General features: G+C 39.9%; 1 protein-coding gene and 1 pseudogene across 1 annotated transcript; one reads left to right on the top strand and one right to left on the bottom strand.

Annotated features, from left to right (window-relative positions):
- Positions 1–32,062: 32,062 nt before the first annotated feature.
- Ank2 (ankyrin 2) lies at positions 32,063–250,761 on the top strand. Its single transcript, XM_059266206.1, has 47 exons — positions 32,063–32,422; positions 60,150–60,251; positions 86,929–87,027; positions 89,192–89,290; positions 116,774–116,872; positions 120,412–120,597; positions 124,657–124,755; positions 126,202–126,300; positions 132,898–132,996; positions 137,348–137,545; positions 140,035–140,133; positions 140,291–140,389; positions 146,034–146,132; positions 152,848–153,045; positions 157,381–157,479; positions 157,946–158,044; positions 159,468–159,665; positions 164,552–164,650; positions 165,762–165,860; positions 169,737–169,835; positions 170,744–170,842; positions 180,166–180,238; positions 188,129–188,273; positions 194,467–194,569; positions 195,280–195,383; positions 205,840–206,064; positions 208,574–208,728; positions 209,819–210,030; positions 210,568–210,772; positions 212,399–212,495; positions 213,670–213,898; positions 214,638–214,763; positions 216,668–216,790; positions 218,619–218,651; positions 220,453–220,474; positions 223,440–229,655; positions 231,142–231,216; positions 233,331–233,462; positions 234,352–234,495; positions 236,223–236,481; positions 237,819–238,110; positions 241,271–241,363; positions 241,839–241,922; positions 242,034–242,198; positions 243,073–243,255; positions 244,400–244,491; positions 248,489–250,761. The coding sequence occupies exons 1-47, from the start codon at positions 32,288–32,290 to the stop codon at positions 248,670–248,672; spliced, it is 12,273 nt and encodes a 4,090-aa protein (XP_059122189.1). The 5' UTR covers positions 32,063–32,287; the 3' UTR covers positions 248,673–250,761.
- Positions 250,762–265,565: 14,804 nt separating this feature from the next.
- LOC131912695 (large ribosomal subunit protein uL22-like) lies at positions 265,566–266,112 on the bottom strand (annotated as a pseudogene).
- Positions 266,113–270,926: the final 4,814 nt, after the last annotated feature.

Here is a 270,926-nt window from a genome sequence, read left to right as displayed (position 1 = left end):
TCTACGCCAGTATGTAAAAGACTTCCCAGGGAAGGGTTAGGAAGGCTGAAGGCATGATGAAGTGAGTAAGGTTTTCTGTGTTTTGCAGAGCTGTGGGTGCAAAAGGGATGATGCCCCTCTTACGTAAGAGAACTGACCCCCCCCCCCTCACACACACACCTTAATGACTTAATCTGTTGTAAGCTGGCTGACCCTGGGACTGCCGCACCACTAATACCACGTGGCCTCATGCAAGTGTGATTATTCTCTGTGTCGAGCTAAAATTTGAATCAGATGAAGAATTAAAGTTTCTGTACTACCGCGGAATGCATTTATCAACCACTACCTTCAACTGAGTTTAAAACAAAAATTGCCAATTATATAAGCTAAAACATGTAAGACCAAAGTACAAAAAACTAGCACTTTTTTGTTAAAAAAAAACAAAAAAACAAAAAACTTCACTATTATACTCTCTTCATATAGTGGAGAAAATGAGGCTTTTATAGTCTTCATTTAGCAATATAAACACATTAATTTTTAAAAATTTAAGGTAGCACAGTGGTGAGTTTCATTATAAACATTTTTAAAGAGCACCCAATATTTTTCTCTACTTATAGGATACACGTACGATCAGATTATACGGTTTTACTCTCACTTGCTATAGTAGCCATGATTGTTCCTCTAAAATATAAAAGTTGTAGAGGAAAGGCCTTCACAATCCACTTGGATTGGCGGTGTTGAGACTCTGCCCAGCTAAAACTGAGAACTGGGAAGTGAGCGCTCTTCTTAGTACTCAGTCAGCCCTTGATAAAATTTTAGCAAACTTCTGAAAATTGGACGGTATCTGTGATTGGAGAATTCCATCTTGAGTTTACAGGTGATGTCCTCAGTCTTCTTCCTCTCTCCCTATTGGGAGTAACAGGAACATCTACATCTTATACATTGTCTTCTTCCACTGTATTTCCTACTGAGTATGGAAGAGAACATCCGGAAAGTCTAATTTTACATATTTTGTTCCATTGCCTTTCATACTAACGTGTAGGTTAAAACACCTTTGCAAATTCCAAAGTCGCCTAATAGGGTGCATGCATGCCTCTCAGAGTGATGGAGGATGGTTTTCGGGGTACTTGTTTTCCTCTTTACCTTCCTCTACCCCTGCCCCCCCCCCCCCCCCCCCAGGATAACCTCGCCAAACCCGGATCATAGGGTGCTCACTGACGTACAGCTGGGTTTGATTCCTTGCCTAAGCAAGCTGCTAAGGCGGGCAGCCTCACGTGGGACTGTAAACCGCACCGGGAAGCCCGGGCTACTCCCAGCCCTTTCCAGACCGGCTCTGCCCTCATTGCCTTTCAAGTGGAGAGTCACTTCTAGCTCTGCTCCTGTCCACTCGGCCCCGCAGCGTTGGTTCTTTTCTTGAAATGTACCTTGGAGAAGGGAAGGGCTGAGAGATTTAAGACGCAGGGATCCATGTCACGTGCTGCCCGTAGCAACCGCGGCGGCGGCGGCGGCGGCGGCGAGTCCTTAGCGAGACTGCACCATTTTCTCTCGCCCTGCATAGAGGTGTGGTTGCAAGCGGCAGCGAACTCCCCACCCCCTAGGACTTTCACCGAGGTGGCCTCTTCCTGGCTCCGGTCTGAAGACAGACTGTCTGGAGGAGTCCCCCAAGACCGTTCCAACTGGTGATGAGAGCCTAAGGAAGGCTTTTGCAACTATTAGGATGCTGGTCTGCGCTCGGGGCCACCCAACTGCTGAGGAGCTCCGGGTCCAGAGCTCCGCCCTCCCCTGGGACCATTGCTGAGCGTGGGCGCTCACCTGTGCATGCCTGTGTGCAGGTGTGTGCTACTGAGGGGTTCGGCTGGCAACCTGGGGGACACTCGAGTGAATTATGGGTGCTGCAGAGGCTGGAGCAAGATTATGACCTAGCTCGGGGGCGGAGTGGATTATTTTGTGAGTGTTCTGGCTGCCAGCCATTGCTCTGCTGGGGAAAATCACATCTCCACATAGCAGTAAAATCACCTGTATTGCTGGGGAGTGGAAAGTGATCCTCTGCTGATTTCGTCTGCAAAAATGGCTCACGCTGCTGCTTCTATCAAAAAAGTTCGAGAGGCTGATCTGGATGAAAAGGAAAAAAATCTGGAGAGAGAGAGAAAAAAACAACGGAAAATCCCCAGGGAGCGAATGGAGCGGAAAAGAAAGGTATGAAAAGCCTCGTGTCCCCCCCCCCCCCCCCCACTTCGTAGCGCGGTGTGGAATCATCAGCCTTTAGAACTGGCAACTTCGTCCTCCCTTTTTCCATCACTCCCTTGCACCATTTCCAAGCTCAGTTTGCAGCTTGGAGCTCTCGCCTGAATTTGCTGCATTGGGAGGAGATGCCTGAGCAGGATGGATTTCCTTTGCTTTGATCAAGCAAAGCAAAATCCGTCTTCACTTCATTCTCTCTCTCTCTCTCTCTCTCTCTCTCTCTCTCTCTCACCTCAGATTATTCCATCTCAAAGCCGGGTTCTCTAGCCTTCCAGTTTACTCTGAACACTTGACACAGAAGGAAGGGTTGTTGTATGGCGGGAGGGTTGTCTTCTAATTCTGTCCACCATTGGACCGCTGACACTTCCTCACTTACTGTAGATTCGATAAAGATCTCTGATTGGGAGTAAGCCACAGGATCTGTATACCTCTTGAGGGCTGATATTATTCTACATGAGAATAGACTAAAAACATTGGTGCAGTGAGCTCTATTCCTGCATTTTTAGATTCTGTTTTAGTTTCTGTCATTAATCTGTAATTTACTTTTTGAATATGGTAATTAAATGGGAATATCTAGCTAACCAAGGCAATGAATCATCAGTTCTCCTCCTAACACTACACTATAGAATGGCTGTCTTTCCCTTAAACGTTTTTTAAATTAAATTTCCCCAAAGTATACGTCTTACAAGCTGACAGTAATGAAATACTCCTTCAGCCAGTGGCCTGGACCTGTAAAGGAAGTTGTTGTATGTAAACACTTCAATTAACGAAGTAGGACACTGAATAATTTCAGATGATAAATGGTATTTTCACATTAGCAGAATGTAAGAATAGTGCTTTGTACACAAACTGTTTTTAAGCAGCCCTGGCATTAGAGATGCTCGGGGACCCACATACTTACTAATGCATGTGTTCCATGGACCTTTTCCTTTTTCTCCCATAACAGCCACAGTCACCCTTGCATTTGAAAGGCATTGTCTTTTTTTTTTTTTTTTTTTTTGAGAGACACTTAAGGAGCCACACTGAGTTGAGATCTCACTGCACAGAGGTTCATCCTGTTTCTGTTTTACTTCTCCACTAGTTCGATGAACTGATTGGTATCTGGAAACAAATAAAATTAGTGTATTGAAGGGTTTCCCTTCTGGGGAAAATTTAATGCTGTTTATCTGACCTTTAAAATGTCTTGGTTCAAGGGTGTTTTGATTCTTTTACAGTAGCCAAGTCTTACTGGCCATTTTTGTTGAGGTTGGCTTCCTCCTCTACAGCCCTTGTGCTTTTGTTTTTAATCCTCTAAATAGAATATCACTGTCTAAAGCATTTTCTTGTATTTATATCCTTTTAAATAATTTCTTCCCTCAATTACAGTGTGGTATTTCTTGGCCAGGACTGCTTGAATAACATCCAGCTGAGGCCCAGTAACACTGCTTAGCCCAAGCGCCATGCATTACATTTACTGGGAACCTTTGCTACGTTTCCCTATGGAGTCCATGCTATTTTTTTCCTAAATCATACTATGCCTGAAAAGTTACATTGTTAAAATGGCAAGTGCCAGTAGTTGTCCAGAATCTCAGTTGCTTGGATGCTGTCTTGCTTCAGCTCGAATCCAGCACTGTCAGCAAGATCGCTGGTAGTAATGTCATAGGACAAATTCATCTGGGCACATTTAGGTATCATTACCCTAGAGCCAGAGTAGTTGATAGTGTTTGTCCCAGTTCTTCTGTTTTCATATACACTTACTTCTATGACAAATGTGTGTGTAGGATTACACAGCACAATAAAGGTTTACCAAATGATGGAGTGCACTTTTGAGCTGTATCGTATTTCTTTCCTAGATAGATAAGTTCCCCTCCCCCACGTACTCATTCTGACCCAACCTGGTTTTCAAATACGATTGGAAAGAAGACAGCCCTAGTTCTTTATTACTTCTTCAGATGTAGAAAAGGACAGCTCATGGAGGAAAGAAAATGCCTACCTGGATTCTAGGACACCATCCTCAGAAAATCATTTCACAATGATCATGTTTTTGCATGCAAGTTGATGCAATTTCATAATTGTAAGGGAATATATCAGTTGTAGGTCTAAGAGTATATGGAGTATCATTTTCATGTCTATGGAAGGCTTCTTGCCTATAAGCCTCTTTACGCAGACAATGCAGAGAAGACTCATTCCCAGTGCAGATAAAACTACAGAACTTGGGGGGAAAATACACTGATTTTGAAAAGGAAATTTTAATAAGGTACAGTTATTGATTATTAAAGTAATTCAATTAGATGGCCTTGTATTTGGGCTTCATTTTAATATGCCTTTGTAAACTTGCTCTTAATTAAAAGAATACATACTTTGTATTATATAAAACTTTAAAAATAAATTTTAACTTTTTGTAAACTTCAGTTGTACTATGTTCTTGACTATAACACTTACTATAACCATCTTACTATTTGTGTGTTTTTAAAAAGGCAACTGTTTGCATATTAAGGAATTTCATTTCAACCTCATAATAAGCAAAATGTTCAGCCTTCTTTGGCTATAGTCTGAGTAACTAATACTTAAATATAGCATTTAATATTATTTATTTAAATATATATAATATTGAGTATCATACTATATAGTATATATAGTATATATAATATTTAAATGTAGTGTCCTTTGTGTTTGTGAATAGTAAGTAGAGTTACAATGAATCTGAGCTTTAAGCAAACTAACCGAGTTCAAGAGTAGTTGAAACAAAGTACTTTAACTCGTTTGCTCAAAAAGATACACTGATCTGCGATTCACAGGGTAAGAGACTATTCTGTTCTAATTACCACCTTAGTATTAACTACGTACAAAGTCTAGTTCCTGTACTAGAAATCTAGAATTTGAGACCTGAGCTGCCAGATGAAACTAAGTGAAAGATCAGAATTCTCATGCTGGCAAGACAGCCCTAGCCCTAGAAAGGAATTCCAAGTGTAAGATTTTTTTTTTTCTACAGCTGCATAATATTTCCCATCTGCACTTTTTAAATTTTGAAAATAAATAATTTATAAGGAATGAGTAGAAGTAACAACATGGTTACATTTCTAAAAGCAAAGTATATATACTTAAGTACTCTTTTTCATTAAATCTTAAGTTCATTGTGAATTTTCACAGAAGCTTTTGTATTTCCTGTTTCTCAGCATGGACAAATGGTTCTCAAATCCATCATGTCTGCCCTGCTCCCTGGCATAATGTATGACATTTCATACATGCTTAGCATGTACTTTGATCACAGTCATTCCTCCCCATACCTCTTTTGTTCCTGCTCCACCTGGTCCCTTCCCCTTGCCTCATAGTTCACCCTCTACTGTCATAACTTTATTTTTCAAGCTTTCACATAAAGAAAAGTATTTGTATTTTCTAGTCTAGTTTATTTTTGTTAAGTGATGATCTCTATTCTATCCCTTTTCCTGGCCCAACTTATTAGTTATGGCTGAATAAAATTCCATTGCAGGGGCTAGAGAGATGGCTCAGAGGGTAAGAGCATCTTTCTGTCCACGCATGAGGACCTGGGTTCTGATCTCATTATCCAGGCTTGGCCATGTGTGCACCTGTAAACCCAGCACTGTTGCAGGCAGAGATATGAGGATCCCCGATCCCTGAGGGCTGCTGATCAGCCTAGCTCTAGGTTTAGTGAGAGAGTCTTGTCTTAGGGAAATAAGGTAGAGAGTGATAGGGAAGGATACTTACTGTCCTCCTCTGGCCTCTGCTTGCATAATGACACCCTCCCTGAGATGTACATATGCCAACATTCTCTCTCTGTGTGTCTCTCTGTCTCTCTCTCTGTCTCTCTCTCTGTCTCTCTCTCTCTGTCTCTCTCTGTCTCTCTCTGTCTCTCTCTCTCTCTCTCTCACACACACACACACACACACACACACACACACACACACACACACTAAAAACTCAATTGTGTACATATGCAGCATTCTCTTTATCAAATTCTCTTCCTCTTCCTCCTCTTCCTCCTCCTCTTCCTCCTCCTCCTCCTCCTCCTCCTCCTCCTCCTCCTCCTCCTCCTCTTTTCTTCTTCTTGTCTTACCATGCAGCTCTGACCAGTCTGGGACACACTATGGAGACAAGGCTCACCAAGAATTTACAAAAATCCACCTGTCTCTGCCTTCTGAGTGCTAATATATATATATTATATATATATACATATATATTATATATATATACACAGTTTCTCTGTGTAGCTTTGAAGTCTGTCCTGGAACTCACTGTGTAGACCAGCCTGGCCTCCAACTCACAGAGACCTGCCTGGCTCTGCCTCCTGAGTGCTGGGATTAAAGACATGCACTACCTTGCCTGGCCTGAGTATTAGTATCAAAGGCGTGCACCACCATGCCCAGATATCTATTTATTTTTGATGAGCAGCTTATTAATTTATATTGTTAAAACTGCTAGACCTTGTAGAACTTTTAAAACATAATTTATTGTCAATGGACCTTATATTAGACACGTACTTATTAGGCCATTTAACCCCAATAGAAGTTGTATACATTAGTCATCCTCTTGATTTCACAGACAAGGAAGGTGAGACTCAGAAGCAGACTTTCTTTAGTCATATACAGCTATTAGGTGACTGAGTTGGGATTTGAACTCAGATCTGTCTGGGTCCAAATTTCACTGGGGAAAGAGATAGTATGATTATACCAACAATGAAGATTGTAAGTAAACCGTTTGATCTACTGATGTATTTTTTTATCTCCAAAATGACATTCTACAATTGAAAGAAATTTAAGCACTTAAAGGATATACTAAACAATGCATTTGAGGGAAATGATGTAGATTTAAGGTTGTGTTTTTTACTATAATTCTATCCTAACATTTCATAAATTTCTTGGGGAATAGATTTTCAAAGTCAGGATTTTTACCTTAAATTGTGGCCAGCTGCAGTCCATGGCAAACCTCTGCCATCATTTTGTGTTACTTTGTCAGGATTTCTAAAATGCATTTGCATATTTATATGTATTAAACTCCAAGGTGATATTATACAGGTCACAAGAGAATTGAAAATGGTGTCCTTTTCAAAGAATTCTTCATAAAAAGGAGGGGTTCTGGTCAATTCTTAGTTTTATTTGAGTATACCTAGTTCTTGTCTTGGAGGAACAAGACCTGCTGTTTGCAGCCTTACCTTAGGGGAACACCCCTGCCAATGAATGTCTTTATTCCCCCATATTCTCCAGTTGGCGATACACTTGATGACAATGAGGATACTTAATAGGTGTAGGCAATGGATCACTCATCAGGGTGTGTAGTGATATGGAGAGAGGAAGACTTCTGAAAGGAGTGCTGGGATGTTTTTAAATGGAAATGTGGTTTGTTTATTTGTGAGTCGAGAGGACTATTTTCTAGAACTCTGAAGTGTGTTACATGAATGTATTGGAACTCAGTAGTCCCCGGTTATCCATTTTGGCTTGCCATGGTCTCAGTTACAAGAGGTCAAATAAGACTTGAAAATATTCCAGAAGCAGACAGCTCAGAAATTGTCAATTGTGTGCTTATTCTGATCAATGTGGTGAAATCCTCCACAACTCTGCCTTGTCCTGCCTGGGATGAAAATGCTTTCATCTACCATGTTCACCTATTATCCGCTTCTTGCCTGTGAACCATGTGATAGTCCTCTTGGCTGTTAGATGACTGCCAGTGTATTAAACATCTGGGTTTAGTAGTCAATTTCTTACTTAATAATGACCCCAAAGGGCAATAGTAGTGATGCTGACAGTTCAGATATGCTGTAGTTCTTTTAAGAAAATGGTGAAGGTATATACCTTCATTGAAACATTGTCACAACTCTTCCATTTTATCTTTCATTGTTCTTAGTCTCTTAGTGATCCTCCTTCATAAGTGAACCTTTGCTCCAGGTCTACACGTACAGGACATTTTCAGTGTGCATAGTGTTTAATGCTCTCCCCATTTCAGGTCTCCACTGGAATGTATCCTCCATAGATCATGGGAGACTGTAAGCATAAACTGTAGTGACAAGCATTGTTGCCTTTTCCTTGCTGTCTGTGGGCGAGAGCTGCTGCGTAGGACCAGAGTGGGGAAGCTCGTCATCACTCCTGTCCTTGAGCCTTCTGCTTGTGCGCTAGGCAGCCAGATTCCAAAGGGCAGCTGCATTCTGGAAGCAGCAACACTTAGTCCAGAACTGGAAATGCACAGAGATTTCTGGACACCAAACTAAACATGGGTTTAAAGATTTGAATCACAACAGAATAACATGACCCTGTATGGTACATTACATTCTAGACTCTCCACACATGGAAATTTCAATCAACATTTTTAAAGAGCTATATCCAGTCATCTTTCTGTAACTTTCTACAACTCCCTTCAATATGTGGGTGCTTCTGGAAACTAATGCAAGATGGATTGGAGATAGCCTTGAACTCTGCCTGATCAGATGCCATTCTCATGTCTAGTGTCCGCTTGTAAATGAATATTGGAAAGTCTTGCTTCATTTACTTTCCCATTGGAGTCTAACTAAAAATGTTCAGAGATAGCTATTTAAATGTGGAAGCTTCCGTAGATCCATGCTTTTAAAACACCTTTTCTTCTGTGACATTCATCCTATACCTTTCTCTTTGCCTATTCATAAACCCGTTCTTGGCTTTACAAATGAGTGGCACCCTCATCAACACTGTGAATCTTGAGTCTTTATTAGTTTTAATTATGAGGAACCTCCTTCCGTCACTGAGTGGGTGACCAGCCTAGGGTTACAGCTGTCAAATTCATGTGGTTGTAAATAGTCACAGTTTTATGGCCTGAGATAAAAAATTCAAGAATTGAAAAAAGAGAGAATCAGTTCTTGGGAAAGCAGAACTTATAAGTTAGTATTTTTGTTTTATAGATCTCTTAAGCACGATGGTTTAAACTTAAAACATAATGTTAACCATCACATTCCCCCTTTGAGTTGTATCCTGAGTCAAATCATTGACTCTGAGGTGGGTACCTATTTATACTGGGATGTAGACCATCAGCCCATTGGCACACAGACAGGAATTTTTGTGTCTAGTTCAAGTATTAATGATGCAAGGACAACAGTAAATAGCATCAGAGTTACTATCCAGGAAGAGGCCAAAAATAAAATTGGGAACCAGTCATTTATTTCATCTCAGACTCCCCCCCCCCTTTTGTTTTTAGTATGGCCAAATTATCTCTAATGGTTACTGAGTGGTTTGCAGAATGCTGGGGGCTGTTGTTCATGTAGGATAACAAGCCATGTGTTTTTGCTTCTGTAAACAAGCTTGGTTGCCCCAATGTCACAGCATGTGTGCTTGATCACACCTAAGCAGGAGGTATGTAGGCAGGAAGTACATCAGGATGTATGCTTGCCTCTGATTGGACACTGGTGGGAAGTGTGTAGCCTTATGGGTTTCGTCTTTAGAAGCCTTTGACTAACGTAATTTTGGGCTGTCTTCTGAGCATGGGTCTTGGATATGGACTTGGCCAGTATCCATGGTCATGACCAGTATTTAATAAAGCTTGCTTCAAATTTAGCTCAAAAAAAAAAGAAAAAACTATTTTGTCATCAAACAGGACATGAAACATATTCTGTACAGGTATTGAGTTGTGGAAACACCAGGAAGTTAAGACTTCTGTTCACATCATCTCTCAAGATTGTTATTTTTTTCTCTTTCATTTAGGCTTCTCAAAATAAATTCCCTGCAAAGAACACTTGGCTTTATTCTCAGTGAGAGATATTATATATTAAAATAAAGAATAGCTAAGAAAGCACTTCCCACGTTCTAGAGACTTGTGTAAGTTGCTAGCTAGTTGAATGTGGCTTTTTTGCTTTAGAGATGAATATGATTTAAAATGTTTATTGTGAGTATCTACTCACATTCCTCTGGTTTTATCTCATAAATAAATAACTCAGAATCCTGGGGGTTGGGTGTAAGGGAAGACAGAACATAACCTCCATTTAAAATATTGCTGGGCAGTGGTGGCACATGCTTTTAATCCCAGCACTCAGGAGGCAGAATCAGGCGGTTCTCTGTAAGTTCAACTCCAGCCTGATCTACAGAGCTAGTTCTAAGACGAGCCACAACTACCAAAGAAACCCCGTCTTGAAAAACCAACAACAGCAGAAATATTTATCTTTATTTTATGTGTGTGAGTGTTTTGTTAGCATGTAAGTTTGTGCACCCTGTGTGTGTATGGCACCCACAGATGCCAGATGAGGACATTAGATCCCCTGGAAGTAGAGTTTTTGATGGTTGTGAGCCACCATGTAGATGCTGAGCACCAAACCTGGATCCTCTGGAAGAATAGCAAGAATTCTTAATATGGAGCCATCTTTCCAGCCTTATAACTGATATATTTTTGAAGCTCCTCGGTGGTAGCAAACCAAGGCTAAAACAACTAGAATCAACATTTCCATTTCTCCACCAACCTTTGTTCTTCATCTTAAAATCTAGATCAGCAACCATTTGCTTCTAATAATTACTGTGGCTCTAAATTGCCATTGAGAAAATTTTTCCATGTGTAATAGGAGACCTTCTAAAAGCTTAATAAGACTAATTAGTGTATAGAGCAACCAATTTATTCTCAGCACAGAGAGAAAGAAACAAGTTTTTAAGAGGTAAGTCAGAAGGCTTCAGGGTCCACAGTTTACCCATTTTTGCTACAATTGGATGGTCTTCAGGACCAAACTGTGTATGTGTGTCTGAGAGTTGTATGATTCAATATCTCTCTATTGAGAGAGATTTGAAGGAATGCTCTGAAAGGTGATTTAAATGTTCTGTGTGCAGCAGTTGGTGCTGTGTTGAAGGAACTCAGCGGAATGTCCTAGGGATTTCATCATTAACTTAGCAGCCTGGGAGACCTCAAATATTTAGAGGCACTGATGCTCCTCCAGCTCCTACCACAAGTCACTAACTGCCCTTTGTTTCCTGTGCTGGGCTTTGGCTGATCCTGAAATCATAGGAAATGGGAGAAATGGGTGTCTTGGGGGAGGGCCTCCTCCAGCTTCAGCCCCATCCCTCACTAGCTTCTCATAATGCTGGGGTCTCTGGTTGGTTGTTGGTTTAGTGTTTTTCAGGAATATTTTTCTCAGCTGCTCTCTCATTCTCTTACTGGCTATGACAGCTTCCAGGGCAGCCAGAAAGGAATTCTGTACTTGGTTGTACAGGCTTCTGGAATGTACCTTTTGGGCATGTTCACTTGGAATCATACCTCCTATTTTCTGTCATTAGCATTTCTGCCAGAGGAAAACAATCTCCTACCTCACCCACTGTGGTCCCTTCGTTGTTTGCTACTGCTGTGCTGTTTCTGTCATGGGGAACATTTCAACAGAAGCAGCAGTAAGGAAAACAATCGTCAGGGAACAATTATTATAAGCACTCCAAATCTAATCAATTTATTTGGTTAGGAATATGGTGTTGCTCATAGTTTTATACATTACTTGGCTATATGTATGTATATGTATGTCTTGCAAACACACTTGTTCATTACGAATTTATCTCACTTATCTTTCATATCTGTTAGAAAAGCTGAAAGTAAAAGCAACATTTTTTTTGTATATATAATAATTTATCTTTTTCTTTCCTGTATTGGTAATTGAACCTGGGGTCTTATGCTTTCTGAACAAGGACTTCTATCACTGAGATATCTCCAGCTTTCTTTTTACTTTTCATTTTGAGAAAGGGTCTTATCAAATTGCCCAGGCTGGTTTTGAACTTCCTCTGTAGCTCAAAATGGCCTTGATCCTATAGTCTTTCTTTCCTAGTCTCCCCAGCAAGCCGGCTTACAGCACTGCGCCTTAAGGCCTGACTCCTTTCTTAATTTCCATTGATCAATGAGGTTGTTTTCCAGAATTTCTGTTTTTCAGGGGCACTTTAAATGTGTATAAACATCTCAAAATTGATGACTAAGAATCTGCTTTTATTAGTAAAGATCAAATACTAAGGGCTTTTGGAATAGAGTTTAGTTGCTGCCCCTTCTGAAACAGCTCAAAATAAGAGATGGGTGTGGTCTTTAAGATTATAAAGACTAGGCAATGGGGGCTTGTGAAATGAAATGGCTCAGTGGTAAAGTACTTGTTCAAAGCGTGAAGAACTGAGTTTGAATTTCCCAGAGCCTGTGCATGCCTATAAGCCCAGCACTGGAGAGGCAGAGACAAGAGCATCCTTGGAGCATGCTGTCCAACTGGTGTAATCAATCTTGTGACCTCCAGGTTCAATGAGTGACTCTGTCCCCAAAACTAAGGTGGAGAGCCACTGAGGAAGACACATTGACCTTTGACCTTCGACTTCACATGCACACATGTGCACACCCATCCACACATATACACACAAAACACAAGTCAAGAACAGAACAGACATTGTGCCAGTTGACTGTTTACTAATTTTATGACTGATCTGCAAACAAAGCTTCCAAAAAGCTCCAGAAAAGCAAAACCTGTGCTCAGTTCTATTTACCAGTGGTGACCTTGGTTCATGTTGACCTGATTGCAGTTTAAAGAGTGGCATGCTGGGGACCTGAGACCCCTGTTCAGATCACTTTTGGGTTTTGGTGGTTCTGTGCCATATTTGATGATGTCTTTGTCCCCTTTTATTGTTGTAAGTGAGATCGTTTGGTGGCATTTCAAAGCTTTTCTTCATTTAATATGACTTTTTATTTTTTGAGCAAATTCTCTATCCCAGACACAACTACTGTCCTTGGAAGATCCCACAGACCACCTTGGTGACGGGACCTTCTACAAACACAGGAAGGAGAACGTCATTTGGGCCATTAAGTTGGGTTTGTGATTGTCTATTTTTGTATATATGATGCAAATTCTCTTTAAAAGGTATTACCTGGCAGTTGATGTCGTGGGAAGAAGTGGTTCCTGCCATGGTGTTTGGCATTTTCTGCAAGTTATTAAGGCCTCATTTAGAAAATGAGGTCATCCCGTGAAGTGTGCGGTTCTTGTTTTGTGTCTTCTGTGTTGATCGGAGTCATTTGGAGGAAGTGGATTGTGGTTCTTTTATTTTCTATTAGAGGCTCTGTGAGCCGACAATGCTAAACACCCACAGAGAAACATCACTGGAGTGGTGTCAATCATTTCACAAAGATCTACATCAGGAAGGGCGGCTGCCTTCAGACTTTCACGACACCAAGCTGACCAGCATCTATAGTAAGCTCTTGAAGAGAAATTCAGGCATGCACGAACCATTCAACTGTACACGTGGTGAGCATAACGACCCTCTAGTTCTTCTAGGGTGGTGACACCAACCCCCTCCTTACTTGTGGCCTCCAGCTCATACTGGGCCAGAATCCTTAATTAAACCATGCCAATGATTGCAGTCTGTGAAGTGCAAGTGGACCAGGCAGCCTGGAAGCTGCAACTCCTCTGTGATAAAAGTCACTTGGGATAGAAGCGAGGAGCGTTTTTTTGAGGAGGTCACCTACTAATCACAGGGCTTTTGTGTGGGCTCAGAGGAGCCGTCATCAAGGTCCAGATGTGGGTGAGAGAGGAAAAAAGTACACATTACTGTGAGTGGGAAGAAGGCGGATGACAAAGGACCAAAGAGAAGATACCAAAGCCACACTGTAGCACTGTACTGAAGTATTCAGGGGCTTTGGACATGAAATAGAGCATGCATAGTCATTCCACACAAGAGGTAGCATTTCACACCTGTGAGGCCTCATACCAGAAAGCAGCCTGGACAGGTAGGAGAATCTGTAGTAAGTTAATTTCAAAGCTGTTCTTATAGTGAAAGGAAGAAAATCTCTAAGATGTGTGCATGCTTAACCTCCAAAATTATGTTGTGTGCCTCATAGTCAGTTGTGAAAGAGATTATGGAACGTTTTGGTCACTAGAGCTCTTCAATATTCCATAAAATTCTGTTTTTTAATTTTAATCATGTTTCACTTGAAGGTGACCAGAAATTCTTTGAACTTGTACTTGTTTTATTTCTCTTCCTTCTTATCTTAGATAAAAATATTCCTTGCATCCCTGTCCAGCAAGTCTCCTTTCTATTTCCAAGGTGGATTTCAATGTATATAATATGTATAGCTCAGGATGTGGCCATCCCTTGAATCAGAAAATATTAATGAATAACCATTGTGCACTAAATATTACACTGAAGATGACTGAGAGAAAAAAAAATGTCCTCTCAAGTACCTATTTAGGGTTACTATTAGTTAGGTCTAATAATTTGTTGTTATTATTATTATTACAGTCCTGAGGATTGAGCCTAGTACCTTGCACATGCTAGGCAAACATTCCACCATTAGGCTATATCCCCAGCAAATAGTTGATAATTTTTGCAAAGAAGCTGGACTTGAAAGATGGCTCAGGCTTGTTAAGGTGAAGGGTTTCTTCACTCTGAGCCTTAAAGGCAGTTAAACTCATTGGAGTAGAAAGGAGATGCAGCTACAGGACACAATTACAGGGAGAAGCGAGGCTGGTAAGGCCAGCCAGGAAAGTCTTGGACTCATCTAAGAGATGGACATAGCTGGGGTTCAATGGCTACACAGAAAGATCAGCAAGGAGGGAAACAAGATGGCTGCAAATGCAACCTGGAAAGAGGAAAAATAAGCAGATGAGTAAAAATGATGGTGAGATAGCTAGACAGAGAGTGAGAGACTTGGGAGCATGCAGCCCTGCTTGGGATCTCTCTATTGCACCTCTCCCCTCAAGGCTCAGGGGTCTATGCAGAAAAGGACGCAGAAGATGATAAGGACCAGAATCGATGGATGACTCCTGGAAACAGTGTCTTCCAGGCACAACATGACTATGCATATATGAATTCACAGAGACTGGCTGCATGCCCAAGACCCGCACAGGTTCAAGCCTGTTGTGGGATGGTCTCTGTGTTAAATGTGTTGTTCTGATTGGTTAATAAATAAAACACTGATTGGCCAGTAGCCAGGCAGAAAGTATAGGCGGGACAAGGAGAGAAGAGAATTCTGGGAAGTGAAAGGCTGAGGCAGAGAGATGCTACCAGCCGCTGCCAAGTAAGTCACAAGCCACGTGGCAACTTATAGACTAATAGATATGGATTAATTTAAGATATAAGAACTAGATAACAAGAAACCTGCCACAGCCTGTGTGTTTACTCGGTTGGGTCTAAGCAGCTGTGGGACTGGCAGGTGAGAGAGATTTGTCCTGACTGTGGGCCAGGCAGGACCGGGAAAACTCTAACTACACAAGCCAGACAAAGTCCCAGCACTGAGAAGGGGGGGTAGACACAAAGTCTCATGCCTAACCAATAAGACATTTTCAACTTGTGGCTGCTAGGAGAGGGAAAATCAGTGTTCTCCAGTAGATATATCCACCACATTCCAGATCAGCCCCATGTCCAGGCATAACTGATGAATACAAAACAGGCTCTTGTTTTTGTTTTGGTGTGTGTGTGTGTGTGTGTGTGTGTGTGTGTGTGTGTGTGTGTGTAGGGTTTTTTTGTCTTATTGTTTTTTTTTTTTATTTTAGTTTTTTGTTTTTATTTCTGTTTTTTGAGAGAGAGAAGGAACACGCGAGTTGGATGGGTGGGGAGGTAGTGAAAGCCTGGGGGAGGTGAAAGAATACGATCAAAACATACTTTATGAAAAAATTTTAAATAAAAAATGTGATGGCGAAGCTCTACATTTCAGTGATGTTAGAAGTGGTAATCATCTGCCCAAACAAACCTCAGAAAGATGGCAGGGGAAAAATAAAGAACACGTTGTCTCATGTAGTGAGAGAGTGAGCAGGTGGCTGGGACAGTGCTTAAAGGGCAGAGACTTTGCGTATAAATGACTAACAGTTAAAAATGTTTCGTGTTTCTGCTTGGCATAGTAGAAATAGTATAGAGTTGGAAGTCCTTAACTCAGGTCTCAGCTACACCACATTCTGGATGTGTGATTGTTGGTCACAACTTTCTTATTAATTAACATGTGAATGAATGATAATGATATTTTATACATATGAATGAAATATATATGAAAAAGTGTTGTGGGAATTCGCTCCGTTCAGTCAATGGCTTCGAGTTAACAAGCTCTATGATGTGGTCTTGTCTGCATACATGACTGCTTAAGAGCTCAGGGAGAGAGAGGGGTTCTGGCTCTCTTGGGTGGTCAGAGCCGAATCAAGTGGCGGGAGCGAGCGGCTTGCAGTCGGTTCCCATCGTCCTTGGGTAGAATGGCACCAATCAGCAGTGACATCTACTTTGCTCTGTAGTAGTGAGTCTGTATTTCCATGGCACCTCTTAATAAATTACTAAATAGACTTACTGGGTTCACACTTCAAAAAAGAACAATTGTAGAGACTGAAATGAAAGTGTTGTTGAAAGTACTATGCACCGTAATTATATATTATTTATTATGTCAACAGATTCTTCCCCCTTTTATGTGAGAGAAAAGGAAATGTCTTTCAAAAGATTAAAAATGTCCATAGAAGAATCAGTATGAGCTTCCTGTTTAAAACTCTACCCAGATAAATATAAAGGAAACATGTAGATTGTGTGTGTACATTGTTTTTCTAACTGTGCACACCCAGAGACTTAGAAGTATTGATATGACGGCAATAGTGAGCCCACTTCGTCCTAGCTTTGGTTCCTAAATGCCTGATTCAAGTAAGAAAGTCCAGAGAAAATGATGGGACACATCAACTTGACGATGTGATGCTAGATAAATCTGAGCAAATTCACAAATAGACAATTATGAGTCATATTTTTAAAAAGACTCTTTCCTAATATAAGTAAACTAATAAATGAATAAAAATAAATTAATGGGAAGGAAAATAGTAGAATATCAATAGTCAAACCTTTAAAAATATATAAATTATAACTAATAAAGTATTAAGTACTAAAATATCAATTAATACTTGCCCATTTCAATTTTTCTTGTAAGATATTTAGATATGCTGTGTTCATTCATGTTGGAGCCTAATTTCTGTTATAACTAAATGTATTATGACATTAGAAGCTGGGCATATGCTGTACATCACTCTAACATCCGTTGAACCTATGTTAAGATTCCATCTGTGTTCCTTACCTAAATGACTGATGGTACTGTGACAGCTAAATGTGTCTACCTGAGGGCCTCTAGGTATTCCCACTGAGCCTGTGTCCTTGGAAGGTTAAATGTACCAGGGGAAAGCTGCTTGTCCAGAGCACCATGTGCATCCTTGCTGTGCTGAGATCTGACCATTCAGTGACCACCAATTTCCCCCATATCATGTCAACATTGCCTAAGATGTGCCAGATGCCTTGCTGATCCTAAACGTTTAGTTTACCTGTTCTGCTCCAACTTGTCATGGGCTAATTTCTGAATCAAACCTAGAAAAAGAAGTATTCCAGTATTCCTAGGCAACCTATAGATAATAAGCATAGATAATTATTCATAAGCAACATTGATCAGGGCTTAAAAGTTGTTTCTATAAAGCTGTTCTTGATATTATAAATCAGCAAAGAAATTGAAGATGTTTTGAAGGCTGGGACAAAACTTTCCTAGAGATCTATTTTGTGTTCGTTTGGCTTAAATGTAGTGTATTCTGTTTGCATTTAGTCACACTAATGTGTACAAATACTAACTTTTTGCTCATTTTATAAATTTTAAATAAGAATCCCCATTCTGTAGGACATGAAACTCTCTTCTGGGATGCATGAAACCCACCACCACAGGTTGACCATTCTCTCTCCTCACACCCTCTTGCCTCGCTCTCCTTTCTCATTAATCCTGATTATTTGCCACACTGCTAATTCATGTTTAAATGCCCTAAAGCTTTGCTAAGAAGATCTGTAACTTCTTTTTTCCCTCTGCTCTAATTTGATGAATGTTACTTAACCTTCTGTCATGAAATAGCAGCGCATGCTTGACCCAGGCATGCAGATAATCTGAGGGTAGGCTGTGATACTCAAAGTTCATTCCTTGTGGAACATATCCGTGTTCCAAATTCTGAAACTTTCAAGTCCCTGATGGCTGCAAGTGTCTCTCATTTGAAAGTTTCTAAAGAGCATGCACGTCACTGGAATGTGACAGAGAATTAAGGAATTGGAGTGCAGAGCTTAGGGGGTTTTTGTGGCTGTGGTGTGTTGGTGTTTTATAGACTTTTAAGTGAAGATAGACCTGTAAGTGAGAGCACTCAAGGAACACTTGTATCGCAACAAACAGTGTATTGTGACTGAATTTTCAACGCCTTGGCCCTGGAATTCCTCACAGTGGATTTCAATGGGATCATTGTGATTCCATGCATCCTGAAGGAGCAGTTTCTCTCTGTGTGAAACTATATGCATTTTCATAGAAGATGAAGAGATACAAACATCTGGCAAGATATTAAAGTGACATATGTAGACAAAGGCTTAAGAAGGGTTCAAAGGCTTTTTCTTTCATTTTTGTACCCCTTCCTCTTTGAGCTCAGTTACCATTTAATATCGTGGGTCCCAAGAATTTGACTAAGCAAAATAATAAAGTTGACTGGGAAAAGATCTTCAGCATGTAAAAGAGAAAACAGAAAACTATTCCTAGCTGTCTCAACTATCCTCTGTTAATGCTTTGTGCAACTTGATTACATGTTTTCTTTTCTTTTTTAAATTAGTTCACATCAGAGCAGATTCTTGAAAAGAAATCTTTGTAGTTCTGTTCATACGGTGTAATGGATATATGCATGTATGTGTTCATATGGATTGTAGTCTGTATTTTTCAAATGCATTTTATTTTAAGGTTTATTTTTATTTTCTGTGCATGAGTGTTTTGCTTGCATTTGTGTGTGTGCACCACAAGTGTGTGGTACCCCAGGGGACCAGAAGAAGGTATCAGAATCCTCTGGAACTGAACTTAGAATAAGGTTGTAAGCTGCCTTGTGGGTCCTGAGACCTGAACCCAGGTCCTCTGCAAGAGCAGCTATTGCTATTAACTGCAGTGCCATCTCTCCAGCCCTATATTTTATTTTTAATATGTGTTTTAATTATATTTCTCCTTTTAGTTCTTTCCCTAAGTTTTCAACATATTCAAGTTGCAATATTGCAGTTTTATTATAGTTTGTATTTCAAATGTAACTTTCAGTATGATCATTTTAATAAGATTTATAAATGAGAATGATTCTTTTGATAAATACGTGCAATTGAAGGAAAATTTTTATTATTATTATTATTTTGGTTATTTGAGACAGAGTTTCTCTGTATAGTTCTTGCTGTCCTGGAACTCACTCTGTAAACCAGACTGGCCTTGAACTCAGAGATGCTCCTGCCTCTGCCTCCTGAGAGCTCAGATTAAAGGCATGTGCCACCACCACTACCTGGAAAACTTTTTTTCAGTTAAAAAGTATCACAGTTTAAAGTGTGGAAGCAGAACTATTATTTGTGTCATGAATAGGGACATCAAGGACCTGGCATTAGCTCTGTGGACAGGGCGAAGAAACGGACCCAGAGGATATTCACCATTGTGTTTGCCTTCTCCTTGTTAGAAGTAATTGACACTGGGGATTCATTCAGGCGGGGGGGGGGGGGGGGAACTACAGCATCAGGAATTTCAGCAACATTTGGATATCAACAAGGAGGGGCTTCATACTTGTTCTTGGCCAATCACGCCTAACTTATATTTATTATGGGACAAGGTTCAGTACTGGGAAAGAAAACACACTGCTGAATTACTTTAAGGGTCATACTCCCCTCAGCCCTCACGATGGCAGCTCTCCAGCAGGGTAGGGTCGAATTTAGAAACGAGTTAATCCTCCTTAGCACCAAGGAAAGAGAAGTAGCAACTTAATTATTGGTTGTCCCTAGATAGAGGCGAAGGTACAATGACTTGTTTCTAAATGGTTGAGAGCGGAATAGAAAAGCAGGGGGCCCTGAATCCGGAGATGAATCCCCTGTGAGTCACTACCAGCCGGAAGCCTGAAGAGCTTTGACCCATTTATTCTGAAATCAGGGGTGATGGGATTGGTGAGTGGGATGCATCAGGAGAACCGGACAGAAGATCTGGGTGCAGATGTTGGCGCTGTGCATTTGAGTGTATCATGAAGTTCTCACCACGAGGCAGATATTTTTAACTTCCTTTTTTTTTTTTTTTTTTTTTTTTTTTTTTGCGGGGAGGGGGGGAAGGAGGAAAATGAGCCTGAAAATGATTAATTTCCCCCAAATCTCAAATAAGTGTCTTAAAGGACAGACCATAGGTTTGGGATTGAAAGTCTGTGCCTTTTCTCCAGACTATGCCAGTACATGAAGACAGAATGTGTTGTTTGAATCTAGATGGTCTTTTACTAAAAAACCCAGAGCCAGATATCAGGGTGAAAGCTGAAAGATCAGAGAAGCAGAACAGCCAGCCACTAGTTCTTATCTCTACAAAATCTAAAGAGAGTGAGTTCCTGTTTCCTCGTGCCTTATATACCTTTTTCTGCCCAGACATCCTGGGATTAAAGGCATGTGTGCTTGCCAGTACTGGGATTAAAGGTGTGTGCCACCACTGCCTGGCTCTGTTTCCAATGTGGCCTTGAACTCACAGAGATCCAGACAGATCTCTGCCTCCCAAGTAATAGGATTAAGGGTGTGTGCTACTACTGCCTGATCTCTGCTGGCTCTGTCCTCTGATTCTCAGGCAAGTTTATTAGGCTGCACAATATATCACCACAAGAATGTAGGACGTTTTTTATTTTAAAAATATTACTTGCAGAAAAGATAACAAAATGTTGGAGTCACCTGATTCCAAAAGAGAATGAAGGGTAAAGCAGAGGGGCAGTGATCCGAGTTAACTTTTGGGAAGTACTATGGATCAGGCCCAGTTCCAAGAAGGGCTCATGGTAGTTATTTGCACTCCTCAGTGACTCCAATGTAGCAACTCTTCTGTCAAAAGCAGAAAGTGAGATTTCATGATGAAGAACATAATGAGACTCAGGACAGCTTGCCTCTGTACTTCTCCAGTTGACCTTACACTGCTCAAGGAAAGAAGATAAAACAGAGAAGGTGTATCAGTAAACACCAAAGTATTGTCACTATTTCAAGGAACAGAGCAAGCAGAATATAGGACAGTCTCATGATTTGTCATGTATGTTTATACTACAGCAAGGTCTCCAATAATAAGGTCATAGGAGGGAGTATAGGACACTCAGAATTATCAGCTCTGGAGCCAGCATTACCAGCACCTCCAGTGACCTAAACAGCTTCCATGCAGGCGTGTAAGCTCTAGAAATCTTCAACAGGAATCTTAGAGGAGCTGGAGAGAGGTGAAGCAGTCCTCCAGCCACCAAGAGGAAAGTGGTTAGTCTGTAGACACTTCACCACACTACAGATAGACACAGCTCTAAACGTTCCTGTAAGCGGTTTGACCATCAGTGTTGTTTATTTGTTGTTGAAACTAGAGAGAACCACAGACAAGTAAACAGAAAAGGGAAGGCCGCTGGGTATAAATATAAAATGCTGGGCCATTTGTAAGGATCTGAACGGCACTTCAGCTTTGCTCGACAGGGATCTGTCTTTACCTTGCCACCACGGAAAGATAATCTTCCTGCATCATAAAGTGAGATAATAATAGACCATGCCCTATCAGGTTCCAGAACAAGCAGAAGGAAGCACCTGATCAGAAATGGGTTGTAACATTTGATACCCCAACCAGCTACAACTCAATGTTATTAGAATAGAACATTTTGGTGAAATTGGTATTTTAAAATGTCAGTGGTTAATGGAAGCTACATTCACTCGTATTGATGATTCCTTTTAGGGAAAATTAAATAGCCATGATATTCTTGGTCAACCAGATCAAGCTTAAGCTATGTGTTTAGTAAAACTGGACAAAATCTGATTAGAACAACTGAGTTATCAAATGTGAATCCAGAAAGCCAGTTGGGGTGCTGCATGCCTGTAATCCCAGCCTCTCTAAGAGGTTGAAGGGAGGGGGGTGTGAAGCCAAGGCCAGCCTAGGCTACAGATCCCTCTTCCCCCAAATACTATATATTTAAAAAGTAAAATTTATAAACATAGGTATTTTGAAATTGAAAACTTTTATTTCAAACTATATATCATCATAAAAAGGAAGTAAGACTGATTTTTTCTGGTGTTCACTGTTTCAGAGGGACAGTCACTTCAGGTAGACATCTAAATGACATCCAATAGTAGAATGAAGAAAAGACTTTTAGTGAATACTTTCTTGGTCCATGAGAAAATGAGAAAGGTACTTATTTTCTATAGGCGCTTCCAGCAATTGCATGAGTATGATGTATTTGTGCATTCCTTACGTAATTGATGGTGGCTGTGGGTAAGCCCTTAACATTTGTATGGAAGGTGAAACGTTGAAAGTAAAGAAAGATGTGAAACAAAGAAAAACGGTGGAGAGAAGACAAGGGTCAGGAATTGGAGGCTGTCTCAGAGAAGTGACGGTCATATAGAGATGGTGGCTGGGATGAGGGCTGGGTGTAAAGAGTAAGGAAGGACCTGTTGATCTAATGGAGTGTGATGGGTGGTGGGAGCCAGCAGTAAAAGAGCACAGAACAGCTCTACAAAGAAAAGAATGGAGTGAAAATGAGTTTTTACTGTACACAATGTCTTTATAGATGGCCAATCCTCAGAAAAGTATGTGCGTGTGTGAGTATACATATATATATGCCCATATGTGCCCTTATGTAGGAGTACTCCATAAACCTTTCCAGAGTAAACCCTGTATTTCCAGGGTTAGCAACAGTGACTGCATTTTCCCCCAGGGCATATTGAGGCTACCCTGCTAGCCACCGTGTACTCAGCAACCCCATCCTTATCTAATGAATCACCTTCATCATGGCTAGTATGGCTCTCGTGGTCATTTACATGTTTGATCTTTTCATTATTCCTCATATTCAGATGATGACTAATAGATTCAGTGCCTGGACCATTTCATAACAAAATAAAGCATCTGAAAACATAGCCATACAAGAACTGACAGGATGGTAATGAGAACAGAACGAAGGGACATTTACTGGTAATTGGATAAATTACTGCAGATTGCTATTCTCAGAGACCCATTGAAGTGTTTCTGTGTGCACATCATTAATATCACACATTGCATCTTTTTATTGATGATGGGTTTGGACCTAGCATGCAGTGCTGAATAAATATTTATGCGATAAATGAAGTAAATATTTGTAGAAATCAATCATTTTTAAACACGCTAAGAAATATTTTTTACCGTTCATTGTTACCATAATTGTGCATACGTGCTATGTAGAGGCATTGTCACAAGCAGACATAATAAAATATGACGTCTGTACATCATGAGTTCGTATTCTAGTGAAGCAGCCAAGCACATCAAGAAACAGTTGCCTGTGGGTTAATAATCACCATGTTGTCCCTATGTCTATAGCTGACCCCTAATCTTGTTGGCCCGACAGGACTTCAAAGTAAAGTCCCTATTGACAGAAGGAGGAAGGAGTCCAGATGGAGGACTATTAATAAAAGTCCCAAAAGCAAATTGCATGGAAGAAAAGACACAGGGGTTCTGGACCAGTGTGATAACTGGGGACCAGTTTTTTTTTTTTACCATAAAGATTTTAGGGGTGTCCTGCACACTGCTGAATCTTAGAAAGATCAATCTGGCTACAGTGGGATTGGGGGGATGGATTGAAATACAGCAAGGCTACAACAGGAAACTGTCTAGGTGGTGGTTCCAGTAATTCTGTCAGGAAGATTACTGACCTAAAATAGTAGCAGTGGGCTAGGAAAGCTTATACTCTGCAGGACCAGATATGTGGGGAAGACTCACCATCCGAGGCAGCGAGACATGGACATGTATGGAGTACTCCTACATAAGGGCACATATGGGCATATATATATGTATACTCACACACGCCTCTGCAGCTGGAGAAGGCTGTGCCAGGAACGGGTGAGTCCAGTTTAAGGGAGAGGCTCTCAACTGACCCATGAAAGCACAAAGCATGTTTAGATACTCCTCTAAAAGCCTAGCAGAAAGGAAAAACATTTTGTTTAAAATATTCTTTAATACCCTTAAAACACAAGCACCCTGATTTTTAGTGCTAGTTCTCCGTTTTCTTATATTTTGCTTACTCCCTCTGTCTCTCCTCCTCTTCCCCCTCTCCTTCCTTCCTCTTCCTATAGAGAAAATATAAGCTGACCTAATAGCATGATTTATAAATGTGTGACTCTAAAGATTAAACACAAACATTAGCATGAGTCATTTTTATTATGGCTCATTATTATACAGATGGGAACACTAAAATGCAAAATGGATCCCCTTACAGCATATACCCAGCAATATCTTATCTCAGAGACCAGAAGACCTCACTAGCAACAGTTTTAGAGGAGTAATTTGACAGTATTGATTTTATAATATTTTATATCTTGTGCTTATATTCCCAGAGTTTTGGATTGCTTGTAAAGTGACTCCATTGCTGAAGAAAAGTAGAGTATAATTGAAAACTTAAAATAATTCTGCCATTCTCCAGGGAGAACAAACAATATGTAATCATGATAGTTATACTACAATGAATAATATATAAGGAATAGAAATAATTCTTTATACTTTAAGAGTCACAACATGTATTTGTTTTAAAGAGACCTTGAACCAGGGGCTAAATGAATTACCAGTTGGATCATGAGATTCAGGTTCTTTTTGACACCTTGTGTTCTCAGGTTTGGAATAAATTGAATTTAGTCCCTCAGTCCATTGCCTCAGCACTACTGCTTTTTATCAAGTTCAGGCTCCACACACAATTTAAAATAAAGGACACCATATTTACAGGGCTGTATATTTCAATTGTCTGTATCATCTGTTTGATTTCAAATGTGGGTTTGTGTGTATTTTGCTGGGAAATTATTATCTTAATATACTTCAAAATCAAGGCCGAGGTGACCCCTTCAGTGGGTATAGTGCCTATTGTACAAGCCTGAGGACCCACGCTTGGATTCCCAATGCTCATCGAAGACTTGGGGAAAGGGGTGCAGACTGGTAGATTCCTGAGAGTTGACTGGCCAGCCAGTCTAGCTAATCAGTGAGGTCTGGGTTCAGTGAGTAACAGTGTTTCAACAAGCAAAATCAAAACTCCAAACACAAAACAAAACCCTCCAATTAGCTCTACTGAGCTAATTGGTTGTTTTAGTTCTAACTCTGTTACGGACTTTTTTGGTTCCAGTGGTAGATAGGTGCATAAAGTATGTTCAATACTGAAAGTGTAATGTTCAGTGTGAAGCTGCACAGCTTCTGAATTGTTATTCAAATTATAGAAGCCCATTGAGATGTACAGATTTTAGATGTGCTTAATTTCAAGTTAGTTTATCTGTGACTTTCTTCTTTTTTTAATTATATTTGTCTCATTAAAAACAATTTATGTTTAAATATATTTTGATCATATTCTTCCCTTCCCCCAAGTCCTTCCAGATTCTCTCCTCCCTACCCACCCAGCCTGAAGTTCTTTCTCAATAAACAAAAACTCAGTACAACAAGAACCCCCCAAACCAATAAAATAACACCTAAAAAGAAAACAAACAAAAACCAAGCACCAAACTATAACCAAATAATAGTGTATGTGTGCGTGTGCGCGCGCATGCGCGCGCACACGCACACACACACACACACACACACACATGCGCGTGCGCGCACACATGCACATGCACACATACATCAAAATAAAATAAAACAAAAAAACTCGTGGAGTCCATTATATGTTGATCAACTACTCCTGAACATGAGGCCTACTCTGGAATGCTGCATTTCTTTTTTATAATAAAGTTTATTTTTAAGAAGGTGGAGGAAAGGCGCAAAGCTACACAGAGAAACCCTGTCTCTAAAAAACCAAAAAAAAAAGAAGGTGGAGGGAAGTAGAGGAAGACACCTAATACTGACCTCTCACTTCCTCATGCACATGAACACACATATACATACACAAATATACACGCATACTCTCACACACACAAACACACACACATACACATACACAAAATAAAAAAAAATACTTTGAAACCATTGGATTAAAATACTTGGATGTATAATTTCATGGAATTTACACTTAAAAGAAATTTTTATTAATACCAAATGGATACCAGAAATGACCTCTCTTGACTGTTTGGGTGCATATGGCTCAATGCCTGGGAACCTTTGAAAGAAAGCAAATACTAAGTGAAGTGAGAATGGATAGCGTAGAACTAAAGTGGATTTTCATTTGTTGGTCTCAATGATGGGTCATTTGGTTGAGTTGAGGGTAAGGCAGACGAGGCTGCATGCATAACAATAAGAGATTATTTCCAGGATTCTGTATAGACCCTCACTAGTGCAGAACTGTTACCTATTCTGTCTAGATGAAACACTGAGTTTAACTACTGCTGTGTGTGTGTTTTTCTAGTTTCCTCTTTGATGGGAAAGACTAGACAACTGTGACATGCAGGTACAGAGCACAACTGGGCAGCTTTCTCGCCAGACTCCAGTAGCGGTCGGTCACCTTGTCTAAGAATGACGGTCCTTTGGGTGTCAGGCATTCTCCATGAACTGACCACGAGCCATGCCATCTACTATTCATTTTAAATTTACTTTAATTTAATAGAGTTCTGATGACTCTCAGCTGTTTTACTTAGTTCAAAATGGTTAGTAAAGTGAAAAGAAAAACTGGATTGATTTTCAAAAATAACTTTTAAGACTCTACTGTGGCAGACACTTGTGGGGCTCTTCACAGGACACTGGCATGTCAGGCTATTTTCTAAGTCTTGTCCGTACATATCTTCCCTTCAGATCAAGTAGGAGTGCACAATGGTTACTTTGTTATTCATGTTGCACTTCAGAATCCCCTTCACAGAACCAAATTACTCAAACAGCTTTCTCTGGACACCCTACCTTTCTTGCCTCACAGACTCTTTAATGTCCGTAAGTGACATTTATTTTGTACTGGGCACAGAGTGGAGTGGCCTTTGGAAACCTTCCTGAGTTGTTAGCCTCTCTTTTAAGGAATGTTGTCCTTGATATGCCACAAGTCCGGAGGCAGCAGTCTGGAATGAAATCATAGCTGGAAGGATTGTAAAAGTAAATTGGCAAATTGATGTTTGTAGGCCCGGGAATAGCTTGGTGATACTCATTCTGGTTAATGTGTGTTAAGCGCAAACAGAAGTCATTTGTACTGACCTCAATGAGAAAATGGAGCTGCCCACTGCTACAGAGAATCCAATGGAAATCCAAACATTATGCTCTTTTCCGTATCGATCAATTTACATAACAGATGCGGCTGACAAAAATCATTATGTTTCATTTTTAGCCAAATAAATTATATCAAATGAGCTGAAACGTAGAAGAAAACAGCATACTAACTGGGCTCCTGCACAGAATGTACCAGCTTATTTCCATAGTTCAGTGATTCAGAAAGTTGGATTAACTTGTCCTTGGTTTCATGTGATAGTGTTTGGGAGAATTTGCATGCAGTGAAATAACAAAATATTAGTTTAATCAGATGGATACATTTGAGGAAAACAGCTTCAAAGTATAACCAAAAATGATAAGGGGAAGATTGTAATCTAAGCAGATTTTTAAAAAGGTTTATATTTTAAAGAAAGATTTACATACTTCATGTGTATGAGTGCTTTGCAATCATGTGTGTCCATGTGTGTGTACTATGGTCATATCTTCTGAAAGAGCAGGATTTGGTTTTAACTGCTGAGCTATCTCTCCAGCAGCAAGAAAGAAAAAAATAACTTCCATAATTCTGAGAGACACTTTCTTTCTACTTTGCTCCTAAACAGACGTGTGGTAATTAAAAAAGAAATATTTTTAATGTGATAGTACTCCCACTTTATGAACAAGTCAATCAAAACATTTGAGGGACACCAAAGCCCCTCTTAGCCTAACCAGGTTTTGGAGACCTGGATTACCGGGTCCTGTAATGTCTTGTGGTCAATCTGGAAGAGGAAGTCTACCTCCAGGCCAGTATAACCATTTATTTTACAGCGGTGGACTCTGAGAGCTATAGCCAAATTATCAGTCTGGCTAATGTTCAAGTAAGGCAGGAAGAGAGGGTACTCTCTTTGAGAGGAGCCTCCTGGGTCCCCGGAAAGATTCCTTCCTCTTCCACCATGGTCCTGTTCTACTCTTCAGTTCTCCAGGGAAAGCAGAGTGACTAAAGGGAGCTCATAGAAATGGCACCTGATGTCCCCACCCATGAAATAGTCTAAATAGAAGATGGTCAGCTTCAGCTCCCACTGCGTGTTAAACAGTGGTTCAGGGTTACAGGTTTTGTGCCCTAGAAGACAAAAACCTCAGGAGCTTAGAGGGAGCTAGCATCTAGTTGGAGCCATGTGCTTCCCAAAGCAGAAAATTGAAGCGCAGATTTGATAATGGTTTACAAATTCACACAGGTCAGCTAGTGGTCGAACCAAGACTTCAATGAGTAATGCCTGCCAAGAGTTTTTCAAAACTCCCCTGCAGAAGTCTTTAAGTCAAGTGATACAACCGAGGCAATGATTTTTTCTCCAACGCGTGACTTTCCTGATGATTTTTGTAACTGTGACCCCCTTACTGAAAAGGTAAAATTGAAAACAGCAGTGGCTGTTTTTCAGATTTGCTGTTTTAGGGACTTGAGCAAAGACTTTTTCAGCGAAGAAGCCAGCCTTTGTTCTCAGCCTGTAGTTGTTTTCTTCTTGTAATGGATCAAAAGACCAATACAGTTGAAATAATAACTGTAAAGTGCCCGAAAACTCGAGAAGAGACTGCAGATGTCATGTCATGAAGGATTTGAATTTCACCTTCAAAACCATGTATCAAGCTCATGTATCCTTCTCCAAGCGTGGTCAAACATGCAAATGTTTGCTTTCTGAGTAATTTGCCCTAATGACTTTGAAGCATTTTTAAGGAACAGTGGTGGCATTGTTCGGCCCCGGCAGTAAGCACATCCTTTGTCAGATGTCCTGAGAGATGGAAACAGTCTAACAGTTTAAGACATGGTGCTGCATTGGTTAACCTTGTCTTCAACTTGACAAAATGTTGCCTCTGTAGATTATTATATCCCTGACACTTTGGAGACACACTCTCCTGGCTCTTAGCCATTAGCTACCAAACCATAGAATGAGAGCTCTTTTAATTTCTTAAAAGTTTTAACTTTCCTGCAGACCCTTCACACTTTCATTGTCATTTAGAAAGTACTGGAGGCATTGAGAACCTCTCGGTTGATCATTTAAACCTGGTCAGTAGAACCGGGGAATTTCAGCCATGACAAGAACATCAGGGTTTCTATTGACCTCTCCTCTGCCCATTCTTTTTTTTTTTTTTTTTTTTTTTTTTGGTTTTTCGAGACAGGGTTTCTCTGTGTAGCTTTGCGCCTTTCCTGGGACTCACTTGGTAGTCCAGGCTGACCTCGAACTCACAGAGATCCGCCTGACTCTGCCTCCCGAGTGCTGGGATTAAAGGCGTGCGTCACCACCGCCCAGCTCTCTGCCCGTTCTTATTCATCAGTGGGATTTGGGGACTAGCATATGTTGTCTTTGGGGGTGACCCTACTGATAGGACTGTAGATACTCAATGAGCAGAAAGTTTCTCTGTTGAAGGAAAAAAAAAAAGGTTTCTGTGGGAAAGTATCTTCTGAGAGTTGGCAACATGCTACTTTAAAATTCCTTTACTATGTGTCCGCCTGCCTTTTGAAAACTCAACAATGTACAACATTTTCTTTTCTAGTAAAATTTACCCCATACAGTGTTAATAGTTTTTCAAATACTAAAAGGGGTGTTTATTGTTAAGTCAGGAAATGAACTGAAAATTTTGTCAAGCTTAAAATTATTCAGTCTGTTACTGTTGATACACGGAAAAGAGAAATTGAGGCCAGTATAGCTTAGTTAAATATAGATATGATGAGGCTGTGCTGTTTTCTTTGCTTCACACTTAGCATTCATGTGTTTCGTTAGGTCGGAAGAGGTCAGTGAGAGAGAACAGGCCTATAGGAAAAGGAGTCAAAGCTGATAGCGGTTCCAGCCATATTCAAGAAGATGTTAGAGCAAATGGTAAGCAAACAGGTGCAGAGGTGTACCATGGAAGTTCAGGCAAATGGGAACTGTAAGCTGAGGAGGAAGGAAGGCGTAGTGAACATGGGTTGGTGGAGGAGAGGGCATGCTGCTTGGAGGTGGATTGGGCAGCATCGATGAGACAGAGAAATACCAGGGAATAACTCATGCTGGCAAAGCACAGCACAACCGTTCACGCAGAAACTCAGAACGATGCCCTTCTCTGGAGTGGCTGAATGTCCCATTTATTTATAGAAGTACACTTCCAGATCTCAGCTTCAGAACATCATAGGGAACCTAGAGATGGTTTGTAGAATTTCCTTCCAGCCCTGTAAGTTGCATAATTCTGTGTTAAACATTAGGTCAAATGTTGAATTTTTATATTTCAAAAATGTTAAATTAATTATAAAGTGTGGGGGAGTACATCTCTTTTAGCAGCCAGAAAAATCTTGGCGTGTATTTGGAATTGCTCATACATATTTAAGAAGTAGCCCTTGTAAGCCTTTGTGGGCTGACTGTGGATCTTCCCCAGGCTCTGAGAACCTTAGAGAAAAAGAAAAATTGAAGATACATCTTTGGAGAAGAGAATTGAAACACATAATTAAACATCATAGCTTGCATGATTCCTGTAGCCCGTGCCTCAAGTATGTGGAACATTTGGTGAGAAATCAGTGTTGTAATGAGTCAGCCATTTTAACTGTATAAAATTATCCAACCAACGCGAAAGCCTTTGTCTGCCACAGCTCAGCCCTCAGTCTAACCTTGTTACTGAAACCAAGGTATTGTCTTCAGGTATCCGTTCTCATAATGCTCTAGCATTGATAGTGTTTAGAGTCTGCTCCCCTTTAATGTAGTGGAGCATGCGACCCACAGATTGTTATAGTATTTTTGCATCAGTCAACAGTTAAAAACAATCTGGTTTTAAAAGATACCTTCTCTTATAGTTGAAAAGTAAGGAAATTTCATTGAATAGTAATGCCTCCAAGTAACTGGAGTATAGCGGTTAGATCTTTATAATACGTAATATACTTTAGCACCATGGTCTCTGGAATAAGGTGGCTTAAGGTCCTATACAAAACAATAATCCTCAGTTGCCATAGCTTACAACTACTTGAAGAAGATGATTTTTACGCACACATATGCACAGACTTACCAGATAACAAACAAGAAAGGGGAGGCCTCATTCAGATCATTACTTACGGGAATCCTAATGGAGTCAGTGGTATTCATTCCATGGTAATCAATAACAAGCCCTCATATTCTATCATAGTTGGCCTCCTAAATCCTCCTAAATATTTACAGTATTTATCTTAGTGAGAAACAAAATAAATATTTCAAAAACCTACAATGTGATTTCTAAGATTGTACCATGGTGAAAGCCATGTTGAACATTTTCTTATGCAGTTTGTGAACATATTTTCAAATATTAAAGATTAACGAGAATTACAAATGAATCAAAGTGTTTGCTCTTATGCAGACACTATTGGGTAATAACAAGTTGTGCATAATTTATAAAAATTAAAACTTCCACACGACGTTCAAATGAACCATTTTGGCTGATATGTTTCTGATGAATATTTTAAAGGGCTAGCTAATACTTTCCTGTGATTGGCATTGAAAGGGAGGGGACCTCAGCCACTTTGGATGCTGCTTGGCTCAAGCAATCGCAAAATAATAGTTGTCTGTTATGTCAACGGAGCAAAGTTATTAAGAGAGTTTGTATTTTCTGTGAGTCTGAGACTGCAGAGGGAAAAAAAAAATCAAAGGATTACCAGGAATTTATTAAGGAATGCAAAACTTCTCATATGGAGAGACATTTCACACAGCAGGACCTTCAGCCCATGTGTGAGGCAGGCTGCTTGCATGGTGAAAAACAAAACAGCACCGCCCCCTCCCCTCCTCCCTGTCGGCTTCACCCCCCTCACTCCATTGACATGCATAGCTGGCCTGGTAGGTGTAAAAATAGACTGGCAGTCCCTGAACTGGACATGGTCACTGAATGCAGGCTACAGTTGCTGGGGTTTTGAGTTCTCTCCGACACCAGCAAACCGGGCAGCAGGTGGGGAGACCTGGTGAGGGCTATGTCGGAGAACTGAGCAGAGGAGTTCAGGGTAATGGATTGTCCCTGCTAGTGGGTACCTGGGAGCCCAGGCCAGCGTGCACCAGGCCAGGGCAGGCCCACTGATCACAGCTGTAGAGCTGAGATGGGGAATGCCGCTCTCTGCCAGTCTTGCCATGCGAACAAGAGCGTCAGAGCACAGGGGAACATGCTGGAACTGGATACGACTCCAGACTACTATGGCTGTAACAGTGACCATGTCAAAGAACCTGTCTTCCGGGTAAGTGTTAGGCCGTAGATGGGGAAGATGGGAGGATATGGGTCTAAGAATCAACAGTGGTGCTCGTTGGTCAAATCTCTCCACTTCCTGGAAGGAAGCTGACATGAAATCAATGGGATTTCACCACGTGACTGTCTGGGATTCAGTGGCCTGCTGCTGTGTGGTCTGAACGCTATTGAATGCAGTGTGTTTATCTCTTCTTGCTTCTCTATAGTTACAAACTGACTCGTGAGCAGGAGCATTGCACTGTCTTTTTAGCTTGGAGTTTTGGCAAGGCTGAACATGCGTGCATGCGTGTGTGCGCGTGTGCTTGCACACATACACCATTATAGAGTGAGTTTCAGTAGTATTGTAGAGACTCATGTTCAGGCTGCCAAATTCTTTTCCCTATTTATATATTGTACATTTCATTCTTTCATCAGGCCAGAGGGCATTTTGTAAGCCTCTGCTAACTCAGAATCCCAGCTCTAGCAATAAAGGCATTGTTCATGTCATTAGTGAGTAATTTCAGTGAGGCCTTTAGATATAGGTCCAGTTATGATCATACTACTTAGTGAAAAGGCTTAAATGCTGAGAAGACAGATATTTTAAGTTGGCCTGTAGATTTTAATGGTTCTTTAACATATGCAAAGATTTAATGTGACTTAAAGGTAAGTGTTGACCCAGGTTTTCATATGTATGGGAAGAGTCAGAAGTTGACCAGAATTTCATAGTGAACTGGCACAAGGAGTATTTGTAAGGGACAGACATCGAGGGCTTTGCCTTCCTGGGCTTGCTCTTGTTTCCAGGAGTGACCACAGGTTGTGAGGTGTGCCTGTTCTCTTTGGCTGTTCCTCTCACCTGGACCTTTGGAACTGTCTGATTGTAGTGACATTGGAGCCGGACTTAGAGCCTGTCAATGAAAACAATCTGCAGAGCAATGCTGTATCTGGCAGAGGAGAGCAGAAAGCCCTGGAGTGAGAGGAGGCAGTCCTTCCAAGCCCGGAGTTACCCAGGCTGCAGGAAGTGAAACGTTTGGGAAGCAAACCACTTCTCCAAGGAGAAGAGTGGCCTGAGGTTTGCTCAGTGAGGTGGAGCCAGGAGCAGGGCGTTGCTCTTTTGGGGTCAGAGTTTAAATTAGCCACATCCACACAGAGATCCTCGAGGATCTCACAGTGATCTCTTCTAATGAATCAGAGGTAGGGGGCAAAACATGGTGGGCAAGAAGCAGCCACATGCCTGCCCATTGCAGGCTAACAAATAGATTGTGTGAGAATTAATTACCTTATTTAAAAACTGTTTGTATGTTCATGAGGTTTTAAAAAATTGTCCGGAATTTAGGACATTCAAAAATATTAGTTAATAATTATATTGATGGCTTTAAGTTATACATGTATAAGCCATTTATTTATCCATAAGGGCTGGAGATGTAATTCAGTGATAGGGCACTTACCTAGCACATGTTAGGCTCTGGGTTCCATAACAGCCCTGGGAAAAATGTCTCAGGTAAAATAATGCACAGAAGGAAGTGGGATGCACCTTAAGAATTAAGTGCAAGAGTGAAACCAAGGTAACCTTTTAAATGTGGAGGACACAGAAGGGATGACTTCCTGAGTTTCTATGGAGCTGATATATTCTTTGAGGTAAAGAGGAAGTGACAAGGTGACCTTGAAGCCCCAGGGCTAGAATGAGAAATTCATTCAGAGCTTCGGAGTCCAAAAAGTCATCAAAAATGGTATTCCAGAGTGTTGTGTTTTTTCCTGAGTGTGTTAGTACATAGCTGTGATCCCCAAACTCAGGAAACTGAGGCAGGCTGACCTCACCCTCCCTCCAATATTGGAGATAGTGAAAAGCAAGACATTCTTCTTCAATACTATTATTATCCATTTGCATGTAAGATTTCATAGATAGGCTTTAAGGAAGAAGAAGTGAGTCAGAGCAGAATAATTTCCAGATGCCTGTGTAATTAAACATGAACATATATAAAATAATTGTAAATTACTGTATTTGGGAAGCAGTATATTTTTGTTAGAAGGTCTTCATACATTGAAGCTTAAGTCTGTGGTACAGTTGATCAGACTCTCTCTGGAACAGTCCAGTGAGTAAATTCTCTAGTCCTACGGCACAGGGTCTTCATTGTAGCTATTCCTCTCTGCATTGGTAGCCATAGTGACAGATACACAAATGAACTTAGCTATATTCACATAGTTACAAAGTCTTTCTATTATGAAAGTTTTAGTTGCTAAATGATTTAATCACTAATTAATGATTTCAGTTACTATTAGTTTATAAAGGAAAATGAAAAGTTATTATATATCTATTATTTTAACAAAGATGTATAACCTAATGGTCTTCAATTTTGGAAAATTGTGCTGACTCATCAGCATTCTGGGTACAAAAATGGTAGCAGTTATTTTAAAAGCTACTTGGGAAAATGTACCAAAATTTGTTTGCAATGCCTTTTTTCACTTTGCCAACACCATTTAGGACTCTATTACAGGGAGGTGTTTGCAGTGAGAAAGGAGGCAGGCTGACCCGTTATTCAGATGCACCACATTTGAATAACTCCACATGACAGGGTGCAGAGCCACACAGCTGCTCATCCTGCAAAGGCCCAAGGGAATGTCCACCTGTGAAAGTGTCACTCCAGATCTCCTGAGAACATGGCTGCCTTCCTAATGACAGTGTCCCCACCTTCCTTAGATTGTGTCAGGGGTTTCTTCAGCTATGTGGTGCTGCTTACATTAGTCCACAAAGAGCTCAAAGATCTGCTATTTTCGTCATTGTCTTGTTAGCTCCTAAAAGAAAACATTCATGGCAGGAGAGAGTGGAGAAAAAAAAAACCAAAAAAACAAAAAAACAACTGCTTATAGATTTTATACAGAGGAGGTCCTGTAGGAATTTTTAATTCTTCATATCATTTTTGTGTCATGTTAATTTCATGTTTATTACAGAAAGGGAAAGTGCATCACTTCTCAGATACATCTCTAGTTCCACTTTTTAGATGGCCTTTGCATCTTTTAATCTCAATTGTGAGAGATGTAGCAAGTCCCCTACCCAGGATGTTTCTGTCTGAGGCATCACTTGAAGGCCTTGCAGCATCCATGTGGGCTTCATGGGATTTGACATGATCTGCTAAGGGCCCATCTAGAACACCTTCAGAGAACACTGTCTTTGCTTTGGCTTATATTCTCATTGTTACCATTTATAAATTTGCATATTGGTCTACATGTACTCTATTTTTTCACATTATTATCACTTTTTGATTATACCTTATTATATCAAATTGATTTTTAAATCCATCCTAAGAACAAACCATTAATGTGGCACTTCAGCACAAATGTTGCTTAGATTATCCAACCTGGTTGAGTTTGGAATCATCATCTTCACTTTTTGTGAGTTCCCTTTCAGAGATTTTCATTTTCTTGCTTCATTTATTTTCATACTTTGCCCCAATTATAGTAGAAACATTTCAGCTTTTTATTTTACTCTTTTCATTATTCTGTACGTCTGCTTCTTGCCTTGGACTGTGAGCAGTGAGCCCTGTGATATTACAAAAACAAGTCAACATTCTTTTATTAGGCTGATGCAAAAGCTAAGTCAACAGTGACTCTTTCCTGCAGGAGATAGAGTTCTAGGGCAGGCCAAGAAACTACAAAACGGAATCCTGCAGTATGGGGAGCAAATTCTAACCAAGCAGGAAGACACAAGCACACTGCCTCACTGAGAGTGAATGAGCCATTATGGTCAGGCAAGAGAGAGAGAGAGTGAAAGACAGACAGAGAGAGAGAGAGAGAGAGAGAGAGAGAGAGAGAGAGAGAGAGAGAGAGAGAGAGAGAGAGAGAGAGAATAGCTGGTGTCACTGAAGCACAGTGAACTCAGGGGGATAAAGATGAATTACGAGAGGGAATCAGTGACCAGCTTTGGCAGAAGTTTATTGTATTCTTTTAAACATAGAGGCTACCTTGATAATGGGATTTATTCAAAGTATACTGGGATGTCTTGAACAAATGGTAGGAGTTTACTTAGATTGAAAGGATCTTTCCCTCTCTCTCCCTCCCTTCTTCCTCTTCCCATCATACACCCCCCAGCAAGAGAGGAAGCAGTGAGAAATTTAATAATGGAGGGCTGGGTTAGTGTATAAGCTGGGGAAGTGAGAAGTGATCAGACTCAAAATGTATTTTGTTTCTATTGAAACTTTGTGTTAGTTTATGTAGGCTTTTTGTTGGCTTAAGCAACTAGACACAAGATAAGTAGTATTTACCAAAGTGAGGGGGGGTCTTTGTGTGTGTTTATATATATGTTTGTGTATATGTGTGAGAGGGGGAAGGAAGAAGGGAGAAAGGGAAAGAGAGAGAGAGAGAGAGAGAGAGAGAGAGAGAGAGAGAGAGAGAGAGAGAGAGGGAGAGAGAGAATATTGTGAATCCTATCAGTATGTCAAGAGAGTTAAACTTTTCAGGTTTTTTTTATACTAAAGGAATAAAACAGCCAACTTAAAATTATTTAAACGATAAGAAAAGTTATTTATGTAGTTAGATAGTAACTCTAATAAGAACTAAGGATATAGTGAAAACCATTACATTAAAGCATTTCAAAGAATAATAAATGATACAGAGCATGGTCATGTACCTTTGGGATACTTTATTTAATGATAGAGATCAGACATTGTCTAGTTTTAGAAGTAGGACTTGGACACCAAAAATCAGAGTATAAGACAAAATTAAGTGGTATCAGGAGGGATGAAATAGGTCCTCATTGGATGTTGATAAAGAGAAGGACCACTGTGGGCCTGGTGTCCTAGATGACTCATGGACAGGGACATTCAGCAGAAATTTGTGTAACAGAAGAGCTTCCATGCAAATGAGCTAACTAGATAGCTGCTGCTAGAGTCTGTCAACCTAGACCTTCAGCTGATGCCAACCAGACTCTTGTCCCCAGGATCCAATCCCAGCCTCCCCAGCCTTCCTACATCCTTCAAATAAGCATGCAGGAGGACACCTGGATTTCAAGGGCCATCAGCCCCAGCCCTGCAGTCAGCATCCACTGTGATTGGCAGGTGCCTAGATGGAGTTACCTTTTAATAATCAGAATGTCACGTCTGCTAATGGAGAAGGTGGAACTTGAAGTAGGTAGGTCTTGGAAGCTGCTGGAAAGTAGGATTTGGATTGCTATGTGGAAGAAATTACAGTAAGCATGAATGAGCCAGGGACTGGTCTGAAGGAATGTCCTAAGATGGATGAAGTAGAAGTTTCATTGGTATATTTCAGGGTGTCATGGAGCATCTGAGATTGGTAACTCAGTTTCCATAAGAGCTGCAAAAAATATCAAGTTTACTTAACTCTTGTGAAGATTATTCAGTTAATCTTGGAGTCAGTGGTGTGACATTAGAGTGATCTAGAAATACTCTGTACCCTCTCTCCAGCTATAACATCTGCTGGTCAGGCACAGAAAAAAATGAAATTTGGATAAAAAGCATAGGATTGGATTATTAAGAGATATATAAGTCAAGATTTAAAATATAGACTGTGTACTAGATGGAGACCACAGACCAAAGGCGTTTTTGGAGATTTGGTTAGGTTGTGTTCATATCATGAACTGTTTTCTCTTTGACATGCCCAACAAAGTGCCTACCACCTACCTAATATGTGCTTAGTGAACTTTTGTGGAAAAGATAAGTGGATTAACTAGGAAGTCACCCAAAGAAGCAAATATCATTGTGAACATTTTCTGGATGCAGGTAGCATGTCCTCAAATCTAGCATAGGTGGTAAAATGGTATTTAAAAAAATATTTAAAGGACTAAGAAGTTCCTGTCATCAACTTCTGTTCAAAAGGTGAATGAACTTTTCTGTAATTTACATATTATTTTGTAAAAGAATAGATCTTTTCCTGAGCAGTTATTCATCCATGCGACAAACTATATACAAAGATCAATAGTTGCATTTTCCAGACATGTGTTAAATGATTGTATTATTATAAGAGGAATGATTTAATATAAACAGTGATATCTAACTCAGTATCTGGCACATTCCTCTATATCTTTCATACAGTGAATACATCCAAACCAAACATCTGTGTTTATTTGAACTGTGTGTTGGTTTTAAAGCACCGTTTCTTCTGCTGTATTTCATAAGATGAACTCAACTATACACATAATACACATAGTGTCTTTTCAAGGTCGCACGTCTGGGATAGAGCTGAGAATTCACGGAGAGAAAGCTCTCTTATTTTTTGAGCGTTTGCTTCCTTCCCAGGCAGACATCTGCTGTGATTCTTACTCATTTCCAGTTCCTGACTTAATGCCTTCGTTAAATTTATTATGCCACAGGAAACTTACACCTGTTTTGTAATTCCTTTATTTTCACTTAAGAGTGCCTTTGAAATTTATGCCATTTTATATCACATTTGATTATAAAAATCTTAGGGGTTTGACTTTTCAATGCTTATATTCACATTGTGTTTGTGTGGGCTTATGTAAGAAAAGGAAAGCCTTTTTTGTACCTTTCTGTATTATTTTCTTATGAGCTCAAACGTCACCATGACTACCTGACATGAAATATTGGCAGTGGTATTCCCAAATAAGTCAATTATATATCGAAGCTGAGTGAAAGTGGAGTAGTTAGTAATAGACATTATTCATCAAAACTGGTTTTTGAGGAATTATGAATGTTGCTGATATATTTTCTTTCTTCTCCTACTCTACCTACCTGACAATAACGAGTTACAAAAGGGGCATTTGAAATAAAGTTAGATTTTTTTTTTGGCCCACATTCTAACAGTTGCCTTTATTAAATAAACACACAGGGCACTAGACTTAAATGTTAAGATTGGAAATCTCACTTTATCATGGACAAATACAAGAAATTAGAATTCCACCATGGTGAAAATAATGTATTATTGTTTCTTTTAATCTGCTGTTTCAGTAGCTTACCTTGCTAGATAGTTGGCCTCCTAAGAGAAAGAAAGATGCATCCAGTGAGACACCTGGCGAGGCAGTGATGTCTGAGAGAATTTGTGAAACATTTTTGAAACCCCTGGTTGTTAGGTATGGCCCCTTTATACACAGCCCCTGAGTTATAAAGGAAAAGGTGTGTGTACTCATTACTTTTTTACGGCTGTGTAGTGGGTAGTTATTCCAGCTTTAACCTGGAAGTTCCAACCCCCATTGAGGCTTCGGTAACTGTAATGCCTACAAGGTGGGGCTAAGAGAGGGCCCTGAAGACCCGAGATCCAGATGCGCCGCCTCTCTTAGTTCCTGGACCCTGGACCCTGGAGGTAGACTGAGCAGAGTTCTCCAGAGAACACTGCCGGACTGCGCCACGTCTTTCCCAGACTCTGTAAACTATCCATTCACTTGTAAGTTACCCCACAAAATAAACCTCCCTTTTAACTATGTGGAGTGGCCTTAAAAATTTCACCAATATCTGGCACCCAACGTGGGGCACAAACCCACGACCCTGAGATTAAGAGTCTCATGCTCTACCGGCCGCTCACATGGGGCAAATTCCAAAGGCCTGGGTGGCTCCCACCCTCAGCTTCCTCCCCGGCTGGCGGGTACCTGAAGCTGCAGGGTACCACAGCTTCTTAAAACCAGGAAAAACCTACATGGTTCCATTCCTGAAAAGGAGCTAATCCGGTCTCAGTTTCACAGCAAGTTTAGCCCCAAGACCAGTGAAACCCCAGAGTGAGGCGTTCCCCCTCCTCCCTGAGTGCCAATTCCCACCAAGCCCCACCAGTCCCAGAGCCCACATATAAAATAAACACACTGACTATTATATTATTTAAACTGCTCAGTCATTAGCTCAGGCCTACCATTGTCTAGCTCTTACTGTTATACTAAGCCCATTTTTGTTAATCTATATGTTGCCACGTGTTCTGTGGCTTTACCTGTTGTCTCTGCATGATGCTCCCTGGATGGCAGCTCGTGTCTCTCCTCCCTGCCATCCTGTCCTTTTCTTTCTCCTCTCTGTTAGTCCCGCCTATACTTCCTGGCTGGCTACTAGCCAATCAGTGTTTTATTTATCAAACAATCATCCACAGCACTGCTGAGATAAAATACTGTGACCAAGGCAAACTTATAGGAGGAAGGGTTTGTTTAGCTTTACAGTTCCAAAGGGATAAGGGTCCATCATGGCGGTAAGTGGCAGGCATTCAATGTTGAGAGCTCATATCTTGAACTGCAAGTATGAAGCAGAAGGCATGAAGTAAGAGTGGCTCAAATTCTTCAGACTCTCAAAGCCCACACGTGAATGCTTCCTCCAGCAAGGCCACACCTCTTAAACGTTCCCAACAGTACCACCACCTGCGACCAAGCGTTCAATCCTCCACAGCTTGGTTAGGAATAAAAGGGGATCGACAATTTTCTGTTAGTAATGTGGATATTTTACATATTTGTCCAGACAACTATTTTGTGTGATTGTTTCTTTTCAAAAGTGGCTTATGGGGGTTAAGTGTAGTAGTGAGTGCATGCCTTTAATCCTCAGCACTTGTGAGACTGAGGGCAGCATGGTCTATAGAATGGGTTCCAGGACAGCTAGGGTTACATGGTGAGACCCTGTTTCAATCAAAGAAAACAAAACAGAACAAAACAAAATGACACATATAGTATTCAACTAATTCTGCTTTGTTACATGATAATTTTTGGTGGTTGATGATGGTTTAGTTGATAAAGCATATTTGGCATGGTGTGATAAATACATAGCATGAAAGGTCTAGTTAGTCTTTTAAAGATAGCTCTTCTCAAAGTGTATTCTATGAATAACATATCTGAAAGATCACCTGGGGTGTTTGAGAACAGCAGAATCTTTTGAGACCTCCTGGACGTGAATTTCAGGTGGTATCCAGGAATATATGTTTAACAAGATTAAACACAATCTCTAACTAGCTCATAAATGAAATCCAGTAGGATAACTACTACTTTGTGTTGAGAGTGGGGTGGGTTGATTTTCCTGAAGAGACAGGCTGGGTGTGTACTGTCAGCACACAAGGACACAAGAATGTTAATAGGCCTTTCCTGTCCAACTTGTTGGCAACACTGTATCGGTAATTAAAGAAGCCAAGACCACACGGGGCATATGGGAACAGAGGATGTTCTGCCAGCAAGCTGGACCCCTGTGGGTTTGTGCATCACCTCAACAGTCAGAAAGGCTCTGTTCTGTGTTGCTGTGGAGTTGGAAGCCACAGCGTTTAGAAGATGTTTAAGTCCCACTCTCAAAAGCAAGTCATTTCTGCGTACCTACCGAGTGTCCTTTTATTTATTGTTTGACCTTGTCAGCTCTCACCAGGAGTCCAGGCACAGGAGCACTGAAGAGGTTATGAAAATGTGTTCCCAAGCTTTAAAAATCAGAATTTGACTCTGCTGTTGAGCACTTTGAATAACAAGATTGTTCAGAATGGTCTGTTATTCTCTCATAGTTGAAGTCCAGTCCATTATCCTGGCTGCATTCTAAACTTCTGCCTAAAGCAGCACATGAGAGATGATTAACAACTATCTCTGGCCTCATTAAAAGTTCTTAGCACATCAACTGCTAAAAGCAAAACCATGGACAAATTAGAGTTAGCAGTTTGTTCCTGCAAAAGACAGCTGATGAATCAACCCTGAGCCAGGACTGGGCTCAGCAGTGGGCAGGAAGGAAGTATGGATAGAAAAAGGAGGTCCTTTCATGAAACAGCTACAAGTCTGTATTAGCCTTACTTGAGTCTGGTGTGAGGAGCCTTTTGCTTCATCTGGCTGTGGTCTGATTAGGTAGTGGCCCGAGACTGGGTAAAGCTCAACTGCTCTTTGGCCTGGGCTCGGCAATTGTGCTAAGAATATACTTGTTAGCTGCAGTTTTATCTGTGTGTTACCTTAGGTCCCAGTTTGCTACAGAGGGACTCATGGTACAGAGTCAGACATCTTCTGGGTGAATTGTACTTGATTTGCTATAAATAATATGAAATAGAAAATACCCAGTAGTCCATATATATATACATACATACATATTTGGAAGTAGATAATTTTAAACTTTACTCTGAATAGGGTTTCTGTAGCATGAATCTTAGAGAGTCTTATTAATAAAATCAAACCCGAAGCCAGTTATTAAGGTGAACACTGGATGATCAGAGAGACAGAACAAGCCACAGCTATCTCACCTTGCCAATTCCTCAGCTGGTCCCGTTTCCTCAGACTGGAAGCTTTTGTGTCCTCATCCCAATGGCTCTCAGCTGAACTGCTGCTAGAAGCCTGAATGCTTAACCAGCCAAACGCTTAACCAGGCAAATGCTTCTAGTTTCTGGTCCTCACGCCTCATATATCTTTCTGCTTTCTACCACCACTCCCTGGGATTAAAGGCTGGCTTTCTGGGATTAAAGGCGTGTGTCACCATGCTTGGCTGTTTCCAATGTGGCCTTGAACTCACAGAGATCCAGAGGGATTTCTATCTCTGGAATGCTAGGATTAAAGGTGTGAGTGCCACCATTTTCTAGCCTCTGTATCTAGTGGCTGTCTGTTCTCTGACTCCAGATAAATTTATTAGGATACACAATATTTTGGGGAACACAATACCACCACAGGTTTCCCTTTTCCCAATTCCTCCCAGACCCCCACTCTACCTTCCTACCCATCCAAATCCATACTCTTTCTTCCTCTGTATCATTAGAAAACAAATGGAAACCTAAAAAATAATAAAAACATCAACAGACCTGTATGTGACCAAACAAACAATAAGGGGAGAAAAAGAACCAAACAAAAAGCACAGGAAACACATACAGACACAGAGACACACAGAAATTCCATAAAAAGATAAAATCGGAAACCATAATGTATAAACAAATGACCTATAGGGTTAAAAAAAAAAAAGCCCAGACAAAGTATTATGAGACCAAAACCCCCTAAAACTGCCATTTAGTTTGCTTCGTGTTGGCTATCTACTGCTGGAGGTAGGGCCTGCCCTTAAGAGCGACTGTCTACCCAATAAAACTCCACTGGAGAACATTCATTTTCCCTTTGGGGGTTGTTACCAGTTGGGGAGAACTCTGGGTTAGGGATGAGGACAGGTGTCCACTTCCCCTCTCCGTGCTGGGACCCCATCTGGGTTGAACCTGTCCAAGATCTGTGCATGCTGCCATCATCTCTGTGAGTTCATACTGTGTACCAGTCCTGTTGCATCGAGAAGGCCTTGTTGCCTTCGTGTCCTCTATCCCCACTGACTCTTACAGTCTTTCTGCCTCCTTTTCTGCAGAGTTCCCTAAGCCTTGGGGAGAGGGATTTGATGGAGATATCCTATTTATGACTGAGTATTCAGAGATCTCTCACTCTGCACATTGTTCAGCTGTGGGTCTCTGTATTTGTTCACATCTATTGCAAGAGGAAGCTTCTCTGATGGCTGAGTTAGATATACTCATCTATGAGTATAGCAGAACATCATTAGGAGTCATTTTATTGCTATGTTCCTATTAGCAGAGCAGTAGTATTTGGTTTTCTCCTAGGTCTCTGACCTATCTCATCTCAGGTTTTTGGCTCACCCTAGTACTGTTAGGCATGGGTTCCATCTCATGGAGTGGGCCTTAAATCCAATCAGATAGTGGTTAGTTACTTCCACAACTTTTGTGTCACTATTACATGAATGTATCTTGCATACACATCACCATTGTAGATAGGATTTGTAGCTGGGTTGGTGTTTCTCTTTCTCTTCTGGTAGTGTACAGAATACCTTCCAGTAATATGAACACTAGTCAGTATGGGTAAAGGTTCTATACAGGCGTCAGCTCCACTTCTCTGTGTTTAGTGAGTTATGTAGGTGTTATCTTCAGCAATAGAGTTTCACCATCAGTTTGTAGAGAGCAATAGTCTAGGTTGTTTGGGAGTTTCCAGGCTCCTTTGGCCAATAACTTAATTAGGTGTAAATCATTCCTGGCACTCAAGGTTTTGTTTGGTGGCAAGAGATGTTCAGTTAGGGCACCATCTCTTCTATTATTTGGCAATTCTATTTAGATCACCTTCATAATGTTTATATTTTAAGATGCTTCTACTTTAGTATGTTTCCATATGACCCTCAAATGGCCCTTCGTGTTAGCTGTCTTTTTTCATATTCTCTCCCCTACCTCACTCTTCCCTTCTCCTCTTTATTTGATTCTCCATTCTATATATTTTTAAATTGTCCGTATAATTTAATATTTTATTTATTTGTAAAATTAAATATTGAATCAGTGCATTACAAAATAATAAGTATTGAATTCTGTTAAGTCTAAGTATCCTTTCTCTCCTTCCCTCCCTCCCTTTCTCCTTTCTTCCTCCCTCCCTCCCTCCCCTCCCTCCCTCCCTCCCTCCCTCCCTCCCTGCCTCCCTTTCTCCCACCATCCCTCCCTCCCTCCCTCCCTTTCTCCCACCATCCCTTCCTCCCTCCCTTCCTCCCTCCCTTTCTCCCACCATCCCTCCCTCCCTCCCTTTCTCCCCAGCATCCCTCCCTCCCTCCTTCCCTCCCTCCCTCCCTCCCTCCCTCCCTCCCTCCCTTTCTCCCACCATCCCTCCCTCCCTCCCTTTCTCCCACCATCCCTTCCTCCCTCCCTCCCTTTCTCCCACCATCCCTCCCTCCCTCCCTTTCTCCCAGCATTCCTCCCTCCCTCCCTCCCTCCCTCCCTCCCTCCCTCCCTCCCTCCCTTCTTTCCTTTCTCCCCTTTGTTATCTAGCATACAGACATACATTAAAGAACTAATCTTGGCTTTGGTGATGATTAAGGAATTACACGGTAATCCAGATGTACGTGCCAATTGCCATTCTTATTTTTGCAGATTAGTCATTCAATTACAAGTATGTGCCAGAACCCAGCCATGAGCATGGTCAGTCAAGTCGTTAGTGTGCTCATCTGTTTTGTGTCTAACAACTTGATATGTCATTGAGACTTTATCTATTCTACACAGAATCACAAGGTGACCTAGAGGTAGAAATAGTAAAAGAATAATAAAAAGAAAAGAATTATAAAAACATGAGATGTGGGAATGTGTGTGGGACACCATATGAATTACCTATTATTGATTCTTTGTTATCCCTGGTTTCTGTTCTGGTATACTGTATACTGTACATTAAACAAGTCTACATTTTCAGAACTCCTCACAAAAGCTTTTTAAGTCATGTTCTAAACCATATTTTCATTGGTTCTCTACTATACCCGAACAACATTCTCAAGGATTTACATATATAAGCTAGGTTAATTCTCACAGTCCATCTGTTTTATACACAAACCAAATGAGGATAATGGGAACTTGGTGACTTGCTTAAGGTCACACAGTTCGTGGAAGGCAACAGAACCAGGATTAGGAATATACTTCTCAGCATGTCCTGCTGCTGTGCTGGCCCTCTAAGCAAAGAACAGTGCAAGAAGGGAGACATGAGAGAAAGTAGACAGCACATTGTAAGCTTGTGGGCACTGGAAAATTCTACCCACTGGAAAAATTGCATCTATGTTAGTCATACTCCCCCAACACACACACACACACAACCAAGAGTTAAAGAAACAAAAACGAGGAAAAATTAATCTAGAAGAAAACAGAGAAGTATTTTACTGATTTCAGGTCTGTAAAATATAAAAATAATAAACTCCCATAGAAGTAGAAGTTTACATTTTGTAATTTATATATATATTAAAAAAACTAGGTATATCTGATGAAAAAAAAGGACAGAATTTTTACCATGTCTGTGTAAATACGTTCAAAACAAAAGACATTTTAAATTCTTTAAGAAAACACAAAGTCAAAGAACAAAGATGCAGTTGACAATAACGACAACGTGACTAAGGTTTCAATAATAAGAGGGCTGTGTCAGCATCCCAAGACTGTGATGTCAGCAGGACAAGGCAGACATGAGTTTGTGCTTGGACTGAAGTTGCCTTTCCTATGACCAGCTCAAGGCAGGTCAGAGATGTGCACATCCCTAGTCCCTCGATATCATTATTGCATCTTTAGGAATTTAAGGATGCTGACAGCCAATCAGGGACAGAAATTTATGAATAGTTTTTAATCACAAAATTGTTTAAAATAATATAAGTCAAAGAGACCAGTTAGTTATAAATGTTTGCAGAAAGCTAAACATAATCTGAAAAAAATTTATCTGTGAGATTTAGAATATGTTCCAAACCTTTTACATAGGAGATATAATACTTATTTGGTAAAGTTATTTTTTGAAGTAAAAGACAGAATATTATCACCCCAAATTTTTGAAAACATCTCTACATACATATAGAATACATATATAGAAAATTCTCAAAAAAAAAAAAAAACACATGAATTTTAGAATGTTGAATTTAGCCGGGCGGTGGTGGCGCACGCCTTTAATCCCAGCACTCGGGAGGCAGAGCCAGGCGGATCTCTGTAAGTTCGTGGCCAGCCTGGGCTACCAAGTGAGTTCCAGGAAAGGCGCAAAGCTGCACGGAGAAACCCTGTCTCGAAAAACCAAAAAAAAAAAAAAAAAAAAAAAAAAAAGAATGTTGAATTTAGGTAATGGACTATTATGACTTCAGCCATTTTTTTAAATTCAGTTTTTAAATATTCTACTATGAGCCGTGTGTGTGTGTGTGTGTGTGTGTGTGTGTGTGTGTGTGTGTGTGTGTGTGTTTATAATTATTTGTCATTTCTGAGATATGGGATACTATTAAAAGCAACAACAAGTGAAAGAACATAGAAACAAAGTATTTCACACATATTCTCTTAGAATATACCTTTAAATATTTCTTTATGTTTGTAACAAGCCATTTCATTTAATGTCACCTTTGTTTAGACTTTCAGTCGGTTTGGAGGAAAGACTTCAAGAAAAGGAAATTTACTACTATCATTTCTTGAAAGTGACCAACCTTTAAGCAGCAGGTGGAGTGGTTAATTAAGAACAGCTGAGAGAGGTTCTGGAAGATTCTGGAAGCAGTCCCACTCAGGGAAACACTCCTGTGTGTGCACACACTGGAAATTATCCTGCTGCCTCAGAAGCAGGCTTGGAAGGCCTTTTTCTTTTCATGTTAGTAATGACAATTGTGATGGTAACATAGTCTAGTTTTATGTGTGGAGCGTAATGTGCAGTAGCATTTTGAAATAATGCAGTTTGGGTCCTTAGGATTTACAACTCTTGTGCTAGCCTCATCCCCAAAGAGAAATCTTCTTTTCATTCTGGATGCAGTTCAAACTGCTGGCTCTGCCCCAAGACAAGAAAGGGAATTGGGCACCAGAGGATCAGAATGAATGCTGGGCCAGGAATGTGGCAGTAGTAGCCACCTGTCCCCCAGTCAACAGAGGACTACTATTCGGTACTTCTGAAGGGATCTGGGCAGGTGATGATGAATGGGGGCCCCTCCAGCAAGACTGGGTTCACTCAGTTCTACCACTTTTCTACCCCCAAATGCACAGGCAAGTGACACAATCCCACTGAAGCCAGGCTTCCTCATTTGAGAAGCTTATGGGGATTAAATAAGATTGTGAATGTATTTGACATATAGTGAGGCTAGCTGCTCATGTTGTCATGCAAGGTACAAGAGATAGCATAAGTGCACATTGCTTATTCCCCGAGGCTCTGAGAATCTAGTGGGACAGCCTAAGCATGTACGAAAAACAGGTTGCATCTTTAATCTTATGAATAGATAGTGGACTAGAGGGAAGACAGGCTCCTATCAGAATGTGATATTTGCTGAAAAAATACTTAACATGAACCAATCACTAAAGCTGCATTGATATCTATATTTCTATATCTGCACACACACACACACACACACACACACACTGCACACTGCACACATACGAGTCTTGTAAAACTATTAAACATGATTGCTCAATGTGCTATTTGGCAAGTGTTACCTTAACACAAGTGCAGCACATAAAACACATTGTAATTAATTCTCTTGCTTAAAATCGTAACCACAAGAAGAAGGCACCAGTCAGGATAAATCTTACTAATGCTGGCGTCTACTTGACACAGTCAGTGGTAACTTCATGGCCGTGTTGGTGAGGAAACAGTTACCAGCACAGTGCACACCACTGGTGAGGGAACGTAGAAAATGAAAGTGGCTCATGCCTCGGTCCACAGGCTTTCAGTATGGCCCCATGTGCTTCCCACAGGGTTTTCCCATTTTACACAATGCCAGCCAGAAATGGGAGGATGGCAGCCTTTTCTTCGTGAACTTCTCAGTATCTTTTACCTTTACAAATGTAATTACTGGGGCAAAGGGGAGCTGCTATCTTGTTCTTCATCAATGATCAATAATGATAATGGGATATTTCAACTAGGTCAAATTTGGCTACAAGTATAATGTGTTGCTTGTTACTAGTTGTAAACAAGTACCCCCTCCCCCAACCTTCTTATGAAATGCAACAGTAACTTTGGGGATTTTTACTGAGTTCCAACAGAATTAACTTTGTAGTGTAAGCCAGACGTTAAAAGGTAAAGCTGAATGCTTTGTGAGTTTAGAATACTTGATTTTCTAAGCTTTTCACCAACTGCTATGTGTTACATCTTGTCCTTTAAAACACATTCTTTTCTAAACCAATTTCCTATTTTATCCTTTACACTTTGAGTGTAAGATTACATACCCCGTCCTTCCAGGAACGGCATAGAGTTAAATTTAAATTGTGGAATTGAAATTTACAGCACAAGGGTTAAGTTTGGAAAGTCAGCAGGCTCCACCCTGTGAGGCAGAAGTGGCCTCTCAGTTGTGTCTTGGCCTCATGGGGAAAGGACAGCTGTGGCATCTCAGTGTGTTCTACTTGTGGTAAACATCCCGCACAGAAGCCGTTTTCAGTTTCACTGGTACACATGCACACAGACACGTGGAGAATTTCTATTCTGTCAATCAGAGCTTTCCGCATCTCTTAATAGGTATGGGCAGGTCATCTGTGGTCTCTTCTGGAGGCAGCACGGTGAGCCCTTCCTGTGACTCTGCACCTGCTGGTTCTGTGCCAGCCATGATTTCACCCAACATCCTCAGAACCTTCAATCAAATATGCTGCTGATGTCCATATTCTGTCCCTATTGTTATGTATGTGAAAATATGATCATTGCAGGGATGGATCCTTTTGGTTTTTCATTTAGCCTCTAACATGTAACTGGCACAGAGTAGGTGCTTCAAAAATAATCATCTATCAACAAAATAACTTTTTGTTAGTAACTGGTTATTTTTAAACATTTGCTCTGGAAATACTTAACTAACTTAATTCCTCTATTTCTAAATGGAAAACTTCCATTTTCCAATGTGCGTACGTTTAGATTGGTACAACTATGGATCCTGTCAGGAATTTCACACACATTAACTTAGTCACACTAGGGAGTAATTCCCTTTCCATATGATACACATGTATATGTGATTTTCTTTTTTGTTTTAAACTTAACATTAGATTTCTTGATACTGCAGTGATGTGGTTAAGGTAAAGAAACAAATGGAAAGGTGTTTTTTTTTATGTTTAATTTACTATAGTTCTGGCGCACTGGAATTCTGCTTTTATCTTCTAAGTTTCATTGTTTGTATTAAGCATCCATGTAGCCAGTAATATGCAAATATGTAAAGGCACCTGAGAGCCGTTCATTCCCCTGTAAAACCCACATACTTCAGAAAATGGGATAAATGAATATGTTTCCAACAATTAAAGGAACATTAGAAAGATGGGCTCTTGACATTTTATGGGAGTAATGAACTTAATAACAGTTCCACGAATGGGATTAGAGACAAATAAATGATTTCTAATAAACAACGTAATTATCATACTGAAATTTCAGACACCTAATAATTAGAAAGACTTAAAAAAAAAAACAGGAACTCCAAGAATTGCATAAACAATTTGTGGGCCCATTATTCCCAGAAAATAAAATATTGTTATGGAACAAGAAATGATATTATAAACATAATGGATTTGAGTTTTTATGTTAGTCCAGTGTAGATATTAATGTTGTCAAAAATTAAAATTTGAGTTCAGGATTTTTTTTTTTGAGTCCTGATATCATGATATGTGCTTGTTCGGCTGTAATTAAGTGATACCCTCAAGAAAAGGCAATCTCACTGGTAATTACAGGCAGATTCCCAAGTGTTATAAACAAAGACCTCAGACTGTGTATATTTCCATGTCCGTCTCATTGGGGCCACACAAAATCATCAGTCTAAGGAAATGCATTACAATGGAAAAACCTGTGCAGTTTCTTTGAAAATAGTGGTTATAATGTCAGGGAAATTACTGGAAAGACTTTCCTTCAAGACTTGATGCTTGGTTCAACCTTGAATAATTCAATGTGAAAAAAGCAATCTAGGTTAGACTGAGCTATGTGTGGGGCACGGTCAGCACCACCAAGCTGCTTCTGACTGATGGATGTCTGCTTTCAAGCAGATGGTCTCTGAAGCTGGAGAGTAATCAGACCAATGGGGATAAAAATCGCATTGCCTGTCTCAAGGGGACAGTAGTGAATTAACACTGCAGGACGTCTAGCATGATAAAACATCAATGAAGGATATTTCACTTGATTGGGTCTGTTTTTTCATATCATGAGAGTTGTAAAAAACATAAAGTGAGATAAAACTTAATTAAGGTCCATTTAGCCTCATCTTTAAGTATTACATTGGGGTAAACTTTAAGGTCTTTCTTGGAAAATATGCTGCAATATCTTAACACACTGATTAGTCAGGGAATGAAAAGCATTTCATTCCAACATATTTTAAATTGTCAAGCAAACTGTTGTAGCATAACTCTCTTTCTTTATCCCTGACCAGAAGTTGTTAGAATTGATTATTATTCATTTCCAAAACCTACTATTTATGGTTAGTAAAGATCCAAAAGGGAATTCCTTTGAATTTGTGTACATTTTGTGAAAGTTTGGTGAACACTTTTGTTCATCCATCCCATGCGTGTTGAGATGATGCAAATAGAACATTCTAAGCAGAGGTACCTGGCTAGTTAGAAATTAGGAACATGATTAAGTATAGGATTTGTGCTGAAATAATTTCGAGGGCTGGTGATATAGCTCAGTTGATAGACTGCCTAATGTGCATGGAGTAATGGGATTATTCTCAGAACCACATAAACTTGAGTGAGGTGGCCCATACCTATGATTCCAGCCCTGCTGGGATGGAGGCCAAAATCTTTGTTTTTTGACTGCATAAATAAGTTTAAGGCCAAGCTAAAATACATAAGATCCTAAAACAAAACAAAAAGACACATTTCCTTATTATCCAAAGAATATCAGTTGAAGATTCTCAGTTGATGTCTGAGCGCTGTTTCGACTTCAATAGAATGTAGACAGACCTGTTAATTAACTTTCAGTGTAGGGGCAGGAGAGATGGCTTAGTGGTGAAGACTAACCCTCTCTTCCTACAACGGGGTTTCACTAGGTAGCCATGGCCGGCCTGGAATTTGCTATGTAAACCAGGCTAGCATCGAACTCACAGAAGTGTACCTGCCTCTGCCTCCTGAGTGCTGGGATTAAAGACGAGTGAATGTCACCACCTCTGACTATTTGCTGCTCTTGCATGGAACCTGTGTTCAGTTTCCAGCAACCACATGGCAACTCACAATTGTTGGAAAATCCAGTTCCAGGGGCTCTAATGCTCCTCTCTGCCCTCTGGGCACCAGGCACACATGTGCTACAAAAACATACGTATAGGCAAACACTTACATTTGAAGTAAAAAGAAATCTTACAAAAAAAATCCTTCCATCTGGGTATGGTAACACATGCTTTTAATATTGGGCCCAGTCTTGTCTAGATAGTTCCAGGACAGCCAACCAAGGCTAACTACACAAGGAGACACTGTCTAAAGAAGAGAGAGAGAGAGAGAGAGAGAGAGAGAGAGAGAGAGAGAGAGAGAGAGAGAGAGAGAAGAAAAAGAAAAGAAAGAAAAAAGAAAGGAAGGAAGGAAGGAAGGAAGAAAGAAAAAGGAGAGAAGAAAAAAATCATTCCAATGTGAGGTTTATATTTTTTTTATAGTGTTCATATATGAAGTACATATTTCCATGTTATTTTAACTATTGAAACTATTAGAGAGTATTATAGGAAAACCATGATAATAATTTTAGGACTTGTATAATATTTCACTTATCTCTATACATCATTTTGAGTTCAGTCAAACTTTTTTTAAGTGTTGCATAAGGAGTTAAACGTGCATGGTACTTATCTTGATTGCTCGCAATTTTTAAAAATACAAAATAGCAGCTTGATATAGTGATAGTCCTTGTGTAAATGCATGACTACTTAAATCAAATCATGCTGGTATTAAGAAGAGAGTGTGTGGAATCCTCACTACTGGAGACATACTCTGAGGTCTGGGTCCCCTTTTGTCCCTTTGTACCCCTTACACCTCATAGTATCTTCAAGTGCCCTGTTTGGGTTATGGCAACAACCTTCTGAGTTGTGTATACATGTGTGCACACCTATGATTTGATTCCTTATTGTTCTACATTCATCCCTTTCAAGAAAAGCCACAGATTGCGAACTTAGCAGGTATCCTCCATGCCGGTAACCAGAATATGTGCTCTTACATCCTTCCAGCAATTCTAGGAAGTGTTTTTTGATCAGAACTTGAGACATATAAAGAACCAACATGGAGCTAGAGAGAGAATTCGGTAGTTAAGAATACTTACTGCTCTTTCAGAGTACCCAGGTTAGGTTCCCAGCACCCACATGGCAGCTCACAACTCTCTGTAACTCCAGTTCCAGGGAATCTGATGCCTCTTCTGACCTCACCTCTGAAGACTCCTACATGTATATGGTACACTCACATACATCCAGGCACATATACATATACACATAAAATAAATATATTAAAAAACGAAGACCATACAATTCATCATTTATTAAATGTGGGTTTTAGCTTACCCTGTTTCTAAGCAGAGCTCCAAGAACCTACAATTAAAAGTCCTATGCTGGGCAGCAGTGGCGCACGCCTTTTATCTCAGCACTCAGGAGGCAGAGCTAGGCAGATCTCTGTGAGTTCGAGGCCAGCCTGGTCTACAGAGCGAGATCCAGGACAGGCACCAAAGCTACACAGAGAAACCTTGTCTCGAAAAACAAAACCAAACAAAACCAAACAAAACAAAACAACAAAAAAAGAAAGTTAAAAAATGTGAAAAGTCCTAATCATACAGTTCATTTCCCCAGTATTCACATTGTTATCCCTCACCTTCCAGTATATTTAACCAAGTTTTCTTGACTTGGTATTGCCATCAACCGCAGGTCAGTTTGCCACATTGACTGGTAAATGACTGTGTTTCTGCTAAGCAGTAATGGCTTCCCAAATCAGTAAGTGAAATTCCACAGGGAACAGCATGATTCCCTTCAGTCAGCACAGACTTATGGGGGGGATGTGTACCTAAAAGAGATGGGAGGAGGATGTTCTTTGTCCTTCTGTTAAGGCTCAAGACTGCCAGCTGAGTCACACTTTTATCCCAGTGTCTTTCAGTCTTTAAAATGAATAAATCCACTATTTAAGTATAAGGGACCATTTATGACCCCCAGTGTTATTTCAGTGTTGATTGAATATTAAAACCACAAAACTCCTTAAACTCTATGGTAACTTGAATTTAGGGCAAAAGCCTGAGCTCCTGCATTTCTAGGCCTAGGTACCCACCCTTATATGCTAACTAAACAAATAAGAGTGAAAGCAGAGAGAGAGAGGTATTTCAATACTTCAGGAATAAGAAAAAATTAAGTGATCTCAAGTTCATCTTCAAGGTATTAACATGAGTTTTATGTTTAAATAGGGGTCATATTGGGGCAAGAGGTTTGCATAATCAAGCAGTGTTGGTCAAGGCATGGTCTCATGGATCATTTTCTTGGTTCTAGTTTTGTAAGATGGTTCGAAAACTGTCATTGCTGTTGCTTGAGGAGATCCATTCTAACTCTGTTCTGGACGCTTTCTTGTCATATCAGATCACTGCCCTCTTCTGGAGGTTCCATCCAGGGAGGCTTGGCTGTTCTAGAACCCAAGTGCCTACTTATAGCTGTGTGCAGAGACTGGTTGAGCAGAGAATGGGTATCACACCTTTCAAGCAGGAGTTTCACCCCAAGCATCTTCTAAGTGCCCATTGTATTATACTGCTGCTAAAAAGGAAGTCTTACACTCACAACTGAGTGTTCCTAATAGCATTCAAATAAATTACACTAGTTTAGTAGAATGGATAAAAATGTCTAAAGCTAAGCACAAATATTCAGATTAGTAGTGATAAGGTATGGCCTGAAAATCCCACATTTAGCTTACTATATTTCTGAAATCAACTTCAATGAAAACAGTATATAGAATACCTTTTAAAATATATTTATTTATTTTACATCCCATCCGGACTGTAGGTTCTCCTCCCTCCTCTCTTCTCCTCCAGTCCCTCCCTCCATCCTCCTGCCCCCCCCCCATCCACTCTTCCTCCATTTCTATTCTAAAAAGGGCAGGCCTCCCCTGAGTACCAACAAAACATGGCACATCAGGTTGCAGTAGGAATAAGCACTTCCCCATGTATTAAGGCTGGGCAAGGTGACCAGTATGAGGAAGAGGGCCCCAAAAGTCAGTAGTAAAAGAGTCAGAGACATCACCTGCTACCACTGTTAGGAGTCCCACAAGAAGATGGTGTACCTTTTTAATCAACCTTGACACAATATTATTAATATGTTTACGTTTTTTTCTCTTATTTCAGGGTAATGAAACTTAAAGCAATTAAAGAAATTTGATGGCACACCACTCGGCAATCTTTTCAAACTCTCCTTATTGACTTGACATGAAATTAGTGTTTGATGGATAGGAATACTCAGCCCACGTAAAGCTAGAGTTGAATCCAAGTACAAGGTCAAACTGAGAACTGTTTCTCAGAGGGTTGCCTCTGCACTTGCTGCTAACAGTTCCTGCAAGTTGACCCTGCGGAGATGACATCAGCATCGGGTGTTGGTGCACACTTACTGTTGTCTTTTAGGCTCTTTCATATATGTATTTATTTTTTTGGTCAGGTTCATAACTATCCTGCCACGTCTCATGACCAGACCATCAGAGCATTCTTTTCTCTATGTACTATAGCAAAACTTTTACATAGAATGCACCCCCACAAACACAGACACATATAATAAACAAACAAACAACAAACAAATAAACAAAAAACATCCACACAAACATCCACACACATCCTAGACCTCACTTGTTAGACACTGATTTAGGAGCACAAAATACCAAGTAATTTGGTTGTGCTCTATCATAGGCTAGCCAGCTACATGACCTGGAGCTTGCTTTATTTTCCTTGTTAGATTAGTATTGAAATAATCTAATAATAAGTATAATTATTTTTAAATCTGAGTAGTCATGGGCTCCAAGCCTTTGGTGAAGCATTCCTTTAGGCTATAGTGGGCCTTGGGAACACACATTCTTCTTCATGTTCATGCTGGGTGCGAGAAAAATCCTATTTTGCTGATGTTCAGATACAAAACTGGAACTGTGTCAAGACAAATTGAAGAGGAAGCTTTCGTTTTTGGCTGCAGATGTCACATGAGGGTTATAAAGCGGGTGCACTTAATGAGAACCATATGTTGCATATTAAAATCTTCAGGCGGAGCTGAGCATTCAAATTCCTTCCCAAGAACGAAGCTTTACAGGCTGAAGCACAGTTGGTTGTAGGATTTGAGGGTCCTAGGGACCGACACAAAGTAGCAAAGCAGAGAGAGGGGTTAGTCCTCGGTTTGTCTAGACCTTCTCCCCAAGGAGTTACCATTGCTTCTTTTTTTTTCTTTATTGAGCTTTGATGTGAGAACATTCCTGGCTGAATAAAGAAAATGGTTTTGAAGGCGTGCCTTCCTCCTGCTCATCCTTGACTTAAAAGCTCTACTTTTATGTTTTCATAATTGGAGGGAAAGATAGATTGACAAAAATCTCCCTCTCCTCCCATTCCCTCTCATCCCCTCCTCTCCCCTTCTGTCTTCTCCTTTCCTTTCTCTCTGTCTGTCTGTCTATCTCTCTGTCTCTGTCTCTGTCTGTCTCTGTCTCTCTGTCTCTGTCTCTGTCTCTCTCTCTCTTTCTCTCTCTCTCTGTGTCTGTCTTTCTGTCTCTCTCTCTCTTTCTCTCTCTCTCTGTGTGTGAATCCTCTTTTATCTTCTTATTGATTAAAGGTAACCAGGCTCCTGTTGTCTAAAGCTGTTTTGTCAAGAGCTGTAATCACAGATTGACCTCATTGTAGGACAGTGTCTTGACATGTGTATTTGTCAATGTCTGTGCGTAAAAGAGATATATATTTCTAAGTAAGAATATGTATTTGAACCTCAGAATAGTTCATTTTTTTTCTATATACACATTTTGGGAGTTTAATTCTGTCCTGGAAATTCATGTTCTTGAACCATATGATAATAACTGTTTCGTTTATTGCATTTCCTCACTTGGGGAAAACTAAGTTCTTTCGTAGGGTTGAAGAAGAATCTCACATATATTAAACTGCCTACGAGGTTCCTGGCAGGATGGCACAAATGTTACATTTACTATAACACTAGGAATATTATTTGCTAGAATTCCAGGGTTTTGCTCTAAGTCTTGAACTTGGATCCATTTTTTAAAAATGTAACTCAGAAAACTTGATACTCTGTGAGAACAAAAGCACCTGCCACCTGCCAATTCTTTAGAGAAGTTTGGCAGAGATCCTTGTGGACTTTCTGGCGCTGCCGTAGTGTTCTGTCTATCTGGGCTGTCTTGATGTCTTAGGCCTCCTTTGGGGATGGTCTCTCCCTTTACCCCTGCTTGTTTATTGTGTTTGTTGTTGGCTCCTCTAAGAACAGAAAGCAGCTTGATCTGTGGCTGTGTTGGAGCCCTGGAGGCATGGAGAGACATGTAGTAGACTGTCTCCTAAAAGTAAAAGATTAATTTGCATTTATGTATATGTGTGTATTGTGTGAGTGTATGCCATGTGTGTGGGTGCACACAAAGGCCAAAATAGGGTATGCGGTGCCCTGGAACTGGGGGTCCAGTTGGTTGCATGCTGCCCTGTGGGGGTGCTGAGAACCAGACAGAGGTCTTCTGGAAGAGCAGTGAGTGTTTTTTAACCAGGGAGCCATCTCTCCAGCCCCCTTGACTGGCTTTTTAATGTTGTGAACACTTTGCCACTTTCCTCTTCATTCCCAAATGAAAAAAGTTTCTGGGTTCTTTTCACTCAGATCTTAAGGTTTTGCTAGTTGAAAACAGCAGCAGGTGAAAGCCAGTAAGAATGCCATTTTTATCATAAATGGCATGGTTTGCAGAACTTGTAGACCAAGGGCACATGTGTGGTCATGCCAAAGGAAATGAACCCACTTTATCAGTGGGAAATCTGTAGTGTTTTCTACTTTGGAAATTTGCATCATTTGAGAGTTGAATAGCAGAGAAAGTTCCTGACTGACTCTGATAAACGTGAAATAGATCTTGAATCTTCCCTCATCCCTCAGTAATCATATGACCTAAGAAACTTTCTAGGCACCTTCCTTCATAATGACACACCATTCCTTATAGTCTTACTATGAATATTGATTATCTGATGCTCATGGCTCTCTTAGCTCTTTTCTTGGCTCATAGTAAACACTCAGTAAATATTACCTACAATTATTTGCCTCATGCACAAATTGTAAGCATTTCCTTGGCTCACTTTTTAGTACAATTTATAATGAATCTATTTTGGAAAAATTGTGCTTACATAATAATACTTTTATAGTTTATACATGGGACTTCATATTATCTTATTTTCATTGATTTAGAGTAAAAAATAAGATCTATTGTGTGCTCTTCATAGTGCCATGTGGAACATCAAGTTTTACTTAAGTGTTGTAGCAAGAAACCCAGCAGGGAAAACCCCACTGGAGTTTAACATTAGCTAAAAATAGAAAAATAATTTCATAGAAGAAGCATTTTGAAGTGAGTCATAATTCAGTTCCTGCAGCATTGCAGATGGAATCAGGGCACTCTGCCATGGGCATGGCTTTCAGGAAGGATGTAGAATGGGGCATCCTGGGAAGCAGAATCAAGGCATCCTGGGAAGGAGAACCGAGGCATCCTGGGAAGGAGAACATTCCCACACTAGTCACACCATGAGGCTTCTTCAAAGAAACAGAACATGGATTCTGGATGTCTAGATTTCAGCCACGCCTTTTACCTCTTAAGCATCTGTCTGGCTTGGAAGCCTGTAACCCATGTAGTACTCAGACTGATGTGAGATCATTCAGTTCTCAGGTTTTCAGGGTTCCTGAGTGTAAATCACTTAACGATGTGCAAGCAATCATTTATTTGAAACTCCCTGAGAAAATATTCCCATTTCTATTACCTGCCCATCATCACAAATTTAAAGAACACCTTTGACAGTTTTGCCAAGAGTCCCTGCCAAGTGTAGTCTTCTTCGAGGGAAGGAGGCTCTGCAATCTACTGAGGGGAATGTTGTCGAACCTGAAAGAAAACAGAAGTTATCAAACTCAGCTCTCATATCCAGATATGGGAATGACATCCCCCTCTTCAGACCCCTTTTTTCCTTGGTCAGATATTATACTACAAGAAAATTTATAATAGTTATATAAGTGTCTTTAACCCTAACAAAAGTTTATTGTCATTATTATGTTAAGGTTTAAAAGTCAGAATACTTATTCAAGCCTGGGGCGATGGTGGTAACTCTGCCTTTGGAACAGTCCTCTAGACTTTTCACGAGGCAAATACAGCTGATTTTTTCCAGGACCAGATTTGTGGAAACTGTGGGAAGATGGAAAACTTAAAACAAAGTCTCCATCCAGAGAGACTTTACCAAGATATTTCAGTCTAGTATTATGTCAGCTGGTTTACATTTAATAATGTTTTCCCCAAATCACTAGGAGTACAAAATTTGCATCAGTGCAGTCCACACCTGCCAACTAACGCTCTCCCTTTCTTCAAAGCTTCTTATTCTCTCCCCATGAGGCTGGATGACTGTAGTGACCCTGACTCGGTGTCCTTCAGCTGAGTCATCTGAAAACTGGCAGTAAAGAAAGAGAAGGAGGAACTCAAGCAGCTTTAGTTTCATCTAGTTTTCAAATTCTTTTTTTTCTTTCTTTTTTGGACTTGCTGTTAGGCTTGGTATCAGTTCTCTAAAAACCCAATTGAAAACAAATGGATAGGGGCTCTGGAGATGGCCCAGTGCATGAAGCACTTGCTGCACAAGCTGAGGACCAGAAGTAGGATCCCCAGAACTCACAGAAAAATCTTAGCAGGAATGAGGGTCCCTGTAAGCCCAGGACTGGGGAGGCAGAGGCAGAGGAGCCCAGAGGCAAGCAGGCTTGCATGGTAAACCCATGGGTGAGCTCTCAGTTCAATGGACAGACTCTACCTCCATAAATAACATAGGAAGTAAAGTGGTGATGGAGCAAGACACCTCACACCAACCTCAGACCTCCGTGATCACACTTTTTCATGCATACCTGTTCACGTGTCCACCCATACACACGTGAACACCATTGCACACAATGCTTGAGCATGGGAAAAAAATCTAAAATGAGTAACAGTAGAATTTTACGTAGTGTAAATCATCCTTAAATTGGCTGAAGATTTGGAATAAAGTAATAACGGCCATTTTTATTTTAATGGTTCCTTTGTATTCTTGTATGGACAGAGTGTCTTTCCCATGAACGTCAACATCCATAAACCACTGTATGGTTGGTTACTGCCTTGTGCTGTGGAGGATAGCTGGGTGTTTTAAAGCCTGTACTGAAACATTTTTCAGCCAAAGTGTGTCTGATGTGTTAACACTCTTGTCTTCCTGTATCTGGTGCGTTTGGTGTTCTGCAGGATTCACCAAAGGCCTTTTCTTTCTCTTACAGTCCGACAGCAATGCCAGCTTCCTCCGCGCTGCCAGAGCAGGCAACCTGGACAAAGTTGTGGAATATCTGAAGGGGGGCATCGACATCAACACCTGCAATCAGGTAAGAGTTGGGGGGCTTTAGCTCCTGAATCGAGAAGCACCTCATATCCAGGCAGAGTCTCAGAGCCCAGCACTATTTTTTGTTAATATTGATCTACTGAGGTATTAGAAAGTTGATCTTGCCGTGGTGGTGCATGCCTTTAATCCCAGCACTCGGGAGGCAGAGGCAGGCGGATCTCTGTGAGTTCGAGGCCAAGCCTGGTCTACAAAGCGAGTTCCAGGAAAGGAGCAAAGCTACACAGAGAAACCCTGTCTCGGGGGTGGGGGTGGGGTGGGGGAGGGAGAAAGAAAGTTGATCTTGATACAACCCAATTTTTACCACTTTACCAACCTTTGAAGTGTTAGTGTTGGCTTTTAAAATTGCTATTGCTGGTGAAGTACAGAAAAAAATAAAATAAATTGAATGTCACTATCTTCCACTGAAATGATGTGAACCACCTGATCTGGTATATTGATTAGTTAAGAATGATGTATTATGACTTAATTCAAGGTCATCCTCAGCTACATAAGATAAGATAGTGTCTCAAATAAACAAAATCACACAACAACAAAAAAACTTGAAGCAACACTTTCTTCACACTGGTTTAGAAATATGGTTAATTCTGAGAATATGAAAAATTCCTATATTAGTTTAAATGAAGTGTTTGGCCTATTCTTTAGAGAGAAAATTATTTATTTTTGATATTATTTGCCCTCAAGAGTATTGATATTTTCTTGACATTTTGATGAAGATTTTTGTACCATAAATTAAAGTGTCTAGAAGACCCCAGTAATCACTATAGTTTGTAAATGTTGTTGTTGTTTTCATGTGTGTGTGACGGATCCTATGATGAAAAACAAAGCATTAGTATCATGTTTATGTGAGGTAATTTTCGTCATTTGATTTCAGTTGACCTAGGAGTGCTTGGATGCTGTTTCTGCATCCTCTGATACATTCAGTCCACCTTTCTGTAATCTCTAGAGCCAACCCGGGTTGTAGAACTGAATGTGGGTGTCACAAAAAAATAGTAACAAGAAAAGGTTTTGGAATATGCAACAACCGACACTGATTTGAAGTCAAATGAGAATGAATCTAAGGTCTTTCTCTCAGTGCTTTCTATTACCCTGCACAGCTTCACTTCAGCCGTCATCCTAGACACACAACATGAGCGCTTTGGCCTGTGGGACTGTCACAACATGCAGCATCTCTGAACATATGCAAAGCTTTCTTCTCACAAAGAAATACAATAGTTTAATTACAAAAAGGAAGACTTTAAATATTTTCCTACCATCATCCCTCAGTATGCCAGTGTCAAATTAGTATGTCTTTGGATTATGTTGTATTAGAATGCTTGATTTTAAAAGTTGCTATGTGAATTCCTGACCTGTTTCATTAAGAAAAAACATGAAGTGAATTTTTGGCTTGTGATTAGGGACAGAATTTTCAATGATTTCAGAAATGATACCAAATGTACTTCTTCTATTTTCTAATATGTACTCGTGTGAAATGGCATTGTCAGAAATGTTGATTATAAAATCAAAGTACCTGCCAGGTAGTAGTGGCACACACCTTCAATCCCAGAACTCAGGAAGAGGGGCAGGTGGATCTCTTTAAGTTTGAGGCCACCCTGGTCTACAAAGCAAGTTCCAGAATAGCCATTGCCAAACAGAGAAACCTTGTCTCAAAAAAATCCCAATAAATAAATAAATAAATAAATAAATAAATAAATAAATAAATAAATAAAATCAGAGTATCTACCAACTCTAAATATCTCTGTGTCATCAAGTAGACAGTCAAGACTTAATGTTCATGTAAAAATAGACAAACATATCCGTCTCAGTAGTACACATGTTTACTTTCATCTTTAGTAAATGATAAAAATACAAAACTGCTTTAAAATCAATTCTTCTTATGTTTCATTATTAGGAAGTACTTGATTTATGTACCTATTTTATATTTCTCTATATGCCCAGAGTTCCATGAAAATTACTTGAGTGGAAAGGGGTCAAAAGTGCAAGAAGCTTAAGAAATCTTCCTCTAGACTACTGAAATCAGTAAATCTCTTGAATACTTTACAAAATGCAGCCTGGTTGTTTATTGCCCCTGAGTTGTTATTGTCCTAAATTCATATCTATTCATTTCTTACCCACTTGTGTTACTAAATACTTTGCACGTGTTACCAGGGAATCCAAGTGTCCTCCAGTGGGTCTTTGTCCTGTTAGCAAAAGAACTTGAGAACAGACTCAAACAACAGCTCCAGGACAATTTTATTACATTTTAAAAGCAAAGCTCAGGGGGGCAAGCTGTAAATCCCGACAGCTGCCAGGAGGAAGGGGTTCAGAGAAAGAGAAAAGGCCATGCTGAGTTAAGCTGGCATGGAGGTCAGCCACATGGTGGGCAGGCAGGGGACACTGGCAAGGAGGAGACATTGAAAAGAGGGAAGATTTGGAGAAAGAGAGAAGCCCAAAGCGTTTGGGGAAAGCATCCTTAGGAAAGAGCCAAAAAGAAAAAAAGGGAAAATAATTCAGAAAAATGGACAGACTTACAAGGTTGTCTGGGTGGGGATTCTGGGAAGGAATAGCACATTATTTTGTTTATTAACCCTCCTGTCTGTGTAGCCTAGCTCAAGGAGGTTTTGCCCCCCTGAGGGTTGGCCCCTTGGATGGGAGATTGGTCAACTCTTAAGGAGGAAGACCATTCCATATCTCCACATAGAGGTAGATTCTTTTCTGTACTATACCACTATGTCAGTCCTAAGTCAGTTTTTCACGTAATCAGTGATGGCCCATTTCCAGGATGCATCTCCAGAGTGTACCACTGTGGATCTTCCCCGTTCAGACTCACATTCTGTGTCTTCATGGCCACTCAGCAAAGTGACCACAAAAACCTCATGCATTCAGCTAGGTCACTTTATGTTATTTTATGTTGCCATTCTAAAATAAAAACATATTCATGGTGCTTCTTCTATTTATAAATTTCCAGTGGCTGGAAACACCTGTAAGAGTAGGGCCATCATGTTACAGTCACCCAGAGGTGACTTCTCTTTTTCCTTTGAGACTCACTGGTGGGAGAAACATTGTCACCAATGGCAGGATTTCTCATCCTTTAGGGGGATATGTCTCTTATCACACGGAAGTACGAGACTTATTTGCTTTTGCAGATACTGTGAGGGATAATAAGAATATAAAGCAGTTGGATTTTATGATCCTGGGCCATCTCCTGGGGTAGTGTTTGCAGTGAGCAGTCCTGAAGACTAGGACTCAGTAACACCAACCCTGAGACCACACGCTGGCTAATGTGAATTCTGCAGGTCTGCATTCTCGAACCTAGCCTACACAAAAAGGACTTCATCATTACCTTCTACGTCCACTACGATGCATTTGGTGAGAGGATCTGGCACCAGCAGCGTGTGACACTCAGCCGCTGTCTTTGCTGTGGATTACAAAGTTCTTTGTTCGAATCCGGTAGACTTGGATCTTCTGCCAACATCATGATATAGTAACAGATGGAATGAGACCAAATAACTTCCTCTCCATGTATAGGTGGAATAAGACCACTGCAGATGTATCTACCCTCTATTGTATTTTCCATTAATTTTATCTGATATGCTTCTATTATTCTTTTGAACAAGTAATTTGAATTTAAAGTACATTAATTATATCAAGAAAGGAAATCCAAGCTTCCAATGTATATATGTACACATACGCATATTTACTCAATAAAATGCCCAAGAGTTTGAATTTGAAATGTTCTCTAATTTTGACATTACCTTAGGTTCATTAAGTAAATTAAATACACTTCCCAATTTCAATACCAATTAATTCATCTTCTAAGTTGGCAGTGTATTAATAAATAGAAAATGTGATTATTAGTTCATTTAGGTAGAATTAAATAAACATTTCTTAATGTTAAAAGAACATTAAATAAAATGAAGCTAAATAAAAAGAAGCTCAGGTCATCTTAAAGTAATTAATTATGTATAAGTTAAAGGATTTTATTTTTTTTAGGTACCATTTTAGGAGAGAGTTTTCTCTCAATAGTAAATACTCTATCCATGAGTGATTAATAATAAGCCTGTCTTCTTGAGCTAGTTTGAAAAATTTTAACCAGGCTAGCTTGTTCCTTCTAGTAGCTGCCTATTCTTGAATGTTTCACCTTAAAAGAATATTTATTTCTCTGAGACTTGATGTCATAAGCCATAGGCCCAAAGTCAAGTCCTGTAACTTTTGGCAAGTTACTTCAGTTCAGAAAGTGGCATTTCTCTAATCTCTAATCAGAGTGATAACAACATATTCAATACTTCTCTCTCAGGGATGCAGTAAAAGTTAAACTATGAAATATAAAACTTGAAACATGATTTTCTAAGGTTCCTACAGTCTAATTACAACTACTGTACATAATCAATGAAGAATCAAAAAATTTTAATTGACTTCTATAAAACTATGAGATTGATTCTCTTGAATCACTCAGATTTAACAGTTATAAAGCAACTGTTGATGCCTGCTGTTTATTCCTTAATATCATTATTATTAAGAAATGTACATTAATTAGAAGTTGTAGAGTTAAAGTGAGTAATATCGATTAAGCCATTATTGTATCAAAGTTTGTGCCCTGAGTTTTATATATGATGTTTTATCGGTCAGCTGAGACAAAACCTTATGAGATGTGGGTAAGCCTGTGTTTACTAATGCAGAAAATGAATTCATGGTTAAGTGATATTTGTTGGGTGACACATATCTGTGTGTCATGTCTTGGTTTTATCTACTGCAGGACATCTTGAATAGATATTTGCGCTTCTTTTCACAATATACAGTGATAATGTCGCTTATCCTGAAGCTTGGACCATACTAATAACTCATACCATTGCTCCTAGAAAAGAGTATTTATTCATTCCATGTTAATATAACAGATAAAGGAACTCCTAAATCAGAGAAAATCATCACCAGAAATTCTACCACAGTTACTAAGAATTAAACTAAAATTCAAATAAAATGTAGAACTGAAAATAATTTCCAAATATGTATGAGGATAGAAGAGGCAGCTATTGAAGCCAAGGTATTCATATTTCTAATCATGTGGCATTCAAATACTGTGGTGTAGGAACAAGGGGAAGAAAGCATATTCTGTGTTTCTCTTCTAAGCCAGGGTTCCCAGGGAGCATTGCGACACACAATATAAAAACCAGGACTCTTTGTACCCTGTTGTATTTCTCAATGAAAGACAATTTGGGCTGTACCAGCTTTCCAAAAATATCACATGTGTTGGTGTGCTGAGAGTCCTTAAGCTGAAATTAGGATCAGATTTAAAAAAAATAGAATTAGTTTTATAACTATCATATGCACTTTGAAATTTAGTTAAAATATAGCATAGTTTGTAATAATTTGAAGGAATTGGAGGGCTGGGAGCTGAGCTTTGTGATACGTATGCACTTAAAGGACATGGAGGAAATGAATAAATTTGGCACAAGAAAATGTCCTAAAACGTCAAGTTTTCCTTTTTCTTTTCCTAGTGATGTAATTATGATCATTAACTTGTTTTCTTTAAAAGTTAGACCAGAATTTATTACCCTTGTTAGTTTTTCTCTGTTAAGAAAACAATTAACCTTAACATTCACTCCATTATTAAAACTCATATAAATGTTTCCTTTAAAAATGTATTTAGTAATTGTGTCTGAACTGATTTTATACTGTTGCAAACAAAGCTAACACCCAGATAGTAAAAAATAAACTCTGTAATATTTTCATCAACATTTATAGCCAGTTTAAATGTCAACAAAAGTCCCAGAAGGTTTAGATACTTTTTTTTTTTTTTTTACCACATATCAAATTTATTTATTTCACTACAGTGACTTCAAAATAAAGGACTATTGTTTGGCACCCCTTGAATGTAATCTTACACTAAAGATCAACAGTTCTTAAAATGACTTCATTTGGTGTTTTGAATCTCTGCCACCAAATTTTAACAGTAGAGATACAAACGTATAAGTTTAACCCCATGTTTCCTTTTCCCAAAGTAGAGGGCCATCTTAAAACAGCTTTTTTAAGGCAACATTAATGTTTCTAGAAGGACAAGCCTTCAGCAACAAGATGATACAATAACTCAACAATAACTTTAGCAAATGTTCTCTTCATGTGACTCTGACCATTTTTGGAGGTCAAATTAAAAATGTGGGTGCCAGAATCCATTTTCTTATTTTTTTTTTCAGGCTAAGGGGTCCTGGGCAAGCTACCCCCTCATGTCTGAATTTACTCAGCCTCAGTGATCATAACCACCTGAAGTCAGGGTTGTATATGACTGGAGGGAATGCTTGGAAAATTCCTAGTAGATCAACACTCCATAGTTATTACTGAACATGACAATCTACATTAAGCTAACACAGTCTTCTCATATTGATTCTTAACTTACCCGCTGGCAGAAGCAGTACTATTTTCATAGGTAGGACAAACTCTTAAGTGGCATGTTCGTGGCCTGTGTCATCAGAGAGGAAAGATTATACTTAATTGTAATTTGGTAACAGTTACTACTTATCTGGATTGTGTTAAACTAAAATGTTTTTCTGCAACTAAAATCTTTCTCACAAATACCATTTGGATCCATCTACACCAGTATATCTGTCTTTAAAAATGCCAAGAACAGTAATACTAGTCTGGGACATAATAAGGGCAATAAATATGAATTAAAAATAATTGAATTCATGGAATCATTGAACAATGGAGTAAACTACAGTTTTATAACTAGTTAAATTAGTCATAAACATATTTGTAAAATACAGCCAGCTATCAATATGATTGTCATAATTTGCTTTTTGTTGCTATGATAAAAACACCATGACCAAAAACAACTTTGGGAGAAAAGGGTTTATTTGGCTTACACATCTGGATCATAGTACATCATGAAGGGAAGTCAGGGCAGGAACTCAAGGCAGGAATAACCTGGACATAGGAAGTAAAGCAGAGGCCGTGAAGAAAGACTGTTAATTGGCATGTTCCACATGGCTCGCTCAGTTTGCCTTCTACTAAAACCCAGGCCCTTCTGCCCAGAGATGGGACTGCTCACAGTGGGCTGGGCCCTCACACATCAATCAAGGAAGTGCCCTGTGGGCTTGGTACAGCTCAATCTGATGGGGGCATTTTCTCAATTGAGAGTCTCTCTTCCTGGATGAGACCAGCTGTGTCAAGCTGACAAAAACTAACCAGGACTGTTTCTTGCTGATGCCTCATTTAATAGAAGCAAAGGTTCCCTGCCTTATATTAGATGATTTTAATTCAAGTTCAAACTAAATATGGCCTGTCTAATCTTTTGAATTTCAGTATTGATATTTATTCCATGGTAAGCAATTCTAGCAGACACCCATTAAGTGCTCATCCACAGTACTAAAAAGTTTTGACTGTATTTGTACCTACTGGAATTGAGACAGAGGTTTGAAATGTGATGACTCTTCCATTTTGGAAATGCAGGGGTGACCTTATTCAAATTATTTCTGTGGCTGTGCTCTTAAGTACTGTCTGCATGGTTTAGATTGGAGCAGAGCACTTTATATTCTGGGAATTCTCTTGAGTCCTCTCTTCCTGTGACCAAGGAAACAGATTGTAATGCTTGATTTCCCAGCAGCTACCCATCTCCCTAACATGCTTCAGCTATCAAAACAACAGCATTCTTGTTTTCCAGTCTGATGTTAGGCACAGCACTTGTTCATCTGTTTGCTCAAACAGACTTTTGGTGCTGAGGATGCAGTAAGTAAGCAGAGGGAAGCAGGGCCTCTGCTCTCTTGTAGTTTACAATCTGAACCCTCAAATGAGAGAGATAAGAGCAAGGAAGTTACTACGATATATAGTGCTGTAGTTTGAATGAGAATGGCTTCCAGGGGCTTCAAATATTTGACTGTTCAGTCCCCAGTTGGTAGAACTGTTTGGGAAAGATCAGGAGGTGTGGCCTTATTGGAGGAGGTATGCCAATGAGGGCAGGCTTTAAGTTATCAAAAGACTTGCACCTTTCCCAGTGTGCCCTCTCTCTGCTTCCTCTTTATGGATGGTGAAGTGTGCTCTTAGCTGTTTCTGGCCACATGCCTTTACTCTATCATCAGTGAAACCTGCTGAAACCATAAGCCCAATTAAATGCTTTCTTTTACAAGTTGCCTTGGTCATGGTGTTTTTCACAGCAATAGAAAGGTAACTAATACATCGGGAAAGAGGAAAAGCAGTCAATCACTGGGTGTGCTAGGGTATACCTTTAATCTTAGCACTCAGGAAACAGAGGCAAGTTGATAGCTCTGAATTCAGAGCCAACTAGAAATAAATAATAAGACCCATAGTGGGAAAAAAAAAGAAAGAAAGAAAGGAAAAACAAAAGCAGTAAAAGACATGGACAAGAAACATGCAGTAGGAGAGGAGAGAATGGAAGGAGAGCAGTGTGTCATGGTTGACAAGATGGCCAATGAATACCCAACAGAGCTGAGTGTGAAGCCATGCAACATTCCCAAGAAATATATTTTACAACTCTTGATGAGAGAGCCCACAGAACATGGTGATGTGTTCAATGATCAGCAGGGAGGTCAGCCTGTCTGAAATAAAATGAGGGAGGAGAACAGGAAGAGGTTGGAGGAGAGCAGAATGCTACAGCATCAAATGTTTGTAGGTTAATTTAAGAAATAATCTTTGGCTTTGATTCTAAATAAGAAAAGTGATTAGAGTTTTTAAGAAAGAAGTGATAGAAACTGGCTTACCTAAGGTCCAGTACTAGCACCCAGACAGAAGGAAGCAAGGACAGTCTAGGGAAATTGCTTTAGGTGAGAAATGAGTTGTTTTACACTAGGACAACAGGTAGAAGTGATGGGCCCTGTTTGGCTTCCAGGTAGAATTTAAAGATAGAGCTGTTTGTTGATGGATGTGGGAGTCTCCGCAAACATCATTGCCAACAGAGTGTTGACCCACGTGAGGAAAGATTGAAGTCTGGTTCAACACAACTCAGTAGCCAGTGTTGGTTCAAACTTCAAGAGTCTGACACAAGGGCAGTTTATTTGAGGCATTTTAAGCACAGCACAGTTTTGGAAAAATGTTTCCTGGTGATAATTAACTCAATTCTGTGAGTACAGCAAAGCTTAAGACATCATTGCATTGAAATTCCTTTCAAAGTACATGTGGCCTTTTCTGTAAAGATGGGTTCTATTAGCTGAGAAACAATGTTCAATAGGAAGGTATAGGGAGGAAGACTGAGATAAACATAAGAGTATGAGGGAGCCTGGTGTGTCTTGGCAATAGAGATAGCACAGAGGTCATTAAGCTGCTAACCACATCTGTTCCCAACGTTCTGGGCAGATAAAAAGGTTAAACATCTCTTCTTTTGAAGAGACAACATCCCCATGTTTAACATTCCTGGTTTCCTTAGTGCTTATCTGTAAGCACGAGGGCTTTGTGTCTCCGGATGGATTTGATACAGGATGGGGGCAGAAGAGGGGGTGAAGAATGAAGTTTGGGGTTGCCATGGGAAAAGAGAGGGTTGGTTTTTCATGAGCTGTGTTAGAGAGGTCTGTGAGATGAGCAGGCTTGAAGGAATGGCCAATTTTGCACATTTTAAGTTTGTCTATGTGGTATCTAAAATGGGGCAGTTAAACATGTTCAGTCTGAAGTTTCTAAAAGAAGCTTTGAGCAAAGATATAAACTTCAGTTTAGTGTATAGACAATATTAAACTATCAAACTGGATGGGATTACCAAAAAAAAGTATTTATGAGTATCTATGAATAATAAGGGTGTTTGACAGCTGAACCTCAGGGAACTCAGGGGGATGAGAATGGGCAAGCGTGCTCAAAGATGTAGGAGGGAAACATGGAGAGATTTATGTCTTGAATGCCAAATAAAAAAGCTATTTTGAGGTCTATGAAATGATCAACTTTGTAACATGTTGTTGACAAAACAAGCAGAGGAACTGATTAATATGTGAAGCATTGTGGTAGTAAGAGATGATCTCAGTGTAATTTCAGTGGAGGGTGGAGTGAGTCAGATGGAGTTCATCCACTGGACAATGGTCAGACCAAATATACTCTGTCCTTTCTATAAAGCGTAGAAGAGACAAGGGAGTAACTGGAAGAGGAAACGGGATCATGAGACACATTCCTGTTTATGTAAAAGAAGCGATGGTATTTTTGTTTTATTGATGGAAAAGATCATCAAGGAAAGAAAAGAAACCAATGATTTAAGGAAGAGATGAGTGGGAACTAAAGAGAGATGGGAGAATGGCCAAGGACTCCTTGATTAACTGATAACGTGATCAGGCCTGGTACACAAAGGAAAGTTGTCCTTTCCTAGGGCTGTAGCTAGTTGAGGAGGGAAAGGGCATATGGGTGAAGTTGGAAGTAGAATAGGGATGGGGCTAGAAAGGTGGGTGTAGGGTGGGAGCTTTTAACTGCCTTCTTTCTTTGTTTTTCAGTGAAATGAGTCAAAGTTATTAGCTGAGTTATAGGAGAGAGGTGATGGAGGTTACGGAGAAAGGTGTGAAATGATTAATTCAGGAAAGTAGGAGAAAATGCACAAGGGTCACTGTGATGATTGTGATTGCCAAGCAATGTTAAGGACCTGCCTGAGGCTCATGAGCATGCATTTTTAGTGAGTCTAGGTAACGTGTATGTGAGTTCTTCTGAAGTCAGGTTCAGGCAGAAGATGGTGTTGCATGTGATTGGGAATGTGGTTTTAATAAGCATTTATGGGAAAGGTACAGAAACACAAGTGAACTTAGGATACATGGAAGGAAATGCATGACATCATTACAAAGAGCTTTCACAGAATGTGTCCTGAGTAGAGACAGGAGAACACTGAGATAAACAAATGGACGGATTCTAGATATCAGAGGTGGGAGAATTGCTGGCGTCGGGTGAGTGGTGATCAAAGGATTGGATGGTAAAACAGATCTTGAAGGAAAGGCCTCATCTTCTGAAATGGCAGGAACTAGAGTGTGACCTTGGAGAGAGTACACAAGGTAAAGAAAAACACTTATCAGCAGAAAAGAATTCTGGAATCTTAAAGCATTTTGATACGTTTACCTATGAGTAAGTGGGAAAGCATGGAGGTGAAGTGAAGTTAAACTCTTCCAACAATGGGGAATGAGAGCTAGGGACACAGGCTGCACATAGTAGAAGGCTTGTGAACAAGGAGGAAGAGTTTGAAGATAGGATAGAATAAGGAGCAAGGATAGTAAGTAGGAATGTGGGCAAATAAGCATTCCTAGCTCCAGCAGCATCAGGAATGCTGTGTCTTCAGGCTTCAGCTAGAACAAGGTTTAGAGGACTGTTTGGGGAAGACATTTAGCATAGAGAGATGCTACTGGTCAGGGCACTTGTGTGTGAAAGGGCTTGGGATAAAGCTTCAGGAGTGGGACATGGTAAGAGAGAGAATCAGAAAAAGATTGCACAGAGGCAGACAGGAACTGTTTGGAGAGATGAAGTTTAGCCTAGTGACTGGCTTCAGTAGAGGGAAATGGAGTGACAGTTTTACTCCAGGTAGGTTCTGAGCAAACAGTGGAAGAGAGGATGGAGGAGGAGTTGGGGAGTCTAACCAGGACTTGCTTGTGGATCTCTATAGAGTTCCATCTTGATCTCTGCTATTGGATGTTAGTACATGGATCAAAACATGTACGAACCATGATTCTTGTGGAGCTACAACCAGATGCAGGAGGGGCATGAGGAGAGGTAAAGTTGTCATTCCTGTCCATCATCATCTCTCCTTGGTTATTTCCTTTGTGCCCTTAGCAGCCATCTGGCCTTTTAGCAGCTGAGATTTTGCCCACTCAGATTCTACTTTCTTGTTCTTTTTATGACCACTTTAAAGAATATTTCCTCCCTTCTGAAGAAGTTTTCTCTCTCCCTCCTCTCTCTACTTCTTTCCTCTCCAAAGGTGGAATGGAGTACCCCAATTCTAGCTATTTTTGTCTCCCGGTATAAGAAACAAAAAAGAAAAAGAAAATCTTGTTTTTAATGCTAACTACTTCAAGATGTGGTGAGCCAGTTCCTAGAAATTAAAGAAATGTATATATTAAAGATAATTTGGCAGTTCCATATTAAGGAATAGCCATCACACTGATAATGAGCATGATCCAGAACCATGTATCTGTCAATGTGTGTGTGTGTGTGTGTGTGTGTGTGTGTGTGTGTGTGTGTGTGTGTGAAATTCTATTTAATCTCAAAAATCAAGGTCATAATTTGGTTTCCTAGATGACAATGTATGTAACATGATTGCTTGTTGTAGGTCATGTGTGTTATGTGTGGGATAGTGAAAAGCATGGCAAAGACAATCATCTTTTGTCCCATACTCTGTTCCCTTTCAGTTTCCTTCATCAGAAATGGAAGATCTTCAAGGATAGAATGAGAGCCCAAAGCTCAGAGAAGCAAGAGGTCCTAAGGGAACACCTTGAATAATAAGGGTGTGCACATGCCTGTGTGTGTGCACACACACCCTAAGGAAGTTCTTTGTACAGGGGTGCTAGGTGGTGCCTGGTTTGAAACAAATCTTTGAACCTTAGTGGATGTGCAGAGTCATTGGTGGGCTGAATGAAGGGTGTCTCTACCCTGGGGGAAAAGGCTTGTTAGATAATTTATGGCATAATATTTCCTTTAAGAAATAAGGGGAAGTGTATAATTGTGCCCATGGATGCAGAGGAGGAAAGTAAGAAGAAAAAGAAGCATATTATCAGGGAGCTGGGAATGAAGTTGCTCATCCAATACAGCAAGGAGTTTCTCAAATTATGTGTTATTCAAGTTCCTTAGAACTAGTCATTCAGATACTAAGCACACATCTCTTTCCTTTTTTCTTCCTTCCTTCCTTCCTTCCTTCCTTCCTTCCTTCCTTCCTTCCTTCCTTCCTCCCTCCCTCCCTCCCTCCCTCCCTCCCTCCCTCCCTCTCTCTCTCTCTCTCTCTCTCTCTCTCTTTCTTTCTTTTTTTCAAGACAGGGTTTCTCTGTGTAGTTTTGGTGCCTGTCCTGGATCTCCCTCTGTAGACCAGGCTGGCCTTGAACTCAGAGAGCCTCCTGAGTGCTGGGATTAAAAGTATCTGCCACCACCACCTGGCTCTTTTGCTTTTTCAAACAGTTGTACTTTTAGTGAGACTTTCATGTTTATACAAAAGGCGTTAGAATCTTATTAACAAATTTCACCACTGCTAAAATTTTATATTTCATTTTTATTGTTATTATTTTTTATCTTATGTGTCTGAGTGTTTGCCTGCATATATTTGTGTACCATGTACATGGCTGGTGCCTGTAAGGGCAGAAGAAGGTATTGGATCCCATGGAACAGGAGCTACAAATGGTTGTGAGCCACCATGTAGATTTTAAGAATCAAACTGGGATCCTCTGGGAGAGCAGTGTTCTTAATCACTGAGCCATCTCTTCAGCCCCCACTATTAAAATTTTGGAAATATGCAGAAAAGAATATAAGTGCCTCACAATGGGAACAGGAAGCCTTAGCAATACAGGAAGATCAAGAAATTGATGAAGATAAGTTCTGGAATATACCAATACAAATATGGGTAAAGTGAAACTTGTGGGGAGAGGCTAGCACTGACTTACATGAATCAGGTCACAATGACTAATAAACTAAAGAAGTTACTGTTAGTATGCAATATACTGCTAAATGACCTAGGAATTTATGCATGATATGTGTCCAATTAATATTCAGTAAATACATGATTGAGTGAACATTGGATATTGGACCAATTGCTTAACTCATTCTGAGTAGTAAATTAGATAGCTATGGAGTGGGAATCAATAATACCTTTTGATATCAAATGCTATTGACTTATTACATGCCAACTATATACTCATTACTGTACTATACACAGTACAAATTGTTCACAACATACTGCTCTACTTTAAAGGAAGGATGGTCAGGCCTCTAATGCATGACATATAACCCCTAGTGTTATACTCACTTTCACTTGGGAGAACAAATCCCGGCTGTGGTGGTTGAGAACAGATACTGCACTCATTCTAGAATTACTGATGTACAGATTCCGGACAAATGCTAATACACTTGCCTCTAAATTTTGCTAAAAATATTTTTAATAAATATACTCATTTCCAGACATCTTGTCATTCTGCTGTATGTGGTAAAACTTCCTACCAATAGGAAGGGTCTAGGCAGATACACGGTCTGTTATTTTCAACTGTGAAAAATTCTCTTACAGAGAGAAAATTCAGGTTTTTAACTCCCTCCTTTTAAATACTTCGCTCGATATATTAAAAGTTAATGACACAAATATGAGAGGTTGTTTAATGGATTATGTCTATAAAAAGGTGCAATGGAACATGTAGACAAAAGACCAAGAAAGGCTAAATGTTAGGGAATGAGGAAGGATCAAATGCTGGTCATGGACATGAGTTGTGAAGGAAGATAAATAGCTAATTGTTTTCTAGTATCAATTCTGTCATGGCTTTTTCATTTTTGGTGTAGAACAAGTGAATACAATATATTCAACAGTGAATGCATAAAATTTAAGTGAAGCTCTACAGCTTCCATTCTGAATGCTTGCTCTGCTTGTATGATCCTTGAGTTGTATAGACTTTGGGACTGGTTAGATTTGGTGTGTGGTGTCTTTATTTGCAAGTTTTTCAAATAACGTAGTTTATAAAATTTAAAAAAAAGTGGAGAAGCATGTTGTCATTGATTACCATCTGACCTTTGAACCATAGTACTTTATTACTGTAAGAAACCTAAGCGATCAGCCACTATAACACCATCCTTTCATTTTTACTTTTAAATGAAAACCAGCTAAGTTTAGTATTCATTTGATACCACAGAATTCTGTAATCCACTTTAATATTCTTTTTTATCACACTGACACATTTGAGCCATGTAATTCTAAAAGCTTAGGAAATAATTTTCAGAGTCTGAGCTATTTCTTACTAATTAGAATTTCAAATAGGAATGAGGGAAAGCGGAGTTCTATGGAGTAGAATAGGATTACACCAGGGAGGGGCAGGCTGAGTGTACTTTCTCACCACCAGTCACCAGTTAGTTCATATCTTATGGGTTTAATTTCAAGATTAGATGAATTAACAGAATTGTATGCTTAATTATAGGAAAAAGCTAGAGTAAGCTTTGGCTATTATTTAAATACTGAGTCCACTTTAAGTCAAATAGTTAAACCTCTTTAAAATATGGCAATTATAAGTAGATAAAGTAGTTTTCCTTTGAGATTTATGTGAATATCTTACTTTAACACTTACTAAGTTATTCACTAAAGAATCTATCGATAATTAATTTCTCATAAAATTAATTTAACCACAGGAGTAAGACTATGTGAAAATATCAAAGAAATGAAGTGAGTTCAAATTTTCAGAGTCAAGCATCAGAACTCTGAATTATTGAGTAGGTGACTACTGATGGAACCAGGCTTCTCTCATACACTAACTTCCAGAATTCCAGACTTCCAGAGTTGGAATTCAAATAGTTTAAAAAAATAAATCTTTATATAAAGAAATACTTTTATTAGTAAACATAATTGGGAATAGGAAATGCCCAACTCAACTCATCATAATGGAAACTAGCATTGCAGCTCTGAGAGAGCTTGTTTATCACAGATAAGGTACCATTCCCATACTTGGGGAGCATGGGAGCCAAGTTTCTCTATTATTGTCCTGCAGGCAGATCTCTCAGTTTGAGGCCATCCTTGTTTACAGAGTGAGTTCCAGGACAGTCAGGGCTACACAGAAAAACCCTGCCTCAAAAAACAAAAAAGGAAAAGAAGTGACCATTTCTTCTGAACTTTCCCTTGAACTCATATATTTTAATCGCTTCCCACCAAAATTTATATTTACTATAGTTAAAGAAATTATATAAATTAGTTGAGCTTTTCTGATATGTAAAAGTCAGAGTAGTGGGCCTGTAGGATTAGCAAAGTAGATTATCCAGAGATATGGAAATGAAATTATTGATGTCTATGTAGTGGTTAGTTGATTTTTATTACTTAAGCACCACATTTATAGGCTACCAGGGGATAGAAGCTATGCTATATTGTCTTCTTGTTTAGAACTCCCATCAAACTTCTATTAAAAAGTAGGCAGCAGTTTGCTTGATATTGGGTTTTCATTGTGCCCCATTCACTGCTTTTCTTCCTGACTTCATGAGCTTTTTCTCTATGGACTGCTTTTATATGCTTATATGAAATGGTGGATGAAACCTCAAGAAGAATAGATGGTAATAATTTTTTTACAGAGCCATTGAGTGCTAGTTACATTTCTGACACACACAGAAAAGCAATAGACTAGTTCATTTTGAAACAATCAACAGCTCCATGAAGATAGAATATAGATAAAATTTACACTGTAATGTTATTGCTTATTAGAGAAATAGAGACACCTTAAAGGAATCGGGTGCACATGGCTTTTTCAGAGAAGCAGAATGTTCTCATCATTTAACTACTTGGTATAGGTATATTTAGGCATTTTAAATGATATATAGAAATAGCATTATTCCAAAACTGTAGTATCAAAACTGACAGCTCTCTTGGTGATCAAAGGGCTGCAGAACCCAATGACTTAAAATAAGACCTTGGTGAATATTCATTGATGGTTTCAAAAACTCAGTTCATTTTACTTTATCAACATTGACATACATGAAACCATTATCAAAGATTTATCTTGAGAACACTGCTTCATTGTGCCTGTTCAATATGATTGACAGATGCTCGAACTGTTGCTAGAAATAAATCTATACTTGACGCAGTAAAACTGACAGGTGAATAAGTAACTGCTGAAGTGCATCTACACCTTGATGTGGTGTGTTCAAGTCATGTTACAATCTTATAAGTGTATGTTCAACAGGAATCTCGTCCATATCACCACTAGGTTCACGCACACTGATCAGTCACCATGCTAGTGTCTGCTTGTTTTTATTTTTTACATTTAAACTTGTAGTTCTCCTCACAAATATTAAGACTATCCTGTTTCCCTGACTCCAGCATCCTAACACTTATTCTCTCGCTTGGTGGACCGGGCCATTGGAATTGAGAATGGACTATTATTGCCCTTGTTAGGATTTAATGCTACAGTATCTCTTAATGCCTTTGTGTTTAGAACATTTTTTCTTTGTACATTTAGAATATCACTTAACCATTCATATGAGTATTCTTGTATAATAAATTATATAGCAGCAGAAGAGATGGCTCAGTGGTTAAGAACACTTGCAGCTCTTTTAGAGGACAAATGCTCAGTTCCCAGTGTCCATGTCAGGTAGCGCTCAACTGCCTGTAACTCCAGTTCCAGGGAACCTGATGCTCTCTTCCAGCCTCTGGGGCCACCCACACATGTGGTGCACATATAGTCAGACACACAAACATACACATAACATTAAAAAAAATCTTTAAGATAAAGTATGTAAAATAAGTACGTCTTGAACATGTGTTGATATGTCATTTTTACATTCCATTATCAAAATTAATTATTCTCAGCCTCAGATTATTTTTGAAATATTATTTTGTAGCCTGCTTGGTTTGCATGATTTATATAAAAACAATGTTTTGGTTTATGTGTGGAAAACTTATTTGTTGTCATTTGCCTCAGTTACTCATTGAAGGTAACCTTGGAGGGCACCAGAGTGTGTTGATGTTACATAAAGAGTGAAAATAAAGCAACTTCTCCTTGGACTTACTTTAAACAAGAGCAAGCCCGGGTTCGAGTTCTCTCCTCTCTCCCTTCCCTTCTGTCTGTAGTTGTGGTTGCTGGCATATCTGCCGTCTATCTGCTTTGCTTGTCTGATCTCTCTGTCCCTGTTGCCTGATTTATACGTCTGGAATCTGCCATGCCCCTCCCTAACCGAAGGCTTTCTTCTGTGTTTGTTGAACACCACAGAAAACGTGCTGTGAGAAAGGGAAAAGGGACTCTTTATAGAAGTCTTTAACAGAGCTTTACAAGGCAAGTAGTTATTTTACTGACTCCAGCTGACCCTGGATAGCACTCACCACTGAGAACAGAAGTCACTAAGCTACAGTCACACGTTGTATGCAACATTTACGGTAGATATTTGTTTTGAGATGGCTTTCGTCATGTTGGCTGCCTTCAGCAAATGATTACCACAACATGCATACATACATTATAATGGATCAGAGGCATGGAAGAGTACATAATCTAAATTTTTAAAGCTCTACTGGGGTTATAAAAGCTGTTTGCATAGGAAATCCAAGGCATAATAACATTGATTACATTGTTTTCTTAAAGGCAGGTTAAACTTAAATAGGATGACTACAGCAGTTGAAGTACATAGTCATAACTGATCTCAAAACTTGTCATTAATTTGACTACAAAGTCCAGCAAAAGTTTAGTCTTTTGGCGGTCAAGAAATATTTTCATAAAAGTGTATCACTGAAGTAAATATTATGATATTATTATCCTTAGGCAAGTGGGAAATGGACACTGAAATGTGACCTCACATGCCATCTGCCCAGCTGTTACTTTCCTTTTGATTTTCTGGCTAAGCGGCACTACAGTGTCCAGTGAAGACTGGTCCAGCTTTGAGGATGAAGGAACTAGCGTTTGTCCAGCAATGTGTGGATCAACAGGCCCCTCAAGGGACCCTAACCCCTGCATCTTTCCCTTACCAAAACAACGGATATGAAGCCTGTAACTGGTGGCCTTACACTTTTATATTTATCATCCTGTTGTTCAGAAGAGCGTCTCTTATGTCAGACGCTTCCATTGTCATTGTTTCAGATGTGACAAGAGACTTTGCAGTCAGAGGGTGGAGAGGCCAGTGAGCTGCCCAAAGCCACAGTGCTGGTGTGCAGGAGCGTCCTGACAGACGACAACCTTGCTTTAACCCCAGCAACATCTTAATACTTTTGAAATTAACCATAATCTAAAAAAAAAAAGGAAATAAAAGTAAGGAAATAGAGAAAAGCTTCATAGTTGCACACAAATGAAAAACTCTGTCCTTTCAAACACACAGACAGAAAGACTTCCAGCCCTTTCCTATGATCTCAGTAACAGCTGGTGCTTTCAATCATTATTTGGAAATTCCTTTTATTGTGTATTCATCTATTTTCTTTCAGATTTGCTGCAGTACAGTATCTCTTCCCCCCTACACACACACACTGGTGTACTCATGGCATCAACTCATTGTTTAGCCCACTATTTTCAAGTTTAAGTGGTATTAGATTTATGTCTTAAATATTTGTTTTTAATTCTTTATATTAAAAATTTAAGGATTTTTTTAAAGCTAGAGTTTGTTAGCATCTTGAGTCATTAGTATCTGTTTAAAAGGAACCATCATATTGATAAAGTATAATTACTTTCTACTCATCAACTCTAGGGAGCAGGGCTCATAACAAAATCAGTGTGAAAGCACTTAGCACAGTGCTGTGCTGAGATGAAAAAGGAACACAAAATGTCCTCAATAAATTATTGGCATGCTTACAGTATGTATATATGCATGCTCACAGGTATTGTGATTATGGTGTCATTAAAAATGAAACTCACAAAACAAAGGAAGAAGTAGGAAGAGTTGGAAATTTGGTTCCTTAATTCAGACAGAGGTTGAATCTATTCCATTTCCTGGTAACTAGCATAAAAGACAAACACTCAATTATGCTTCTCTTTCACAATTAAAGGACAGTAAGAAGAAGCAGGGAGCCTTCTGTTCTCATTTCAGAGCAGAGCAATAGTTAACTGAGAGCATGGGCTGTGCACACAAAGCCATGAATGTTGCTCAGATGGATGTCCATATCCACCTTATGTAAAAACCAAATGTGAAGTGAGTGTTATCCCATAATGCAGTGAAGCCCTTTCTGCAGGGAATAGAGATAACATGTTCCAGACGCAAAGCATTTTAATGACCTCACTATGTGTCTATACTGATATCTGGGGAATGAATCTTGAATGTTTCAAATAAATTGTCCCAGAAAATTCTTTGTTTCAGCCAAACTCAATAAGCATGTGTTAAGCGTTCTAATAAACACAGAAACTGATATTTTATGTTTTGATGTGGAAAGAACAATTAGTCCTCAAACATGTGAATGAACCCCTGTTGGGAAAGTTCTAGGGCTTGTCTTTTGTTTCCACCCAAACATGAAGGCTGTCCAGTCTGGGCCTCTCTCCTTCCTGGTCCTTGAGCAATGTGAAACATATTTATCAAAAGTGAAAAATCCTGTGAAATGTGGCCAGTGTTACCAGGTGTCAATGATGCACTACAGTGTCATTAAGGTGCCTGTGGGAAGTTTGATCTTCAGGACAATGATCCACAGGACCTACCAGCAAAATAACAGTGGTGAATGTATTCTCAATAAATTAACTGATTTGTATGATTAAGTGGAATTTATCACTGTGCACTCTGATAACCTTGATGCTACTTCATCTTCACAAGATAAAACAGTTAAATCAATTAATATTAAGTAGCCATTTCTTATATTATTTATGTGTGTGTGTGTGTGCGCGTGCGCGCGTGTGCACAGGCACACAAGCACAAGTGTGCCACAGCAGACCTGAGGAGGTCAGAAGACAGTTCTCAGGCGTCTCTTCTTCTAGCACATAGAACCCAGTGATTAAATTCAGGTTGTCAAGTTTGGTGGCAGGCACTTTAACTTACCAAGTCATGGTCATGTGCTAAGTCACTGTTTATGACAACATGTATTGAACAAATGCTGTTTCTGACTAATTCTATTTTTAGTTAAAGTTACAATGCTAAGAGATCAGTGTAAGGGCTTTTTAGCATGTATTTGCTATAGTTTAAAAATTTAAGAACTTGTGGTGAGAAATCCTCCCCCATTTGATCTCAGCTGGTAATGCCATTTTAAAAAGGGTAGAGGGAGGGGAAGCTGCAGTTGGGATGTTTTGCATGACAGAAGAATAAATAAAAATTTCAAAAGAAAAAAAGTTTAAATTTGTTTTAACCTGTAATAAAGATAGGCATCAAGTTTTTCTTTAAAGAAAACATTAAAGTTAAAGTTATCAAAAGGAAAATTCTAGTGCAGTACAAGTGATTACCAAAAAGATCTTGTGTGTGTGTATGTGTGTGTGTGTGTGTGTGCGCACACACTTGTGTTGTATATGTACATATGTGTGGAGGCCACAGTTCTACATCAGTTGTCTTCCTTTGTTGATGTCCCCCTTACTTTTTGAGACTGGGTCTATCATAGAACCTCCTTGATTTCACTAGGCTAACTAGCCTATGAACTCCGGGGAGCCTCCTTTGTCCACCATGTCTCCCCAGCAGTGGATTACAGGTACACTCAGCTTTTTACATGGATGCTGAGGCTGTGAATGAAGGATCTCATACTTGCATGGCCATCTCTCTAGTCTGAAGATCCTATTTTTAAACCAAAAGAGACAGAATTTCAGGAGAGCAAGCAAAGTGAAGTGATACCTCATTTCTCTGGTCTTCAACAGAAGTTCACAGAGTGGAGCATCACAGAAAGTCGCACAGAGAGATTTGTGAGTTAATACACCAATCATTGGCCTCGAGTAAGAGGCTTACTGAATTATGTGACCTCATGCTTTAGAGAAGAGATGTCTTTAGCAGAGCAAGTCTTTGTTTCATTAGTAGACCTAAAACATCGGGAAAAAATATCTTCAAACCCCAAAGCTCTAATCCTATTTAGACAAAACCCTGGCATACAAAATCTTATCACTATAATGTCTATTATCTTTTTACTTCAAATACATCAGTTTTCAATATTTACAAAAAATAATCCTTACCAAAACAATCTCTTTATGCTGTCTTTCATTCATTCATCCATCAGTATTTATCAGAGTGACTGTGTCTCAGGCCTGGGGTTACATTGGTGGCACCTTACAGTGCTTATAAAGTCAAAGGTCCTTCCAAGCTCTCAGGTTCTGTATGTAGCCTTGGGTGGAGTGAGAGGTCAGAATTAAGCAAAAGGATAGAAGGGACAATTTCCAAATAAAGATGTACTCAAATGTGATCCCACCCCCAGCTATGTATCCAATTGTGTCACATTCGCTGAGCAAGTTCTTTCCCACTTATCGACTCCTTGAGCCTTCTCTTTTAAACAGAGCATATTGATAATCATCTCAATGTATTATGTTTGAAAAATATGTTGCTAGGGCATCTAGACATCTCCTGATTATTGGGAAACTAGATGTTTAATTTTTAAACACTCATTTAAATATGACTTATTTATTAAATGCAAAGGTATGCATGTGGAGCCCAGGTGAAGCCAAAGCTCATTGGTGAGTAAGCCTAGCTGAGTCGATAGAGCTTCAGGTTGCGTGAGAAACCCTGTCTCAAAAAACTCCAGTTAGGACTACTAGCAATAGTGGAGAGGGTGCCTGAACTGGCTTTCCTCTGTAATCAGATCAGTGAGTACCCTAACTGTCATCATAGAGCCTTCATCCAGTAACTGATGGAAGCAGATGCAGAGATCCACAAACAAGCACCAGGCTGAGCTCTGAAAGTCTAGCTGAAGAGAGTGAGGAGGGATTTATATGAGCAAGATGGGATGGGGGGTCAAGATAATAATGGAGAAATCCACAGAGACAACTGAACCAAGCTCCTGGGAACTCATGAACTCTACACTGACAGCTGTGGAGGCTGCATGGTACCGAACTAGGTCCTCTGCATGTGGGAGACAGTTGTATAGCTTGGTTTGTTTGAGGAGCCCCTGGCAGTGGGATCAGGATCTATCCCTGGTGCATGAGCTGGCTTTTTGGAGCCCATTACCTATGGTGGGATGCCTTGCTCAGCCTTGATGCAGCAGGGAGTAGTCTGGTCCTGCCTCAAATGAATGTACCAGACTTTGCTGACTTCCTGTGGGAGGCCTTACCCTTTTGGAGGAATGGATAGGGGGAGAAGTAAGGGAGAGGAGCAGAGGAGCAGGAGGAGGAATGAGAGGGGGAACTGTGATAGATATGTAAAATGAATAAAGAATTTAAAAAAAACCCACAAAGATGGAGAGCATCTTAGGAAATATACCAGATTTCGATCTCTGGCCTCAATGCACATACATACATTTGAACCTGCACAAGCAAATGAACACCTACACTTTTACAACAAATACAACACTGCACAATTAAAAATAACACTGGCCCAGTTTTCAAAATAGTTACATTATGTAAATGATCATGGGTTGTTATTATTCCTGATAAAATTCTTTATTAAATTATTTGAGAAAAACAATGAAATGCTATGCAAAATATTCAGAAAATGACACTAGAGAAATGAAAAGCTCTTACATATCATTGTATTTAATTGCATTTTAATGCTAGCCCCGCCTATGGGAACATTGCTTTCTCTCCATTGTCCTCAGAATAGGAGCACTATTTATGAAGTAGATTGTACTTATTTACATCTCTTATTCTAGAGTGTGGACACTGAATAAAAAGAGCAAAACAAATTTAAAATGCAGCACTTTCCTTAATGTGGTCCTAAGAGTGAAAAAATCCCCAATTTGTTGAGTAACTAATGAACAATTAATATGAATGACATCTTTGGTATACTGGGTGAACTCAGTGGGTCAGAAAACCCCATCTATTTCGGATATTTAGTATGTCGTCAGCTCCTTTGTTACATTTTATAAAAATCTGGTCACAGGTTCCAAAATCCCCTTACCTCTTTAGATGTCAGTGAGTACACCAGAGCCATGAAAGCCATGTGGTCCTAATCTCACCAGCTACTCAAAGTTAAACTAAGGGAGATACCTGGAGTCTGTTTGAAAGGACAAACAAAACAGATGTTATTTTATTTTTAGTGAAGCACAAAGCCTAATTAACCCATTAGGATAATTTTATTTATTTATTCATCTCTCATATTTTATATCTCGACCACAGATTCTTGTGTAGTGACCACACATCTTTACCTTAAAGCATGTTGTGTTTGTTTATATTTGGTTATATTTGTATGTTTGATAAGGCTTACTTCCAAACTTTGTCAGTTTAATACACAAATATATTTAGTGATATTTTAAATGACTCTTCTTCTTTTTAGGTAATTTATTTTATCTTTAATTGACACACAATAATTGTACGTATTTATGGGGTGCAGGAAGTAGTTTCAACATGTGTATAGTTGTGTAATGATGGATAGCAGTAATTACCTTATCTATTACCCCAACAATGACTGTTTATTCTGTTGAGAATGCTTACAATTCTTTCTTTTGGCTATTTTGAAATTATTTCTTCTCTCTAACTCCACATTGTACCCACTGGCCAGTGTGTCTCCATCCTACCCTCTTCTCCACCCTCCCCAACCCCTGGTAACCAGCATTCTATTCAACTTCTATGAAGTCAATCTTCAGATTCTACAGGAGACTGACATGGCATTTATATTTCTGTGCCTAGCTTATTTCCATTAACACAATTCTTTGCGGTTTTGCTCATGTCACAAATGATCATTATACTTTTATGGGTGAATAATGTTTTATTGTGTATCATTTTTTAAAACCCATTCTTCCACTATGACCACTTGAGAGATTCTTACTTCTTAGATACTGTGAATGATGTTGTTCGGAGCACAGAGGTGCAGGGATCTTTCTAGCATAATGATTCATTTCCTTTGTTACCCTCAGTAGTGACACTGCTGAGTTATTCAATAGTTGTGTCCTTAATCTTTTTGAAGACCCTATACCATTTTCTATATTGGCTGCACTGATTTTCCTCCCTCACAACAAAGTGTAAGGGTTCACTTTTCCCTACATCTTTACTGACATGCCATTTTTGTCTTCTTCCTACGGGCATTGGTTATTCTGATAGGAATACTTTAATATCCATAGTTTGGATCCACATTTCTCTAATAGTTAGAATTTTATCGCATATGTGCTGCCCATTGTATGTCTGCTTTCGAGAACTGTCCATTTAAGTGTCTTGCTCATTTTTGTCAAGTTTTTATGCTTGTTTGTCTTACTATTGAATTCTTTGAGTTCTTCATGCATTTGGAAATCACCTCTCTCAGATGTGTGTTTTTCAAACATTTTCTCAGCTTTTTTTTCACTTGATTGGTTGTTTCCTGTTTTGTTTTTTTTGTGACCTTCTATTTTTGATTTTATTGCTTATACTTTTGAGAGATTAATCCTAAAATCTCCTGTCCAGTCCAAAGTCATGAAGCATTTCCTCACACTTTTCCTAATAGGTTTATAGTTTCAGGTCTTATAATTCAATTCATTTTGTGTTGTTTTTGGTAACTGGTGAGATACCTGGAACTTGCCTCACTCTCTTTTGTATTTTTGAATCTTTTTGGTTCTATTGCTTGAAAGGCTTATCTTTCCCAAATGTGTGCTCTTGACACTCTTGTCAAAAATCAACTGACTGTAAGTGCATCGATTCAATCCTGGGCTCTTATTAATCCTGTAAATCCATGTGTCTTTCTATGTCCACGCCATGCTATTTGGGTTCCTCAAACTCTGTTCTATATTTTGAGGTCAGTTTTGGCTATTTTGGATCTTTTGTGATTTCTTGAATTTTAGGAGAAGATTTGTGTAAATGTCATTGGTACTTTAACAAATATCACATTGAATTTATAGGTCAAATTAGGTAAATTTTTTTCCCCCAGTGCTGTAGTACATAGTTAGATTTTAGGAATTTAGGTAGGTGGAAGCTGGATATGACAGATTCTAAGATAATTTTTTTTCTTTAAAGAAAAGGCTCTTGGGATCTAAATTTATTTTAAGTATAATACTATCACTGTAGAGTCCGGTGACTTTTGGCCTTTAATCACTTTGTAAAAGGGATTTTCTATCATTTATTAATAATAAGATTTATTGAAAAACCATATCTTCAATATTGGACAGAGTGTTGACTTTAACACAGTAAATAATTAGGAATTATTCTCTTTATTTTCTCATTAGAAAAACACTTATATGTGTATGTGTGTGTATGTTTTGTATATGTGTACACTTATATGTGTACACACACATATATGTGTATATGTGTGCATATGTGTATGAGTGTGGCATATGTCCACATTTGTGTGTACTGTACATGCTTGTGCATATGCAGAGGCCAAAGAAGGACATTCGGTGTTTTGCTGTACCCCTCTCTGCCTTATTCCTTTGAGACAGTCTCTCACTGAAACAGGTGCTATGCTATTCACCAGGTAGCTCAGGGATCTTCTTGTCCTGTTCTCTGTGAGTACTTGGCTTTCAGATGATATGTAGCAATACGTAGCTTTTAAAATATGTTGTTAGTTATTACTTTAATATTGTATACAGTTTTGCCAGCGTGTATGTCTGTGCACTATATGTATGCCTCGTGTCCACAGAGGCCAGAAGAGGAAATGGGAAACCCTGGAAGTGGAGTTACAGACAGTTGTGAGCTGCGATGTGGGCGCTAGGAACTGAATTGGGCCCTTTGGAAGATCAGCCTTACTCTTAACCACCGAACCATGTCCTCAGCCCCAACACCCAGCTAGAGGTACTGGGATCTGAACTTAGAGCTTCATGCTTTCACAGCAAGTGCTTTTGCTACAGAGACCTCTCTCCAGCCCCATATTTTTGTACTTTCTAACTAAAGAAGTACAAGCTTGTTGATATGAAGTTCTTTGAACCTTGTTCCTAATGTGCAATTATCATTGTACCTCTATCTGTGGAAATTCATCTCTCTGAATGGAAATAGACTCCAGTTAACACAAAAAAGTAAATAAATCAAATTTAAAAAGAAAGAAAAGTAGAGAAGACATGAGCGTGCGTCTGTTCTGGATTGTGTTTGAGTATGATTAGCACACTGTCTCCTATTCATTTCTCTGCTTCTAAGCCTGACTTGTTCTTCTCTCAGAATGGACTCAATGCTCTCCATCTGGCAGCCAAGGAAGGTCATGTGGGCCTCGTGCAGGAGCTGCTGGGAAGAGGGTCCTCCGTGGATTCTGCCACTAAGGTACCGCTCCTGCCCATAGAGTTTATTTCTTAACAATGAGGAAGAGTTTTTTGTTTGTTTTTAATTTATAGTAATTTGTTTAGTTTTTGAAGAGGAAGAGGTTTAAAGCCCTTTCCAGTTATTCACAAGTTTGCTGTAGATTATTGACAACTCAGAAATGGAATTGAAATCTTCTTCATTACCCTGCAGCATTTGGATCACTTTGTTTCAGGACTTGGATGTGATACTTAGGAAGTCTGGAAGCCCAGATCTGGTTCCTAATGTACTATCTTTCTTCCTTTGATTGACAAAGAAGCCTAACTCACCCTGATCTTCTGTAGACACTTGCACCTGTTTTCCTAAGGTCAAGTTATTAAAAACAAACAACTCAACTGATATGACTCTTCTCAATGAAATGAACAGATCATTTTCATGCTTTGGTTAAATTGATATGTTTTTTCTTGTATTCATTCTGTTTGATATGAATATGCCAGATCCCTTATGCTCTACTGTGAGACAACTTTTGGGTCATTTGAGTCATGGATTCAATTACTAGAATTATTGGAATGCTGATTTTAATGTAGATAAAAGTATTTCCTGCCCTTGAATTGCCCATATTAGCATAACATATTCATTAAACCCACCACTCTTTGGTTGCTTAAATATTTGTTACTACTTTTATTTTTCCTTTCTAAAGTGCAGTCTCTCACCTCACCTCCACTACCTTCTCCTTCTCTTCCTTTTTCTTTTCTTTTGTATTCTGTTTTTTTTTTGGGGGGGTGGGGGGTTGGTGGAGTGCTTGGGATCAAGCCCAGGGTCTTGCACATGCCAGGAAGCTGCACTATTACCAATTTCCTGCCTTTTAAAAACAAGGATCTCAACTGTGGATCCCAAGTGCTCTGAGGCTCTGAGTGTCCCTGAATCTGCCTCATTAGTACAGAGATTTCAGGTGTGCTCTACCATGCCCAGTTCTGATTTTGTTACGTTTTTGTTGTTGTTGTTTTATTTTTTGAGACAAGGTTTCTCTGTGTAGCTCTGGCTGTCCTGGAACTCATTTTGTAGACCAGACTGGCCTCAAGTTCACAGAGTTCTGCCTGCCTCTGCCGCCAGAGTGCTGGGATTAAAAGTGTGAGCCATCACACCCAGCTCTGGTTTACTTTTAATCCTAGATTAGAGCTGTAGAATTTTCTGGAGAAAGAAAAAAATCTTTTAAGAGAGGAGCTGGAGTCGCACAAATACTGAGCGGATAATGGCTTTACAGTGATCTGGTAGCAGAAAGAGAAAGAGAATTGAACTTTATGGTTCAAAAATCTATTTTTCTGTTTGTTTTAATTTTTCTCTTTTCATTATTCCTCTTAATCACATTTTTTATCTTCTTTGATCAGTGTTGATTTATATTAATTTTTGATGTAGCAAGTGGTAGAAATCATAAGTAATTTTATCGTTGATATGGAATTTACTTTTTAATTTCTGAAGTATTTTGAGCAAAAATGTATGCCCTTATAGGTAGAAACATAACTCTGAGAAAAGTTTCTCCACTCACTCAGAGTCCCCAGTTGCTTTTTTGAAAGATTTATTTTATAAATTGTGTGTGTGTGTGTGTGTGTGTGCGTGTGTGTGTGTGTGTGTGTGCATCTTGTGCATATCTGCACACATGTGCAGGTGCCCGAGGAGGCTAGATCAGGACACCCAGTGTCCTGGAGCTGGAGTTACAGGTGGTTGTAAGCCACCTAATGTGGGTGGTGGTATCTGTGAGCATATGTTCTTAACTACTGAGCTGTTTCTCCAGCCTCCATACTTACTTGCACAGGTAAAAAGCAATGCTTCAAGGAACATTTTCAAATTTGTATTTTTTTAATAGTACCCTTCCCCTGCTTTTTTTTTGTAAAATCCCTTGAATTCTACAGGAACTGTCACATGCACAACATCCACAAACTGGTTTTGTTAAAATTCAGTCCTTAGCAGTATTACAAAAGGCAGTGAAGTGAGATGCGGAAGGAGATTACCAAGTTTTAGATGTTAAAAAAATCCTTTACAAGGTGGTCTTGATAGAAGTGAATGGTTTACCTTGACAAAATACCAGATTGTAATTGAAATGTGAATAAGCTTGAAAGTGCTTGTACGTTTTGGTTTCTACAACAATTTGGAAACCTGTAACGTTTTCTAATCTGCTCTGTCCCAACAGAAGGGAAATACTGCTCTTCACATTGCGTCACTGGCCGGACAAGCGGAAGTTGTCAAGGTGCTAGTTAAAGAAGGAGCCAATATCAACGCGCAGTCACAGGTATTGATTACATTTGGGTTTTCTCTGCTGGGAATAAGTTGAGAGTATGGTTTTATGATACTGATTTAATGGCTTTTTTTTTCCAAATTCTTTTACTTATTTTAACCAAAATTTTCCATGACCTCATGTAATTAAATCTCTTATTTCCAAACACTTGGCAAATGCTAGTCCATCATTGTCTTATGTCAAAAAGAAGAGCTGTCATCCGTGAAATGTAGTTCAGGAAAGTTCTGTGCTGCTCTGTGAAGGTGTCTTTTCCTACAAATTTGAACTTTTATCAAAAACCCAGCATTCCAAATGGAGGCGTCTGCTATCATACAGGACTCCATATACTTTTCTTATCTCATACCCAACTGTGGCTATATTAAAATACTGAGGGACACTGGCAGATTCTAACCCTACAGTTTTATGATCTATATAATCATAGAAAGGAAGTTCATCATCCCATTGAAATTAAGAAAAAAGAAACAATATAAATCACACAATAAACCTGATTCCTGTATTGTTTTTGGTAGAAAGTGTGTATGCATATTATCTTGTCCCTCGCTTTACTCTTGATATCTATTATGTCTCTGTGCAGGAATTGAACTATGTATCTTTCTAATAAAGTTCATTCCTTCCACGTGTGGGAAGTCCTGGGGTTGATAACACATTAAAAAAAACAATCAAACAAAAAAAACAATCATTTTTCTATTTCATCAGGCTTTCTTTTTAGCATGCTAATCACACAGGCTGTACTACAGGAGACATTGGCAGCTCATTTTTATCCCTTCTCTGGAACATACCCACTAGTTTGCCTTGTGTAGCAGGCTCTCCTCCCTGAGCTGTTCATTCCTCATCATGTCTACACAGATATGACGCATAGATGACACACATTCCAGACCAGGAAATAGTAAAAATAAATGAGGGGACCAGCTTAGTTTTCTTTCATTTTGATTACAGAGATTAATAAATCTATTTATGACAGATAAGAGATCAATTTTTGGCTGTATAATGATATGAAGTTTTAATTAATCATGTTCAGTTTTGTTTGCAACTCAAACTTTCTGCTAAATCTGCATCAAAGGTTTACTGAGAATTAAAACATACTTTAGCGTAAACCTTTAATTTTTTTTTTTTAAAGCTTGGTACCATTGTAAATAACATTGATATGTTCCATTAGATACATCAGCTTGGAAACACAGGATGATAAAAAACTGTACTACTCCAATAACAACTTCTAGGTGTGAGCTAGGGGCGTCAATTTAGTGGCAGAACAGTTGCCCTACAGTCAGGCTCTGGGCTCTTTCCCTAGCTCTGCAAAACAGAAGTTTTTGTTTATCGCAAAATAACATCCTGTTACTCTAGAGCAGGAGTTCTAAATGTTCACCTGAATTTCGGTCACCTGCAGAGCTTACTAAAATACATTCTAGGTGTGCTGGAGCAGAAAGTTCTCAGATGATGTGGGTGCTGCCAGTCTGGGAGCCAAGCACACTTGCTTCAGAGGGCACGGAAGAAGCCCAGTGTGTCAGTACCCCAGGCTATGTCTCAGTCAGTAATGAACATAGAAAGCATGGAGCTGAAAGCAAATTGTTTGAATGGGCACTGGGGGTTTCTCTTGGGTGGCAGGACACTACCCTGCAGTGCTGAGATTCCAGTCTATGAAAAGCACAAACAGGGTTGTATCTCCAAATGATCCATTGGACCCAGTGATGTGATAGATGTTGACCTGTGGCCAATGTTGCAAAGTAAATGCTTGTTAGAAGCTGTGATGTTAGTTATTACATGGTGGTTTATATGCTTAGGAGACAGCTCAAGGATAACAAGCTAAAACCATCTCACCATTCACTAATTTTCAGAGTCACTGAAGCTTTTCCTTGTGGTCCTAATCACATCAGCTTATAACAGCTCTTAAAGGAAGGTTGATGTCGTCATCAGGAGATTAAAATAATCCTTGTTTGCACAGTATATTCTTAACTCAATGTAAGATTCACAAGGCAGGGAATCCTGACAAACAGTGTCAAACTTTTTTTTTCTTATATTGTGAGAAAATTTATGAGTGGGAAGACTTAATCAAATTTAGAGTTGTTTTTCTAAATGCCCCAGTCATTTAGTGAGGCTGATGAGGTCACTGAATTTAGATAGCCACCATTATCAGTTGATCCAGATTTTAGGATTGATTTAAAAATAGATGTTTATACAGGCAAGTTAACTGTCTTGCTGATGCGTCTTAGCAAATATGAAAAGTTATGGATTTAAGGCCATGGATGCTGATATGAACTCTCCCTTACTTTTTATTTTCTTCAGTCTTATCTTACTTATTCTTGGCATAGATTTATGTACCCAACATTTGGTGTTAGATGAACCGGGGGGGGGCATACTCAGGGAAATAAGAATCATCACTTCCTTTTGAGAACCATGAAAAAGATGTAGGAATGCCAGATTCACAGCACAAATCCTAAATTGTATAGTCAAATTCTACTCTTTTCTATATCTTAATTCAAAATACAGAAATGAAGAGCAGTCTGAAATTCAGGGGACAAACAGCTGAATTATTTGGAAGTAGATTAATAAAATTACTTTTGAAATATGAAAGGAAAATAAAGCTCCAAGTAATCAATATTTGGTAAAGTTCCTGGAGTTCATAAGTTATGGAGAAGTATGCATTTGTGGGGTTTTCTGCATTGATCATGTAAACTGAGGTTCACGTGACACCTCCACGTGTATTATGTCAATGGGTGGTAAAGCAAACTTTTGGGGATCGCTGCAATGCAGTTCTATAATGGAGGAGAGAAATGGCTAGACTCTGAATTAATCAGTTGGAAAGTGAGAATTTACAGACAAGAAGGAGTATGTGGTTGGTAGATGGATCATTACTAAGTAATCAGTAAAGGACAGGTTGGCTAAACTGAGTAGCATGCTTCTTCCCAAAGGAAGTCAGGGCCTCCACGTATGTGGAGATATGGTGGGTGAATAACCTCCTTGTTTACTAAGGGTGGTGAGATATCAAAGATGGGAGTTTAAATTGATATGGTTTACAAGGTCTTTTGGTAAAACTGGATTTTATAAGGCAGTTCACAGGTGGGTGTTGTGGGATATTTGTACATTGAGTGAAGGTGTATTGCTGTGATTGGGGTAATAAAAAGCTGAATGGTCAATTGGTAGGCAGGAGATATAGGTGGGATTTCCAAGGAGAGAAAGAAAGAGGAGGAGATACCTAGGTGCACAGGAGATGCCAGGAGTCACAGAGAGGAAACAGGAGGTGCAAGATGGAAGGGAGGTAACGCCACATGATAGAACATAGATTAATATAAATAAGTTAATTTAAGTTATAAGAGTTTTCATAACTAACAATTCTCCATGTCATTATTTGGGAATGAGCTGGCAGCCCAAAGAAAAATCCAACTATATATGGCACCTACTGTGGGTGCTTGAATATCCAAACATAGGGTCTGAGAAAGCTAAGGAAAATTTTGGACAAGGAGCTGGATGTGGATTCCTAGACCTGCAGTCTCTCAGTTGGGCTGGTGCTAGATGGCATACAGAGGTGTAGCTGCCAGCCACTGCCTGCAGGCTGGAGCCAGCTGCCAACACCATGTGCTAGCTAGTGTCGTGTGCTAAGTTGAGCCACATGTCAGCTGACAAGACAGCTTAAGATTTGTCTAATGCAGTCAGAGAACACTGCAGGCACTTTGTAAAGCCAGATCCAGACACAGAAAACCTCTAAAAAGGTACAATATGTTCAAAAAGTGTGCTTAGATACTGAAGAAAGAAAAGAAAATGGGTATAGACAGTCATAGAAAAAAAGTAAATAGTTTAAAAATAGTGAAGTCTTTAAAGAGAGAGTAAAATAATATTTTTAAAAAAGCCATATAAAGATGGGAAATACACAGGGCATCTGGATCATGTATGGTGCTTTGTTGACTTTGAATTTTTTAAATGCTAATGTACAAAAAACAATAGATGATGAGAGAGACACTGGATTATGGAAACTGCTAAATTAAACCAACCTTAAAAGACATTTTAAAAATGTCTTAACTTCAAAATGGAAGTCAGAAAATATGTTACATTGGGGGAGAGGTTATGCCTTTGTTTCCATAGGAAACAAAAAGTTATGGTTCTCTTTAAATTTAATGAAGATCAAATTTGATTGGGGCAGACATCCTAAAAATCTTGGCTCTAGACATGAAAAAAGAAACCAAGAAAGATTACAGGACAGGTGATGTATATGCTGATCCCTCTACTATGGGAACAGCTCTGAGATTGGATGAAACATGATATATGTTGTTGGCTACAGAATCTTCATGACTTATTATTACATGCCATTCTTTCTTATGGCATGGATAGAGGTTTGGTTACACAGTCCAAACAGACTTATAAAGTTGACAGATCTCTTTTACCTGTTCAAACATTAAACAAAAAATCATCTTTAGCTGACTTGTATACACTGCACATTCCATACTTGTGTTAATACTGACATATATGTTACCTTTAAAAGTTTATGTGTTTTCAGAAAAAAGGACAAGGTACCAATAAAGACAAGTAGCCCAGGTGATCCAGCTTCTCAGAATGCCTCTGTTGTAGTTTTCTCAAAATTTTGGATGCAGAACAACTTCAAGGCTTCTAGCTGAGATGGTCTAACCTCACAGACTATCCAAGACTTCAGATAAGCTCTATATTTTCCCATCATACAGAGACTAAACAAAAAAATAATACAGCCAGCTCTCCCAGGACTTGACCATTATCCCAGTTTTCTCAGGGTATCCCAAAGATGCCATCACTCCCAGACAACAGGAAGCAATCTAGAGAACATGAAGCCCTAATTCCCAAAAATTGGGGTGGATGGTTTTTGGTCACTCAAGGATTATGGATGTTTATCATTATTTAGGGGGGTTAGTTAAAAGTTGTTGTTAGTCATGATCAGGAAAAGAGCTAAACATGAAAAGATTCAGGGATCTCTTTCTCAAGGAAAAAAGGGGGATATAAAATGATGGGATAAAAGGGTAGATTGTTGAGTCTACTTTTGAGCAACCACTACTCTCAAATATTTTACATTGGTATGGATTTTTATATACTAATACAAATTTAGGGTTACTTTTGTCATACTAAATATATGTTTCTATTCTTATTTAAGATATTGTACCTATGCAGCTCATTTAAAAATGTAATATAAAGTTCTAGTCCTTAAAAGCTATTATTATAAACCAGTTAGGATAATTAAGAAATGCAGGTTAGTAGTTAGTCATTTGTAACAATCAAGCTTATCGTTATTTCAGCTATGTTTTCAAGGCCATACAGAAATATATTTTAGATAGATAGATGGTCTTCAAACACTTCAAAGACCTATAAAATATGACATTTAAAATGTTTTAATAACATAAAGCTTTTCACATCAGTGAGACTCATCTGCTCCTGGCAGCACCCATTTACTTCAGAAAAGGATGATAGGCATTGAAGAACCTCCATATGGAGTTTGCTTTCAGTGTGGCAAAGCTAGCCATTTGGGCAAGAAACTGCCCTTGCCTCAACTGCTGATAGTATGCTGTCCAAACTGGACAAGCAGGACGTACATACAAAACAACAACTGCCAAACTTTGCAAAGACAAGATAGGACAATCCTTCAAAATTCCTGCTTCACAGAAATGTCCATCAGATATTCTAGGCCTGTAGGTTGAAGATGGATACCCCAACATTGCAGAAGAACCTTGGGTGACTGTCCACACAGCCAGCTGTTTCTGCCATTTCTACAGCTTTGAAAGTTGTTTGCTCTGCACTTCCAGTTTATTTAAGTAATATTATATCCTTCTTGGGTCTCTGATGGGGATTAAAGACTATTTAGTATACAATTTTCCTTGTCAACAAATTCATGAAAATCAACTTACATAAGAGATATGAAGTTTATAAGTTTGAGAAACATAAAAAGCTTAAGTTGTTATCTAAGAAGATGTTTTCAGGTCTAGAAGGAGATTTTTAGGATGGTAAACAAGTTATGATAGAAAATGGTTTAGCTATTAAATTTTGGACTCACTAAGATAGGCTAGATAATATGGTACTTTCTCTGAATTTGCCAAATACATAAAGACTAAACATTGGGAATGTAATTCTTACCTGATAATTGTTCTTATTGTATATAGCTTTACTATGTTAGAGTTAAAACCTTTTCTTTTTATTGAGACAAAAAAGGGGGAAATGTTGTAGGATATCTATACACTGTGTGAAGGTGTATTGCTGTGATTGGTGTAATAAAAAGCTGAACAACCTGCTGTGGGATAATGCTCCTGTCCATTGTAAAGATTTGTCACTAGAATTGATTTGATAAAATGCTAATTGGCCAATAGCCAGGCAGGAAGTATAGGCAGCATGAGCAAGCTAAGAATGTTGGGAAGAGGAAGGGAGAAGTCAGGAGTCTCCAGCCAGATGCAGAGGAAGCATGATGAGAATGTTGAAATGAGAAAAGGTACCAAGCCATGTAGCTAAACATAGATAAGAATTATAGATTAATTTAAGTATAAGAGGTAGTCAATAATAATCCTGAGCTAATGGCTGAGCATTTATAATTAATATAAGCTCCTGTGGGGTAATTTGGGAAGTGAGTTCTTGGTATTTGGGAGTTGTTGATGGAACAGAAACTTCTGCCTACAATGGTCAATAGCTAGGCAGGAAATATAGGTGGGATTTCTGGGGAGAGAAAGGAAGAGGAAGAGAAATCTAGGCATGCAGGAGATGCCAGGAGACATGGAGAGGAAACAGGACGTGCAAGATGGAAGAGAGGTAATGCCACATGATAGAACATAGATTAATATAAATAGGTTAATTTAAGTTATAAGAGCTAGTTAGGACTAAGCCTAACTTATAGGCCAAGTTTTTATAATTAATAAGAAATCTCCATGTCATTATTTGGGAGTGAGCTGGTGGCCTAAAGAAAAATCCAACTACAGATGGGGCTAGGAAAAAGTCAGAAGCTTGCCTGATGTTTGGCCAAGCAGAGAATCTTCAACATTTATCAGAAGACACAATGTCAATCATGACAGGCAGTGTCTTTAATTCACAAGGAGTCTGGAACACCGTGATGGCTGATCTGTGTGTTAAGTGGAAGTAAGTACCTGCCCAGTAACAGTGAGCCAGTGTTTATTTATTTGTACTTCTGTGCTTGGTGGGTTTATCAGTATGGTGGAAACTGAGCCAGCTGTCAGTGTGAGTAGGCTCGCTTCTTTCTTCCCTGTGATTCTGTGGCATGAGGTCCACTCAGTGATGACTGTTTGGTGGGGTTTATGGGGCTGAAAGTCAAAACAAAATGAAATGAGAAATGTTACTGGCTTTGGGAATGGCTGCCTTATTTCTGAAATGCAGACACTTTCCCAGACTCCACTCTGCACTTTCACATTCTGTGCACAGTCCTGTACGAGGGATGTTGTTGAGCTTTCCATCTGTCCATACAGAACATTTGTCTGTCTACTTTTGTACCTTATAAATCTACTAGATTCAGAAACATGATTTTAAAATTGCTACAATTCTGTCACTACAATAGAAATTATTCTTTGAAATATTTAAATGTCTTGAGTCATGATTTCCTTTAAATATGGGGCATTGACTTTGCCTGCTGAAATTTCCTTATCTCTTTGTTACTCTTTTGACTATGTGTCTATGTCTTCTCCAAGGTGTTCAGTTTCTTGGGAACAGATATTCTTCCTCAAACCTCTTTAAAGTTTGGAGATTTTTGTGTAATACCTTGGGTATATGAGACTGGAAGCTGAACATGTGTGTCCATTTCTCATGTATAGTAACTAACTTGTGTATTTTAGTCACTCTTAACAGTCGATAGCAATATAATAGAAATATAAGTAATAATCCTAATTGACTTGCTCTGTCATTATTGATGACAAATTGGGACTCAAAGGATTCCTTTACATGCCCACAATCTTCTTCCAGGTCGTTCCTATAACTCCACTTTCCTTTATGCAAAGCACAGGTCTCATCTCAAGGGGATGAATAGATCAGATGCAAGTGAAATGAGTGACTGTGGCCTGAGACCACAGAGTTAGGTTGCCCCAACCCATATAGTAATACATTATACCATAGAGATGCTTACATGGACTTTTATCATCACAGAATAAAAGAGAGCCATAAATTAATGCCTTACCAAGTGCGTAGGCAGGGTCACTGGTTGATGAGTTACGCACAGCAAAGAGCTGAAAACCCTTCTATAGGTTCCAGATGTTAGCTTATGACATTCTCTTTTTTATTTTTATCGCTGTTATCTGTATTTTAAACAGATGTTTTATTTAGTCTTCATTTGTACTTAAAATGCCTTGATCCAATCCACCCCTGTTGCCACCCCCTAGTTCCTCCCTATGCCCACCACTGCTTTTTCCTCCCAGTTCAAGTGCTATTATTATGATTATGATTATTATTAGTGAAGTTCAATGCTGAGCTGGTTTCATCCAGTTCCGCCTGTGTGTGCATGGCCATTTGATAATCTAATAGAGCACAGATAGTTCTCAGGGCCTGCATCTCTGAAGAAAACAGACTTGATGACATCCCTAGGTTCTTGGTTGGTGGGAGCTAATAGTTTGCTAAGAATCAATTTTAAATACTTCACTTGGTAGGGAAATAAAGATAGCCCATTACTGTGGGCCTCTCTAGCACTTTGTTTCTTCCTATTCTCATGTGGTCTTCATTTACCATGGTCTCCTATTCCTTGTTCTCCCTCTCTGTTTTTGATCCAGCTGGGATCTCCCACTCACCCAAGCTCTCTTTCCCTCGACCCTCGCCCTTCACTACCCCCACTCCTGTCCAGGCTGTTCATGTAGATCTCAAGAGGCCCACAGAAATCCACAAAGATACCCCCACAACAGACTGCTGGCAATGGTCGAGCGACAATCCGAACTGACCTACTCTGGTGATGGGATGGCCAAACACCCTAATTGTCGTGCTAGAAACCTCATCCAACTACTGATGGACCTGGAGGCAGAGATCCATGACTAGGCCCCAGGTGGACCTCTGGGAGTCCAATTAGCGAGAATGAGGAGGGTTTATATGAGAGAGAATTGTTGAGACCAAGGTCGGATAAAGCGCAGAGACAAATAGCCAAACAAACGGAAACACATGAAATATGAACCAATGGCTGAGGGGTCACCAACTGGATCAGGCCCTCTGAGTGGGTGAGACAGTTGATTGGCCTGATCTGTTTGGGAGGCATCCAGGCAGTGGGACCGGGTCCTGTGCTCATTGCATGAGTTGGCTGTTTGAAACCTGGGGCCTATGCAGGGTCCCTTGGCTCAGCATGGGAGGAGGGGACTGGACCTACCTGGACTGAGTCCACCAGGTTGATCTCAGTCTGTGGGGAAGGCTTTGCCCTGGAGGAGATTGGAATGGGGGGCGGGCTGGGGGGAAGGTGAGGGGGGCGGGAGGGGGGAGAACAAGGGAATCTGTGGCTGATATGTAGAACTGAATTGTATTGCAAAATAAAAATTAAAAAAAAAAAAAAAAGATAGCCCATTACAATTTGGCTCTTGATCCACAACATTCTAACTCTCCATTATCAGAAGATCTAACTATTCATTCTGTTGCGTAGGATCTTTAAGGCAGGTGTGGCTTCTATGGGATGGAAGGTGTCAGGTATCTTACTTTACAGTTTCTCCATTCAGGTATCACATTTGGGCATGATGAGGTCCAATGTTGCTTTATGTTCTGTGGTTCTGGAAAGGCTCATCCTTAGGATCTAATAAAGATGAGAAGTAGTCTTAGGACAGATACCAGCTGGTAAAGCCAGTTGCTTGTTTTAAGGGGGAAATCCCTGGGTCATCCCAATATTCCTAACCAAGCTGTCTGAGTCTTATTCTGTTTTCATTTTCCTCCCTCAGCCTTTGATGTAATATTTACATGGACATATAATAAACATATTTTCCCTAAAGATAAAACAATCATGCTACAAATTGTCCTTCAAAAATAGTATTTTAGGTCAAGCAGTGATGGCACACGCCTTTCAACACAGCACTTGGGAGTGGCAGAAGCAGGTAGATCCGTGAGTTTGAGGCCATCCTGGTCTACACAGTAAGTTCCAGGACAGCCAGGCCTGCATAGAGAAACCTGGTCTCAAAAAACAAAATATTTTAACCAATCAAAGCCTTCCTTCCTTCCTTTCCTATTTTTAAAAGCAGAAAGGAAATGAAAGGCTAACGGGAACCATTTTGTAACATTGCCCATCTACTTGACATTGACAAAAACATGAGCATTGTTTAGTATTTTTCTAATCCTGGATAACTGTACTATGAGACACCTTGATGACTCTTAACCAGGGTACAGGGCTCTTGAGGTCTCTTAGGTTCTAGGTTCCCTCTGTTCTTGAGTAGTATTTGTTTCTTTATGTCCTGGTTTTGAACACCAGCCCCCTGGTAAGGGATGTCTTCATGGTTTCCAGCGATTGCAGCTTTCACCAAGGAGGTATCCTCATCCTAGCTTCAGGCTGTTAAAAATACCACAACTCTTGTCCTTGGAGACTGATTGTTTTTTGTATGCTTTGGATAAAAAGAATTAATTAAAAACATTTGGGTATCAGTAGCAAGAGACTGTGGAACCATATTCACTCAAGGCTGAGCAGGAGGCTGGGTGCGCCACAGTATTCCCAAAGCTTTTAATTTGTTCTATCAACAGAATAATCCAACTGGTTGGACCCAAGCAGAATTCCTTTCTCTTTCATAGCAGGAAGAAGTTTTTATTGTTTTGGGCACCAGGAATTTGGATTTTAAACAGGGGTACACCCAAGTGAAGCTCTTTTCTAAACATTTAAAGTAGACTACTGTCAATCTAAAAACTGGATTATTTTCCTCCAGATAATAAGGCATGGTAAGAGAACTCTTTTATGAAAATAATGAAAAATTGCAATCTTTTAAAGCATACAGCCTTGGTTCAAGTAAAGTAGGACACCTGAGTAAGTAATCAGCCACAATGTGCAGCTCAGTGGGAGAGCATTAGGCTAGCAGGCATGAGCCATTATGGTTTTATCTTGGGGAACAGGCAGAAACTGAAAGAAACATGTGTAGGACAGCAACGTCAGAGTGGGCAGGTGCCTTTTTCAGAGAATAGCAAAACTACGGCATCACTGAGGGGAGAGAAACACCCTAGCAAGGCCAATTCCACGAGGGTGGCACTAGAGACTCTGTACAAGTGCCTGTGGTCCAGCAGCTGAGAACCGCCGTTTCACCTGCTTGTATTACGTGAGGTTGAGCCTGTTGCTTAACCTCTCGGTGGCTCTGTATCTCATCTCTAATCTATGGGAAGTAATAATACTTCTTATGTAGAGTTGCTACAAATGTGAGATCAATACAAAGTCCTGGCCCACAGTAAATACAGAATAAATGTCATCTGCAGTTCTAAGTATTAGGCATATCATATTATCTATCTCCATATTGAAAAGAGATAATCAGTGCCTTGGGATTGTGGACAATGCCATGTGTAATTTTTTACTAATTGTCCTTTGGAGTTGAAAGATTGTTCTTCTCTGGGGTAGGATGGACAAAGCTCTGTAGAAGTTTATTTTTTAGTAATTAGAAGTATGGAAGTTTCCGTGTGGAAATGTGGGGCATAAAGCTTCAGGAGAAGCACTTGGTACAAACAGGCAAGCACTTGGTACAAACAGGCAGAGAAAAATTTGAACACAGTGTGTGCAGCAGGTGGCCAGAACTGTTGCACCGTTGAAGCACAGCATATAATCTCTGTTTTATTAACCTTTTTCTTTTAGTTTAGTTTTGTTCTCCATCTGGTTAAGAGAGAGAGAGAGAGAGAGAGAGAGAGAGAGAGAGAGAGAGAGAGAGAGAGAGAGAGAGAGAGAGAGTTGTGGTATATGTGCATGTATGCCATGCATGTGGGTATGCGAACTTATGCACATATGGAAGTTGGAGGAGAGCATTAGGTGTCCTGTATCATTCTCTACTATATTCCCTTGAGAGAGGATCTCTTATTTACCCAGCTGTCAGCTAGGTAGCTCTAATGCTCCTCCTGTCCCCACCCCTACAGTACTGGGGTCATAGGTGTATGTACAGCAACACCAGCTCTTTACATGGTTATTGAGGATTTGAACCCTAGTCTTCATTCTCATACATAGCAAGTTCTCTTCCCACCAGACCATCTCTCTAGCCCCTTTATTAATTAACTCTTGGTAGTTAAACTAGGAGATCCAAAAAAAATGTTAATTTTTTAATTTTGTTATATCTAATAACAAATTTTAAAAATTTCTATTTTCAAAACCTATGTTTTTATTTGTTAAATATTATCATGATTTCAAAAGTCATCACATAAAAGAGTGGGTTTCTTCACACACAGTTTCATCTTGCACTTTGCTTATATTCAGCCCATTGCCCTCTTGTGTTTCTTTCTTCTCCTGCTGCTCCATTTAGTCTCTTGATGGCCTCCTCTGGCCCCCTCCTATTTTCATGCCATCTGTATTTGTTTTATGAACTGGTCACAAGGAGTTTTAATCCTCGTATGTATGGAGCCACACTGCTTATGTCCGGCAATGGGAGTGAAGACACCCCTGGTCTCCTCCACATGAGTGTACATTTTGCATGTAAATCAAGGGTTACTTATGGGGGAATATCCTCTTAGCCCAGATTACTCCCTGGAGATTTTCTAGATACATTTCCATTCTTAACCCCTGTTGCTAAACTCATTTGACAAGCAAACATTTTCTGATAACTGTTTCATTATTAATATCATAATCTTTCAGTTTATTGAGAAAACAACTCAAATGGTGTAGATCTCTGAAAATCATTTTTTTATTGTTTCACTCTGCTTCTGTGGCAGAATCTGTGGCCCTGCTGCAGGATTCTACCACAGTCTCAGACAATGAATTTTTTTTCCCCAAGAGTGTACATGCATGGTTTATGCCATTAGGGCAGGGGAGCATTGTTTATTGACAGATCAAATTCCAACTATAGATTGGTAAAAGTACTTACATCAAAACAGAGTCATCTCTTAGGAGAACTAATGTTCATCGTATTCACATAGTCCATGATCAAAATCCTGCTATACAGCGGTGGCAATGCCTTGTGAGCTGGTCCTGTGCAGGCATCATCATTTGGAAGTATAATAATTATCATCTCATTCTTTGACAACTATTGTTTTCAATGGCCATGTTCTAGAAAATATACCTAAATAGATTAGTTGTGCATGTGTGTATGTGTTTGAGGGGCTGCATTTTGGAATTGGTATATCCAGGCAGTGTTATGGGGAGTCACTAGTTTCTTCTTGTTTTCCTCAGGAGCATTATTGGTTTTTTCTTTTTTTCTTTCTTTCTTTCTTTCTTTCTCTCTCTCTTCCTTCCTTCCTTTCTCTCTCTCTCTCTTTCTTTCTTTCTCTTTCTTCCTCTCTCTCTCTCTCTCTCGCTCTCTCTCCCTCTCTTTTGCTTTTTTTTGTTTGTGTGTGTGCTTCCCAAAAGAAGAATTTGAGAACACTCTTTAGAAAAAGAGTGGGCTGAGCAAGCAGCAGCAGCCAGATTCTAGCAGACAGGGGCCCATCTTTTCTCCCCATGTTATCCCTCCCATCCCTCTCTCTCTCAGGAATGGGCCATGCTTTTCTTGGAAGCCCATTTTACCTTGAATTCAGTCTGTTATATTTAGATGTATGAGATGCAAGAATATGTATGGGAGTTGAAGAATCTTAAAGTTAAAAATTTCTCCAGGAGAAAGGGTGACACTCCCTGTGTTCCCCTGGCAGGAAGTCCTAAAGTTGGTTTGACACAGCTAGAGTTGACTTCCAGTGTTCTTGGGGACAGATCTGGTCCTTCCAACTACTGAGTTAACCACTATCAATTATTTTTCTGTATGTCCTCTCTTGGGCATCTGTTAGGAGTCCCTCCTCCCCCCGCCCCGAACCCTCTTTGGCTAGTAGCAGGGCAATCAATATAGATATTTGTTAGACTTAAAATTCTGACTTTCAAGGAAGAGATGTGATGTTAGTTAGGTATAAGTATGTCCTTTCATGGATGAACTTTAGAGGTGAACATAATTCCTTAGACTTTGAGGCCCAAGCTGTAGCTTTTATATTGTGATTGAGGATTCTGTATATCCAATTTTTTTTTTTAAGTAAATAAAGCACTTTCTAAAGGAGCAAGTTGTTGTAAGTATCTCCTCCTTGGAACGAGACAGCCTGTCTCTGGAAGGCTGCAGCACACTCTACAGGTATCATAATTACCATGGGTCAACCTTGATACCTCCCATGCTAATCTGACCTTATTGTCCTGGAAGGGAACTTACCTCCCTGGCCAGCCAGGATTCTTGTCTTCACCTGCATACTTGAGGGGACTCTTCTGGGGAGTATCCTGGGGCACTTAGTACCACAGCTTCTGTGTGTTCTTTCACATGGAATCAACATTCTAGAAGGAAAACAAGTTCTCTTTTCTCAGAAGTTTGTTAACTTATCCATCAATCACAACTCTTGTCTTTTTGTAATTGACCAATTCCAGTTATTCAGTTATTGTATTTGCATGATTCTGGCTCAGCTTATCAGCTTAAAAAATTTAAAACCAAATTTGTTAACATATACCTTCATGGCCTTATTTTAGGGGGGTGTGCGTGCGTGCGTTTGTGTGTGTTTGTAGTATGTGGTGTGTACATGAGCATATATTATGTGTATATATAAAATACTTTAAGGAGCTTTAACTCCCTTATTAATATATTTCAAATTGTAAATTATAAATAAATGAACCAAAGGGTATGAAGTATGAGTACATAGCTGGATTTGTGTATTCTCTATATAAGTTTTTGGACTTAAAAATTATTTTAGGTTTTTTTTTCTGTTTAGGTTTTTTTTTTTTTTTATGTGAATGGGTGTTTTGCCTGCATGTATGTTTGTGTGCCGTATGAGTACAGTGCCCATGGAGGACCAAAGAGGGCATCAGATCTCCTGCAACTGTTGTGGCAGATGGCTGTGGGCTGTCATGTGAGTGCTGGGTACCAACCCTGGGTCTTCTGAAAGAGCACCCAGTGCTCCTAATCCCTGAGCCATCTTTCCAGCCCCAGAGTATCTGGATTATTATTAGTGAAAATATCCATCATTTGAAGGGTCTGTCTGTGACAAGTTGAAAAGCAGAACAGGTTAAACAGCTGTGAAGTACTATATCCTCTGTAGCTCTTCTTGACCTCTGTGCTTCTGATGGCGCCACCTAATTGAGCTGGTCAGTCAGCACAGTCCTAGTACTGGCCCTGGGAAAAGCTTTCCACTAAGGCTCCTCGTCTTAAACTATGACGTTTCTCAAACATTACTGAGCATATTTGTATTATTTATATCCTTGGGTATCCTAATACATGAACGTGACTTAAAATGGGACCTTAGTAATATTCAAAAATGATTTCTTGTTTGTCTGTTTTTTTGCTCAGTACAGAGATGAATCTAGAACCTCACCCTAGGCACATGCCTCTACCACTGCCCCACAATCCTAGCCTTTCCAAGCTATTTAATATCAGGCATGGGATAAGAATATCTCTATGGTTCTGCCAACTTTTGTGTTACTCTCAGAAAATAAGCATCCAGCCAATATTATGCAAATAAAATGGAAATTTTTATTTTGGGAAATTCAAGGATATTTTTGAATCCACAGTGTATTTGTGTGTCTGCATGTGTTAGACCACATACTGTAATTTTTGATTTGCAAGCACTCTCTCAGGTTGATAGTAATCATTAAGTGACAAAATGATTGACATCATGGAAAGAAGCAATAATTTTATTTGATTGAAGATTCTGATTTTCTGGATATGTCTCAGGGGAAAAAAAGATGCACTATTACCATCTATATTTGCTGACAAAGCCCAGGCTACTGTCTGCAGTTTACAACACAATAAAAAATGAGCCTTTCTGTGGGCTGTTCTCCACGAATCCTACAGTGACTTTATGCTGGGCGTGCCTCTACAGACTGGAACCAGCATTTTATTTTCTCAAAGGCAGCTCAGTAGAAACAGAAAACACGTTTAGTAGTTACTCATTAAAAGCAACTCTGTGTGTGTGTGTGTGTGTGTGTGTGTGTGTGTGTGTGTGTGTGTAGCAGATGAAAGAAGCAAAAGGGCCATAGCTTCTTTTGAGTATTTTAATCTTTGAAGTTAAATTTTTGATGCCCATTTAATCAACTTCAAAATAATACAATGATAACTGATTAAATTAGCACAATGACTTAATTCAAGGTAAGGACTTCAGGCTAATGGGTTTTTGCTCTGGTAGGGGAAATTAAAGTACCCTACAGTGGTTGCTGTTGACTTAAATTTCTCATTGCATATGCAGAGCAGTCAATATTTTGCTTTTTGAATATAACATATCTTCTTGCATAGGTTACTGGGTCACTTATGATGTTGTTAAAAAAACACATTTTAAAGGTCTTGCTACAATACCAGGCAGAGCATACTGCCTACCAAAACAAACAACCAAACAACCAAAACCCAAACCAAACCAAAAACAAAAAACCTGGATCTTATAATCTATACTGTTTATCTGGAAATCCAGAAAATGTGCCAAGTGATAAATGGCCACCAGTTTCAATATTCAAATATTTAGTGACTTCATTACATTTTTATTTCTCACGTTCAAACATTTTCATTATTCCTTTCATCATTCCTGAGATTTCAACATCTGCAAGATATCCTTCTAGTTTATATCCTTAAGACTACTTATTCTATACACATTATAAAGGAATTTATCCATGTGATTATAAAGATGAATGTGATTTCATGACAGAGATTTACTCCAAGATGGATGAATGTAACATTTCTTTAGAGAAATTCACTCAGTGTGTATGTGTGTAGGGGGAGGTGGGGCTGTGAGAATGTGAGCATGTGCTTGCTTGGAGGTCAGAGAAGATGTAATTGCAGGCATGAGTCTCTTCCTGAGAGCATGTGGGTTCCAAGGATAGAACTCAGGTACTCAGGCTTGGCAGCAATTGCCTTTATCCCTTAAACCACCTCTGCCCAAGCTCAACATATCATTGACAACTTAAATAAAAATTAGTATTATATATATATATATATATATATATATATATATATATATATATATATATATGCAAAAATAACAGTGGAAACACACTTGTCACTGAATTTTGTGTTCTCCACTTTATTTAAACTTTCACACTTCATGTTGGGTTGAGGCCTCATGAGCTTGTCTCCTTCCATGTTAGCATTTCTGTTGGAGTAGCCCTTGTTCAGCTCAGGCCTGGTGGCAGTCTGATTGGTGAGACTTTATGAATGTGGCTTCTGACATTTGTAGGAGATACAATCTCTCAGCCAGCTCCCTGATCCTCTGGCTCTTACAATCTTTCTACCCCCTCTTCCCCAATGATCCCTGAGCCTCAGGTGTAGGAATTGTGTTGCAGATCATCTGGGACTGGGCTCCACAATGCTACATTTTGATTGGTTGTGGTTTTCTGTTGCAAAGAGAAGTTTCCTTGATGAGGCATAAGGGCTATATTTATCTGTGGGCATAAAGATAAATATTTAGGATGTAGTTAGGCATTATGCTGTTTTAGTAAAGTGGCAGTTGCAGATTCTCCTCCAAGACCCATGACTTTGCTAGTTCTGGGTAGCTGACTAGGTTTCAGGTACTTGGCATGATTTCCCTCTTGTTGAGAGGGTCTTGAGTCCATTTAGAAAGCAGTTGGTTACTTCAAGGTATGAATGCCTCCACTGCACCCTTAAGGTTATCATGCCACACTGGTTGTTGCTGTGGCTCATTGGCATTATAGCTGGCAGAACCAATCATTGCCTTCCTCCTTTGGAAGCTTGTGTGGCTCCTTCTGGTAGCATGAAAGCTAGTTCTCAGAGAGGAGGCTTTGAGGTCAGTTCCAGCTCAGGGGCCTCAGGACTCTGTGTCTGAAGTGCATGGTGTCTTCAGCAATAGGGACTTACCTTCCACCTCTGTGGAGAAACCAAGGGCAGTAGTAATAATCTGTAATGTTCGGGGAGTCTCTTGGGCAACCCCGAACAAAACTCAAAAGAGGGCTTTTCATGTCTGGTATTGGGCTTTTGATTGGTGGTCTTTCTTGGTTCTTGGAGGAAGCATTGTCAGGACAGATGGGAAACTTTTGCTGTATATATGTGTATTTATAGATACATATACATATTTGTATAGAAATATAAATATTAAACTATATGTATATTTACATACAAATCTATGTATATTATAGGTATTTTTAGATAGATAGCTAATAGTGTGATCTTTATGACTTTTCTAGGCATCCGTAATATTGTTTACCCTTCTCTTTTTTTCCTGTATTTATCTCCCTTCCCCCTCATCAGAGCCCGCTGGTTTTTTCCATGTCCCCATTCAGAGCACTTGGATCCTGATGTTGCCCTCTATTACTCCTCTTCCCCTGAGATGGCCCCTTTGTACTTTCCTGGTTTCTGAAGTTACGAAGGTTGTGTCCAGGCAACTGAGGAATACTATGAGGAGAAGAATAGTCTTCCCCAGGAAACAGCACACCGATTGGTTATCCATTACCAAATCATCAGCCCTGAAAACCTATATGTGCAAGGAACATTACAGACTAAGCAAGTTGTCACTATGTATTTAAGAAAAAAATATATATATACCCATCAGTGTGTACACACACATATCTATATAACAACAATTATTGAAAAAGGCTATGAATTTGAATGGGAATAAGGAGGAGGAGTGTATGGGATAGTTTGGAGAGTGGAAAGGAAAGGGGAAAATGATGTAATTATATTTTAATCTCAAATCTAAAAGAAATAATAATACTATTTCATGGCTTGCACCAGCTGATTTATTGCACTTTATGTGCTCTTCAAATTTCCTGAATAAAGTGCTTTATTTTACTTTTTTTTTTTAAAAAAATAAAGCTTAATTTATTTTCATTTTATGTGTATGGGTATTTTGCTGTATGTATGTATGTATGTCTATGCACTATGTGTATGTTTGGTGCCTTCAGAGTCTAGAAGAGAGTATTGGGGCCCCTGGAACTGGAGGTTACAGATGGCTGTGAGCCACCATGTCAGTGCTAGGAATGGAACCTAGGTCCTTTTGAATGGCAACAAGTGCTCTTAATTGCTGAGCCAGGTCTCCAGCCAAGGGTGCTTTATTTTTAACTAATGGTGATACTGAAAACTGCATTTTTGTTCAGATGTCATATTAATTAGGATGTTTCCAATTGCAAATAAGAAAATAGATTATCTTGTTCTTGAATAAAAAAGAAAAACTCTTGGCCTTCTTGATATAAAGTTCAGATAGGTCAATGAGCTTTAGGATAGCTCCACTGTTGAATGATTTAGCCATAACCAAAGGCTCAGAATCTTTCTCTGTCACTCCTGTGATTCCTGTAACATCTGATTTATTCTAGACAATTTCACTCCAGACCTATGATGATGGCTACACTTTTGTTGTCTACAGTTTATAAGAAGAGACAATGTCTGGCTCTCTGTTCCAATTTTCTTTTTTTATTTTATTTTACTTTTTTATTTTTATTTTTATTTATTTTTTATTTTTTGCCGAATGCCGTTTATTGAAGGAGGGAGGAGGTTTTAAATACAGGCTTATTGCACAATGGGAGAACCCCAGAGGGCAGAAGTTCGCTACCAATGTTTTACAATCTTGCATCTAAACTGTTAAGGCCCATTATGCAGGATACACAGACAAGGAACTTCCCTTAAGCATTCAGGAGGGTGGAACCTGGCAGGGAATTAGCATAGGGAGGATATCAAGGTCAAGGTCAGCAAGCAAGGCAACAGTTACCCAAAAAGGGGGCCAGGGACCTACAGGTCCCCCTTTTACTAGAAAATGAGCTTCTGACTTAGGTTGCATGGACGTCAGTAGGTCACCTTACCCGGCATGGAGATGCCTGCCCAGGCCACACAGGCTCTCTGTCTTAGGTTGGTGAATGCCCCCCCCCTAGGAATTACCCGTCTCTGAATACTCATACAGACTCTTAAAAAAAAGAACCCTGGATTTGGTTGAGGGAAGGAGCTCAATGTGTTATGCAAACTTGAAGCCACTGTATCCTAGAGAATGTTCTGAGTTGATTGGCTCCAGTCATCTGAAAGTCTTTTGAATCTACAAAATGAGGAGAGCAGTTAAGCTACTGTTTAACTAATTAACTTAAATAATTCACAATCCTATTTTTCCTTCTTGTTCCCTAAGCAGACCCCGAGAATACCACAAATCTGCTTTATGTTTCATGATTACAATTAGTCCAGATTGGTTTCCTGCATCCTTCACAGCTGGGCGTTCATGGTGTATTTAGGGACAGGATTTGAATCATCCTGACCTTCAAGCTTGCTGATAATTTTAGGATTCTTTCCTACCTCATCTTATAATCTACTTCAATAGAAGAGGACTATATAAGGCACTAAAATGATGACCAAGGTAGTAACTACCAACTAGTCCTAATGTGTGTCAGCTGGTAGACTATCAGGCTGCTAAAGAATTCTGCTCTGTGCAAAAGGTAAAACCTAACTCTCAATCTTGATGTTCACCTGCTTACAAAAGACAGATGACTTCTTCAGAAGGAAGTTTTGACTTTTACTGACTCTAGACTATGTGTAAATATTCCCACTTTTTATTATTACAGATGGTTATAAGATTTGTTCACTGAATCTTCCTGTAAGAATAGAGAGTAAATCCAAAGAACACATTGGAATTTAAGACATTATGAGTATGGAAAGCTATAGTTTTATTTTTAATACTGCTTCATACTATGTGTGGTTTGACCTAGACAACTACACTAGCTATCTGTTCCATATATTCTTTCTTATCAATGCAGAGGTCTAATCTTTTCTGACTTCAAAGTACTCTGTATATGGTTACAGGGTGCAGTGGCTGTTGGGTCATAGTGCTTTCACTCATAGCTAACCCAGATCCCAGGGTTCTCCAGGAAGCATCCTTCATGTGCCATTTTGGAATCCAGCACAGTTAAATACCATTGTCCTAATAGTTAGGGGATTGGTGGACATTGAGGGCCAATTATATCTCATTTGACCTCAAGAAGAGCAGTGTGTTTAGATTTTTATTTTTAGCATTTAAAGGGTTATATGTCTAAAATATTTGAAGTCACCTGTTTAAGATAATTTCTTTCCTGAAGAGAAAAGAAGGACTATGAATTAAGAATGGCAAGAGATATAACTGGTAAGACAGACACAGGCTGAGTGTGTAGGACATCTCTCACTGGGCATTGTGCTTATTAACTGTTGCTACTAAAATAGTTTTCTGACCAAACTTAGTAACATCAAACAACACACATGCATTATCATCTCAGTTTCTGATCAGGGTCTTAGTTTGGGTGGTTGTACTTCAGAGTCCCTTGTGAGGTCATAGTGAGGATCCCCAGAGCTACAATCACTGAAGGCATTTCTTGGCTGAGGCACATATTCTCTGGGTACATTTCAAATGGTTAGCAAGATAGCCCTGTTGGGAAATCTCAGTTCCTTCTCTTGTGGGTCTCATGTGGCTGCTTGAATGATATCATGTCAAAGACTCATTCTCCCTAAAGAAGGTGACCTAAAAGAGGGTGCAAGGCTGGAAAGCAACAACTTTTAAGTACTAGACTTAGAAGCCATCCATCATCAAACCCTCCACAATCAATGCCTTAAGAGCAAACCATTAAGACATTCTGCATTTAAAAAGAAGGGACCAGACTTACGTGTTTGATAATAATTTAGACATCAATTAAAAATAACAGCTGTAAAAAGAAATTTGGATTGTTAATTTTATTCATCCAGCTATTTAAGGCATATTAACTGAACACCTGCTGTGGGCTAAGCATTGTGTGTGGGAGTATTTTCATGTGGAGGCCAGAGGTGGACGTTGGGTGTCTTCATCTATTGTGCTCCACATCATTATCATCATCATCTTCATCATCTTCATCATCATCATCATCATCATATTTGAGACAGGGTCTCTCACTGAACTCAGAACTCCCCAATTGGCTAAGCTGGCTGGCTTGTGGGGTCTAGAGATCTGTCTGTCTGGACACCCCCAGGGCACACAGGTGAACCCCCTTTTATTTCACTGATGGGGATCTGAACTCGTGTCCTTATGCTTACACAGCAAGCATTTTACCCATCGAGCTGTTTGCTCACTCCTGTGCTAGGCCTTTTTTTTTTTTTTTTTTTTTTTTTTGAGACAGGGTTTCTCTGTGTAGTTTTTGGTGCTTGTCCTGGATCTCGCTCTGTAGACCAGGCGGGCCTCAAATTCACAGAGATCCACTCCCTCTGCCTCCTGAGCACTGGGATTAAAGGCATGCACCACCACTGCCCTGTACAAGGCATTTTTTATAAGCATAAAATAAAAATTATTGATGTAAGTCCTACTTGATATTTGGTGTCTCCAAAGTTTAGCATGATTTCTGGATCTGGAAACAGAGTTATAACTGAGAACTATTCAACACTGGTTAATAAATATATGGATTGAACCACTTGTACTCCTTCTAGTCCACAGAGTGTAGTATAAATATCTGAATCCTGGCTTACCTTTGAATGAACCAAAATTATCTCAGTATTTTCCCTTTTCAACTCTCATCAAGATTATTACAAAAACCTTCCTTTCATTCTCAGTAACTCTAGTCAGAGTGTTTTCCGTTTTTTCCTCTCTATTCTTGGCATCATAATCTCCTAAAATGCAGATATATTCATGCATTCATGCCAAATCCCTATTTAAAAAACCCGAGTGACTCTCAAGCCATTTAAAACAAAGTGCCGGGTCCTTAATGAGGCAGTAGGGCTAAGTCCTGCCGAACCCAATCCCCTCACCATCTGGCATGAGTGGTGGATGCATAAGACCCATTTGTCCTTTATTTTTTCATCTCCATCTAAAAAGCTTTTTCTGCTTCTGCACTTCCGTGGTTCCCCTACTCTTTACACTGAGTCACTTCAGTGACATCCTGCCGGCAAAATTTCCTCACACAGTTGAGTTCCGTGTCCTTCATCTGTGTTCTCCTTATATAACATGTAATAAAAAAAAGTAGAGTAGTTAGATAGATAAATATGTCCCTCAGTCTGTCTATAGTAGTTTAAGCTTGGTTATCTCAGCTTTGGACTGGGTGTTCTCATGGAGAGAAGTGTGGAGAGCAGAGGAAGCCTTGAGTGCTGGTGTGAAGGAGTGGATAAAGTTCTAGTGAATGTGTATTATTATCAAGGGCCGGTACAGTGACTCAGACCCATGGGAGTTGGTAAAGCCTTCCTTGGGCCGGCAAAGTCTTTCCCTGGTCTCTGTGTGGATGTTGACTATACATCATAAATCCACTGAGGTTGTGGGTTGTTTGTGTAGTTGGTGCTGCGCCATCAGAGCAAGCATGAACCAGCTGATCGCAGCTCTTCTGTAAGTGTGTCTATGCGTCTATCTGTTTTTCAGTCCCTCTCTACCTCAGTCTGTTTTCCAGGACCAGCCTGTCTGTGCTGGATGTGGCAAAGAGGTTTTGTGTTTGTTTCTGAGTCACTATCTGAGTACAATGCCAAGTAGTAAATAGCTACCAAACATATTTTTTCTTTTTGTTAAATAAATATAAATGAATGACAAATGATTGGTATTTTCCTATAGACAGAGGTGCTATTCATAGTATTTAGGTAAGCAGAGGTGCAGAGGTGGACCCCAAATTTATATCACTGCTGGAGGTTTGAACTTAGATCCTCAGGCTCACACAGCAATCACTTTACCCATTGAACTATCCACCCATCCCTGTGTGGTGAGGCATTTTTATAGCATAAAGTAAAGCTTATAGATGAGAGTCCTATTTGATGTTGAATTCTCCAAAGTTCAGCATGACTTCTGGGTCTGAAAAAGAGTTATAACTAATCTGAGAACTCTGAACAATGATTAGAAAATAATATGGATTGAAAACATTTGTACTCTAGGGGTAAGAATCCATTATTCCAGAACTACTGCCTGCTACTCTCCTTGCTTGTACCTAGGATAAGCCAAGAACTTTTTATATTAGCAATGAGAAGTTATATATGCCTTCATAACTATTTCCGCTTAAACCCCTTTAGAGAACCATAGGAGCACGATATATTTAATAGCACTTTCATGTATGCATGAGGAGACCAGGAATACTGTGTTAAGCAATATTTGAGTGAAGATGAACAGTTTCCTATACAGTTTACAATGGTGTCAGTATACTGCCTTGCTCTCTCCTAATTCCTTGGAGGAGTAGTCCTTATTCCCAAGTGGGATGTTTCTTAACCATGCTGGCATCATGGTGCTAGTTCTCCACATCATAACCATGGCAGTGTAGTACCATGACTCCAGTTCTCCATCTCACAACCGTGGAAGTACCATGGCTCCAGTTTTCCATCTCATAATCATGGAAGCAACATGGCTCCAGTTCTCTATCTTATAACCATGGAAGCATCATGGCTACAGTTCTCCATCTTTAACATATATTATTGCAGATGCTGCAAAGTCTGACCAAAGGCCAGTGTCTGTTCTGGTCTCCTACAACCCCAAGCCAAGACATTGATTCTTGTTGTAGTTTTAACAAATTAACAGACACAATGAGCAAAATCAGTGGCTAATAACAACAGGAAATTATTCTCCCCTAGTTTTGCAAATTAATAATCTGTGGTGTTGACAAGGCTGTTTTCTTCTGGAAGCTTTTGGTGACAATCATTTCTTGACTAGTTTCATCCTCTAAAGGTGTATTGCTTGGATCATGGTCCCTCCCTCTATCATTACAGCCAGCAGATGGAGTTGACCCTCCTGTTTCGTCTCTGGCCTCTGCCTTACAAGTCTTAGAAAGGTCCTCATAGTTATATTAAGCCCACAGAATCACCATCTCTGCTTCCCAATACCTATACATAATCACATCTACAAAGTTCTTTTTGCCGTACAAGGTAGAATTTACAGAGTCTAATGATTAGGATGATGTCATGCTTTCAGTGTTCCCGAAAGGCTCGCCATTTGAATACTTGGTGCTCTGTTGGGACACTATTTTATATAGAGTCTTTAGGAAGTACCTGTGTGAAAGAAATAGGTTGCTAGTGGCAGGTCTTTGAAGTTATCCCTGCCTCTGGCTCCAGAACAGCTTTCTCTCTCCTTCCTGGTCCAAAGACATGCCAATGCCCAATACCTCATGCTCCCACTGTCGTGGACATGACTGCCTCTGTTTCCATGTCTTTCCCATCATGGTGGGCAGAAATTCCCCCAAAACCCTGAACCATAACAAACCCTTTCAAATCCCTCAAGTTATCTTATCATATATTTGGTCAGCTAGAAATAAATAATATGGACAGATATAGATATATGTAAGGCCATCACTGTGCTGGCCAAAGGATGTCTGAGAGGACAACTGTAGTTGGGCTTTTCTTTGGGCTGCCAGCTCACTAAAAAATGACATAGAGACTTTTATATTAACTACAAAAGCTTGGCCTTAGCTTAGGCGTATTTCTAACTAGCACTTGTAACTTAAATTAACCCATAAATTTTAATCTATGTTCTTCCATGTGCTTGTTATCTCATCTCCATTATGCCCATCCTGGTTATTCTGTGTCTCGCTGGTAACTCTGCCTTTCTTCTTCCCAGAATTCCCTCTGACCGGAAGTTCTGCCTATATGTTTTCCTGCTTATCTAATGGCCATTCAGCTCATTATGAAACCAGTCACAACAGCACACCTTCACACAGTGTAAAGGAATATTCCACAACAGACATTAGAGGAGTTTGAGCAAGGGGACCATGCTTGGGAACACTAGGTAGAGTCTGCTGGTCAGGTCAACTGCACCAAGTCTGGATACCAAGGAGACATGGGACTCCTGGTTCTGCTGAACCTTTTCATTTTCAGTCAGGTGTATAGTCCCTCATAGCCTAATGTGTTAGAGATAGGAATCTGAAGCACTAAGAGTGTCCTGTATATTATATATACTCAAGACAATGGTGGTCTGTTGAAATGGTCTATGAACTGATAAACACAGAAGATACTACACAGATACTGTTTTCTGTAGGTCCTATATATACTGAGAATTTATATGTCATAGAATTAAATTGTTGAGTTAATATTTATCAATCTTAGATAGTTTGAACAGTTCAAATGGTTCAGCAAGAAAAAGTTCCTTTACAGTTCAAGACCCAGGGTTGAGTCTCTTACTGGCAAAGGTCTAAGCATGGTATATCTTTCCCTGAGGAACTCATGACCTCTTCCTGTTTCTTTTTCTCTCAATCTACCTAGAGAATTCTGTCAGAGGCAAACCGTTAGCAATGGCTGTGCTCTGTTCACGTTCTTTTTCTCTTACTGCATCCCTACCTCTTCCTTGTCTCCAAAGATCCTCATTCCACACCCACTCGTTGTTTTGAACAGTCTTCCTTGGCTTTCCCTTCCTTCGAATCTCTAATTCCATCCTTCCGCCACCTCTTCAGTGTTCTTAAAATACACCACATTTCACCTGCTTGATAAGGCTTTGAAAATACACTCTTCAGCTAGCAGGAGTTATTCACAAATCATAACACTATTGTTAATTTACTCTTCTTAGATGATTTCTATTTTAGATTCAAAATTACTTTCACCATTTGGACTCTGTATTTTTCATTTTATAAACAAAAGTTTAATTTCTTTACTTATTGTACTTGAATAACATGTATTTATATTTTGCTGGTTATTGGTCACTTTGACTAATGTTTCCACTTTTACACTGCATGCAAAAGAATTTCATTTCAACAAAGTAGTTTAAAACCTATTTTTGCTTCCTTCTGGGAGTGGTTAATAATCTCTAAGTGTTCATCTCACTTTTGCTCATTCTCATTAATATAGGGGGAGTGTAAACATCTACATTTAATATACTGACATAAGAATTACTCAATTGTTTTGAGAACTTACGAGTCAAGCTTTTTAAAACAATGTGTTTTTTATCCCTCAGCAAAGTTAGTATATTCTTAAGCATACAGAAATGAAAAAGAAATGTGACAATTAAACTTAATTTAAAACTCACAGTGTAACATTTCTGTTGATTTTTCTATAAGTACATAATAATGAATGTTATTATGGTATGTACTCCATGAGGGCACATGTGCTTGTCCTGTTTGTCCCTTTATCCTAGGGCTGGTCCAACTACTGGGGACTGCACTACTGTGAGTAAATGAGCAAATGAATGATAAAATTTCAGAGCGGCTTTAAAAATAATATATAAATTTCGTTATTAGCAAAGCTACTGTAATCAGAATATAGACTTTCTCATCTTCTAGCCTGATCTGTTATGAATAATAACTGGTAGCACCAAGAATGCTAAGTATGTATGTATATTCACGACAAGGGTAGTCTGTTTAAATGGTTTGTGGATTGATAAATACAGAAGATATTACATAGATACTGTTATGTATGTTTAATGAGAATCTGTTATAGAAATGTATTCTATAGAGTTCATGTTTTAAATATCTTAAGCAGTTTGAATATTTCATATTGTTTACTTCACTTATGAATTGATAAATACAGAAGATTACATAGGCATTATTTCATGGAGTGTGTGAATTCTCTCATTATTGGTGTAACTTTACAAGTGATTGAGATTTCTGTTTTTGTTGTCTGTCCTCAGAATGGCTTCACTCCTTTGTATATGGCTGCCCAGGAGAATCATATTGATGTTGTTAAATATTTGCTAGAAAATGGAGCTAATCAGAGCACTGCTACAGAGGTAAGTCTTGGTCTCTGGTTCTTTTATTTTAAGGTCCAATTGCAAAGGATCTCTACTTCTTTGTCTAAAGCATGCTGGGAATGTTCATATTACTATTATAATCCATTGTAATGGCCAGTGAGTGACTTGGGCTGGTCACTATGAGTTTATACCTTCATTGTAGATTCATGATTATGCATTCTGATTTCCATCATCATTAAGCTTGGCTTTTTTGTTGTTGTTGGAACCCATGTCAGCCTTGAATTTGTCGCAATTCTCCTGGGATTATAGGAATGCACATCATGAAATCATACTTCTGTCAATGTGTCCTGACTTGCTTTTGGGATTTACAGCATTCTAAAATTAGATTACAGTAAGTTATTTTTGTTGCTTTTAGGTCCATATTTTATCTTAAGATCCAAAGCAATTTCTTGAAGGAACAATTTCTGACCATCAAAAATAATTTATTGCTATTGTGTTAGTGTGATTTTTCTAAGGACTTTATCATAACAATGTTATTTATGACACAGGTGTGAGGCTGTGATCCTGGCAACTAATGTCAAGAACATTTGACATTAAGTCAGTTTCAGAGGATTCAGCACTTTGGGACATAGGGGTTAGAGGAAAGGGACTCAGGTCATCAACCCCCCCCCCCTTCCCATCCCATGCACACATTCTTCAGAAGCAGAAATGCCTGTCTATTTCCCATCTCTTGGCCCACAGCAAAACATGGCTGGTACCTAGAAGCCATCTTAATATTTCTTAATGCCCAATAGAGTTTCCTTTCTGACAATTAAATCTTTAGGCAAAGTGAACACAAACTTCCTTCCATGCTGTGCTGGATGGAAAGGTCACTGAAATGTATTAAGGCTACTTATAATTCTTTGGGAGGGAAACTAACTTTTTATGGAACCACTCGCCATTACTTTCTGACAGCTTATTCTCTTTATAGAGGCAGTCACTATCAATGTTAAGTAAGTTATGTATAAGTAAGTTATATCATATATGCCTTGACTATAACTAGAAAATACAACTGCCCATTATGACATGCTTCTTTGTTCTGCATTCAGTAACAGACAAAATTTTTGTACTTGCAGCATAGATTAAAAAAAAAGTTGGTGTTTTTGTTTTTTAAAATAACCTGGGGTCTTTTTGTTCCTCAAGACACTGAATTTGTCTGTGAGTAGACTGTGAATATCTCAAGGCAATGCTCAGATAACAAAGAGCCTGTTTCTCAAAGAAACGTCCCGACATAAGGGAACCCATCTGTTTTCCTTTTCCTTGAAGGCTGAATCCTTAGTCATAGGAAACCTTCACATTAGAATTCTCTCACCCATCTAGGAGACTTAGAGTGTCTAATGTGGGTTTTCACTGAACTCAGTTCATGATGTTCTCAGCAGATTGGCAACTCCTTTGGTCTAGTTGGTTATCACAGTACTGCAGTGTGACTCTAAAAATAGCCCTCAGTGATCACTGCATCAGCAGAGGCATGCTATCCAGTGACCTGCTGAACTCTATTATCTAACCAAATACAATGCTTTCAAAAGAAACAAAGTGGGGTGGTGTTGAAGCCTAGCCTGGCCATGAGTTTGTCTTATATTTTATTAAAAAGATATCATTGAATAACTAAAGCCACTTTCTTATAATGATTGGAAATTTATAAACTTAATATACTGAACCCACCACCTATCCAATAGTTACCAAGGTTCACAGGGACAAACCTTTGCACACTTCCTTTTAACTGTATCGTTCTGTAACAAATAATATTGTTACAGGGATGACTAACTGATGCTCCCATGCTCTATCATGAAATATCTTCTTTGGTTTCATTTCTATTTGTGTGTGATACGGATGAGGAGCACTTCTGGGCTCACAAGCAACAACAATGTGTAAAAGTCGATTACCAACCAAGCACTATAGCGACTTAAAAAAATTAGATAATCACACAATCCTTCCACATGGTAGTGAAATGCATGCACATGAAGAGATTCTTAGTTCTAAAATTTCTCATATATAGGATTAATAAATAAATGATGAAATCGAAACTGCTCAACTTAGCTGTTTTTTTTTTTCTTTTTCACAGTGTTCATTGAGGTATTTGAGCAAATTGTTACACATTTTTAGCCTTCTTCCTTGAAATACAGATCAGAATGAATTCTGTATGTTTGGAATCTAGCTTTTAGTCCTCCGAAGGGAGTTGCCTGTCTGGCCAGCACCATTTTTATAGCTCTCCTTTCCTTTCCTTCCTCCTGAATTCTGCCAAAATTTAAGGCTACAATCATTTTACTGGGGTTCCATTCTGTAGGCTGTGTCTCTAAGGAAAGAGAATGAAAACAAAGTCCATATGCCATTAATACAGACTGCTGCAGAGTGCGAGGGGAAATAAATCCAAATATGCACATGATGATGGGAGTATCCTTCATTCACAAAGTACCCTGTTCCTGACACACCTATATACAGCAGCTGCTTGCTCTTCTCTACCTTAAGATGCTACACTCTGCTCCTCCACTCTGTGAAGTAGTATGCTGTATTTAAAATGGAAGCTTATTAAAAAAATAAACAATAAGCATAGTCATGCTGCATGCACAGTTCATGCTGCATATATAGTATGATACATGAGAAAATATTTTCCCTCAAAAAACCCACAGTCATCACTTAAAGAATTAATATTGAAAACAAATTGAGTAGTTAGAATTGGGTGAATTACTCCTAATCCTGGAATGGCATTTTCAGCTGTACAACCTACCACCCTTGTTCCTGCTGTATAAATAAGACGTCTAAGATTTGCTTGGAAACTTCAGGAAATTAAGGAGGGATACACTTGCCGTCTTTCCAGGACCTAAATACTGGCTTCTGATGATGCAAAGATGACTTTCTAAATTTTGTAGCATGGCTTTCTACCTCATTCTGGAGACCTTTCTAAGTTTGCATTGTCTGCTCTGTTGTTTGTTGATCTCTCTCTCTCTCTCTCTCTCTCTCTCAGTTGACAATTGAGAGGTTGGGTTTGAAATGTTATCTAGTATGTACAACTTTATACTGAAATTATCTTAGCAATCTAAAATGCAAGTAGTTGCAAAATTAATAACTAGTCTAATCTACCAAACAGCTTTAGGTCACATTAAAGCTCCAACATCCTAATACAAATGATATCAATTACTCTATCCACAGCCATTATCACCTTCCTTCCAGGAGACAATGTAGAGACACTCATCCATCTTGCATTGTTGATGGACACTCATTTTCCTCTAGAGATCGTCGTATTTTTCACTTCCAGTTAGATTTGGGTTCCATTCTTTTTCCTTTACATTAGAAGGCATAGCTAAGTGTTTGTTCTAATTTTTATTTTCCTTTTCCTAAACACACATTTGGCCTACTCCTGTAAACTGGCCACATCCCATCATCAGCAGGCTTTGTCAAGATACAGAATGGAAATCAAGAAAGCAATCTGATGAAGGCGTTGCACTGTAGGGCGAGTGCAGAATCCATTCTGCTTCTGCTCCTCACAGTGATTTTCCTGTCCTGGTTGCCAGTCTCCCTCATTCCTGTAAATTATATTCTAGGATGGCTTTACTCCTCTCGCTGTGGCACTTCAGCAGGGACACAACCAGGCGGTGGCCATCCTCTTGGAGAATGACACCAAAGGGAAGGTGAGGCTGCCAGCTCTGCACATTGCGGCTCGGAAAGATGACACCAAGTCTGCTGCCCTCTTGCTTCAGAACGACCACAACGCTGATGTACAATCCAAGGTAAGAGCTGATGCGTCTGTGGAGAGGTCCCCTCTAACTGCCAGCATCCTCCTGGGGGATGAAAAGGACCACTCTCTACTGATAATGCAGCACTCTGGTCAGGAAAACATATACATCATTTCCATGGGTATTTCAGATGGAAGGGGACTAGCTGTTGGCAGACAGTAACACAAATTAAGGCCAAAAGATTTTTCTTTAGAAGACCAGTTTCCACCTTGGAGACATTTAGTTGGACGTTCTGTTTACACCATTAATTATAGAGAGAGTCAGAAGGAATGACTATTGTGTAATGGAGTTGGCTTTTCTTACTGTCTTGTTGGAAAAGGATACTCAGTTGCAGAGAGCAGATCTACTGTTTCTTGAATTTTGCATTGTGTAACATCTTCCCTCTTTTTCCCACAAAACACTGCTTCAGATGATGGTGAATAGGACAACTGAGGTACAGTATTGCCATTATACCAACATTTACCTTGTTTTGATTTATTTTTAGTTTTTATCCAGATAGAATAAATGCTCACTAATTCATACTAATGATCAAAGTTCTATTAGTGGGAAACTGTTTAGGGGAAAATCCTGAATTAAGAAAGATTGATAATTCAAATATATTTGATGCAATATTTATTTGATACAACACACATTATTAAACCAACTATTTAAATAGTCTGTGAGTCCAGCATGAAATAAAACACTACCATTGCTTGCATTTTAGTGAGTGAGCCTTACTCTGAAACTTTTGCAAAGAGATACGAATTTTTCCTCTTAATGAGAATGTACAGATTAGAATTTAGGGAAATAAAAGTGCAGGAGGATTCTCTGTTATTTAATAGCAGAAGCTCTTTTTCTGCATTTTTTTCTTTACCACATTGTTTATAATCAATAATGGCTCTGCACATCATGAGCAAAGCAATTGCTTTTTTCCTGTAAGTCTTAAAATACTTGCCATTAAATAGTTTTCCACATATAAAATAGGTCATTATAAATAAGAACATTAAGTTCAGAAGCCCATAGTGCCTGTTTTCTCTCCTTTGTCACAACATAAACATTATTGAAAATATGCTATAAAATTAATCTGCACTCAAAAGCAAGTGACTGTTTACGAAGGCTGACTTCTGTTTTGTTTCTTCATCATTGAGCTGGGAACTTGGAGAAGTTTTAGATCGTTGGGCATTCATAGAAAATGTCATATTTTTCAACACTTTATTAACACATTCATCTACTGCGATGCAATTTACTTGACTTATTTGTACTGCTTTTTTTGTTTATTCTCTTTTTTGTGCATGATACTGAGGGTGAGGGACCTTCAATTCAACTTCTTAGTAAAATTCTTCAGAACTGGAATTATGGAAATTGATTTTAATTACTAATTTTAATAACTTTAATTTCTTGGGTACTCCTTGTGAATAATTTTTATACATTGTGAGGGTGTAAACCAGCAGCGAGTTGTGCAATATAATAGCCTGAAACTATTATATTATGATCATTAAGGCCAATAAGAAAGCATTAATTAATTAATTAATTAATTAATTAATTAAAAATGTTATTAGACTTGAATAATTGGGAAATCATTTTCCAGCAATCAATATAATTTTTTGAAATTAAATTGTGACTTGAGTAGTTGTTTGTGTAACAAAACTTTTCCTGGGAAGACACAGCACACATGTCTACTCACTCCAGACAAGTAGCCTACAACAAACCAAAATACAGACAACACCAAAGTCCAGCTTGGTGAACCAATGAGTCTTACTGGGGTTGCTTACAAGAATATGAGTGAGGGGTCACTTACAGGAACAGAAATGACTCAAATACAGCTGCATCACCAGAGCCCGCCCCAACATGGGTGACAGCTCACAAAACCTGAGAGACTGGGAAACACTGAACAGCTTGCAGGCAGATCAATAGATTGGAGAGTGTCTTTTCCAAGTGACTCTGGTCTACAATTCCTCCAGTGAGCTCATCTGGTGTTTGCTTCTTCCAGACAGCTCGTCTGGTCTGAGAGAAATCTCAGCTTTTATTGCTAACTCTGGCAGGGAGGGGCCTAGTGGATCAAGTCAGATTCAGGGACTTCCTGAAGCTCTTTTGAGTTGTTTACCTTCCTGCTCTTAAGGAGCTCCTGTGCAGGTGGAAATGTTTCAATTTCTGAGAAAACTGTTAAAATAATAATAGGCATACATTTGGACTATGTCTGGGTGACAGGAGATAAAGATGAAAATAGAAAAATTTAACATTTTGTAAAATAATTATGGGTTGTATAATTCATGCCTTAGTTTTGGTGTGAATATATCACCTACATGCAGAGTAAAATAATCTTGAACACATTGTGGAAACTGAACTCACAGTTACTACTCTTATTTTCATATCTTGCTTCACTACAGTTAAAAATTATTTGCAATTAATGTTGCTTAATATATCACCAACCTTCAGTTACCTAAGCCATCTAACTGTTTATCTTAGTATTTTGAAAATAATATCACCAAATTCTATACATAAAGTCAATAAAACTGATTGTGGCTTGTAGAATATTTCTTAAAGCAATAGATTCCATATTAAAATCCATTTTCAAGTAAAAGAGAATAGGAAATAACCTGCAAACTGTGGGGGTGTTAGCCAATGAATGCTGTTTGTTTCCCCGTATTTTTTATTAAGTTATGAAAACTATAGAGTAAGGAATATTACCAGCTCTTTAGCACTTCAATAAGAAAAGAGCTAATATGCATCTATTGTGAAGAATAACAAAAATATCTGACTACATCTAAATCAGAAAAAGAAATCATTTCTTCATTTGATTCTCAGACTTTGTTTTTGAAGCATTTGGGAAATAAAATATTTCTCTGATACCCATATCCATTCATTAATGTGGTTATTTTAACTATATCTTATTTTAGGGATAAAATTATATTTAATTCATATTTGAAATTAGATTCAATTTAACCATTTTCTTTATTTCATATTCATATTGATACCAAGCATTTTTTTTATTGAAAATAGATTCTTCTCTCATACAATACATCCTGACTACAACTTCCCCTCCCTCTACTCCTCGCAATTTTTCCCCCACCTCTTCTCTCTCCTGTTCCCACTCCCCCTCTGTTTCCCTTCAGAAAAGAGCATGCCTCCAAGAGACAACAACCAAACACGAAAAAACAACACACAATAAGACAAGGCAAAAGTCCTCCTATCGAAGCTGGAAAAGGCAATTCAATAGGAAAAAATGTTGTTTAATATTGTTTTTTAAATTTGTTTTCACTGTAAATCACAGTCTAAGCAGTTGTGAAAGGGATAGAAAACCAGTGTGGATGCTGTGGAATGAACTAGACATTTTTCCTGAGAAATGTTCACGGTCCTGAAGATAAAATGCCAACCAGCGCTCTTTTATAAATGTAATCGAGGGATGGGGAAGGTGGCTCCGTGGGTAAGCTCACTCGCTGTGCAAGCATAAGGACCCCCAGTTCCAGCTTCCAGAATCTAGATAAAAAAGCTGAGTGTGGCCATGTGCAAGCCTGCAACCATTCTGCTAAGAGGGTGGAAACAGAGGATTGCTCATGCTTACTGGTTGCCAGCTAACTCCAGGTTTTGTGAGAGACCGTGTCTTAAGAGAATAAGCAGGAGGGTGCTAAGTGGACCTAGTGCACCTCCAGCACGCACAGCTATACACACCTCTACCCCCACACATGAGAATAGAAAACAAAAATCAAAACCAAAACGCTGTGTTTTTTTTTTTTAAATCTTTGATTAAAACATCCATTGGTAACTGTTAATCCGGTGTTTGAAACTGTATTTGGTTTCATCATATTCTGTTTTTCTCTAATAAGCTAAACAAACTCAAGAAACATAGTTTTGTATAGATAACTAGCCTCATAAATTAAAAATTAATTTGCAAGTATAGGGTATTTATTTCTCTCTTAAAACACTAAGCTATAGAGTTGTATTAAAGCATTTGTTACATGATTTGCATCACTCATGTACTTGGCAGGTGGTTACCCTGTAAGTTTTCTAGTTAATCAATGGTCGCTTTCCTCAGTGTGAGGTACATCCCTACCCTCTATTTCTCTCTTTCTCTAGAGTGGCTTCACCCCTTTGCACATAGCTGCTCACTATGGAAATGTCAATGTGGCAACTCTTCTTCTAAACCGAGGAGCTGCGGTGGACTTCACGGCCAGGGTATGTGGTAAAATACATGTATTTTAAGAAAGTAAATATGAACATTAATGGCTTCCATTAAGACCTTATATTTAACCCCCTTCTGCCATCCTAAAGATTCTGAAGTTTTCACTATCTTAATCACAGGATGACATCATAACCCAATAAATAAAGCAAGACTCTGGGAGCTGGAGAGATGGCTCGGGGTGAGCTTATTTTTTTTCCCAAGGGCACGAGTTGGACTTCTACCCTTGTTGAGTTGCTTACTGCCTTCAATTCCAGCTCCAGGGGACCCAATGCCCTCTTTTGTCCTCTGAGGGCAGAACACTCAAACATAGATAAAATGAAAATAAATGAGGACTGTGTCAGTAGTTGAGGAGGCTAATTTTGACATGGCATTCAACTGTTAGATTATAAAACAATGCAAAAAGAATCATGAATGATCAACTTCCAGTTCATAGATGACAGTGTTAAATTAGTAAGCACAAACTCTGAAGGGAGTGTTTCTTAACAAGTGGGCACACAAGTGGGTGAGATCTTTTTTTTCTCTGTTGTTTTAATGAATTGAAAATTTACTCTGATGTCTTCCTAAAATACACAGGAAGATAGCACATGGAATTATGCATGTAATAGTCTGCTTCTGTTAGAAAAATTCATTTGCATGATAGTATAAAATTCACATAGGGGATGGTATTTAACATGATTCAGTTGATACAATATTTAAATACTTGGAAAATTATGACACACACCAAATTCAGACACATATCCATGCCATGAAACCTGATATCTCATAAGACAAAGTTAAGTTTTATGTGTACTGTTGTAATCCTTGGAAGTCTTCTGTATAAGCCATGTGTGGTAGCATATGTCTGTAATCCTAGGAATCTAGAGGCCCAGGCAGGAGGATTTCCAGTTTAAGGCTAGCCTACATTGTATAGCAAGTTCTGGACTAGTCTGGCCTATGTAGTGAAATCCTATTTGGGAAAAAAAATCCTTTGTTCTGAAACTATGTTGTAATATTTTCCAGTTGTTTTTCTCTGTGAATTATTCTGAAGGAGTTTTTAAAGAAAATCACCACTGATAATAATATGTGTATTTTTTTCCATTTTTAAACACATAAAACTTTGAGATCTCAAACTCTATAGTACATGATAGATTGACATTTTACTGGGCTCTATATTAGAATTTGAGGCTTTGCTTCTACCACACAGATGTCCTCCTTCTATCTCTTAAGTTGTTTTACATTCCACATGTATGTTGTAGTTCTTGACTAACAGGCATTTTTGTTCCATTTTTCGTTTTCTAACAATTAACATCCCACGGTTTATGGGCTTCTTTGTTCCTTATGATTGAAACTATTGAACTGTAGATACCATGGGTCATTACCCCTTGGTAGTCTTTATTAGGAAGTCTTGCCTTCACACCCTGCTATATCCAACCTACTCTGTTTGGCTTTCCACACTCTAGAATGGAATTACTCCCCTGCATGTGGCTTCCAAAAGGGGAAATACCAACATGGTGAAGCTCCTACTGGATCGAGGTGGCCAGATTGATGCCAAAACTAGGGTGAGTATCTTTGGACTTTGAATTCCCTGCCATTCTTAAGCCCTGGGGCCTCTCATCCCATACCTTGTAGCACTAGTCAGCAAACATGAGCAGTATGTTTTAAGAAGATTGCCCTTGGGTTTGATTTCAGTCTTATACAACATTTAAGGATTTCAACTAATAAAATGAAATTAATGTTTGCTCATAAATGCCTAGAGCAACAGACTACTAGCCCCTCAGTGTGGTCGTTTTTCTTGCTCAGGTTCTGGGAACCAAGATCAAAGACTAGACATCCACAGCTCTCCTTTGGGTGGTGATCAAGAAGGCAAACTGATTGGCACATTTAAGCTGCAAAACTGTGACTTTTTCATAAATGGCTTTCATGCTTGTTGACAGTTCTTGGGCTTCTAACTGTTGAACTCGTTAGTCACTTTCTTAAGAAGTTGTGCTGTACTCACTGCCATGCTGACGGAAAGAGCAGACTGTTGGCAAGGTAGACCTTCCTCTCAGTAGAAGTGGAGCCCTTCATTCTCTTCAAATTTGGAAGTAAAGTGGCATCCTAACATCTTGATGCTCACAGAGTGAATAAACTAATACGTTAAAAACTGATTCTGAAGGCAAGCTGCCAGATTTCAAATCCTATTTGTGTCATTCATTAAGCTGGTGTTGGCATTTTTCCGACCTCGGAATTTTGCTAATAGTACCCCTAACTTTATATGGTTGTATGAAAGGGATGGATGGAAGTATAGCAGGCATTTAAGAAATTAGTACAGCTAATACTCATAGCTGTATTATTTTCTTTTAAAAAGTGGAGATATAATTCAGTTAGTATATTCCTACTTTGCACGAAGCCCTGGGTTAGATGACCAGCACCACATTAACTGAGTGTAGTAGTACACATCTGTAGCACAGTTATAATACCAACATTCATAAGGTATAGGCAGGTAGACCAGAAGTTTCAATTGGCTAGCCTGAGCTGCATGAAATTATCTCCCCCCCTCCAAAAAAAAGGAAGAAAGAAAAGAAAAAGAAAGGAAGGAAAAGGAGTCAATTAATTACTTAGCTACTCATATTTTTATAATAGTGTGGATATTATATGCATTTTTTGCTTAAATATATATGTGTAGTATTTTAATATCAGCTTTCTGGAGTAGTTTTGGCTACAAAAATGTTAAGTATTTTTGAAACACAAAATTGAACCAGGCATAGTGATGTACATCTATAATCCCAGTATGATGATGTACACATGTAAGCCCAGTTCACAGACAGAAGAGAGTAAGGGGATTATAATTCTGAGGTCAGCCTGGGCTACAGAGTGAGACTGAGGCCAGCCTGGCCTATGTAGAGAGACCCTATCTCAAAAACAAACAGAAGAAGAAGCCCCCCCCCCCAAGCTATTTGACAACAGATCTACAGTCTTCTACATATGAGAGGGAAGCTGCACCCATGAAATCTGAAACTATAGTCTTGTAAACAAGAGCTGTGTATCAGCAATCTCAGTTGTCATGGCAACACAGATGGGGGAAATTTGGAAGGGTCCTACGTGTAGATGAAAACCCACATGCCATGAGTTGCTGCTGAAAGAGGGGCCGACAATCAGTCTTCCCCGGAGACAAGCCCCTGATCCTATCCAATCCCAAGAGGTAAGCCCTCAACACAGGTGCATATGAGCTACTCCACATGCATTCAGCAGTGTGTGTGTGTGTGTGTGTGTGTGTGTGTGTGTGTGTGTGTGTGTGTGTAACAATAATAAAGAAGAAGAGGTCATGAGTTTGAGGAAGCGGTCACAGAAGGAGTTGAAGTAGGGAAAGGGATGGGTGGAAGTATAGCAGGCATTTAAGAAATTCTCAACAAAAGCTTTAAGTTAAAAACTGTTTTAAAAACCTCTTTTAAAAAAAAAAAACAGAAAACCCCGCTCACCTATACAAGCAAGCAAGCAAGCAAAAAATAAAATAAAAAAAAAAAAATCCCTGGTAGATTAACAATGTCTATTGAAGAGGGTACATAGAACATGCATTTTCTCTATACATTTTTATATTCTAGGACTTCATATTCTCACAGTCTAAACAGTAAGGGTCAACTCCAGCCCACACATCCATCTTGAAGCTAGAAATTGTTTAGCTTTTAGACTCTGTACCAGTCCTAGACTACAAGTTCTGTTTTTTTCATTAACTCCCAAAGTGGTGCTTACAAAGTCCCCCCAAACCTCATTTCTCTTCAAACATTTGTTCCAGGGTAGAAGTATCACACCATGTAGGAGTTTGGGAGTTGTTTGTCTGTCCAGAGTTGTTTGGGAGTTTTTTGTCTGTCCCATCCTTGCATAGCAGCTTTGCCTACTTTCAACCTTTGCCCTGTAACCATGGCCCTTCCCCTGCTGTGCTATGGATAGGCAACGGGGCAATCTGAGAATCTGAGGATGCTCAGGCTTTGCCTGCTTCCTGCTCCCTGAATTACTGTCATTATTCTCCCCCTAGTTCACCCTGTTTTTAAACTTTAGTGCAATAATTTTTAAAAATCTTGGCCGGTGTCTTACAGATATTCACTGCTTTTGTTAATGCTGTTCTGGAGTAGGTGCTCATTAGCAAGCAATTGATTTCGTTCTCATTTGCCATTATAGTACTTCTTGAGTTCTTTAAAGATGTTCTTGTCTTCAGGGTTCACATGTATTGCATATACAAATAAAAAGCCCGGCACTGAGAGCACTGTTTTCAAAAATCAAAGTACTCAGAAATAAAGAGATATGCACTCGTCTGCCTGTCTTACCTTTAACTAATTGTTCTTAGGAAAGTTATCAAACGGAAGCAGTGGGGAGGGAATGTGGGGCCACATTTTGTACTCTGTAGCTTTTGGACAGAGACAGTAAATTGAGTTTTAATCAAGGGTTAAGATGCAAAGAGTAGATTTTCTAGTTCTGTATGGAGTGTGGACATCCTGCTCTGTCTTCCCCTCAGCAGTTTGCTGAGTTCCTGCGTGTGCTGTGAATTCAGGGCACTCAACATAGAATGAGCCAGATCAGCTCTCCATTTTCCCAGAGCAAGTCATGGGCTGGTGGCATTGCTCATTAAAAGAGCCCTTGCCCAGCATATCTGAGTCCACACTTGATGCTCAGTACTGTGGAGAGGGAGGAAGAGAGAGCAGATGTGGGAGTCAGGGATACACACACACACACACACACACACAGAGACACACACAGACACACAGACACACACACACACACACACACACACACACACACACAAAGGCGGAGTGGGAGGAAAGATTTACCACTGGTACCCAAGGGATACTGTATGCTGTATGTGCTGGTGAATATTTGATAATGAATTCCTTAAAAACAAGATAAAATGAAATGGCTTGGTTTGTAGGCTTTCCCTTTGCTGACTTCTGTGGTATAAATATTCTCTTCATTATCTGCTGAGAGATGCTAACATGATGTTGCTGTAGGCAGAGTTGGCATGGGATGCAAAAGTGAGCTCTCTGGTTTGTTTGTTTGTTTGTTTGTTTGTTTGTGGGCTAGCTTCATCCAGCCCATGTCAGATGGTATACATGCTGGTAAGCTTTCCACTCAGGAGCTAAACATTCCTCATGTCTAAGCAGCACTGGTTTACAGCATTGTTAGACTCTCATACCCTGGCCACAGCTAAAGGGGTCATGCTCCTTTTACCATGTACAAAGTATCTGGTAAGCCTGAACTCAAGATTTGTGACCTGGGATTGAGAAGCCCATTCTGGAATTAAAATTCTTGATTACTAAGATAATGGGAGATAATGGAATCGATTTTGCTTTCTGGCCTCTTAAAGCATATTTGAAATAGAAAATGCTTAATTTTTTGACTATTATTATAAAAGGGTTTCTATACACATATTTTCAAAATCTTAATTATCTTTATGTTCAGTTACTTCTAGCAATCAAGATATCCACAAGTCATCAGAATATAGTGTATTCTGTCTAAAATTCTCCCTCATCTGCTCATTCCTTTTCACATGTTTGAGGTTTCCATTATCTGGAGAAAAGCAAAATTTATAGAGGTTATGTTTGACTAAAAAAGTGAATCTGTGCCTTGGTTCCTCTCTACCATCACTTCTGTTTTGGTAACAATTAAGGCATTTGGCATCTTGGAAGCCTCATCATTGGCAGGCTTTAGTATGAGACTCTGAGACATTTTAATCAGAGCCTTTTGTTAATGTCTGAAACTCCCCTCTTTAATGTTTAACTATAAATTTTATAGCTAGTTAAAATGAGACTATTAATTTGGGTTTTATTAAGGTCATTACTCTTTTCTGTTTTAAAACTTATTTATTATTTAAATATAGAGCTACCCCATAGGAGGACTATATTTAAAATATTAAAACACATATTTCAATGCCAACAATAAAAGTACACAGAAATGCTAAAGGATGTTGAACAAAACACATCAGGAAAAAGGAATCCCCCCTTTCTATTTATTAGAAGAGGTAATTAGTGGAGTGCTGCCAGCTACCAGCTGTCATACATGTATGATACGCTAGGCATCTTGCTAAATCACTAGAAATATCATCTTATTTCCTCTTCCTAACAACTTAGGAAACATTATTTTCCTGAGAAATATGAAGGTCTTCACATTTGAGAAATGAGATTGCTAAAAGGGTGAAATGGATTTTGGCACAGTTATGTAACATGAGCTAGGACATGCAGCATTTTTATAATAACAATCTGATTTCAGCATCCATTATGGAAAAATAGCAAGTCAGAGAGCAAGGAAGGAGGAGATAAGAGAAGAAAGGTGATGCCTCTCTTAAGTTAACTGAGTAGCCTTTGCTAAATTACAGCAGAGAGGATAGCATGTCTGTGTGTCTGTCTATATTTTAGTGAAGAAGAAAGGATCCATGAAGAAGGGAACTTTGGAGGGCAGAGAAATTTAGCCTTCAAACTATAATTTAGAGGTCCTGGAATATATAACCTGGACAAGAATTGGCAATAATATGATGGTGTGCTTCGTAGTGAAGATTCAAATTTTTGCCAGGCTGAGCTCGTCAGATAATGAATTTAGCATCACTAGTCACTAGTCTCTCATAAGGGCAGGCGCACTGCATCATTAACTGTAAGCCTGAGAACTTAGTCCTTGCTAGTTCTTTGATGTTCTTATGGGTATGCTAAAAGTTCTTTACAGGCTTCCTATTGTTACCTGAAGGGTATTTTTGTGGTTTTACCATGATTACAGAGAGAGTATTTCAGGCAATTCATACAAAATGGTATTATCTCCCTTTACTTGAAGCCATGTAAGCCATCATCCCTCCCATAGTCTTTCTCTTAAGGCTGTAAGACAGAGTAAGAAAACTCATCCTCTTGTGCATAGCATGGAGCCTCATCTCATAGAGATTGGTCAAAGGCTTCTGATCTTCCATTCACCCTAGTCCTCTGCTTACTGCCTGACATTCTTTAAACCAAAGATTGATGAAGCCCCACCAAGCATGCATTGGAGAAACCACGCTATGTCATTTACCACACAACTTATATCATTACTACAAGGTGCTGGTATGAAGACAGAAAAGCATTATTATTTCCATTTTTTTCCTCAGCACAATCTCCCATTCAGCTCCTTCTGGGAAATCTTAAAATTAATGTGGCAACCCCCACAGCTGTGGCTAAATGCTTTATTTAAATTGGAGGCTTTTCATGCTAATTCTGACACCCCAAACCCCAAGAGTGTTTTTTAGCTATTCAGTATCTTCTCACTGGCTAAATAGACTTGACAAAGCAAAGAGTCATTATCACTCAAAATCCTAGCCAAAAATAGGTGGGGCACTTAAATTTAATAAGGTAATTAGAAGTTTTAAAGAGTCTATATTTGGGGCTGGGCCCACAGCTCCTTTGGTGAAGTGCTTGCTACAAAATATTAAGACCTGGGTTTAATTGCCAGAACCCAAACATCAAAGTCAGGTATGGTGCAGACGTTGATAATCCCAGTTCACTTTAAATAGCTACAAAATTTATAGTTTTAATTCTATTTGTTAATAATAAATTTCATCTTTGAAATAGTGGTATGATTTTTGTTAAATGTTGAAAAATCTTCAAAGATTATGAAAAAATTCGGAGCACCACAAAACACTTTTGGACAATTTAAGAACGTAGTCATAAGAGAATATTTATGGACAAATTAGAGCAAGAAGAATTTTTAAATAAAAGTGATGCAAAGAAAACCAAAATCAAAGGCCATAACAGTACAACCACAGCTTTGGTTCCAAGTGGGAAGGATGATACCGTCATCAATGTGCTCTGTGTCTGTTCGTTTCCTAGGATATGTAAACATTTGACCAGAAAGTCAACATGTTCAGTCCTCCTGTATCTGAAGCCTCTGTTTTCCCTTTTTAATTCTGTGTGTCATAATCTTTTTCTGTCCTCTCTCTCTCTCTCTCTCTCTCTCTCTCTCTCTCTCTCTCTCTCTCTCTGTATTATGTATGTATGTATGTATGTATGTATGTATGTATGTTAGGTAAGTAGCATTTTGTTGTGTTTTTATCAGATCTCCAGGATCAAATTTCAAAGCTTATCTCCGGTCAGTGGCAATAGACATAATCTTGTTTTTGTTTGTTTGTTTTTAAAGGTGTGAACTTAGGCTTAGTGTCTTGATTCTCTTGTCAGGATGGGTTGACACCACTTCACTGTGCTGCACGAAGTGGGCATGACCAGGTGGTGGAGCTGCTGCTGGAACGAGGTGCTCCCTTGCTGGCAAGGACCAAGGTGAGTCATTATGAGTAAGATGGCATCCAAGGACACTTAAGGCATTTTGGGTAATCTCTCTTCTTAAAGCTAAAACACCCGTCAAAATGTTCTTACTTATTCAATGTGTTAGAAAGAAGAAATAAGTACCAAACTTGCAAAATTATTAAAATGAGCAAATATATGCATCAAGATGTGCTAAATGAATACCTCTAGGTTCCCCCTGTTTTTAAACCTATTTTTACTGTAGATGAAAACTTGACTAACCATATTACATAAAAATAAGAATATTAAATATATTAATATATATGAAACTATTATATTGCATGAGCTAAGATTTTTTATTACTTTCTAAGATAACTATATAATACATGTGGAATTATCTGTCAAGGTAATACCATTAACAATAGAAGACAGAGCTTTGAAATATACTTCAATTTAAATGGAAACAAAATTTCAGTCCAATCATGTTACACCCGAATTTTTAAATAATTAGAAAACTGAGGCCTATGTGATCTTCCAAGAAATTTTCAAATAAAACTTTGTTTACACTTTATTTATAATGGACTCATAACCAGCAAGAATGTGGATTACCTAAGTGTGACTTTTAAGGTAGCTTTTCTGTCTAGTGAGGAGTCATTTAAATTTAAGGGTCTAGCATTAAAGATCATTGGTGACCACATGGTTGTACCCTCAGTCCAGCATCCAGCTATATCATGTATGAAGAAGACACAATGTGCTGGGTACCGCTCTGGTTACCAAGGAAATAGCAAGATGAATAATAATCAGAAAGTATCTTGAAGAAACTTAAAATCTCCAGGGCAGGAGAGATGGGAGAAGATTATGAAATGCAGAGCTCTGTGAGGGTAAAGGACTCAGAGCAGATGAACTGATTGAGTTGGAGTAGGACAATGCCACTAGCATGTGTGTGGCATAGTGCCCTCTCACTCCCCACTACAGCTCTCAGTTTTCACTCACCCAGTCTTTCTCCTTGAAGCAACGTCCCCTCATTCTTTGAAAGCTGGAACGCTCAGCAAAACGAATCTTCACCATACTCCATGGCGAATTCTCAGTGTACTGACTGTAAGAACTCCGTGATTCCCATCTCTAACCTCACATTCCCCAACCACCCCTCCTATGTCTCAGCTCACTCGATCTACATCTCTGATCCCAGGCAGTTTCATCGTCTCTATCTTCACCCTGGGCCCTTACCTCCGAACAACAAAGTTCCATTTCTATCACAACTCCCTACGGCCTCTGGTGACTAAGTCCAGGTCACAGTCTTGTACCTGCACCTGGCCACAGTGATGTAGCTGCCTTCAGACTCCTGATCACTAACTTTAGCTTAGCCCAGTGTGTTGACTGACAAATTACACTGCAGTTTCCATAGTGATTCACGTTGCTCCCTGCTACCTAACTAAGCCACAGTTTTTCTTTAAATTGCTTGGACGTCTTTATTTCTTCATACAACACTGAGAAAAACTGAAGGAAGCAGGAGGTGCTGTCCACAAACTCCCACTTCCACAGCTATCTGGTTCCGTGAATCAGAGCCTGCAGAGTCTGTGTTCTGTCCTATTTCTGTCCGCTGGCACAGCGTCCCATCCCTCCCTTCCCAAACGCTTTCCTCATTTGCCTTCTAGGACGTGATATTTCTTTGGATTCCTTCTGCATCTCCAGCATCTGCGTCCCAGGCTCCGTGACTATTTCCTCTTCAGCTCCCAGTTCTCTGGCTGTTAGCAATTCTGTGTTAGAGGCCACATGCTTTGTTTGCTCTGTCTCTCCCTACTCACTTCCTCTGACATTTCCTGAAGTTCATCTTTAAACAGTACCTGTGCTCTGTTGACACATATGTGGATATTTCTAGAATTCTATGTGCTCATGGCAGCTCCCTATGACTACTTGGATATTTACTGGGCAGTTCCAAGTTTACAAATAAGCTTATAGTATTTTGCCTACCCCTAAATATAACCCTCTTTGTGTCTTCATTCACAGGCATCTCATTCTTTCAATGTCTCAGACACCTCATACCATGCTATACTCTTCTTTTTCTCACCCTACATTGTACCGCCGCTTCCTTCTCTAGACATCATTAAACCAGAAGCTGTTGAGCCGCCTCATTGCCTCCATGTATCCCACTTAGATGGCTACAGGAGGCCCCTAACTGGTTTCTGTTCTCTTTTTCTGCAACCCAGCTGTTCTGAACACATTACCCAAGGCAATTCCTGTTGTCCCAGCCCTTCCAACCATGCCCGACCTCTCTCACAAAGTCTCTTATGCCTCTGAACCCCTCTCCTTATTCACCCTCCTAATCTACTTACTTAAAGACAGATATACTTCCTTACTGTCTGTTGAGGTCTTTCCTGTGTGGTCCCAATAGGGAGTGCTTGCATTTGTTTTTCTTCTGTCTTATATAGTTCTGTATATAAGTATATGAAATAATGAAAGCATTTCAAGAAATAAAAGTAGAAATAGAATCACTAAAGAAAAATCAAACTGAAATAAAACTGGAAATGAAAAATTTAGGATATCAAACAAAAGCTCAGAGGTAAGCCCCACTAGAGAATACAAGCCATGGAAAAGAGAATTCCAGATCTTGAAGACAAAGTAGGAGAAATGGTTAGCTCATATATATCCAGTGTATGTATGTGTGTGTGTGTATATATATATGTATATATATACATACATATATATATATACATACATATATATATATATATATATATATATATATATATATTATAAGACTCTTTCCCCAAATTATAAGGTATAGTCTGGGATGGCATCTGTTGTCTCTTTGAGATGGTGTAACATAATTCCAGGTCCTTCTGGCTTTCACGGTCTCCACTGAAAACTCAGGTGTTATTGTAATAAGTCTGACTTTATATATGACTTGGTCTTTCTCCTATGAAGCTTTTAATGTCCTTTCTTTGTTCTGAACATTTAGTGCCTTGATTATTATGTGTCATGGGGAGTTTCTTGTTTTGTCCTGTCTGTTTGGTGTTCTATCTACTTCTTGTACCTTGATAGGCATATCTTTATTTAGCCTGGAGAAATTTTCTTATATAGTCTCATGAAAAAATATTTTCTGTACTTTTGACCTGAGTTTCTTCTTATTCCTCTATGCCCCAGATTTCCTGGTGTTTTGTGCCTGGATTTTTTAGATTTAACGTCTTCTTAGACTGAGCTCTCCATGTCTTCTACTTTGTCTTCAAGATCTGGAATTCTCTTTTCCATGGCTAGTATTCTCTATTGGGGCTTACCTCTGAGCTTTTTTTTTGTTTTGTTTTTTTTTGTTGTTTTTTTTCGAGACAGGGTTTCTCTGTGTAGCTTTGCGCCTTTCCTGGAACTCACTTGGTAGTCCAGGCTGGCCTCGAACTCACAGAGATCCGCCTGGCTCTGCCTCCCAAGTGCTGGGATTAAAGGCGTGCGCCACCACCGCCCGGCTACCTCTGAGCTTTTGTTTGACATCCTAAATTTTTCATTTCCAGTTTTATTTCAGTTTGGGTTTTCTCTAGTGATCCTATTGCTACTTTTATTTCTTGAAATATTTTCATTATTTCATTCAACTGTTTGTGTTGTTTTCATGGTCTTCCATAAGGCATTTATTCATATTCTCTTTAAAGTCTTTGCATATATTCATAATTGTTATTCTGAAGTCCTTATCTTGTGCTTCAGCTAAATTACATTTTGGGGGCTATTATTCTGGAGGAGATGTTCTATCTTGGCTGTTCATGTTTGTATTTTTGCATTGGGATCTAGGCATCTGATGAAATGATGTTTGAGTTATTTCATAGTATAGATATCTGATTTTGTCTTTGTTGGGTGGATGTCTTTGTCTCTTCCCTCCTACTTTAAAGTAAGTCTTGAATTATTATTGGAAAAAAGGATCTCAGAATTTTTCTGAAGCCTGAACCTAAGATATAGTGAAATTTTTTCTATTTCCTTGACCCATTCACACACTTTTCTCTCCTTTACCCAAGTACTTCTCTGTTTATAGTAAAAGAAATGCAGGTAGAGAGATAATTTAATGTAGATTACTATGTATAGTATTAGATACAAATGATTTATGCATAAGCTGTCATTCCTATATATCTAATACTTTTCTCATAATTTGTAAAAATCAAGCTGAATTGACACATACTATGAAAACCATGTAATGTCTTTTGCTAAAGATTACTATAGTTATAAAATTAAATATACTCTTTCCTTCCCCATTTACATAACATAATCTGTTCTACATTCAGATATTAAGGGAGAGTTATTTCTCCTGCCTCCAGCTGTGTTATGGATCAGGACTGCCTTTGCAGGCCCCCAAACATGAAGGTAATAAAAACAAAATGTGGACTTGTTTCTTCTTTGTTTTGATGTGCAGAATGGGCTGTCTCCACTTCATATGGCTGCCCAGGGGGACCACGTGGAATGTGTGAAGCACCTGCTACAGCACAAGGCACCTGTAGATGATGTCACCCTGGACTACCTGACGGCCCTGCATGTTGCTGCACACTGTGGCCACTACCGTGTCACCAAACTCCTTCTGGACAAGAGAGCCAACCCGAATGCGAGAGCCCTGGTAAACCTGGCCCAATCCACATTCACCAAATATAGCCTGAGAAAGCAAAACCACATTGATTAGCCAGTGGCACCTACACTAATGCATGGTTATAGATCCACAGTTAATAACTGCCAAGCTTGACACCCTTCTGAAAGCTGGCAGCCTACTTCATGCTTTCATTGTTTCCTAAGTGGACGTGAGCATGAGCAGATTTAGGAGAATACCAGATTATTATTTCTGAAACCTGTGGGTTGTAAACAGTATGAAACTCTGGGATGATGAGTGTCTTAAAGTAGAGGCTAGATATTAAAAAAATAAGAGACAGAAGGTGGTGGTGGTACATTCCTTTAATTCCAGCACTTGGGAGGCATCGACAAGCTGATCTCTAAGTTCGAGACCAGCCTGGTCTACAGAGCTAGTTCCAGGACAGTCAGGGCTATACAGAGAAACCCTGTCTCAGTGAAAAAAAAGAAATAACAAAGTTAGTTCTAGGTACCTCTAAATACTAGATAGATTTAGTATACAGGTAAGAAAAGTTTGATCTTTATGAATCTCTTGAGGAAAATAAAGGGATTAAAATGGCGAATATATTTGACTCTATGAGAAGGTCTTAGACAGAAGCTGGTAAGAGTTCACTTGGACATTTCCTTTATGGACTGACTACCCATCCATGGGCTGGGTGATGCTTGGTGTATTACTGCTTTGCAAAGCATTTTAAAGAAAGCATTCCAGGACCCGCTCAAGAGAAACTGTAGGAAGCCATCCCCAGGGCAACTTTGTGTCTCCCATGATCTAATAATATGGAACAAATCTTTCTTGCTTCACTTATGGCCTAACTAATTAGTACGTTAGGCAGGTACTAATTGATGGCATTTGTTTTCTAATTCTCACTCTAAGAGCACATTGTTTTGTTTTCCTATATGTTTACATGGTTTATGTCAATTAAAATTCCCTTCAAACAGCTTTGAGAGTCTATTGTTAAAATGATTAAGTACTGGGCTAGGGTAGTAGCTGAATTTGTAGAATACTTGCCTAGTATGTATGAAACCCTAGGTTTGATTCCCAGCACCACACAAGTAAGGCATGATGGCACATGCCCATAATCTTAGCATTCATGGGGTGGAGGTAGGCGATCAAAGGTTCAAGTTCATCCTTGGCTATATTGCAAGTTTGAGACCAGCCTGGGATAGATGAGATCACCCTATCTCAAAAGTCAGTCGATCATTTGATCAATAAGCAAAGTAATAAATCAAGCAAATTATTAAATATTGAGCATATTGATTTATTTGAAAATTTTCAGTACAATTCACCTATTACTAATTACTTAGGAAGTGATTATACTAATTTCCTCATAAGATGTTGAAAATACTTTTTATTAGATAGTGATGAATAAACTTATAAACTATGACAAGTAATTAGTTGCATGTACTTTAATGCCACATATACATGTTGCTTATCTCCAGCTTATGACATAGTTTATAATCAGGGGACATGACTCAACAAATTATGTTCATCTCTCCACTGTAAAGAATACAAAGTCACCAGCTTATGTGAGACATATGCTTTCATGAGAACTGGTAACATACGAAATTATCACATGACACTCAGTTCCCACTGGGACATTTAAAACTGTTAATTGGCAAGGTATGTGTCCTGTAAAAGATCAATTGTTCAAATAAAAAGACAACAGGTATATATATAATACATAACAATTTAGCAGAGGCTAGGTAAATTTTTATGTGATTTCTCCAATTCCTTAATAGTAACCTAGTTTACAAAATTGCAAGTACCTTCCAGAAGCTCCACTTAACTTCAGCTCTCAGAGGTGTTGTCGGCAGCCATCCCAGAAATTTACCGTATCTTTCTTGAAAATATTCAGGAATGTAATCATTTCCACATAAAATAAAATATATCTGGGAACTTAATTGTTTCTTTGTAAAATCAAATGTATCTGATTGGTATACATGTTATAATATAAAACTTAACTTTTCTTATAAAGATTGTCTGCATAATGATTTCTGCTAATTTGAAACTCTCCCTAAGAAAATAATAGCAAAGCTGAAACACTTTTTATAAAGCCATCATATTGCTAGCTTTTTGAAAGTAGATGAACAATTCTTATGCTCTGAGAAACTGGCCCTCCATCATCAAAATATACTTCTATTCACGCCATCTTTTTCTCCATCACCTGACCCGTCAAGACAGCCTATTTCTCTAAAACATAATTGCCCCCTACCTTTTCTCCTACAAAAAGTAGGCTTACATACTTTTTTCTGTTTTTGTCTTCTCTGTATGCACTCAGAATGACAGAAGTAAAATTCAGTTCCCATACACACACACACATACACACACCACCACTTCTCTTCCCAAATTTCCACCTCTGTAGGGCTTGAAGAGACGGTGACATTATGTGACGATACAACACTATCGCCTGTGATGTGCCAGCATGGAGTTGCGTGAGAATTGTTTCTGCATGTTTTCAACTAACTCGATTGTCTTTTGCACAGAATGGTTTTACTCCACTGCACATTGCCTGCAAGAAAAACCGCATCAAAGTCATGGAACTGCTGGTGAAATATGGGGCTTCAATCCAAGCTATAACAGAGGTAGAAAAGTGTTTCAGCTTCTCACCAAACATTTCCTCTCTGATGCCTTCCTCTTCCTCTCACCCATCTTCTGTCCTCTTCACTCGTCTTATTTATCTGAAGAAGCCCCAAAGCCCCCAGTGCAGAGGAGTAAAACTGCTGTTGCTTTGTTCCGCAGTCTGGCCTCACACCAATACATGTGGCTGCCTTCATGGGCCACTTGAACATTGTCCTCCTTCTGCTGCAGAACGGAGCCTCTCCAGATGTCACTAACATTGTGAGTATGGCTTGGGTCAGAATAACCACAGGGAGAAAGAGTGAGAGTCAAGAGTGGGTGTGTGTGGGCTTGTTGTGTGTGTGTGTGTCATCAGAGCTCAGAGAAGGGCCTCTGAAGCAACGTTTTGTAAAATAATGTTTGGAACTTTCCTGAATGCAGAATCCATGTGGCAGAAAACAAATGGAAGCTGGGGATTGACCCGGCTTAGGCTTCCTCGTGCAGATGGATTAAACATTCATCTAATGCATGTAGTAAAACAGAATATGTTTTTAAAAGTCCCCTGAGGCTGAGTGTGGTCAGACTCATCTGCAGTCTCTAGCTGTTGGGAAGCCTAGGCAGGTGACTTACTTATGAGTCTGAGCCAGCTTTGACAGTGTGCTTCAAACAAACACACGGCTCTGAAAGTGAATGAATGATGGGCTGTACATCAGTCTTCAAGGCTCACCCTAGTTTGTATGAATGCATTGTATTCCCAGTAATTTCCATTAAAATAAGCTCCATAATCAATCTTGGCAAAGACAAGCCAGATATAGGCTTTGGTGAGGATAACTGTTTTTGATGTCACAGTATCCTTTATTCTACATTGCATTTGCTATTTCCTACTGAGTTTTAACTTCCATCTTATTCATATACGCAGTGGAGGTTCCTCATGCCTGAAATAGTTATCAACAGTATTACGCAATGAATGCTGGTCCCTGGGCCCCTTTCTTTCTGCTAATAAGTACTGAGTCTTCCAGAATTCTGTCTGGTCTAAATTAGGATTTTTCACTTGATATACATTTTTCTCTCACTGTCTTGTACCACCCTTTAAAATCTCTCGGGTCACTGTTTCATTGCAAATAGTCTGATACGATTTTTCCCCCAGGGAAAGAGAACCCACTGTATGTGTTTATTCAGATAAAAGACACTCCCAGGACTACAAGAGAATTAAATTTTTAAAAAGCACATGCAACAAAATAATTCTCCCTACATGAATATTAGCAGTCATTATTAAAGTGATCATACTTGTAGCTGTTGACTGCAGCATGTGCTAATTTGGGCATAACTCTCCCTATTTAAGTTGTGAAACAGAATGCCCAGGTTTTCTCTTACCTGTGCTCTTTCCCATATTCTCATTTTTCTGTACTTTATGTAGTTTTTGAAGGCCCTGGTGCTTGGACAGAGTCCAGTGGAGAATCCAATTTACTTAATATACTTTTTATATTATTCAAAAGTGAGAGCATAAAACCATTAAAGAATTTCAGGTTTTGTATTTATGCTTCCTTAATCATAGCATATTGGCCCTAATATAACATTACATGGCAATTCTTAATCACCAAGTACAGGAGTCGTTTCCTAATGTGCCAACTTGAGTTTAACATTTTTGAATGCTTGAAGAATTCATGGGGCTCGAGAGACGGCTCAGTCATTGAAGTACTTGCCGTGAAAGTATGAGGACCCGAGTTTCGTCCCTGTCACTCAACATAAAGTCCTGTGTTTCTGCAACTCCAGTGCTCCCTTTGGAGATAGGTAGGAGGACCCCTGGGTTTATGACCAGCTAGTCTAGCCAAACTGATGGGACTCAGGTTTACTGAGAGACCTTGCCTCAAACAAATAGGTAGAGAGCAATTGAGGAAGTCATCTGAATCCCTGACTTACACACATACATACACACACAGAAAAAAGAAAACAATTCATCTTTTTGCTTCTTATTAATCTTTTGCTTTCAATAACTCTTATCAAAAGATTAACAGAGACAGATCAGTAGTGGGAAATACTTTACTCAATATCAAATTATCCCTTTTAAATACTATATTACATGGATTTGTCATTTCCTATAATTTTTAAACTTTTATTTCATTTTTTTTGTCTCAACAAACCAAAAAAAAAATTGAAGCTAAATATTCTTGCACACAGGGCAATAACTTTCAAGAAAAGCACTCCTGTGTGCTGACCTACTTTTGCCATTTGTTTTCCTCTATTTTCCCATTTTCCTTATTTGCATTCCAATACCTACAGGAATCACAGAAGCAATAGTGATATGTTAAAATATATCATCATATTCCCCAATGATGTGTGTAATTGTACTAAATGGGGAGCTTGGCCGAAATTTCTTTTTTTGTTTCTTTTTTGGTTTTTCAAGACAGGATTTCTCTGTGTTGCCCTGGCTGTCCTAGAACTTACTCTGTAGACCAGGCTAGCCTTGAACTCAGAGATCTACCTGCCTCTGCCCCCTGAGTGCCGGGGTTAAAGGTCTGTCCCACCATACCCAGCTGAAGTTTCTTTTAGTAGATTTTTTGAAAATTCTTCAAAAAAGAATCCACAAACAACCACTTCAGTGACCAATTCCAAATAGTTTGTTGATTCTTAACTGTTGTGTGGTCTCCCCAGGAACATGGAGAGAGTTAGACTGCACATAGGTTTCTAGTATTCCCATCCTTTCAGGCTTCGAAAGAACCTTAGATTTGGCAATGGCTGTGTTGATCTTTAGCTCCAACATGGCAGTTGTCCTAAATTTACTCATTGGTTTCATCTGCTTGTCCTTTACATTGTTTTCCTTCAGCCCTCTCCAAACAAGCACTTGAAAGCTCCAGTCAACCAATCCTTCTCAGTAGGATCCCTGGATATTTTTTTGTTTGTTCATTTTATTTTTAAAAGCTATATCCTTCAGATAAGAGACAGTGTAGATTTACTGGTCAAGATGCAAAATTCCCTATTCAATTTTAATTCCAGATAAACACTGAATTCCTTTGAATGTAAGTAGATGTCATGCAACGGTTGAAACATGATAAAATAAGTACTTGATTGTCTGGAATTAAAATTGAAACAGACACTTGAACTTTTTATTTGCTAAATCCGGCAACCCTACATTTAGAGTAATATAACTTTCTCTAGCAGTGTGGTGCCTGTGAACTTGTGTGTTCTCAAGATATTAGGACATTGCTTCTGGATCCAGAACTTGGGATTTAATTACGAAGCTGTGTGGACAAGGACTGCCTGCTTGCTGTGACAGTGCCAGTCATGTCCTGACCCCAGTGCTCCCACCCTTGGCACCTCTGTGTGTTGCTGACATTGTGTTGCATTCAGAATGCAATTCTGTCTTTTGTGCTTTGATGCTTTCCAACTAGATGCAACCCAAGTGGGAGTCCATGTAGCTGTCTGCTGAGCCAGTTTTAAAGCTGTGAAAGAGGGGCATGAATTGGTACTTGCTTTGTACATGAACATGCGCATTCTCCTGCCGGTTTTGTTTTGTCTGAAAATCCACACCAAGCATAAGATGCACCAAGAATTCAGACATTTGCAGACACACTTTTTTTTCCCAGACAACTTCCTTTCCCAGAAAACTTATATGTGAACTTTAGCTGGTGACCTGTGTTCTATAATACACCTCTACCATATTCATTGATAACTGTGAGAGTAGAACATCGAGCACTCAAGGGCTCTTGACAGTACAACACGGGTCATTGAGAAATTCTATCTTCTTATAACCAATTAGCAGGTTTATAGTTAAGTTCCCACTTTATATTATGTTTAAATGCTTTACCGGTCTCTAAAGTTAAGTTGTTTAAATAAGGATATCAGGCTATGCCTAACAATCAGGAAACAGAAGATCCCAAATAAGGCAATATGCAATATTTGCTGAGTTTCTTTTCCTTATACTTCTGCATAAACAATAGGAATGTAAATATAAAAAGGTAACCACAGTTTATAGTAAATGCCAGTTACCCCAGAGTCACTAAATGAGACTTAAACAAGAAAATCTTTATAAAGTAGGGTGACCAGGTGTGAGTATAAAAATCAGCTGTTCTTGTAATAGGAAGCTCAGGCTTTAAAGTAAGTATATATATATGCTTTATATATATATATATATATATATACATGCTTAATATATGATTTATATATACATGTTTAATACGTATGCTTAATCTAAAGCCTGATATACACACACATATATATATACATATATGTATGTCATCACTGCAAATGTTGACACCAGAGGATAACAATATAGATAAAAAATAAAGGTTTTTTAAATATTAAAACTAGTATAGAAATAGTTCTATATTTTGAAAACTTGCTAATAAAGTATGGTTTAAAAATAAGTATGTAAATTCAACATTACATAGAAATTCCTAGGGACAGCTTTGACTTAATTTCTAAAAAGAATTATCTTCCCTTTATTTCTACAAAAATTACTGAAATAGATAACCTTCATTAGACTTATAAATGAAATTTTGAGTTTTTCTTCTTCCTGTAATCATAACATACCAGTCTTATTTATTTAGAGACATGTGGATTACAGAAGAAAAAAGGATAAAATCATGGTTGCCCAAAGAGGAAAAAAATCTCACCATACATCTGGGGACTTAAAGACAAACTTGACTAATGTCATTCTATAAAACACATTTCATATACATTTGCTTTACAAAGTCAAAATTCGCCATCAGAAAACTAAGGCCACTAGAGGACAAGTTAGCTGCCAGTGAGAAGAGACTATTCAAGTCAACATCTAGGTCAGTGCTTTCTAGTCACATCGCTTGACACACATTTCTCATAACTCCCAAAGCGATGGATGTCATCATGGTGAGAAAAGGGAACTGTGAGCAAAGAATCCCACTAATTTCATGTTAAATCTTTTAAGAATATTTTATGCAAGGAATCAGAAGATGTTGTTCACAGGAGTTTTTCAGAAGCATCCCTTCCCAACATAGGCATGTTTGAAGTCAATCTGGTTCCTGTGGGATGCACCCCCCTGCTTGGTTATTGTCAGCTTACCCTCCAGAACAGTTGTGCTCAGTCAAACTTGTTTCATTCTAATACTGTGTTCTAACTATGGGATTATTTGAATGACAAACTCCCTGCCCCCTTCGGTGATAACAGGTTTCCCTATGAGAATAATCTTTTGTCTCTAACCATTTTCTTCATCGTCTCCTGATTAGCATGTCAGACCTTAGTATAGCGTAGGCAGCTGAGGACTGACAAGATACCCATGTAGCAAAGGAAACTGTTAACAGCTACTTCACTTAACTGTTAACTGAAACTGTTAACAGCTACTATACTACCTCTCAGTAGCCTTCTGCATCACCATCTCTAATTAAATACAGTCTTTAAAATAAGCAGTACCTCCTAGAAAAATTAGTTTTCTCCTATGAGTAGTTACGGTCGAATTTCACAACAAATAGACAAATCAGACATAAGATTTTGTTCAGAAGTGAGGTTTGCAATTTGAAAAGAAATTATTTATGTATGGTGTAAGTGATGTGATTTATTTTTTGCAATGTGTCGACTTGACCTTTGACATCTGGAGTTTCTCATTGAATGGGATGGATGACAGATTTTAGGTTTGTAGGATGAAAGATCACATCTTCACCCAACCCCATGTAAGTTACACAAGATTGATCATGAAGCTAAACCATAGGGTGTCCTGGACATTTGGGTAAGTTCACTGGTTTGTCATTAATGGAAAAGCATTTACAAATGTTTGTCCTTCTAAAGATAGAAAAGATGCAAAACTACATTTTTCTAAACCGAACAATTATGCCTTCTCATAGATCACTTATACACTTGGATATCTTGCTGAATTTCACCAAAAAGAACACCGTTGTTCTTTGCTATCCAGAGCAGTGGGTTTATTTATGACTGGGCAATCTTTGTTTTCTGGCAGCGTGGTGAAACAGCACTTCACATGGCAGCCCGGGCTGGGCAGGTGGAAGTGGTCCGATGTCTCCTGAGGAATGGTGCTCTTGTGGATGCCAGAGCCAGGGTAGGTGCTAGCTCACCAGCATTCTCCTGTTGTAGTACACACCCCCCTTTATAAGATGGGGTGTCTTCTTTAGTTCCTTGATTTTGAAATTCCACAGTGTACCTATCAATCAACTTTTCGTTACTGTGATAAATACCTGAGAAAATAACTTAAAGGAAGGAAAGAATTATTTGGACTTGCTGGTCCAGGGGTCTCAGACCATGATTGGATGGCTCTGTATTTCTGGGTTTGATGTGAGGCTAAATAGCACAACAGAGCTAAGCTACACACTTCACGGTGGCTGGGAAGCAAAGAGGGTGTGTGCCTTTGCTAGTGTACTTCATCCAAGGTCCCCAGTCACTTGGATGGTGATGCTCACAATTAGGGAAGATTTACTCCCCATCCCTTAATTAGTCATCTCTGGAAATGCCCTCACAAACACTCAGAAGTGTGCTCAACTAGTCTCCTAGGTTTTTCTCAATCTGTCAAGTTGATAGCCAGTAGGCATTACCATAGGATATTAAATTGATAGCATCAGATCAATAATGCTTTAGAATAAAGAAATACTATATAAGTGTATGCAATGAAAATACACTGAAGTTATAGGAACATTTGAATGGAGTGTAGCTATATTTAATAAATTTAACATATAAGAAATACAGAATTGACTTTAATTTTATCAGTCTTTAATCCTGAAAACCACTTTCACATTTATCTATTCTCTAAATTTATAGTCTTGCCTGAACTATATGGCACTATACATACTAAACATCATTTCTTACTACCAGAACCAATCAGATTTGCATACTGACTCTTTCCAAGTTACCTAAAAACAAAATGTCTTCAAAGTTCTAATGCTTTCCCTTTCCTTGTTTGATTTCCCCTTTTTTTGTTATAATGTCTACTTTCTCTCTATGCTGGTGTTTATATATTTGAATATTCTGCATATTTATTATCCCAGAATAATAGACACTGGAGGACACCTGATGACACTCCTGTTTCCAGGCAGTTCTAACTCCCTCACAGGTTGATTTTTTCCTTCCTGTTTTAAAGAATTTAATCCCCTTCCCTTTGTGTGGCAATCTTTCTTCCCTAAATGTAGCCAAGCTTCCTTGCCCTGCTATATGTTCTATTTCCCTTTCCATATTATTCCGTGAACTTTTGCAGTCACATCACTGGGATTCTCAGGGACCACTTAGACATGCTCTCTCTTCCTCCATTAGAACTCACTTCATCTTCATCCATGCCATATGACCTCATGAGGAAAATGACTCTCTTGGAGTCAAAACATGAGTGGTCAAGATTGTAAGCGATCCAATGCAGGTGACTCTACCTCTACATCTTTATCCTTGAAGTATGAGATTTAGACTCAGAAACTCCCAATCTTCTTCAGGCCTTCATAGTATTCTCTGACTCAGTGGAGCTACCAGGCACTTTTTTATGATGATTTCCACAGTCATGGGGAATCAGCAGAACACAGGCAGCTTTGATATGGCTTTTGTTTTAGATCTCATCTGCTTTTCTATCCTTCTCAAAAGTAGTGTAATTTATATCTTTAAGAATCACCATTGGAGGGCTGGAGAGATGGCTCAGAGGTTAAGAGCACTGACTGCTCTTCCAGAGGTCCTGAGTTCAATTCCCAGCAACCACGTGGTGGCTCACAACCATCTGTAATGAGATCTGGTGCCCTCTTCTGGCATGCAGTCACATATGCTGTATACATAATAAATAAATAAATCTTTAAAAAAAAAAAAAAAAAGAATCACCATTGGGAGCTGGGTGGTGGCAGTATACACCTTTAATCCCAGCACTCAGGAAGCAGAAGCAGATGGATCTTTGTAAGTTCAAGAGCAGCCTGGTCTACAGAGTGCATTCTAGGATAACCAGAGCTGTTACACAGAGAAACTCTGTCTTGGAGAAAAAAAATCACCATTAGGGCTGGAGGAATGGCTCAGTGGTTGAGAACTCTGGTTGTTCTTGCAGAGGACCTGTGTTCAATTCCCAGCACCCACATGGTGACTTACAATCCTCTGTAACTCCAGTTCTTCTTCTGACTTCCATAGGCATGTGATGTATATGCATACTACACATACATACATGCATACAAAGCATTTATACATGTAAAATAAATAAATCTTAAAAAAATCATAGATTAGATCATGTTTTTATATATTTAGAGTTTTTTTTTATTCAACTGTATTCTATGACATGACTTTTCTTATTTCCATTTAATGGTGCCTAGATAATCAGTATTTATGAAGCAGTTCTAAGCCAGGCAAAGGTGGCATATGCCTTTTATACCAGCACTTGGATGACAGAGGCAGGTGGGTCTCTAAGTTCGAGGCCAGTCTGGTCTACAGAGCAAGTGAGTTCCAGGATAACCAGGGATACACAGAAAACCCCTGTCTCGAAAACCCAAAGCCAAAAAAAAGAAAAGAAATAGTTCTAGTGAGGGTGTGAGGATGCAGCTAGGTGGTAACGTTCTTTTCCTAGCATGCTCCAAGCCCTGGGCTCAAACTCCAGCACTGAAAGAAAAAGTTCCATGGTCAACCCATCCATATTGAGTGTCACATACTTCTTTAATTATACTAGAAATTGTGATAATATTTCAGGTAAACATTTTATAAGGCACATTTAATAAGATTTTTCCATTTATTTAAAAATAAACCTGTTAATATTATTAATTAAATTTCTATCAAACTAATTTCTTTTATGTTTTGAAACAGTATTTAATCATTTCTTTATCTCTTGGTAGTTTTTGTACGTTGATTTGATCCACTCTTATTGTCCCAATGTTCTAGTTTGTTGTCTGTTGCTGTGATAAACACCATGACTAAATCTTGCAGAGAAGAGAGTTTATTTCATCTTATATTGTCAGGTCATAGTTCATCATTGAGGGAAAAAGTCAGGGCAGGAACTCAAGACAGGAACCTTGAGGCTGGAACTGAAGCAGAGAAACACTGCTCCCGGTACACTCTGATTTGTGCTCAGCTGACTTTCTTATTCACGCAGGACCATTGCCCAGGGGTGGCATAGCGCACAGTGCTCTGGGCCCTCCCACATCAGTCAATAATCTAGAAAACACCGCATAGACATGCCCATAAGCCCATCTGATGCAGGTAGTCCTCCACGAGAGACTCCCTTAGATAACTCTGGGCTGTGTCAAGCTGACTGCTAAAGCTAACTAGCTAAGAGATGGACACTTTTGGATGCTGTCTGGAACACTTTATGTATGTGCTGATGGGGGCCTCTTTCCTTTGGAGTGCTGTGGTGTCACTCACCTTTATGTATTTAGCACGGAGGCTCCATCATTGTGTTTCCTCCTCTGCAGTCACATTTACTCTTCTTCATAAAGCAACATCTATTTCTTTATATTTTTTCAATTTAAGTTTCACGTGCTATTATTTCTTTTTCTTTTCGGCTTTATCATTTATAATCCCAGATGCACTTGAAATCCCTCAGCCTGATATTCCTCTGTGAGGAACAAGGACCGTTCCTTGCAGAGCAATGCTCTCCAAATGCGGCCTGTGTTACAGCCACCTGGGTACCCTCTCCATTGCAGACTGGGACACTGTTCTGCATTTCTGGCAAGTGCCCAAGCAGTGCCAATGACGCCTATCCCAGGATATTTATAGCAACTCTGAACCAGGACTTTCTTTTCATACCATGTTTTCAGGTGCATTTGGGCCAGGAAGTTTTGGCTTTTGTTTAATTGAATCCTTTAGTGTTTTCCTGGAACTTTGTGATTTCATTAACAATTGTTTGATGCTACATAATTCATTTTGGCACAGGTTATTTTATGTACAGGGAAGCTTGTGTTAAAGGGTGATTTAGGGTCTTAAAATTCAAGATTTCACTCGTGAACTGTAGTCATAGTATTAGAGTAGATAGGATACCTTTCATAACCGTGAGATTTTTCTCCTGATTGGCGCTGCTGGGAGACAGTAATTCCGCCCCAATAAAGTCCACTGATTGGGATGTGGCTTTCTTGAGGAAATCAGTGAACTGTTATCTATCGAAGGCTTTCATTTTTAGGTGGAAAGCTAGCCCTGTTTTCTAGCTCCCCTTCTACCCACCCGCTACCCCATTTGTCCATTGTCTTCTGTGGATTTAAGTTAGAAGCCTACCAAGGTCTGTCCTCTGGAATCCCTTTTGTTTAGAGGCTTGCTCCATTGGCACAGTTGTGAGCCTGGCCTTTGCTTTTAGGTTTGAGCAATGGCAGGATCCTTAAGCTTAAGCTAATTTGAAACTTAACTCCTAAAATTTTGCTCAGCTGCCCCAGACATGGTTTGGGGGAACATTGGTAGCAGGAATCACATCAAAATTTTAAACTTCGGCCCAGCTGCTGTTTTTTCTGTCTTTTTGTAAAAAGTTGGGGTTCAACAAGTCTCCCTAAGTTTGGTTGCTAGGAGTAAAATAAACAGTAGGCTTCCATAGTGAGGCAGAGACCACCTGCTTCCTGCCTGGGCTATGGCCCTGTCACTTGTGCTTCATGAGAAGGCCTTGTATTGGAAAGGGCCAGGGAACCGGAACTCCTCCATAATTTTACCCATTCTTGTGAGGCTTCTACACTTTCCCAATTTCTTTGCCTTGATTTTGTTAACTTTATCCTGGGGTAGCACAGACAAGTTCTGCAGTTCAACAAAGAAGTCAGTGCCCAAACCTGAAAAGACCTTATATGCCTGCTTAAACATTGAAGGGTTTTCATAATAGCAAAATTATATTTCCTTTTCCACTTTCAGATGGAAATATATCAAAATATTTTTAAAGTAGGCTAAACATCATTATCTTTTATTTAAACAAACAAACAAGTTGAACCAACAAATACCTTACTGCTCTGCGGTCTGAGCACTAGGGAACTATAGTCAAGCATTTAACCAGTAACTGCTAGTTATTAGCCAGTATCACTAACCCAGTAACTACAGCCAGTTAGAGATTGTCCATTGTCTAGAGCTCCAAAGGTAACCGTTCCCCCAACTTCTCCCCACTCTCTAAAATCCACAATTTACCCATACACATAAAGTAAAATCAATAATCTAAAAAAAAAAATAGTTTTTGAATCTACATTTGAGTGTGTTGCTTTCTGTACCCACCTCCATTGGGCTCTGCTGGTGGAGGTCTGAAGGAGAACCCAGCTGCAGACAGTACTGAGGCTCTTCTCAGGTCCTGAGTTGATGCTGACTGCTCTGTTCACCATTTACTCTTGTTCTGCTCATCCCTGCTCACCTTGTCCTGACCATTTTCTTCTTGGCCATCTTACTGTGTCTGCCTTTAGTGTCTGTTTTAACGACCTTGAACAGTCTTTGAGACCTCATTACATTCTTGTTCACTTTATCTGGAAAAATTATGGAATAATACTTTTTATGCTTTCTTTTGGTGTCTACTAGGACAAGTCATATATGCATCATGCATGAAAGAAATTTATAAGTTGAAGATTTTTATAGAGCTTGAATTCCATTGGTAAAATAATTACGTTGCTATTACTTATTAATTTCTTCCTTCTTTGACATTTGTGTGATGCTATTTCATCTCTTCCTATAGTTTAAAATAATGTTAAAGTGTTATATTTATTTAGACAGAACTATTATATGTTTTCTCCTTCCATTCTTATCCCTGGCAGCTCTCCCAGCTTTTCCTTCTTGCTTTTATGATGACTTACCCTGGGGAAGATTATAAAGATACTCCCCTTTGTATTCCTAAGGGTATACTCAATTTTACTTTTATAAGAGACTGTGGTTTTCCCTAGTTCTTTTAACCCTGAGAACACGTTAGAGTCAGGGGATCTTATGAGCCCTGCTGAGTATGTTCTTCCTGGCCCTTCTCCTCAGCTCCATCCTCTCTGGTTTTAGAGCAAAGACACTTGGCAGAGAGTTCATTCCATTTTCGTTTTGCCAGAGTACTATTTCATCTTTGACGTCCTAGATATGCATCACAGACCCATCTGCAGCGCTTCCTGGAACAGCCTCTTTTGAAATCATACTACAATGTAGTCTTTATCCACAGTTCTCCGAGAACAAAATGACCAGCATTTGTGTCCTTGGCTCAGGAGTGAAGTAGGAATAGCATTTTCCAGCTTCCTTGGGTCTTTTCTCTTGATTCAGTTCCCAGAATAAATCCTGCCTCTCAGTGAAAGCTCTTGGAAGAGAATCTAGGTCTTAGGACTTTTGGACTGGATTGCTTTCTCCTTCAAAACCACGAGTTCACCTATAAGTAAGCCCAAGAGAGGGTTGAAGACTTAAGGAGTAAAGAGATGTTTTTTGGGGTGTTCATCAAACAATGACCAAGTTTATGAATATACATTCTATTTAAAAATCTGAGGGATTGGCTCAATGGTTAAGAGTACCTTCTGCTCTTATGGAAGACTGGGTTTGACTTCTACACCCACATAGTGGCTCACTACAGTCTATAACTCCTGTTCCACGGGATCTGATGCCTCTTCTGACTTACAGAAACTGCACATACATGGTACACTTCCTTACACATAGACACTCATGCACATAAACAAACAAACAAACAAACATAGAAAACATTTTGCAATTTTAAGGGAGATTTTGTGACCAAATAGATCACTCTATAACAAATACAAATAAAGCCATGACAGGGTAGTAATAGTTTTTGTTTTTGAGTAGAGATTCCTAGAGGTTCGAAGAAGGTATCGTGGAGTGTTTAGAAGCGCAACATTCCTAGTAAGATTGGGTTTGCCAAGAGCTAACTGATCTCTTGCCTTGAGTTGTAGGAGGAACAGACTCCTTTACATATTGCCTCCCGACTGGGTAAGACAGAAATTGTCCAGCTGCTTCTCCAACATATGGCTCATCCAGATGCAGCCACTACAAATGGGTACACACCACTGCACATATCTGCTCGGGAAGGGCAGGTGGATGTGGCCTCTGTCCTCCTGGAAGCTGGAGCAGCACACTCCTTAGCTACCAAGGTAAGGGGGATGGCTAAGGGACTGCAAGTGCCAAGTTAAGGTTTTGCTCAACTGCAGAAGAGTTTCAGGAAGGGAAAATCTCTGTCAGGCCTCTGACTTGTTTCTTTGCCGAGTATTTTAGATTATGATCTAAGTGATGAGAAGGGATTGCAAAATTTTACATAACATCTTCAAGGAAGAGTCTTACATTCCCAGCATCGAATTGAAGTGCTAGTTCCTTTTGGTATAAGCATCCAGAAGTGTAATTATCATGATTTTATTATCACAAAGCAAAGTCCACTCTTTCTTTCCTTTTTAATATAAAACATATTCTCTAGAGAAAAAAAAAGTGTGTGTGGGGGGGGCGGGGAGAGGGCGAGCCCCCTAACATGTTGACTGGCATCACTGATGAAGTAGAAAATACTGCATTAAATGAGCAGCACTATCTGCTGGGTGACAGAGCCAAGTGACAGCTCCCTTTGCTCCATCCTGCCTTACCCAGTGCTAGCCCCATCACTTTGCTCCATCCTGCCTTACCCAGTGCTAGCCCCATCACCTCTCATTTGGCATCTCATTTCCTTTGTAGTGTCCGACTCTATCAGTCAATTCTTTGTTGCTAAGATAAAATACCATGACCAAAAGCAGCTCGTATAAGAGACAGTTTATTTTGGCTTATGGTTCCAGAAGGCAGGTGTTTTTAATGGCAGGATGGCATGGCAACAGGTAGCCAGAGAACGAACCTGGGTGATCACAATTTACCAGCACACCAGGAAGCAGAGAAAAAAAAATGGGAAGTAAGGCAAGACATTCAGAAGCCATCCTCAGTGATATACTTCCTCCTGCAAGGCTGTACCTACTAAAGGTTCCATAACTGCCACAAAGAGTGCCACCAACTGGGGACCAAGTGTTCAGATACCTGAGCTGATGGGGGGACACTTATCCAAACCACTACAGCAAACTTTACCAGCTGCACCTTTCTCCCGGTTATTTGCAGTATCTAGACAGAACAAGTTGGCACATCAGTTCACGAGTTACACTAACACCAAACAAAGACTAATATCCTAGCCTGTGTTCAAAGTTCCATGGTAGTGTGGGGCTGCCTTTCCTTCTCTTGGATATATTTCACTAGAAATTCACTACATGGAGATAAGGTACAATGAAGCATGAACATGCCAAAATTCCTGGAGCAAATTCGATTGAGCTAGTGCAGAATAACAGAAAGGCAAGGCAAATAGAATTAAGAATACACAAACGTGTCACAGGGCAATGTCCTTTCCACATGTGCAACAGCAGTTCAGATGAATTAAAATGCCATCACTCAATAAATAGGAGTAAATACTATGCCTGGGTGGAAGGAAGTTACTAAGTGTGGACTGAAGTGGTGGTATGGCCTCTGAGCCCTCAGAAGTGAGAGCAGCCTGCTAGTTACCATCAGCACAAGCCTACTGGAACGTGGCTGTCACAAATGTTCCAACATGGGGCTGGAGAGAGAGCGTGGCAGTTAAGAGCACCTGCTGCTCTTACAGAGGACCTGACACCCACAAGGAAATTTACAGCCATCTGTAACTCCAGTTCCAGGGAATTCGAAGCCTTCTACTGGCCATGTGGTACACAGTCATACATTCAGGCACATATTCTTATACATAAAATTAAAAAAAATTCATCTTTTAAAATGTCCTGACATAATAAATTGATACATTTTCAAATTATGACATCTGAAAAGGTGAATGAATTTTACAAATTCAAAAAAAAGAAGATCTTAAGCACTGAGCAACAATCTCAATGAATGAGAAATTAATACATGTAAAAGTAAAGGAATGGAAAATAGTCTTTTGTCTTTCAAGGATTTTTAGGATGGAAAAAAATAACCAATTCCGTAGTGCAGTAGGGAGATAAAATAGAAGCAATTGTTAAACAGAACAGTTTAGCGACCAAGGCCAGCTGAATGTTGGGTGACTCATCATCATTAAAGCCGTTCAAGTGTTTATAAATACCAGAGGGAGATGATGTGCTGATGAGATTCACATTGAAAGAAGTGGCCTCGTGACTCAAGAGATGCCTTCTATCCCTGCCCCTGTCACTCTGCAGTGAAAATACTATGCAGTTTTGTCTAATAAGGGTTTCCGACTGTACCAAGGGGCCGGCACTACTTCAGCTGGATTGTAAGGATAGGGGGTTGATTTTTCTTCCTCTCTATGAGGTTGTGTCAGAGAAATCTGTCTCATCCCAAGCTAGCACTATCCAACCCTTGCATGCATGAAGTGCAGGGAACAGAGCCTCAACAGCAGTTGAATTTCTGTGGATGGATGCTGGAGGAAGAAATAATTCCTACATTTGTCTCACACAGAGAAAAAGCCGAAGGAGTCACTCTCTTCAAAGAACTGTTTAGACCAAATGTTTCTTTTTTAATAGAAAGAAAATGATCTTAATTAAAAATAATTTGTCTTATGACACTATGAAAGGGCAATATTGGTTGGGAGATGAATATTTGAATCACTGAATAGTGATTTTGATGGGGACTTAGTTAGGGTTTCTGTAGCTACGACAAAACACCAAGTTGGGGAGAAAAAGGTTTTTCTTTTGGCGTACACTTTCATATTGCTGTTCGTTATGGAAGGAAGTCAGGACAGGAACTCAAACAGGGCACAATCCTGGAGGCAGGAGCTCATGCAGAAGCCATGGAGGGGTGCTGCTTAATGGCTTGCTTATCCTGGCTCGCTCAGCCTGCTCTCTTATAGAACCCAGGACCACCAGCCCAGGGATGGCACTACCCACCATGGGCTGGGCCTTCCCCCACTGATCACCACTTGAGAAAATACCTCACAGCTGGATCTCACGGAGGCATTTCCTCAACTGAGGCTCCTTCCTCTCTGATGACTCTAGCTTGTGTCAAGTCCACACACAAAACCAGCCAGTCCAGGGACTTAAATAGTGCTCAGTGCAGAAGTATTTGCTGGCTTTATTTTCTAGACTCTGGTCAGTGTCAGCATTCTCCAACTCCCGCTATTGTTCCAGAAAAGCATGTGGCTAAAGTGTCTGTCCTGGAGGATGCTTTGACATCATAGTGCGGGAGCTGTACCACCTGGAGGGGTCAGGACTGGGACTCACTTTATTTATAGCATGCTGCTCATTGAAGTACTGCTCCTGGTTAGGCTCACGGGACAATGAGTGTGTACATATACAATGTGTAGGACAGGCATTTTTTATTATTAATTAAATTTATTCATTTATTACATCCCAACATGGGACTTACTTTATTTATAGCATGCTACTCATTAAAGTACTGCTCTTGGTTAGGCTCATGGGACAATGAGTGTGTACATATACGATATGTAGGACAGGCATATTTTTTATTATTAATTTAATTTATTCACTTATTACATCCCAACTGCAGTTTCCCCTCCCTCCTCACATCGCCTGTCCCCACCTCTCCTCTGCAGTCCCCACCCCACCCCCACCCCCGCAATCCACTCCTCCTCTTTTTCTGTTTGGAAAGATGCAAGCCTCTCATGGGTATCAACAAAGCATTGCTTATCAAGTTTCAGGGGGACTAAGCTCCCCTCCCCCCTTGTATCAAGGCTGGGCAAGGCAACTCAGTATGAGAAATAGGTTCCCCAAAGCCAGCCAAAGTGTTAGGGACAGCCCCTGCTCCCACTGCTAGGATTCCCACAAATAGACCAAGCTACACATCTGTCACATGTATGTAGAGGGCCTAGGTTGGTCCCATGCAGGCTCCTGGCTGTTGATCCAGACTAGGACAGGCATCTTTTAAAAGCACGTTGTTGAAGCTTTAGTGTTGTTAACTATCTAGAGTTAGTCAGCCAATGGCACACCAGGACAATGACTTTGACTAGAGAATTTGGTCTTTTGGACAGCATGGTCTTCTGGGAAAGGGAATAAATTTCAGAGTGTTGAAAAGATATTTTTAATAGACTATTTTGAATGAAAAGTATTATAAAAAGACTATAAGAAATCAAAGGCAGCCAGCTGTTCACTTGGTTGTGTTTGTTTCAGAGGCAAGATGAAAGACAGGCTTTTGGTATTTCGTTTTCCATTCACAAATCAGAGCCATATACTGACACCAGTGGATTATGAATCTCAAATTGTTAATGTCAAGTTTCAGTCTCCAAGACTTCAAATACATTTGTTGTTGTTAACTCCATCAAGCCTAGCAAAGCTCCTGGTTAAGTCTCATTCCTAACCCTTTTACTTATCCATGACTAACAGATTTCATGCCATCATTTTTCACAAATGGAGAATCAATAGTGTTTGTGTAATGGGTTAGCAAAAATGTTGTAAGGAATTGAATTTAAAAAATAAACCAACTGATTTTCACATTTCTTTGTCACACTGTAGAAGGGTTTCACTCCCCTGCATGTAGCAGCCAAGTATGGAAGCCTGGATGTGGCAAAACTTCTCTTGCAGCGCCGCGCAGCCGCAGACTCAGCAGGGAAGGTAAGTGGTTTCCGTAGTATGTTTTTATCATTCAACTCCGTTGACTCCTTTTTATCACACATCAGAAATAAAGATGAATGCTCCAGGCAAAAGTGGACTGACTGTTGATGTGCACTACAGTTGAAAAGCATTTTTTTTTTTACAGTACTTCTAATATGTATTCTTATCCTAAAGGGCCCACACCTTCTCTTTATCAAGAAGGATCCTGTGATGTACACAGAAATTTAAGTTTTGTTCATTGTGACCCGAAAACTGCCCTTGGCTAATTTTCAGTGCAAACATTCTCAATTTGAGTTTTGTTTCTAATATGGAAATTATCGTGTGCCTGTTTGTTCTTCTTTCCATTGACCATATTAATTAATTAATTAACATGTAATTAATTGATAGCACCGTCCATGCATCCTGGTAGCTTCAGAGCAGCTAACGCTAATGTATTAATGCTGAGATTTAAACACCCCCCTTACAGAATGGCCTTACCCCGCTCCATGTTGCTGCTCACTATGACAACCAGAAGGTGGCGCTGCTGCTGCTGGAGAAGGGTGCTTCCCCTCATGCCACTGCCAAGGTGAGGACCACAGCCTAGCATTCCCAGTGCCCTGTAGCTATAATCTGAGTAGACAGGGCCTTGCTTTTAAATAACTGAAACAGCAATAACTTTTGGTAACTTCTTTTTTAACTGTTTCTACCAATCGCTTTGTCTAAAACTTTTTTTGCAATTTTTAAAGCTGGAAGTTATCAATTGAGACTATGCATATGAGCTTGTGGAGATTAATCTTATTCCGAGCTGTCAGCGTTTTAGATACTGAGAAATATAACTTGACAAAGGCGTTATAGGTTTTTCCTTCTTGCCTTTAAAACATAATTTTTATACCCTCATTCCTTCTCACATCAAACTTTTTGCTCTGCCCCTATAAGGAGTCTCTTGTTTCCTTACCTTTTAAATGTTCTTCTGGGTCAACTGCATTGTAGATACTTTTAACTGGGTCTCTAGATGACCAGTTCCTTCTTGATGTATATCTTTCATCTATAATCAAACATAGCTCCTACCTAGCCTGGTTACCTATCAACAGGTTATCTTAGTTTATGCTGTTTACAAATATATTTTTATGTTGGAAAGATACATGAATGTCACATCTTTCCCTCACTCATTTAAAATCGTATTTTAAAATATTTATCATGATTAGAAAATAGTAATGTTATATTAGGTTCCTAACAACACAAATTTTGTCTACCTTTGTGTTCCTTTACCCATCACAGAGCCTGGCTTATTCTAGGACTTCCACAGCATTTGCTCAGGGAGTGTAAAGAACACTCCAGTTAGAACCATTTGAGTACAAGTATTGTAACGATACCATAGGAGTTACTCAATTAGATTCTGTGTGGTTACAGTCGTATCTGATGTGTAGAATTCAGTGGTGTGAGACTGCATGATTCCGGAGCATTATGGACAGGTCATAGCCGGCTCAGAGCAGGTCATCTTTCAGGGAGAGGGGACTAGAACTGATCAAAGGGTCAGGAATATTTGAAGGAATGGGATGCTTCGTTTGGAAGAGAGAAGATTCTAGAGAAGTCTTTAGACAGAGATGAAATCCACCACCAGCTACTTAAGGACTATCACACAGAAGAGGTGGCTGCTGTCCTTTCTTCTCTTGTTTGGGAGAGAATCTAATTATGAAGAGACTTTCAGATTTGATATTTTTATGTCTGTATCTGTTCTAGAGTATACTTGGGGATATTTTGTCTTTGGTTGCAAAGATTGGGTATGGTTAGATGGAAGCATGTCATAACTAAGGGTTTGAATTGACTGTCAGCTTAGGTTTATCTTTTCTGGATGATTATTTGTTATTATTACATTGGAGATAAATATTTGTTCTCTCTGTGTGTGATGTGTGTGTGTGTGTGTGTGTGTGTGTGTGTGTGTGATATGTATGTGTGAGCTCTGTGTGTGTGCTTTGTGTGTCATATCCATCTCTTTATTTCTGTTGTAGAATGGTTATACTCCTTTACACATTGCTGCCAAGAAGAATCAGATGCAGATAGCTTCCACACTACTGAACTATGGAGCTGAGACCAGCACTGTGACGAAGCAAGGGGTCACTCCACTGCATCTGGCCTCACAAGAGGGCCACACAGATATGGTCACCTTGCTTCTGGAAAAAGGAGCCAATATCCACATGTCAACCAAGGTATTGTTTTCTAGACTCTGGCTTCAATCAGAGAAATTTAAAATTAAAATAGAAACTAAGCAAAGATTATTTGGAACAAAAAAGGTGTGTGTGTGTATGTGTGTGTGTGTGTGTGTGTGTGTGTGTGTGTGTGTGTGCGCGCATGCAAAGGAAGCAGGGCTTGTCAGAAACCCCAAGATTGTAAGGAAGGCAAAATTATGAGAGTTAGAAAGTCAAGGGGTGGCGCCAATGGTTCCCATGGGTTCACTTTCTATAAGCCTGCATTGTGGGTCTTCTCTTCTCCAGTCAGTTTCATTATCTCTCTGTGCTGCCCTGCATTCTCAGGTTCTTAGTGCTGTGTGAGCATCTCAAGAGGCTAACCCATAGTCCCCAGGAGTTAAGATCACTGCACTTCAGCAGCCACAGTGCCCTAGTTTCTGCTGGTTGTGATTGCAAATCGCAGTAAGAAAGTGGCTAGGGAGCCAGGGACAGAGACAGACAAGAGGGTGGTTCCAACTGGAGGTTGGGCTCCTGCAGGTGAACCTGACCTAGCATGTCGTGTCTACCACCCAAGCCAAACAGCATTACTTCTATGTTGTGGCCTGAGAACTTAGCGAAATACAGACTGTTAAGCCACCTTCAGCCTACCTTAGGTAGTGGCTTTGGTTAGAAATAATTTTTAGAGAAAGCCCCACAGTAATTTTCGTTTTCTCCCAGTGAATAGCCTTTGTAGATGACCATGTTAATTCTAATATAATAGTCAAGGATATAAAGGTAAAATCATTCAAACATGAAAATGTATGCCTACTACAGATTTAATTACTTATATCAACCTGGAGCCACCTGCTGAGAGACTGAAAATTACAGTCTGCACTTATTAACCAACCATTTGAATCTCTTGGTGCTTTTTGTCTGTATCATGTGATTGGGCAAGATAAAAAAAAAAAAAAAGCTTCCTAGGATTTTCCACAAATACTATGCTTTCAACATGTGACTGGTAAATTAACCAGTACTTTTGGAATAGCAAGTTCAAATTGGCTTACTAACATTTAACCAGGGATAACATGCACTCTTTAGAAGAACTGTGATATGGGTAGATTGTCTCAACTGTATCTAGAGCTCTGGTCCCTGTCTTTATCACTCAGAAGTGACCCATCGCATTCTTCATCTTTGTGTTGAAAGTCCTTTTTTATCAGAAGTCCTCCCAGATCCTTTCTTAAAGTGTAATGTATTTAGTCTTTTGCTATGACAAAATACTTGGGACTGAGAACTTTATAAAGAATAAGAGTTTGAACTGGTTGTGGTTCTGGAGGCTGAGAAGTCCAACAGGATGGCACTAGCACATCTTTGGCATCTGGTGAGGGTTTTCTTGTTGCACAATGATGCATGGAGAGCACCACAAATAGGAAATGGGTGCTTCACCCTCATGGACTCCTAGAATTCTAAGTCTACCCAGTGACACCAACTTCAAGTAGCATCAATATGTGAATTTGGAGATTTAGTTTTACCTTGAAATTTTGGCAGATATGTTTAAACCACAACGTGGAGCTAGTATAGTCTTCCCAGACTTGCATTTTACAAAGAGTGTACATAAAATCTAACAGTGAAAGCTAATATCATCCAGACAATAGGGAAAGTCTGAACCACATTTAAATCCTGCCTTTCAGGCAGTCATTTGCCCAGGTAGGGAAATCTTGACCCTGAGATACAAAATATTTTATTTAATATCAGTTTACAAAGGGGGCATGCAATTGTTTATTGTCTACCTAAAAATATATTCATTTGAAAACAATCAGGAGAAACTTATTTAAACATTAAGTACCATCTTGAATAGATTAAAATCTTTTTATATATAATATTCTATTAATGCTTTGAGAATGTCATACAGTGTATTTTGGTCATATTCACCCCTCACTCTCCTCCCATTATTTCCCCCTCTTCCAACTCCTTCTAATCTCTTGTCTTCTTTAAAAATAAAATAACCCTTGGAGTCCAATCTGTGCTGTACATAGACTCATGAGTGTGGCGCCATCCACTGGTGGCAGTTGACCTACCAGTGAGCATACCCCCAAACGGAAACTGGCTCACCCATCCCCAGAAGCTATAAATTGTCCATATCTCCTCAGTTAGACACTCATGAGCCCCTCTTCTCATTCCATGCTAGAATATTGGCTAGCTACTCCTTGTGTAGGTCTTGTGCTAGCAACCCCAGCTGCTGTGAGTTCATGAGGACAACAGACTTGTCATTTCTAGAAGATATTGCTTTGCTCTGCTCCTGTCCAACATCTGGCTGTTACAATCTTTTTGTCCCTTCCTCCATGATGGTCCCCGAGTCTTGGAGATGAGGATGATATCAATGTCCTGTTTGTGGCTGAGCAATCCACAGATACTTACTCTGTGTACTTTAACCAGTTATAATTTTCTATGTTAACCACTATCCATTACATGAAGAAACTTCTGTGGTGAGATCAGAAAGCTGCACTTACAATATAGGTAGATATTTGATATCATGTCCATTTAGCCAAGTAATAGCAGTGGATTCACTCCTGGGGCCTGTGAGCTAACCCAACCCAGCCCCAGGTTCTTAGCCAGATTTTCAGCACTAAGATTGCATGTTTTATCCTATGGACTGAGCCTGAAATCCATTCATAAAGCAAAGAATGAATTGGTGAGCTTGGTAACACTTGTACCACTGTTGCGCCATGGGCATATCTAGTTAAGCCAATCATTATTTATTGTGGTTCACAGGTTCACAACTGGCTGAGATGACTTTTGATGACTCTCCCACTCCCAGCAGCCTGCCTAGCACCTTTCAGTACTATGAAAACTAGCTATCAGGGAGGAGGCTTCCTGGCCAGTAGCAACTTGATTTTCTCATGTCCTGTGACAAAGTGTCTTCAGGATAGGGTCTTATCATCAAGTTCCGATGATCAATCAAGATAAATATCCTGTATTGTTTAGGGTGTCTTCCGGTCAGCTCCCACCAGCAACTCAAAGAGAAACATTCCAGACAGTATATGAAACCAATCACACAATGCTTCTGATGGTATGGTTTTTAATTTTCAAAATATATAGAGTGGATTTACTCTGCTCTCCTTGATGGTATCCTTTTCAATGTATTACTACCTGCTTTCAAAGAATAAGCAGCCAGCTAGCAAATATTTAAGGAGCTTTTTAACTTGCATGCAGTCATGAAGAAAATTATTCAGTTTTGGAGGATCCTGACTTTGAGGCCAACTTGGGCTACCAACTCTCCCTCAAGAAAACACAAGAAAAACAATCAAGTTGAGGAAGTTTTTTTTTTTTGCTTCTGTTTTTTGCTTATATTCAGATGATTAAGTATCCTCTGTTTTGTCTTAATATTAAGACTTTTATGCTGTAGGATTAAATAATATTTGTTCATAAATGACAGAGTTTTAATGCAAAAAGATTTCTTTCTCAGGCTGATGTTTTATGTAACTCACAGCTGAGCTCAGCTAGCTCAAGAATTAATAAGCACCAAGCCCTCAGATGAAAGCCCCCTGTAGAGTCATAGGATGATCTTCTCTCTATATGTGCCACCCATGTTTCCAATGGTCAGAGTGGCTGTGAATTTCTGGGAATAGTGCCATGCTGGAAGCAATGGTGTTTGAAGGCCGTGCTCAGTTTTCTCAGCCTCAGTGGTAATGGGGAGAATGAGCCTTCCAGCCATGGTCAACAGGGCTAGCCAATTAGCCAGGATGCTGACTGATGTTGAGCAAGGTAGAAACATAACTAGGTTTGGTGGCATAGGCTTGTATTCCCAGCTACTGAGAGGCTCAGGAGACTCATAAACTTAAAACCTGCTTGAGCTATTTAGTGAATCTACAACTAGTCTGGGCCCCTTAGTGAGACCTTGTTTTATCATCAAAGGGAAAAGGGGAACTGGGGTTGTGACTCAATAGTGAAGTATTTGTATGCTATGCCTGAAGCCCTAGGTGCACTCACCAGTACTCACTGAAGACAGTAGAAGATGGAAAATACTAAGGATATTGGAGTGCTAGTCAGAGGAGTGGAAGACACAGCATGGATATACTCTAAGCTAGACTATGGGCTCTCCATAAGCAGACACTTGGCTCATAGCTATGTCCAAGTTGTGTGAGTTGTTCCTAGTATAACAAAAGTACTCAAAAATTGCCTGCTAAAATTATATTTGACACCCTTAAATCCTAGATTTGCTCGAGGGAGCTACTCATATGTAGTGAGGCTGCTAGTGTGTAGCATTGGCTGGATAAACTTCTTCTCCCCTCTCTATTCCATGACTTTTTTTATTCATGACTGTACCTTATCCATGTATTCAAATCAACACATTGATTACTGGATACCGAAAGGATATACTCCCCCCCCCATAAAATTGGTCAAGTTTTACAGTGCTGTATAAATGACAGGATTATTTTTAAAAATTTACCATCTAAAAGACAACCCCTATACTCCAAAATAAACTGAGTGCTAGAAAAAAATATTCTGAGCTTTCTTCCAGTAACTCAATATATTTTAAACATTAATATGATACTTTATTGATGAAAATATTGATTATTGCCAAAGTTATAAAGTTGCAGCACTATTTGTTTGGTCCGTAAATTTAAGTAAATAAGTAGACTCATGAGGAGGTGTAAGTAGGTTTGAAATGAATATTATTTGGAAGCTTATTAGCTGAACTATTTTAAAGACTCAAATCATAAATATCAAATACAGAAAATGTAGTTTGCTGCAGAGAATAGATCTTGGTTGAACACTCATGTTTACTCTAAGGATTTGTCTGATGTGTGAGAAGATGGGATGTCTGGAGAGAGGCCGTATGTTTTTCCAGCTCCTTTCAAGACACAACCCTGTAGATGACAGTGTGCTTCCCTCTCTGATGTGTTCCCTTGCTTCCATTCTCACTGCAGAGTGGGCTCACGTCCTTGCACCTCGCAGCCCAAGAGGATAAAGTGAACGTTGCCGACATTCTCACCAAACACGGGGCTGACCAGGATGCCTCCACGAAGGTACAGCAGATCTCTGCTCAATGCTATCGTCAGTTCTGGCTTGCCTGATTCTGGGTTGGCCTTGTTCAGGGCAGCTCAGGCCCGGGGTCCCTCTTTTTAAAAGTTCATTCTCAAGTATAAACCTCCTGCTTCCCTGTGTCTGCCCGAATCAGATCGGAGTGGAGACAATGGCCTCAGGACTCACCCTAAGATTCCAGTTCTGCAGGCTGTTGCCCACCCTCTCACTTCAGCCTCAACTCCTGCGTCTGCCTCAGTGTTTTGCCTCTGTCCTTGTTCTGCATCATGCCCTTGGTCTTGAGGAGGACTGGTTCTCTCTGTGCGGTTGTTCCCTTACCCATTCTTTGTGTTGTAGTTGTTGTTGTTTTTGGTGTCACTTAGTACTTAGATAATGAGTGGTAATAATTTTCACTCCTTCATTCCCCTCCCTTCTCCTCTCCCTCACTCTCTCCCACCAGCACCGTTCTTCTCAACATGCTCCCCTCCAGCTCTCCTGCCTTCTCTCTGTGTGGGGACCAATGAGTTTAAATAGACTTACTTATCTGAACATAGGTAGGAAGTTATTCCATGAAGTGAGGACAGTTTGTCTAGAGCTACACTACGAAGGACATTGTCACTCTCCCCAGACAAGTGTTAATGTTGACAGCCCCTCTGGGAGGGATGGAGCCTCATGGGCTCCCCCTCTCATTCAGGATAAAATACGGATGGGCCCAATCTTGTGCACGTTTTGTGCAGCTACAGCAGCTCAGTGAGTTTGTGAGTGCAATGGGTATCTCATGTCTGGAAGACATCTCTTCTTTGCACATCTTCCCATCATCCCATTTCTTCCTACCACCTTTCGCTCATCTCCACCTACTTCTGCTACTAGAGTCTTCTCCCGCCCATGGACATATCCTATCATTTTGCACTTGTCAGCTATTATAGCTAAGTGAAGTCACCTGTGTGTCTTGTCTCCCTGGCTGAGGTAAAGTTCTGTGTCATTAGCGACCGCTCATCCTCTATTTGCACCCAAGGGATACCGTGTACAGTAACTGAAACCTTACCTTTGTTGATTAACTGCTAGAAGTATAATACTTGTACTTAATATGCTAATACTTAATATGTGTCATTACAGCTTGGTTACACTCCTCTAATTGTGGCCTGTCACTATGGAAATGTGAAAATGGTCAACTTTCTTCTGAAACAGGGAGCAAATGTCAATGCAAAAACCAAGGTAAATATATATATGCTCGTTTTCCTTCTTGATAATCAAACGCATCCTGCCCAGGGTACAACCGGGACACTCTACAACGGCTGTAAATTGATTTTTGGTTTAAATTTAATTTTGCTTTCTCAACCTACCAAGGAAATTTTGAAGAAGCAGTGTAGTTTTCTGATGGTTTAGGGCTTTCCATTCTGATAAACCTTTGATGGCCATGGAGGTCAGCTTCAGAACTGCTTGTGTTATAAAATGAAAACTGCTTTGGCTTATCAATTTACTGCAGGATATAGTTGATCCTCAGAGACCATCCTGAAGCCGTGCCAGACTTCCTCAACTGTATTGGGCCCTTGGCCCCATCCCCAACCCATAGCTCCTCCTGTGGAAATACAGACCTGCACAGCTCACACCGCATATATCCCATTTTAAATAAACTGTCTCATGTGGTAAGGCTTAGAGACAAAAGTGTCAAATGCCTGGGTTGTAAGTTCTTAGGGATAACTCAGAGATGACATGTCCCTAACCGTTCTGTATAACGTAGGTCAAAGGTCCAATTTGGACAGCGCAGGTCAGAATATCACCAATATCTCAGTGCACATAGATTAGTCCAAGTTCAAGAGAAAAGCATGGTGTAACTGCTGCTCTTGATGGATGGTATACTTTTGCGACTCATTGCCACAGAGAAATGTGGCATGGTGTGTTTGAGTTCACACATCAGGAAGACCTGCCACAGACCAGGTGCATCCACAAGAGAACATTCAGGGGTTTCAGAGCCATCATTTCAAGATGGCACTAATTAGAAATCAATACTAGATGTTTTATAAATCAGTGTTTTTTCTTCTGTCCTCTTAGAAACAGAAGCAAAATCATTTTTGTGCAAAAGCATATTCATAGACTAATCTAAAAAATACTGTATTTTGAAAACTGTAAAGTGTACTATAACACTTAAGATTCCAACTTCCAGTCTTGCCCTATGATGGCCATTGTGTAGTTTCTGACCTCCACAGTTCTATGAAACTTTCATTGGTGGGTACTGAAGAGTTTCCCTATGGCACCTCAGGCTCTAGTTCTTAGCGCCCTCTTTTGTTGAACTGGTTCATATACATAGTCACAACAGACAGAAATGTACAAATACACCAGGCAGTGAGACACCGGCAGTATTAGCAAAGGTTTATGTGGTTTCATGAGTGTTTGCCCACCGAGATGGTTTTAATATTTAGATGCCAAGCACTGTATTATATTGTCTGGGCCTCTGTGGAATTAGATCTGCACCAGACAAACATTTGATTAAGATAAAAAGAAAATCTCCTTTTAACGTTTTAGGGATGTGAACTATATAGCTTTTACTGTGACTTTTATGGCCGTATATTTCAGTGCAGTAGACAGATGCATGTCGTCATAGGCTATCTGTTAATAAGTTCTTCAGAATTTTTTCCGCATGGAATGATACTCTTGCAGAAGGAATTATATTTTCTTCCTGATGTTTTATGTGTAACCGTAGTTACTAAAGAATTGTTTAATTGCTTTTAGAATGTGTACTGCCTTTACTCCATAACTGCTTATAAAACTTGGCGTAAAGATTAAGAAATGTAAACTTTAAAAAGTGAAATCATTATTTGCTTAGAATTATAATGAAACCCTGTCCTATTAGATTGAAACAAACTGGACTTGTGAAAAGGGTTTAAACTCTAGTACAAAATGGGAATTTCTTTGATCAGACATACTGCAAAGATGCAAAGATTGTCTATGAAGAAATGGCACGTCTTGCTAGCATTTTCATACAATCCTTATGAGCCACACATAACTTCATGGAGAACTTATTTGGTCCTTCTTAAAGCATAGAGCTTCAGCCACTTCTGTATTACGAGTGAGAAAAATGGAAGTGTGAGGGATTTGGAGCGTTGCTCATCCTCAGTAGAAGGGTAGATTTGAGGCTGGTGTGCCAATGACTTAGAGAGTCACATAAACATCAAGCCCATGTCAATATAAAGTTATAGACCTTCTCAAACTTCTGGTGAATATTTTCACTCATCATAGCTTCAGGTGGAGGTTAGATTAAATCACACCCAGGGGTCGTTTTTCCAGACCATAGGGGTCAGTCACTGAGCACTCCATACAATATGGTCTACATTGGGGCCAGACTGTTATTTAACCATGGCTAATTATATTTAGCACTATTTATGTAGGTAGTCTATCTTTTAAAGTATATTAATATATATTAGTTTAGTATATGGGATGCTATTTATATACTAAAGTGTTTAGCACATAGCACATGGTTAGTGAATGCCTCTTAAATGAACTAGCTTGAGTGATAATGAAGAAGTAAGGTAAATTCATTTGACCGAATATTATAAATAAAATGTAAAGGAAGACTTTTTAGGAAAATAAGTATTATTTACTTCGACCTTCTCAAATGTCCATGGATTGCCTGATTTGAGAGCAGGGTCTTATAATAACCGTAGGGTTCTCAGAGTCTTTTTAAATGAACTGCAGTTTCAGGGCACTGGGTTTATTTTCTTGTAGGGATCTATAGCAGGTGTCAGACTCCTAACATGCCAGAGTTAGGGACACCTGGACAGAAAGACACTCCTACATGATGACATTCCCATACATAGAAAGGCCACTGTGACTATATAGAAGGGGTCTTATGATACTCACCAATCTGACCAGACATTTCATATTGTCAAAATGACAAAATATGCATGTTGGCCATGAGTCTGCTCTGACACTGCATGAAATGTGCACACGTGTGTGCATATTCTTTTCAGCATAATATATATATACAAATATACCACTCAAAAGTTACAGCTTGGGCTCTGATACAGATAAATAAATATTTTTTTGCAGGGAATTGCCAGTTAGCTACTGATTTCCATGATCTTCTGTATAGAAACTAAACCTAGAGTGATTGTGGAGAAATTGATTAACCCTGTTATTTTCAGTTTCATGGTTTCTGAAATGGGGAGAACAATATGCACTTATGAATCATTTGTTCACTATTCATTTAGTGAACTACTATTTACAAAATACCTTTCATATACTAAACACTGCAAGTCATTTCTGAGTGAGCCTGAAGATTAGAAGAGACACCGCTCTAAGGTCCAGCATCTAGCACACGATGAATGCCCAGGGAATGACTCCCATTCCACCATCAAGAAATCCAGTAAAAATTTTGAGTTAATATGAATACATAACTAATATGTGCTACCCCTGTCAACTACTACAGTTCTGCACAAGACTGGCCTCATACTAATCCTAACAGCGAGTCCTTCCAAGTCAGGGGCTTTCATCTCCATGAAAGTTTTGATCACACTGTCAAAATTCTAGTTTTTAAAGACACATTTTATTGGGGCAGGGCACTGGGCTGCCAGTGAAGTTTTCTACTCTAAAGTTTATGTGTGCAATCTTTTAGAACCAAAGCCGGCTCCTGAGTTAAGCATGAGATTCAATTCTCTTCATTGTTGTAGATCTTCTAAAACTAACTTCAAGGGTTGTTAGGATGGTCATGATGACTAGTGGCCTGTGTGACCCTTGGCAGCCTTCAGCTTAGCATCAACTCACTCTTCATCTTTCCTAAGGAAATATGTCACAGCTCTATTGTTCTTTCCCATTTTAAATCTCCTCTCTATGTCAGCATTTTAAAATAAAATGACAGTTATAAATTGGAGTCTGTTTACCTCATGTTTCATAATCTAGTCTCTTCTTGTTTAGTCCGCCATAAGGTGTGAGGGAGTGTTTGTTGCCGAGAAATGGGTTGCTGGGAAAATTGTGCTCCAAATAAACAATGAGGTGCTTAATGGGTCAGCTGTAAATAAGACAAGTGAAGTAAGAGTGAAGACTAACCGAATTCTCTTCTCTCTCTCTGCAAATCGGCGCCCTTATGGTCCACAGAACGGCTACACACCTTTGCACCAAGCTGCCCAACAGGGACACACACACATCATTAATGTCCTGCTCCAGCACGGGGCCAAGCCAAATGCCACCACTGCGGTAAGGAGGCTTGTGGCCCTTCCTGGTTCTTTTCTCTTCCTCCTCTCTTGCCCTAATGTCCGATTGTCAGAGATTAAGTGCGACACATCCTCCTCAAACAAACTCCCAGCCTGCGGAAAGCCCCAAACTTCGGGAAAATCCTTTCTAGAAGTCTGTGATTTCTGGGGAGTGCTTGCCGGGAAGGAAGTCAGTTGGGTCTCTGGGGAGTGGGGGCCTCCACTTGGGCTGCTGGCAGGGCTTTGCTTACAGCTGGCTTTCAGATGTGAGTGCCTGCCCCCCCCCCCCCCCCTCCTCCCTGTCTTCTTAACGGGGCCCAGTTTCTGAGCTGCTGGCTTAGAACTGCCTCATTGGGATGTGGAGCCATTGAAATGTAAACTAAGCAGTGTAATTAAACAAACGGGGTCCCCAGTGGCCTGGGACAGAGGCGGCTGGAATTGCTGGCTTGTGTACTTCTTGCAGCTCTGGAGCTCCTGCAGAGCAGAAGCTAAATCTGTCACTGGGTCCCTATGGTAGCGTCTTACCTGCAGCAGATGGCCTGACCCTTGGTGAGCAATGAGTGGACCAGGTTCTAATTTTGGCAGACACTGTTCTTGGTCCCAGAGGCGGCTTTAGAAGGCCCGCGCCGCATTTGGAGCGGCTTGACAACCTCAGGGTTAAAGCATCGAGTGCTTCTTATTAAAAAGCACAGGCAGATGCAAGCTTGTTGTGTTACCATGGTGACCTGGGCTATAGTCTACAGAAGTTACCAAGACAGATTTAGATGTAATGGTAAAAACTAGTGATTTTCCTGAGCTGTGCCTTGTTCTGGAAGGAAGTGCTGGCTCATGCCGAGCTACGAGTGAGCTCATTGGCTCACAAGGCAATCCTCCCTAGCCTTTCTCACTCTTTCCCTCTTTCTCTCTCTTCAGAATGGTAACACAGCCCTGGCGATTGCTAAGCGGCTGGGCTACATCTCCGTGGTTGACACCCTGAAGGTTGTGACTGAAGAGGTCACCACCACCACCACGGTGAGTACTGGCTGGCGACTGATCAGCTCCTGTCCTCTTGGTTTTCCCGCCACGTACTTTTTGCTCTGCGTTTGCAGCTTCTGTGTTGAGCTTCTTTTGTTGAATGCCTTGTAGAATAAACTGAGGAATATGCAGCTATAAATGTGTTTACCCACGGATACAGGGGTTCTGTCTTTAACTCAATGTAATACCAAATCAAACATATGAATACAGCCTTATAACTACAGAAAAGTACCTCTTCCCTATGACTTTTTGTCTCTGGTTCCTCTAGTTGCGTGTGACACCTACTGCCGGCAGAAAGGTACCACATTCTGCAGGCAACCTGAACTTGGCCTAGAGCTCAGGCAGCCTCTCAGAAGAGACCCTGTCTAGGTCAAATGCACTTCTAAAGACAACAAAGCATCCTTAAATTTCTTCTTCTCCTTCTTATGTCTGATGATTTTTTAGAATAAAAAGAAAATTGCAGGTGTTCAGTGTCTGCCTAAAATCCTTTCTTTCCAACTGCTTTAAAATGCCTAATGCTTCTTGAAGAGGGACCAGTAATAGTCATTGGCCTTTGCCAGAGGAAGTCCCAAGAGCAAACCCTGACAGTGATACATCCTAATCTCTGCATAGGCTCCAGGGAGGAGTTTTCAAACTTTAATTTCGGCACAAGTTCTATGAACAATAGCGTTTTAATTTCTCTTGGTAAAGCAGAGAAACAGCAAAACCTGAGATGTTCCATGGAAACAATAAAACCACAAATCAACAAATAAAGTATTCGGAACAAGGTTCTAGTGACCGCTCCAAGCTCGAACTGCTACATAAAGTGTTTGGGAACACTTGGTTCTGTTAATAGATGGGAGGGAAGAGAAAGGAATTTTGTTTCATAGGCTGACGGAAAGTCCCTGTTGACAGCCATTGAGGTAGATGGAATACAGTTGATGTGACATGCAGTTTTAAATAGAGTGAACTATGAATGATTAATGAGCTGCACAATATCGACTGCACTTTCGATGGGAGGCAGCTGCTCTGTTCGATTTTCCCGCAGCCCATCTCCTTTAGCCAGCTCACACAGGAGTTTCAAAGAGATACAGTATAGATTTGATCTGCGAGAAAAAGTCTTGTCAATGTTTATTACCCTATTTACCTGTCATTATATAAGGCCAAGGCCTTTCTTAATATATATATATATATATATATATATATATATATATATATATATATATATTCTATTTAAACATTTTAAATCAATTCATGAAAAATGCCCATCCTTCTGCAATGTCTTGAGATATTATGGTGTGTGTTTCCATTATGTGATACTCAAATGAAGATAAATGTGTCTGTCCCCTCAAACCTTCATTTCCTTGTGGTGAGAATATTTAAAGTCTTTCTGTATGGCTGAACCTTAGTTGCTTTAAAAAAAATAATGGTTTTGCGTGACAGGAACGTCTTCATATGAAGACCTCCACAGTTATGTTACGTCAGAACAGCATGACCTCACAAAGGCTTGAGTGACAAGGTTGGCTGAACATGGGTGCTGTTGGAGTCCTGGTTTTTGTTAACTTTTAACTTTTTCCACACTGGGAATCACGGGTCTGTATTTTTACTGAATTGCCACTAGATGGCAAGGTTGTGGCTCTTTTCCTCTCCTGGCCCTACTTTCTCTCATTCATTTTTGCTAAGTAATATTTCTTCTTGACTGGAGGGAAGATGTGTGAGGCCCCTGTGCTACATGCTGAAGAGTATCCGTGGTTCAACCAGCTCTTCTGCACATGTGTAGTGGGAGGGGAAAAGAGAGCTGTGACCAGAGGAAAATATATTCTTTTTTTTCTTTCTTTCTTTTTTTTATGTACATCAACAACATTGTGAAATTACGCATCTCCTTTCTAAGATTTCTAGTGCATAAATATGAATTAGAGCAAATGGTTTTAAATACAAAGGTCTGTATTTTAAAACAGAAGCACCTAGCATTCCTTCATTTGTTTCTAAATGTTCTATTTACTAGGCTGGAAAGTGGCTCAGTGGCTAAGATACTTGCCTTGCCAGTGTGAGAGTCTAAGTTTGGACTCCCAGAACCACATAATGGTAATGTACATCTGTAACTGTCCTCATGTGGTAAGAGAAGAGGCAGAGGCAGGAGAATTCCCAGAAGCTGGAGGGCCAGCTAGTGTGGACTTCACAGCAGCCAACAGTGAGATCCTATCTCAAAACAACATGGAAAGTTAAGAGTGACAATCCTAGGCTGTCCTCTCACCTTCTGACATGCCCTTGGCGTGGATGCTCTGCATTCACTCTGGTGAAACACACACACACACACACACACACACACACACACACACACACACACACGCTGATTTTTAAAAATTCCCATTTACTGTCTCTAAGTAAGCTGGCAGATGGCTTCTCAGAAACCAGATATACAGGGAGAAAATGGAAGGTCTTTTCTCTGACGGTTAGCTCTAATACAAGGGACTTATTTTTAGAACATTTTATGAGCTTTTGCTTTTTAATTATTCATATTTCATCATATTTTATTCACTACTATATTATTATTTATGTTCATTTTAAATAATTTGAGCATTATTTGAAAAAACTCACCCATTTAGAATTCAAATTTCTAGGTGAAAAATCCAATAAACCATAAATAACACATAGAATGTCAGATTTCAGCTACAGTATATCATTCACATTAAATAACCCCCCATCCCCCACAATCCCCTTTATCTAGAGGGGGTAGTGTTAGTGGTGTCATGGGTTGTTGTTGTTTTATTTGTAGTTTGCTTGCATGTTTGTCTATGCCCGGTGTCCACAGAGGGCATCAGATCCCCTGGAACTGGAGTTGGACATTATGTGGGTGCTGGGAATTGGACCCAGATCCTCTGGAAGAGCAGCCAATGCTCTTAACCGCTGGGCCATCTCTCAGTCTCAATGGCTACATGTTTCAATTCTGCTTTATCTTTATTTTCTGATTCTCCTAATTGGCTCCTGATAGAATTGTGAGTTTGTTTTGAGACATGGAATTTGGAGCTAAAAAGTATGGATGCATTCTCTTCTAGTGTGGAAATCTTTGTACAGCATACTTCCCTTTGGGAAATGATGTTCAGTCATTTTTTTTCCTCCATATTTTCTTTTCTCCATAGGGTGCTATTTGTGATATCACAAAAAGTTAATATGTGAGATTAGTAATGTGCTAGCTTTGGAGGACACATCTGGAATTCAGTTTGGGGTGCTGGATCACAAAGCCCACTTTCCTAACCATTCCACTGTAATTAATCTCGGTTTTGCTGAAAAGTAGCTTAAGCAGAATTTTGTGAAAGAACTATTCCTGCCTCGTTTTCAACTAAAAAAAATACCACACAAGAAGTATACTTTATTGATGCAGTGGGCATGTCCTAAAGTTTACTGGTTAACCAAAACCAAAACAAACAAATAAAAGCCAGCACTATGGTGATAGCATGCAGTGCAAGGCATTTTATACTGAGGCAAAGGGAATAACGTTTCACAGGATGAGGTTTACCATTAAATACTGCCATTGAGTTATCGCTGCACAAGTGATGGGCTCATTTCCCATCCGCTGCATTTATAGGGTGTGCCACTTGTACAGCCTTGTGAGTTCTCTTGAAGAATAGAAACTTCTTTCCCAAGTTCTTTACCCCAAGGCATGAATGAAGGCATTGTGAGAGAGCAGATTGAGGCAGTGGATTGTAAGGGAGAGGCTGGTGCGGCTGCAATTGCCCAGACACTGTGGAATCGTGGCTTGTTTCCCTAACCTTGGCTTTTCTAAATTTACACTGAGAGTTGCCGCAGGGGAGGCGAGACAGCTCAGCATTGTCTTAGGATGAAGTCTCTGTGTGCTTGCCAGAATGGCCATCAGAGAGCTGGGGGCATATTCCCAACAGCAATAGCCAACAGCCCTAGTCTATTAGGATTGGAAAAACTATGAAAAATGACTCATTCCCCTACCTGTCAGTCTGCCATCATCAGCTAATTTTTTATTAGTGGTATAATTTTAAAGTAATATATTATATGGCAAATAATCGTTGCCGAGAAGAACATAAATTACTTAATAAATTATCCAAAATTACCACACATAAATCATTTAGATAGATTATCCTTTACTCATTAGGAAGGTTTTCTTTTTAAAACAATGAAGAAAATGTAAAATCTAAGTCCTAAATTGGATTTGATACCATGTCCATTAAAGGAATCAATCATCAAAATGAAAATACAATGAATACAGATAATGTCTTTTGACACTGTCTGGTGACCTTCTTCTATGAATATAGTTCCGTGATCAGCTGGCTAAATGGTCATCTTTGCATAAATGCTGTCAATAATCACGGTGTGTGTATGTGTTTTATAATATCTAGATAACACTTAGTGGGGGTGAAGAGATGGCCTGGTGGTTAGCACTTGCTACCCACATGGCAGTTCACAACTGCCTATAGCCCCAGTTCCAGTGGATCTGAAACCCCCTTCTTGCCTACATAGGCTCTAGGCATGCGTGTAGTGTAAATACCTGAAGGCAAACATTCATACACATTATAAATGAAGAAATCCTTTTCGAAAGTTTATATAACACTTATGCATTCTGTGTGTTTTCTTAAAGAAACATACAGAGTACAGAACCCTTAAGTTTTTCTGATATATTTTTTTCAAATCATTTATAATTATCTCACCCACACCTAGTTGGAGAGCAGTTATTTGGGGGGACACATCTTTGTTGGAACTTCTCAGAGTACTCACCTTTGTCTATGGGAAAAACAAAAGCAATTATACATTTAATATTTTATCTAGTTACAAAAGTTCTATTGACAAATATGATTGACATTAACAAAACAAGTGTAGCCTGCAAGTGTCCTGATGACCGCTGACGGGTGAGGGTGTTGAAAGGTGACATGATGGTCAAGATCATTGGTGGTGCTGGGATGGCTTGGGAAGGGTATGAATAAAGGGAGTGATTGGCTCCGGGCGGGGTGTTGACTAAGTGGAGTCAGTTAAGCATGCAGTTTCCCCCCCCACACACAGGGAAAACCAGATATTATCCACTATTTATAAAACATAAAGCTTATATTTAATTTATATGCTTTCCCATATTATGATGAATAACTCATCGTCTGACTTAATTATATCTCATTAATCTTGTGCATAGTATACTCCTTATTTAACTTTTAAAGTAGTTTCAGATCTTGACCGTGACATCTTAGATTCTACAGCAAAAAGAGAAGTACATAAGCATTGCATTATAGCTTTGTTCTCCATATATTGTTCAAATGCAGTTGTTTAAAACAAACTGTGTTTCCGTAACTAAATAACTTAAGAATATTTCATTTAAAAAGAAAATTGCATATTGTATCTAATTACATCCCTCATGAGTAGGAAGATTTGTTTGTTATTCATTCAACAAACATTTACTGATGCCCTGTGAAGGTTAGGCAAATATCAAATTCAAATACATGCTCCATATTGCATTGTACATTGAAGGCATTCTGAGTATTATTCAGGGAGGCATCTGTGAGCAAAATGATCATCGTGTGCTGCTGTTTATCCTGCCATATACATTTTCTCATATAACAGCATTTAATCCCAAACAAAGCAGCCTGGCTATTCATTCTTGCAAGTACAAACAAAGTATGCTCACACTACCAGCATCTAAGAATGGACAACAGGCTGCCACACAGTTATGTACTCTCAAGTGGAGACACATCTTCGTGTAGAAAGAGTCGGCAGGAAAAGCAACTACTCTAGAACATTCTCATATGAAGTGGATTTCCTGGTTTGTCTACTACAACAGACATAGTCACATTATTAAATCATTTTATTTACCTTTAGATACTTATTAAAATGTTTCAGAAAAGTATAACAGGATATGCTATAGTATGACAATCTCTCTAAGGCTAAAAAATGAGCCTCAAGTTGAGTTGTATGATATAACAAAATGGAACTTTTTTCCCAGAGACTAGGTCTCACTGTATAGCTCTGGCTGTCCTGGAACTCACTATATAGACCAGGATGGTCTCAAACTAAATGTGGATTTTTGTTTTTTGAAATACTCTTAGCTGGACCCTAGCTCCAGGATGCAGATTTATTTTTATTCTGTGTTGAGACTCAAGCAGCAGTGTTTGTGTGTGTGTGTGTGTGTGTGTGTGTGTGTGTGTGTTACATATTCACATGGATGTGTACCCATATGCATGCAGGTGCATTTGTGTGTGTGTGTGTGTGTGTGTGTGTGTGTGTGTGTGTGTGTGTGTATTTAAAGGCCAGAAGTCCATATATCTAGTGTCTTCCTCCATCACTGTCTGTCATAGGTTTTCAGGCAGGATCTCATTAAACCTGGAGCTCATTGGTTTAGCTAGTCTGACTGGCCAGTGAGCTCCTGGGATCTCCCTGTTTTCCCAGCTCTGGTGTGACAACTATGTGCACTTGTACCTGGTTTTTAACATGGGGGCCAGGGGTCTGAACTTAGATCCTCATGTTTATGCAGCTGGCGTTTTACCTCTGAGCCATATTTTCAGCTCAGAGTATCAACATTTTAAAAATACTTCTAGTACTTCTAATGTACTGCTAGAGTTGAATTCTACGATATATAGATTATAATTTAACTGAGCTAAATTTATAACTCAAATTTGAAATACTGAAATAATAATAAAGTAGTATATTGTAAAGGTCCTTTAAATCTGTTTCTTTCACAAATGTTTATCTGCTCTCTAGTCTTTGTGAGATTTCTCTCCTGCAGCATTTAGTTTGCTTCCATTGAGTGAAAACCTGTGGTCTTACATAAACATCCCCAGGGACATGTAGGCAAGTTGGATTTATTAACGTGGGCTTCAATTGTCACTTACACACCACAGCATTCTCTAGACTTTTACTTACTGCCTTGTCTTTAAACAAAGATTCCACTCAAAAGAAAATCTGTTTTGTGACTTGGTGAATTTTAAGTGTATGTTAACATAATTTTACAGCATCAAATTTTTAGTATATGTATATGAGAGGTACCTTCTCTGCTTCAGGCTCTATGGCAACACTCTACCGCTGAAATGGCTCCCACTCTTCTGTGGGAGGTAGATAAATAGATGAGCCATACACAGTTTTGTGTGTAATATATGTAACCGAGTTAAATAAAGTTATTGTTGGAACTTCAGGAATTATTTCTCTGTGGAAATCACATTCTATAGTCCAAGCAAAGTGCTTGATAAAGAAAGGAATGTGTAGAAAATCTCCATAGTATAAGAGGCAGGACCCACGTGACAGTGAAACACACCATCCAGCATGGGGTTAGCAGGGACCTGGATGTGAAGCCTTCACGCCTGTCCCTGTTTGCTGCCTCACAATAGGTCTTCTGAGCCATTTTATTTCATTTTGTTCTGAAAACAAACAAAGCAAGTCCACTAAAAAGCAGTCGGTGAGAGGCTTGTGCATTACCGTGTTGTGACTGAATCAGTCTCATCGCTCTTAGCACAAATCTAGTATATCCACTTGGAGCTCCTGGCAGTCTGTGGGAGGTCTCTTCCGCTTTGGGACGGAGCCTGTGACAGCCATTGTACTCCTTGAAACAGGTTTTTATTACCTGTAAAGCAAAGCTCAGAAGTCTAGACAGCCTACTCCTTGTCCTTTGGTGTTTCAGTTGAGGGTTTACCTCTTATGTCAAGAGTTTAGTCTTCTAACGTTCTCATAATGGCCAACTGGTACACTCAAAGCACTTTAAATGTAGGAATTAGAGTTATAAATTTGAGGTTTGATGGGCTTTGAGGTAATATTTAAAGCTGTAAGGTTTCCTTTTTATACATTTTTAAACTGATAACATGTTACATATTTATGATGGACAATGTGATGATTCGAGATGCATATACATTGTGAAAATAGCTAGATGAACCCATTAGTCCACCACCGCTTTATACACTTATCATTTGTGCGTGGGTGTGATGAGAATATCTAAATTCTAGAAAATTTCAAGTATACTGGGACTATGTAGCTCAGTTAATATGAGGCTTCCCTAGCATGCACAGGGCCCTGGGCTCAATCCCCAATACCTCTTAAACAAGCTATGGTGGTGCATACCTGGAATCCAGGCACTAGGGAGGTGAGGAGAGAAGGGCTGGAAGTACAGGGATGTCCTTGCACATAGCAAGTTTGTGAGTTTGAGTTTGAGGCCGGCTTGGTGCACATGCCACTGTCTCAGAAAAATAATGGAGAAGAGAAAATTTCAAGTGTACAGTACATTGCAGTATTGGTGCCATGCCTTTCTTGAACTTCTTCCCCATTTGACTGACATTTTGTATTCTTTGAGAACCAGCCCACACCACCCCCCTTGCCTGGAGCCAGCCACTAGTAACCATGATTCTACTGTCTGCTTCTATGATTTGGATTTTTAAACAACTTCCCCAGTTAGTGAATTAATAGGATATTTGTCTCTCTGTGCCTGACTTTTGTTCATTTTGAAAATCACTGTGGTGTGTTTGGGGTATAATTATCACATTGTTCCATGCTGCACAAGTGACAAAAATTTCGGAGGCCCTTCACTCCTAACATGAAGGTAATTTTTAATTACAATCATCAGTTATTCCAGCTGATGCATATTGAGTCCTACCCTATCCCAAGGACTGTTCTCAGAGTTACTGTATTAATATTCATCACAATTTTATGAAACCCTAGGCTGTAGTTTTTCGACAAGCTAGGCTGAAAGACTTGCTGAGTCTAGAACTGGAAGCCATTCAGCCGGATGAGAGCCTGGTCTCTCAACTTTTTATTCTGTATCAGGAATGAAATCACTGGATTTGGCCCCTCTGGGGAGCACCGTAGGAGGCCAATCAGCAATAAACCATAACTGTAGACTGTGAATACTATAAAGATGACTAATTCTCTACTGCTGGCCCTCTAACCCCTGACAACACATGTCACATATAATGTATGTGACCTACATTGTTTACAGCATCTTTCTGAGGGCTTTGCTTTTAATACATTGCATGTTTATTACTTCATTGTAAAGTTTTTCTGAAACATCACTTAGTTCATTTTAGAGACATCTTGAAGACATTAGTTTGCTTTTTCAATATGACTAATTACTAACGCCATTACTAAAGACTTCATTTTTCACATGGGAACTAGCAGTAATGAATCTTCTCTTGTTCAACGTTCCTGGAGTCATTGGGCATTTATCTTCAGAATGGACAAAGGAGTTATCACGAAAGAGAGCAGGTTTCCAAAATGCTCATGTGGATAAGATGGGGGTGTTTGGGGTCTGATAGCTTGCTGCTGCTGTAGATTGTGGCACCTCTGTGACTCTGTTCATGTTTTGTTTGATTTTATTTTTAACTTTGTAACTAATGATTTTGTCTTTCCAGACTATCACAGAAAAACACAAGCTGAATGTTCCTGAGACGATGACGGAGGTCCTTGATGTTTCTGATGAAGAGGGTAAGTCTTCCCTGTGGTCTGTTGTGACAGCTGTCAAGTTTCTACATTAGGGAACTAAAGTGTCCTTAGAGATAAAGGTGGTAGTTCTGATGACAGCCTCCTCATATTGAAAACCCAGTCACCAACCATAGTCTACTGTATTTATTCTTGCCAGTGGAGAAGTAGACAAGTCTGGTCTACCTACTTTTTCCCATTATTATCTTTAATCTCTGATAACTAGTAAGACTGAGGAATGAGAAAGAAACTTGAAATTATTCATGTCCTAAAAGAGCTGTCAGATATAATAGTCATTACTAACACATACTAATTATACCAAAACATTTCATATTCAAATGCCTTGAAAAACTTTAAAATGTTCTTCATTAGCGGTATATTAAGAAATCTCTGCTGTCTGGTTAGTACAAATGTACAGAATATATATCAAATCCAGTAGAAAAGATCCTTAGAAAAGGCATCAAAGGATCTCAGCACAAAATAGTACAGTCCCAATGTGAGTAAGTCATTCTTTATGCCAGGAAAGATCTGTACTTTCATGATGGCTTTAGAGTTGATAAAACTTATCTAGACCAGTGGTCCTCAACCTTCCTAATTCTGACCCTTTAATATGGTGCCTCATGTTATGGTGACCCTCAACCATAAAATTATTTCTCTGCTATTTCATAACTGTAATTTTGCTACTGTTGTGAATCATAATGTAAATATGTGATATGCAGGATATCTGATTCATGATTGCCAAAGGAGTTGCAACCCAAGGGTTAAGAACTGTTGATCTAGACAGTGCATTTCAAAGTCATGATAAAGACTGTTTTCCTTAAATGTGTGCTAGGGACTTCTGGGGGTAGAGGTGAGAAGCCATGCTTAACACAGGTTCTTTTTTTTAACTTCCCCAGTGACTTTTCTTTATTCCACATTTTTTAATTTCCCTGTATTGTTTCTTCTGAATTAAAAAAGTCTACTATCCTAAGATCACAGAATTACCACACAGAGTTTGCAAGCTTCAAGAGCAAAACCAGCATATGAGATTTAAAAGCCTATTACCGTGTATGTGTACATGGAAAATTCGTGCATACCTTTGTAAAATCATTGCCACAAAGGCGGTGCTAGGCTTGATAGCAATAGACTCCATAGAAAATGTTAAATATGTTTTTAGGTTCCTTGACCCGGAATCTCAAGGCCAAGCTTTACATTCTTAAGTCTTATTTGGAACTGGCTTGTTTTGTTATTGGCAATCGGCGCTGAGCTGTGTCAGTATGCATAAGAATTATGACCAGAGTGGACACATGTTGGATCAATGTATTATGATGAGTAATTTTAAAAGTACTGCCAAAGGCTGTCATTCTGAGTGTTTGTTATAAGTCTGAGCTGTGTTCTAGTGTCCACCAGCTGAGTTCGAGCATCTGTGTATGCACCCCATGTTTCGGTGGGATTTTCTCGCTCATTTTCATTCATGTGTTGTGCAGCTCTTAAACAGTTTGGTGACCACTTTATTGATGGGGAAACGCTTAGTGATTCAGGTACCATTCAAGGGACTCAGAGTGATTGCTTTTCTTTGCTTTTAAGTTTTCTTAACTACCTTGAAGCAACTTGTTAATTCTTAAGTCTTTGTGCTTGATACTAATGTTTCTTTTAAAACAGCTTGTATAATGTGGATAGAATTGTGCATGTGTGCTTTTGATGTGTGCATTGGATTAACTTGTAAGTTTAAAGCTGCGATTTGCTTATTCTGGTAATAATTGAGCAACTATTATGAAGACCAACTGAACAAAATTACCTTATCTGAGGCACATTATAAGACTGTTTCCCCAGAGGAGTATCTATTTTTTTAGGGTAGAGATTTTTTTTTTTTTTTTTTTTTTTTTTTTTTTTTTTGGTTTCGGTTTTTCGAGACAGGGTTTCTCTGTGTAGTTTTGGTGCCTGTCCTGGATCTCGCTCTGTAGACCAGGCTGGCCTCGAACTCACAGAGATCCACCTGGCTCTGCCTCCCAAGTGCTGGGAGGAAAGGCATGCGCCACCACCATCCGGCTAGGATAGAGATTTTAAGAAAAAGTAATTCTTTGGTAACTTAATAATAAAGTTAGCATTGCATATTAGTTACTATCTATACTTTCAACTAAGATGACTTGAGGTGAATGCTCACATTACTCTTCTAGATGAGGCAAAAAATATATTAAATTAGACGCCAGGTATGGTAGCATGTACCTGTGGTCATGGTTGCTCAGGAGGCACAGGCTGGATAATAACTTGACAGCAGACATTAAAGTCAGCCTGGGCTGAGTATGGTGGCACACCCTTTAGTCCCAGTACTCAGGTGGTGGAAGCATGTAGTTCTCTGTGAGTTTGAGGCCAGCCTGGTCTATGTAGTGAGTTCCAGGATAGCCAGGGCTGTGCTATGTAGAGAGGATCTGTCTTTTTTTTTTTTTTTTTTAAAGTCAGCCTTAGGAATGCAGTGGGACCCTCTTTTAAAAACAAATATGTAATTAGGAGTCATACTGTGATTGTTATTTAAAAGATAGTCAAGAGTAGAGGTAAGTCATTATGATTAAGAAGGATCTGTAAATATCATTCGGGGAGGGGAGGGCTAGCGGTGAGGAGATTGTCCAGTGTCTAAGTGCACTTGCTCTCTTAACAAAGGACCCAAGTGTTCCTAGTGCTCATGTCAGGCAGCTCAACCACCTGTAACTCCAGCTCCAGTGGCTCTCATGCCTTCTTCTGGTCTCCTTGGGCAACTATACATTTATTACACACACACACACACACACACACACACACACACACAAACAAAATAAATATTTTTAAAAGCCACTCAGTGTAATCTTGGCATTTAGAGGGAAAATGAATGACATAAAATCTTCTATGTGATATGCAGTTTCCAGAGATGATGTGGTATCACTTCATAGCAAGCTTATTACATGAAAACCCAGTGTATGAATTAGACACATTTGATTTCAAAACAGATCACTGTTTTAAAAATAATTGGTAATGGGACTTATTACTTAATGAAATTAAAGTATTTACTATGGAATTTCTAGAAACTTCATATCTGCCCAATATATAAAATAAGATGTAGATATATAATTTTTAAAATTAAAACTGTTAAACAGTGACATTTGTTAGTAATAAAAACTCTTGATTTGAGAGGAATATTGATTAGTGAACAAGAACATCTGTGATAAGAGAAATGTTTTATTTTTAGAAGTAACCAAAAATGTAACAGCATTTTATTGCCAGCAGGGAATTCAAGTATGATAAATTTTATATAAATGATATATTTGAGTTGTGCAAAGTCACTTTTTATGCAAAGAGTCAGTGTAGCATTAGTTGACCTGCACTTCCAACTCTTTAACATTTTGTGCCATTAAATGTTTTCATGGAACCTGCTGTCATCTCCATGGACACAGTGCAGCCACATGTATTCAGAAGGTGTTAGCTAATCCCCATTCTCTATAACATCTACTGGTGGTAACAATGTACAAACACCTAAGGGTATTTATAAGATGAGTTTAGATGCCTGCTCCAACTAACTTGGTATGTGGTAAAGCAGTTGGCATGATCCTCCTATGAATCCAAACCACAGCTGATGAATATGATATTATGATGAGGAGAGCTCTATAGTTCCCATCATGGGGAATCCAAGGTGAACACAGGGCCTGCCTTCAACAAGCATATATGAAGAGTAATGCATGAAGAGCTATAGGTGAAGGCACAATACCATCAGTTTTCATATCTGCGTGCTGAGATCTAGAGCTGGGGCCACCCACATAATCTGATGCATTTGTCAAGAAGTGAGAGCTGAATCCGAGGGTGGCCCAGGCTTTAAGGAGTAGAGAAAGATCAGTGTAGGGGTCTCAATGTAGGAAAAGTGCAGCAGAGTGCCAATGCGTGGGCAAATAATTCAGTCACTCACTCTGCTGCACAACAACTATGGGGTTAGTTGTGAAGCATCTGAATTCTTATCTGATTCTAGAGAATTATAATATCATAAAGATTTCAACTGATGATTAAAGAAATCTGCTTTTATAAATATTAATCCGGGAGTGGTCTACAGGATGTTGTATTGGGAACCTGAAGAAGTCAAGTATCTGGGGGTAGAGGAAGAATTTACTGAGTATGATGGCAAGTGCAAATGGCTTACCCTTGAGATTCATCCATCATTAGTGAGCAGCTCCTGTATACTTCTCCACAAGTGGCCTGGATCCACATGATCCAGCAGACAGGAGAACTTCAGAATGGCAGAGGCTTGAGAAGAAAAACGGGGAAACCAGTTTCATCTTTTCCATGCTCCCTTTCATGAACACTTAGCCCCCTTCCCATTTCAGCTTGCCCCATAGTTCAGTAGCAAGGGCAAGGGCAGGGGTTCAATGACATTTCAGAGAGTCTCTTTATCTGAGCATCACAGAGGTTATCAAGATAGGTGACCCACACCATTTAACCTTAATTTATCTCCATGTTTTTTATATCTATGTTCCTGGCATGGCTGATGTACCAGTCACCCTCTGTGGAATCTTGTAGCTTCCAGATAACCAAAACCAGTCTTACTTAAAAAAAAACAAACTGCAGTATGAGCCTGGTGGTGGTGGCATATGCCTTTAATCCCAGCACTGGGGAGGCAGAGGCAGGTGAATTTCTGTGAGTTCAAGGCCAGCCTGGTCTACAAAGCGAGTTCCAGGACAGCCAGGGCTGTTACAAAAAGAAACCCTGTCTCAGGACGGGGGGAGGGAGGAACAAAAAACAAAACCAAACAAAAAACTCCAACAACAACATAAAACAAAACTACAGTATGCTGATGCCTTACAATTAGTGGGAAGGAACTGCCCCAAAAGTGTCTGGAAAATCTGGAGAATACAACAAAAAAAGTGAACTCATTAACCTGAGAGTCATTATTTTATTAAATGAATAATCTATAATTTAGGAAGACATTGTTCCAAGTACATGAAACAACAAGGAAACTCTCATTGAGTTTGTTATATGTTGCAGGAAAAGAGTTGGGTTTGACCTTTCTATACCAGGTATGTTAATAAAAGAAAGTATATTAGCATACAATTATTCTGTAATAGCTAAGTTATGTAGAATAGACCTTCTGGAGCTGGAGCAATGGCTCAGCAATTAAGAGCCCTTAACCATTTACAGAGGACCTGGGTTTGATTCCCAGTACCCACGTGATGGCTCGCAAACATCCATAAACCCAGTTTCAGTGGATCCAACAGCTACACATGTACATATACACGCATGAAGACAAAACATTCATACCCATTAAATAAACAAACAAACAAATAAATACATAAATATTAAAAAAGACCTTCAACTCTCCCATCTCCCTGACTAAAAGTATGGAGACAGCTGTAATAATGGCTCATAGAAAGTTTGTAGAGAAGCATGTTGACAGGGGATTAAGTAGATAAGATGTGTTCTGTTTTCTCACATGCTAAACGTGAGGGGCTTACAGAAAACTCAGGTGCAGAATTCTTAGAGGAGATTGAAATATGGATGTGGAGTTTGACAAGGATCTGAGATGGATCCTGTTGTATGGATCCATTATATATAGTTTATGAGATCCTTGAATTTTTAATAATGTGTGGTAAATGGGACATAGCAGAGGGCATGTAGGAATAGCATTTCAGACAAGGGAGCCTGAGAAGAAAGACTCAAAGCAATAGGAAAAAGGCCTAAAGAGATTTCTGTTGGAGATATCATAGAAGATTGTTTTTCAAAGAAGTCACCTCTTGGTCACTGTTTAAGTACTAAAATCAATTAACAATAGCAAGGGTCTGTTCAATTAGTTTATTAGAAAAGGAAGAGGAGACCAAGCATGATGTAGAAAAGGGCTAACCTTGGCTAAAGAAAGGTTAGTGCTTTACTGTGGTGAGGGAGGGTCCTTCATGGGGTTGGTGGCAGAGGAGGGTGATTATAGATAAGTGTCTAGACCAGGTTTTCAAGAAGATGGGAAGCATAAGGCTCTAGAAATGGAGGTAGATAAGCATTAAACTTCTCTACTTCTGGTACATACTTTCCACTACTCAGTGTTGATAGGTAATACTGAACAATAGTATTTTTATGTCTAAATTTAACTTGGAGAGAAATTGTAAACAGCATCAAATAGATTTGGCCCTCCTATTAATATTAGCAGTATCAGATGGGATTGTAGACAGTGTCACTATCACTAGGGACTTGAATTCTTTTGGTCATAATCATGACATCATGATCTATTCCCAAGGCTTACCACAGGTATCTCCAAAACTCTGAAGCCTTGCTTTTAATAAACTGAGCATAGGAGCTGCTGGAGGCAGACACCATCCTCACAAAAACATCAGAAGGCAGAGAATTGGGGAGAATATTGAGGACAGCCACTGTCTCAGGAACTCAATATGATCAGAGGGTTTCAAATTGTGCCTTGGCTCATTACCAGAGTTTTTTAAAGGATATATTTTATTTTAAATATAATATTCAGATGGCTTGCTCTCTATTGTAACACAATTTCATAATTCTAAGAGAGGAAGGTTAGGAATGTGTTCATTCCCAGGTTCTGCGAGATCCAGCTGTGTACCCTAGTGCCTTGCTCTGTTAGACTGGAATTCTCTAGCTAGACTCTGCCTTCCCTTCTGACCTTTTCCTCCCCACTTTATGAACCTTCTTCCCTCAACCAAGATGTGACAAGAAAGAGGTTGAATATGAAAATCTAAACTGTGGCCCCTGTTTTATTAAGAAGTATTGAGAAATTTGAAGGCACAAGTAATAGAAACTTATTTTGAGTTAACTTTGTTCCCTGTGACCATCTTGGCTTCTGGGCGATTGGGATCAGAACTGGAAACAGGAGAAACAGGTTGGCATCTGAGAACTAACTGACCCAGGGTGCCCTAATTTGGGTGGTAGTAGGAACTTAAGCCAAGTTCAGTGGTGTTAGATCCTTGGGGTGAGGTAAGGGAAGAGGGGTAAGAGGAAGCATACAAGCCAACTTTTGAGTTTTAGGTGATGTTGGGCTTCTCGCTCAAAGGATATAGAAGATACAGCTTTTGTTATGTGACAGATCTTGCATTTAACATCACCTTTTCACACATGAAAACAGGTCACAGACTGTCCTCCCAATGTTAATAAAATTCTCTCAGAGCATGCCTAGATTTTGGTAGTCCTGTTCTTAGAATTTATTTCTACTTTAGTGCTCTTTTGCTAGTGTGTATATTCAGTCTTATAAAATATTATTATCATATTTGTGACCATCAGTATGGTTTAGCAGATAAGTTGTTTGCTACTAAGCCCGACAAACTGAGTTAATCCCATTTCCCACACAGTGGAAGGAGAGACCATATTCCACTGACCTCCTTCATATGTGTATATACACAAAAACAGAGGTGTGCACACACACTCACAGAAACAAACACACACATGCACACAGATACACACAGACACACAAACAAACATGATACATCAACACACACCAACACACACATACACAATAAAGAAATAAATTAAAAAATCTCTCATTTCTATCAAACAATAGGCATTTCTTAGCATATTGCCAATGGCATAAAGAAACTATTAATACTGGATTATGCACAGAACTATTGAAGATACTTCAAGAATTCTAGTAGTCTACACACAGGGCTAATCTTTAAACTAAACTAGTCACTGTACTGACACATATAAGGAATAAATCCCACTGAAAGGATTTCAAAGGATTACAACTCAGAGAATTATTTTTTCTCAGTGCATTTTAGGGAAATGGATCAAGTTCTCTCTCCATTCGCTTTAGCCCTTTGTAGACATGTGCATGGACTCTGTGTCTCTCTGCCTGGCTGTCGTCCAAGCTGTCGTGTGAATGTACTTCATAACTGTGGGCATATTTTGTTGCTGGTACTAAATTCAACAAGTAACTTCCCTCACTGTCCCCTGATGAAGGCGATGACACCATGACTGGAGACGGAGGAGAATACCTTAGGCCAGAAGATCTCAAAGAACTCGGCGATGACTCCCTGCCCAGCAGTCAGTTCCTGGATGGCATGAACTACCTTCGGTACAGCCTGGAGGGAGGGAGATCTGACAGGTATTCACCACACGTACATCGAATGTCAGACAGAAGTGCGCATGACACATTTTTAAACATCTCCCCCCCCCCCTTCTCCTTTTCTTTTGGTTTTTAGAGTTAAAGTCTTACTTACCGGGTAGCCCAGAATGGCATGGAACTTTCTCAGATGAGCCTCAAACTCCTGACCCCCCTGTCCTAGCTTCCTGAGTACTGCTCATGCGTAATAGGCATGAACCACTATGCCTGGCTGACCACTTACCTTTTTTTTTTATGGTGATAAAAAATGTAGACACTATTATTGAACCCTTAATGGGCAGTTGACTGTGTTTGTCAGGTAGCAGGTTATCTCATTCATTTCTCTAACACTTTAAGTAGGACCCATTTGGAAGGACAGGAAAATAGTCTGGAGACACAAAATCATATAGCACAATCATTCAACTACTATGAAGCAGAGCAAAGATAAGCAGTAGTCCCTGACTTTCGAAGTGATGTATTTAATCAGGCAAATTCTAAGGCAGATGTGCTCAGCGTCTCCACATACTTCTAATTCTAACTTAACTATTGGTGCTGTAATTTCTGTGTGAACAAAATTATGTAGAATAATAGAAAACAAGCACAAAGCAAAACTGCCCTGGAGTTTGTTTTCATTTAAAAAAAAAATGAAGAAGAAGAAGAAGACATGATCGCATGAGGTGATCTGAGCCCATAAGGACCTGACTTTATAGGCAAATCTGAGGAACCTTTCTAACATTCTGAACTGTGAGATTCAATGTTATGTTGCCTATTATTAACTAATACACCGAGTACTTGTTACTCTCAACAGCAAGATGAATAAGATTATTCTGGATACTTCTTCAGAAGTATGGCTGCTAGCCTGGGTCACACATATGCCTGTCTGTGTTACTGTCATGTCTACCCATCAACAGTCACATGCTCATAGTACAAAACTGACTCCTTTGTCAGCTACATTATGAATTTCCCATGTGCTTATAGCTTAAGGAAGAATTGTCAATTCTACATTGATAATCTAGAATGACAACCCATTTGGGTTTTTTTCCCTTCAGCACCAGGATCCCCACCTCATTTTTTCCCCTCTTGTTGTTTTTCTCACACTTTTTCCTTTCTTTTTTACTGTGGTAAGTTCATTCTTGAGCTGGGCATTCTGATAAGTCCTGGAGGTACCAACCTGATTAAAGTATGTCCACTAAATTCGTAGCCTCAGAGAGACCCCGGAAGGCCAGGGCAGAAGAGCTCAGAGTGCCTCTGTACACTGAGGCTGAAGCTTCCTGACAGACAGAAGCCCAAACATGGGTAGAATGCTGAGCAGGGATGCTGGGAAAGACAGGGGATAGTGATGCCTTAACTGTGGGGACAGCAAAGGCTTATGTTAGTGGTGGCACATTGGTACAGTAGGCTGTGGCGGGACTGTGGAGGGAGGGAGCCACACCTGTATTTTGTAAAAATCCCTCTTCTGGTCCACTGAGGGTCATTCTAGTGGAGAGTGGCCACAGGGCTAGACCACCCAGCTGCAACGTGCTATTTACTGGGTGTCTATGACACTAGGAAACTCTAACTCAGGGCCAGTTGTGGAAAGACATCAGCAGTGACAATTTTGAAACATGAGTAGTGAGATTTGATGGTGAGTTTTATGGGCCAGTTGAAAAGGAAGGAGGACGACTACTTGGTATTGGTGGCTTAGAGAGAGGGTGCCTCTTAGGGCCAGGGTAAGGAAGGAGGAGCCCTTGAGGGGCGTGTGGGGAAGAGGTGACTGAACCTGTGTTCCACATATGAAATTCTCGTCCACTGACAGATTTGGATTTATAATCCGAGGTACTTAAAAGACTACATTTCAACATAAGAAATTCTCTATAACTTTGTGTGAATTCTCAATATTCTGCACTTGCTTACACTCGACCAAAGAACAATTCATTTTCATCAGTTACTAATTATTATTTTTTTAAAAAAAAAATGCCTGATTCAGTCATATTTCCTTTTTCCAAACTAAGAGTCGAGAATTACCGTGTACTTTCTACAGAGTAAGGGGATGAATGGTTTGAAACCTACCGCACATGGGAAGGGAGGTCGGAAACAAACACTGCACACTCTGTTCCTAGGTTCCCACCCACATCTCTCGACCACCACATGTACACACAAGCCCCTAACGGAGTATGGGCAGCATCTCATTTCCATGTTTTATTAATTACTATTTCAGTTTTGCTTGAGCAGTTCGGCACGCCACTTTCTGGGTAACCATTCTCCTTTTTCATTATTTCTTTATTTGGCATGCTTTCAATAGTACCATTCCCAGGTAGGTATGACATGGCATGAAACCATGGCCTTCCTGTGCACATCCGCATTTCCCTGCTCACTGCTCACTGTGCGCTCGTGTGCTTGTGTGTGTGTGTGTGTGTGTGTGTGTGTGTGTGTGTGTGTGTGTTGGCAAGAGCTGTTTACGTTCTAGACTTATGGATTTTCCCCCCTTTTTTGCTAAATTCAGTAACTGCCGGAGTTAGAAGAGATGGTCTGTTACTGGAATGACCCTGCCGTCCAAACCAGGCCTGACTCTAACTCCCACAGTGCCACCTTGTGGCTGAAAACACAGAGGGATGGCTTCCCCCAAACAAACTAAGCAGCCTGTCTATACACACTTGGAGAAGATGAAGAAAACATTCTGGTGCCCTAAATAAGCATAGACACAGAAGGATGAAAACACGTACAATTTAATGCACATTGAGCAAAAACACAGTCAAGTCACAGTCAGTTGAATTTTAACCCATTTATTATTATTATTGCTTACAACTTAAAAATACTGTCCAAATTCAAATAGAAAACTCCAAGTAACAGAAAAACCACAGAAGCTTCTTCAACACAGTAAACATTTTGTGTATTTACTTGTTCAACAGGGATTCAAACTCCGTAAGTTGAGTGTCTAATAAATTTATAGTTTACTAAGCGGATAGAAGGAAGGACTCAATTCACACTTTCCCCCTTTTACACAACTGATTTATCCATGAAATGAATTGTGAATTGAGCCTTTTCTTGTGTCTATAGCTGCTGATCCCCCAACTGAACCAATAAAATATCATTTCTTTGGATATATTATTCTTGGTGTATGAACTGAAGGAGTCCCCACTCCCAAAGTAATTTCTTTTTAATGGTAACCCTGTTGTAAAATATTGTAACTTTTCTGTAATGTTTCCCACCAAATGTGGGCAGTTTATGATCCAGTGATTCAAATTATTCCAAAAGTTTATTCTTCTTATTATTTTATCAGAGAATTACATCTCTGCTGTTAGAATATCCCAGCCATATTTACTTCATTTAAGCAGATTTTTATGATAACACCAGGGAAGAAAAGAACAGTCAGGAAACATACAGCCTGACTCACTATCCAGTCAGCATTTTAGAAGGCAGGCAGGCACCAGAGACAGCTTCATAGATCCTCAAAGAAATGAGTCCTCAGATAGTGACCTTGGCCCTCTCCCCTCTCCTACTCACTGTACACATATCCTCATACCTGTGCTTCTCTTTTGTAATCACCTTTTGTGGCTAAAGTTTCTTTATTCCTTGTTAGGTTTTTAGGCAAGAAAAAAAATTAATAAAACCACCAGAATCTCTCTCTCGACCTCTTCTAGATCAACCCAGTTGAGAGACAGACCCAGGAATCAGGAACATGGCAGTTACAAACTCACCTTCATTACTGGTGCTAACTGGGGAATGGATGTTACACGTAGGGCCAGACAGACCTGCCAATCAGTCATTGTCACTAAGAACCAGTACCTTCTGTCAAAGTTTAGGTACAATACAATCCTGATAGCTTTGTCGCAGATTTTATATGGAATGCCTTTAGTTACCACTGTTTATTCCCATCAGTATAAATTTTCATTTTAAAGCAGTGTTTCTTCTCTACTGAAGGTGTATCAAAAGGTCAATTTTACCTAGCAAATGGGCTGGCCTTTTGAATCAAGTGTTCTTAACCTGGTTCACGTCTTTTGTGGTATTAATTTACATAAACTACCATCGTTATTAGGCAAAGTTAGAGTCTAAATATTCAGATTATAAAACCATGGCTAGAGATTACGTAACTAATAAATCTGGGCCTTGTAGAAGGCACTTGATGGGAAAAGAAGATGACTGAGCTCACAGACTCTATCATTTCCTGAGGTTGGCCCTCTGCATTTGGCCACAGTCAAAACAACATAAAAAATAGAATTTAAGCATACTGATGTGCTGCCAGGTACCAAACACACTCCAGTGTATCGCTGCTATCTTTCTGGTTTAAGAAAGGAAGGGTAACACGTCCTTCCACCAGTGGAAATACACTTTTGCTAAATTAAAAGATTATTATCCTGACGATCGAATTTCTATCTCAGCCTAAATTCAAGATCTCAGCAAGATCAATTCCACAGCTACAAAGTCAGCTGTAATCTCAGTCGCTGCCTCTTGCTGGAGCTCAAACCTCAGCTGATGAATTGCCAAGGCATCCAGGCTGCCTGTGCCCTGTGTGGAGACTCTCAATCTATCCCAGAGGCCTGTAGAACTGAAGACAGCTGAACTCAAATTATATTTTTATTTCATCTCATTGTAAACATATAGATTTATGTAGGAAAGAGTTCATACGGTCAAAAATCAATTTCTTTTGGTCATATCACTTGCTCTCTAAAATGTGAGGTTCTAAAATCCTACTACTGACAAAACACAGGAAAATGTTATTATAAATAATTCTTCATGTGTTAATGTCTCCAAATAGTCGCTTATCATGGACACTTCACATGTATCAGAGCACATGGCTTACAAAATTTGATGCATTTGCAACATTAAATTTTCTGTTTCTACTAATCCGCATGTTAATTTTCCATTTAATTACTTTCATGTTAGTTTTCCATTCAGTCCATAATTCTACAGTGCTTCATGGACCAATATCTACTAGGCGGAAAGTAAATGAAACTTCGCTTCTACAATTTTATGAAAGCTTGCTTATCCTTTGTTTTACCCATTTGTGGTTTTTGGCTAAGAGTTTGAATGCAAACTGTTAATTCCTGGACTATGTATAAAATCTATATATGATACACTATTTAAAATATCAATCTATAAACTGAGCACGGTAGCTTAGACCTGTAATCTCAGCACTTGGGAGACTCAGACAGGGCAATCAAAAAGCCAGTCTGGGCTGCATAGTGAGTTCCAGAATAGCCTGAGTGACATAGTAAGACCCTGTCTCAGGAGAACAAAAAAGGATAACACCAATATAATGCCATTTGATGGTACAGATTGATTAGAATGAATGAATTATGCAAAGGGCAATTTTTGTCCATTGCATTTGCATCTATAATTCTGAATAACAAAATTCAGATTTATCAAAAATCTAAAGCATTGAATAGCAAGGCCCTAATTCCATTTGGAAGTGCAACATCACTTTTGGGCAGTGTCCTTTGGCGATTTGTCCTTGTGTTGGCATGCGTCTGTTCTGGGCTGGTGCTGAGTTCCTCCTGCTCTCGCCTCTCATCCCCATGGCAACCAGCACTCTTTAGGGCTTCCTGCACTACACACAGGGCAGGCAAAGGGGACACTTTTCTCCTCTGAAATAACAGCACTGTTGGACTCTCCAGAGACAAACAAGAGGAACTCTACTTCCACAGGAAGCACACATCTGACCACAGTTCATTTCACTCTGTACCTTCCAGGGGAGGACGCTGACATTCGGCCACTCACCATGTGGAGTGGAAGAGAAAGAGACAGGGGAAGAGAATGGAAAATAAAGGGCGGTGGGGGGGGGGGACCGGAAACCTGACTTTTCGTTTTGCTTTTGCTCTATGAGCTCTGTCTACCTTCCACCAAATATTTTCCCAAGGTTGCAGGGAGAGGTAATTTAACACAGATTTAAGAATTATTGCCTGTATAAATTTCTCCTACTGGCAAATAAGTGGCAGTCGCTGGTTTCAAACATTTCTGGAAAGAGAACGAATCAGATTAGGAGTATCAAATTTAACTTGTGGATTCCCGGGTGCCCTGCCATTCAGTGTTGAGCCCAGTCTGAGGATGTGTTTTAGCTGTGGGGCAGAGAGGTAGGGCCACTCTGAGACCCGTGTCCCCTGGAAGTTGCACAGTTAGCTAATAGCACGCTTTTTTCACTCTCCCGCTCGGCTTATTTCATCTTCCCAACCCTCCACCGCTGTTGGTGTATGATCATGGCCTCCTGCCAACCTACCAGCCTTCGATCCTTCAGTTCCGACAGGTCTCACACCCTGAGCCACGCATCGTACCTGAGGGACAGCGGCATGATTGAGGACACGGTTGTGATTCCCAGCCACCAGGTACTTGACTTTCTGCCTTCATGTCTGCTTTCTGGACAACTTTTTCAAATGTCCTAATACCACAAAATATCCCGAGGGAACCGGTTGGGGGTGGAGGTCTAGAGGGAGAGCAAGAAAGAGAGAATGACTAAAAACAAACTTCATTCTTAGCAACAACAACAAAAAATTAGGGTAAGAGATTTGAGGGTGTCCTACAATGTGGCAAATGTTCACTAGATTTTTTTTTCACTGAGCATTTTCCCCTCTGAAATAATATACTGCTTCTTTCTTCAGCCGTCCTGAGTTCCTCTATGGAAATTTTATGTAAAAATTTGTGTTGTGTAAATACTATCTCCATTATGGGAAAAAAAATGAAGCAGGACATGTTTATATGATGAATGGTACGTTGTAAAATACATTTTGTTTGCAGTATTTAAAGTAGCTATGAGAAAAGGTTTAAAGTTTATTTAGGAATCTTTTCACTTTAGGTATAACTTTCTTGCTTTTGATGGATTGGATATAGAGAAATAGACAAACAGCGGTTCTCCTCAGAATACTCTGCTATCATACTATAAGGCAGAAGGGAATGCACTAGAAGAGATGATCTAATGTTCTTAAATCATAATTGTCTGCCATAGCACCTCTTGTTTGGTGCTCTTTCGGAATCCATTGTATTAGACTTGAATTTTGAAGCTGTATTTTGCATTAAATCTGACGTCCTTTGTATGTAGGTGTCAGCCCTAGCCAAGGAGGCAGAAAGGAATTCTTATCGTCTGAGCTGGGGCACTGAGAACTTAGACAACGTGGCTCTTTCTTCCAGTCCTATTCATTCAGGGTGAGTGAATCAATATTATGTATCCAGATCAAGAGGTAAAAAGAGATGAGAAAAGTCACAGCTTTGTCCAGTGGCTTCAGGGGATGGTTAGCTTACCCAGGAGGTGACCTTTGTTTCAACTTGTGAATAACATTGCTTTTTCCACCATGGTTCCAGCTGCACCAATGAGACAGCAAAATGGGGCTGAATTCAGCATGGACAACTAGTGTTTTAAAATAATGTGTAGCAGCAGTTTGCTAACTGACTGGAATAGAGTGGCCTCCTCGCTGATTGTGTACAGTCCTTGAAGCCGTCTTTTAAAAAGAGGCTGGGCCAGCTGCTTGTTTGAAAGTTTCAGTCCCCTAAAATTGAATGGCTGGCCTTTGAAATAAATACCTTCTGTCATATATTGATGCAGTGAAAATAATGGTCACAGCCACACACATACACAGATGGATCCATACATTTTGTTAGGGATCTAAATCAAAAGAGTTCACATCCAAGTAGTGATTTTTCTCAGCTGTCCTTTTAATGCCCTTCAGACAGTGCATACAACATGGCCTGCTTGGGCCACACTTCGAAAAGCACTCCCCAGCATTCTTAAAGTTTTAGAGATTCCTTGGGGTGTAAGAATTCAATTAAATATAGTGCATATTTCTTAAAGAATTTTAAATATAATACTTTCTGAATTATTTTTACCCTCACATTTTAGTAATATTATAATTACATATAAATCCTCATTTTTTTTATTTAAGTGAAATTTCTACCCATATTTTATGTAAAAAATGGAATACTTTGGCTTCAATGTTCATCCCAAACTCCTTATGTGTAATCTCTATAACTGTTTTGATCATGGGCCCTTTCTTGTTCTTAGTATTTTAAAATAAACCTCCTTCCAGGAAAGTACTCCATGACACTGTAAACATTTTGGACTTTTTAGTCTAATAGTCTACTAAATTCTATTATATAAAATTAGACAGATATTGGAAATAAGCATCCTATTTTCCTTGTTAAGTTACTGTGACTAGTTCTTGGTCCAGCAAGACTTGCTCAGAGGAATTAAAAAGGATTAAACTCCATTCAAGTTTAATTAATATTTTAAGTGTAAAATGAAAAAAATTAAAATCTCTATTATAAATTGGTAAAAAAAAAATAGCATTACCTTCTGCTACTGAGGTCCCCACATGAAGAGTAAGGGAGAAAAGAGGTCTGGACCTTGATGATTGATGACAAAAGAGAATCCGGACTCCATATCACAAAATAAAGACACTATTTTAGGTAAAATGTAACTAACTACCAAAAGCTGAATTTTTTTTAAAAGAGTAAATGTTACAGTAATAGCTTGGTTTTCAGATTAATTATTAGACTTAAAAAAAGGAATTCTTAAGCTTTTTACTGAAGGTCAGGAAAGTATATTAGTACATCAATATCCAATCTGTTTCACCAAACCAAGTAACATGTATGAGTTATAATGACTAGATAACGGCCTCATCGTGGTTGATTACTGGTATTGAAGCCTCAGCATCCAACAGCTAAACATTTAATTCGTTAAGATATGTACCTTTTTAAAAAAGATATGCACCTATAAAAATTGGTCTATAGCAAACCAACTTTTCTGTATTTTCAAACATTTGTTATACTGATCTCAGTTACTCAACACTGGCTGTATATTGAAATCACTGTGGGGTTTTAAAGACATTGATGTCCAAGCCACATCTCAGGCCAACTATGACTGCATTTTTGTTCTCAGTCTCCTTGCGTTGGTGTTTTTGTGAGTCCAGGTTTGGGGAAACTTTACTCAGTAAAGCCTCTATTATCAGGGAGAGTAGTTAGTACATACCTGGTTCTCTGGAATGTTCCTTATTTCTTCCACCCACTTGTATCTTCATTTTCCACACATATGCCAAACTCTACAAAGCACTAGACTCCCTGTCAGCTGTCAAGAAAAGCAGATGAAGAAAACCTAGTACCACCCCTTTCAGGGACACTTCTAGGGAGTGTTCTATGGAGTCAAAAGATCATGTAGCCTAGAGAAATCTGATGGGTAACACTATGCCTTGGCATCAGACTGATCTGAACCCAGACCTTGATATTGACTCTCTCTATGTGGCAGTGGGCACATTATGGAAAAAAATCTCTGAGTTTCTGTTTATTTCTCTATAAAATGAGTGTTATAAATTTATTCCATTGGGGAGTTTTAAAGAGCAAATGCTTTTAATATCATCAGACTTTACTTAGAAACAATAAGTATTCAACAGAATATAGCTTTTACCATTTCTACCTTCTCCCTGGACACATTCCACATTTCTCACAAACTCCAAATCAGTTAAACAAAATGTGCCCCAAGTCTTCTAGATGACAGTATAAGTGGATTCAGTCCACGATGCCAATATGGCCTTGTTTCTACCAGATAGCATTATCTATTGGTGTCTCCACTGTAGTGGTCACACAAACATGGGGTTACAGATGACCGTAGTGAGAGGGAAAATTACCCTTGAAAAGTTAGGATCCCAAGAGCTGTGGTGTTTGAAAGTGACATTCATATTCATGTATATGAGTAATGTTCATCATATCTTAATGACACTGATTTCTTATTAATCCACTCATCATATATCAGGTTCCTAAGTAGTAGCTATTAGATATTTTTCAAGAGTCTGAGTTTGAATCCACTTAAAATGTAAGGAAAAGGTGACTTTTAGGTAAGGTGAAGAGAGTTGGTGATTTTATCTACCTTAGACTACATGAAGATAATGCTGTCATTAAATTCGTAGTTGTCTTAACTTCAAGTTGCATCTTCTACCACTAATCAGTACTGGTAGTTTCCTTTCCCTCTACTTCATTTTTAAAAGATGTCCTTGGCTGAGAATAACTAAGTCAGTGATTAAACTCTGCTTCCTGCATAGGTAAATTCAGTATCTGGACAATTGAGAGGCTCGACTTATTATTATTTGAGTTGCTTGACTGACTCCTAGTGAATCTAAGAAACAGTTATTCTTAGAGGCTCCCAATTAAGATCATAACAGTAAAGTTTGTACAACAATGTGAACTTCATGATTCTTTATAATTACCTGTGTGGATAGTGAATTGGCTGATATAAGTCAGTTTCTGCCAATAGTTAGTTTTTTATAACTCACTTTATATATTGTCACTCTGAAAGTCTTTGTAATGTTTTAATGACAGCCAAATGCTATTAATTAAATGCCAACTCATGAGGTGTTAGAATATGCCACAGTAAAATAAAACCCTGAGAATGTGATATTTTAAAACAAGCTGAAGACAGTTTTGTTGTGAACCTTGTACTACACACACACACACACACACACACACAAGCCATGAAAGATGTATTCAAAACTGTTTGCTCAAATCACAGAATGTTCGAGGCAGAAGGCAGCTAAGTATCTTTTGCATGGGACAACATAATGTAAATGCTTATGGAAGCACTTCCAGTGTTTAATTTAGCTGTTCATGTTTTGTAAAATACCGTGGGAGTTCCTTTAGATCCACAAAGGCTAATTCTTTTAGATGAAGATGATTGTTATAAAGTAGCAAATCAAGACTGGATTTCTGGTTCATTGAATAAAATATACTTATGTATGTCAGGAAACATTGGAACCTTAGAAAACCCTGAGGGGATAGGGTTAAGGAAGCATAGACACCATGGATAAAAAAGTAGTGAAGAGTAGGGCTATAATGTGGGACTAGACATTAGGTATGGGGAGGAAGAGCACAATGCTCAAAGCAGACAGTGATGTTGGGGAGAAGCACTAAGACCATGTTTGCAGAGTTCTTTATTACCCACTAGTTGGTGATCAATGTTACCTACTTTGCAGTAGACTTTATGCTCTATCTGTCACAGAAGCTATCGTTTAAGTTGTTCCTTTCCTGTTTGTGTTTCTTCTGCTATAGCCCAACAGGGAATTATCTTAGCTAATAAAGCATTAGAAGAAGTACAAGTGGACAGCAGTTGAATCAAAGCTACATCTACAGAATCCAAGACTTTATATTTGTCTTTGTAATATCACTTGGTGTTTTCTAGCTTCTTGGACACTTAGTCTTTGCTAAGTGTCCCCACAAGCCAATGCTAACCAAGACTTCACTTCCATATCGAGTGATTATGTGACTTCCCCAGGTTCCTAACCTGGGAGGAGCCATGAAGGCCCCAAAGCTCGTTCTTCTCTCAGTTTGTACAGAGTGACATTTCGGTTGTATTTGCATAGAGTGATATCTTATTTGTATTTCCATCTTTTTTTTTTCAGTGAATACTATGTGGGTATATGAATTAACTATTTCAATCAAAGTCACATCTGATTTCATTCTTTGTATTTCACTTATCCACTCTTTCTCCGTGCTAAAGTATCTATTCTGTTGCAGCCGCACCTCTCCATGTCTTGATCGTGACAACAGCAGGTGAACCTCTGCGTAATTCCTTCTCTGAACATGTCCCTGTTCTCCTCTCCTTCACCATCTCCTTCTGCATACGCCCCACCTCAGGATGCTTTAGTGCTGATGATATCTAGTGAAACATATACAGAGGCTAATGTTCTCCAAATCAAGGCCAATGCTCACTTTCCCTGTAAAGGGAAAATGGGTATATTTAATACCAGTAGGTATTAGGTTAGCTGGATCAAAATTAAATGGACTCTTGTCTTGGTCATGGCCTCCACATCTCAGCTTCTTTTGTGAGGAAAAGTGCTACATCCAATTTAAATCCTATGCCCCCATGATTATGCTAATTGGAAGAGCTATTTTGAGTTTTTATTAAAGGTTGCGATTTTCAGTAGCACCCAGACCTTTTCTTCTTTATTTTGCTTTTATCTTGCTTTATTCTAGGTGAGCCAATGGCTAAGGGCTTATTAATAGTACATATCCTTGCTACCTCTGTTTTAAGTCCAACCTTTTGATATTTTGGAATTGTGCTGTGGAATGACTTATCCTCAGTCTAAATATAGCAATCATTCTGTATTATTTAGATGAAGTTATTTTTAAAGTTCCCTTTGGGCTACTGATTATAGTATTTTTATTCTTTGGCCATTCATTATGATAATATGGGTTAGCCCTCTAAAATAAGACAATTCTATATTTTCATTTTTTAATGTTCTAAACATCCTTTTATGTCTTCTCAGTCACATTCTAAATGCTGTATTTCTATTCATGAGCACGGTGATTGGTAAACAATTATTGAATGGTTTGAACAAATTTGAACCACCCTTTTTGGTGTCGTTTTTTATCCACGCTTTCGTTTGTGGGATTTGGAGAACTAGGAAGGGGCTGGGGCATGGCGGATAAGGAAGCTGCTGGTGTGGCTTCAAACAGCACCAAGAGTCAGAGAGGATGTCAGCCCTCTGCTGTGTACCTGGCATCACTGAAGCACCCTGATGAGTCTTTTCTCCTGTCTTTCACCCAGTGACTAACTCCGAATGCTGCAGTCTCCTCCCTGTTCCCAGCCCATGGTCCTAGATGAATTAAATGGAAATTTTAAGTGTCAATAACTTTGGGGGTGGACAGTACAGTCTTTTTAAAAGTCCAAATCCTTGTTTTCTACTGTCTCCTCTGAAGCATGTACCCGTTTAGCTAATCAAATTGCATACTTATCAACAAGTCCTTTGCCTAATAAAAGTGAATTGCGTTTGCTTTTATTCCTTTTTAAATTGTGAAAACATGGTATCTCACAATTTAGAAAACTTCAGAGTTTCTACTTTGCATGACTGCTGTCATTTGAAGAGTCAGATGCATCAGAGCCAATGTCCCCTGGTTATCCCTCCACTCCCGTGTAGTCTCAAGTCAATGTCTAATGCAGTATGCCTACACATTTTCAAGAAAGTATTGATTTAACCATGGGTCAAAAACTATATTTATTGGAGTAGTAACAGTTTGCTTTCCAATTAGGAATTCCTCCAGAGCATCTAAAATCACATATTTACATAGGTTGTCTAATCTAGTTAGCCATTAACTGCAACAAATTTGTAATACTAGGCAGTAACTTCAGAGTTTATTCACCCAAATCTCTTAATTCATGTATAAGAAAACAAAACCTAATGAAATTGTCAAGTTACTTGACTGTGGTTATAGAAATAATTCAAAACAGACTTAGGAAGAACATGGTACCACAGCACCCTATGCTGTAGAGTAACAGAATTCTCACATCCTATTTAAATAGTCAATTTCATAAGGCAATTATAACTCTACAGATAATAGTAAACTCCTTAGCACAAATGTGAGTACATTGAAGGTTCTTAATAAGTTTTTTCACTGTTTTAGGTGATGTATGATATATATTTTAATGATCATGACATTAAAAAGATAAAGGCAGGAAAGAGAAGATAATGGAAGCAGCCATTTATTGCATCTATATTCTCTACCCACACATGATTGATCTCTCCATTTATCTATAAATGGTGACAGGGTCAGCACCCAGGGACTAGGAAGCTTCCATGTAACAGTGCAGACGGCAGAGCTGAACTTCAGTTCACATCCTATAGCCTTTACACAGAGCTGCCTCCTTCATTCCGTTTCCTTCAGTTCTCATTGTCTGTAAATGTTTGCAGGGCCCGCATTGTCTCATTTCTATTGGAGAGTGGAGAATTAGATTCATTCCGTTCACTCTGGCAGGCAAGCTGCCGCATTGCAGTGTTGCAGGAGTCACTCATTCATCCTCTCTCCTTCCCCCACAATCCTTACAGTGAAAAGGCTCTTGTGGAGTTAGCAGCTGCTTTATATACTGCCGAGCGACTGGTTCCCAATTCCCTTTTGCCATCCAGGTAGTGGCACCTTTTGGTGTTCTTCCGTTCTTGATGGAAATCTTCAAATGCTTCCCCAGTTTTGTACTAGAAACTGTTGGGATTCACTGGTTAGCTTGCTCGCTCTACAAGTCAGCTTCATTGGCACCGAGATATGAAGTCCAGGCAGTTTCTCCTGCTCCTTCTATATAAAGGAGAGGCTCTGGGAGTACACAATGAAGTTCAGTCTTATTAGTCATTTGATAATTCCATGATGAGTCAAATTTGCCTGGAATGTTTTACTGCTAGGCTGAGCTTGCTACTCTCTGTTCTTTCTGACTAGTGACAGGTGTTATGTCTTCCAGCCCTTTCTTTCTCTTGGCATCTTGCTATTCTACTTTCTCCCTCTTTTCTCTCACTTCCTAAGGAAAATATCTTCACTGGAATTGGTAATTTTCTGGTAGCCTGTGTCATGTCCTAAGTCACTTGGTAAAATATGGAGGTTTACCCTCTCCCGAAATTTGCCATCTTCCCATGAACTGGGCACTTTATTCTCCCAATTTGCTTTGTATTTGATTCAGTACTTAGGACTGGTTTCCAGATCACTAATGATATGGGAATGATTGCTGGGCAGTGTATCTATATGCTGCTTCAGTCCTTAAGTTCTGCTGTTTTGATTTCTCCTTGTTCAGTCTTTCTTCATACAATCTTATCACTTTTAAAAATATTGTTTTGTTATATTCAAAGTCTTGGTTTTCACAATCTCTCATTTTCTACCAATCCTCTACCCAGGGAGTTAAATACACCAGATCTCCCAGTTCAGCATTGACGTATGGGGTAGACCCTTTAAAATTAGACATAGTATTATCCAGCAGCTTTGCTACATCCAAATGTAGGGATTTGAGTGAGGCTTGATTGTAATAACTGGCAAGACATCAAAGAATTCCCTTGCCTCGTGCCTTGCTCTCTCTGATCTCGGTAAGTACACATAACTCGTCATAGCCTGCCTTTTCACTCTAAGATTCATTCATCTATTCAAAAATTAGTTTTGACTCCTTACTGTGTGCTGAATCCATACTATACCGAGTACTGGGGGGCAGAGACTGCATCCACTATCGTTACAACAGCTCTTAGATAACACCTTGGTTAGGTGACAGGTCGTATCTCATTGGCCAGGGAAGTTAGCAGGTCCAAGCAGGGAAGAAAGCGTAGATTGACATCTTGGCTTAGAGTGTGAGATTCTTGGCACAGCTCCTGACATTTATGGTAGGGTAACAGATCACACAAAAGGATCATGGAAGCAGAAATCAGGGAGGAAGTAACACACAAAAAAGAGGGATTCAGTGGTGCTATGCCAGGGAAAGTCATAGAATACATTAAGGACATAGCTGCTGATTCTGTTTTGAGGGTAGACCACCAGAGTCTCCTACATGTTCTTTTGGGTAGAGAATTGGAATAAAACCATGAAAATATAAGGGCCTGGGCCATGAGTGCAGGAATTTTGTTACTGTCTTCAAAAGACATAGATACTATGAGGGTTTGTAACATTAAACAGACATGTTATAATAATCCCTCCTAGTTTTAGCACTTTTTTTTTTTTTTTTTTTTTGCTCTTAGTAACCTAGACTTGAACAATTCACTAGGTATGGTGATACATTTATAATCACAGAACTTCAGAGGTAAAGGCAGGAGGGCAAGAGTACAAAGTTAATTTCCTAAATGTAGAAAGTTTCAGGCTAGTCTGGACTACTTGAGATCCTATCTCAAAATGTTGATGAGGGAGGAAAAGTCAAAGGAAATAGTGATGTTAATTATAAACAAGTTGGAAATATTACAGTGAGTCTGGAAACCATGCTAGTTGAAACAGCAGCATTTTCCTACTTTTAAGTGGAAATCAATATAAATGTACTCAAATAAAAATAATAGAGGAACTCGGGAGGCAGAGGCAGGCAGATCTCTGTGAGTTCGAGGCTAGCCTGGGCTACAGAGTGAGTTCCAGGAAAGGTGCAAAGCTTCACAGAAAAAACCCTGTCTTAAAAAACCAAAACCAAAAAAAAAAAAAAAAAAAAGAATAATAAAGGAAGATCTGGAAGTATTTACAGTTCTTCTTTGGAGTGAATGTGTAGATTTAAAAGTCAGAAAGAAAACATTTCAGAATTCGTATTAAAGAAAAGTTACAGCCTTCTTCCCATTGGGTTTTGATAGCATCCAGAACATCAGCAGTTAATGAAGTATGAACTGTTGCTTATATGTAGCAGCTATTGCCCCTCCTGAAAACTCGACAGCTAGGGGAGAATGGTAGGCCTAGCCTGGCTACTGCATGTGGGAGGACTGTGGCTCCTGTGGTCTCATGCTGCATGACGTGCTTCAGAGGGTACTCTGGGCTCCTCCGCACCCATTTCTCTTACTAGCAACAGGTTTTCTGTTTAATGGCATGTCTAATGCATTCTGTGTTCTGCCGCGAAGAGGATGCTATGATACTTCACTCGCCTAAAAATAACATAAGTGTATTGTGTTTCTATCCCACAACTTACTTGGATGGAATACCTTTCAAACGTTTTCAGTGTTGTCATGGAGGCAATATCTAGGTGTGTTGATCCGGCTTGGTGCGGTTAGCAGCGGATCTATGAAACACCTATATGTTGCTTTCATTGACTTGTTATAAAAACTTTGCAAATGAAATGAAAATGGGAGAACATTGGAGTGACTGTGGAAGAACCTGCATACTGTTTATACATGTCCTTGTGTATGTGTCCCGGTCAACTAGATTGTTGTGTTACTTAACTTTTGCTCCTGTAGGAGATGCATGCCCAAGGGACTTTGGTGAGTGTCATGACTAATGAAGTCATAAGCATTCTAGCTAAGCTGCTTCAGGATTTGGAAGAAACTCCAGAGTTTAGATACTTTCTCTTGGCACACTCAACAACCCTAGCCACTTGAGATTACCATTCTTTTCATCACGACTGATGAGCAATAAAGAAGCGAAAGTAACCAAGATGCTTTTGCAAATTTAAATGATTTTTTTTTCACCTCCAGTTCATTATAATGTGGGGAAAATCATGCCATGCAAGTACCTCTCTATCAGTATGAGCTCAGGCTTCCCAGGCTGGACTTACAGAGCAGAGGGCTCTTGATTTGTTTCCACTATTCACCCTCTGTTGCAGTTAGAATGGCTTAGTGCAGAGACCTCTTAAAAGTACAAATATCACTTTAACCAGAAAATCGGTTCTATTCCAGTTTTCCCATCTTGTAACCAGTTACAAATCTGCATCCTGGAATGATGACGCATTGGCACAGATCTGACCTTAACAAAAGGTCTTTAAGGTTGCTTTTCACTCATGAGATTATATTAAAATGAGCTAGACAGATGTAATCTTGAAAAGTTAAGTTGAATTAACTTAAAACATATGTCATTTGGTCTTTCCTGTGTGATCTAGCATTATATTATTTGAACACGTGAATTACATAGGGCATATAAGGAGACAGAAGGCTTGCCCACATTCTTGCAATTTCATTCCAGTTACTAACAAAAATTGGAATTATTCTTCAGTAGCATATGAAGATTATACAGTAAAACAAAATAAATAATACACATATACATACTAGTATAAAATTTAAAAATATTTTCCCATAAGGCATTTACATTTAAAAGAGTTGTTCTGAGAAGAAATAAACAGTATAGAAAAAAAATTAACCTCACAGAATTTGTTCATCTGCTGTATTGCTTTGAAGCATGCCTAATCTTCTCTTCCAATTTTCAGTTTCCTGGTCAGTTTTATGGTGGATGCCCGTGGTGGTGCCATGCGAGGATGCAGACACAATGGGCTCAGAATCATTATCCCACCTCGGAAATGCACAGCGCCAACCCGAGTCACCTGCCGCCTAGTGAAACGCCATAGACTGGCGACGATGCCACCAATGGTGGAAGGGGAAGGCCTGGCCAGCCGCCTGATTGAAGTGGGACCTTCTGGAGCTCAGTTCCTTGGGTAAGGGTTTCCCATAAGCCTCCTCCTTAGTCTCCGATGGGCTTGTGCCCTCTACCCAAGACCAGTGGGATGGAACGCCAAAGGTATGTCAAGCCATTTTGAAAAAGGATAGGCTCCTGTGACATTTTTAAAAAATGGGAAATAGTGCCTTGATGCCTGACTTCACTTCCACGTTCCCATGATAAGGCATCAGTGAGTTAAACATGCAGGTTGCTAGTGGTTTTTCTTCTTGGATGTGGGAATAGCTGCCAGATTCCCAATGGGATAACCATGTGTTTTAGACACTGGTAAGTATCTCTTTTTCTTGTCTGAGACTAAAAGGCAAAGAATAAAGGAAAAAAAAAGTGCTCTGTTTGAAACATAAATTTAACACCTTGTGTGGTTATGAATTCAATTGCCGCCTTCCCTTCGGACCACAATGTTGCCTTCCTGGAATGTCTAAAATGTAGTCTAAATGATTTGTGGTTTTTCTGCTACCTCCATCTTTTAAGCCACAGTGTAAGATGAAAATACTGAGATTAACCTTTGCTATTCTCATTTTGGCAATATTGAACAACAATTAGTATTTCTTCTTTCTTCTGTCTGTCTGTAAGGCTACCGTCATAGTAAGTGGCACCTCAGTGTGTCAAAAGGTGAAAAGTTGCCACTAATGGTAACAAAAGATGAGACTTTGTAGGGGGGAATAAGTTTTGAATCAGTTTGAAACAAATCAATTGTATTTAAGTCTTGGTGCTTAAAACTGTGAGAAAAATCTTCCTAGTTAGGACTCCTTCCGATTGCTGTTAATGTCATACTGGGGTGAGGATTTCTTGCTTTAGAACTCTGAAAATGTTCTAAAGCCTGTAATTTGGGGCAAATTGTTAAGAGGTTGCTCCAAATTAGGAAGGGATGTGTTCCCAGTTGTAGAAACCACCTCTCATACGTCTTATCAGACAGAGCTTTGGAAAGAGCCTGTGAAGTTCTGGGTTGCTTCAGAAAATGCCTCTATGGTTGGATTCTTTTGACGTTCTTGATGTTCAGTTCAGACCCTAACTCCCTCCTGCTCAGGTAGCCGTAGGCTTTTTAATAACCTTCAAATCTGTTGCGGAATATCTATGAAAACGGCTGGCTGCTGTACAGAGTTTTTATTATATTCCCAACAGTCTTGTCTTTCCCAAAGAGCAATTTTTCCCCTCCATTTTTTTTGGCTAGTGCCCTGGCAGTGAACCTAAGTAGGAACAGACTTGACAGCCATGTGCTCCCTGGCACACAAGCACCTCCATTGTACACTCTGGGTCTCAGTTCCTGGTTCCTTGCTCTTTGTGACCAATGGAGGGGGCAGAACCAAACGCAGTGTGAAACCAAACTTCACCCTGTGATGCTGGGGTTCTGTGGACATGGTACCTGAAGCTTACTTCTGTTCTTTCTTTCACTGCTGCTTTGGATGTGCTCAGTAAACTTCACCTGCCAACGGCTCCTCCCCCACTTAATGAGGGAGAAAGTTTGGTCAGCCGCATCCTTCAGCTGGGGCCTCCTGGAACCAAATTCCTTGGGTAGGAGCGACTTAAAACAAATTGATGGCTGCTGGCCCCCATTCTTCTCCTTCTTCTGCGATATGATTTCTCTTTTCGTCATTGTGCCCATGACATGTCCCTCTCTATGATTTAAACTCTGTATAACCTATCTTTAGTGGACCATTTCTGACCCTTGTGGTATGTGACTTTTATTTTTGAGTGACGTTTTATATCTTCTCCTTTAAAGTGCTGTGACCTTCATTTTCGTTCAAGCATGAGATTTGCCTAGTTGTACTTTGTGCTAGTCATGATGTGGTTATGATGAGTTTGGAGTCTGTCTCAAAGCAACCTGGACTCAGAAATGGAAAGCCTCTGTCTATGTTGAGGATGAATGTGACCTAAAAATCATAGGACAGTGCATGTTCTGGATCCTGAACATAATAGGCATTGGACACTATTGGACTCTAGGCTAAGTGGCTCATTAGGGCCACATTGTGTGCACATGCCTATTGTTTTCTTGAATGAAGACAGGATGAGCAAAAGCCACAAGTGCATGGCTCATGAGCACAAGTAGTCGACCTTTTTGACATCTCATTTATAACACTTTGAATTATGCAATGTATGAGCCATTTTCTTTCTTAACTCATGTTGTCATTTTGCACCTGTAGAACATGTTCTAGAAGATTGGCATACATCATAGACATGCATGTACATTTCTTTTGGTTAAATGTGCCACACCTACATTTCTCAAAGGAGAAGTTCCAGAATGCCACATGCACTCACAGAGAAATATCATTTGGCTTAAGGTAGCAGCATGTACTTGAGGACCAGTGCCCCTGAGGTGGAGTGCCACTGTGTCACCATCTGTTAGTCACTGGGCTCTGGAGGAAGGCCTACTGTGTCCCTGTCCCCAGAATGAGCAGAAATCCAGGTCACTTTGCAACAGACAGTGTTGAGGTGCTTGTCTCGGGATTGGTTATCCTGTCTACACTGAGTGTTCTGCGTTGCTATGTCAGGCCCGTGATCGTGGAGATTCCTCACTTCGCTGCCCTGCGAGGGAAGGAGAGGGAGCTGGTGGTTCTGCGCAGTGAAAATGGGGACAGCTGGAAAGAACACTTCTGTGAATACACTGAAGACGAACTGAACGAAATCCTGAATGGCATGGATGAAGGTACCTTCAGGTTAAGGGTCTAAAAGAAATCTCAGGTGGAGTCATGAATTATGCATTGCTTTTAGATCCTTTAGCTGTCTGAGTACTTGTGTGCACATGTGTTTTACTCTAGCTCATTATCTACTGTGTTCCAACCACATTAGGTTTCAATACACAATCCATCCATTTTCTTAACTGTGTTTATGTTAAATTCAGGAGAACAAAGCCCTTTAAGGTATTAAATATCTTACTTTAACAAGTATAGTCAGTACGATTCTATCTTTTAATGAAAACTAGTTGAATCTAAAACCAATAGTAGAGTGGATATTGTTTCATAACAAATAACGCTGCACAAAACTTTTAATTTACTTTTAAACTTTCTATTATTAATAAGACAGGAACATTAAGTTCATTCAGTTATTCATATGGAGATTTAGTCTAATTTCCTGTATTTCTCTAAATACCTACCCTAGAGCAACTTGTCGAGTTCATGGTCCCACCCTCTGCTGTTAGGTAATGCATTTGGTAAGTCACTGGCATCAGAGGAATATTGAAACCCAGATGGACATCACTGATGTCGATTACAGACACAAACCATGTCAGGAGACAGAATACATAAACAGTAACCTTACCCATTCACCCAGAGTTTATTACTGGACTCGTCCCCCGGAACCTAAAGAACCATATGATTTCTTAAGACCACAATAACTGTTCTTTGAGCTAACCTGGAAATTTGCAAAGAAAAGGAGTTTCCATGCAGTTTCCTCTTCATCATGTGAACCTAGAATAGCACACGTTCATGTCCACGACATGTTTGCCCTCAGACGTCCTCATCTACACAGCACTGCACAGGCACATCTGCCCCGAGATGCACTTCTTTCACACTGCTCTAGAAGGGCCTGGTTTCCCCCAAAGCGTACCTGCAAACCGCTGACAACTGATGAAAGACCCCAATATTTATTTATTTGGTGTCAGGATGGCCTTGTGTTTTAACATTAACTAAAGGGGAGCTTTGCTGCTCCCCCTGATTACTATTAACTGTGCCCGTGAGTCTGCTAGAATGTTCTCAGGAGTCACTGGCTTTAAGAGGATGGATCATTTCTTGTCTCAGTGCTGGACAGTCCCGAGGACCTGGAAAAGAAACGAATCTGCCGCATCATCACTCGAGACTTCCCACAGTACTTTGCGGTGGTGTCTCGCATCAAACAGGACAGCAACCTGATTGGCCCGGAGGGCGGAGTGCTGAGCAGCACTGTGGTGTCCCAGGTGCAGGCTGTCTTCCCTGAGGGTGCACTCACCAAGCGCATCCGTGTAGGCCTGCAGGTATGTCCCTGTGAGGTGCAGGTGAAACTGTGGGGTTTCATTGCCAGGGTTACAATTAGGTTTCCAAACGAGAGTTGAAATATCAGCTAAAGAAAGTTTTCCTGAGTAAACAAAGGCTAACACGAGAGACTAAAGATTCACAAAATTTTGAGGGTGGGGCAGGTGAGATGACTCAGGTGGTGGAGGGGCTTGCTGCCAAGTCTGACTACCTAAGTTCAATTCTGGCAACCCACGTGACGGAAGATGAAAAATTACTTCCTCAGGTTGTCTTCTGACCTGCATATGTATGCTGTAGCATGCACCCAGCCACATACACACTTCTAACACACAGTAAATAAAAAAATAAAATGTAATAAGTAATAAATTCTTTATTTTTAATTGTGAATGCTTAATAGTACTAAATTTAGAGCTGCCACTTTTGAAATCCATTAAACTCACTTGTGAAATAAAAAAAAAAAAACAGTGTGTGTCTGGATATGACAGTTGACATTAAGTATGGTACTATATAGTTTCATTTTTTTTTTTTAATCTTGAAAGGCTCAACCTATGCACAGCGAGTTGGTGAAGAAGATCCTAGGCAACAAAGCAACCTTCAGCCCTATAGTCACTTTGGAACCCAGAAGAAGAAAATTTCACAAGCCTATTACTATGACAATTCCTGTCCCCAAAGCTTCAAGTGATGTCATGCTGAATGGTTTTGGGGGAGACGCACCAACTTTAAGGTTACTATGTAGCATAACAGGTAAGTCATACGTGACTATAGCATAGGAAATTCTAGAAGATATTTAAATAAAGTAAAAAAAAAATGTCGCTTTGGCCATAAGTAGTCCTGGAAGCTAAGAATGTAGGTGATGTCTGTAAGCCAGTGTTTAGAAGACTGAAGCAGGTGGATTGTGAGTTCAAAGGCTGTCTGGACAACATAACAAGACCCTGTATCAGAAAGCTGTGGGGTTAGATACATTAATGCAGGAAAAGCATTTTTTAATTAACTAGGTGAGCAAAAGGTGAAAAATAAGTTATTTACTAAACAATGTTTGTATATCAAACTACTATGTACTGTATATGCATAGTCATTTTTAAAATCAATGTTTTTCATTTTATTTTTTAACCCACTAAGTTATTAGTGCTGCCCCATAAGTGCATAGTATAGGACCATCCACCAGCTGGTGGACATGGGCAGTCAGATCTACCAGTGATTACCCCTCAAAGAAAAGTGACCCTTTCTTTCCCCCAGCAGACATCAACTGCCAATATCTCCTCATTTATAGGTGGTACCTTGACAGCTCCTTCCAATCTATGCAGAATTTTCCCCTGGTGATCTTGTGTAGGTAACCCAGTTCTGTGAGTTGACTGGTCCAACAGTCCGTGTTCAGTAGACAGCATTTCTGGTTCTCTGAATCTCAAGCAGGGGACAGGATGATATAGATGTCCCACCTACTGTTGAGAATTCACAATTTCTTATTCTCAGCACTTTGAGAGTTATGCATCTCTTCGTTAACCACTACCTACATCAACAAGGAGCTTCTCTGACTGAGGTTTACATCTATGCATATAGACATAAATACTTAGAAGGCAGTTTGACAATATGACAATTTAGCAAAAACAACACTAGTTTTCCTCCTAGGGTTTATGGCTTCTCTGTAACCATGTTTAGGGTACTACACCTGCATTGTTTCCAGTGGAACAGCCTTAAAGCCAACCATGAGAGCAGTTGGTTGTCCATAAACAGTGTTGCCACAATTGTACCACTGGGCACAACCTGACTGGCAGATAAATCTTCTAGCATGCGGGATCCAGCACTGGATCAAACCATTGATTTTTTTACCCTCAGCAGCCTGTATAGCAGGCCAAGGACAGAATATGTAGTAAACAGATATTCAAATAATTTCCCTTAAATTTAATTTATCTTAAGGTGGTGTTTGCTTTTTGTTAAGTGTCATTTCTTAGTATGTAATTTTGACAGTTTATACTCTCATTTTGATTTAATTAAATTTACTTTTTTTTTTCCTTGTGGTGCTGGCAGCCGGACCTAGGACATGTTATTTGCTAGGCAAGCAAGCACTTTACTCCTGAGCTACATATCCTTAGCCCTGAAAGTTGTTTTGGTTTGCTTTCTTTTTTTCTTTTCTCTCTTTCTTTTCTTCTTCTTCTCCTCCTCCTCCTTCTTTTTTTTTTTGGACAATGAGGATTGAAAATGGAGCTGTGCACACACTAGACAAATGCTCTATCACTAATGTGTATCCCAGTCCATGTTATTCTCATTGTGCCCTTTCGTGGCCTGAAGGATTACACAGTTGAATAATCAGTTTATTTAAAAACCGTTGTCTAGAATTTTGCCCAATTATCTTCCACAATCATGCTGTTTCAGGTGGAACCACGCCTGCGCAGTGGGAAGACATCACGGGAACTACGCCACTAACATTTGTCAATGAATGTGTTTCCTTTACAACCAACGTGTCTGCCAGGTATGTGTGTGTAGCACAGGAAAGCCCATTCACTGTATTTCTTTCTTCCTCCCCCAAATGATCATTTCTTTTGTTGTTTGATGTTGTTTCTTAATTCTTTCAAGGGGATTTTGATTGTTGTTTAGTGTTAAGTAAAACCTATATTTTCTTTGACATGAATAGTAACAATACAATAACCAAGCTCTTGGCAGTCAGATTAGAATCTACGGAAAGTAAGCGTTTGTCTGCTCTGGCCGCACGATTCCGATGCTAGCTTTGGCAGCCATTGCTGACGTTTCCAGTCCCCAAGGAATGAGAAATTTCCTGTTATCCAACAAAACACATGAGGAGTTGCTTTTTCAATAGAATACCACACAGTTCAGTGTAGCTTGCCCAGTGGCTAAGGAGTTACAGGGTGTTATACACACCAGCACATTTGCATGGTACACATCGTGAAGAGGATGGAGGTATCTTCTCTTATTTCTTTTACATATAGTACTGAATCTAATATGAGTTCTCATTGGTATAGTCTCTAATGGGTATGTAAACATCTTCAAGTTTCCGGTTGGTCTGATTCAGTCTCAGTGGCTGGTGAGTCCACTGGAAGATGATGCAGTGAGAGAATGATGTTGAGAGCTTCAGAAGATGGAATGAACAGGAGAGGAATCAAGGAAAATAGGAGCTCACTCAAAGAAATCTACATCATAACGTCTGATACTGAGTTTTATTGCCAAAGACTCCAAAAGCAATCAATTTGATGTCAAGAGATTGGTTATGAAGAAGAGTTTGCAAGAATAGAAACATTTAAGTCCAATCTTTTTGTTTTATTTTGCCTTGTGAGGCGTATAATTTCTATTTGGATGTATTCACTATGCATGGTAGTGTGTTACATAATGGCTTTTTCTTCTAAGAAAAATTATTGTACATCGAGCGTATTCCCTCTTCATCATAGTCAATCTTAAAAATCTGATATATTTCTCTTTCTTGGTCCCTCCAGACTGCCTCTCTATCCTGTTGATTTCCTTGCTGTTTCCATCTTTATGTCTCTTTGATCTGAGTCCTCTTATCATCTCTCTCTCTCACTTCCTTCTTTTTCAAGAAACATTTGATGACCATATTGATCATACTGAAGGAATTTTTTTTTTTCAATTGGCATACTTTAAACTTTTGGTGACTGGTTTTCTTTCTCCTTTAGGTTCTGGCTGATAGACTGTCGACAGATTCAGGAGTCTGTTTCGTTTGCATCACAAGTGTATAGAGAAATTATCTGTGTACCATATATGGCCAAATTTGTAGTGTTTGCCAAATCCCATGACCCCATTGAAGCCAGGTTGCGGTGTTTCTGTATGACAGATGATAAAGTCGATAAGACACTTGAACAACAAGAAAACTTCTCTGAGGTGGCCAGGAGCAGGGATGTGGAGGTAAGAATATAGACATGCTGTATCCTGAGCCTTCACTATCACAGATGTAGGAAGAAGATTTGCTTAACAAAAGAAAGGTCAGTCTATGTGCCTATCAGTTGAAAGTCAAGGTCTCAAATCAGAGATTTTTTTCTAACAATTTGGACCATAATTTGATGGTCTTTATGTATATAGAAGGATTCCTGTAAAATTTATTTGAAGAAAAATTAAGTTATTGATAAACTTGTTGTATATAGGTGATTGTGAGTTTGTGATAACTATAGCAATTTTGATGATTTTATCTTCCTGGATTTTCTTTTAAAGTACTTTTTTCTGTTTAAGTGTTAGGTCAGATAAATACTTTTTTACATAGATTTTTTCTTTTTTATAAAGATTTTTTTCATCATTGAAGAGGTTTAGATACTGAAGTCCTGTGTTCTTATTGTGATGTCAAAGCTATCCAGTTCAAAGTTTATATTTAGGTATTAGACATATATTGGTCTTTGTGGAATCATGATTTTACAACATCAAAAATAAGAAAATTAAGTGTTACCATGCAATTGAAGATACTCAGTAGCAAGAAAGAATGCTGGTACATGCTTTGTTGTGTATATGACAGATGTCAATCATTAGTGTGAACATTGTCATATGTATATTCTAAGAACTGAAGATTCCAAGTACAACTACTACTTGTTTGTATAAATGACGTAAGAGTGATTGTAGACATCTTAACTGATGTTGGTTTTCTGTCTTATTTTAGGTATTAGAAGGAAAACCTATTTATGTTGATTGTTTTGGCAACCTGGTACCACTAACCAAGAGTGGCCAACATCATATATTCAGTTTTTTTGCCTTCAAAGAAAACAGACTTCCTCTCTTTGTCAAGGTAATGTATACACAAAAAATAAAAATCAGTTATGCATTTATTCAAATCCAAGAGTTGTTTTCAATTACTTTCATAATAAGAATATGTGCTTTTCAAACATTTCCAGTGATTTTACAACATATTTTACAAATGTTTACCAAAAAACATACATTTTTTTAAAAATTTTTGAATACCAAAGTATGACCAAGTTACTAAGTAGAAACATTAAATACTGTATACTGTTTCCCAGATTTGAAGACAAGTTTGTGCATTCTCTCTCTCTCTCTCTCTCTCTCTCTCTCTCTCTCTCTCATATATATATATATATATATATATATATATATATATATATATATATACATCTCTCTCTCTCTCTCTCTCTCTCTCTCTCTCTCTGTGTGTGTGTGTGTGTGTGTGTGTGTGTGTGTGTGTGTGTGTCTAGGAATTAAACTTAGGGCCTCATGCCTAGTTATTAATAGGCAGTAACTTTACTAGTGACTTATACTTCCAGCCCTCCCATTTCTTCACTGCTATTACTTTTAGATATTCATACTTAGATTTTAAAATGTATGTGACTGTCACTGATGTAGAGACCAAAAGAGCATATATAACTTTTTTAAATAATATTTCAGAAGACCCAGAATCTCACAGTACAACAAGAAATTGTTTTAGTTAGAGCTATAGATTTGATATACTTTCATCAATTCAACATAATAGAAAGTTTGATATTGAATGGGTCTATTTAATAAGGGATATCTAGGGAAGTACAGCTTATGAATACAGAAAGTAAAAGGGTGGGTGTCAGAGAAAAGAGTGTGGGGAAGGAGGAATTATTGCTTAGTATATGGAGACTGAGTTTGGGAAGCAATTCTGCATGCGTATGGATGGTACTGATAGCTAAACAACAAAGTGCATGTACTTGCACCACCAAATTACACACCTAAAATGGTTAAATACACCTAAAATGATGTTTCCTGTTACAAAAACCACAGTTAAAATTGAATGAAATTCTGATATTGCAATGAACATAAAAATATCACCCTAAGTCAATAAAACACAAGGAAAATGCAATGGGAGTCCACCTGACAAAGCAGGGACCTCCATGGAGACACAAGGTAGAGTGGAGATTGTCAGGGACAAGGAATGGAAAATGAGTGTGTACTGTCTGGGTGAATAGAAAGCTCTAGAACATGGTGGTGATTGTACAACTTCATGAGTGTGCTTCATGGCACTTAAAAATAGTAGAAATGGCCGGGCGGTGGTGGCGCACGCCTTTAATCCCAGCTCTCGGGAGGCAGAGCCAGGCGGATCTCTGTGAGTTCGAGGCCAGCCTGGACTACCAAGTGAGTTCCAGGAAAGGCGCAAAGCTACACAGAGAAACTCTGTCTCGAAAAACCAAAAAAAAAAAAAAAAAAAAAAAAAAAGAAAAAGAAAAATAGTAGAAATGTACAGTTTCGTAGCAGATATATTTTGCCACAGTTTTTAAAAAGGTAAATTAGTTTCAGAAACCTAATGTACAGAAAGGTAACCGCAAGTCATGATTATTTTATATTTGCAATTCGCTGTGAGATCTGAAGGGATCAAGTGTCCTTGCCTCAAACAAATGGAGAGTTTCATGTGAGGCAATGCCTGTGAATTAGCATGATGGTTAGCTTCATTTCATATCATGTGCATATCAAACCATCCTGTTACCTACCTTAATGTATTTACAATTTTTTCAATCATGCTTCATAAAGCAACAATGCCTGAAAGACATTTCCAAAGTGTTATTGTAAATGATGACGCCAAAGTAGAGAAGGGAAGAGCTTTGCGTCTGTGGATCTCACGTCCCTCCTTGAAGTGTCTCCCTACTGAAATTTTTTCCCTCTTTTAAACCTCATTTGATGTCAAATGGAGGTGAAACACATCTGTCTTTCTTGTTCAAGGTGCGGGATACGACTCAGGAACCCTGCGGGCGACTATCATTTATGAAGGAACCAAAATCCACAAGAGGGCTAGTGCACCAGGCCATTTGCAACTTAAACATCACCCTGCCAATCTATGCGAAGGTATTGTGAACACTGTAGTATTCTCAGGAAGCACAGAATTTGAGTTTCAACTTCTTTATAATAGACATTGAACACAAGAACATACACAAGTCATTTTTGGTATCCTGCCCAATTAAGTGATTTTTTCATTTCAGTAAAGAAAAAGCAATTCCCACCTTCTTTGGCATTTAATACTCTTTGATGGAGGCTTTTTTAAAAAATATATATTAGATAGATATGGCAGAGAAAAAAAGAGTTTTAATTTTAATGCTTTTTTGAGCTAAATGTAAAGAAAAAATAACTGGCATTGTCCCTGTTCTGGTTTCTGTGTGTGTTCCTGAGGCCATTTGGTACATCACCTCCCACCATGATGTTAGTGTGTTAGCTCCTGCTCATTACCCACTCAGAGCTGGGTCAGCTTGTAGGTTCAGAGCACTGTACTAGAATTTTACCTTTTCTTGAAGTAATTACCTGTTTACCTTATAGCCTGTCCTGTTTTAGTGATTTAAGAATTTTAAACTAGCTTTTCAATTAATGTAACATGATCAGTATAAAAATATCTTCTCCATAGGAGGACATCTGATGCACCACTAGAAGAGGTTTGTTAATTCCCAACACAGGTCTACCTAATATTACTTTCTATCTAACTCATTCTCTATGACATAATACTTTGACTATTTTGAATGTATCAAAAAAGGCAACTGGATCAGTTAAGTGATATGGGGAAAGCTTATTCTGAAAATATTGTTTTTTCTTTAAACTGATACCGTTTTAAAAGAGCCAGCTGCAGACGGTAGTGTGCACACAGCTGCTACAGTGTTCAGTTTGCTCTGCACTTGGTAAAGGGGTGAATAGTAGATGCTGGAGGGGAAGCAGGGAAATACCTAAAACTTTCAAGGCTGAGTCTGCGAAATCAAGAATCCTCTATGTTACTTTTACCCCATCATAGTTGCTACAGTATGTATTGGTTTAAATACTCATTCTTGGAAACAGATATCAGTTATATAGAAGGCTCCCAGCATAAGTTTGATGTTCTTAGTTCTTCTAAATAATTAAAAAAAGAAACTGGGTATCTATTTCCAGATAATATGCACGATGCTCCAATGCAACTGGACTGTAGCAATAGATAGTTCAACCAAGAAAATGTGATCTGATTGCAATCCCATGGCACAAATGCACTTTGGTGTTGTAGCTCTGGAGGCAGAGTGGCAGCTGAGACTCACAGGAGAGATGCACAGGCCACCTAGAGATATTAGTGTGACTGTGCTTTGACAGGTCTCTGAGTTCTCCATGTTCTGGGAAAGAAAACATTTACTTTATTTTATATCTTTTGAGGCCAGACATAGCACACAGAATTATTAATGCAGGGATGGTTTTCTATTTAGTAACTCAAGATGAAAAGCATAAAATGCCAAACATTGCATATTTAAGATATACTGAGAATTTAGTAGCTTTTTATTATAATAGAACTCGTACAGTGCCTGAGTTTCAACATAAACATTGGCGTTTGACATTTTCAATCAGGATCCATAGTAACTGGGATAGAGCCACTATCATTTCTATAAATCAGTTCTACCAGATACATTAAATATCAAGCTTTGTGGCTGCTGGTAACCTTGGGTGAGGAGTTAGTATATTTATCTTTTTTTTTTGTCTCTTTGAATGTGTAACTTTGATCATTCTTCTTTAACTGTTTGTCTTCTATAAACTGTTAAGAAAACAGCCTGAGTGTATACTGTGCACCTGCCTTGATGCCTGTAGAGGGATGTATTTCCTCTTTTCTTCTAAACATTTTCTTCCCTCTCCTTTTTTTTTTTTTCCATTGTGCATGGCATCTTGGGACATGAAGGAATCGGAGTCAGATCAAGAGCAGGAGGAAGAGGTAATTTTACAACAGTGTCACTTCTTCCTGGCCATGTCACTTCTGGAGCCCTTAATAAGAGCATGTGCTTGACCTTGATTTTAGAGAGTGGCAGCTATTCTTAGCAATTAGACCAGCAGAACTTTAGTCAACCTCCCCGGCCTATGTTTTTTTGTTTTTGTTGTTGTTGTTGTTGTTGCTTTTTCTTTTTTATCTTGTGAATGGCATTCAGAGAACCGCAAAGTCTCCTTCTTTATTTTAGCCCTCTATTTAATAGTATGTATTTTCCTACCAACTCCTAAAGGTGAGGCCATTGTCTCAGTGACACTCAGGGCTAGACTGAGGATGTCTGAAGGTAACAGTGGTCAGACACAATGGTTTGCTTTCTAGGTCTCATAGCCTCATTAGCAGCAACATTTTTCTGAGGGTGTGTCTGTGATGACATCAGCACTCTGGCAATTACTAGGGTGTCTGTTGGTGTATTTGTGGGGTTCCTGAATCCTCTCAGCTCTGATCTGCAGTGTGCAGATTTGTTTATGTGTAGCATATATAAATGAAAGTTAGTAACTTTTAGGAGTATACTGTGCTCCTAATACCAAGTCTGAAAATCATTAAGACTAACCAGCTTTCAGGAACACAGAGTCCATTCATTAGACTCCCACATTATGGTATAAACATGTACTAATAATGAGCATTCCTCAGAAAGTATATTTGTAAATCTCAAGTGTTCCACACACCTCATCAGCATGAATTTTTCTCACCTATCTTCTGTATGAAGTTACATACAGATATAGAAAACAAATTATCTGAGTGATATCCACTTCAATTTGTAAGGCAAATATATGTTTGTATTCTTTTTGAAGTTCTGAAAACACCCAATATTATAATGGAAATGAAAGAAATAATTAGAACACTCCTTAAGTTATCTATGAATATAGCAACTCCTGCTTCCTTCCTGTGTTCAACTGTTTCCAAACTAGTTATCATCATTGCATACTTTTTTAATATACCATCATTTTTAAATGTTATGCTAATGCATCTGAAATGTAAAAATACAAAGAAAAACATAATAAATGTTCTGTGCCTACAAACTTGAAATGCATGGCCTTAATTCAGAGGATTTCTCCAAATTCCCTTTTCTGTCATAGGAAGCTACAGAACAGATGTGGAGTGGCAGTCACACACACCGTCAGATGTGTGACTGGTCATTTCCTTGTGTGTGTCACTGACACACTCATTATCCTACTGTGCTCAGTGATCCCATCACCTTCACTCTTACAGTGTGACACCTACATCCCACCCTTGAAGAGCATAAAAGTGATGAAACCAACTTTGCTATGTTCACAGCGGAGCCATTTCCTTTAGACACATTGTTTTTCCTGTGAAATACTTTGAGGGAGTTTCTGCTCTCCCTAAAAGGAGTAGGTGAAAAGCTTTGAAACAGTGGCTCCCTGTTGTTATGAAATGACTTCTGTAGAATTTTTCACCCAGCGTGCTTTGCCGTTCTTTGTTTGCTCATTAAATTGGGACTTACTGCTTAAGACGGATTTCACCTTTTTCATGGCCTTTCCCCTAATATGCATTCCTCACATCAAAAACATTCCTTCTCAGGGTAACATATTCTTCCTGTGGTATCTAGAAATGATATGTGAATAGAGTTTATTTATATATACAAAACTGTAGCTGCTGCCTCTGACTTTCTTCTAGCTTGTGACGTCACTCTTATGTGCATAATTGCAAATAGGATCTTACTATGCACATGAGGGATTATGAGCCGAGAGCTGTTGGTAACCATTGAATTTGTGTATGTTTTTTCTTTCAGATCGGTATGACATCAGAAAAAAGTAAGATTTTAAATAAAATTGAGTTTGTTTGAAAGCTGGCTATAATGAAAAGAAGCATGAATTAAAATGCAAGCTAGTTGCCATTACTAACCACTATAATAATTCTATGTTTATATGATTCTTATTAATCATTAATATCTATCTGTAAAAGCGGCTTGGCCAGTTAAATCGTAACTATTCCTAATTTGTGAGCTAATTAGCAATAACTGCAATGATGGTTCATCTAAGCATTCACTTTCTTTTGACACCCTGTAGCCCCTGGCATTGCTGTCGAGCTTGTTTAGAAAGCTGCCCTGCTGTTTTGTCCATATGTCAGCATAACTTTGTCACCTCATGATTTTTTTAAGCACTGACATGACAGTATTACTTTTCACACAAAGCTACAGTGACCTCTGTAGAGAGCCTTGCCTTTGGAAGGATGCCTCTAAAAGCGATACTGTCTAATGGTTCTTAGCTGAAGCTCACGCCCTTCAACCCCCATTCCCGCCATCCTTGCACTCTTACTGTGGTGAAGTATATCTCTAAGTCTTTAGGTGAGATCTAACAGAATTCTGTGAAAATTTCCAAGGAAAGAAAACAAAAAGAAAGGAATGCAAAAATTAAAGTGTACTGGATGCAATTGCTGATCACAGTGTGTCCTTGTGTGGCTGTGTTCAAAATCCCCAACAAAATCTAGTACAGTGAGGAGACCTGCATTCACCTGAGGTTTGTAATAGTCTGTTAATATTTCCTCTTGTGATCCTAGTCTCTGTGACCATCTGGCTTCTTGTGTAGAAGAAACCCAAGTGGAATTTTATAGATCGATCTCCACCTTATGCCTTAAACACTTGAGAAAAATATTCTGACTTTTAATTTTATTAAGTATTTAGATTTATTTTGATTCATCATATCCTAGGGCGACATCCCTGAAAGCAAAGAATACAGAGCCTTGTGTCATGGTTATTTAGCCCCAATTGATTGTATTAGTCACTTTTCTGTTGTTGTGATAAAACACCATGACCAAAGCAACTCACTCAAGAAAGTGTTTTATTTTGGGCTTACAGTTCCTGAGGGTTAGAGTCCATGATGGCAGAGCAGAGGAGGCAGGCTGTTGGAATCTGGAAATTACAAACAGGCAGAGAGAACACTCCGGAAACCTCAAAGCCTGTCTGGCCCTAGTGATACTTTTCCCCCAGCAAGGCCATACCTCCTAAGCCTCACAAAACAGCCGTCAACTAGGGACCAAGTACCCCAGACTAATAGGCAGATCTCATTTAAAACACCACACTGGCGACCTATAGGCCTGTTCTTCTGAAGTCTTAGCACTTGTAATTTACTGCTGTCCTATTGGAATGGCTTTAACGGAGGCTTATCCTTATGTTCATCCTCAATCAAGATCAAAATATCTGAGATTCTGACATCTTCAATAATTTATATAACTAAACAAATCAGCATTACCACAAATTTATTTTAATATATTTTGTATTATGTGTATTCACATGTGCTAGCCTCTAAACAAATACAAATTCTCTCCAGAGAAGGCGGTTTTGTTTGTGCCACATATTATTATTGCCTTCATTGATTTTTTAAGTGTTTTTATTTTCTCTCCCTTTCTTCTTTAAGGCTTAAATAGTTCCTTCCTTTACTCCTATGTACAACTAATAGGAATTAAAAATTATTGGTCTGGGCCAGTTGAAAAAAGATACAAATGTTCCCATGTTGCTATAATGCCATGGATTCTCTTGAATGATACCTAGATAATTTGAATATCTTCCAGATTTCAAATGTAGATAAGTGTTTGGTTTTGTTTTAGCTTAATGATAATCCTTACATAATTTTCATGGAGTTATAACATCCAAAGAAGGGCTCTCTCATAAGGCCTTTACTGAAGTCTTTATGTAAGCCACCCCTGAGGGTTTCTTGCACTTGCAGTGATTAAAATAAACCTCACCCTCTATGACTCCAGTGTACTGCACAGACCACCTGATGCATGGACCAGTAGGGAGCTAAATATGCTTCACCACAGTAACACTTTGCACTTTTGTTCTGCTTTCTCATCACCCTCTTGCCTGCCCCCTTCTGCAAAGCTGCCCCTGCCCAGCAGTTTTATCCCACCTTTGCTTTGCATGGAAATAACTTGGCTTACATCAACTGTGTGTGTGTCCTGTGTGACTGTCTCTAATTTGGGTTGCCATGCATCACGTTTTAACTTTGGACTCACATTTACGTTCAGTCACAACTGTCGTTTCCATCGTGTGTCTTTCCTTTCCTTTATCCTCCTCCTTGGTCTGTCTATTACGTCTCTGAACAAGGAGGTTCCTCCGAGGAAAGGGCCATGCCTCTCAGCAGGAGATGTGTGTCATCGTTAGGTGTGGATTTCCCTCATATGAAATGCCAGTTTGCAGCTGATTCTGATGTGTTTTCTGCCATGGCTGTATGGTGGCCGGGCCATGCGGACCAAATTCCAGACCTGTGGGATTTAAAAATGTATGAACATAGTTGGGTGCGATTCTGAATTTGCTCCAACTGGCTTTCTCAGGGAGGAAATCGAGTTTCTGCAATTTCTAATGCTTTTTTTCTTATTTTTTTCCCCATGGTTTTTTGTTATGTTTTATTTTCTGACATTGATCTGTAACATCTGGACAATCTTGAGATACCTCTGTGTAATTTCACTGCGCTCTTCCTTTTGATTTGTGACTTTTTTATGTATGTCTTGAGTATTTGTGATAGCTTTGTTGTATGTATGAATGTGCTACAAGTGAGAAAATTAAGCAAGTTATTTCCTGCTCATTTTCCTTTTCAGTTATTTTTTTTCCGTTAGCCTTGCTTTGCTCTTGTTCCTTGAGACCTTGTGGATCCACCATCCCCATTCTGTTGCCCCCTCCACCACCAGGAAAAGACGCTGTGTTGTTTTGGTCCTGATTACATTTGCCAATATCTTTTTTGATTTCCATTTTACTTTCAATGTTTTTCATTCACATCGAAGATGATGGGACAGAGTCATCAGAAACATCTGTCCTGAAAAGCCACCTGGTTAATGAAGTTCCTGTCTTAGCAAGTCCGGACTTGCTCTCTGAAGTTTCTGAGATGAAACAAGACTTGATCAAAATGACTGCCATCTTGACCACAGATGTGTCTGATAAGGCAGATTCTATCAAAGTGAAGGAGCTGGCCAAGGCCGCTGAAGAAGAGCCAGGTGAACCGTTCGAAATTGTTGAGAGAGTTAAGGAGGACTTAGAGAAAGTGAATGCAATCCTGAGAAGTGGAACCTGTGTGAGAGACGAAGGCAGAGTACAGAGTTCTCAGTCTGAGCAGGAGCTAGAAGAGGAATGGGTCGTAGTCAGTGATGAGGAAATTGAAGAGGCCAAGCAACATGCACCTGTAGAAATCACTGAACAGCCATGTATAGAAGTCAGAGTAGACAGGGAGACCAAGGTCAAATCAGTGAAGGACTCCACTGAGTTAGTGAACTACCTTACAGATGACCTCAATTCATACACTTCTCCTCATGAAAAGAAGCCACAAGCAGCTCGAGAAAAGTCAGGGGAGACAAGTCAGGCTTCCGCTGTTGGCAAGAGTTCTGAGAGTAATAAAGGGAAGGCTGCGCCAGCAGAGGAGAAGCAGAGTGCCCAGAAGCAGCCCAAACCCAGCCTGGTGATAAAAAAGCCAGTTCGGAGGAAACTCAAAGAAAAGCAGAAACAGAAAGAGGAGAGTTCCCAAGGCGGCGAAGAAACAACCGAACTCAGGAAAGGTAGTTCAGAGGAGTCGGTGGATGAAGAGCGAGGCCTGGCCCCTGAACCCCTTCCCACGGCCAAGGCCACCTCTCCTCTGATAGAAGAAACTCCTATTGGTTCCATAAAGGACAAAGTAAAGGCTCTTCAGAAGCGAGTCGAAGACGAGCAGAAAGGTCGAAGCAAGCTGCCGGTCAGAGTCAAAGGCAAAGAGGACGTGCCTAAAAAGACCACGCCCAGGACACACCCGGCTGTGTCACCCTCTTCAAAGTCCTCCCCTTCCTCTAAAACTGAACGGCACTCTACCCTTTCTTCCTCTGCAAAAACGGAAAGACACTCGCCAGTGTCACCATCAAGCAAAACTGAGAGACACTCACCAGTGTCGCCCTCGGCCAAAACCGAACGACATTCGCCAGTATCATCAGGTAAAGCTGAGAAACATTCACCTGGATCCCCCTCAACAAAAAATGAAAGGCATTCCCCTGTGTCATCTCTAAAAACGGACCGACACACACCTGTGTCACCTTCAGGCAAAACAGACAAACGTCCACCAGTGCCATCATCTGGAAGGACAGAGAAACACCCTCCAGTGTCGCCCGGGAGGACGGAAAAACGCTTGCCAGTTTCACCTTCTGCGAGAACCTCAGAGAAGCAGGCACCTGTGTCGACTGCTGGGAAAAATGAAAAGCACCTGCCTGTGTCACCCGGAAAGACAGAAAAGCAGCCACCTGTCTCTCCCACCTCCAAAACAGAACGAATCGAGGAGACCATGTCTGTCCGGGAGTTGATGAAAGCGTTCCAGTCAGGTCAGGACCCCTCTAAACACAAAACAGGACTCTTTGAGCACAAAGCAGCAAAGCAAAAACAGTCCCAAGACAAAAGTAAAACTCGGGTAGAGAAAGAAAAGGGGCACACAGTAACCCAGAGAGACTCTCAGAGGGTAGAAAATCAGACAGTCAAGCGTGGCCAGAGATTTCCAGTGGCAGCAGCTTCAGAATCCAGAAGATTCCGTTCTTCCACCATCACTGTGGGGCTCAGGACAGAAGATCCGGTCAGAGAAAAGTTTGAGAAAGCCCCCATTATCAAAACACCTGAGCCGGTTCCATCAGTGGTAGCAGAAGAAAGCCGTCGGGGCAGTGAGACCCTTCAAGACAAGATGGCTGATGAGCAAGGAGACATGGACCTTCAGATCAGCCCAGACAGGAAAACCTCCACTGACTTTTCTGACATTATCAAGCAAGAGTTAGAAGACAATGACAAATACCAGGAATTCCGCCTCACTGAGGAGACAGAAAAGGCTCAGGTTCACTTAGACCAAGTCATCACGAGTCCTTTCAACACAACATTTCCACTCGATTACATGAAAGATGAGTTCCTTCCAGCTCTGTCTTTGCAGAGCGGTGCTATGGGCGGCAGTTCTGAAAGCCTGAAACAGGAAGTGGTAGCAGGCTCGCCCTGTGGCAGCCTGATGGAAGGCACCCCTCAGATCAGTTCGGAAGAGAGCTACAAGCACGAGGGCCTAGCGGAAACGCCCGAGACAAGTCCAGAGAGTCTGTCTTTCTCACCAAAGAAAAGTGAGGAGCAAATTGGAGAGATCAAGGAAGCCAAGGCAGAAACACCCGCCGAAATTCCTTCAGAAAAAGAGCTTCCTATAACGGAAGACATTAACGATAGTCCTGAAACACAGGGTGCTGTGGTCACGGGGGCTTCAGAGCCTTCTACTGAGCAATCTCAGAAGGAGGTCACCCAAGATGTGTGCTCCAAACAAGATGGTTGCCCGAGCAGCCACAGTGTATCATTAGCAAATGAAACGTGCCAGGCATTTACTGAGAAAGGGTCCTGTGATGAAAGTCAGCTCCCCCTTGTTAGTTCAGCCTCTAGGCCACAACCAGAGAGTGACACTCAGGAATCCACTACTCCCTCCGAGGTGACAAAGGCCTGCCCACCATCTGATGCTTCTGTGAAGACAGGTGAGGGAACAGAACCAAAGCCCCAGGGAGCCATTAGAAGTCCCCAAGGGTTAGAACTTCCACTCCCTAGCCGGGATAGTGAGGTCCTCAGCCCGGTGGCTGATGAATCATTAGCAGTGAGCCACAAAGACTCTTTAGAAGCCAGCCCTGTGCTGGAAGATAACTCCTCACATAAAACTCCCGATTCTCTCGAACCAAGTCCTCTAAAAGAGTCTCCTTGCAGGGACTCCCTTGAAAGCAGCCCAGTTGAGCCTAAAATGAAAGCAGGAATTCTCCCAAGTCACTTTCCTCTCCCTGCAGCTATTGCCAAAACAGATCTTGTTGCTGAAGTGGCTTCCATGCGTTCTCGGCTGCTCCGAGACCCTGATGGCAGTGCTGAGGATGATAGTCTTGAGCAGACATCACTCATGGAGAGCTCAGGGAAAAGCCCCCTCTCCCCTGACACTCCCAGCTCTGAAGAAGTTAGCTATGAGGTCACACCCAAGACTTCAGATTCAAGTACACCCAAACCAGCTGTGATTCATGAATGTGCAGAGGAGGAGGACTCTGAAAACGGGGAGAAAAAGAGGTTCACACCAGAAGAGGAAATGTTCAAAATGGTAACCAAAATTAAAACATTTGATGAACTTGAGCAAGAAGCAAAGCAGAAAAGGGATTACAAAAAAGAACCCAGGCAAGATGGATCCTCTTCGGCCTCGGATCCTGATGCTGACTGCTCGGTAGAAGTGGATGAACAGAAACAGATGGAGAGCATGGATGACGAGAGTGAGGTCCCTGTCGTGGTGACTTCAGAGAGCAGAAAAGCGTCTTCCTCCTCTGAAAGTGAACCTGAGCTGACCCAGCTGAGTAAAGGTGCTGACTCAGGACTCCTGACAGAGCCAGTTATTCGAGTGCAACCTCCATCTCCTCTCCCATCCAGCATAGACTCCAATTCCAGCCCTGAAGAATCACAGTTCCAGCCTATAGTTTCCAAACAGTACACTTTCAAGATGAACGAGGAGACTCAAGAAGAGCCGGGTAACTCAGAAGAAGACAAAGATTATGGATCTCCTTTAGCTGAAGACAGTCAGGCTCGTTCTACTGATGGTGTTGATAGGTCTTCTGATGATCTGGACAGAGAGACTCATCCGTCAGATACCTGTGATGGCCACGGTTGTGAGGCTGTGGGTCCTAGCAACTCTGCCACCCTTGCCTCCCTAGGGGTTCAGAGTCCAACACCTAACAATGCTGATGAGCAGCTGGCCATGGAAAAAGGGTCACTGGCTCCCCAGGATACTTGTGAAAATGACCCAAAAGGAAGAGAGCTTGATCCTTCTGAAGTAGAATCTACACGAGCAGATCTCCCCAGTGAAAGCTCTTCCTTGTCTTCTTTGTCTCATTGTGCAGCATCTGGAAGAAAGGAAACAGCTGAAAAAATATCCTCTCCATCTTCCACTGGAAAAGTAGAGGTCACAATAACCGATCAGACTTTGGAGAGCAGGTCAAAGGACTGTCCCACTCAAGACTCATCTACCACAACTCAAACAGATAGGTTTGCCATGGACGTTCCAATGTCTGATTTAGCTGAGACTGATGAAAATTCTGATCCTCAAATAACCAGCCCCTATGAAAATGTTCCTTCCTCATCATTTTTCTCTGGGGAGGACAGCAAAATACAAACGGATACATGTCGTACCACAGTTGTTTGTTTACCTGAAGTGTATTCTGTTGTCATCAGATCCTCTGCTGAGGATGTTGTAACGGCAGCCTCCTCTAGCAGAACCGTCTCCAGCCAAGAATCGAATTTTGAGAGCCATGACCTGGAAACTGAACCCGAGCAAAACAGTACCCTGTGGGGCACGCAGCAGTCAAATGGATCTTCCTCATCCGTATCCCCCACTACACCAAACGCACCAGCAGTCATTGGTGAGCAAGTGAGCAAAGTCATCATCACGAAAACTGATGTGGATTCTGACTCCTGGAGTGAAATCCGTGAAGATGACGAAGCCTTTGAAGCTCGGGTGAAAGAGGAAGAGCAGAAGATATTTGGCTTGATGGTAGACAGACAGTCACAGGGCACCACTCCCGATACCACTCCGGCTAGGACTCCCACTGAGGAGGGGACCCCGACAAGTGAACAGAACCCATTCCTCTTTCAGGAAGGAAAGTTGTTTGAGATGACCCGAAGCGGTGCCATCGACATGACCAAACGGTCCTATGCGGATGAAAGTTTGCACTTTTTCCAAATTGGTCAAGATTCCAATGAAGAGACTCTCTCCGAAGACCTGAAGGAAGGGGCCACAGGGGCTGAGCTGCCACAGCTGGAAAACACAAACGAGTCACTGGAACTTTCAGAATCCAAAGAAGCCATGGATGATGAGGGAGAATTGCTTCCTGATGATGTGAGTGAGGAAATAGAGGAATCAGCTGCCTCAGATCATAACCTTGACTCTCAAGTGATGGTTTCAGCTTCCTCGGAAATGCCCACAAGAGAGGCTGTATCCACAGCAGTTGAGGACCTCCCTACCGTGCAGTTGAGTGACACATCTTCTCTGAGCACTGTGAAGCAGAAGCCTTGCCCTGCCTCCCCCCAACCTGTTGTTCAGTTGGACTTGAACACAGTCACTAGGTCTGTTCATTCAGATCGGGATGACGAGTCCCCAGACTCTTCTCCGGAGGAACAGAAATCTGTGATTGAGATCCCTACTGCACCCATGGAAAATGTGCCTTCTGCTGAAAGCAAACCTCAAATTCCTGTAAGGACTCTCCCTACTTCAGGCCCAATCCCTCCATCGGTGGAGGACGAGAGCGCATTTTCTGATGAGTTCCCATCTGGTATAGATGAGGAAAGCAAGGATGATGAAGCAAAACCAAAGTCCAAAATCCCCATCAAAGCACCCACCCAAAGACCTGAGTGGCAGCTCTCCTATCCAGACACATCTCTCCAGAAGACAGCTGTTCCCCAGGGACAGGGCACACAAAGCAGAGCAGCAGACGGTAGAAGCAAATCTGAATCAGATGCTAGTCCTTCGGACGCTAAGACCAAATGCCCAGTAAAAGCCAGAAGTTACATTGAGACAGAAACAGAGAGCAGGGAGAGGGCAGAAGGGTTTGACTCAGAATCCGAAGAGGGGGCCACAAAACCAAAGCTGTTTGCATCCCGATTGCCAGTTAAGAGCAGAAGCACCCCATCTTCCAGCAGGACAGGCATGAGCCCCACAAAAGAGAGTAGGGAGCACTTCTTTGACCTTTATAGAAACTCCATAGAATTTTTTGAGGAGATTAGTGATGAGGCTTCCAAATTAGTGGACAGGCTCACACAGTCAGAAAGGGAGCAGGAGCCACCTTCAGATGATGAAAGTAGTAGTGCCCTAGAAGTGTCAGTCATTGAGAATCTGCCACCTGTTGAGACTGAGCATTCAGTTCCTGAGGACATCTTTGACACAAGGCCCATTTGGGATGAGTCCATTGAGACTATGATTGAACGCATCCCTGATGAAAATGGCCATGACCGAGCTGAAGGTATTTGCCAGCCACTGGGATTCCCTGTGCTACGCATGTCATAAATTTGATAGAGATTTTTTTTTTGTAATGTATGTTTTATTTTGTGATTTGTGTCTCATTTTCTTTAAGCTTTCTGTAGTGGTTAATGTGTTTGTGTAAGCCCTTTGTGTTTTGTGCTTTTTCTGTATACTCTTGTCTGTGAAACAATCTCAAGATTGAGTAATGAGAATGCTTATCAAAAACATAAACATAACCAAGCAACGGGGGACTTTGCCTTTCTTTAGCTGCTGCACGTAAAGCCATACAAGCTTTGAGTTTTGTTGTTCTGAAGTCCCAGGCTTAGCCTCAAGTTAAATACTTTTTGCTTTTACGCATGAGCATCTGGGTTTCATAGCACAAGGACTCGGTGCTCTGATTTCTTATCTTTGTGAACTTTAAATAATTGGTGCATTCAATTCTGTCATGATTAGGAAGCCCTTTGCTCAAAAAGATTGCTCACATCCTAAAATTCTAAATATTGTGGCTCTGTTTCGTTAATTCAGAGAGGTTGGCTTTTAGATACCATGGTAACCAAATTAAGCAAACAAACCTAAGGTAAAAATCTACTTTCGATGTGTGAAGTAGATGATGAAAGTGTTCAGACTAGACTCAGCAGACAACAAAATCTCAAACTTTGCACGATGTGAGGGAATGATGGCTCCTGGAATTGTAAAAAAAAGAAAAAAAGGAAACCATGGGTGGCTTTGAGAGGTAACCTGCAGGCTTCCACTATCTCTAAATGAAGACTTATTCCTAAATGTGTGAGACAGAGGATTTCCTGTAGCCGCCCATCAATCTACAGTAGCTAAAAGGGAATAGGATGAATTCTAGTTTGTGAGAGTGAGAACTGGTATGTCTTTACTTAGGAACCGGCCACCAGAAACTTTGCCTCAGAAGCAAATATCACACCAGCATGACATACAAAGTTCAAACGCCTTTATCTTTTGCCTTCTTCCAAGGTCATTAGAACAGTGTTGTTCCTGCCATGCTGGTCAGTCCGACCATGACTGAGATAATTCTTAGTGCTTTCTTTCAGACAGGACCTGGTGGTGATTGATACCTCCACAGGCATGAATAGTAGAGCCCACCCAGTTACCCCACTTCTATATCCCCTTTGTATGATTTTCCTGGTGTTTCATGTGCAAAATGAGTATGCTCTCATGCGCAGCTTTTTCAAAAAGGTAAAAGGAAAGCCCTGAGATGACTAGACATTCTGTTTGGTGATTAGTCTTCATTAAAGGGATGTGGAAGCAGGTGGTTTTCACGAGTCACCACATGGGATTCATTCCCCATTCTACCCGCAGAAATCAGAAAACACACCACTTCATATGACCTAAACCATGATAGCTAATTTGTGCAACTATCAGATATTTGGTCAAGTGACTTCCTTTCTTGGATGATCAGTACTTTGGTTCCCTTACTGTCCCAGATACTCTTTGGCCATTCTGTTTTTGACCTTCTGTAGATCCCCAAGATGAGCAGGAGCGGATTGAAGAAAGGCTGGCTTACATTGCTGATCATCTCGGCTTCAGCTGGACAGGTAATTAGTTTTCTACAGAAACAGTCCTTTAAAGATTGTTTTTCTTGAGGAAGACTATAAGGAATAGTGTGAGGAAAAATCTGTGAGTTGAAAAATCCGACTGCAATACCTAATGGTACAGCCTGGGCATTGGGTTCTCAGCAGTTCTGGAATTTAGAACTTTAGATTTGAAGATGTTGAGAATAAGCCCATTTTTCCATCCTCTTACATTCAGCTAAGCTGTGGGAAGATGCCCAGGTTTCACATAATTTTACATTCAATTTTTATAATCTTTTGTTTTTGTTTTCCTGAGACAGGTTCCAGACCAACCTGAAACTCACTATATACCTTAAGCTGACCTAAACTAATGGTAATACCCCTGCCCCAGTGCTGGGAATACAGGTGTGAGCTACCATGCCTGGCAGTTTTTATAATATTTGAGATGTCACCAGGGTTGTTTATTTTTGATGTTGGGTGTTAGGTGTCTTCATAGTAAAAACATGTGCTTTGGGTGAATGTTAAAACACACATGAATGACATGTTGTACCATTTTTTTGAAGTAGGGGCATTGAAACATAGAGTATATATTCAGTAATTTTTTAACAGAAAGCAAATTCTGCCAGGTGGTGGTGGCCCATGCCTTTAATTCCAGCACTCGGGAGGCAGAGCCAGGCAGATCTCTGTGAGTTTGAGGTCAGCCTGGGCTACAGAGTGAGTTCCAGGAAAGGCACAAAGCTACACAGAGAAACCCTGTCTCGAAAAACCAAAAAAAAAAGAAAAGAAAAAAAAAAGAAAGCAAATTCTACTATCCATACCATTATTTACAAATCATGATTTATAAATTTAAAATTTATTTTCATCTGCCTGTGAACTTAATATTAGGCAATATTATAGCCTAGCTTGCTTTCATATTTATTATTTTTAACTCTGATTTACTTTCTTAAATATCACTTGGATATGCTCCACTGAGACAAACAGTGCAAAGTTATTATTCTTCTGTCAGTTTCTTAAAGTTTGGGAAGGGAATAAGAACCCATCTATTCTCAAAGATGATTGATCATTTTGAATAAATGACTGTAAGCAGTAGGAATAGCCATTTTCTCACATTTGGTAATTTTAGAATAATATTGAAAGACAAGATACAAGGATTTAGAGGAGAGAATGATACCAAAATATCCCTGGTTGGCATATTAGATATGTATTACTTTCCTTGAATATGTATGTATCCACACATACTAAGTGTGTTAAGTATAAAGGTGGCAAAAATGTAAACCTTATAACCAACCAGAATGAGAGCAAAGGAAAAGGAGCTACATCTCTAAAATAGAATTACTAGGTCAAGGATATTTTTAATATTGAAAGATAACCAGGTAGGCAATAGAAGTCATTGCTTTTACACATAAATGCATACCTATGCATTACAATAACGTGCACAAGCATCACATATTCATATAGAATGTTAATAGTAGAATAAAGAAACTTTTTGTAGGAGGTACATTTGAGACAGGGTTTCTCTTTGTAGCTCTGACCATCCTGGAACTCACTATGTAGGCTAGACTGGCCTCAAACTCATAGAAATCCACCTGCCTCTGCCTCCTAAGTGCTGGAATTCAGGGTGTGCACCACTATGCCCAGCTTAAAAAAAATCTTTTTGACTTCTACCCTACACCAGTTTAATGTTTCACAGACCTTTCCTTCATGGACATCAAATTGAGAAAGGAGCATACTTGATCACTCTAAATTAACTACAAATGTTTGTACACCTTTCCAGAAACAGGATTTGTAGAAGTTAAAAATCTATAAAAGTGTGAAATGCTCTGTTTCTCCTGTTCAGTCATTTATTTTTCATTATCTTGATTAAAAATCTAAACAAGTGATAATAATCTGATCTCCATTTGCATTTTATCATCATTCTTTCACCTTTACTGTTTCTACAAGGCAGTAATGAATTCTATATCCAATTTTAAGGGGAAGAGATTGCTAGTCTTAATATATCAAAGGTAAGTATGAGTCACTTCTAATCCAGATGCTCATATCAGCACAAGACCGTGTAATTTACACATCCTGAAGCAAGGTGTGGGGACTCAAACCTGAAGTCAGTGTGTTGACAATGTAGCATTTTGTTGTTATTTTAGAATTAGCAAGAGAACTGGATTTCACTGAGGAGCAAATTCATCAAATTCGAATTGAGAATCCCAACTCCCTTCAAGACCAGAGCCATGCCCTGCTGAAGTACTGGCTGGAGAGGGATGGGAAGCATGCCACAGGTAGGTGGGAAAATGCTAAGGTAGAGATGTTGGACTGAGGTGGAAGTGGACCACCCAACGATCCCGTTCTTACACAATCAGTAAGGTAAATTGTCAAAAGCCATCAATTTTAAGAACCGCTGTTAGTGGAGGCAAACAAGCTGCCATCCTTTTAAAGAATAATCTTGTCCCATGAGAAATCCTGAATGGTATGTTTGTGAACCGTGCCAAGTGTTTGGCAATGATACCAGCACCAGCTGCCAATGGAAGGTTCACTGAGAACTAACAGTTTCTAAGTACTGGTTAATGAGCACAGTTGTGTGGTTGTAACTATTTATGGGTCGTGTACTGCCTACAGTTCACATTCCCATTCCTCTCTAGGAATGGGGGAGGGGAACCAAGTAGATACTCTATATGATGACTGATATGATTGTGACCCTGTGGAATAAAATGGGAAATGCGATAGACCATGGCCACCACACAGCTGCAGCCCTTCCTTTCATGTCTCGGTGAAGCTCTGCCTTCATGTCTCTTACTGTTTCTTTTCCCCACATCTGTCTTAGCAGCATTGACAGACTTAGCCAGTAAAAACAGGAGGGTACTCGGTTGAACTTAAAAACAAATGTCTTTTAATATAAACATATTCCACACAGTATTTGAGATATAAAGTCTTTATTTTGACCTAGAATCCAGATTGGGCTGTGCCCTGTGTCTTATCTGGCAACTCTGCCTTCAGGGTTTGTAGTATGTAGGGTCCATGCATTGCCATTTGCCTCTATTTACAAAGGACCTAGTTAGGCTTCGCCAGGTTCTGGTATAAGTACCAAGAACTTAGTAAGGCAACTGAATGAAGGAGATCCTAGAATGAGTACCTCTCACATGTAAGGATTGCTTTTGTCTAATGTCTCAGATGCTATCCTCATTGAATGCCTCACCAAGATCAACAGGATGGATATTGTACATCTCCTGGAGACCAACACAGAACCCCTCCAGGAGCGCTTGGGCCACAGCTATGCAGAAATGGAGCAGACCATTGTGCTGGACAACAGTGAAGGTCAAGCAATGTCTCTTGGGGGTAGGGGATGATGGAGGAGCTGGGCCTACTGCCTAAATTTTTTTAAGGCAACAGACTGTAGCCTTTGTTGATGATGTATTTACTTCCATGCCTCCTTAGTTTCTTTCCCTGTCCATTTGGTACTGCCTCTGCTCATTCTTCATTGTCTTCCTACCATGGATGGCCCCTCCAGTTCCTTTTTCCTCAGTTCCTTGAAGAACACTTCTGATACTTACATTTTTTTGATCTACTTTAACCACCGACTTTTATGTTTTGCACCAAGACATTATTACCAGTAGCTATATGGTTCCTAAGCACTACAGTACTTAGGCATCCCAGTTCCTTCTTTATTTCTGAACTGATAATTCTTCAGACCCACTGGAGCCTTTGGCCACTGGTTCTATGACCTTTAAGTGTTCATTTCTACTGAGTTCATTATCACTTGTTTTCAGTCCATCTCTCCTCCCCCATTCTTTCCCAACTCTGACTTCCACCCCTCCCCCGATTCCTACTTTCACTTCTTCCTTCGAATCTTCATGAACATTTTTCTTCCTCTTATTTTATCTTACTTGATGAGCACACTTCAGATTTCCTAGAAACATAGGATTATAAGTAAATCTCTACACCTTTTCACCATAAAATCTACCAAGATGCGATGTCTGAGCATACATACACACTCTGCCTTTCTTTCTGCCACAATACACTAAACTCCCTTATTTGCATCTTCTTTTGTGCTGAATTTCATCCTCTTTCTAATCAAGGGCTTCACTTCTACAAATATCCATTTGGCTCTTGTAGTTGGAACCGTGTCCAATGCCATTACATTTTTTTTTTTTTTTTTGGTTTTTCGAGACAGGGTTTCTCTGTGTAGCTTTGTGCCTTTCCTGGGACTCACTTGGTAGCCCAGGCTGGCCTTGAACTCACAGAGATCTGCCTGGCTCTGCCTCCCGAGTGCTGGGATTAAAGGCGTGTGCCACCACCGCCCGGCACCAATGCCATTACATTTTAAGAGCCCTGTCCTTGAGAGAACAAGAAACTGAATAGCTCTTCTGAGCCTGGGTATCCCCCTCCCTGTGTCTGCTTTGTTTTTCTGTCCATTTTGTAGGAAACCTCTTCAAGAGAGAGGCAAGAATGTCCTGCTTCTTCTTCCCTCCTCTTCTCTTGAGACCTCTGTATGCTACTCCAGTCCATCTTGTAAAATGCGGTAATTCTTTCCTCGTCACCAAATTCTCTCTGTTTAAATTCCTTCACACCTTGGTAGCATATGATGAAAATAATTCATCTTTTTTTTTCAAACTCAATTTAGATGTTTTCTTCATCTCCTTTCCTTACCCCGACCCCACTAGGTCTCTCAGTGACTCACCATTGCTCTGGATGTAGTGAAATTCCCTAGCCCCATGTAAACACTTCTACCTAAAAAGAGTCCTGAACACCAGGTCTTATGGATTCTTCTTTCCACTTAAACTCTATGACTTGACTGTCACAGGAGGTGCCTGCTTATCCTTAGGACTCCTTCACACACATTATCACTAAGGAAGCATAGTGGCCCTGTCACCATGCGTCTTTTCTGGTCTCTCCTCAGTGGTCAGCGCTAAGTCAGGCGTAGCATCGTGTTCATCTCTCTAGCAAATGCTCCTACAGCAGTGTGTGGAACACTGCAGTCCTTACCAAACAGACCCCTAGTGTAAGTGAGGTTCCTAAACATGTTTAATTGTTCTTCCCTTCAGGCTTTTCAGTTCTTCAGGAGGAGCTCTGTGCTGCCCGGCACAGGCAGAAAGAGGGGCAGGTGGCTTCCAAAGAAAGCGAGTCCAGCGACCACCCACCCATGGTCTCGGAAGAAGACATTTCGGTCGGTTATTCCACATTTCAGGACAGCATCCCCAAAACCGAGGGGGACAGCCCAGCAGCAGCACTCTCTCCCCAAACGTACCAGGAACCAGTTCAACAAGATTTCTCAGGGAAAATGCAAGACCAGCAGGAATACTAGTGAGTTTCAGAAGAAAGTCTGTTAAATACAACGCCAAAGAAAAGCTACTGTGACAGGAAAGTAACAATAATCTCACAGTGACTCACTTGTCACTATAAGCTGGGCTATAGAAAAACCGGAACAGTCAAGATACATAACTGTGATGGTGTTGTATGGCACCATCCTACCTGAGCCAGCTTCCAATTCTGTGACCTTGAACAATTCCAAAGTGCTCCAAGTCTTCATTTCCACATCTAGATACCATAAACATTATACACATGTTACTTATTTAACAGGGTCAGGGGCCAGCGATAAGCCAGTGAATCACCTTTGCAGTGTACTCCTTGCGGGCCATGGTCACTCCTTGTAGGATTGTTGTATCTCATCGGAATGCTTCCACGTGGTGCCGTGGCTGCCCTGGAGTTTGGCCGGTGATGGTGCAGGAATGGCAGCCCATGAGTACTTCAGCAAAGCTGTGTAGTATCTAAGTATGAAAACATCAGTGTGGTATCACTCATGCAAACAGAGTGCAATACCATTAGTTTGAGACAGGGTGGAGTTAGAGTAAGGATAGGGAGGGATTGCCTGCTTGAAAGAAGCCCTAGAGAGTCATTTAGCTCAGAACTTTACCAGGTAAAGGTAAAGCTGCCTGAGTGACACGGGCTATCCAGGAAAGGAAAACAGCTCAGGAGAAGGAACCTTAGTGCGTCAAGAGCTGACAGACCAGTATTTCCGTTGACATCGAGTTTCGTTCTCTTGTTCACTGGCACATGAGAAGAAAGAGACGTGAAATAATTTCTTCTTCGCAGGCACCTTCTTCCTTTACCTGCCCATAGGGTTCGAGGGAGAGCATGCAAAAATGTAAAGAGGAGAAAGATGGAGAGAGTAAAATGTGGGAAGACCAGGACTGTCAGAAAGGCATTCAGGGCATTTGTTTTCAGCGGCAGGACAGACAACTGCTGGATACAGAGCAAGGAGTGGCAAAGGGAAAGGATGTTCTTATTTCCAATCTGAGGTCTTGAAAGGCTGCGCGGGAGTTACTGCAAACTGCTAGAAAGTGCCAGTGTCAACTGGTCCTTCCATCAAATAATAGACATACAACTATGTTCACTTATGTTTGTAATTACACTAACTACATCAACACAGGTTTATTTCATTCTGATAAATTTTCTTGCTTTCTTCAAAAGCATTATCTATAAATATTTGTTATGTAAAACATTTTTTTCCACATTTATCGTGTATGTGTGTCTCTCTTTGTGTGCATGCTTGAGTACATATGGTCTTGGCTATCATGAAGAGAAATTTCATTTTCCCTTCCAGTGCTCTTGAGTTGCAAATGGACTTTTCTCTGTTCCAGCGTGACAACACCAGGGACAGAAGCGGCAGAGACTCAAAAGGCCACAGCCGTTCCTGGCTCTCTCTGTAAGACTCCTGAGGACGTCAGTACCCCTCCCGAGGAAGCAAAGCCTTGTCTCCAGACCCCAGTGACCAGTGAGCGTTCTTCTCCCATTGTGCAAGAACCCGAGGAGGCTCCTGAGCCCAAAGAGGAGAGGTCTCCAAGGAAGACCAGCCTGGTGATAGTGGAATCGGCAGATGACCAGCCACAGGTCTTGGAAAGACACGATGATGATGACGTGGCCTTTCAAAAGGTCGGGCTTTCCTTCCTTGGTGTGTCCTTCCTCCCCTGTGCCGAAGTTCCAGAGCTTTCTGGTTTCTGTTTCTATTGATGGTTCTTTTATTTTTTTATTTTCATATTTTTACTTTGAAAACTAAAAAGGCTTATCAGATAAGTTAAACTGGGACATGGGAAACTCCTGAGCTTTGACAGTCTGAGAACTTGGAAATCTAGAGGAACTAGTACACAGTTCCAGTGTTAGCTGTTGGACTGTGAGTCCCGATTTCATCACGGAAAATCCTTCTGCCAAGAAAAATGACCTGTTGTAAGACAACAGTGAGGCAGAGCTTTGAAAAACTAGTAGAGTTATGTGTGATGGTGTTGATGAGCAAATCCACTGGAAGTCTGCCAGTGTGATGCTGTTCCCACAGGATGTGTGCATCATCAGGAGATGAGATCTCTCACTGGCATATCTGGGGTGGTTATGCTCACAACCCAAACTTCCCGCAGCGCAAAATGTATAACTTTCTTTAAAAAAAAATTAATGTGTTGGAGGTGGAGTTGAGTTTGTATGTGTGTATACATTGTACACACCACAGTGCAAGTGTGGAAGTCAAAGCTGGTCCTTTCCTGCTCCCTTATGGAGTGTGGTGACCCAGTTCATCAGGTCTCCACAAAAGTGCCTCTGCCAAAGGAGCCATTTTGCCAGTATAATTTTCAAATTAAGATTCCTCAGATTTTTTTTTTTTTAGGAATAACTTAGAAAAACAACATTGTGCCTGAACGTGTTGACATCTTTTGTTGTCCAAATGCCTGCCTGTGGCAAGAGAGTGTATTAGAGAGTATCTTTTGTCGTAAAGTGAAGTTTGAAGGTTGTGAGCAGAAGTACAGGCTGGCTGAAGAGATGCTTTTAAACCACGGATTCTCAAAATGCAGTCTAGATTGCCCATAGACCTCAGCCCTGACCTAGGAGCTTGCTCCTCCTCACAGCTCCTCTCCCTGAAGAAGCCGGAAAAATGGAGTGTAAGCAAATGCCTGCGTTTTAACTGACCTCCTTGCTCACTCTCATCCACAAAGAAGGTGAAGAGTGCTTGCCTTAAACCTAATGTGGTTTTCATTAAATCAGAAATTATTATTCTTTGAAAAGTAAGAGTTTCAGAAATATTTTATGTTCTAAAATGTCTTTTAAAACATTATTGTGCTGGGCGGTGGTGGCGCATGCCTTTAAACCTAGCACTTGGGAGGCAGAGTGAGTTCCAGGCCAGCCTGGTCTACGAGTGAGATCCAGGACAGGCACCAAAACTACATGGAGAAACCCTGTCTCAAAAAAAGAAATTATTGTAAAGCTTATTAGTAAAACTTTGTTATAGAAAAGACTTGAATTTGGAAGGCAGTAGTGCAGCATATTTTGGACTTAAGATCTCCATCAAAAAGAATCTGAGGGTGACATCTGAGATCAGATTTTCTCTAAAACCACACCTAAAATAAGGAGAGCTCTGGGTGGGCGGGCACGGGCTCCTGGCATTTATTTTAAAGAATGTGGTCATTCAGTGAGTGAAGTTTTATTCCACGCTTGTCTTTGCCCAAAACTCTCATCTCAAGCTCTTGGCCTAATTGAATACTAGAAAAAGATTTTGTGTATCTATCAGGCTAAAAAGTTACCAAAGTTAACTAGAAAAAAATCCATAGACATTGTGGAATACAGATTTGAAGGTCTTCTGAGATTTCATATAATCTGGATTGTGCAGACATGTTTTGAGCCACTGTGCATCCTAGCTTTGTGCAGCCTCTTCTTAGCTCAGTGAATTTCTAATTGTCCCTCAGACACTTCATTAGTGAACCCCGAACATGTCATTTTAGTTACTTTTCTGGCTGACCATATTGCTAGCAACAGGTTCCTGATTGTATAATTAATGTATAATTTGGTTTTTCATTTATATCTTTTTCTTTAGAAAAGAAGATTGTAGAGCTACAGCTTGGGTGTTTTGAGACATTAAGCCAATAGGGTATACTCTTTTCCTTAAAAAAAAATGTCACGCCAAGCTGAGCATGGTGGTCCATACCTGTCATCCCAGTAACTCTAAAGGCATCAATGCAGGAGGATCATAAGCTTAAAACCTGTGTGGGATACAGCATAGCTTGATTTTGTCAAAAGACTTAGAAGGGAAGAAGGGAGGGGAGGGGAGAAAAGAAGAGTGGAATGGAGGAAGGAAATCATGTTCCATTAGGAAAAACTGAGTCTGTTTATGACTCCTAAGGCATATTTTCTGATCTAAAATTATGTTCCTAGCCTCATCTCTGGCTTTTGGTCAAACTCATAAATGAGAGTATTCTCTCAGCGTCTCTGAAAAATGAGTCTAATATTATTCAAAGTTACAAAGTTTGATGCCAGGAAAATGTACTACTAACTAATAGCTACCGGAAATTGGACTTACTGTAGCCCTGCTACAGATATGAGCTGTCCTGTGGATAGGATTAGGATTCCTTGCCTAGTTGCCTAGTCTAGGCTGGTCCATGGATCACAAGTGTTTGGTGTGCTGCTTAGGTCCTGTGTTTTTACTCGGCTGTTATTAATCGTTTTAAGCACAGGACTCATGTGAGAAAAGCTGTCTCTTCGGGACCAGTTTTAACAGGTGGCTCCTCCAACCACTCTCAGATTGCAGAATTTCATTATGATTCTGGAAACAACAAGACTACATCCTTATTGAGGCTTGAGATCACCACTCATGTATTTTTTCCCCTGATGATTTTCTACCAACATTTCCCTGCATAGAATTTCAGAATATAATATGGACAAATAAAGAAACAGTGGTAAAGTCACTCAACAGCAAATTAAACAAAGCGATTCAGCTAGGTGCGATGGCGCACATCTGCAAACCCAGCACTCAGGAGTTTGGGACAGGATGATTGCAAACTCGAGCCAGGGGGGTCTACCAAGTGAGATCCTATCTCCAAGAAAAATTTTTTGAAGTTGGTGGTGGTGGCACACACCTTTAATCCCAGCACTTGGGAGGCAGAGGCAGGCAGATCTCTGTGAGTTTGAGGCCAGCCTGGTCTACAAAATGAGTTCCAGGACAGCGAGGGCTGTTACACAGAGAAACCCTGTCTCGAAAAGCCAAACAAAAATTTTTTGATTAAATTTTTTTTAATTAAAAATAAAACCCAAAACAATGATTCTTACATGCTTCCACCAGGAGCTAACAGAGGAATTAGGGGAGCTGGAGGCCAGCTCTGATGAGGAGGCCATGGTAACTACCAGGGTTGTCCGGCGGAGAGTGATTCTTCAGGTACCACTGTTAAGCTGCTGCTGCACGTCGGGACAGTGTGTCCTTCGCTGAGAGACCCCTGGAACAGCAGGCTGAGCATGCTCCGTAGGCAGTGCATGTATGGAAAGCGGCTCCCGCCCTCCTGTCTCATTTGTGAGGGAATGCAGAGCCAGGGATGTTTGCGGCCCTCCTCCTAGAGCCAGCACGCAGAAGAAAGAGTTGGCTTCTAGGGTTCCACCTGCCTCTCTTCTTGCTTATTCATTTTTGTTTGATTAAATTTGACCTAACTTTGGTGAGATTCTCCTGAGCATGCTTTTTTTTTTTAATATACTTGCTTTTTTTTTTTTTATTAATCAAACTGACAGGATTTTGCATCTCAGCCATACTTCGCAACATGACCTCTGGTTTTCTAACATTCCTCACATCAAAAGCACCTGGACTTAGTTCCTCAGGACAGTGCCGGACACCTAAGTAACACTTTTCTCACACTGTTTAGGGAGATGATATGCCTGACATACCCCCAGAAAGTGTCACAGAAGAAGAATATGTTGATGAGAATGGACACACCGTGGTGAAGAAGGTACTGGCCCCTGGCTCTGGACAGGGCTATCTTCACACTCCCTGTTTATATGTTATCACTAATGTGGGTACCCTAACTCAAAACTAAGATAGACACACCAATGTGCTTCAGGTTACCCGGAAAATCATCAGGCGGTACGTATCTTCTGACGGCATGGAGAAGGAGGAGATAACGATGCAGGGAACACCACAGGAGCCAGTCAGCATCGAGGATGGGGACAGCTATTCCAAAGTGATAAAGCGTGTGGTATTGAAGAGTGACACTCAGCAGTCAGAGGTGAGGCCACCCCGAGTTCACTGTGTAGAGAAAGACAGAACATAGGCAAAAACGTGCCGGTTCCCACTGAATCTCGGTTTCATGTGGTCATTGTACATTGTCTCTCTTTGGTTCTTTTCATTTCTGTGTTGGATTTCATTCATAGATGATGACAGTAGGAATCCAAAGTCAGACTGTAAGAGAAAATATCTATTTTCTGGCCAGGCATGTGTTATGGAGAGACTGTGTCCAAATGTACTGTAGCGCTTGGGCCTCATTGGCACGCCAGCCTTCCAAGGGGCACTTAGATGTGTGTCTGAAACTTCTGCACTCAGGGTCCTTAAAATTATGATCTGGAACTCTGAGCTTTACACAATTTATCACTGTTTTATTTTCCTGTTTGAAGGCAAGAAACCACCACACACATTGGTTCTCTTATACAACACACAATTTGAAATCATTACTGTTCTGCATTTATTTATATCTTCAAAATCATATGATTATAGGCACAAAGCCGTCTAGTCATCTAGTTTGATTTCTCATAGCTTTTCAAGCTCTCCCTTCAGGGGCTGACTTTATCTTCTTGTTGCAATGGAAATAAATTAATTGTGGGAAAGAGATCAAGCCCCGGTTGCCAATCGACATTGTACCTGTCAGGCTTTTAGAAATGTGACTGGTAAGATTTTATTCAAATGGCCCATTAACTGGTTCAGTGCTGTGGTGATATACCCTTCAATAGATCAGTTGATGAGAAATGTTCTGAGTTACCGTTTTTGTTTGTTTGTTTTGTTTTTCTTGGAGGGTAACATTACAACCATTTTATTTCACAGAAATGTCATTATTTGTTTCGTTTTGGCCATTGGGAATTGTCTGTTATATGTCCTTCATTCATTAGGTGACCTTGTCTGAACCCAGCATTTTGTCCAGTACCTCACAGTTTCAGGCTGAACCAGTAGAAGGCCGTAGAGTCAGCAAAGTTGTTAAGACAACAGTGGTACATGGAGAAAGGATGGAGAAAAGCCTGGGAGACTCTAGCTTAGCCACTGACCTTCCTTCAGCCAAAGATGACTTTGAAGAGGTATAGAAGCATTTTGTGTTTGTTTTCCTTTGATGTGCATTTCATGGTTACTTTGTGTTTGAAAAGAAAAGCATTTGTCACCGTGTCATTTCATACACAGGTTCATGGAAGGTGTTAGGATAATTCAAAAGACCAGATTTCCCTCTTGAACAATTGGTGTGGTGAAGTAATATTTCTTCAACCCAGTGGTATTCATTCATGTCACCCAAAGGGCTCTTTAAAATGCAGGTTGCTAAGATTCATTCCCGCTGGGGCAGAATCTGAGTCTCCAGAGTTGGGGCATGATTTTCTATATGTCTGTTAAAATTACAAAGCCAGGTATGGTGGCTTAGGTTTGTAACACTGGTATTGAGGTGGCTAAGGCAGAATGCCACAAGTTCAAAGCTAGCTTATGCTATAAAATGAGTTCAGGCCAGCCTGGACTTTTTTGTGGCATCCTATCTCAAAAAAATGTAGATAATAGTTTCAGAATTATGTTAAATGCTTAAAGTAAAATGCTATAATTTGTGCCCTCTACTGCACTTACTCACATTAGACCTGGGGATACAGCTATAGGTTAGGGTGCCTGTGTGGCTCACACAAAACACTGGGTTTGTCCCCAGGTAGTAGAACAACAGCACAACGATAACAATTATTAGTAACTGTATTTAAGTAGCAGATTAATGTATCTGCATATTAAAAGCAAACTTTCTTTTATTACTTTGAGTTCCGCACATTTGACTTCAGAGATGTTCAAAAGTGAATTGTCTAAGTTGTACACTGGACCCTATTTCCGGTTTTATCTTTGATCATCTCATTTGTCATTCAAATCTCCACAATCAAGAGGAGTATGGGGAAAAAAAGGGAAAAATTTAAAGTCGGTAAGCATAGATGTTAGTTTTAAGCTTTTGACAATGAGTATAAAAATATCTGGGCACAAATGGAATTTTGAAGACTTGTTAAATGAAATTCAATACCCATATGAGCTCATAGGAGTTATTTGCCCCATTGGAGACCTCTTTCTGTACCACTGAAGTTAGTAAAGCAGTAGACTAATTAGTAAAGCAGTAGACTAAATAGTAAAGCAGCAGATTAACCAGTACTGCTTTACTTGAAAGTCCGTGGTCTATGAGTCAAGTCTTCTTTTCTCTTTTTCTTACTTCAGGCTTTGGGTTACACAGGGAGTCACATGAAAGTCCATTTCCCCAGTTTAGTAGAGAATGAAATCTTGAAGGAGGATGGATCAATAATTAAGAGGTTTGGGTTAGCACTGGGTGATGCTTGGCCAACTAACATGATACAAATAGTTTCTAATGCTAAAAAGGAAGGGTAGAGCCCTTCTGAGCTGCTGGCTGCCCTGTGTGAGAATGCATGAGTCAGGCATGGGTGTGTCCGTGTGCTGCCCCCAGTGTTTCCATTGATGCTTTTGAATTAATACTGAGACACAGTGAGGGTGAGACATTAGTTTGTACAATATGACTTTCTGGGTTCAAATTGCCAATATAGTTGGAGTTAAGCAGGTGGGAAATACCACTGTGTCGATAGATTTGGAGACCATAGGAAGAGAAATCTAATCAATGGCACAATGATTAACTTGGCAACTAACTATATCCAGCTCAGTCTTGCTCTCTATGGCTTTGGACAGTACCTGCTTTTCACTGTTAACAAGTGCCACGATGCTGCTTGGGAGTGGCAAGGAACAAGAGTCTGAGTTTGATGTCGAAGGTCCTGAATGTACCGAGTGTTGCCGAAAGCAGCATTAGTAACAGCATGTGCAAACAGGAAGCAGCTTTTCCCTTATGGGTCAGAGGATGTTTGCTGCAAGGCACAGTGATCTGCCTTCACCACAGCAAATCTGATGTCTGAACTAGGCATTGCCTCTGTCGTCTCTCTCTGCCTTTGGTCCCCTAGTACCATTGTCAGCATCAGTACTCCTACAGACCTGGTCCTCTAGTACCATTGTCAGCATCAGTACTCCTACAGACCTGGTCCTCTAGTACCATTGTCAGCATCAGTACTCCCACAGACCTGGTCCTCTAGCATCGTTGTAGACATCAGTACTCCCACAGACCTGGTCCTCTAGTACCATTGTCAGCATCAGTATTCCCACAGACCTGGTCCTCTAGTACCATTGTCAGCATCAGTACTCCTACAGACCTGGTCCTCTAGTACCATTGTCAGCATCAGTACTCCCACAGACCTGGTCCTCTAGCATCATTGTAGACATCAGTACTCCCACAGACCTGGTCCTCTAGCATCATTGTAGACATCAGTACTCCCACAGACCTGGTCCTCTAGTATCATTGTCAACATCAGTACTCCCACAGACCTGGTCCTCTAGTGCCATTGTAGACATCAGTACTCCCACAGACCTGGTCCTCTAGCACCATTGTAGACATCAGTACTCCCACAGACCTGGTCCACTAGCACCATTGTAGACATCAGTACTCCCACAGACCTGGTCCTCTAGCACCATTGTAGACATCAGTACTCCCACAGACTCGGTCCTCTAGTACCATTGTCAGCATCAGTACTCCCACAGACCTGGTCCTCTAGTACCATTGTCAGCATCAGTACTCCCACAGACCTGGTCCTCTAGCACCATTGTAGACATCAGTACTCCCACAGACCTCGTCCTCTAGCATCATTGTAGACATCAGTACTCCCACAGACCTGGTCCTCTAGCACCATTGTCAGCATCAGTACTCCCACAGACCTCGTCCTCTAGCACCATTGTCAGCATCAGTACTCCCACAGACCTGGTCCCCTAGTACCATTGTCAGCATCAGTACTCCCACAGACCTGGTCCCCTAGCACCATTGTCAGCATCAGTACTCCCACAGACCTGGTCCTCTAGCACCATTGTAGACATCAGTACTCCCACAGACCTGGTCCTCTAGCATCATTGTAGACATCAGTACTCCCACAGACCTCGTCCTCTAGCATCATTGTAGACATCAGTACTCCCACAGACCTGGTTCTCTAGTACCATTGTCAGCATCAGTACTCCCACAGACCCAGTCCTCTAGCATCATTGTCAACATCAGTACTCCCACAGACCTGGTCCTCTAGCATCATTGTAGACATCAGTACTCCCACAGACCTGGTCCTCTAGCATCATTGTCAACATCAGTACTCCCACAGACCCGGTCCTCTAGCACCTTTGTCAACATCAGTACTCCCACAGACCTGGTCCTCTAGCATCATTGTCAACATCAGTACATCAGTACTCCCACAGACCTGGTCCTCTAGCATCATTGTCAACATCAGTACTCCCACAGACCTCTCAGCTCCTCAGTGAAAGATACAATGGGAACCCAAGTTATTGTTTTACTTCTCATCTCATTGAAAATGGGAGAAAGATGGTCATGTATAGTACTCCACCAGGCTATTTTAAGTTTCTGGAACATAATAATTAAAAGAGTAAAATTAAAGCTTCTGCCACCATCCCGCCTACTGCTCAACTGTGAAAAACAGCAGCAGCTATGAATTTAGAAGAACATAATTGGTCACCTAGAGCTTCTAAATGCCATATGAATTGAAGATAAAATGCTTCTTCTGTTCTGAGCATTGAACTCTTTTGTCCGATCATTCAGATGAAACTATACAGCCTCTGCAAACCTTGGCATCCCGGGATCTTTGAACTGGAACAGATCTGGAGAGCAGTCTGACTCCCTGTCTCCTTGCAGTGGTGGACACCACGCTGGAGATAGTGACAGAAACCTTACAGTCACACTGCCAGTCAATGTGGGACTCAGTGGTGCACAGCCTTGAGTTCATACACTACTGAAGTCATTTTATCCTATACATGCATACACATGAACATCTGCACACATTTGCAGAAAATTTTTAAACAATGTCCCAGGCTGTAGGCCTGGCCCCTGACACCAGAATGATGGAACCTTCTTCTGATTCCTAATGGAAAGAGACAGATATTTGCCTATACTGGAGTAAACAAGCAGAAATGACTGGGGCAGCCAGAAATACACAAACTGATTACAACCACAGTGATCACATTTGGACATTCCCTCAAGAGGAACAAATTTAGACACACCATCAAATGAAAACATAATGCATGTAGTATCTAAGAGAGCGAGAGACTCAGAGAAAGAAGTAGGAAGCAAGGACATCCAGAGGAAAGCTGGATTTATTTTGGCCGAAGTAAAATTTTAGAAATTAGCGTCAGGTTAGAAAGACCATGGTTAGAACTTCTGGCTTCAAAACACTGGGAATTCATGAGGAAAATGCCTGGTCATCCTCCATGTTGTTGGATTTGAAGATCCATGGCTTCCTGGTTATGAACCCAGACTCAGGAATCTTGGACCTTTAGCTAATGTTTAAAAAAAAATTTATGTGGGGGTGTCATTTAAATCCTCTAAGCTTAGTTTTTCTTATTTGTTATAACTATACATAGTACATAAAATACATTCAACACGTATTTGCAGAATGAAGCCTTATTCTCACAAGTAGACAGAATAGAGAAAGAGCAAATTGCAATATCATTTTCAAGTGGGGACTCTAAGAAAATAATAGCATGAAATAAAGTAGCAAGTTACAGCATCTTTTCTCAAGGCGCTCCAGGGGTGAGGAGGCTGTGAAGGAAGCAGCCTGCTGACTGGCATGCTGGGATGCGCAGGCGGAGTTGAGCACACAGCGGTCCTGAGGATACACAGAAAGGGTCGGCTCTTGGGAGGCATTCTCATTTCCTTTTCCTCCCTGGCTGACTGTCAAAGAAGCTTCTGAGGCCTTCTTGTTGGAAGTCCCTTTCTCATCTATTGGTAGACTATTTCCATTGTTAAAGATCTGAGTCTCATGAAAATGTTCCAGTAAAACAAAATTGGGGCAAAATTCAGGCTGGGAAGTGAGTGAATTTTAAGTGATTTTCTGAACTTGTCAATGGTGCTTTTGGAATCATTGTTTCCGAGTAAACAAGGATCTTTGGATCAATGCAACTTAACCAAAATCTGAGCCATAGCCTGGCTTCTCTTTGAGAAAAATGTATGAAGGCCTAGTGTCCTTTATTTGAAGCATTTCTGAAGGATTTAAAAAAAAAAAATGAGTGTGTCTTGTTCCAAAATACACTTTTTAAAGCTTTCTGAGTCATTTCCGACAAGAGAGCCTCCTTTATGAGAAATGTGAGAAACATACCTGTCTACCTGTCGTCATCAAGCTAATAGGAATAGAGGCAAGGATAAGACAGGAAGTGAATGGGTATGCGGGCAAAGGCTTTAATGATCTCATCTGCTCCCTGTAGGACAACAATGAATAAAGCCAGGACACAGAAGAGGGCTGTGGTGAAGGACCAGCAGGGGAAACACATCAACTTGGAGCACCTGGAGGATGTTCCCGGAGCACTAGACCAAGACGACCTCCAGAGAGATCTCCAGCAACTCCTTCGGCACTTCTGCAAGGAGAGCACAAAGCAAGAGGCCAAATGAGGAGCTGTCCAGTTCTCACCGGGAAACCACACACCCACTCAATATGCAACTTCCCATTTCCTCACAGGAGTGACCTAAGTGGCCTAATTACTGGGATCCCGGGACATTTCCACTCTCGGCAAATACACGGCATTTTCTTTTGCTTCCTTCTCCCCCAACCCTCTCTAACTATAAGCTAATTTGTGACCAAAGATAGCATCCTTCATTCTGGATGCTGTATCCACTATTTTGAGCATCCGTGCTAACCTGGGAACTGGCACCTCCATTGTTCTTTGCTTCTGCACAAGCTCCATGAAAATCCACGAATCAGGAGAACTTCACCTGCAGACTTCTTCAAGTGACAAGAGGGGAATCCTCCCGAGGATATCCGTGCATAATGTATATAGCTGAAATTCTCAGATGAACAACAGAGTAAAGTTTAAACCACTGCCTGTCATAATCACACTGGGCATCAGGAAATAAAAGCCTCTCAAGATTGCTGAACAATGGTTAATTAAGACATTGCTAACACAGTTGAAGGGTAATACCGTTCTACGGAAGGGACACTTCAGACCTAGACATGTCCTTAGCGCTTCCAGAGTAGCCACTGCTCCTAAAGGCAGGATCACAACCTTGAAGACTGATCCCAAGGAGCTGTCTGTAGTACTGGTCAGCCATTGCCAATGGCTCTCCGGCTGCCACCCTGAGGGAGGGGAAGAAGGGCGCACAGGCGAGCAGGTGGAAACAATGAGGTATTCTGGTGCTAGAAGCTGCATGGGTGGCGTTCTAGCGCTTTCAGGTGTTTTTGATTTTGGACTCGTTGGCAGGGTATTTGAAAAGCTATAACTACTGTAGTTTTCCAGTGTTCATTGCTGCTTTAGCAAACCACGCTGTCTTACTGGTGGTACGTTCTTCTGGCCACTGCACTGTAGATAATTCATGGAAACAAGATGTATGCGCCACACACAATGTTAAATGCTGTCACCATGTTGGAGTGGTTTCTTTTCTTTTTTTTTTAACCCCACCTCCAGATGTATCTCTTAATACCTGCATGTGGCATTAAACACACACACACACACACACACACACAGCCCTTCTTATCACACTAATGGTTTTCACTTTCTAGCTATGTCTGCTTTTCAGTTTGCAGACGAGATTGAGAAATCCTTAGAAAATTTGGTTTTGATTAATTTTTTTTATTTATTTATTTGAGACCCAGACACCCTTGGAAACTGAAGTGCATTTGTGTAACTTTCTGTTTGTTTCAGAGAAGGGACAATGACAGTCTGAGTGATTCCCCATGCCCGACGTCTAATCCCTCTAGTGGTTGAAGCTGTGTAGCATTTTAACATATATATATATATTCACAAATATATTCATATAAACAGTATACGTTTTGAATCAGTTATTTGTTAAAGAAAAGTATATTCAATGAAGATGAAATTTAAAAAGAAAGAAAGAAAGAAAACAGTGTACTCTCCTGAGACTGAACTTTTTCCGATCCTATCTGGCCTTTTCCTGCGTGCAGAACTGACTCATTGCTCGGAATGTCCAACACAAACAAGACAAGAAATGGCACTTCATCCTTTCAAGTAGCATTGCCAAGAGAGGAGTTTTCTTGGGAGAGAGGCTTCCCATCGGCCAAATCTCCTGAGCCCCCAACATTAGCACTTTCTGGAGGGGGGGGTGTTGAGTAGAAACAAAGTATTCTTTGGCACCCAGAACAAGAGAGGCAGGTGGCAGCCCTTTTTGAGATATGCCATGGCCATCTTGTCAGACCTTCACCGGAGCTCATGAAAAGCCTTTCTGGTGTGTTCTTTGCAGTGCAGATGCTGTCTGTGTAGCAACATAATGGTTATTCACCTTTTTTCGATTTTGACTTTTTTTTTTTTGCTGTGTTATCAAAAAAAAAAAAAACTTGAATACTGTGAGAAGAAGTGAATTTTCAGTTGATGAATCAGCATCTTGTTCCCATGGTGATAACACTAATTGAATATATCTATGAGGGCATGTATTAGTTAATGGAAAACAATACAACACTAACAATACATAGCTGCAATGTTGTACAATGGCTGATTTAACTAAATAAACTGTACAAGTGTTAAATGTGGCCGCAGCGCTTTGTCATCCTTTGTCCCCGGTCTGATTTTAGGAGAATCAGAGGCTGCTAAACGAAGTAGCTGTGAAGCCACCAGAGAAACACACCAACTCCCCTTTCTCCTTAGTGTTTTTATTTAGTAATAAATATGCTGGGAGGCCAGATGGTGGCGTGCACTGGATTAGCGTGTCACAGTCCCAAGGAACTTTTATTCTTATTGTTCCTCAACGGAGAAAGAAAAGGATATATGTTTATTTTGAGGCTATCTGGTAAATGAAAGGTGGGAGCTTTTGAGGACTTGGGGGACAGGAGAACTGGGGAATTGTTGACTAGTCAACAACACATGTGGCAAGGCCACAGGAATTTGGTTCTCTTTTGTAAAGTGGTAGCGTGTGAGATAGAGACTTTGGGAACAGCAGTTAGCCCTGGGCTAACTTTTTTTCTTTCTTTCTTGGCAGCCAGAGAACAGGAAATTAACTGAAAATATTTATATGAAGACAAGGCAGGAATACGGCAAACTGAAATCCTTTGGAGTGTTTGGGTTTAAAAAGAATAAGAAAAACAAAACAAAACAAAACAAAAAACACTGCTTCATCATTCTCTCTCTCTCTCTCTCTCTCTCTCTCTCTCTCTCTCTCTCTCTCTCTCTCTCTCTCTCTGTGTGTGTGTGTGTATCTTGTGTATATGTATAGTGAAAGCAAGTGTTTAAAACTGAGTGGGTTTGTTTAAGTGTTACTACAACATTAACAGGCCAACTAGATCTGTGGTATTTCTGGTTCATTGACAAGATCTTCTGGAACTAACATAACAATTATACCTGACAGGTTTTTGCTTTTCTCTCTCTGTTTGAAAGTAGCAGTAAAGACGTCCCTGTCATGTGCTTACTGTGCCGTGTTTCCTCCTTCCTGCCACACTGGTCTTGGCTTGCCTGGCGCTTGATGGAGAACATTCAGAGCAAGAGAAACACACTACTGTATTTCCTCCAGGTTAATTATCTTCCGTGCAAACCCCGATGTAAAAAATGAACGCCGGTGACTCACATGGCCTTTTACTGAAATATATTTAGCAGTGGGGTGGAGAGGACCTCTAATCTGAGGGAAGATGATGCAGAGCTTGTGAATGCCCGGCATTAGTCAGACAGAGGTGCAAATCGCACGCAAGTGCTCAGATGCCAGCATCCATTGGAAACGAAGCTGCTTGTGGGAGTGATTCAGTTTATGTCGGCATGGAGAGAGTCCGCTCGTGGGTAAATACCAGGCATGAGAACAGGTCAGATGAAGGGAAACTACACAAATATTTAATCAAAACCCAAATCACTACCAGGTCTTCTTGAGTAATGCAATAAAGATAATCCGGCTGCTTTCGTTAGTATAAAAGCAAATCAAAGCTTTTGTCAACTTCATTGGCTATCCCTGCTGAAAAGCTGTACATTCTTCCCTTCGGGTGAGCTGCTCTTTCTGTGTCTTGTCTAATCAAAACAGAATCGAGCTACAGTCTTGCAATGAACCACATGACTAAATACGTAATACGACTTCATTTCAGTGTAAAAACAACACTTAAGAGAATCTTTTAAAACCCTAAGGAAGAAAGTAGACCTGCTTTCCAGTTTCTGTACACAGATTAAAGTAAAAGTTCCCTGTCACTTTTCGTTAGTGCCACAGGATGGAGCAAATAGTATATTAAGGTATACTTGTGATGTAAAGGTGTACGTCGGATACAGTGGGTCGGTATGGTACACATGCATGTTGGAAGTGAAGTTTCTACTAATTCAATAGAGTGGACAGATTCAGGCATTCTGGGATATTGAATTCAGTGAGTACTTGAAAGTTCTAAGAGGCAACATGAAAAAATAGTTAAATGTGTTGTTTTATGGTTAAATGTTGGGTTTTTATGGTTAAATGTGTGGCTTTGAGTAAGGCCTGGGTTGGAATCCAGTCAGCAATGTTGGCACTGATTGGCCTTTGTAAAAGTTACCTCTTAGAAGATGATTTCCTCAGCAGGAAGAGAAGATAATTCTTACCCCAGGGGCATCATCCTGCAGATACAGGCAAGAGCTGCAAGCTATGACCAGATACCACAGAAGCCATTGTGTGTAGCATGAATCTTAAAAGTTCTTATTAATAAAATCAAACCCAGAGGCCAGTTATTGGGGTAAATGCTGGAAGGTCAGAGTACCAGAACAAGCCACAGCTATCTCACCTTGCCAGTTCCTCTCAGCTGGTCCTGTTTCCTCAGACTGGAAGCTTCTGTGTCCTCATCCCAATGGCTCTCTGCTCAACTGCTGCTTGAAATCCTGAACGCTTAACCAGCCAAAATGCTTAACCAGCCAAATGCTCTAGTTTCTGGTCCTCACGTCTTATAAACCTTTCTGCTTTCTACCACCACTCCCTGGGATTAAAGGCTGCTTTCTGGGATTAAAGGCGTGAGTCACCATGCCTGGCTGTTTCCAATGCAGCCTTGAACTCACAGAGATCCAGAGGGATTTCTGTCTCTGGAATGCTAGGATTAAAGGCATGTGCTAACATTTTCTAGCCTAAGTATCTTGTGGCTTTTCTGTTCTCTGACCCCAGATAAGTTTATTAAGGTACACAATATTTTGGGGAACACAATACTACCACAATTGTGCCACAGAATCTATCTCTACCTGTCCACACTTGGGATGGAGCAAGCTCACAGCAAGTGTTGAAGACCTTAACACATTTGCTCTAGGTTAGAATGCTAAACCACTTCCCAACAGAATCACTGGTCCACTGTCACCCTCCTGCTACTCAGGGAGGGATTCCAAGACTTCTCTTTCAAGCTGCACAAGAGCTCTTGTTTCTATTCCCACACTCAAATTTTTATTTATGTTTTTGTCTGTCTGAAAACTGACTACAGAATTGGACCACATCCCTGCCTGAGTGGCTATGCTTAGTAAGCAATAAGCCTGGCAAAGCCGTCCCAGGGAGGAGCTGCAGGTCAGGCTAGCTGAAGGTGGATATACACTCAACAGTCCTTACAATTATGCAGATACAACTGAAGCACAACATCAGTGCAAAATGTACCCTGTGTCCCTTTCCCTGGGGTGTATAAAGATTCTAGACCTCATCTAGGTTGAGAGAGAGAGAGAGAGAGAGAGAGAGAGACAGAGACAGAGACAGAGAGCATGCATGTCTCTGATGTGTATGTGTAGCTGGAGTATTCCTATGTCCACCTGGCTCCTGCAGCCGCACAGACCCAATTAAACACACAGAGACTTATGTTATTATAAACTGTATGGCCGTGGCAGGCTTCTTGCTATCTAGTTCTTATATCTTAAATTAACCCATATGTTGCCACGTGTTCTGTGGCTTTACCTGTTGCCTTTACATGTTGCTCCCTGGACGGCAGGCTGGCATCTCCTCACTCAGCCTTCCACTTCCCAGCATTCTCTTCTCTGCTTGTCCCACCTATCCTATACTTCCTGCCTGGCTACTGGCCAATCAGCATTTTTATTTATCAATCAATCAGAACAACACATTCACAGCATCCCCAGCATGTATGCATGTTGACACATGTGTGGGTACCTTGCATGTTGTCTTTGATTGATTTCTATTTTATTTACGTAGGCTTTCTTGCTGAAGCCGGGGCTAGCTGATTGGGTAATCTCCTTTCATAACTTAGCCTGAGGATTCCACCTTACTCTCTGGAGGCCTGGGTTTACAGGTGGGCCACCACATCCATGCAGCCTATGTACATGGGTTCGGTCGGGAGTTTGCAACGCTAACCCTCACGATTCCACAGCAACAGCTTTTTTCACTGAGCCGCCTTCCCAGACCTTGCAGGATGGAGTTTCACATAGTGCTGTAGACCCACATCTGCTGGATAAGAAGGCTTTTATATGACCTTTTCAAGTGACTTGCAAATAGGTGGGACCTTCAAGAACCGACCCTCACCCCCACCCCCAGCCCAAGACAGGGGACAATTAGAGGATATGCACTTCTAACAAGACAATGAGTGTTTAGACAGAGTTACCACTGCGGTTTTATTATATGTCTGAAATACATCTGTAATTAAGGTGAAGGGGTTGGTAAGAATGGATTCCTCTGCAGCCTCCCCCTGACTCAGCTGGCTGCCACACCGTGTCCTCTCATGCTCTTTCTTCTGTGTGCACCCATCCCTGTGTCTCTGGTGTCCAACTGCCTCTTCTTGTGAGGCCTCCAGTGATACTGAATTAGGGCCTGCCTAATGCCTCAGGGTTTCACCTTAATATTTATTTTTTTTCCAAGAAAAAAAAGCCCATTTTAATATGTATCACTTCTCATAGAAATTATACCCATAAGCACCTACTTTCTAAGCATGAAATAAAGTACGTTTTCATACAAATTCTCTATTGATGATGATATTTTATATATGTCACTTTAACAGATACTCATGTTGTCTATAAGGACTATAGGTCATTTCTAATGAATTGCTACATCCTATACTGCAAAAACATATCTTAAAGTAATTAGCATCTAATCATCTATAACTGCATAGATTCTAATTTTAAAGTATTTTATAAAATTAATGTCTTATTTTAGTATGTACATTTTAATAACAGCAAATAATTCAGTATTTTTTATTAGCATTGGTAATGTTTGTATTTTTCCATTCCTTGAGGTAATGATTTTAAAGCAAAGACCTGTAAGAGCCACAAACAGGAAAGAAATTACTAATCATCAAAATAAAATTGTAAATGACAGAAAACTTTCAGGGGTATAATGCAATTAATAACAACAATAATAAACAATGAACAAGCTCTAGCAATGATTTGCATTACTTCATATAAAAAATATTTAAATACAATTATGAACAAATTTGAGTTTCACCAAAGTGATAGTACTTAGAGATTTGGCATTTAATGTGTAATTAAATTTAAATTGGTCATAGTAGAGACATTGATTTTATAAGACTGGGTCCTGTATAGGAAAAGGAAGAGGCACCATGGCTCTAGAAAGTGTGCGTACAGAGAAAAGACTGTGTGAAGATACCTGATTTGAGAGGACAGCCGCTCATTAGGGAAGACGCTGTCACATTGTGGGGCAGTGGGTATTTGGCCTTCAATAAATGGGTAGAAGTGAATGATTCCTCCTCTAACTATTGGGATTTGCCCAAAATATAGAGGTGTCTAGCCATTTTAAGCTGGAAGGATTTAATCATGGAATTATACCTTTGCATAAAATGTTAGAAAATCCCAAAGAGTAACGTCGGTGAAGCTGCTCTGAGAAAGTCTACACAAGCTGCACACAGAAGTCCAGGAGCAGCAGCAGCAGTGTGTGTGTGTGTGTGTGTGTGTGTGTGTGTGTGTGTGTGTGTGTGTTTCTTCAGGGAATGCTGAGTCACACCTTTGAAAACTCTCCGTGAGTCTTCTGCCGAGGACATATGATTCCAGCTGCCTCTGAATGATTTTGTTTGTTTTTGTTTTTTTTTCCTTCTCTTCCCTTTTGAATCTTTGACAAATAAAGTATCTTCTCCTGGCAGAAGTGAATTCACACCAGCACTGGAAAGAAGTTCAAAACAGTTGACCTTTTGAACTGCTAAAGATTTTCCCATGGCATGCAAGGGGAGGGAGACTTGAATGGAATCACCTGGTCGGGTGGGCAGCAATTAAACAGGAACTGAGAGGGAACCACTGTGTTCCTCTTTTTGGTGATTCATGGATCCTTGTGGCCCCACCCATTGTTTTGAGTGCTCAGGTAGGCAGGAACCAGGATCCTTGTGGTGAGTCACACTTACTACAGGCTTGCTACTGGAAAGTGGCCCGGAAACATCTATTGTCTCCACCACAATCTTATCAGGCAGCTAGAGATGAGACGCAGGGGGCAAAGAAATTGAATAATTTGTGTAAGATCATTGTCTATTGCTGTGAAGAAGCTCCATGACCACAAAAACTCTTATAAAGGAGAACATTTAATTGAGGTGATGGCTTATAGTTTCAGAGGTTCAGTCCATTATTATCATGGCGGGGAGCCTGGCAGCACACAGGCAGACATGGTGCTGAGAGGTAGCTGAGTGTTCTACATCTTGTGCCAGCAACAGGAAGTGGTCTGAGACACAGTGTCTTGAGCGTGTAAGAGACATGAAAGCCCGCCTCCACAGTGATGCACTTCCTGCAACAGGACCACACCTACTCCAATAAGGCCACATCTTCTAATAGTGCCACTCCCTTTAGAGGCCACTCTTTCAAACCACCACAGTCATGTAGCTAGAAAATTACAAAGCTGGACTAGGTACCTAGTCTTTATCTCCAACAGTACCCTCTGTTCCTGAAAGATACAGGCCCCATCTCTTCCATTTGTAATGCTACCAAAGAATATAGCAAAGCAATCATTTCACAAATAATGAAAAGTAACTTTTCTTCAGAAGAAATAGCTTTTGTACAAGAAAATGGGCCCGATTTAGTAGCTCTAAATTTTCTTCCAAAAAACAAAACAAAACAAAAACCCAGAAAAGCAAAGTAAGCCCTTTCTTGTTCTCAAACTGCCCTCCTAATTCTTGACTGCAGCATTGTCTCATTTTGCTTTTCTGTGATAAAACATTGATCAAAACAGCTTAGGGAGAAGAAGCTTCTGTCACCTCACAGTTGAGTCATCATCGAGGGATGCCAGGGCAGGAGCTGAGGCAGAGGCCGGGAGGAAGCTGCTTAATGGCTTCCTCTCCATGGCTTGCTCATCCTGTTTTCTTATACAACCCAGGACTACCAGTCCAGGGTGCCATTGACCACAGTGGGACGGGTCTTCTCATCTCAGTCACTAATCAAGCATATACTCCACAGACTTGCCTACAGGCAATCTGATAGAGGCACTTTCTCAGTTGATATTCCCTTTCCCAGATGACTCTAGATCATGCCACACTGATGATAAAGACAAAACAAAACAACAACTAAGCAGCAGCCTCATGCTTCCAGAAGTCCTTGACTTTGTTTTATATAAAAGTAAATGTCAATGGCCATTAATTAATTCAAAGAAACAGAACCAATAAGTATATATAGAGATAAGGATATCAAGAGGATTGTTGGTTTTTTGTTTGGGTAAAGAATTGGCTCACATGATTATGCAGGCCGAGAAACCTCCATAATCCACAGTTAGCAAACTGGAGATCCAGGAGAACTGATGATGTTGTCCACCCCAAAGCTGTGTTAGTGAGTCCAACAGGAAAAGCCAAAGGCCATAAGGTAGGTAGAGTCTCTCTCAGTCTCTGTATTCTATGTTGGCCCCTACTGAATGCGTGGGGATGAGTCACAGTAGGGAGAGCATTTCTCCTTTCTCTTTGGACTCATTCAGTGATGAAAGCTAGGGAAATAGTCCTTCCCTGTGCAGCATGTACATGCATGTAACAGCAATTAATGGAAAAAGAGGCCATGTATTTGAAAGAGAACAAGGAGGGGTGCATGGGAGGGTTGGAGGGAGGAAAATGGGACAGGAGAAATGATGGGATTATATTTAAATCTCAAAAAAAAATGAAAAGAATTTTGTTGGAAGAAATTTATATTGATTTATTATTTTGAATACAATGCCCAACTCCCCAGATTAATGAGATATTAATTGTGCTTATATTTCTGAGTAAGAACAGGCCCATTAGAGAATAACAAATGCAAAAACCCTAAAAACAATAAAATGGTTTAAAATATGGGTGTGGGGAGGGCAGTGAGAGAGGTATTCAGTTGAGAACAGGGTATAATAACAAATACCTATGAAAGTGTTGTGATTAAAGCCCATTACTTTGTGTGCTTCCTATAAAGTTAATTTTAAAATATTTTTTAAAACTAAAAAGGAGATTATGGGAATGTGGCTCAGTTGTTCAAGTGCTTGCTGCAAAAGCGTGGGGACCTGAGTTTGGATCCCCAGCACCTACATCAAAGCTGGGTAGAGCAGCTGTAACCCCAGGCCTGGGAGCTGTGTGGGGTTGGGGACAGAATGAGCAGTGGCAAGCTCAACTGCTGGTTCCAGATTCACAGAGAAATCTTCTCCCAAGAGGCAAAGAATAAATGACAGAGGGGGGCCCATCCGTAAACAAATCACTGATACCACCCCCTCCATGGTGCAGAAAACACTGTGGAAGAGAGGGTCGGACGTATGAGAGTACCAGAAGATGGGGTGAAGGGCTGGACTCAGTATAGCCTCTAGACTCGATAGATCCATGGCAATCACTAACACACAACTGTTATTACCTTCACTGGCCCAAACTGGTCATATCAACAATCAATCAAGAAAGCTAAGGAGGTTCTACACTTCCTTCAATTATTGGCTACTGATACAATCCAGGGGAGGCAGGATCACTTGTAGCTAGAGTTTTCCTGCCTGGCCCACAGTCAGGACAAATCTCTCTCACCTGCCAGTCCTACAGCCTCTCGGACCCGACCAAGTAAACAAGGAGACTTATATTGGTTACAAACTGTATGGCCGTGGCAGGCTTCTTGCTAACTGTTCTTACAGCTTAAATTAATCCATTTCTATTAATCTATACCTTGCCACATGGCTCGTGGCTTACCGGCATCTTCACATGCTGTTTGTCCTGGTGGCGGCTGGCAGTGTCTCTCTGACTCAGCCTTCCACTTCCCAGCTTTATTCTCCTCCTTGTCCCACCTACACTTCTTGCCTAGCCAATGGCCAATCAGTGTTTTATTTATTGAACAATCAGCAACATATTTGCCATACAGAACATCCCACAGCAATCACTGTCTTCAGTATTGTACCCACTGCTGAGCCCTCCAGCATCCAATGGCTAGCTCCAAATCTGGGGTCACACAGATGGCCTTGGTTATCTCTGTGGGTCATATAACAAAATGAATAGGCATGAAGGTGACAAAGAGATTTGTGGGAAGGGTGGGCAGGGGTAGTAGAGAGACAGAGGGAGTGAAAATGGTTAGTTTGTATGTATAAAATTGTAGAAACAAAAAGATGAATTATAACAATTAAAAACAAGGAGGTGAGCAGTAGAGGAAGACAGCTGATACCTACCTTTGGTCTCTAAGTCCATCCACATACACAGAAGGGAAACAAAAGAAATCATGTGGATTCATCAAGAAGACTCTGCACACTTCAAATAAAGGATGCTGTTGTCCAACCTGGCTATCATACTGGAAAATAAATGCATTTTAAGTCACTTTTATTAAAACAGTTCAGAGTGTGGTTGCTGTAGATAGCAGAAGATAACAAAATAGAATGGGAATCCAGAAAGAGAAAGTGATCAAAATCAATGGCAATTTGGTATATGGCACATGTATCATCTCAACACAATCAGAAAGAGTAGACTGCTTTATAAAGCATTAGATAAAAATGGTGGATTATTTGCATAGGAAATAAAGCCAAATCTCCATTTGTTCCCCTTCACCAAAGTCATTCTAGATGACTGAATTTTAGAAACTGCTAATGTACCAAAGAAAGCTGGAACAAACCGTTACAATCTCTATCATGAAAGACCTTTTGTAGACAAGAAAAAAAAACCTAGAAGACAATAATTCATTTGACCATTAAATATTTAAATTTCTATACAGAAAAGTAATTACAAGACACATGGAAAAGTATAGATTTCCTGGCTATGTAAAAAGATCTTAAACATTAACAATTTAAAATGAAAACAGAAGATGCACATGTCTTGTTTCCCTGGGAAAGTGGGCACATTCCATCTGTAACTAAAGAAAACCTACATTAAAATGATAAGGTCATCTTCAACCTGTCAATTTGGAAATAATTATAATTTTCATAAGTGCCAGTATGGGAGAATGGGGTACTCCAGGGCCTTTGGGGGCACAATACAAAAACAGTGCCCTATATATTTAAATACATATAAAACCCTTTGATTCAACAATTCCACCCTAAGAAATTCATTGATATCTACATGTGAAATATACTACAGTATCTTTAAGAACTAATAGTGTAAAGGCCCTTATGATAGTTTATAAATTTAATAGGAGGTATAATAGCATGCAGCTTTGACTACCAAGACATGTATTAATTAGTAAGAGCCAGGAGAGGAGGTAAACCATATCTATATCGTTTTAAAATGTAATTTACACTTGTCACTGTGATTGGTAAATCTGTTTTCACTTGTTCCCCATGTCTCTGTGAAAAGGGAGACACTCCAGGTCATTGTAACTCCTTCCTTCCTTCCCTCTTCCTTCCTTCCTTCTTTCCTTCTTCCCTCCCTCCTTCTCTCCCTCCCTCCTTCCCTCCCTTCCTCTATCCCTCCCTCTTGACCCTTTCCCCCTCCTCCTGTTCATTCCTGTCACATGCTGCATGATGGGGGAATATGTTCCAGTTACTAAATAGATGAGCAAGCCTAAGCAGATAAATACTGTTGATAAGGTATTAACTCATAACTAATAATTTAGTTTTAGACCAATGTAGAGACGAGTTAAATACAGGAAAACTTTGTAAATATATTGTTTCCCCAAAGAGAAACACATGCTATATGATTTCTGTGAAAATAATGTTAGCTAATATGAATATAATATGAATGTAACTTTGTTGTACAATCTGTGGAGGCCAGCCTGACTGATGATGAGCAGTTCCTCTGACAATGATGTTCCCTGTAGAAATGAACTTCTCTCTGGCTCCACCACTAGAGGACAGCAGGGGACCAGGCATCTGTAGGAGGTGCGCCGTCCACACAGACCTGTGAAATGCGGCTGGACTTCTCTAGTTCACAGTTCTATCTGTGAAATGTGGAGTGGGCTGTAGATCTAGTAATTCTAATGTCTTTGCCTACAGGCTGTATTTTTAACACACGATAAACTCACATATTGACTATTAAAGTTTAACCACTGAACCAACCAAAGTTATTTTAGCTCAAAACTGTTGGGATGAGCTAGTCTCTCTTTTTAATTAAAAAAAAAAATGCTCCATTGGAGATGAAGAGGGGTTAAGTAAGACTAATTGCTGCCAACTCTGACAACCACCTGATGGGAGGAGGGAACTGAACTCCTCAAGCAAGTGGTCCTCTGACCTCCACATGTAACACACACACACACACACACACACACACACACACACACACACGAACACCATACACACACACACACACACACACACCACACCACACACATACACACACACACGTACACATACACCACACACATACACACAAACACCACATCACACATACATATACATACACACCATACACCACACACACACACACACCACACACCACACACATATACACACATGTACACATACACCACACACACACACACACACACACACACATGAACACCATACACACACACCACACACACACACACACCACCACACACATATACACACACATGTACACATACACCACACACATACACACAACACACAAAACACACACACATGAACACCATATACACACCACACATACTCACCACACACATCACATACATGTACACACACCACACCACACAGTCAGGCCTGGGGGTGTCCCTGACATTCCCCTGTCCCCAAGCCTTGCTTCCTCATGTCTCAGTGCCGTTCACAGGCGAGTTGCTCTGGGACATACCTTTTCTCCAGTGCCTCTATTTCCAACATCCTGATTTAATGTTGGCAGCTCAACTCATTGCTTGACTCTTCACAATATTCTTTTAATCATCATTCCATTCATTTCTGTCCTGATCTTTTAAAATTCTTGCCACATACTGCTTTGGGTTTGGCTTGTTCTTGTTTTCTAAGAATTCAAATTGTGTGACTGGATTGTCTACTGGAGATCTCTAATATTTTACTGTCAAAGATCAGAGTTATAAACTTCCTACTTGGGGTTGGTTTAGTTGTGCCCCAGGGTTCTGACAAATTGTGTTTAATTTTTTCTTGATTCTAGATAAATTTTATTCATTTTTTATTTCTTTAATGACCCACTAGTTTTATTCAAGAGCATTATTTTGTTTAATCTCAAGTATTTATGTAGTTTTCATAGTTTTTTATTTCTAATTTTAGCCAACTATGATCAAATAAGATACAAACAATTCTTTAAATTTCTTTGTGTTCCTTAAGGCTTGATATGTGACCTAGAATGTGGTCTGCATTAAAGAAGGTTACATGGGCTGCTGAGAAGAATGTGTATTCCATATCTGCTGGCTGAATGTAATATTCTGTGTAAGCCTGTTAAATCCACTTGACCTGTAGTATGACTTGGAAGTCTCTCTATTAACTTTTATTTGGAGGACTGTATAAAGATGAGTAGACCATGAAGTCACACTCTTTAACTGTTATCAGGACCTGTATGACCATTTTTGTCCATTAGTGTTTATTTTATGAAACCAGGTGCCCAAGAATTCAGCCAAACACATTTACAATTGTTATATCTACTTAATTAATTGTTCCTTTGATATATATGTAGTAGCCTTCTTTCTTACTTTGACAAATTTTGGGTTGAAGTCTACTTTGTCATCTATCAGAATAGCTACATCAGTTTTATTTTATTTTATTTTTACAGCTTCCATTCTCTTCATAGATTGCTTCCTTCCTTTGACTCAGTCTGTGGGTATATTTGCCAGTGAGTGAGTTTTTTGGAGACAAGAGATAGTTGAATCTAGTTTTTAAACCAGTATGTATCTCTCTATTGGTGAACTGAGACAATTCACACCTAAGGTATCACTGAGAAACATATACCAGTTCCTCTAATTTTGTTGATTGTTCACATAGATGGTTGGATGATTGCCCTTTACTTTCTCTCCAGTTGGCTTTAGGAATGTGCCAGTTTACTGCATTGGACACTATGGATTTCTAGCTTTCCCTTATCCATGTATTTTTCTCTTATTTATTCTTTTTTTTTTTTTTTTTTTTTTTTGGTTTTTTGAGACAGGGTTTCTCTGTGTAGCTTTGTGCCTTTCCTGGAACTCACTTGGTAGCCCAGGCTGGCCTCGAACTCACAGAGATCCGCCTGGCTCTGCCTCCCGAGTGCTGGGATTAAAGGCATGCGCCACCACTGCCCGGCCTCTTATTTATTCTTTATGTATTTTTCCTGTGGTTTTACATGAGACTCTCTTTCCTCCTCAGTGCATAGCATTCCTTTAAGTCTCTTGTCCTTGCTGGCTTCATGACCACAAACTGCCTTATGTTGTGTTTGTCTTGAAACATCCGTATTTCTCCGTCAATTTTCAGATAGCTGGGCTGGATGTAGCCATCTTGACTAGCAATTATTTCCTTTCAGAGCTTGAAGGATATCATTGAATGCTTTCCTGGGTTTTAGGATTGCTGACTGGGGATTTGGCGTTAAACTAGAGTGTTTGCCTTTCTAGAAGAGTAGGTGCTCTTACCTAATAGCTCTTACTATCTTTTCCCCTGGCTTTGTGTTTTTGTCATCCTGACTAGTGTCATTGAGAAGTTTCTCTGGCAAGTGCCCATCATTTGTTGTGTGCCTGTCCTCTCCTTTGGGAAATCTTCTATTATAAGCTCACTGGATGGATTTTCCATTACTTTTGATTTGATCTTTTACCCCATTGATCTTGATGACTTGGTTGCATTCAAGAGGTACTGGGTGTTGTGGTCCTACTTCCTTACTGAATTTTGTTAATGTTTATATCAGTACTTCCTCAGCATCAGCCTCTATTCCAGATATTCTCTTATATGGTTGGTTTAGTCTCTTGGTGATGCTTTCTACTGTGTATTTTGTTTGACTCATTGAGATTTCTTTCTAATGTTTCTGTCCCTACCCCACCCCCACATCTCAATTTTATTGCTAAAATTTCATTCCAAGTTGGTGTTTGTTCAGCCACTTGACTAACCTTTCCTTTTAGGTTCTTAGTTTTCTTCTCAGGTCCTATACTGAAACCAGGTATTTGTGATTTCTCTAAGGTTATTGATCTTTTTCACTAATAAACTTTTAAAGTCTTCATCTGCCATTTTGTGGCTTTGCCTTAGGTGGCTGATGAGTTGTGGATTTTTGGAGGGATCAAGTTGCTGTGCCTCTTTGTATTGGTTTGTAGTTCTAGTTTCTGGGGGTTTTGTTGCTTTTGTTTTTGTTTCTAAACAAGGACCAAAAATTATTTTGTGCACCAGGCTAGTCACGAAATACAGCAACTTTTCTGTATTTCACGAATTTGGGATTATGAATTTTACACCATCATATCTAGCTTTCTTGAGTTTCTGTATTATGATTCACACATCTCTTTTTACCCAGGCAGTGGGACCAGGACCTGTCCTTGGTGAGAGCTGGCTATTTGGAACCTAGGGCCTATGCTGGGACACTTTGCTCAGCCTGGGTGAAGGGAGGAGGGGACTGGACCTGCCTCAGCTGAATCTACCAGGCTGAGCTGAACCCCCAGGGGAGTCCTTGCCAGGAGGAGGTCGGAATGGGGGCTGGATTGGGGGGAAGGTGGGGGGGGAGGAAACAGGAGGAGGGAGGACAGGGGACATATCCATGGCTGATATGTAAAATTAAATTAAATTATAAAATTAAAAAATAAATAAGTTTTATTAATTCTTTGAAAATTTCAAACAATGTGTTTTTATCATATCCTTCCAGATACATACCCCCTTCCCTACCCACCCAACTTTGTGTCTCTTTTTTGCTTTTTGTTTGCTTTTGTTTTTATGCCCATTGAGTCCAATTTATGCTTTCTATACATTCTTTTTTCCCCCTAAAGGCAGGTTTATTATATAACCAAGGTCCTATAGTCTTCTACACAACAGTTCCCCAGTAAATGCAAATAAAACTAGACAGTCATTTTTCCATGTCTTAGTTGTTTTCCAACAGTCTTTTTCACTGCTCGATCATTTTAATAAACCTTTCCAGCATCATAAACATTCCTCCCACCAGGGTGGATTGACAGGCAATCTGAGACAATGCTTAGACAGAAGACCTTTACTTTTATCTGCATTTATTTTATACGGAATTTATTCCCGTGCCATAAGTTTGTGTTTCTTCAGTTTCTTCTGGGATATCTTCTTCTTCTGCACAACCTCCTCTTCTGGCTTTGGAACAATTTGTTCCTTTTCAGTGAGGATCATCTTGATGTGGCAGGGGGAGCTCATGTATGGGTTAATCCGGCCATGAGCTCTGTAAGTCCATCTCAGGTGCTTTGTTCACCTGGATGTGTTCAATGACTAGAGAATCCATATCTAAACCCTTAAGTTCAGCATTACTCTCTGCATTTTTAAGCATGTGCAGCAAAAATTCAGCACTCTTTTTAGGCCAGCGGCCCTGTGTCTAGCCCCACTGTTTGGCCTGGGTGCACCTGCCGACTCCACCATTATACCGCTGGAAAGGCACACATTGCTTCATTAAAGTGACATCTTGCAGATATTTGGTGGCTTTTCAGATATGCATACCCTTGATGGCCTGGGCAGTTTCACAGGTGTCCTTAAAGTGAACCCGAAGATTTGAACCTCTTGATTTGCATGATTTTGTAGGGTTTTCTGTGTCTAGCAAGTAGCAAACCATCTTCACAGGTCACCTTAGGCCGCTCACAGGAAGAGCTATACATTCTTGAATGTCTTGCCATCTACTAGAGTGTGGTTGACCTACAAGGGTCTACACTCTTCAAGAAAACTAATTCCCTCTCCCAGCAGCTAACAGTTGGTAGTAGCTCCTCAGCACAAGGTGGGAATTTTTGTCCATCATTTACCCCCTGTTGGGGTTTGGTCTGTCTTGAGCTTACACAGGTCTTGTGCATGTTGTCTGTTACAACTGCTATCATCTCCTATGTGCAGCTGCCCTGTAGTCTGGAGGATGCTGTTTCCTTGTAGTCATCCATCATGTTTGGCTCTTACATTTTTTTTGTCTCCTTTTCTGCAATGCTCCCTGAACCTTCTGAGGAGGGGATGCAGTAAATATGTTTCATTTACAGATAGGTATTCCATGGTCCCTTATTCTCTGTACTTTGACCAGTTGTAAGATTCTGTGTTAATCACTATCTACTAAAAATAGAAGCTTTTCTTATGAGGACTGAGAGATTCACTAATCTGTAGATATAACAATAAGTCATTATGAGTTAGTTTAATACAATGTTCCTTTAGTAGAATAATAGTAGTAAGTTCTCCCCTAGGGCCAATGACCCATATAGATACAGCTTCTTGCCCAGATAATGGTGCCAGGTATGGGTTTCATCTTGTGGAATAGGTCATACATACAATCAGAAAGTGATTGGTCACTCCCATGATGTTAGTACCACTATGGTACCAGAGGGAGATGATAGTTTCTCTTTGTCATTTTAAGTGTTGTTCTCAATATCAATGAATACTGCATACTTTATTAAAAAAATCTCTAAGTACAACAAACAATTCTGGGAAACAGAATTATAACTTAGTTGCAGTGAAGGCAGTGTTTCCTTAACAGTTACTGAGAAAATGACTGATGTTAGAGTCTCCTAACACATTGTCTACTTGAATAGCTATTGGATTGAAAATTTCTGCTAATGCTATGACCAGATTGTTTGTCCTCATACAGTCTAAGGAGTGTGAACAGTGTGATGTCTGGGTGCTGGTTATTTAACAGCTTCTATGGGTCCACTGTGCCAGCTTTTGTTGGTATAAAGACCAGTTGTTAGATCTTCCTTCAACTATGGTGTTCTGTTGTTAAACATCTTTTCCTAAAATCAATGTCATTCTTTTTACAATGTCATTCAAGATACATGATGCTCACACAAAGTACTTCAACCCCAAAGTTTCCTACTTTAAGAAATCTCTCCTGGTTTTCTGTTTTTAAACAATGTTATCCTAACTCCCCTTTCTCTTTTCATCTTTCTGTAGCATGAATCTGTCTCTTTGTGACTATAAAGATATTTACATTTTTCTATGCCTAAATTGACACAATCTTGAGAAGAACCTACTAGCTCCATAAAATGTTTCCTCTTTCTCTACATTCATGTCAGAATTTCCAGCTAACATTTGTACATAATCAGAAAAAGCCTGGAGCAGTGAGAAATCATAGAAATAAAACCTAGAAGAGTGATCACTTTCCCTGATGGGGAAAGTTAACTTAGCAGTATGATACACACAAATATGGACATATTTTTAAATTAAATAATGAGAATTATTTTTCTTATTTACTTTTGTTCTGTATGTTTGAAATGTGTGTGTGTGTGAATCTCTCTCTTTCTCTCTCTCTCTCTCTCTCTCTCTCTCTCTCTCTCTCTCTCTGTGTGTGTGTATGTGTGTGTGTGTGTGTGTGTTTTAGGTATGTGTGTGTGATTGTATGCACTTATGAAAAGGCCAAAAGAAGATATCAGGTGTTTTGTGCAATTACTCTCCACTTTATTCCTTTGCTGCAGAGTCTCTCACTGAAACTGTAGGTAAGATTGAAGTCAGCAAGACCCAAGGATCCCCCTGTCTCTGCCCCCTATATTGATGGGATCATATGCTCCTGCATGGCCATGCTCAGCTTTTTATATGGGTGCTGGGGATTTGAATTATGATCTTTGTGCTTTCCAGATGCAAACATCCACAGGCAAGCACTAGGCCAAGCTCCAGGAGTCCAGTTGAAGAGATGGAAGAGGGATTCTATGAGCAAGGAGCATCAAGATCATGATGGGGAAACCTGCAGAGACAACCAAACCAAACTAGTGGGAACTCATGAACTTTAGACCAACAGCTGTGGAGCCTCCATGGGACTGGATTAGGCCCTCTGCATAATCGAGACCATTGTGTAGCTTGATCTGCTGAAGGGGCCCCCTGGCGGTAGGATCAGGATCCATCCCTGGTGCATGAGCTGGCTTTTTGGAGCCCACTATCTGTGGTGGGACATCTTACATTGTCTTGATGCAAGGGGAGGGGCTTGGACCTGCCTTTACTGAATGTACCAGGCTCTGCTGACTCCCCATAGGAGGCCATATCTTGTTGGAGGAAGGAATGGGGAGGGTGGGGGGGGAGAGGTTGAAGGCATGGGAGGAGGGAAGAGGGGGGATCTGTGGTTGGTATGTAAAATGAATAAAAAATTCCTTAATAAAATAAACAATAAAAAAAATTCTTTGTGTTTGTACAGCAAGCACTCTTTCTGGCTAAGCCATCATCTCCCCAGCTCCCAAATCATTTGAAATCCTGAATGGTAAGCTACAGAGTTTGTATGTGATTGTCCATGTGCGTGCAGAAACCTGCTCAGCAAAGTGCAGATAGAGGGAGCTGAGGGGTCCAGGTAGAGATAGGAAGCTGTACTGCAGTCTAGCAGTTGATCCTCGCAGACACTAGGATGAGCCAAAGCACAGAGCTGTAATTTCAGCTGCTTGGGGACTAAAGCAAGAAGATCATGAGTTAATGTCTAGCCTGGTTTTGTTGTGGTATGTTTTTATTTTCATTTAGTACAGGACACTTTGAATTGTTTTTCTAGATTTCCTCTTTGACCCATTCATCATTCAGTAATGAATTGTTTATTCTCCATGAGTTTATAGATCCACTAGAAATTTGTTGGCTGTATAAGTTTTATTGCATTACTATCAGATAAGATACACAGAGTTATTTCAAGCTTTCTGAATTTGTAAAGATTTGTTTCTGGTTCCAGGATATGGTTTATTTTAGGGACTGGATGATCTCTAAAATGTGCTATTGAGTCCAATACATATTCTTTGCTGTTTAAGTGGAATATTTTATAAATATAATAAAGTTTCCTTTTTTATCTCTCCTGAATAGTTTTCTTTTGAAGCCTATTTGTCAGATATTAGGGTAGCAATACCTGATTGCGGCTTTCCTAGACCCATTTGATTGAAGTACTTTTGTTCATCCTTTCACCCTAAGGTGGTTCCTGTCTTTAGAGTTAAGATGTGTTTCTCATATACAAACCATAGATGGTCTTTGTTTCTTGATCCATTCAGCTAGCCTGTGTCTATTGATTGGAAAGCCGAGGCCATTAATATATAAAGTTCTTATTGAAATGTGTGTAGATTGTGTTGTTGAATTTTGGCGGTGATGTTTTGTGTTCTACAATCTCTTAGCAATGCTCATTCCTCTCTTTATACCATAATATTACTTCCTGTGTCTTCTTTACGCTTTACTTGTTGGATATAATTTGTTTAGATTATGGGAAGCTTTGACCCAAGCCCTTTTGGCTTTCAAAATTTCCATTGAGAAATCAGCTATTATTCTTTACCTGTGACTTGTATTTTTTTCTTTTGAAACTTTCAATACCCTTGGTTCTTTTCTTTTTTTCTTTTTCTTTTTTCTTTTTTTTTTTTTTTTTGGTTTTTCGAGACAGGGTTTCTCTGTGTAGCTTTGCGCCTTTTCCTGGAACTCACTTGGTAGCCCAGGCTGGCCTCGAACTTACAGAGATCCGGCTCTGCCTCCCGAGTGCTGGGATTAAAGGCATGCGCCACCACCGCCTGGCTTTAAAGAACCCTTGGTTCTTTAAACTTAGTATCATGACTATAATATGCTGTGGGAGTTTTCTTTTCTGGTTTTGTCTGTTTGGTGTTCTTTGTGCTTCTTGTACTTGTGAAGTTATGTCTTTCCTTAGTTTGGACAAATTTTCTCTCATGATCTTGTTGATGATCTGGTTTATGCCATTGACCTGGGATTCTTTTCCCTATTTGTACCTATGATTTGAACATTTTATCATTTCACAGTGTTCGATATTTTCTGTGTATTCCTTTCCTATGTGATTTTTAAATATTTCATATTTTTTGCTTATTTCATTTAGATCGTCTACATTATCTTCAAGTCCTGATATTCTATATTCTGCTTGATTCATTATAGTTGAGTTATCTAATTGGATTACTGGGTTTTTCAATTCCATCTTTATTTCAGCTTAAGTCCTCTTCAATGTCGCTGTTTCTTTTTTTGAATACTGGAGTGTTTTGTTTGTTTCTATCAATCTTATGTTTGTGTTTTCTTGGGCATCACTTGGGCATTTGTTCTCTTTAAGTTCTTTATAAGTCCGTGGAGCTATTTCTTTGTGTTTTCTTAAAATTATTTTAATTCCTTAATGAAGTTTATAATTAATTGTTCTTTTAAATTCTGTGTCCTGGAGTTCATCTAGGTCATTCTCATTGTCAAACATTTATGCAAGACTGGTAGGTCTTGTAAATGGGATACTAGCGTAATCTTTCATATTATTTCTATTTTTTGTGATGAAATCTGGGCATGTGGACTTCTTTTACTTGTTTTGTATCAGATGTGGATAGAGTAGGTTGGGCCAGAAGAGAGGATGTGTGGGTCGAGCTGGGCCTAGGGGCTGGATATGGCTTAGATGGGATGAAGTCAGATAGACACAGGGGACTAGGATGGTGTGCAGGACGTGCAGGACGTAGGAGACCAGCTCTGACCTGTCAA

The sequence above is a fragment of the Peromyscus eremicus genome, chromosome 6, assembly GCF_949786415.1.
Source record: "Peromyscus eremicus chromosome 6, PerEre_H2_v1, whole genome shotgun sequence".
Taxonomy (NCBI): domain Eukaryota; kingdom Metazoa; phylum Chordata; class Mammalia; order Rodentia; family Cricetidae; genus Peromyscus; species Peromyscus eremicus.
Note: the sequence above shows the minus strand (reverse complement) of the source record. Positions and strands in the feature narration are given on the sequence as shown.

Bases quoted from the DNA above. Each gene is read 5' to 3' on its own strand.
- Ank2 (XM_059266206.1), top strand. From the start codon at position 32,288: ATGGGGAATGCCGCTCTCTGCCAGTCTTGCCATGCGAACAAGAGCGTC. The intron at 233,463-234,351 runs GTAGGTGGGAAA...CTAATGTCTCAG, and splicing joins GGATGGGAAGCATGCCACAG to ATGCTATCCTCATTGAATGC. The intron at 242,199-243,072 runs GTGAGGCCACCC...TTCATTCATTAG, and splicing joins GTGACACTCAGCAGTCAGAG to GTGACCTTGTCTGAACCCAG.